The 243793-nt window shown below is 32.5% G+C and overlaps 2 protein-coding genes across 2 annotated transcripts; both read left to right on the top strand.

Annotated features, from left to right (window-relative positions):
- Positions 1-14215: 14215 nt before the first annotated feature.
- On the top strand, positions 14216-17040 carry LOC126774408 (uncharacterized). The gene is made up of 2 exons (XM_050495922.1): positions 14216-14702; positions 16068-17040. Exons 1-2 carry the CDS (start codon positions 14404-14406, stop codon positions 16951-16953), a joined length of 1185 nt encoding a protein of 394 aa, XP_050351879.1. The 5' UTR covers positions 14216-14403; the 3' UTR covers positions 16954-17040.
- A 64431-nt stretch (positions 17041-81471) lies between these two features.
- Positions 81472-243098, top strand: LOC126774437 (collagen alpha-1(XV) chain-like). The gene is made up of 30 exons (XM_050495965.1): positions 81472-81767; positions 148903-148938; positions 187179-187258; positions 189872-190419; positions 220589-220660; positions 220894-220944; positions 225606-225690; positions 227006-227052; positions 228483-228593; positions 231573-231587; positions 231968-232123; positions 232270-232467; positions 233056-233085; positions 233764-233931; positions 234077-234194; positions 234310-234396; positions 234604-234641; positions 234719-234931; positions 235064-235207; positions 235377-235475; positions 235722-235977; positions 236061-236138; positions 236280-236380; positions 236919-237011; positions 237943-238089; positions 238761-238891; positions 239143-239322; positions 239850-239993; positions 241784-241867; positions 242838-243098. Exons 1-30 carry the CDS (start codon positions 81754-81756, stop codon positions 242941-242943), a joined length of 3630 nt encoding a protein of 1209 aa, XP_050351922.1. The 5' UTR covers positions 81472-81753; the 3' UTR covers positions 242944-243098.
- The last annotated feature ends 695 nt before the right edge of the window (positions 243099-243793 follow it).

Here is a 243793-nt window from a genome sequence, read left to right on the forward strand (position 1 = left end):
GTAACTTTTTTAAAAAATATCGAGAGAAAAAGCGGCCTTAAAAGCTTTGTCATAGCGCCAACTCTTTTTATGCATATCCGGATGCATAAAAAGAGTTAGTAAAATTGTGAAAACTGTATTTATGTATCAATATTCTATCAAAATAAAAACACAAACCATTTAACTATATACACCATGAGTATAAAGCGGGGTCCTGATACTTGGATGAATCACAGTTGGTTTTCATTAGCAATATCAGCGTGACGATCATGTCATTCCATACTTCATTCATTTTAGTTTATTTGATTATGTTTTCTTTAACGCTAGGCCTGTGGCTACGTACTGTGGGCTACGTAAGTTTATTTTCTAATTTGTATATAAAAAACTTTCATATATTTAATAATGCTGTGCGAGAGAATCTTAAACTTGTTGTTGTTGTTGCAATAGAGATATGTTATAAACATATATTGAAGCTTTATAAATAGGATTAGATGCACAGCGAAGCTGTTGCGTTCTTGTTTACAAATTCGCCTTATATATTATATGAATTCATTCTGTTTATTGTATAATGTTGCGTCTCATCTGCTGAATAAGTACAGATACTTAAAACGAAACAAATAATTGCACCGAAAAATAATTTCAGGGCAAATAACCTAAGTAGGGTTTATGGGTTGCCGGTATTGAACGGTACTGAGAATTTACTAAATATCCTACCAATTGCTTATATTGCATTACAATTTAGAAAACTGATATAAAATACAAGACTTAAATTACAGGATGATTAAATTACAAGACAAGGAATATAATTCTCTCATGAAAAGCGGTGCGGTCTTATTAATGATCAAATGAGGTTACTTAAAACAAGGAGAGATGAGGAGACAAGGAGATACTTCTTGTGTCAGTGTCGGGTGTGCTATGAAGACGTCACTTACAACCAGAATACACATTTGCTCGTATCACCTATTTAAATGAAATAAGTAATAATTTTTTTTCCTTTATTTTACCTGGGAGTTTAGTCATCAGATTGACTATGTCACCCCCGTACAAGCAAAACACATAATAATTATACTAAATCAAAACAACTTAACACCTAATTAACTTAACATTACTTCAATGATATAATACATCCATAATCTTTTCTTTTCTATATTAAGGTATTATTGAAAATGAGCAAATATTCTATATATACATTTTCAATAATAGCTTAGCTTCGTTTGATGATGGTACTCCAAGCCAACTATTACATATACCCACATTATATGATTTTAATAAACGGGGCCGGAACGACGCATTCCGCGCACATACCATCAATATGATAAACACCATCCATGCAGTTACATTGTACGCATTTATAGGTGTTGGTTTTGCCCATCATAAAATTAAATTTGTTTGACGGAATATGACCGGAATGAAGTCTCATAAATATCATAATATTTTTTTCTGCTACTTTTAATTTTTTGAAACCATGGGCAATAAGTAAGTTCACATACAATTGTCTTGTACCATAAATACGTAATAATATGATATAACTAAAATATATATATGTATTTTTTATCAATATAAATTAAAGCACAAACATTGTATTATGGAACAATATTACAAGTATTTATCAATTTTTTGTGGTGGATTTATACTTATTAATTTAATTTACAACTTATAATTACGAACAACAAAAGGGCTCAAATACTCCAGTCTCACAATCCAAGGATAAATAATTCGAAGGTATTATTGTTCATTGTTGTATCATATGTTAATCGTCTTACACAGATCTTATCTTGCAGAGAAAAATGGAAAAAATTTCGCCTCTATTAGTAATTGTGCAATATATTGGGTATTTTATAAGATTTACTAAGTATTGCAAAATAAATGATAAAAAACTCTGGCATGACCTCCATGCTTAACAAACCGGGTTTACATTACAATTACGAGCTTTATTTCATTTGCAATGTTTGATAGTTCGTATTGTCAAATATTGTTAGGTGATAGTTCACCAAAAAATACCTTTCTTTAATATTATACATTACTCTTATCGTAAGAGAGTTAAGTTCGGATGAAAATGAATTATCATGGTAAGCATGGGCTGTAAAATGTTATTTTACTATTAACATATTACTTATGCGATAAATATAAAGTATCTATTTATGTATACAAATAAAAAGATACTTCTTAAAAAAATTATGTGATAACGTTATTACGTCATAATATTTGATTTAAATATATAATTGCCTTCGATTGCATCTAGCACGTTTGATGACGTAGTTCTATGTTATTTAATAATACAAAATTCAGCGTAACATATTATATTGATACGAGTTTAACCGTCGGTTCCGACGTATTCGATTGTAACACTATCCACAAACCAATTACAAAGATGGATTACGCTAACTGCCTACAGATTCGAACTCCAATTTGTGGCCTGATATATTTTAATCCCTATTCACGTATGCTCCATGAATGATTTGCTCGAAATTTTAATTCAATATCAATTAATTAACTTCGATTCAATTGCACGTTTTTGATCTATGTTTATTTTTATTTTTATGGCGCTTTAAACATAGTTGATATGAAAAAAAATTATCGCAGTATTTTGTATTTATTATCCGTTTCTAATGGAATCCGAAATCTGTCAGGAGAAAATTTTTAATAAATTGTGTAATTTGTATGAATATTATATAAATACCTATTTACAATTAAAATAAATTGAATTTACATATATAACAATACTGTATGAATTTTATAGAAGACGGTGTGTTTAAATCTAGGAAGAAGATAGAGAAATTATAATTATTATATAATAAATAGAAAAATCAATTATCAAGATATTATTTTGAATTTTTTTTTTTTTAATTATACAAGCATGTAACTTGAATACAAAAGGGTCATTACATCGGTTCACGATCAGCGAAAATACACTTGGAACATAAGCATATTACAAATTTCGAAATCTCACAGTTGTTTAATTTAATACCGTAAATGAAAAAAAAAGTCGATAAAATAAATCTTACAAAATATTTTAAGTCACAATCCGGATTGACAATACAGCTTGATGCTATAACAGTCTTTTATTCAGGTCTATCGTTTCATTCGTACAATCCCCATTCGATACCCACTATACCAAAAAGTGGATTATCTTAAAAAATAAAACGATTTTGTTGCTAAAATTGAAATCACCTTATTTTATGTCGATCATGTAGTGTTGATATAATTTTACCTATAATATTTTTGGACACTTTAATTCGTAACTGCTAATTTGCTTCCTTTACTTATATACTTTATAAATGTTTCATGTTGTTTTTGTTGTTTAAGGTTAATATTTCGAAAACTACCATCGTCCAGAAGTACTGATGAGTAACGCTCGATTGTGAGTAATTTTTAATTAAAAAACAAGAAAATTATAGGCTTCGGAATTTACCACTAATTCTATCAATAATTAATTTCACAGTGTGATCGTTTATCTATTTAAATTATTATAAAGTATTTTACTAAATTATTTAATAACGTGGCTGAAATCAATATACTTACTCGTATTATAAAAATAGAGTTTTACGTCACTTCCTCCATAAGCTTTAGCTTACTGTATCAGAAATAAAATGTTACTTGATTTACGACGCCATTAAGGCCCTTGAAATTTAATCAGCTCGCATAACTCAGTAGAAGGAATAAAATTTGATATCATTCAAAAATATATATAAAAGCTACTTTTAATAATTCCGTCTCATTGTCTGGCTCCCATACTGACTCATATACTCGTATTTGTTAGGACTTGAAGAAGTTTAAGTCATTAAATATAATGAAACGAATATTATGCTGTATAAGTATAGTTATTCTGCATTATATCTAAATATACCTAACTTGCTTCTTGCTTTTATGTCGAGATTTTTTAACCGACGGATCTATTCACGAGCACTGTGATAATGCAACGCTTAACATGCCCCGAGTATTTTTACATGAAATTTTTCAATTATATCGTAATATTTTAAAAACTATCGATACATAAAGCCTTTAATGTTAAATGAAATCAGTTCTTGTTTTTTTTTTAAATAAATAACTTTATTGTCAGTTAACTTATACTGTTGCTGAAGTTCTAATCTCTCATTTTTTTACATTAGTTATAGTTTTGGCAACGTTACGCAGCGTTAAAAGAGCTTAAACAATTGCCTCTGACTATTACAGAATGTTAAGCTATATTAAAAACTATGCACCTTTTTACGTGAAACCGGACCAAACAAAACTTATCTCTTTGTTATATTCGTATTTGACGACACATGTGAAGAAACAGTTTGTCTTGGCAACAGTAATGGATAGATAAAATGCCAACTACTGAATCCAAGCTACTACAAGTATTGTTGCTTGGATATATGAGATAAGACATGAAAGCTGTAAAGTTGTGGATTCAACTTCTAGTATAAGCTGCGCTATTCCTTTTCGGATACATCGCACCACGTGCTTATAATAAATTCGATTTTTTTAGTGATATTTTATTGTTTTTTATTTTTGATATGAAATACGTATTAACCTTGGAGGTGACGTCATACGAGTCGGTACGAGTATTTACGTAAAAAGCTTGACTCTGTTTCTCCATGTGACTGCGACTACTGCACACACACAGCTCAAAATATATTTATTTTTTAACAAATGATTGTTAAATAGTTGTAGGTGATTAATTAAATAATGCTGTTTTCTTCTTTCATTTCATGTCAGAGGGAGAGCGAAATCAGTGTTTAACTAAACAGCGGCTAAGCAACGTTAATAAGTAAGGTCGTTTTATTTTTTTACTCCTATTTATTTATTGGTATAATGATGAATTATTTTAATAATCATCAATATGATGTGATAAAGTAACAGAGAAAATTTATGAATTGATTTATAAAGATATGTACAGTCATTTTTATAATATATAAAATTAAAATAAAGAAAAAAAAAACAAAATACGCATTACAAATTTATAGAAAAAACACGCCTTCTAAAAGATTATCCTGTGGCTTTGTAACCAAGACGCTGGCACTATTGCCTCTCTGCACCGCTAGACTTAGCCTTTGGGCTAAATAAACGCCAGCTCTTTATCTAAATGAAAATTAAATTATAAAAATCACCAACCGCATTCGCTTAATGAAACAAAATAAAGGCAAATTTACCAACACCATTATTTAAATGGAAGCGATATAACTAATTAAAAACGCTTTGAAATAGTGTTAACATATTGTAATAACAAAGCGAAACTGACCATTTAAAAGCAGTTTTCGATAGCATTTAGTTTTATAATCGAAAGCATTGCAAATGACCAAAATGATAATGTGTTTAGTTTAATCAAAAGTATTCGTTTTCATAATTATTGAGACAATAATTGCGGGATATTATCGCAAATAATCGCGATAAATTGTTATTAAATTGTTAATGAATGTAAAATTGGTCTGAATGGGACTAGCGGACTATGCAACTTTTGCAATGAATTTAATTAATCTCTAGTCGAAATTATGGACACTGGTGAATTTTATGTGAAACTTTATTAAAATTTTGTAACTTATGGTAAAGATTCATTTTGATTGGTAACCGTAGGGCCACAAATTTCCGAAAATTCTAATTTTGCCTGTCATTTGCGTTAATGACGTCATAACTTTGAGCCGATGAAGTTGTCTATGATGTTATTACTAAAGTTTCTTTGTAAAAAATGTTATTACTTTAAGCATTTTTCATTATTATATAAAAAATACTACCTATTATAATATTGGCAACTGTTTTCACAAATTAAAAGTAAAGTAACAGACTGAAATTACTGTCCTAGTGCCAGACTGATACCAGATGGTGGTGGTTGGTGGTGGCAGGTGGTTGAGCTTTATGCAAGCTCGTCTGGGTAGGTACCACCCACTCATCAGATATTCTGCCGCAAAAAAGCAGTACTTGGTATTGTTGTGTTCCGGTTTGAAGGGTGAGTGAGCCAATGTAATTACACTACACTACAAGGGACATAACATCTTAGTTTCCAAGGTTGATGGCGCATTGGTGATTTAAGCGATGGTTAACATTTATTATAATGCGAATGTCTATGGGCATTAGTGACCACTTAACATCAAGTGGCCGATATGCTCGTCCGCCTGCCTATTCTATAAAAAAAGACAAAAAGCTCGTTTCACTTGAGGAGTAGGTATATAGGTATAGATTTTATATTTCATTCATTATATGGATATGATTTTCTTACTATTTAAGCTGATATTAATTTATGAGTCAAATAAAATTCTGCTACAGTTTTTTCACACAAAAATCGAACTATAGTAGCGTTGTTTTTAAATTGTAAGCAGGCGGACGGGCAATTGGGCCACCTGATGATAATGATAGATATTGGCAAGGTAAGAATTAATATCAACCTTTCCTTGCATCACCAATGCGTCACCAACCTTGAGAACTAAAATGTTATGTACCTGCGTCAGATGCAATGCTGTCACATATTTCTACCAACCCGGACTGAATCAATGTTGTGGAATAAGCTCTAAACCTTCTCATAAAAAAAAGTGAAGGTGTTTTTCCAACAGTGGCACATTTATATTGGCTTTCGTTAGACGTACTCAATCTTAGGATTAAAACTCTACCAAACTTCGTAAAACTAATGAATTTGATATACAGTTATTATTCGAAAATTTGAAGGTCTTACTTTTGTATATTTCGGATGCGATGCGATTCGCTACATAACCCCCAAAAAAGTCATTTGGCTGGAGGGCGTAAAATGTCACGTGCAATGATAGTCGCGACATTTCGGAGATGGCAGATATTTAAAGGTTATATATTAGTTTACTTTGATTTATTCGAAAATAAGGACAATATTAATATATTTATCATGACAATTTGTCTTCAAAATGGGTATAATGTTGTATGACTATAACTAGCAATCCAATAGAACGGCTTGTTTTGCTTTTAGTTAAGTTCTTAATTTAAAACCAATCATTCTTAAATCAATATATAAAAGAATATTTTTGTTTCATTACTACTTATTCGGTATTATTAATTTTATTGAAGATGGTTCAACGATAGTAATAAAGTCACTAAAAATATTGAATTATTTAACAAGTTGAGATCTAGGACACAACTTTTATATACGTGTAGTATTTATAAAATAAAACAAAGAACTCGATGCATAACGTTTACTGCATAAATACGAACAACTGTCAACGCGCGAAAAAATATATAATTTTGGAACCGATCGCCAATTACATAGGTTTCGTGGATTTAATACTTAAAAATACAATCAGAAGACTCAACTTTCTAACTCTTTTTCTTCCATCCCCTTCGTCCACTGCTAAAGGTTCTATGGTGATATCCCTTTTCACCGTTAAGCACGAAATTATGGTATACACTAGCGTACAAAAAACTCAACAATACTTGGTAGAATAAAACCCTCACTGAATGTTTAAGCTATTCATGTCGCTAAAATGTCACTCGGCTGCTTTTTGTAGTCAAATGGCTCGTTGATCTAGTTACTAGATTATAAGGCCGCAGTTTTCAAGGTCCTGGGAACGAACTTGTGCTTGCGAACACATTTGTGTATTGTGCACAACTATATATATCCTGAAATCAACTTATCATCATCAATCATCATCATTTAGTGTATAACTCGTATCCAAGGTATGCTTACATAAGATTTTTAACACGGTAACTGCGTAAGGATCCTAAGAAAAATAGATGCTACAATACAATATCCATCCAAATGTACCCACCCCCAGGTGCTTCTTTTGTCCACGAACGATTTCATTTGTTAAATTTCGGGCGATAATCACCCAAGTTGACTAGCTTAAGTACGGTCAAAATTAATTACTTCAGACACTTTAGACAACTATTGATTGAGTCATGATTTAACACCATTCAGAAGTTAGTTTATTTTATAAGAATATTACATAAATATTATTTTTCCTTGTTGTATAAATTTAAAAATATACTTAAGGTGATCGGACCTTTTAAATTTTTCCATATAAGAAATATGTTTGAGAAACATGTTTTCACCGAATTGCAACGGAATGATGATGATCAGATCCTCGATCGGGGCTTAAAAGTTAGCACGTAACCCTGGGGCCGTGGATGCGTGAGGTGGGGGCTTCGCGTGTCCTATTTCAGACGGCCCTGAGGAGGACGGCAGATATATATATCAGGGGCGGATATATATATCAGGCTGATATATATATCAGCCGGGGGGTGATATTATCTTCGCTCCCTGAGGAGAGCTGCGCTGAGTAACAAGCGGAGCAAAGCACGGGAGAGGCCGCGGATGCGTTATATCAACACGATCCCGCAGCCTCTCCGATCCGTGCTGAGGACGGCCATCGCAGTGGTTTTACTGGGTAAGAATCCCACATAACCCGGTTCCACCCCCATGTGACCTGGGTACATTTCTGAAGGTTTACACTGCGTGAAAAAAAATAGCTGGTAGATACTTGCCTTTCACGCTGAAGGTTGAGGTCCATTTGTGTGCATGAACATGTATGTGACCTGCACTGGGGGTTGAATCTAGGATCTCGGTATGTGCGGCCCACTAGCGGTGACACTACTAGACCAACGAGGTAGTCAAATGGAATACATACGAATTCAAACATGATATGTTGTCAGAATCAATTTTTGTAAGAGACAGCGAATTTGCCCAGCTGTGGGACACTTATATACAGTAAGTTTTACTATTACAGAATGCATCTATACAATTATACTCAGACGCAACTTTATGGGTTTTAATTAAAGTGGAAATGGTAAAAGTCATATCAAACTTCAAAGAGAATGCTGTACAAAACGGTTCTCAAACAAAACACAAACAATAGTATAATATATATAACATCATTGTTTGAAATATAAAACTTTCTCTTGCGAAAAATATCCTCAAATAACATTATAACCTTAGCTCAAAACTGGATATGTAATAGTCCCGAAGAATATCAGGAGTTTTGTGACACGTGACTCTTAATTACAAATTTAACGCTCGTTGTCTCCCCAGACGTCGATTCAAATGGCACTCAGAGTAAGAAGTCGTGACGTCACGGCCTATAAATCATATATAATCGTTGGGGATAATACTCGCTTGCAATGTAATTTCGTAGCATTGTTCGTTATTACACGCTTGAGCTCAGTTTAAAGCAAATTTACAAAATCCTAGGCTAATGTATGGAGATATTTTGGAGCCACTGATTACATTATTCGAGCAAGTTTTGTTAAAGGAAGCATATTTTTACGCTGTTGATATGAAAGAAATGTTGAATACACTTGATATATAATATAAAACATTGTAAAAAAATTAGTTTCTGGTGTCCGGTTTTTGAAACGCTTATAAAAGCATAATTAAGTAGGTAATTTGAGTTTAATCTGAATAGTCATTGGTTAATAGCAGCCGATGACGTAATAGGCCACTAAGCAGCATCGAGTCACCATTATATAAATCACTTTATTATATTCTTATTATATGTTATCACAAGTTATCAATGTGAATTATATGCTGCTATGAGCTACCAGTTGTGAAGTGGCTTATAGTCATTTGCGCTGCAGGAAATATTAACGATTCCGTGCATTGCCAATGAACTTCCAATTTAGGTACTAAAATTTTATGTCCCTTGTCCTAGTTACACTGGATCACTCACAGTTCAAGCCGGAACACAATAATACTAAATATCTTATTTGAAAAGTAAAAAAAACAGTGTTTGAAATAAATAAATGATTCTGTTTAGGTTTCTTTTAGCAGTAATCACTTCCCTTAAATTATTTTTAATAATATATTGTTGGCCATTATTTTTTTAATTTCATAAAACCCAACAAGTAAATGACTAGCAACGCCATCTATCTTTAAAACGTGATACTAGTAGCACAAACAACCGCATAAATTCAAATAGCAACATCGAGCTGTCCGTACAAAGTTAAACATCTGTAAGCAGACGAGGTAAGCTTTATTTAAACATTTAAATTAAAATTGACTAAGCAGATAATAATTTATTACGTTATTAACATTGCCTAGCTTAACACTGAAGGCTTGTTTATTAACCTGGTTAAGCGGAAATTTGTTAAATACCGTGTCTTCTTCTTTCGAATGTCAAATCAATAATGATAGAAAGGGAGATATCAGTGTTTAACTAATGAATTACTAAAGAACCCTTATGAATAAAGTCATTTGAATTTAAATATACCTATTATACATTATAATACATTCGTACAATTTGATATAAAACGGATTATCACATGAGCATATTTATTTATATAATAAGAAAACTAAATAAAATTAATTTAGCGAGTTTCTTGTAAAAAGGGTAACATAGTACAATAATAAATAATATATATAATATAATATAATATTAATACAGTTATCTTTACGTTATTGTAAATATTTAGTTCTCAATAAATAAATAAATAAATATTGGGAATATTTATTAAGAACTAAATATGACTTTTTCAAAAAAATATTTTTGTGTCGTCTTATAATATAGACATCTTCTATATATATATATGAATATATACATATAATAATAATTTCCGAGAGTGCAAAATCGTAAAAATTATACAATTTGTATTCCTCAAGGTCGAAGAATTATAGTGTAGAGTATTTTTATCCTTTAAAGTCCTGTCCTGTAAATTGTCTCCCATTATTTAAGTTATCCATTTTGAAAACGGTTTATATTTATTTCTAATACTATAATCGCTTATTATTAATTTCACGTTCCAAAATCTTGATTTAGTCGACACACACACACACATAGGCATATCAACGAATAAGGTAGTTTGATGTAATTTCTTTCGGCTTAATGGCTTTAGTAAGGAGAAAATTACAAAATAATTTGATATATAGAATCTATTCCAAAGAATAATCTATAATTTAAGTGAAAAGTACTCTTTTTTTTAATTTACTAATTAAAGACTAGGCTATCCCAATGAACGGTACATTTTTGCACAAAAAAACATATGATGCAATTCCAAAATCTAATACAAGAAGAAAGAAGTAACACATATGAAATTTTATTAAAATTCCTTTGGTTATTTGAAGAATCAAAGGGAATCAAAGGGAACCACAGAATGATGCTAAAGCGTTACTCCACAGCGGAATAAAATGTGTTTTTAAAAACTGAAATATTTCTTTGCAGTATTTTATCGATATTGTTTCAGTCGTTTTATCATCAATTAGTAATTACAGAATAAAGTTAAAAACGTTTTCCATAGGAAACATGCATTTTTGGGGATAATGTTTTTCATACCGAAAAATACATGAATGAAAAATACAAATACAAAAATGGACAGTTACAGTATGTTGGACAGTATATTGCTCTCCAGTATATAATCTATCTCTTTATAAAAATCATATTGATTTGTTATTATATACCTGTGTGATATAATGACAAACCAACGCACAAATATTTATTTATAATATAGTTAGTTCACGAAAACAAATTAATAACATTGACAAAGCAGGTTTCTTTATTCGAAGCATATAATATGAATAGAATTTGTTCCTAACAATTTCTTTGATATTACAATAGATACTTTTAAAGTCTCAGTCTTCGAGTTCTTAAGCTAAGAACTCGAAGACATTCAAAAATAATATTCTTATACTTACTTACGTTATCTGACTACTATATGCGTCTTCAAATGTTTTTTTTTTTTTAATTTGTTTTATATTAACACATTTTTTAAAGTTAATTTGTCAATATTTTACCTAAAGTGAAAATACTGTCGTTAATTTTAATTGATAGTTAATGTGTCGTTAATTTTAGTTGAAAGCATAACCGATAACGAAAAAAGTGTCACCAGACAAAAGAGAAATAGCTTATGAGATTGCAGTACTTTCATATCTGGGTTGATCAATGCAAAAGATTTGTTTTTTAGGTTAAATTCAGTCACAGCTTAAAGTTTGAATGTTGGCACTGTTTGAGTGTGTTCACTTCCATATCTCGGTAAACATGTAAATCTGTTGACCCAGATCCTGAACACATCCGTTTTCAGAATCCATTGTATTATGAGAGTGACGGTGCAATAGTGTTATACTTTCAAAAGTGGATGATTGGTTAGATATGGGATAATTTGATAATCATACAAAATCACAAACAGATATTTGCTTTCCTCCTACAATAACGCGGGCTGAGGTCATAGAATCAAGACGTTTCTTGAAGAAAGTATAATCATTAAAAATTATACACTAATAATAAACTGGATGAACACACATATTAATACAACATCAAATTCACATTATAGGCTGCTTTTAATATATAAAATGAAATCAGCGCGATTTAAAAGCGACGTGAAAATAATGAGCGCCATCTATTAATATTTTTGCAATACGTACACTTAGTAGTCCCTTAATGTAGTTACTGAGTAGATATGCAACATTGTTATTATATAATTGTGCTCAACTTGATAGATGGTTAAACCACTCTATCCGGGTACAAGGAACGTGACTTGTCATATAATACACATCATGGCGGACAATGCATTGCGATGTCGGAAGATTATATTAACACTTTCTAGAAATTTATCCCTTTATAATAAAATTTAGCTTCCCTACATATGTATCTTAGGTAATAATAAACTTAATAATAAACTTTTTTTCGGTAGGCATTTTTTTAAATATTTATATCAAAGGTCTTTTTCAATTGACTTAAAAAGGAAATTTTGTAGTAGATACATATTAAACTTTAACTTTTTAACCTATTATTAAAAAACTCAATGGAGTTATTATGACACTAATGTTGTTCTTAAGTGTACTAAATATTAAAAAGCTAATTGTGATTACAAATAAAAATTGTTTGAACTTTGGTTGTAAAAATTTGAAAACATACCTGATAGCGTATAAAATCTCAATTTATCTATTCTATGAAATTATTATGCCTCAGCAACCCACGTTTCCCAAAAAAAACTTCCTGGTGTCAGATCCTCAAGGAAAATTGTCGTCATTAAGGTATAAGTCGCACCCCTTTGAATTTTTTCCTTTTTTTACACCCACAAACGCGCAAATCATTTTTGGTCATATTTTTCTACATATTTTTATTTAAGTGTCATTAAAAAAAATAACGTCGCCATTTCGAATTCTGCACGTGTGTGTTTATATTGTTAAATAAAAAAAAAATTATAAAGATCCCGGCGATTTAAACTTAAGGCAAAATATTTGCAAACAAATTTGTTTTGAAGATTGGTTGACAGCGCTCAAAATATTCTAAAAGAATCATTCACTGTCACCTTCACAGAAATAAAATTCATGGAAGAGATTGGAACGTAATTTGCCAGGGCATCTATAAATAACTACGCACTATTATTACAAGGGCCTTAATCAAAAGATAACATCTTAACACTGGCGAGGCTTTTTCGGATCAGTTCCAGAATACTGGTTTTTAATTTCTTTGTTTTGTGGTAAATGTGTTAATATAATTGTCGAATTCGATTGTTATTACTTCGTTTTAGATTTTATTATGTAGAAAATAGTAGTAGCGTTTGACTATTACGTATAATTGTGATACAAAGTCTGTCATTATTATGTTTTGTTAACAAAAAATTATTGAATCTGTATTCCTTCATTTAGACGTCATAACCTAAAAATAAAAAATACACACATCATTCATAAAAAAGCTACAAGAGGCACTGATGAGAAGTAGATACTAATTCTTATACACCATACTAAGCATTGCTTTAAGCCCGCGACCATCGGCTAAGATTCACGCATTCTAACTTCTGGGTCTTCTCAAGATACATTTAATTATCATCATCATATATCTAAACAAAATATCTAATATAAATTGCAATACTAAAGAAGTTTTTTTTTTAAAAAAAAACACTAAAGTTTTCACTGTCGTCTCAATTACCAGAACACGAAAATAATTCAATGATTTAAAATTTCGAAACAAAAATATATCGAAATGACTTAAAAATGCCCATAAATCAACAGCCAATCATTGTCCACTGCTGAACATAGGCCCAAGGTGCGCCAAAGCTCCCTGTCCTCCGCCTTTCGCATCCAGTTGGTGCCCGCCACCTTCTTAAGGTCATCGGTCAACCTGGCTGCAGGGCGCCCTACGCTGCGCTTGCCGATTCGCAGTCTCCACTCCAGGACTCGTCTGCTCCAACGGCCATCGGTCCTACGACATACGTGACCAGCCCACTGCCACTTCAGCCTGCTAATTTTGCAAGTTTTGTCGGTGACTCCGGTTCTTTTCCGGATAATCTCATTTCTGATCTTATCCTTCAAAGATACTCCGAGCATAGCTCGCTCCATCGCACGCTGAGTGAGCGTTCTTACAGACGAACGGCAAGTTGTGAACGGCAGCCGTCGCCACCTATCGACGACAGTCGTCAACGCGTCGGCGGCAGCAGTCAATACGTCGACGGCTGCCGCCGGCAGGCGACCACGGCTGCCGTCGACAGGCGACAACGCTTGCCGCGAGTGCCGCATACTAGCAGTCTTGGTCGGCTTGTACAGGAGCCAGTTGCAAAATGGCGTCCGATGAAGAAACATTGTTATTGCTTTTACTCCGCCATCGCCGACGACAACGAAAAAGAAAGACACGTTCAGTGTGGGTTGAAGAAATATTAATGTATAGAGAACAAGAGGGAGATTTTTATACACTGTATCCACGTTTGCGAAGGTCCGAAAAAAAATTTTTCAATTACTTTCGAATGTCAATCGCTTCTTTTGATGAGTTGACATCTATTTTGAAACTTTCAATATCTCGCCAAGACACTGTGATGCGAAAAAGTATACCAGCTGAGCAAAGACTCGCTATGACATTAAGGTAAGAGGGTTTTTTTTTTTTTTTTTTTTTTTTTTTTTTTTTTTTTTTTTTTTTTTTTTTTTTTTTTATATTACCCGGGAGGGCAAATGACTCTACTCCACCTGATGTTAAGTGGTAGTAGAGTCCAAACGCGAGGACGGCCAGTACAGTCGGGAAGAAGGTTCTGCACTAGCCGCCCTCGCCTTGCCGGCCCGCAAGATGCCTCTTCACGCCTCGTTTGAAGGAAGGGTTTAATTTTATCAAAAAATGGTATATACTGGACATAACTTTAATGAGATCAAATCAATATAACTTTGGCAACATTTTTAATTTAAGTTAAAATAGGAACTTTACTTAACATTAATTAACATTTATATTATACTATAAAACTTTTAACAACAAATTCTCCATAATACTGATTATAAAATCACAAGTGGCGCCGCTACAAGATTTTTTAATTTTCCTGATCAATCTTTGCAATTTTTTTTCTCATAATCAACTTGTAGTAAAACCATACAAAACATAAAAACAAACAATATAACAATAATTTAGACAAAAAGTAAATTATTCTGAGAAGAGTTCAGTTATTATGGTATTTGAAACAGAATCCTCAGAGGATAAGCTTTCAATATTTGTGAGTTGACTTTTCGGTCTTTCAGGATGTGTTGTAGTGGAGTACGCCGAATAGTTATGAGAAGAATGACTCGTTGAAGGAATTGTGTTTTGCATGGAATTCTGAGACGACAAGCTTTCATTAGTTGTGACTTGACTTTCCGGTCTTGCAGAATGTGTTGTGGTGGAATAACCCGCGTAGTTATATGAAGAATGACTCGTTGAAGGCATTGAAAGAGACTTGTAATGTTTTATTACTTGCATAACTTCTAATTTGGCGTCTAATTTCCAATCTGCTGTTATGTTTTTGAAATCACTTACTAGGGACAACAGAAATAACTTATCCTCATCTGGAGGAGGAGAAAAGTCTCTCTCAGCTTTATCCAGTTTATAATTTAATTTCTTAGTTAATTTTTCAATCAAAGCATCATCACCATCACTTTGGCGTATCCGTTGTCGTTTTGGCATTGGCGTTGGCGTTGTTGTTGGTGGTAGAATTGTCTGAGAGGGAGCATCAAAGTTTGAAGTACTTTGACCCTTATCTTCGGTAACATCTTTCAAAAATAGTAGTTGATCATAGAATGTATACTGTTTTGCTTTAGACACTGCGGAACCACTTTTTCTCTTCAAAGTTCTGCAATATCTTGTGAAGCCGTCTCTTAAAGTTTTCCATTTAGACTGTACCTATATACCTAAAAAAATAAAAAATAATTTTAAAATAGTATGTAATAAATAAGTAAAATATATGTAAGAAGACTGCCTTTATTTTTTCAGGTTCTTAGCAACTGGCTGTTCATTTGAAGATCTACAGTATGCATATAGATGTGGAATTTCCACAATAAGCAACATAATAAAAGATGTCTGCCAACAAGTATGGTTAAATATGAGAGACGACATTTTACCACAAAATATAACCGAAGAAACTTGGAAAAGGATTGCTGATAGATTTGAAAGACACGCTCAATTTCCTAACTGCATAGGCGCAGTTGATGGCAAGCATATAAGAATATTTAAGCCCGGAAATAGTGGATCTTCTCATTACAATTACAAGAATTACTTTTCAATTATACTTTTAGCTATCTGTGACAGTGATTATAAATTTATATTTTGTGACATAGGTTGTTACGGACGACACTCTGATTCAACTATTTTTGAAGATACAATTTTTTTCACAAAGCTACAAGAAAAGTCACTCAACATTCCAAAGCCCAGACCGATTTCAACTGATGGATGTACCTTGCCTTATGTTTTAATTGGAGATGAAGCATTCAGTTTATCAGAAAATTTGTTACGGCCATATCCAGGCAAGAGATTGACAGAAAAGATGAGAATTTTTAATTATCGCTTAACACGTGCAAGGAGATATGTAGAATGTTCATTTGGCATTTTGACCAATAAGTGGCGAATCTTTCACACCCCCATGAAGTTATCTTTAGAATTCTGTAAAGATGTTGTTAAAGCATGTTGCATATTGCATAATTTTGTACGTGACAGAGATGGTTTTACATTTGAAGATACACTAACTATAAACGGTTTGGAAAATATAGCCACAATCCCTAATGAAGGGGACTCGTTATCGGGTCCGATAATAAGAGAAAAATTTTCAGATTATTTTAGCAGTAGTGAAGGCAGTGTTTCGTGGCAGTTGGATTGCATATAAAACAAATAGATAGTATCTCCATTATTATATGTAAGAAATAATCTGCTTAAAATTCAATAAAATATTTAATAAAAAGTCACTTACCGATTGCGTTTTTTTCAATTATGGATTTATCCTTAAAATCATTTACAATTTCCTCACACACTGCTACCCATGCTCTGTTTTTTATTGTCTTGTTACTGTAGTCTTGTAGCTTATAATTCCAAAGACAAAGCCTTTTTTTTACTGCCATAATTAACAATTCGACATCAATTTCGTCTCCGGAGCTCATTTTGTAGACGCACGACGCTTGCGCACTCTTTGTTTATTTGTCGTCGACTGACAAAATGGCGGACGTAACACGCTACAACTGCAAGCGTCGCCACCTGTCGGCGGCAGCCGTCGAAGTATTGACTGCTGCCGTCGACGCGTTGACGACTGTCGTCGACAGGTGGCGACGGCAGCCGTCGACAGGTGGCGACGGCTGCCGTTCACAACTTGCCGTTCGTCTGTAAGAACCCTGACTTTGACTTTGTGGACTAGTCCCGCAGTTAGTGTCCACGCTTCGGCACTGTATGTCATGGCAGGTAAGACGCATTGGTTGAAGACTTTCATCTTCAAACATTGCGGTATAGACGACTTGAGGAGTTGACGAAGGTTTCCAAATGCTGCCCATCCCAAGCGAATTCTTCGATCGGCTTTCTTCTCGAAGTTGTTCCTACCGACTTGTATTATGTTCTATGTAGGTATATTCACTAACAACTTCGACAGGTTTCCCCTCGACGTATATCGGTCCCGGCAAGACATGCCTATTGAACATGATCTTGGTCTTGTCCAAGTTCATACCAAGACCGACACACCGGCAAGACTCGCCTAGGCTACGCAGCATTTCGCAGAGTTGTTCCAGCGACTCTGCTATGATGACGATATCATCGGCAAATCGAAGATGTGAGATGTACTCGCCGTTTACATTAACTCCATACCCAGTCCAATCCAGCGTCTTGAAAACGTCTTCCAACGCGTTGGTGAACAGTTTCGGGGATATTACATCCCCCTGTCTCACCCCTCTGCGCAGTTGGATTGCCTTCATCATACAGTCCTGGATGTGGACAGTCATTGTAGCGGCGTTGTACAGATATCTCAGTACCTCGATATATCTTCAGTCGATATGACATCTCTACAATGAGTCGAGCACTGCCCAGGTTCCGATGGAGTCGAAGGCTTTCTCGTAGTCCACAAATGCCATACACAGCGGCTGATTGTACTCTTCGGTCTTCTGCACAATCTGCCGAACAGTATGGATATGGTCACCGGTGCTGTAGCCAGATCGAAAGCCGGCTTGCTCGGGGGGCTGGATCTCGTCAAGTCGTCTGGCGAGACGGTTCGTGATGACTCTTGAGAACAGCTTATACACGTGACTCAGGAGAGAGATTGGTCTGTAGTTTTTCAAGAGGGTTTTATCACCTTTCTTGAAAAACAGTACCACCTCACTCCACCAGTACCGCTCCACTTTTCCGGGGTCTTGCCATGTTGGATGACGGAATTAAAGAGGCTTGCTAGCTCTTTCAGGACCGGAGTCCCGCCTGCCTTAAGCAACTCTGTTGTGATTCTGTCATCTTCCGGAGCTTTGTTGTTTTTAAGCTGTTCTAGAGCTGCCCTAATCTCGCCTTGGTCAACGACCGGGAGCTCCTCGGAATGGCGCGTAAGAGGGGCGCGCTGGTCATCAATACTGATTTCCACGGGTTTATCTGATCTTGAAGAGAACAACTGCCCATAAAACCTCTCTACTTCTCCGACAATCTCAGGCCTAGAGGTAACGACCCCACAATTTTCAGTTTTAAGTTTTGTCAGACGCGGCCTCCCAAAATTGCGAGCGAACACTTTCGATCCCCGATTTTGCTCAATCGCAGCCTTGATGGCACGGGTATTGGAGCGACGGAGATCGCGTCGCGTCTACGTTTTTATTGTTCGGTTTAAGGCCTTATCGGACAAAAACGATGGTAGTTCTCGTCGTATTCTCATGAGCTCGAGTGTCTCAGCAGAGAGTTTTGGTGCGTTGTCTCTTCTCTGTGGCAGAAAACACTTGCGGGATGTGTTTTGCAGTATTTTGACCAGCGTGTCGGTTTTCTCATCAATGCTGCTTACGGTTTCCAACGCGGTGAATTGATTTTGAAAGTCCATTTGGAACTTTTCGGAGCCTTGAGCAGCTTGGAGGATGGTAGGTCGGAGAGTAGACCTCATCATTCTCGATCTTTCGGCTTTTAAGTTGATATTTAGAGTGCCTCGAACTAAGTGGTGATCACTTCCGGTATTAAACCTGTTGATCACTGAAACATCTCTAAATATGTGCCTTTTATTCGAAATGATAAAGTCTATCTCGTTCCTTGTCACTTTATCGGGGCTTCGCCAGGTCCACCTCCTCTGAGGCTTCTTTTGAAAGAAATAATTCATCAAAAAGAGCCCCTGTGCTTCGAGAAAGTTTACTAGCATTTGCCCCCTATGATTTCTGCAGCCCAAGCCGTAAGGTCCGACTTTCGATTCACCGCTATCTTGTACTCCCACTTCAGCGTTAAAGTCTCCCATAACAACATTGTAGTGGGCCCTCGAGGTGTCGTTGAGGGCCTTTGCGATGTCCTCGTACATCGCTTCGACCACATCATCAGAGTATGTCGAAGTTGGCGCATATACCTGTACAACCTTCAGGGAGTACCTGTCGGAAAGTTTTAGGACAAGGTACGCTACCCGGTTCGACACACTACTGATTTCCACAATGCTGCTAATGAGATCCTTTTTGACTAGAAAACCGACACCACCCTGGGAGAGGTTATCACCTTCGCGGAAGTAGAGTAAGTTACCGGACTCTAGAGTTATCGTGTCCTCCCCCTGTCTTCGGACTTCAGATAACCCCAGTATATGCCAGTTTATATGACTTAACTCTACTTCTAATTCGGCGAGGTGATGGTCCAGCCTCATCGAGCGTCCATTATACGTTGCCATGTTCAGTCGTTTTATACGGTAGCCTGCCGTGAACCGGTGATTCTTAGAACCCCCTGCCCTGCCGATACCGCGACCGCTACCTAATATAAAAATGCCAATACATAAAATATTAAATATCAACCTCGAATAAAAGTCTGGACATTAATTTTAAAATAGGGTGTTTTTTAAATATTTATCCCGTACTTACAAAGTTTATATATAAATCCTTCGAAAAGTTTTAAAAGTCGTTTCGAACTCCGTGGATTGCATAAACAAATATCTAAATATTTATTTATAAATATCTTTGTTTTTTCAAGAAAAATATTAATGTATAATATGACCATTCAACAAGGTGGTCCCATCTTTTGGCGAATTTTGATAATATCATATCAAATATATCATGAAATTAAATTATGTATTTTAAATTTCAGCTTTAGTTAAAACAGAAACATTGCGTATAAAATTTCGCCACAAATTCTATTAATATCATTGAAACCGATAAGTGAAGTAAGGTTCCGTTAAGTCCCTTTTATTTCCAATACATTTAAATTATTAGTATAAAAAATTAAGTATATAACTCAAAAATATATTTGTTGAGTTTATAAGCTTGGTAGATTTTTAAACCCATTTGGATAGAACAGTGTAATTACAAACACAATTAAATTACAAAGCGTAAACGTCTCACAGCTGGGCAAAGGCCTCCACACCTTTTACGGGGAAGACTTGAGATTTTCTCCACGCTGCTTTAGTGCTGTTTTGTGGAAACATGAACCAGAATTTTATCAGGAAGTATTCCTTTTTTACAAAGCATGAGATTAATATTATTGTAGAAGTGTTGCTAGCCTAAATCTGTGACTATTCAAGGTACGATTTCCTTGGCGCACTTTACCATTTTTTTTTTAATTAAATAATTTTGATCTTCTTCCATTCAAAAAGTAACGATTTAATTTACTAATTACTCAGAAATATAGACTTTTGTCACAACTCATAGTTATAACGCATAGCGCATAATTTTAAATGTAATATTTTATTTAAAAGAAAGTAATTTCCTGGTAGCATTGTCATTTGTTACCATAAGAATTTTGAAGTGGAGACGCCCGATATATTGAGATGGGTGATAAGTCCTGACTTAGGCACTAATTCACGCAATATCCCCTGGTAGAATACAGATGCTTTCCTGTGTAATACGTGATAATGTATTTTGATTAAAAGATTGTATCGATATGAACACGTACGTGCATAGTATACAATCATTTATAAATAACAGTGCAATCGAAATTCAATATAAATAAATAAACAATTCGTTATAGAAATGTAATGGTATTCGTTGTTGAGCTTTCAAGATATATATTTTAAAAAAATATTTCAGGTTGACCGTAATTTACATATACTTCATTACATAAAAAGTGCCTCGAAGAAAGCTTGCGTGGTCCGATTGTATTAGTGTGAAATGATCGTAGTATTGTAATGCCTAGCTCGCATTCTAAGTATTGAAGCAAATATTGAACCAAATCTACGGGAATATTTTGAAGTACCGAGGTAATGATTCCATTTCCTCATCAGTCCTAGAGGTGTCCTCACGTTGTGGATAAAAAAAAATTCACATGAATATCATAGCGAATATGTGATGTGACCCAGTATAATATAAATGAATACAGTAAAAGTCTAATGGAGGTAGATAAAGAAAACTCATGCGATAGACGTCGAGTAGCGCGCGGTGCCCCCATTTAAGTAGTGACTACAACAGGTGAAACGCTGTTGAATCCAAAATAGTAATAAACAAAAAATGATCGATGTGATACACAATGCACGTAGGTTTAGAAAAGATATCGGAATTATACTAAAATTTGAAAAATCAAATTTGTTTAAGCCGAGCGTTCATAAAGTTGTGACATTACCGTGATACGTTCTAAATCCAAGGTTCACATCATTTGTAAAGTTGGGATAATCACTTGGTTAAACGAACGATTTACATGAAGTCTATGAATTTGTTTAAATGTTTCCTATATCGCCTTAAAAATATATCGATAATTTTAAAATTACTTACGTTATTGTCATAAATTGCTTGACTTATGGTAATTATTAAATATTAAAATTCACACATTAATTTACTATCAAATTAACAAAGTAATTATTGCTTAATTGAAGGTGGTTACTGGTGGTAGGGCTTTGTGCAAGCTCGTCTGGGTAGGTACCACACACTCATCAGATATTCTACCGCAAAACAGCAATACTTGATATTGTTGTGTTCCGGTTTGAAGGGTGAGTGAGCCAGTGTAATTACAGGCACAAGGGACATAAAATCTTAGTTCCCAAGGTTGGTGGCGCATTGGCTATAAGCGATGGTTGACATTTCTTAGAATGCCAATGTCTAAGGGCGTTTGGTGACCACTTACCATCAGGTGGCCCATATGCGCGTCCACCTTCCTATTCTATATAAAAAAAAAGGTATGATTCAATGATACATTAATTAAAAGTATGGCAAAAACCGTAAGTGACACATGGGCTTATGGAGAAATTTGTTATCAATTAATACTTCCGGTCCTACATATACGGCTAGTTCGGGTACATTTTGATGATTATTTATAAGTATAGATTAAAACTTCTGTTTAACAATTTAATTAGTAATTTCATAATCAAATAAATAGTTGATTCATATTTGTTTATACTTGGACCATTTTATTATATATTATTCTATTTATTAATGGCGCCTTCTGCTTGTCAGCTTCCGGCGCAATTAATAAATAGTGCTTATTGTTTATTTATATTTTCTCAAATTATGTCGATTAATCAATGCTATAATAATTTTGTTTTATTATGTATAATGTAAGGATTAAGCTACTAGAATCTTATTTTACTGATCTGGCTAGGTTATCTGCTGCTTATCAACTTCCAGTGTTATATATTAATCTTTAATATTTCAATCAATCAATCAACAGCCAATCGTTGTCCACTGCTGAACATAGGCCTCTCCCAAGGTGCGCCAAAGCTCCCTGTCCTCCGCCTTCCGCATCCAGTTGGTGCCCGCCACCTTCTTAAGGTCGTCGGTCCACCTGCCTGGAGGGCGCCCTACGCTGCGCTTGCCAATTCGCGATCTCCACTCTAGGACTCGTCTGCTCCAAAGGCCATCGGTCCTACGACATACGTGACCAGCCCACTGCCACTTCAGCCTGCTAATTTTGCAAGCTATGTCGGTGACTCCGGTTCTTTTCTGGATAATCTCATTTCTGATCTTATCCTTCAAAGATACTCCGAGCATAGCTCGCTCCATAGCACGCTGAGCGACTTTGAATTTGTGGACTAGTCCCGCAGTTAGTGTCCACGTTTCGGCACCGTATGTCATGGCAGGTAAGACGCATTGGTTGAAGACTTTCGTCTTCAAACATTGCGGTATAGATGACTTGAGGACTTGACGAAGGTTGCCAAATGCTGCCCATCCCAAGCGAATTCTTCGATCGGCTTCCTTCTCGAAGTTGTTCCTACCGACTTGTATTATCTGTCCTAGGTAGGTATACTCACTAACAACTTCGAGAGGTTTCCCCTCGACGTATATCGGTCCCGGCACGACATGCCTATTGAACATGACCTTGGTCTTGTCCAAGTTTATACCGAGACCGACACACCGGGAAGACTCCCCTAGGCTACGCAGCATTTCGGTGAGTTGTTCCAGCGACTCTGCTATGATGACGATATCGTCGGCAAATCGAAGGTGTGAGATGTACTCGCCGTTTACATTGACTCCATACCTAGTCCAATCCAGCGTTTTGAAAACGTCTTCCAACGCGTTGGTGAACAGTTTCGGGGATATTACATCCCCCTGTCTCACCCCTCTGCGCAGTTCGATCGCCTTCGTCTTACAGTCCTGGATGTGGACAGTCATTGTAGCGGCGTTGTACAGACATCTCAGTACCTCGATATATCTCCAATCGATATGACATCTCTGCAATGAGTCGAGCACTGCCCAGGTTTCGATGGAGTCGAAGGCTTTCTCGTAGTCCACAAATGCCATACACAGCGGCTGATTGTACTCTTCGGTCTTCTGCACAATCTGCCGAATAGTATGGATGTGGTCGACGGTGCTGTAGCCTGATCGAAAGCCGGCTTGCTCTGGGGGCTGGAACTCGTCAAGTCGTCTGGCGAGACGGTTCGTGACGACTCTTGAACAGAACAGCTTATACACGTGACTCAGGAGGGAGATTGGTCTGTAGTTTTTCAAGAGGGTTTTATCACCTTTCTTGAAAAACAGTACCACCTCACTCCCGCTCCACGTTTCCGGGGTCTTGCCATGTTGGATGACGGAATTAAAGAGGCTTGCTAGCTCTTTCAGGACCGGAGTCCCGCCTGCCTTAAGCAACTCTGTTGTGATTCCGTCATCTCCCGGAGCTTTGTTGTTTTTAAGCTGTTCTAGAGCCGCCCTAATCTCTCCTTGGTCAACGACCGGGAGTTCCTCGGAGTAATGGCGCATAAGAGGGGCGCGCTAATCATCAATACTGATTCCCACGGGTTTATCCGATCTTGAAGAGAACAACTGCCCATAAAACCTCTCTACTTCTCCGACAATCTCAGGCCTAGAGGTAATGACCCCACCATTTTCAGTTTTAAGTTTTGTCAGACGCGGCCTCCCAAACTTGCGAGCGAACACTTTCGATCCCCGATTTTGCTCAATCGCAGCCTTGATGGCACGGGTATTGGAGCGTCGGAGATCGCGTCGCGTCAGCGTTTTTATTGTTCGGTTTAAGGCCTTATCTGACAAAAACGATGGTAGTTCTCGTCGTTTTCTCATGAGCTCGAGTGTCTCAGCAGAGAGTTTTGGTGCGTTGTCTCTTCTCTGTGGCGGAAAACACTTGCGGGATGTGTTTTGCAGTATTTTGACCAGCGTGTCGGTTCTCTCATAAATGCTGCTTATGGTTTCCAACGCGGTGAATTGATTTTGAAGTTCCATTTGGAACTTTTCTTGCCTTGAGCAGCTTGGAGCATGGTAGGTCGGAGAGTAGACCTCATCATTCTCGATCTTTCGGCTTTTAAGTTGATATTTAGAGTGCCTCGAACCAAGCCGTGATCACTTCCGGTATTAAACCTGTTGATCACTGAAACATCTCTAAATATGTGCCATCTTTAATATTTAATGTTACATAATCCTGTATTATTAAATAATATTTATCCGTAAATAATCATTAGAATAATTAAGATAAACAATGTTTAATATTATCTTTTAAGTTTGTAAATTTAGTATTAAATTAGGTCAAGATGTTTTTGTATAAATACCGTCAGTTTAAATATATCGGGCATTGGTATTGTAACCGTTGTAACGAGCATTACAAGTGTTTTCTTATATAACGTATGAAAATGACGAATTTTCGCTGCCACCCTGGTAATCCACCTTCTATAAATTTCATATAACATAATCTAGTTCCCAGATGTGTGTAATTACTTAATTTTTTTCAGAAATGTGTATTTCAATATTTTCTATCACCGCCACGAGATTTATTGTATTTATTTGTTACTTAATGTTAATTAAATACGAAACTAAAATATATTTGTTGTTTGAGGTTGAGGAGGATGTGGATACAATTCAAGTCAAAGGAACAATATTCATAAGCCGCTTTAAAGCCAAACTTTACTAAGACTATCCTTACCTAAAGTCGAAACATCTGACTGAGGTAGCAATCCCACTAACAAACAAAAGCCGATTTAAAGTGAAGGAACGAAACCATTCAATCGATAACTTTACCGATCGTAATAACGTTGAATGTATGAACCCAAAATAAACGGCAACATGCATCAATCAACGCGAGTGAGTTTAATGAACCACAGCTTTAATATCGGTTGCTTTTGTAATAAACGTGAGATACGAGCAAAAACAAATAGCCATGTATCATTGATGAGCATAAATAATATGAGTTGGACGAAGGATATAAAATACGGAGTATAAGTGAAAAAATATTTGAAGTTTTTTCCGCTTTAAATGTAAATTCCATCTTTAGAACTCGATATTAATTAGAATTTTTACAATAATATTCATTTATAGCTAAAGAAAAATTACATAAATATAATTAATGAAAAACAGTAACTATTGAGTGTCTTGACAATTTTTCTTGGTAGAATTTTATTAAGAATATTCCGAGTCGGTAGCGACTTTTAAGCTTGTATAATGAAAATTCCAAATTATTTGTAAGAGCCTGTTTGAATATAATATATTTTTTATTTCAATAAGTATCCGACTTTTAGTCAATTGAAAAACATTCTTATCCTATGAAAAATATGTCTAAAGATTATAATTAGGATTAATAATTTCGAAAAAACTATAATAATAATATAGGCCTCTGCATCTTTGACAGATGATTTAAGCGGCATCGCGAAGGCACTTGCGTTCATGACTGAATAGACCAATGCGAGAGAGGATCCTCCGGCCGCACTTCCGACAAGTGTATGCGCCCCCAGATGGGCGGGGGTTTGAAGCCCGCTCATGACGCCTAGTGCGTTTTTCTTTTAGTAGTTTAAACCAGTCATTGTCATGCTTTGATTGACCTTCGTGAATAAGGCGTCGCCACTTGGCACGGTCCTCTGCCAGTTCCTCCCATCGATTGCTAGGGATGTTAAACGCAACCATATCACGCTTAGCGCAATCTTTGTAACGGAGCATAGGCCTCCCAACAGACCTCTTTGCATCCACAACCTCTCCCAGTAGTATTTGCCTTGGAAGACGGGTCTGCTCCATTCGATGCACGTGTCCCAGCCACCGTAACCGTTTTTTTTTGAGAATGGCCATGATGCTAGGCAGCTGTGCCTCGCCTAGAACAGACTCGTTTGTCACGCGATCCTGCCATGTGATGCCCAGAATGCTCCGAAGACAGCGCAAGTGAAATGTGTTTAGTCGGCGTTCTTGTTTTGCGTACGTTGTCCACGTTTCTGCTCCATACAAGAGTGTGCTTAGGACACATGATTGGTAAACAAGCATTTTCGTTTTTACCGTAAGGTGTCTGTTATCCCAAGCCCTTGAACAGAGCCTTCCGAACGTAGAGGCTGCTTTGCCGATGCGGAAGTCGATCTCTGCATCAAGCGAGAGATTGCTCGACAAATGCGACCCAAGGTAGCAAAATTTGTTAACCACCTGTAAAGGTGCGCCGTTAAGCAAGATGACTGGTTGCTCTAAACATCCTTGCGCTAAAATAACGGTCTTCTTGCAGTTTATGGACATTGAAAAGAGGTCGCACGCTCTGGCAAATTTGTCCATTAGACTCTGGAGTTGAGCTTGGTCATGAGCAACGAAGGCAGCGTCGTCAGCGAAGAGGAGACTATCTACAAATAAGTCCTCCCTGTAGCGTTTGGACTTGAGCATTGAGATGTTGTACAGCCTACCATCGGTTCGCGTGTGTAAGTGGACGCCTTGCTGTTCATCTCCAAAAGCAACCTTCAGGAGCACTGAGAAGAATATTCCGAACAAGGTGGGGGCCAGTGCACAACCTTGACGAACACCACGGCGTACGTCGAATGGCGTGGATGCGTTGCCATTGTGCAGGACGGTAACTTCCATACCTTCGTGGAACGATTGCACTATCCTTAGGAGTTTTGGGGGGCATCCAATTCTGACAAGAACCGAGTACAACCCCTCTCTGCTCACGGAGTCAAAAGCCTTATTTAGGTCTACAAATGCAATGACTAGGGGGGTATGTTGCTCCCTACACTTTTCTTGTAGCTGTCTGAGCGAAAATATCATGTCGACAGTTGACCGTTGGGACCTAAAACCACATTGTGCCTCAGGGTATACGCGGTCGGCGAGCCTTTGTAGTTTGCCTAAAATGGCCCTGGCAAAGGCTTTACCGACGATGCTAAGAAGAGATATTCCGCGGTAACAGTTGCAGTCGCCACGATCGCCTTTGCCTTTATAAAGAGTGACGATGTTAGCATCTCGCATATCCTGAGGGACGTAGTTTTCTTCCCAGCACTTAGCCAGGTGGTTATGAAGGATGGGCAAGAGGCACTCAAGCTTGACGACTTCGGTGACAACATCGTCTTTTCCGGGGCTCTTTCCACATTTGAGCTTCTTGACGGCCAGATAAAGTTCCTCTACTGTGGGTGCAACGTCTAGCTCGTGCCAAGTTGCCAGATTCGGGACAAGCTCCATTGCTTCTGGCTGAATATCCACTGGGCACGAGTAGAGCCCCTTGTAGTATTCTACCCATCTTGCCATCTGACGGGTGCTGTCTGTTATAACAGAACCGTCGGTTTCCTTGAGAGGTGCCGTCTTTTTTGGAGTAGGTCCAAGAGCTCTTTTGATGCCCGCGTACACCCCGCCAATATCCCCCGCGATTGCGCACGCTTGGATGCTTTGGCAAAGCTCTGTCCAATACGCATTTACAAAGAAGCGCGTGCTACGCTGGAGTGAGGCTTTTGCCTTCGTGAGATCTTTACGCGTCGCATCGCAAGGGTTAAGGCGAAAATTTAAAGCGGCTTGGCGTTTCGAGTCAATCAAGGGAAGTAAGTGCTTCTCGTTTTCTTGAAACCAGTCGTAAGATTTTGCCTTTTGATAGCCAAAAATCTTGCCTGCAGTGTCAGTGAGAAGAGACTTGACTTTTTCCCATTCGACTCGCGCTGATGCCGTACTATCCCAAGTTGCAACTTCTTCGCGGACGAGTTCCCCAAATGACTCCACTACTTCCATGTCACGAGTCTTGAAAAGATTTATCTTTTTTCGACCGAGTGGCTTGGAAGAATGGACTCTTCTAGGGACAAGTCGGACTTTAGTAGCGACGAGGCTGTGATCGGTGTCGCAATCGGCACTGTGAAACGCCCGCGTGTGGAGCGTTTCCCGTAGATCCCTCCTTCTTGTTAGAGCAAGGTCTAATTGGTGCCAGTGTTTAGATCGAGGGTGCATCCACGAGACTTTCCGCATCATTTTGCCTTTAAAAAAGGTGTTGGTAACACACAGCTGGTGCCTTGAGCAAAACTCCAACAGTCGTTGTCCGTTGTCGTTAAGCTTGCCTATGCCGTGTGCACCGAGGCATTCAGGCCAGGCTGATGTACCTTGACCGACGCGGGCATTAAAGTCACCCAAAATATGCAATCTGTCAGTTGGATTCACCCTGCGCACTGTCTCATTGAGCTGGCCGTAGAACTGATCCTTGGTCTCAGGTTTTGAACTAAGCGTCGGTGCGTAAGCGGAAATTAGCGTGACAAAGCCGCTTTTTGTGTTTAGACGCAAGACCATAATCCGCTCGGAAACGCCTACAGGTGTCTCTATGGCGTTGATGAGATGGTTTCGAACCGCGAAACCTACACCATGCTCTCGTGTTTCCAAGGAACTCTTGCCCTTCCAGTAAAAAGTGTAGTTAGCTTCACGCAAAGACCCTTCGTCTTCAGTTCTGGTCTCTTGTAAGGCTACGATATCGATTTTGAGCCTTTTAAGCTCCACGTCGATACTGTAAGTTTTGCGCAGTTTTTGGGCGCAATCGGAGCTTCCGTAGGTGTTCGGGAAGCCTGTCCTCATCGTTCGGACATTCCATGTCGCAAAGCGCATGTAAGCAGCGTTGTTGTGGGTTTTGAGATTTTTGTTTCTTTGAGCAGGTGATTAATGTCACAGCGTCAACGTCTAGCTGTAAGGCTTGTGTTCCGTTCACCCAGGCGGAACAAGTTAACGCTGAGGCGGATCAGTACCTTATTGATCGGGGGCTGCCCGACTTAAAGCAGGCGGTAACTGATCAATGGATCTACGATGGATCCTCCTACTGTCAAGAGTGGCCCCTGGCGTCCGCACTTACGCCTATTCGTGCTGACTTATAACCGGTGACTGCCACTCTCCGTGTTGTTTTCCACCTGCAAGACAGGTGAGCGAAGTGTCCTCTCCGTGGATGCTGCTACGCCTGGGCCAGGCGACTTTATGGCAACACGGGCTTGCCCAGTACCCATGCCACCCTCTCCTCCTCCCCAGCAGGATCCGCAGGAATGACGAGTCAATACGTGTGGTGCTGGTTTGGCCGCAGGTGACTGGCTTACGCCTAAACGGAGGCACCGCTCCGGGTTTAATATTAGTTTTCCTTCTTCTTTGGCGTGACGCTGGGATAATTTTGGGAAACAGCGTATCAAGGAGAGGGGTGAGGATACTGTGATCACGGAAGATACAGGAATGTGACACTAGTAGCTAGAGCAGTCCGGGGTCGCGTACCCGTAGTGATTCCAACCAGCTATCGGACAGATAACTGGTAGATCCACCCTCTGGACTAAAAAAAAAAAAAAAAAACTATATTTTATAAAGTAATTATACATATTCCTGAAGATTGTGTAATAAACTTATAAATTCAAGGTCACCCTTTCGAAGCGATTTGCTTCCTCATTACTCACGCGCTTTGCCAAGACGTGATACGTCCTCCTGGCATCTCTGTATCCTGAGTATTACAATCTGTGTTTCTTCAAGGCAAAAGTAAAAAAGCACATTTTAGGCAAGCGAGTTCCATCTTAGATAGCATCAGTACTTACCAATTGGTATGATTTTGGTCAAATGTACTCGACGGTCAGTCAAAAACTCCAAAGCTTTTTCCAAAAACTATTATTTAATTATTTAAATAAAATTGCTTGACACATTAATTCATTTTCATTATATATTTTACACCTCTCAATACGCTTAACGAAAAATATTCAAGGATTCCACCTTATTCTCTACCACTGATCATAAATTTAAATGTAGGCATGATTTATTAATTAGAATTTCCTATAGCATTGGAATAAATCGTTTATTTTTACTGTGTATATAGACTAAAATTAATATATATTTATAATAACATTCATTTTATGTTATAGGGTGGCAAGCGGGCAGGAGTCTCACCTGATGGAATGTGACTACCATCGCCCATGGACACCTGCACATCGGAGCGCTAGCAGATGCGTGGCGGCCTTTGAGGAATGAGTAAGTACTTTTCTTTAAGGTTTCTATGTCATATCGGTTCGGAAAAGTCGCCAATAAAAGTAATTAAACATAATCAAAGCTATTATTATGATTTCACTTAAATATAAACATGTCCTTACAATTGAATAGTGTAGTGTAAGTGAGTTCAAAACCCAAAAATAATAGTCCATAAGGCACAAAATAATACTCGGAATTCAATCTCTAGAATTATATTTTTTACAAAACAGATACATATAAAGGTCCATGATTGATAATCTAGTAGTTAACAAATGCGATTGATCTCACTCATGTCGAATCCGATCATAGTCCCTCGGTTTATTGAGAGAATAAAGCGTGCACCAATGTTTACGCACACCCTGGTGCACTTTAATTTTATTACAGTTTGTGCCTTGTGTTTCCTTCGCCACCATGACCGAAATCATCATACTAGATTATACTTCAGCTGGATAGTAATGGTGAACTTTTAGTTATAATCGAACGCTTATTGTATATTGTATACTTGCAATAAATTAAATAGGTCCTAAGAATAATTACTATCGTTAATACCACGTTCGAAAATCGTCATAAATTTCTTTGTTTTTCAAATCATTCTGTATACGGCTTAGTAAATTATATCTTCTTAATAATTTATAAAACTGACCAACTCTCACATTACGCGTATAAACCGTTATGTAACCTTCAACTAATAAAATTGCAGTATTGAAACAGCAATTTCGATATACGTTGAGAGGAAATAGCGTAACATAAGTCATACTTAAACCAATTGCTACTACTTATACTTATACTAAAGCTAATTGGGACAAAATAATCTTAAGAAATTAATGCCAGTAGAAATCAATTATATTACATTTCAAATAAGTGTTACTTATTACCGTTATCATCTACAGCTTCGAATGAAACTAGTTCCCAGAATCAATATTATAAGGTACCTTTATTAACCTGTGATTGCCTCGTTGGTCTAGTGGCTTGATGTAAGGCCGCAGACCCGGAGGTTCTGAGTTAAATTCCCAGGTCGGGCCAATAAAAAGTTATTGGGTTTTTCTGTCAGAAAATTCTCAGTAGGAACCCGGAGTCTGAAAGTTGGAAGTGTGTTCACTCCCGTGCTTCGGAAAGCACGTAAAGTCGTTGGTCTTGCGCCTGAACTCTTTCTGGACGTGTCGGATTTCCGTCCCATCGGATTATGAGAGTTAGGGAATAGAGAGTACACCTGTGTTTGCGCTCACACTAGTGCACTATAATATCTCCTGCGTACTTGGCTAATCTCTCTTGAGATTGGCCGCCGTGACTGAAATCGGTCTGGAGGACATTATTATTATTAGCCTGTACATGTATTCGTTATAATAAAACAAATTAAACGAACAAAATCAATGTAAAGACTATACCAACAATAAGAGTAGTAAAAACAAATAACTTTGACATTGAATTGACATTATGTCATTGGTCGAAATCTTAAATAATGTATGGTATTCATGATAGATTTGTAAAAAGATGCGTTTTGATTCTCGGCTAAGTTATTGTTGGTACTTTGGAAGTAAAATTAAAGCATAATATGATATAATTACGTAAGTAGTATAGTGGAATGGTGTTGTATTATAAATAAAAATATATTCATTGAACCGTTTATAGTGCATAATATAGCTATTATCTAGAATTTATTTATCTGTACTCCTTCTTCAATTGGAATAAGTTATAAGATTAAATGAGGTCAATGAAATAATGTTCACATGACATTATAACATTGTTTTAAATTAATGCCTTATTCATATCGAATTCTAGAATTCTCACGCATTGGCAAAGTTCCAATATTGTCTATATAGATTGACACGTCATATCCATTGCATAGAAATGTATTGAGAATTGATAATTTTAGAATTTATTGTTCATATTTAGTCGACTCGACAATCAAAATGAGATACAATTACATTACATTAATAAGGGGTTTCTACTTGTATAATATGAGTGGGTTTCAGAAGACAGATCATTAATAGCTATTGGCAATGTTATTTCAGAAACAAGACACATCACAGTTAGCAACAAATTATAGCCAATATTTACCTTACAGACAATAGCCAAGCATTTTATTGTGAGTTAGCAAAAGTATGAAAGCGTTATCACAGAAGCCAGAAATATCACAGCTACTAGCAAGTTATAGTCAATTGACATATAGAAGTCAACGTAAGACAAATGATTTTCAAGCAACATTTTGTAATAAAGTGGTCAGTACAAAGAGCTCACATTAAAAGTGTGTTTTTCAATATGAGCTTCCATAATTACGAGAACAAGAGATATCAATTACTCTTTGAACATTATTGTCGCTTACGACTTTCTTGTTGTGTATATTTCCAGAAGTTGCTCCTTACTGATTACTAAATCAAATATAAATCATCGATAAAATCTACTAAAAATCTTATACCATATATTTATAGTATATATATATAGTATATATATATATAGTAGTACACAAGTAACAAAATTAAAAATAAACTTTTTTTTAATTACTTTATTTAATAACATAATGCTTTACATTTGATTGAATTTTGTGATATGACTAAAACTAAACAAAAGTGCTCGTAAGGTTCTTTTGAAGTAATGTATATTTAATTTGGATTTGGAAAATCTTAGATTAATCCTGATCTGTTAGACTATTTTCATACTCGTTCCTAGTATAAGATATAATCGTAGAGACAGGCAAAAATAGAAGCATGCGGAAATAGAATTTCCCGACGAAATAATTACACAGAAATTGTATAAGTAAAGCAGAGTGCAAAGTTTGTAACATAAATGCAGTTGCAACGGGCTATTCCCTGATCGATATTGTGTAATTCTTAAATTAGTGACCATGTAATTTATTACGCCGACCCAGATTTAATGACAGCTGATAAATATAGCGCGCTCGGCTCTGGAATCTTAAGATTGATAATTTTAAACTTTTCGAAGCTTCACACACGTTCATCTTTAATGCGTTTTTAAGATAATTTAACATTGATGTATTACTTATATGTAACACGCGTTGGAAACTGTTATGGGATTCTTATTGAGGTGTTATAAGTAATTTTGCGCAGAAAATAAAGGGTATTTGAAAGTGATGAAGTGAGCTGCACTATAATTTAGTCTGTACTGAAGAGTACTCTACTCGCACAATTATAACCACGGGGTAATTCCCACAACCAGTCTATATTTTACCCAAAATACGATCCCAATCATCGTATTACAATAAATTATTATTAGTCATGTAATGATTATCTTGACCTATTTTTTTACAAATGTTTTGGATTAAAACTATATACTTATCGAATGTGTTCTCATCTATTTCATATAATGCACTCCTAATTATAATAAATTGGCATTATCTACGTCATAACCAACGAATAATATTTAGTACTGCTGGTAAATGTTTCGTGTTTTGTTGTAAAATCTTTGGTATTATTTATATATATAAGTATTTAAAAAGAAAAGTAGTATATGTAATATATCTGTTGTCTGGTTTCAATAGTGCAAGTTATGCTTAGCTTAGACCGTGTAAAAAGATATATACAATAGTATACTGACAGTAAGACTTCAAGATTTGATATTGTGTATTTATTATTGATTGTATTCTTATTAACAAAACATTTTATATATCAATTAGAGATACAGGATAAATGGTGTGACAGGCGGTTTTATCGCTCAAACGGCGATGTCTATAGTAGAAGACATATTTTTTTTATAGAATATGTATGGTAATGGTCACCACCGCCAGACATTGGTATTGAAAGAACTATTAACCATCGCTTACATCGCCAATGCATCACCAACTTGTGCCTGTAATTACACTGCCTCACACACCCCTCAAACCAAAACACAACAATACCAAGTACTGCTTGTTTTTGCGGTAGAATATATGATGAGTGGGTGGTACCTACCCAGATGAGCCCAACCAATAATCTATACTCATACATGAGGAGACGGATCGGAGATTTTAGTATATAATAAAACTATATAAATAGCTGGGCTTAGTAGTTTCATACTCTTTTAATGTAGACTATTTACGTGACAAGCGTGAATATTCGTGTTCTCATTTTAAATATGTGGGAAGACGCCGAGCCGAGATGGCGCAGTGGTAAAAACGCGGGGATCGTGAAACCCCGGCAAGCACCACTGAAGTTTCATGTGATTAATTTGTGATTATATTTCATCTCGTGCTTTACGGTGAAGGAAAACATCGTGAAGAAGGTCTGCATGTGTCTAATTTCACTGAATTTCTGCCACATGTCTATTCCACCATTGGAGCAGCGTGGTGGAATAAGCTCCAAATCTTCTCCTCAAGAAGAGGAGAGGAGGCCTTTAGCCCAGGAGTGGGACATTTACAAGCTGTTACGGTTACGGGAAGACGCACGATCATAAGGTACATGTACGTATGAATAAAAATAAAACATTAAAAATAAAAATTAAAAATCAAAACTCATCATTTATACTACCGTCAAATATTAGTCCTTTTATTTCTGATATTCGGTTTGAGGACTGAGTGAGTGTGAACTTACAATCAGAGCCCACACGACATACAAAAAAAAAAAATTAAACCTTAGTATAACGAATTATGAAATTCAATAATTTATTATTATTTATTTATTTATTTATTGGAAATAGTTACACCATCGACTTATCACTAACACATTCACTTAGCATTAGATACAGGGTATTAAATCTAGGTGAATAAATCATTACAGGTGTAAACAACATTGACCTTAAGATAAGACTATACTAACCTAATTATGTCTTAACTAAAAATTAAAAAAGATAAATAAATTATAGATAATTAAACAAAACATAAAATAAAATTTAAATACAACAACAAAAATCTACAAGGGTTGAAATAATTAATTTATGAATAAAATGGTTTTAAAGTTATACTATGAGATCTTTACAGAGCTTCACAAAAGTTGGCTTGCTTTGGGCAAAGATGTCGATATTGCCGTTAGAAGAATATTCATTATAAGAATTAATTATTCTGTTGTAATTCTATCATAAAGGCTTGCATCATAATAATAGGTATTATTAAGTATAATTAAGTAATATTCAAAAATAGAATAAAAGAATACATCTATTAAAAATAATTGTTATAATTGTTTGTATATATAAATGACAATATTACTCTATTACACGATAAACATTATATAATTTATTGAGTATTCTCGTGACTGTAACCGCCTCTCGCATTGATGGCTGGTTAGTGTATTATAAAGTATCGACAACTTAATTTCGAATGATTTATGTTCGAACTGCCTGTATATAAAATGCGCTGCATCGTAAACTTAAATAGTTAATTCTCACATACAAACAAGAAAGGATGCTGCCAGTGAATGTTTGTATTCCAGTGCCAGCTACATTAAATCGTATCATTAGGAAGGTATTAACATCTAGAATAAAAGCCAATGACGCAATTGACTCATTATCCGATCGGAGTATGTTGTCTTTTACGTTTTTGCGCCACGTCCAAAAATGTTTTTGACAATCGTTAGTGATTATAATACAGTAACAGCCTGTTAATGTCCCACTGCTGGGCTAAGGCCACCTATCCCTTTTGAGGAGAAGGTATTGGATCTTAATGCACATCGCTGCTCCAATGCGGGTTGGTGAATACACGTGGCAGAATTTTAATGAAATTAGACACATGCAGATTTCCTCACGATGTTTTTCTTCGCCGTTAAGCACGAGATGAATTATAAACACAAATAAAGCACATGAAAATTCAGTGGTGCTTGTCCGGGTTTGAACCCACGACCATTGGTTAAGATTCACGCGATCTAACCACTAGGCCATCTTGGCTTATAATCCGAGATATCCTGTGTGGCCGTGATTATAATCCTTACTAATATTATAAATGCAAAAGTGATTTTGTTTGGTTACGTTTTCACGTTGTTTTGTTTCGGGAGCACAGAAAAGGACTTGGTCCACAATTATTAGGTACATTAGGTTGTCATATTATCTTCATTAAAAATATTTCTCTCAAGTCTACTATGAAATCTGTAAATACTCATATTACTGGTGTAATTATGTTTCATTTTTAATGATCAGTAGCACTTTTTTAATACCCTTAAATGTTAAGTTACATGTCAGGACCGGATGCCTTGATTCAGTAATACGTTAATAAAGAAAATCCTCCGGTGCATATTCTCGATATATGTACCTCTTCTATAAATATTTGAAGATCTTACCAGCTTCATTTATTATATTACCAAAGCTAAGAAAACTAATTTGTTCTTCAGTGTAGTTCGGAAAATACATTCGGAGTATTCAGTTCAAATATTTATAAATAACTATTGAAAGGACTTATCAAAATTAGCATCATTATTTAGGCAATGTACACGATATAAGTTATAAAGAGATCAGACATTATTATAAAATAAAACAAGAGTGTGCAAGAACGGCAAGCATCAGTGGGGATTCAAGCCGCTGCCAAAATAATTACTTTGACAGTTCTGCTAAGACTTAAGCGCCTAAAATGATGGATATACATAATTCCTTTTTCAATCTTAAAATAATATATTTCAATTTAGTCTTTGATGTCTCACCATTTTTCACTTGTCCCGGAAACTATTAAATTAAGTTAATATCAATTTCGTCGACGGACTTTTAAAGTTCCCTCTAGGCCCTACAGTTAGAATTAATTTATTAGGGCCGATGTTTAATAACAAGATGCAATATATCATCGTTATGGCAATAAAAAACTTGCTTTAATAACGCATTCAACGTAATAAACATTGCTTGATACAAAATGATACAATGCGTTTGAATTAACGATTTAATTATTTTTGATTAATTAAACTAATATGAGCCGATGGCCCCGTGGCTATAACACGTATGTCTGAATTGAATTGATTGTAGGTACAAGCCCGAACCAGGATCACCAAGTTCTCATATGCTGAGCTTATGTTAAATGTCATATGACAATGATGCTTAATATGAAATAATAATACCAAAAATACATAAAAATTATCATATAATACAAAACTATCATTGGACTAATAAACCTTATAGACATATTATATTATATAAACAGCCATTTTGAAAATTTGTTTCCTTAGCAAATCATTATTATAATACAATACCAAAATTTTACTAAAGCTTAAAATAATAATTTTAAAACAATAATTTGCAATAACTATATCTGTTACGATTTTTCATGATAAATCATAATTTATTTTTAATAAATAAATCATAAGCCAATATTTGAATTGATTGTATCAAGCGAATTCTATCGTTTATTATCAGCCCATTCGCTTGTTCTATATAATATTGCCCATTTATTTTATCATTTATTGTGCTTATTCAAATACTTTATTTTTCCAAACCAGTCTCCAAATTGTAAACACGAATTTATTTGAACAAAAATCGATTCATGTCATTAATGTCATCTTAATAAGGCTTAATTCTCCATGACAAATAAATTGTACTTTATTCACAAATTTTATTTAATAACTGTTATGTATCATTTAAAATAGAAAAATCTTAAATCTTGTTCTTATTATAGTTTTCGCAGCGTTACCTTGGAAAATGTCCGGAGCGACAAATTTCTTTGCTACAACGTTGGTATAATAAGCAATATTTCAACAAATATACAACTTTAAAGTATTCTACATATATTAAGTAAGTCTTAAAACTATATATGAAAGATGAGATAAATTAATCCAATCGGTTCAGTTTCCAGTTTTTACGTAAATCCAGAAAAAAAACGAAGAGATAATCCTAACAAACTTTACTAGTATGATAATAACAAATTTTTTGCGTTCTAAAAGGATAAGTAAGATGAACCAAAAAATCTACGCCATTATTTTTACCTACCCCCGAAGTGAAAATAGGAGTGTTATAAGTTTCATGTGTGTATCGGTCTGTGGCATCGTAGGTTTCAAACGAGTGGACCGATTTTGATGCGGCATTCTCTGTTTGAACCCTGATGTTATCGAGACGTTTCTTAGCTATAAATTATGGAAATCAGTCCAGACGTTTAATGATCATCAGTTCATTTCCTAATTGAAAAAAGGGTCTTACTAACTTTGACAAGTCTGTTTAAATTGAAATATGTGTTGAATTGGTCCCCGGACATTAATGTTTTTTACTTTTTAGAGATATTTTTGGTCAGGAGCTATTTAAATTTTTAATTTAATTTTTCTTATTACGTACCAACAAGTAAGATTAATAATCACCATATGACGTTCTTATGCTTATATTTTAACATGTTTTTCTAACCCTAAAAAAAGGTGTGACAAAATATATCATATTTTTCATAAACATTGCACAATGTATATAATAGGCCATTCGTTAGCTTGGCGCTTCCTTGGGAATGCTTTTGATGTTAAATTAGTACTCCATTACCATATCGCGACCGTATCAACATTTAAAAAAAAAACTAATTGCCCTAGAAAGTTACTTACCCGCAAACTCAGATAAGACCCTCAAATTAAAGTACTGGATCATCTCAGCTGTATCACCATTAAACTTTCGATTAATTATTGGATAAGAAGCCGTTGGAACACTCTTATAAAACCCATTACAAAGCGATAATAGAACACATTTTAATATGTCAACTAAATATAATTACCCCTAACAGTAAAATGTAATCAATGTGTGCTTTGATTGCTTAGGCCGGGTGGTCTTTATAATTTAATTGGATTATACTATACTAGTAACCCATCCCACCTTCGCTTTGATATAATAATGGTATATATAAAACATTACATATAACATATAAAAGTTTACGCGGCGCACGGCAGTAACGCTTCCAGTCAGCATGATTTTTTCCGACACCTTCAATCATTGTCATATATTAGCCAATTTTATCAAAATCTAATTAGATTATACACATAAACCTCCCTAACCACTCATTGGTGAAAACAGTATTGTTTACGCTCAAGAAATGGAATTTCTTTAGTGAAACTCTTTCATTTGCAATTTAGTATAACTTTTTATTTCGTACAACATACAGGTAACAATTTAAACAATAACGGATGAGACTCGAGAGAAATGTGACAGAAAAAATGTAAAATGTCGCCATACGCAATTAATGATAATAATTAAAATTTTTGTACTGGCAATAACTATAAGTTATAATGTTAATTTTATTGATAAATAATTTTTTCGTTGTCTGGGCATGATGCGTGAACAAGTATGAAAATTTGTTTGGTAGTTTTTGAGTTGCGTATTGCGTATATATATAAAAATAATGCTGTCACTTTAATTCGTTCTTATTTGTTAATAAAATAATGATGCCCACTCAGGTAACCCATGATTTTCTAATCCATTCCTATTCGAAATAAAAAAAAATACGTCTTTGAATTACTTTTACGCAAAAATCATCCCACTTAAACTGTATATATAAAACAAGAGCTGCACTCAATTTCGATCTAAAAATTTTAGGTTCACTTAAAAAAAAACTAGATTTTTATTTAAACAAATTTGTATATTATATTTAAATATAATAGAAATAAATATATAATATAATTAATATAGTTAATAAATTAATAGTAAATAAAAAATCTATTAAAAACAAACTCTTATATCGAACAAAATATAACAACTGAGGTTGAATAAAAGTTACTTATAAATAGCTATAAATATTAGTACTGGATCGCAGATTACGTGATACCGACGTATATATTTTGCTATACGTTTATATTATCAAAATAAAAATAAAATGTATCCACATTTGTACTCGTGCGCGGTTATCTCATGAAAAACAATATTAGCTATCGAGGATTTTGTTTCTTTTTAACTCGCATTCTTCGGAACCACTAGAATATCCTGTGTGATATATGAGATGGTTCGGAAGCCAACACTTACACATCCACATCACAGCCAATACCTGTATTTTAGTCAACAAATCTTTACAACGAAATAAGTCTCGAATTACATAGGGTTAAACTTTGTTATATTCTTTAATAAGAATAAAACCGACACGAAACTTTAATGTTTTTTTTTCAATAATGTACATAATTTGACATATGTTATGTTTTTTGGTTAATAAACTGTTAATTATATCTTATATCAACTTGAAACTCGCTGCAAAACGTCTTCGATTTTTATAATTAAAACATTACTTATTCACACAACTAAACAGCAAATCTTGGTAATACCGTGTTCCAGTTTGAAGATACAGACAGAAGATACAAGAGAAATAATATCTTATTTCCAAAGTTAGCGGCGCATTTGCAACGTTTATGAGCAGTGGTGACTATTAACCATTTGCCGGTGGCCGCTCACCTACCTAATTCATAATAAAAAACGTTGATTAGCGGCTACTTAGTTAAACATTAATTTCTCGCTCATTGCAATTATTTTTTGACATTAAAATGGAAAGGCTATATAGCTAAGCAATTAGCTTATCATATATAAGCAACGTTTATATGTAAAGCCTTTAAAAGATTGCCCATCAAAATAGCATAACGTCGTAAGTCCGTTTTTGATATTTCACTAGTTAGATACGGCATGAATTATTTCAGAATAGCACTATTAAATCCATACTAAGAGTGATGCTTTATAATGCTATAAGCAGAGATCACGTCTATTTTGCATATATATTAAAAGTCCGCGGCGCAAGTGATAGATCGAACATTGCTTTCATTTAGGACTTCAAAGCTCATTAATATTTAATGATGACGTATTTGAACGGTTACTCAAAAGCATTTATCTCTGGGATTAATTGGAAATATTTTACGTGTATTTATTGAAGATTTTTTGAGTATATATCAATCAATAACTATATATTAATAGTTTCTGCCTACAGCTTGTTCTGTTATGTATCCCTGACAACACTTATGCTCAATTTGATGATGATCAGTTAAATAGTTAAGACGTGAAAGCGAAAAAACAAATACTCTTTCACATTTATTACATATAAGCACTTAAGCTTAAAGGGAAGAAGCCATTGGTCTAGTGACAGAAGTGTCCCACAGTGCTACTCTGTAATTTTTGACTTCAGTTACAGTTCTTATTGATATACTATTTTGATGCGTGTATTCTTAAAATGTCATAATTATCAAGGTCAATGTCACATATAACTTTCTGACATTTCACGATCGATTTCTGAGATGAGTCTCGAGTTTGTTCTTACAGAATAGCCCTGTTATGTCAGATTGCCATCCCATCGGTTTATTATAGGTATAGAGAGTGCATACACACACACTCGAGTATAATATATCTCTTGCTTAGTTGGCAATTCTCCGTTGATAAATCGGTGAGAAGAACGTTAAATCTCGCGTCGATATTTCGCTTAAGCATCAATTCTAAGAACGTATGTATATAAAATAATAATATAGACTGAAAATGCAGCAATATCAGATATTAGGATTGTAAAGTGAGGTTTAATTCTCAGCTTGATATTGAGTTGATGTTCGAATTAGAGAACTGAACAGCTTGACCGGTTGAGAGGAGATCACGTTTCTTGATCTGTTTAATTGTAGTTAAGCAACTAAAGTAACACAGCTTATTATTTCAATCATCTGACTTGTCTAGGAAGATGAAAATAACTGCAGGAAATTCTATTGAGAAAACTATCTTCTTCTAAAAGTAATCACATCACCAAATACTACCGGACTCCACAAAACCATGTCCTTAGGGACATTAGGTGACAGGCTGGCTCGACTCGACAAGTCCTTAGACGAGTGACCATCTTGTATCTATTGTCAGAGGTGCAGTGCGGTAGACGAAACTTATAATTAACTCCATTAAAGTCTTGCTAAGCTAATAGCTAGTTTTGTGCACCCAATCTATTCTATCTTATAACTGTGGACCAGTGCCGCAAGTAACGTCAGCAATGTTTTTTTTTAATTATTAGTAAGTATTTTCACAATACATTTAAAAGAGAAAAAATAATTAAATTTATTTAGAATCTTAGAAATACATCATTAATTTATATAAGAAAATGGAATAGCGGTGACAATAATAATAATTATTTCTCAGAGTGCCAATGGTTATGAGCAGTGTGGTCAACACTGCTCATAACAGGGGGCCTATATGCCAGTCCACCTACCTATTATAATTTATAAAAAATAAATAATTAAAAGTTTTGCGATTAAGTAGCATAGTCAAAACTTTCGACTTAAAACATTCTCGTTTCGAACTATGTATATATGTATGATTTGTATATAAACGTAGCATTGATTTTTCATATAAACAACAAACAAGATATTTGAAAATTAGATTTCTGAAATTTTATCGCTAAAGGAAGAAATGGAAGACATGGTGTTAGATGATGACAACACTGTCAAAAAATATTATTTGTCATACACATGACATAAAATATTATTTTCAATATTTTATTTCATATAGAAATCTCGTCAGTATAATGATAAAAAATAACGTTGCCTACACCATTATTCGACTATTACGCACCGTCTTATAATTATGAAGTATAAATAATAATAATATTTGTAATATAAACTCTGTTAGTAATCAAATATAAGAACGTCTGAGGAAATTTATTACTTTATTTAATTGCCTACTACAAATCTAATTAAAAGCAAAGCTAAAATCATTTTATTCGATAATATTCTAAAATCTAATCAAATCTCAACTGAATAAGTACTTTCGAACTACTAGACGACCAATTACGTCTCAAAAGTTTTAGAGGTCTTTTAGTCGTAACGAGAAATTAAGCTAAGAAAGTTTTATCGTTAAACATATTAAACTCGGTACAATAAAAAATTAACTAACTTCAATAATTGCTTCATAAATTAGACATTCTTCACGAGATGTATCTGTGGGCAGAATATGTGGATCTTAAGTCTAGGATTTCGGGTTTAAAACTAAATAAGTACCACTGAGTTTTATTCATTTGCGATTACGATACATGTCGTACTCGGTTATTAGTACACATTGTAATGACACCCGTATGTGTCGAATGAAATTTTTACACTTGAGTATGCACACACTCGCTATGAAATAGTGTAGAATACGCTCCAAACCCTCTCTTTAAGAGGGGAGGATTACATATTCACAGGCTGATATTTTTACTATGAGATAATATATGTATAAAGTAAGCCAATAAATAATTTGTGTCAGCAATTCTTTTAGAAACATTTTATTTAACGACTAGTTTCAATATAAGTTATATTTTATTTAATGTTGTACTTGAGTGTGAAAATACGCTAATGTTAAATCATGGTTAAGTGTAAAGCGCAAGCGAGTCCAAATACGAAATATATTTAAAAAAAAATAACTACTTATTACAAAAAAGTCCCCACGCCGCGTATGTCTGTCTGCTTAAGCGCGATAAATTCAAAATCTACCGAACGAGTTTTCATAAAATTTTCACCAATAAATGAAGTAATTCATAATGAAGGTTTAGGTGTATATCTACGTTAATGTTTTGTGTAAATTGGCTGAAATATGACGAGGATTGTTGAAGATGATAGAAAAAATCACAACGAGTGGTAGCTTTACCAGGTTTCGCCGCGTAAAAAAATAAAGATGTATGTGTTACGATATAAACGTTACATGTAGACCCTTATTCTGCCCGTTTGAAGCCGGAACGAATAGCTAGTTATTAATTGAATTTATAATATCATAATCAGAATGGCTGACTTTAATAATAATTGTTAAGAGAATTTATAACTAAAAAAAATAAACATAGGATAAAATAAATAAAATATAAAGTTTAGTTGTTAATTATTAGTTGTTTTTTATTTTGCTTTTATTATAATAAAATATAGCAACACTTTCATATATAGTATATACGCCACGCAAACACAAGCGGGTTGAGAGCGGCGGTAGAGAGGAGCATGACGGCAAAAGGGAGCGACATGCAATTTCCTGTCAGTACACAGTAGTTGTCCTTACCCCCAAGACGTGCAATTATCATCATTTTATCTCAAAAAAATTCTAAATAGAAAAAAAAAATGTTCGTGTAATATGGCTTTTAAATAATTTAATTGATAAATTAAATGCAATCCAAACACCATAATTTTTTTATTATTTTACAGTGTAATAAAAAATATATATTTATTTTATTTTTATAATGCACCTTATACACACACGCGCAAGTATCATACTAACAAATATAAAAGTAAATTCAGAATTTGCATATTATTTTCATGTAAACAATCTAATAATGATTCAATATATGCTAACAACGCAAATGTCTGGTCTAATATCTGCGTCTGTCGTCAAAGGAGCCCTTAAGAGCGGCTTGAATTTGAAATGGCACTCAGCCAGCACTGTATCATTATCAGTATTGCTTATAGTGTTTAATTGAATATTAATTTCAGAGCGCTTGCCAGCAAACAAATTGAATTGAGTTGTATTATGTTGTTGAATATAATGGGTTGTTGATCATTCTTTTTCTTAAACGATTTTACGTAGAAAAAAGAAAGACAGTTCTAGTCTGGGAATTATATTTTCTAGAAATGAGATATTTATATTAATATATTTACATGAATTTCGTTGAACAATTATTTATAATCAAGAACTTGAAGTATTTTGATATTCTTAAGGATTTGAATTCGTATATATTTTAGCATTATTAACATTTTAACGTTGAGCAAACATGAAGGAAGTTTTACATTAGGTTTTTATTTTATTAGGTAGGCAGACTGACATGTGGGTCTGATATTACGTTGCCACTACCATTATATACATTGGGCCATAGACATGGTATTGTAAGAAATATGAACTTTTATATAAAGAACTAATATATTATGGTCCTTATGTTACACTTACTCACTAACCCTTCAAACTGGAACATGTCTACTAAGCATTGCTGCTTGGTAGTGGAAAATATCATGGGTGGGTGGTACCTACCCAGAATGGCTTGCACAAAGCTCTACCGCCAAGTACAAAATAAAATGTTACATTAAATAAATATTGTTCAATGAAGTAAACCAAAGTTTCCTTAGTTCAATATAATTCTAGGCTTTCTCAAACAAAGTTGTCATTTGATACAATATAAATAATAAATTAAGCACCAAAAGAAATTAATGAAAGAAAATTTTAAAGGTATTTTCAATGTGCTTATGGGATAAAAACCACGGAACTGATTGCTGTTAGATTTATGATTGAATATCTCCAAGATGGGAGCTTTCTCAGCGTAATCCTTGATCGCGATGCGCAGAAGCCGTAATATATTAGCGGGAAACGAGGATAAGACTATTTGAAGATTATGGTTCAACAAATTAGTTCTTTAGAATCGAAGTGTAATAGAAATATTGCTAAGCGAAATTGACCGCAATCATTTAGATATTAAAGAGCATAGTTGTCATTTTTATTTTACCTAGTTAATTTATAATTAGTTCGTATAATCTAATATAATACAAATGATCACTGTAGGATTAAATATTATTTGGGGCTTATTTGTTAAGTTTTGAACTCTGTGATACATAAAATATTTTTTATCTTTAAATAATTTTTAAAAAAAGTATTCGCTTCTTCTTAACTACATGTGAATTTAGATTTAGCTTTTTCAGACGTTTCAATATTTTTTCGAAACATTTTTGTCTATAAGACATTCTATTTTATTAAACAATAGTAAAGACACAACATGACTCGTACATAAGATATATTATACTTTATTTTTAAATATATCTTTTATAAATAAATCGCAGCAACTATTTTTCCGTAATCCGTAACAGCCTGTGAATGTCCCACTGCTGGGCTAAAGGCCTCCTCTCCTCTTTTTGAGGAGAAGGTTTGGAGCTTATTCCACCACGCTGCTCCAATGCGGGTTGGTAGAATTCACATGTGGCAGAATTTCAGTGAAATTAGACATATGCAGGTTTCCTCACGATGTTTTCATTCACCGTAAAGCACGAGATGAATTATAATCACAAATTAAGCACATAAAAATTCAGTGGTGCTTGCCCGGGTTTGAACCCACGATCATCGGTTAAGATTCACGCGTTCTTACCACAGGGCCATCTCGGCTTATTTTAACTATTTTTATTAACTATTTTTAGATTTAATAAATTCAATTTATTTGTTACACAATATTTACCCCTATCAATTGAAATAACTCTGGACTTTTACTGAGATCATTTTAACGGAAAATTTCAATCATTTTCATTAACTTCGAATTCGAACCTGGAAACTCTTCATATGTAGCCATACAACTTGCCGAACAAGGCGCAGTTAGAAGTTCCAGGTTTGATCCTGATCCGTTGTGCTATTTTCATCACTTCTATACAGGTAGTTTTTAAAATATTAGTCATTCCGGTATTATTATAATGATAAAAATTAATTTTAGATAAAATTATATACCTAGCAGTATTCATACCCGTGTGCAGCATATTATATTCATATGGATTAGAAAAATACAGATTCCTGAATAACACATAGATAAACTTTCCGTGCATAAAATGAACATAAAACTTTTCAACTCAAACCAAAACTAAGCAACATTTTAACCGAAATAAACATACATAGAGTAATCGTCGGAGTGGATTCAATAAATGCTAAAAATAAAATAATACAATAACCGATTGGTATTTAAGAAATGATACCAATTGGTTATTGTATTAATAATTAAGAAAAGATTAAATAAAATTAACAACTGGAAAAGAGCTTGCTTGTATCCTCCTTTAAGACTTCATTGGAATCTTAAAGGAGGATAGAAGAAGGCGTTTGAGATAATACATTAATTTGATTCAACTAGAGTCTCCAAAATATAATTATTATTATAAAAACTACACAATGTCTATGTATATAAATAAAACTATGATTACGGTCGGTTGCATTTATTATTTTGCACCTTCAGTTTGACCCATCAAATACCGCTGTGTCACGGCAGCGAACCAAAATAAATATTGAAATGGCGTGAAATATTGACGAGGCCAGCATCCGTCGATCAAACACAGCCTTCAAACATTCATATATACAGTATTTATATAACCCACAGATAAACTTAAACTGCAACAGGGCTAATTTTGCACAAAATATTATAATGCTTATTACTTTTACGTACACTAATATTAAAATCGAATTAATGTTTTTTAATTAAAATAGATACTGGCAAATGGGCCATCTGATGGTAAGTAGTCATTACCATCCATAAACGTGGCACTGTAAGAAATATTACCCATTCCTTAACTGGTCAATGCGCCATTAACCTTGTTAATTAAGATGTTATGTCTCTTGTGAATGTAGTTACATTTGCTTACTTACCATTCAAACTGAAACACAACAATTTAGGTAGTACCTACCCAGATGGGTTCGCACAAAACTCTTCCACCAAGTAATTAATTATCTTCACAGTAATAAGCTATACGTTTTAAAAATAAGTGATTATATATCAAGTTAGGTCGCAAAGAAAAATACATAAAGTTTGACAAACTACTCACGCCCGTCGCCGTCCCGCCCGCATTCTGAACATACTAAAAACACTCAATTTTAGCCTTAAAATTCTACTTTAATCGCGCCCAAAGAAGTCTTACTTCAAAATGATACAAATATTCAAAAAGTAAGTTCATATTTTGTATTATATTAATCATCATTTATTTATTAACTTAATAAAATACAATGCAATAGACATGATAATAATATGACGAAGCCGTAAGGACATAACTGATGTTAGAAAACAAGTCGCTTCATAGGAAGCATTAATTTCAAAGAAAGTGTTCCTTTGGAATTAAAGCGTTTGTTCGTTGTCGTTGTACGAGTAAATTATGTGCGTAATAATATCATAGCTTTATGTGTGTGTATATTTAGTGACGTGACTTTTAGGTTCAAAGTTGTAAGCATCGCAATCTGTTCGTATTACTCAGTCTGAACCAAATATTTGCATCCTATTTGATAGAATACTTTAAATTTTGCAGCATTGTAATGTCAATATTATTAGAGAACAGTGTTCAAATAATTTGTATATGGGTATTTCAAATATTTGTTGACCACAAAATCAATATTTGCATTAAAGTTTTAAGGAAAACACTTGATATGTTGTTTGCCTCAACGTCTTTAAGTTAATTCACCTTTGTCTATAATAAATTTTTTTAAGTTCTTGCAAACGAACATTTCGCAATTATGTAATCAGTCTTATATGAAAGTCAAATATTTGAAATTTTTCAAATAGTATAAAACAAAATTACTTTTCGTATGTGCGTTTGTTCGCTTCTTTTAAGCTACACGCAGATTTATGAATATCCAAGCCTTTGAGACAAATTAGCTCAAAGACCACCGTTAATACAGATTGTATTCAAAAACAAATTACTCAAAGTAACACAAAGCTTGATGTAACTGATCTTGCGAACAGGCAATTATATATTATTTATGTTATTTTTAAACTTCATAAATCCCTAACCTCATAACACGTGATCTGAATAACGGATGGACAATAAGGTGAATTTTTTAATCTCTATAAATACCGCAAATGTAAAATTAACAACCACTTAATCTACCCAGAGTCACATCTAATTAAAAAGGTAATCTAGCTAAAAAAAAGCAATGGGTGATTGGGCCCTTAAGCCGGTTGAATCTAGCTTATTTTTATTTTTATAGAATAGGTAGGCGGACGAGTATAGGGGCCACTTGATGGTAAGTGGTCACCAACGCCCATAGATATATAAGAAATGTTAGCCATCGCTTACATCGTCTATGCGCCACCAACTTTGGGATCTAAGATGTTATGTACCAGTGCCTGTAATTACACTGGCTCACTCACCCTTCAAACCGGAACACAACAATACCAAGTACTGCTGTTTTGTGGTAGAATATCTGATGAGTGGGTGGTACCTACCCAGACGAGCTTGCACAAAACTCTACCACCAGAAAAACATTATAATTTTAATCTAACCGTTTCGGAATGGGGAACCTCAAATGTTAAAGTATCTAAGAGCTCTGGATCTGTAAGTCCGGGACTGGACACTGTCTACCAAATTATATTTATCTCAAAGCTGTCTTCAATTCAACTTAGTAATCACAACATCACATGCACATACACACACAAGTCTCACTCACATTCAGGCATATATTTAATTTTTATCTTAAATTTCACTCATAATGTACCAAGCCATTGATACTTATTATGTCTGCTTTCAGACAAATAGAATGTATGAAACATTGTGTTTGCAGTCTACAACAAAATTTCTTTTGTAGTTCAAAATTACAGATGTATTAGCAGGCATTTTAAGCTTAAAAAGAGAATTCGATATCTGTAGACTTTGTGATCATTTGTAAGCAAGACTGAACCTAAAACTTAAACAACCTCTGCGTTCGTATACATATTTTTTAGATTACACACTAAGAATTTTCGTGTTCAGAATGTTAGTGGAAAATAAACAATAACTTTAGTTCATTCACATGTACATATATAATCACTAACAAAATAAATAATATAAAAAAAACATTTGTCAATAATCTTGATAACGTAATAATAATAACATTTGTCAATAATCTTGATAACGAAAATAGATAAAAGTAGTATTAGTAACAGAAACTTACACGATAAAAACATTTTTATTGGAATATCGGTAGTGGCCAATCAAATCTTAGATTATACAATCTGTTAAATTAGTTATCAATAATATCACAATCATGTTATAAATCATAACTTATTATTTATTGTCACTTTCTTCACATAATATTACTATGGTAACACAATACGCTAATAAATTCATGATGTAATGCGAGGAAGAAAAGTCAATATACTATAAATACTTCAGTAACCGAACAATGAATGGTACAATAGTGCAATACGAAGACAGAGAAAATAATTAGAACATCCGTCTGAATAATAGAAGGTGTGGCAAAGGAAATGTATGCATCCTTTAATAGCTACCGTTATGTACTGTTTATGACGCAATTTGGAAAGTGATGTTGTTTTATGTGTCATATCGGGTACTAGGTTACATCATAGAATTATTATAGAGATTGTTTATTGTTACTTTTTGAATTTACAATATGAATAACTAAAGAAATGCTTTGTTGGTTTAGTGGCTTATAATAAAGATCGTAAGGTACTGAGTTCAAACTCGAGTCGGGTCAATCGGACTGTTAATTTGGCAGCCGGCTAATTAACGGTCGAATATTATGCTGCCAATTAACACACGCTACCAACAGCCTTACGTCAATTATTTATAATAACATTTACAAAATGATAATTTAAAATTCTTATACAAGACCATTTGAATATAGTATGTTTTGATTGATTCGATTATATTAATATCTATATATCGGTCTGTCTATATAATATGTATATTTTTTTTTTCATAGAATATGTATCAAAATTTACGTTGAAATTTTTCATTTAATTGTATAATATTAACATTTAAAATATCGTCATAAATTCATTTTGTATATACATATTTTAAGAGCAAGGTCAATAATAACTAGCCACGATGATTCATTGGATAGAACAAGAGAATTCTAACCAAAGGCCGCAAGTAAAAATTCGAGTAAGCAACACTCAGTGTGGTAAATAAATCACGGACAACAGAACATTCTCAATACCTTCTCTTTAAAAGAGAAAGGTGCATATGCCTAGCAATCGAACATTTACAGGCGTTTATGGTATACATATATAATATATATTAAATATTAAAAAATTGTATACTAATTAATATAAATAAAGCTAAAATAAAATGGTAGCAAATATCAATTTATAAAATTTATTTGTTTTTTTTTTTTTACCACTGACAAAGGTAGGTAGTAACTATCATTTATTTTTATAAATTTAAAAGTAATCGAAGAAGTAATATTGAACTCCCAATGTTAAGCTGTACATACAAAAGCTTGGTAGATGTACAAGAAAAAACATATAAATAACTTTTAGCAAACATTAAAAAGTATATATGTAATTATTAAATTCAATAATTTCAGGTCAAGTATGACGTCTGAACCTCTTATTTATATTCATGTAACCCTTAAATTTTAACCAGCGGTCTAAAAGACGCCACGGTGTTTTTTTTATATTCAATCATTTTATATTTTTTAATTTATTGTGTAATAGACAAGTTGAAAGTGTTCGATGTAATGAAAATAATGGAATGGGATGGGGTTTGTAAGGATTAAAATTATAGCTCATATTTAATTTGTAATTGGTTTAATCTTAGGAGCCGAGATGTGAGTGAATGAACACTTAAACTGAAACTGTGAATCTTAAACGAAATTTGTGGATTCAAGCCCGGCAAGCACCACTGGGTTGTCATATACTTAAACTGTGTTTATAATTTATTAATGCTTGGCGGTGAATTAAAACGTCATTCACCGACATTGAAGAAACTTAAATTTGACGAAAATGTTGCCGTGTATGTGTGTATGTGTATCTATCAAACCGCATTGGTGCATTGTAGTGAAATAAGCTCCAAGACTTCACCTTCGTTCGCCTTTATTTATTGACGGTCCGTTGGACCATAATTAATTATTTATTATTTAAAAAAACACGTCAGTACTTTAAGATTAATATGTTTATTTGGAATGCAATTTTTTAGCGTCTGGGCGCAGCAATGTGGTTTTCATTTAAGTGATTCATTATGTATCTGCCATACCTTTGCGTAAACAAATAATTTATTTTAAAGTTAACTTGAGCTCAAGGAAAGAAGTTTATTTACGCAAACATTATGTTGATATTGTTACTTATTACATAAATAAAGGAGTTTTATAAATATGGGCCATATATAAAATTTTATATAAAACAGATAGTACTTTTAGAGTTGTATTTTTTTCCTTGATATATACAAAACTGTTCATCATAAGTTCATATGTAATATTTTATTTAAACTTAAAAAAAAACAATACTTATTGTGAACAATATGATTATTACACTTTATTCTTATTCTCTTAGGTATTTTTACTATGATTGTTGAAATAATATAGTTTTATTTTTATAGTCAGAAAAAGCCGAGATGGCCCAGTGGTAAGAACGTGTGAATTTTAACCGATGATCGTGGGTTCAAACCCGGGCAACCACCACTTGATTTTCATGTGCTTAATTTGTGATTATAATTCATCTCGTGCAGGAAACTTGCATGTGTCTAATATCACTAAAATTCTGCCACATGTGTATTCCACCAGCCCGCATTGGGGCAGCGTGGTAGAATAAGCTCCAAAACCTTCCCCTCAAAAAGGGAGAGGGGGCCTTATCCCAGCAGTGGGACATTCACAGGCTATTAACTGTATAGTTAGAATACGTCAATATATTCTTGAGCTTAATCTGTGTTTAGAATTCATCTCGTAATTTGAGGTGAAGGAAAATGTTATGAGGAAGCTTGTATATGTCGCATGATAATCTGTCAGATGCATATTGAATAACCCATATTGCAGTAGCATGATGAAATAAGCTCGAAGCCTTCTCCTCAAGTGCAGGAGATATCATATTATTTATTTGAGATATTAAATATTACTTGTGTAGATTTGGGCCAGTAAACAGATTGATTTTGTTTGGACCAGGAAGCCTTAGCCCAGCAGTGGTAGATTAGCAATTTCTTACTTTATATACATTTTTCGCTTTCATTTCACTAAGAAATTACTTGCAAATTCAATATGTAATGTAACGGTAGTGACGTCACGTCATACGACAATTAATTAGGAAGAATTAAATACCCAATCGGCTCATTTCTAATCGTCATTTGCTAGCTTATTCAAGAGAGACGGTTACCTATGGCAACCCGAATAAAAGACCAATGAGAGTTTCGTGCTTAGCAATGAAAATAACAAAAGGCACAGTGAAAAATGATGACAAAAAATTACATTGGATATAACGTACCAGTTGTTGCCTCCTGTTTCAGTGAACAAATTAAGAATGTCGATTTCAGCAGAGCTATTCTGTAAGAACTCACTTCATTGCTCAGTCGTGAAATGTTGACAACGCCTTATGGTGATTTAATATTTTGATAAGTGTATTCCTAAAATGTTATGATTATAATAATCAATGACAAATATTACTTTCTGACATTCCACGACCGTTTTCTACGGTGAGCTTCGAATTTGTTCTAGCAAAATAGCCCTACAGCACATTTTCTATTTATTTATTACATCCGACTAGATTTTATAATTAATCCAGATTGGATGTATTTCTGTATTATAATATAATAAATATGTATACAACGCTAATTGGCTAAGTAATATAATTTTATTATGGTCGATATTCAAATATTCATTAAATTACAGCAATAGAATTGGTAGCTCTTAATGTAAGGTTAAATTGACAATTAATTGGAATAATACTCTTATAATTAACACGTAAAACAAATTTGGTTTTAGTAATTAATTGATGTACATGAATAAACTCAAATGAACTTTATGTATGCATCCAATTTATTTAATTCATTTATACTAAACTATTTACATGTACAACGATATCACTGTATAAAAGCCGTATATACGGCTTTTATATAACGTAATACTATTTCATTACGACTTATAATCTATCGCTGAGTTTAAAAGTTGACGTGCCTCGGAAAGCCCTTAAAGTTCCTGGTCTTGCTCCTGAACTCTTTGCACTTGCGTCGGATTTGTCATCGGATTATAGGAGTAAAGGAATATAGAGTACAGTCATTGCGTATACTAATCTATCATGAGTATAGCCGCCATTACCGAAAACGATAATCATCATCATATTATAGTAAATAAGAATAGTATGTCTGTTTGGGTGTCACCTAATCACCTTTAGAAAAGCTACTATTTCTATGAAACTTACTAAATAGATATAGAATTCTATGAAGTCGTTGAATGAGGCAGCTTAGTTTTTAAAATAGCAATTAAATTTCGAATTCATTCTACGCATCGCATTATTACTCTTAGCATTATGTTCACAATGCATCTTACTAATATTTATTACCTTATTAAAGTTAAATTCACACTCGTCAAATATCGTGTAAGCTTAACGCGAATAATGTAGAATAATTTTTACTTCACAATTCGTTCCGCGTACTTGACGTTTGTTAGTACGTGGTTGCAGTAGTTTTTGTTGCACGTTTGCCTCAAATAATAAGAACTTAAATTACATTTAAAAATTCAAAAACAATTTTGCCTTTTATGTTTTAATTATTATTCATTTGGGTTTTTTTTTTAACAAACTGTAATGATTATGTACAATTTGTTATTATATAATTTGTTAGTTTCTAGATAACATTATAACACGATGGTTTAAGGACATACATAGAGGACACATGCATATAATTATATATCTCATTTGAGAAAAAACTGAGTTTCTAGTCGGTCCTTCCCGGTAAAATCTACATTGTGCACCGGTGGTAGGCACATTCAATTTTATTTAATAACATTAAAAGTGCTTCTATCTTAACACAACTACTAATATTTACGTATATTCGAATTTTGATTACGAATGAAACAATCGCCCTCAACTATGTCATATATTAATACAGATAGCTACATAATACAGATTAATAGCCTGTAAATGTCTCACTGCCGGTGTAAGTCCCCCTCTCCTTTTTGAGGAGAAGGTTAAGAGCTTAGGCTGTTTCAAAGTAGGTACGTAGCAGATTCCGCTACATGCAGTATTCCTAAAGATGTCTTCTTTCACATCCGAGCACGAGATAAAGATAACGATAAGATAAAAAGATAACGAGATAAATTATAAGTAAATTAATCGTATAAAAATTGAGTGGTGCTTGCCCAGGCTTGAACTCACTGGTTAGAAGCTGAGGATCTTAACTCACGAGTTAAGATCCTCGTCTTCTAACCACTGGACACTCACGGCTCATTATTAAATTTGCTGTCGATTTTTGTTCGCCATTTTTTTTCCTATCAATAACTCGGTGCTAATATTTGAAAATTTAATTAAAAAAAACCACTTTATTTAAAATAAATAGAAATTTTTATTTAAAATACTTGCAGTTTTCTATTTTAAAATCAATTTTATGTTAAAAAATTCAATGTAAATTACAATGTGAGTGAATACGCCTCGTAAGGACATACACGCGTCATACACGAATGTTAAATGTTTCCGGCAGTTAAAGACAATATGACTAGCTTGTTAATGATTATTGTATACATTCGTCGTTAAGTCGTTCGTTTCAACTATCGAAATAATTAATTAAAAAATCGAAATATTCTTTATTCAAGTTGATTGTTTAAAGCACATTTAATATTACAGGATTACATTGAACGTAAAGTTTCAACCGGCTTGGGATGTACATTCTACTGAGAAGACCGGGCAAGAATTTATTCGAATAATTGTAACCAATAGTAAATTTAAAATAAACAAATATTTAAAAAAAATCAGTTATATTTAAGATTTTTGTAAAAATACCTTATTTGATTGAAATGTTACTTCCAAGTTCAAATTATAGTGCAATGTTTTTGACAAACTATAGAGTAACAAAACTAATGAGTGATTAACAAAACTAATTTAGATATAAAGTGACTTGTTTGCTCGTGCTTTTATAAAATATAAGAAAAATTAAACGTTGCTTGAACGCCACTATCCGAGGAATAAAAATTTAATATAAAACTTAATATTAATTCTCATTAAATGTCCTAACTCCCATTAAAAAACCATCAAAGAATTTAAACCCACGGACTTTAGATTTGCTTTATATGCTAACCACTAAACCAAAGGGGTAGTTGACTAGATCAACGATCTGCTATTATGAATTCTTTATATTGTGCCATCGTCAAGCACGTATTGTTATAAATGTTGTTTTATAAAGCAATACTAGGAAAAAAAGTACACATTCTACGTGTATTAAAATTGCATGATATCTCTATAAACTATTCATGAGAATATTTTAAGATTATCTTCATTTTATGTGCGTGTGTGTCACCTTTAATATGTAAGCTAGTTTTTGCGATAGTCTTTTGCGTTGATTTCCAAATATTGTTTAATTTAAAACAGCCTGTCCGCCTATATAACTTATATATCTATGTCTTCATGGTTCATGAAGAATAAACAAAAATTAACTTTTAAATAACATTAAAAACTAGTTTTATTCAACTAATATTCAATCGATCATAAAAAATATATCGGAACTTAATTTTATTCTAAATATTTGAATGGAACTCACTTCTTTCTTCTCAAATCAAACAAATAATGAGATTTATAGGTTAAAAAAAAAAACAAAGATATTTTAATTATTTTGCTAAACTATGATATAATAGCAAATTGACTGTTATGTAATTAAAAGATTTTAAATTCAAGCCCATATTCAAATACAGCGGTCACGTTTACTATTCTTAAAATATTCCAAAATATTTATTCAACAGAACCGGACTAATTTGACCAACTGTACAAAAGCGATTATTGCATAAAACCGTATTATCACAACCGCCATTTCAGCGGTCGTTCATTCAAATGATGTGAATTCTGTTATGCCAGTCACATACCAACAATTAAATTCATTACGATGCGTTTACACAACGTACATACTATGAAATACTGATAGAATCCGTGTCTATGCATCAAATAGTTTATGAAATATTTTATTACATAATATGCAATATATTGCGGAGTTACTTTTATTTGTATATAAAATATGCCCTGACATTTGACATTATGCAGATATTTACAAGTTTCATATGTTAAATTTAAGAGTGGCTGTTGTCGCACTTGTGTTGAAAAAAATGTACAATTTTGAAAATTCTTCTTAAGCTCATATGCTTTATAAAATGTTCTCATATGTCGCACTTGGTATTAGTTTGACAAGTAGAGAGAGCCGTACGAGTGACTTTATATTACAGACCCTTCGACGAATAGGCGACTAGAGCGTAGAAGTCTTCTTTCACAAGTAAAACTAGAGCTTGTAAAGCAGAGCCGAAATGGTAGACCGGACTCTCTCGGTTAGAATATATCTCTTCTCGGCCCGGCAAACAAATGACTTTGGACCGTTGATGTGTGAGGTAGAAGGCGTAAGTCTTCTTAAAAAGGTAAAACTATAGTTAGTATTGGTAGACAGTGGAAGTAGTAGTCTTTATATTACTATGTTATTTAACATCTAGTACCAATAGCTGCAAGAATATATAAGTCGCGAATTTAATTCCTACTATTGCAGATTTCAAAGCATATGAAAAGTGCTTGCTTGCTCAAATTATTTACCACGGTTATGATCATTTTCAAACGTAAGAAATATCGAATTTAAATTGAAAATGAACTTATTTATAAAAACATATTATTAAATAAAATAATGGCAGCCATGTTTTATTGATAATGTTAAACAGCTGTGAACAGTCAATGGTGAATATCTCAACGTAATATCCGAATTTTATTGAATCACATTACAATGATTCCACGCAGAGCTTTAAACGAGTAAAGCTGCTGCTTTTAAATGTAATATTCACTATTTTAAAAGGGATGTTTATTTTTATTTAAAATTATAATTTTATATAATATGCATTAAAATTATTATTTTACAAACAGTAACAGCCTGTTAATGTCCCAATGCTGGGCTAAGGCCTCTTTTTCGATGAGAAGGTTTACTTACTTTAGCTTACCCCACCACGCTGTTCTAATGCGGGTCTTATTTTTTCTTTAATTAAAAACTTTTTTGACCACCACAATGTGTAATAGGAACAAATGGCGGCCATAATGCCTGAAGGCATTCTTTGCTAGTCAATCTTTAGGCGATAATTAGTAATCAAAAATATACATACATTGAATTGGTTGATACAGATGAAAATCTGCCACATGCAGGTTTTCTGGTGATGTTTTCTTTCGTCACCGAGTACAATATTATTTACACAAATTAAGCACATGAAAATTCAGTGGTGCTGGTGGGTTTGAACTAGAAATTAAGAAATTAAGATTCACGTCTTCTAACTACTGAGCCACCACGATTTTACGATTTGTTTTGTACTAAGCGCCAACATACTAAAGCCAAAGTTTAAGTCAAAATATTAAAGCATTACGCTTACTTATTGCTAATAAAAATCTATTAGATGTACTCCAGATTTACAAATATAGCGAAATATATAGATAGATATAAATATCAAAATAATGTTATCCCAGCCTGCTATTAGAATGTCGAACTGTCAATAAATATGTATTAAATGTGTATAAATAAAAAATAAAATAGAATCAAAACCATCATTGTCATGTTCCTACAATGATATTAACGAATGACTCGACGAGAATATTTTTTATGGAAATTTAACCGTTTGCTTAAATTCATCACATACATAAATGATAGACGTGGCTGCAAAGACAATTGAATGTAACAAAGAAATTATTATATAAATAATATTTTGTCACGAATCATTAAGTAGTCTCGAAAATTATATTTGAACAAATAATCAACAACATAAAAGCACTTTCGTTTGATGGGTAATTATGTAAATAGAATCTAATTTTTATGAAAAACTAGCAAAACCCGCTTCGCCAGCGTGGAATAAAGTTTAACGGAAAATCCTTCAAAATTGCCATTTTAACGTACAAATTGTCTATTTTAATTATACATACAAAATACTTAAATTATTAGTAGTAACCAATGTTTATAATAAAAAAAAGTAGTTTTGATTGTGTTAACTCGAAAATAGCTATATTAACTTAAAAAGCAGCTGTTACTTTGAAATCATAGACGGAAATTTAAATTTTATTTATTTGCATAACTACGAGTAAGCCTAAAAAATAGTGGAACAACAAAGATACGTACGTCAACTTTATATAACTTTAATAGGCTCAACCGATTTTGTTAAAACAAAGACTAAACTATACCTTGAAATACTCTTTATAATTATTTGGATTCGTAATTTTTAGCCGTTTTGATAGATTACCATGAACAGACAGACAAGAATAAAAAAAAATGTTAAGGTTTCGGTAACTCGCAAATAGCTTAACAATAGGCAGTTTTGAAATCACAGACAGATATTTCAATTTTATTCATTTCTATGGATAAAAATTAGAATAATAGCAGGATGAATATAGCAATTCAGTATACACGCTCACAGCAGTTCTGTACATACGTGTGAAGACAGCTTTATAGTATATTCTTCTAGTTTAATTTACAGGACGATCAATCAAATTTTAAGCGACATCAGTACCGTGACCGTTCTCTCGAATGATAAATTAACGTTAATAGATCGGCCATAGACCAGTACCCTTCAATCTAGTGTATATAAAACGATGCATTAGCCTGAATTAAATTAGTTCACTTTTATGTTCATTTGTAATAAGAACTAGTAAAGTAATCGTTGTTTTTTATGACTTTTAATAATTGTTTTATTTAGATCGTTATGTCACTAAATCTGTAAATTGTTTCATAATTGATGTTAACGACTGTCTTTGTTGTTTATTCATGTTAGAATCTTTAATTTCGACGAGTGACTTGTTTTATTTATATGTATGATACAGATTAAGTTAATGCATTCTATGATAATGACGTCCCGTTGACCGATTTCGGCCACGCCAGTCAATCTCAAGAGAGATTAGCCAACTTTGCAGGACATATTATAGTGCACAAGTGTGTGCACAAATATATATGTACTCTCTATTCCCTCACATTCAAATCCAATTTGATGGCAATCCCACACGATAAAGGCATACATACATATTATTGAAAATAAATGAAAGCATTGCCATTCCCGTTGCCACTTTATTCATTATTGCAATTGAAGTCCTCCTAACCGAATTTCGGCTACAGTGGCTTATCTGAAGTACAAGCGAACTGTGCAGCAGATATCTTTAGTTCTCTAGTGTGCAACGCGTATAATGAGTGCAATAATTTTTCCCTCACCCTGATAATCTGACGGAAAGCAAACCGAAACAACCTGAGAGGTATCAAGCGATGCTTTCGGAGGCATATGCATAATTATGTACGTTAATGTTATTTTTTTATAGTATATGTAGGCGGACGCGGCGGAGCAAATGGGCCACCTGATGGTTCGTGGTCGCCAAAGTCTATAAACATTGGCATTGTAAGAACCTTGGGAACTTAAGATGTTATGTCCTTTGTGCCTGTAATTACGCTAGCTCACTCACCCGTCTGCACTGTACTGCTGTTTTGCAGTAGAATATCGCAGTGACTATGAGATCGTATAAAGCCCTACCACTAGTAAATACAATATTTAGTGTTAAGTAGCTATTTAGCATAAACAAGTGGTTCAATACAAGCAGTGAGGTTACAATATAATGCAGAATAATGTTGAGACAGAATACTTTAAACTACCGCTTTCAGTTTAAAAGGTAAGCCAGTGTATTTACAGATACAAATGACATAGTTTTTTTAGTTCCCGACATCTTACACTAAAAATATTAATAAGCAAAGGTATTAGCTTATAAACAGGTAGACTGATAAATTTACATTTTACATACATTTTAAGATTTACACTTATGTAGGATATAAAAAAAATTTCACCCAATTATCAAATATCATATTGTTAACTCTTTTTTTATGGTTTTGTACCTTAATTTTTTTTTGTCTTTGTTTCTTTTTGGTGAATAAAGCTATTTATCATTATTATTATTATTAAAATTTTAATTTTTAGTGTAAAATTATTATTATTATTAAATTTAGTGGTGGTAGGGCTTTGTGCAAGCTCGTCTGGGTAGGTACCACCCACTCATCAGATATTCTACCGCAAAACAGCAATACTTGATATTGTTGTGTTCCGGTTTGAAGGGTGAGTGAGCCAGTGTAATTACAGGCACAAGGGACATAAAATCTTAGTTCCCAAGGTTGGTGGCGCATTGGATATGTAAGGGATGGTTGACATTTCTTACAATGCCAATGTCTAAGAGCGTTGGTGACTACTTACCATCAGGTGGCCCATATGCTCGTCCGCCTTCCTATTCTATAAAAAAAAAAAAAAAAATAGGTTTCGCTAATATCAGATAACATAACCACCGGTTACTTACGTTTTTACTTTATATTTCATGGCTTTGTGCAAGCCTATTTATTGTGTATTAGTCACTCTTTACATGTGTGAAACATCAGAACTGGATTCCAGACTGAAGATACGCAGAGTTAGTTTACATTTCCAGAGGATATAACATCTTAGATCCCATGGTTAGCGCATTCACTATATGTAATGGTACATACTTCTCGATCTCACAGTGTTAAATGCACAGTGTTAAATAATTTTTTGTTATAATAACGATTTTTGTTTAGACCTTTAAACACGTATCACTTCGAAAGAGTATCTGTTTAATTTGTTAATTTTAAGTGTTTAATGATAAATTTATGGTGTAATTATCTCAATAAATAAATACTTATTACAATATCAATATTGACAGAGTAATAATACCATCGGATGGTCAACTTGGCCATCTGTCTATTTGCTATAAAATATACAATGAAGCGTTAATAGCTCAAGGGGTACGGACCTAGCGATGGTTCAATTCAGACCTCTTGGGCTACTGTTGTACCCTCTACACTGTACACAAGCCTTACGCTTAATTGGAAAGGTAAATAGAAATTTAATTAATTACTTCTAAAAACTATATTGACATTATCCAAGACATGTACCATGATTCGGAATCTATAGTAAGGAACGCCGTTGGCGACACACACCCTTTACCGATCACGGATGGTGTCCACCAAGGCTCGGCTCTGAGTCCTTTTCTGTTCAGTGTAGTGCTTGACGTTGTCACAGCGAAAGCCAATGAGCCGTCTCCCTGGCTCATGATGTATGCTGATGATATTGCACTGGTAGATGAGGACTAGCAGGTATTGGAGCAAAAGGTGAACCAGTGGAAGGGTGTGCTAGAGAGGGGCGGTCTGATGCTAAATGTTGGGAAGACCGAGTATATGGCCTGTGGTACGGACCCCGAACCCATAAAGATAGGCGGAGAATCCGTTATCAAGACGTAAAAGTTTAAATACCTCGGGTCCGTACTGCACGAGTCTGGTACAATCGACCATGACGTCAGAGCTCGAATAAACGCAGCCTAGGCCAAATGGCGGGAAGTCACCGGGGTAATCTGTGATCGCAGGATACCGGTGAAATTATAGGGCCTTGTGTACAAGTGCATCATCCGACCAGTTTTATTGTACGGCGGCAAAACGTGGCCAGCGCTTGCGAGACACATTCAGCAACTTCAAGTCGCGGAAATGAAGATGCTGCGGTGGATGTGTGGCGTTACGCGACTAGATCGCATTCGTAACGAGCACATCCGTGGTAGCCTTGGCGTTTGCGATGTAGCGGTTAAGTTGCAGGAAAGCCGTCTGCGTTGGTTTGGCCATTAGCCGCAGACCACCAGACTATGTCGGGAACCGATGCCTGGACTTTGTTGTCGAAGGCCCTAGATCCCGCGGCAGGCCCAAGAAGCGCTGGCTCGATGTTGTGAGGGACGATATGAGAGAGCACGATATCACTAAAGAGGACGCTTTAGATCGGGCAAAGTGGAGGCGTAGATGCAGGAAAGCGGACCCTGGCGTTAGTAGGCTGAGAAAACGCTAGGCAGAAGAAGACTTCTAAAAACTGAAATTGCTTTATATGATATATATATGAGCACTATAAATTATATACATAACGTAATTTATTGCAACATTTTATCTGAATACGCTTTGAAACTATTTGCTTAATTGCTTTGAATTGAAATATTGTGTCAGATCTAAATAAAACAATACGAGTTAATTGTGATTATAACAATATTTGTTTTATTTGTATCCTTGTACAGATTTAAACGATATGTATGTTTCAGATGTTCTATTTGATAGCATACCTCGTAATTCATCGTAATACATATTAATTAGGTAGACGAATGATCAGACGAGCCACCAGATGGTAATTTGTCACCAACTTCCATAAACATTGGCACCGTAAGAAATATTAACCATTCCTTACATCGTCAATTCGCTACCAACCTTGGGAAATAAGACGTTATATTCCTTTTGCAGTTACACTCGCTCACTAATCATTCAAACCGGAACACAAAAATACTAAGCATCCCTATTTGGCGGTAGAATCTGATGAGTGGTATGTGGGTGGTACCTAACCAGATGGGCTTGTAAAAAGCCCTTTTTTATATTATGGGTAGGCGGACGAGTATATGGGCCATCTGATAGTAAGTAGCCACCAAAGCTCATAGACATTGGCATTGTAAGAAATGTTAACAATCGCTTACATCTCCAATGCGCCACTAACCTTGGAAACTAAGATGTTATGTCCCTTGTGCCTGTAATTACACTGGCTCACTCACCCTTCGAACCGGAACACAACAATACTAAGTACTGCTGTTTTGCGGTAGAATATCTGATTAGTGTGTGGTACATACCCAGACGAGCTTGCACAAAGCTCTACCACCAGTACCAGTAATTGTTGCTTATGTTTATAAATAAGGCAGTTTTTATAAGATCGTAATATTATCGCTACAACTAAGTTTGCATCAATGAGAGCTTGTATTGTTTACTTGAACTTTTAACTAACTTCTATAAAAGTTCGGTTTACTGCGGTTTCTATTCTCGGTTCCTTCTTTAATGGAACACGCAGATCCGGTGTATTAATAATAGAACACAATATTAACTGTAAATACGAAATAATGTATTCTCTTCTAATTTAAACTAAGTAGCTTCTTTCAAAATTCATTTTATTTTTGCTATACTAGTTGTTAGATTCAAGCCCCTCCTATGGAATATGTGGAACTTATTCCACATTCAAGCCTTGCTGATATTAAAAATGTTTCACAAAAACCTTCTATTTGACGCATAATTTACAATTTACTGTTAAATGTACTGTTAATTTACAATTACTGTAACAATATTAACTCATAATAATTCCCATTATTTATGTTAGAGGCAGAACTATTTTTTGGTCAAAATTACTTTTGACTGGCGTTACAGTCACAAGTGACAGTACCCAGAAAAAATGACTACAGCACTAAACTATATGAACAATATTAACATATTTTTCTAAAGCTTTCGTTATATTAAAATTCATCCGGAAACGTAAATTCGCTCTAACATTGACAATTAAATGACAAGCAAAATTTGTATTCAGTCAGAATTTCTTAGTATTAATATGTATGACGATATAGTAATTTATTTTTTATAGGCCGTCGTTTGAATATCGAACGACACTCTTGCAAAGTATTATTCACAGGTCGATGTCACCTATAAAAATAATGTCTTGCATTGCCGGAAATCATAAAACGGTAGCATGGAGTTACAATCGAACCTATAATGGGATTAACGGTTAAAACGCTTCGGAAAATTCTTAAACCGATTTGTATGTAGAGGTCATATCTTATCTTATTACTTTTATCGGCATATTAATTATCGTATTAGCCGATTTGACGTATCTTGCATATAAATATGATTGTAACATACGCCCACTTTAAAATATGTTTTCGATCAAGATCAGTTGCAACATTGTTTCAATAATAATTATAACAGTAACGCTGTTTTTGATTGTAATTGAGTTTTTTGTAAATTAAATTCTTATTGGCAGAAATTAGCAGTGTTCTCATTCCTCGGTAAGTAGTTGGACCTGTACTTGGTTTTCTCTAGTCGTATCCGATTGCCGTTCTTCGAACTATAAAAGCTAGGTCGGAATAAAGAGTGGGCCTGGCGTAAACAATTGGACAGCGCAATTTCTTTGCTTTAAAAATTTAAAGTTTGGGTGTAAGTGGCATTTTAAGTAGAAAAAAATGTATACATTAATGGATAATTAATACTTAACTTTAATAATACATACTTGACATATATTTATACCTGTAGGGCTGTTCTATAACTAACTTGAAACTCAGTGCAGAAAACGCCCATGAAATGTCAGAAAGTTAAATACAGTAACAGTACAGTAACAGCCTGTTAATGTCCCACTGCTAGGCTAAGGTCTCCTCTCCCTTTTGAGGAGAAGGTTCTTTCACCACGCTGCCCCAATGCAATCCCTTTTGAGGAGAAGCTTCTTCCACCACGCTGCTCCAATGCGGGTTGGCAGAATACACATGTGGCAGTATTTCAATGAAATTAGAAACATGCAAGTTTCCTCACGATGTTTTCCTTCACCGTCAAGCACGAGATGAATTATAAACACAAAGCCCACTAAAATTCAGTGGTGCTTGCCTGGGTTTGAACCCATGATTACCGGTTGAGATTCACGCGTTCTAACTACTGGGACACGTTCTAAGACAGTGATATGCGACATTAATAATAATTAGAACATTTAAAGAATAACGCATCACATTAGTATGTCACCATACAACATACACACATCACAACAAACATTTCACGGGTAATGACGTTCTTGCAGACTAGCATTGCTAAATACGTTTTTATAACTTAATTATAGTAGGTAATTTGCCCAGATATTCGCAAACAATTTTCTTTGTAAATAAATTAAGTTCAATTACTTGCGTGTTATTTATTCTAAACACACTTTTAGTTTTTATAGTTATAATAAAACTTGCCTCCAATTGAATCGAAACGTAGGCAAGTGAGTTATACAAAACTATGCGTACAATAAAGTCGCCAAGTTTATCATAATTTGTTAAAAATATGCAAAAGTTTTACAAACTTTATTTTTCCATGGATTGATTCATTTATTTGAAGGAGATATAATTTTAAATACTCAGCTTTGAAAGAATATTCCAGAAATACAACTTGTGCTATTAGTACCTTCTGACGCTAACTGATATCTAGTCTAAATTACATTGAAACGAAAAAATTATAATGAACAAAATTAGAAGCAACGATGCAAAGAAATTAATAAAATCCAAAGTTTGACAGCGCCAGGTTTTGTTTGTAGTTCAACAAACGAAAAACCAATCCGACTATCAACCATTAGCACACATGTATTAAATATTCTGGCTTGTTTATTTAAAGCTGTAGATCTACGCTTGTTCTAATTCCCGTACACATAAAACGAACGATTAGAAATAATCCGACGCGACGGCTACATGTAATTGTGTCAACGCTACGCGTTTCATAATAATAATAGGTTCTCTGGAACTAAAGGTCGTTTAGAATTAACACCTCGTATAGATATTAACTAGAATCGTGATCATAAATATTAGTCTCGTGTCAACTATCTCGATTGACTGGTATTACATTTTAATGGACTAAAAAACATATCGAATCGACGCGTGATCGTAATAAATTGCGTGCATTGATGTATGCTAGCGATACGTTTGCCGTCGCAGGGGTACTATGAGATATTTCTTCCAATACATTATATTGCAGATATTGTATTACCTTTATATAGAAGTTCATGTGCTGATGGTTGAACAGAATTTAAGTTGAGTGCCTCGTTGGTCTAAAGACTAGATATAAATCCGCAGATTCCTAGGTTCTGATTTCAAAACCCAAGTCAGGCCTAAAAAGTTATTGGGTTTTTCTTGCGAACAGTAACAACCAGGAGTCTGAAAGTGGGAAGTGTGTACACTCCCGTGCTTCGGAAAATATGTAAAGCCGTTGGTTCTGCGCCTGAACTCTTTCCGTCCTGTGGGATTGCCATTCCATCTGATTATAAGAGTGAGGGAATAGAAAGTGTATCTGTGTTCGAGCAAACACTTGTGCGCAGTTGACTAATCACTCTTAAGATTTGGCGGCCGTGGCCGAAATCGCTAAGGAGGACATCATCATGCTACAGTGCTTACTATCAGCGAATTTGTGTTGTAACAAGTTAGTGAGCTAAATGGATAAACCGATTTCATATTAGATGTCGGAAATAGGAATTTTTCTAATTCATATACAAATATGAATTAAAATAATAAAATAACTGTCGAGAGATGTGAAATTCATTTCATAATATAAAGGTGCAATAAAAAAGGATATTGGAGTTTCTTTCATCAACATATGTTAAAATGAATATTAAAATTGGTATAAATATATTAAAATATGTACGCTCGTTTAAAATTGGTTGTAAAATTATAAAATATACATAGCTATTTTGTAAGAATACGAAACACCCAAAGTACGATCGTGAAATCTTAAAAAGTGATATGCGATTTTGACTATAATATTTTAATGTTAAAAGGATACATGGATTAAAATATCGTTCGTTTTCAACATTTCGTACATATAATAATACTTTTCGCCTGCGGATTCACTAAGGGGTGCTGGTTGTATGTATAAAAATGGGTTCAACCTTGGGGTTCAAGCTTGCTTTATACCAAATTTCATGAAAATAAAGTTTAGCCGTGAAAGCGTAACAGAACGACAGAGTTACTTTCGTATTTATAATATTATTTAAGCCAAACAGCAATAGTGGCGCATTGGCACTGTAAGGGATGGTTAATATTTCTTAGTATGCCATTGTCTATATACATATATATGGGTGTACAAATAAGTTTCCACCCTTTTTTATCAAAATCGGTTAAATCTCATCATTTGTGCTTGGCAGAGAGCCTCTGTAATGATTTCGTTCGATTTGAACAACTCATAGTACATGCCACCAACCTGGACCCACCAAATACATAACAAGACTTTTTTTCTATAAATATTTGGCTTCGCTGTCGAGTTTGAAGCATTTCCACGTGGTCCCTAGGATTTCCTCTTCTTTAGGCTATCATAGTGGATCAATTTTTCATCATCGGTGTCTATACCATGCAAAAAACCCTTGTGTTTATGCCTAGCAAACAGGATTTCTCACGTGGAGAATCGGCGTTTAATGCTTAACAGCTTCAGTTTATATGGAACCCAATGCCCTGGCTTCCGGACAATTCCAAGCGATTTTAAGCGATTTGAAATTGCTTATTGAGTCACTCCTAATATGAGTGCAAGTTTTTTTGCGTTCAGCTTTGATCTTCTTACAATAATACCTCCAATTCCATATATTCGTACACTTGCGGCCTTCCGCTGACTTCTTTGTCTTCGACCTCAAACTCACCGATCTTAAACTTTAGAAAGCACTCCCAAAAACTTTTTTTTTACTTATAGCAGCCTTTTCATGTACTTCATGTACAAGCGAAAAATGTAATTAAATAATAAAAATAAGTAAATGAAAAATTCCCGCAAATGACGCTTATATGGCTCAAAATTGGACACTTTCGCACGTAGAAAACTATGTAATGCTGATACAAATTCGCTAATACGACGAAATCGCAGTATTGCTGGATATCAAATCTTACGATAAGAAGATTTACATTTGAATAATTTCACCTACAATTTACGGGTGGAACCATCTTTTGTCAAACGGCGGAAACTTATTTGTACACCAATATGATGTAATGATAATAAAGACGCGTGTAACCATCATTGGCATCATGAACACCGATCGTTTTATCTATTATATACTTTATGCCGATGTAAATGATAGTGATACTCATCTACACGCTGCCATCGAGTAATAAAGCAATATGCAATGTTTGTGTAGAGCGATTGAGGGAGCGTAATTACAAGTCCCGATTCACTCTAGCTTTAATATTGACATTGCAAATATACATCGTATTTTTGTTAAATTAAAAAAAAATTAATAGTTTTAATACTCTATTTATAATAAATTTATAAATGTTTATGAGCATTCACCAAAAGCGATAATATATATTATATCTGTTTGTTTTATATAAGTAAAGTATAAATAAATACGTTTTAAAATTATTTAGTTAACTTTATGATATGGTATATTTAGTAAAGTTTTTTTTTATTATTTATATTCCTTCCATTTAAGTGCATTAAAAATTATTTTTCAGATATTATATTAAAATTATTATAATTATGCGGATCCTATTTACACCATTTTTAAAGTAGAGCTTAAAATACTTTCTTCTTTTTAATTCCTCGCATAAGAAAGAGAAAAAATAAAAGAAAGAATAAAAATATTCCTAATATTAGACGTACGAGTATTTTTTAATCATGTTATATATTCAACAACATATCTCCAATAAACGTTTTCTGTGTACTCTGAAGCGGTTACAAGGGAAATATTTAAAGCCAACGGCCACATACCTTCGTGTTATCGTAGTTTATTTCACACGGTTTCCAAACTGTGCATGCTTTTCGACCAGTTCAAGTAGACACCTCGTGTCTTCCTCGGTTCTTTGAATACGTAGGGAGCTAGGGTTTAATGGGGTGTGTTGGGTGTCAAGTTGAAGTGGCTACTACTCGGCTTGTAGGGTAAGGGAGTACATCTTTACGATCCTCGATGTGACCGCAGCGTCCGTAAACACGCTCGATGCTCGATTTTACGCGCGCAACATAGTTTAATATTAATTTAGTTGGAAGGTCTTTCTTAATACAATAATGTAAGATCAAGTTTCAAAACTTCATTTAGTTCAATGAAATTGTTGCTAATATAGTTAAGATAGAATTAGGATAGATGAGTATTTAGTTTAATATTGGACCTTGGTTATTGTAGATTAAGAAAAAAAAAAAACAAAAAAAAAATTCTATAATACAAGGACCTTTCTTTTTTATTTTGTTTTAAACAAATATATAAGACCGGATTATTCGTGATAAATCAATAACAATCCCCGTAATACTCTTTAACGCTCATTGTAGATACATGTTTGGATATCATATTTATTTTTTTATATTCACATTTTAAAAAATCAATGTTTATTCGATAATAAATCTTCAATATAAAAAAATAAAAATAATAATAAATTGTTTAAATGTCTCATAGATATTTAGGTCATATTCTCTTATTTTTTTTAATTTAACAGTTTTTAATTTTACTTCAAAAGAGCTGAGATGGCACAATTTTAGAAGATAGGAATGTTAAGCGATTATTATGTGTTCAAAATCAAAATCAAAATATTTTTTATTCAAATATATTTTTACAAGTACTTTTGAATCTTCAAGCTCTACCACCGGTTCGGAATGTGGATGAATGAATTCTACTGAGAAGAACCGGCAAGAAACTCAGTAGTTACATACTAAGTGTATGTAATTAATACAAAATTGTATTTTTCGAGCATAAGATCCAGCAATCATTTAATCCACGAATTTTTGTCCGACATATATTCAGTAACAAGCTTTACTAATAAGATTATTTTAACTACTAATTGAAGCCAACTAATTGTGGCAACTCAAGTATAGACTGCGCATATTATATATTATAAAAATTCGTATACTTAGCCCTAACAACGATTGATTAGCTTTATTAAGACGGAAGCTTGGAATGGGATATTAAAAGCCTGTTACTTTACTTTTTTTTTACAGCTCATCTTATTCAGAACAAACACAAGGATATAGTTATGGATATCTCATGGATCTGGGTGGTTGCGGTCACCACTGCCACTGTGAGAATTGTAAATGATTACTATTGTAAATGTTGTAACATTAACGTACTTTCAACCATGACCTAAAATATCTGACCGGCCCTCGTTATATCCTTTCCGCCCGTAATTACGCTACCTCAGACACTCAAATCTGTAAAAATATTATGAAAATCAGTTTAATGTAGTAAGCATGAATTAAATAGTATAAAATATAAACTACACTTTATTGTTGCCACCAGCAATATTGTTTGCAAATGTTACAGCCAATCAAGTGGCTGGATCTAATTTAAACTATTGTATAAGATTTGACCCACCCATAATGTGAAGCTAAAAACACAGTTCGTAAAAAATATTTCACAACAATACACAACTGTGTTTAAAGTTTTTTTTTTGCACTATTTTTTTATATTTCTGGGATGGCAAATGACTCTACTCCACCTTTCACAAAATGGTGACACATTCACTAAAACGTTGCATTGAAATTTGATTTTGAAAAACTCTTATCGCACGCCAAGAAAGAAAGTTTTTAAAAAGTATCCTATATTCTATTTATTTGTACAAATAAATGATATTAATGTGTTTGTGTGCGATTTTAAAATATTGGTCTCATGTTAATTTGCGAGTAATCAAAACCAACTACCTAATTTTATTTTCGTTTAAGCAAAAACAACGCTAAAATAACCAATTATCCAATTAAATCAAATAATCATTTTTTTATGTCAATAAACTGAAATATGATCTTACAGAATGTGGTATTTCGGTGAATAAAGGTATGTATTATATATTATCAATAAATAATTGTTATATATCGCGTTGTTAATGGTTGTTCTTTGTCAGTGAAATTACAAAATATATACATTTATATACCTTTTTATAGCATAGTATATTGTTTTAAAAATTCTATTAAAACATCGTTTTTATTAAATACATGTTATAATGTTGACTAGGTTTTATGATCGACTAAAAAATTAACAACTAAAGCTATAACAGAATTGCGCTGTAATTGCTCAGATATTTAAAAAAAAACTTTTACTACAACCAAGGTCATTATCCTGATCAAAATATTTTTAAATATTTGATTATTTCTATATATTCATATAAGTGTAAGTTTTTTATATGAGGTTTTTGCACGCAGAAATATCCTATTCATGTTGCAGAATTTTAAACGATAAAATGGACATGTGAATTTCGCTTGGGTATTTTTAAATGGACGTGGCGACTTTATTAAATATTTTTGAAACGTTTTATCACAAATTCCTCATTTCAAAAACCTGAACTTAAAAGTAATATTTTCGTATAAAAACTATTTGAAAAATAGTAATTAAATATCTGATAATTTTAAAAATTATATACAATTTTATTAGATGCTTAGAAGGTTTAAAAAATATTGACACTATAAAGTCGATTAATATGCTGTATAAAGGATGCTTTATACATATCAATGACAATTGGCATTGGTTATTGACAGGGAGACGATCACATAAAAGAATGTCAACCAGGTTAGGAAAGTTATATGTACACCTAGAGGAATATATGCCGTAGATTAGTAATGCAAGAAGGAAAATAACTAGATGAATGTTGGGATAATAAAAAAATTATAGTCGGAATTCCGTGAATTTGTGGTATTCGATTTGTATCGCCCACATTGTATTTTCATATTCAGACAAACATACCACCTGGTGTAATTTTTTTAAACGTATCTACGTCAAAGGTGAAAATTTATCTAAAAAGAATTTATATCTGCCAACTTGCAATTTTAAACAAATGAAATTATGAATTATCATAGCAAACGTCCTAAGTTTACAGAATTCTACTATTCACAGTAAAATTTTCAAAAATATATTGTATCATATTTACTAGTGGTAGGGCTTTGTGCACTGGTGGGAGGGCTTTGTGCAAGCTCGTCTGGGTAGGTACCACCCACTCATCAGATATTCTACCGCAAAACATAATTACTTGTTATTTTTGTGTTCCGGTTTGAAGTGTGAGTGAGCCAGTGTAATTACAGGCACAAGGGACATAAAATCTTAGTTCCCAAGGTTGGGGGCGCATCGGTCATGTAAGCGATGGTTAACATTTCTTACAATGCCAATGTCTATTTTCGTTGGTGACCACTTACCATCAGGTGGCCCATAAGCTCGTCGGCCTACCGATACTATAAAAAAAATGTATACAGGGAAAATTATCCCCATGTCAAAACTCTATGAATAGGTAGCTGATATATAAATTTCAAATAAATAACTAAGTTTAATTTAAGCAGTGCCGATGGAGTAGCATATATTTATAGCCTTGGAGAATTATTTTCTGTCGACATTCATGTATACCAGAAAACTTTACGAACACTCCCATAACGTTGATTGCCGAGAGCGATCTCTAGGGGACAGTTAACTTCACGAAAATTATCGTTATGAAGCAACATACATACGTGTTAAATTAAGTTTCTGTTAACATTGAGTTTAAACATGCTTGCAATATGTAGTAAAATGTATAAAAGAATTAAATTTAGTCTAATAACTTAATTTCGCTTAAAAATTTTGTAAAATAAGTAATAAAACATTGTCATTTTTGAGTAAGTAGGTTTTTAATTAAATATTTTTAGTTTGTTGTTATCTTCAATATATATAAGAGATCACAGGATGTTAGTTAGATTGGTAGATATTATAATAGTGGCATTTATTAGTAGGTGAGACGGGTAGTAGACGGGTATGTGGGTGGACCGGTGGATGGGTGAATGGTAAACGGGTGGATGAGTAAATTTGTGAACAGATAATATACATAACATTAGCAATGATAATATAATCTAAAAATTGTATAGAAGAAGTCAGCGAACAAATGAACAGACGCGAAAACAAACATTGTTTTATAAACCTGTGAATAAAAAATATATAATATAGGAAATGACGGTTGCGTGATATGCAAAAATATAAGCGGACAACCCCCGGCAGAAAAATATTAAAATTTAATTGTATTTTTATAGTTAGGTTTTTGGTTAAAATACTTTTTTTGCTTGAAAATTACAAAAGTACATGAATAATATTGACTTAGTAAAGCATCTTGCTTATCAAAAGAGCTATAAATAAATAATATTTACGACGTATATAAGCGCAGACTTTTATAACCATGCCATATATCTAAAATAATTGACTGCATTAAAACTAGCATATACATAAACATATGTTTTAATATACTTGTAAATGAATTAACCGTTTATATATAGGTATTCTTACATATAATCGTGTTCATTGACTTATTCTTAAAATATGGTATAAGATAAACTATAACCATTTTCATCTGTTTTTTTTAATGCGTGTGTCTGCGCTGTTTATTTACAAAATATTCTGCCAATGTTACGAAATATTGTTTTTTTTTTATATAAGAATTATTTAAATTAGGGTTTTGTGTAAGTAAATAAAAGCGTAACTAATAAAAAGTTGTAGTTGCTTTGACTACTGATATTACAAATTTTGTTAAAATATTTTAATAGTTTGCTTGTTACGCTTTCACGTGTTAACTACACAACCGATCATCATGAAATTTTGCATACATGTTGGGGTTTAGAAAAAGATAAATCATTTACCCCACATCATTATCACGCGGACGAAACCGCAATTATAAAATAAATAAATATTTAATCAAAGCAAATGTTGCCATAGCAAAAAAAAACACTGAAATATTCTAAAATATTTATATACTTAGTTAGTTTTCCAGAGTTATAATTCCTCACCATAATGGTTTTTTTAAATTTATCTATATATTATATAGTTTAGGTTTTGGTTTTTAACTTTGTCTATATAAATTGCCTTACCTGAAATAAACGCAATTATTAACAAAAAAATATATTACGCTCGAGCGAAACTCGATTGCCCAGGTTCTACTTAAAACAAAATGAAAAATATATGTAGGCACCGTACTGTAATTGCATGTCGCTTTTCGAGAAAATCTCATATCAACTGTATTTTGTGTCACCGGACTCTATACGGAATTACCAAACGCAATTCCATACAGACTCCATTTTAAGAATCTAATTAAAATGTTATTTCTTGGTTTCTTACAATTATTTTTATCAGTCTGGATGTAGTTGTAAAAATCAATATATCAATATTTTGTTACAGAAAAGAACAATAAGGTGGACTGGGAGGTTTGCTGACGTGTGCCGCGTAAAATTTATATGAGTTTTTTTTTTTCATGTAACAGGTGGCAAACGAGCAGGAGGCTCACCTGATGGAAAAAGAATACCACCGCCCATGGACCCCTGCATCCCCCGAGGGCTTGCAGGTTCGTTGCCCGCCGTTTTTATATTATTATATGTATTACAATATAATCGATTTATGTAGACCATTATTCTACCTGCGCGAAGCCGGGACTGGTACTTAGTATCTAATATAATATATTATTGTTGTAACTTTGCCAAAAAATAACGTACAACACACAAATGTGTTACTTTTTTAATTTTTTTGAAATTATTCTTTAAAATAAAGTAATACTTATATTATTGATAAAAGAACGTAAAAGCCAAACTGAACTGAATCTAAAAACGAGATGCCTTTTAAACTGTCTTGATGCCCAAGACGGTAGAAGAAGAATCTATTATAAATTTTTCTTTAATATTTAATATGAAAAGTTCTTTTTGAATTTAATTTCAAATCATTTAAACGCTAGACGAGTGCAGACAGGGAGTACAGCTTTACAAGAATATATATCTCATAGTGAAATTATTAATTTTTAATAATTGCACGCGTTTGGTTCAGGTTACTTATTAAAAAAAAAAATAACATGCAACAGGCTCTTGCGAAGAACGTTTGAGATTATTTAAAATAATCCAGCTCCAGTGCAGATTGATTGATATACATGTGGTAGAATTTCATCCGATACATGCATACAGTGCAAATCATATATATTCCTAGGTTTATAGTTTTATAAGATACTAATGTATAAAGGTATTGCGGTACCCTTAAATATATTGAGTATGGGTAATGATGATAACGTAAGCTTAGATATTTTTATATTATAGTTACGCACAAATGGCCCACCTGATGGTAAGTAGTCACCATCGCCCATAGACATTGAAGATGTAAGAACTATTAATAATTCCTTACATCGCCAATGCGTCACCAATCTTGGGAACTGAGATATTATGATTTATAGTGTGCCTGTAGTTAAACTGGCTATTTCACCCATCAAGCCGGAACGCAATAATACTAAGTATTATTGCTCAGCTGTAGAATATCTGATGAGCGGTTGTTACCTACCCAGACGCTTACACAAAGCCCTACCACCCAGTTAGAAAAATAAAAATCATATTTATTTAACAGATTTAAATGGACTTGGATCACCCTCGAAAACGTTCTAAATTTAATCAATGTAAATTGAACATCACATAAAAATAAATCGAAAGGACATAAATAAATCAAAGTCACAACTAATTCTCGTATTAATGACGGTACTAACTTTAAGAATTAAGTCTTTTAATATAACGCGGTAATCCCGTATTCGGTGATTACTATCGTAATGTATGCATATGTAATGTTGTCCTTGTAGGTGATTACTGATTAGAGAGTACATTAAGCGGTCCCAAGTATCATTAGCTGTAAGCGACTGTGAAAGTCAGTAGAATAATTATTGTATCTTATTCATAAATGTGGGTGATTATTGTGTAGAATATTAATACGCTTAAAATGAGTGCGAGAAAGCTTATCTGTGTATAAGTAATTTAATTTATCAACTGCCTCGTTGGTCTATATATAAGGCCACTGACCCGAAGGTTCTGGGTTCAATTCCCAGGTCGGGCCAATACAAAGTTATTGGGTTTTTCCGTTAGAAAATTCTCAGTAGCAGCCCGGGGTCTGGAAGTTGAAAGCGTGTACATACCCGTGCCTCGGAAAGCATGGAAAGCCGATGGTCCTGCGCCTGAACTCTTTCTGGTCATGTCGGATTGCCGTCCCATCGGATTATGAGAGCTAGGGAATACAGAGTGCACCTGTGTTTGCGCACACACTTGTGCTTTTGCACAAGTCATTATACTACTGCGCAAGACATATTATTATAATATGTCCTGCGCAGTTGGCTAATCTCTCTTGATATTAGCCGCCGTGGCCGATATTGGTCTGGTGGACCATATTTTAATTTATATTTTTTGAATGTATACACGTTTGCTATTATATATGTATAATTTCAAGTCTCCCACCCGTATACAAACTAAATACATGCAACAATAGGACTTAATAAAATTACATACAAAAAGATAAATCCACTGGACAAAATTTGACTCCAATATGGGTAGTTAAGCAACAATCACGAACACGGCAGTAAAAGACGTTTAATAAAAGCGAACATTTACGCATCTCAGTATTGGACACGTTTCAACGTCAGAGCAACCAAAGTTGTAATTAGCAGCTCCTGAAACAGCAAATTAAACGTCCTTCCGTGTGACAAATTTACGTGAGACTGACGCTTTGCGTGGGGAGCGATTTGGTAACTAAGCGATAAATTCAAAAATAGAATAAAAATAGCACATAACCATAATTACGAATCAGATACTTATCGTTATATCTGAAATGAATGCAACTGATGTAACGATAGATAACAAAATACGGGACACGAATATGCAAGCTAAGCCCGCCCGGCGCTACTGACACGAATCCTGTTGGTCACAGCAATCAAAGTTGTAATTAGCACTGAAACACCAAATTAAATGCCCTTTCACGTGACAAATTTACATGAGATGGCCAGCTTTGCTCTGGGGTATATTCGGTAACTAATCGAAAAACGCATCTGCGACCAAAATTAATCGAGATATTACAGTAACAGCCTGTGAATGTCCCACTGCTGGGCTAAGGCCTCCTCTCCCTTTTTTTGAGGAGAAGGTGTGGAGCTTATTCCATCACGGTGCTCCAATGCGGGTTGTTGGAAAATCGAGATACTGACTTTAATTAATACTTATATTTCTTAACTCTAATATCATAGAAGCTGTCTGAGAAGAGTGTTGCTCAAATATTTTTGCCTTTATTATCACACACTTTTATGGTTTACGTACACCGTTTGAAATACATATTAATGTACATTTTAAATATATATTAAACAACAATTGTTGAAAAAATAAGAAAAATCCCCCTGCCTTTCTTTCACCTCTCTTCCCAGGTCTGAGGTACTGCTTTCCGAACCAGTGGTAGATGTTTGACAATCAATAAATTAGTGAATTGATTCTATATTAAATAAATATTTTCATTTTGAGTTATAATACAAAAAATTGAATTTTTAAAAATAAAAGGAATCATTTCATTTCAATAGTCGCTTGGAAATATTTTAGATCCATTAACATGAATGCAGTATTTAAAGTGTCCGCAACACGTTTCGACGTGGTTGCTATTAGCAAAGTCGTAATTAGCAGCTAGTGACACAGAATATTAACCGTTCTTTCATGTGATAAATTTACGTTAAACTGTTTCCACTCCCGTATTTTATTTCATATTTACTACCAACTACTAACATAATTACTACTACTACCTCTAGATCGAATTTATCTATGACCTTGAGTTTTGATGTATTGTATATCCAATTCGCACTTAAGAAGTAAACTATTAACAACAAGTATCTACTAGATTATAGTGCATATATTATTCTCAATCTAAATGTAAAATATAAATTCGCATATTTATTGTAAAATATAAATTATTACATAACCAAGATTGTATTTTCGACCCTGCTTGCGCAAAGCATCTGAATTTGTTGTGATTCGTCGATCGTTGATCATGTGGTTAATTTGTGTTTATAATTCATCTCGTGCTGAACAAAACGTTGTCAAGAAACCTGCGCATTGTATTGGATGACAGTCTCTCATATGTGTATCTACCGGTATTCCCAATGCAGCAGCGTGGTAGAATAATCGCCAAAACCTCTCTTCAAAATGGTACAACACAGCTGCGGGGCATTTAGAACTGTTACTTTTTAATTTTATGCGCATAATATGTCCTTGACAATGTAAGGTCGTTAAAATGATAAGTAATACTATATTTAAAAAATTATTTACAACAATGGAGTGTCATCAATATCGGTATCAAAATTTGACCGAAGCAATAAATGAACGATAAATTTATAGTTCATTGATTCCATTATCGATTCATTTCAATGCATTTGTTACATTCGTAACGGTCGCTTGCATAACTTATATATTGATGACTTAAATGTAGCTATAATCATCTTTGAATAGAAAATCAAACTGTAAATGCATTTAATTCGTATTATTGTAGTTGAAACATACTTGGTGGTAAGGCTTTGCCAGTTCATCTGGGTTAGTACCACTCATCAAATATCCTACCGGCAAACAGCAATACTTAGTATTTTTGTGTTCCGGTTTGAAGTGTGAGTGAACTAGTGTATGTGTGTGTGTAAATGGAAAGAATAGATATTTTTTTGTACAGCGTCAATGTGTATAAATGGTAATGATTACTTATAATCTGGTGGCCCACGAGCCCGTCCGCCTACCTATATTATAATCATTTGCGTACATATAACATAAAATTCCTAATAAAGCTGAACTCGTTTCGGAATATATTAAAAATTCTATAGGTTATATTGGTATTCCACCAAGAGATCCTAATAAGAAGAACTGGCTAGAAACTCAGTTATAACGCTTTTTTCATCATTTATATACAATAAAATTGTTTTTTTTTTTTCTTTATACATATGTAGTAGAAATTCGTAAAGAGTATATAAATGATACACTGAATATGGAAACATTCATTCTTTATAATTTTTATGTATTGGGAAATATCATAAGTCAACGAAAATGTCATACTTAATGTTTTTAATATTTCATATCAAAATAATTAACGAGTGTTTTAAGAATATTACCCATTTATATTTAAGTGCGGTGATGTGGCATTTTCAAATGTAGATGCGTGATATTTTGGAAATTAGACGTCTAATTATCATTATATTTCATTTTGCATCACAAGTATCGGTTTTATGTTTCGTGGACGGGTAATTAAGTAGATAATTAAGCAATCATTTGTGAAATATTGACCTGTTATTCTGTGGTTCAACGTGACAAACAGTTAATACGTTTCAGTGGTTATTTTACGTTACTTTTATCGTAAATTTGTGTTTAAGTGAAAATTATGATAATATATATGATATAATTCGTATGTAGGTAGGTCACAATTAACTTTCAATTAAAATTACTTATAAAAATGTACTTTTATTATTGTTGTGAAGTTGTTTGTTTCTTTCCCACGTTTTACTCAGATCTGAGGTGTTTATTTCCGAAGCGTTAATACATTTTTAACAATTAGAACACAAGCAAATGTAACGCTTCCATATTGAACAAGGATTTATACTTCGACATTGAAGTAAGCCACAGTTTGAACTGAATATAATTATGAGTAACACATCTGCGTGCATTACGATTGTGGTTATATTTTCAGTAAGTACCCTCTGAATATAAAATGTATCGGTTTAAAAGTTACATTTTCAATGAGTTAGTGAATACGTGAACAGACCATTAGAAACAACGTTAAACATGTTGTCTTTTCGACCTCTGCATCCAAACTAATAATAATATAAATGCAAAACTAAGATTATTTTTTCTTTGTTTGTTCCGTTTTCAAATTTTAAGTACTCAATCGATAATCATGAAATCATCTAGGTTAAAGTCCCTCCTCTTGCGTGGGGATGTCACTGGCAGAAACTGATAATATATAAGTGAAAGTGAAACTGTACGCTATTTTTGGAGAAAAATAGCTTACGTTAAGAAAGCTTAGACATCTGCTCACAAGAGTTTATTCAAAGAATACAAATTATGAATAATAATATATTTAAATCATATATATAAAAATTAGTAACCTTATTTTCGATACTAGTAATTTATGACAAGTTAAAACAATCATTTTACTATCTTAACGCGATGTTCCCGAACTCCTACACCGTTATTTATATACAATAATATGTATACGATAAGCAAATCCAAATAAACGTATCTGTTTTGAATATTTCATTGTATTTATAGAAAAATTAAACATAATTAATCACCATTGGCCTCTATAGCGCTCGGCTTACTGACCCTTGGGTTACAAATACGTACTCAGTGTTGCATACATTCTATGCTATTCAAATATAACAAGTTATATCAATATTTACACTTCTCTTTCAATAAACTCGCTCTTAAACGAAAGAGAAATTGATTGTAACATATCTTAAATAACAAACTTAAACGCAAGTCATCGAACAACAAAGGGCTTGAATAAAAACGCGGCAAGTTTAAATTCATACAAAACAAGACAAAAGGAAACGATCCTAATAAGAAATGAAACTTTTTCAATATCCCTCGAACAATGGTCCCTCCTTTTTATTCCCTCGTTCGAAATCACCGGAGACACTAAAACCGATATCTTCCCGAACGTTATATAGCATTCAAAAGCATTGGGTGCGAGATATAATCTAGGTCCACAATGCACTTTTCATTTCCGTGGATCATACACACACGCATTTACGCACACTAAACGACAGTACGAAAATACTCAGTGTGTATCGTCCCATATTCTAGCTCATCTCGCTGGGTTTACCGTATCGGTTCCAGACGAAATTATGTCTAATCGGGATGAGAGAAAGTCGCTTTTCCCGTTTAAGTCGTATCGCATTGGAAGGGCGGTCGTCGCGTAAGCTACGGGCCACGTGCACCTCGACAACTTGCGCTTAGTTCTTCACGAACTGTGTGGGAGGTTAGAACGCTACATGAATTATACGAGCATGTGTCGTCAATGTCATGCGCCTTAGCGTGCGTTCGCGAAAAAGCGCTTTCCGCTATCAACCCGCGGGTGTCGACCACGTGATTTTGACAGTCAATGTAAAAAGCCGGTCTTAATAATGCAGTACGCTTGAAGCGGTGAAAGTGTTTTTATTACTGATAATATAATTAATTAGCCGGCGATGTTTTGAACGATGACCGTTTAGATCAAAGGATTAAGATCAAAGGTGACACTTAAATATTATCACTACGTGCAATATGGAGTGTTTCCGGTAAGTGTTTCGAATTGTTTTTAATTATTTTTTAATTTTTCTTTTGTTACTTTGATTCAAATATGATACTGATTATATTGAAGATAATGTTGTACTTAATTTTCTGTATAACTTCAATTCATAGTAGTAATTTATATTCTTCCAATAAAAATCTTCAGATGCGAAAAATATACGTTTTATAATTAAGTTTTTTAGATGTATTTGTTGTGAGTTATTTGAAAGTTTCATACAAATAATTACCTATTATATTATAGTAAAAGGATTATTTTTAGATGTCTTAAAACAATCGATAAGCTATCTATAACCGACTAAGAATTTTAATGAGCTATTTCGTCCTGAACTCATTGTTTATGGATAGATAGAACACTGCGCATGCGTGGTAATATGTCAACAAACTCGGGGTTAGGTTGCTATGTGTTGCAATTAATTATTTATTACCAATACACACGATTATGTAGGTCTTCTATATTTAGTCGTATTAATTCTTCTATTGTTACATACTGTAATATATTGTGCTAATAATTTACAATGTTGTATATATAATACGAACGAAATTCAAATACACAAATTATAAAAGATCAAAAGCCTAACATCATTAATTTTATTCTCACGCACACATACGCATTAGTTACAACTACTTGAAATTATTTTAGAAACATTGCTTGAATTGGCAAATACGTAAACCAACACAAATAAATTTAACAGGTTCATTAGTCTTGGAGATACGAGCGAACAAATGCTCGTTTAAATAAATTGTTTTTAATTAATTAAACACTGTCCTTTCTTTGTAGTACATTGATAAAGGATAAATAAATCTACATACAATATATACTTTACTGGCTTTGTATGAATCATTCAATTAATAATTCTTAGACACACGATTCACAAAGGTCATAAAACCAGTAGGCGAATTCAGTTATTAGAATACAGTTAGAATTATATAATAGCGAACTCGCAAGCATTGCATTGTGTGTAATGAAAAGTGTGAACCGAATATAAACAATAGTATTAAATATATATTCATCTTTTTTTAATAACTCAGAAAGAAGATACGTGAGTACAATATGGTGGTCATATTTTTTTTTATATAAATAGTTTTTCATTGACAAAACAAAGGACTTAAAAATTAAAGTTTACTATATTAATATAAGCTTATTTATTTGTGATTAAAGAACACATATGATAGGGTTTAAATCATGAGTAATTATAATAGCTTCAGTGAGATTTTATTACGGGAAAATAAAAAGTTTTTATTTATTAACTGTGCGCGCATGCGGAATACGAATGAATCATTGATTGAATCCCCCTATAGGTAAAGATATTTTCGAACTATTTACTAAAAATATTATCAATATAACTAACTCTCTCTATGTAAATATATAATAATTTTATAACATTATTATATAGTATTTTATTTTAATACTGCGTGAAGCTACTAAACATTTATTTGTAAGAAGAGTATGAAATATGAATAGCCCACTATTCAAAGGCCTCGTTTCCTTTTGAAAAGAAGGCTTAGAACGTATTCTATACCGCCGCTCTAGTTCGGGTTGGTGGGTACACATGTGGCAGTATATGTAGACACATGCAGGTCATTGCGATGTTTTCCTCGAACGAGATGAATGATAAACACAAATTAAAACGTAAACGCAGTAGTGCTTGTTTTATTTCTATGTGCCAGATAATCTCGACTCGATGTTTATTTGTTATAGAATTGCATGAATCTTAACCGATGATCGCGGGTTCAAACCCAATTTTCATGTGCTTAATTTGTTTCCAACTCGCATTGGAGCACCATGGTGGAACGAGCTCTTAACTTTCTCTTCAATGGAAGAGGAGGCTATAGCCAGTATTACTATTAATGTCCAACTACTATGATACCAATGATACCCCTAAGCTATATTCTTAACACTTTTTGGAACAGTAAACGCATATAGACGTCTTAACAAATTACTCTACTTTTGTGTCCCGTGTAAGATCGCTTGACAATTCATAAGTCTATTTAAATAAAAATATTTTGATTCGATTAATTGATAACTATTTAATTATTTATACAATAGCTTTTTAATATATATTTGCATATACTTAAGGCATCAACTTATTATTACAAATATTTATAAAAGTATAAAAAAAAAATCTAACTTCAGTGTCTGTGCTTTGTTTTACTACTTTTTGTTTATCAGTTTTAAACGATGTAGACATGCATAGTTATCAAATATTTACTGACATCTTATCCTAAGAAGCTTTGCTTGATATGAAGAAAGCAATAAGCAATATCATTTGCTAATTACAAGTATACAGCGGCATCTTGCAGCGTTACGCAGATAATTTATCTAAGATGAAGATAAAAAATCGTTTATCTTAAGACCACCCGGAAGGTTTTGAGTTCAACCAATCTTTTTTCAAATATCTGTATTTATTTATTTTGGTTGACTATAAATTGTTACATAAGTTTCACTAATGGAAAATATAATATAAAATAAAAACAAGTTCAGAGTAAATACAAAATCATTCAAAAGCAACACAATTGACTGGAAATAGGTTATTGAAAATTTTGTTAGAAAAAGAAAACAGCTTTTAAAATCGGAAACAATGTACCTAAAAATTGAATATTAAAGTGGAACCGGTTAGATTAAAAATATATTAATTATTATTACGAGTGTAATAATAAATCATTATGTATAAGTCGTGTCTACACTCTTGTTGAGACCTTGAGCCAAAATCGTGTACTTAAATATTATCTCTAGATAATCCGCCTTTCTTCAATCTATTAGTGCCGTCTCCGCTTTCATTGTAAGAGCTCAGCGGGACCTCGTACGAACTCTTCATCAAAACTTCAAACAAGTAAAAAAAGTATTTGTAATCACTATATTTTATATAGTGGCTGTGTATATTGCTCCGTTTCCTTATTGTTTTTTTTTTTTGATTATTTGAGTAAAAAGTAAAAATTCTTTGTATTATTATATAATGTGCAAAGTATATTATATTAGGGTACTGATAAGACCAATATTAAAATTACATTTGAAAACAATTAAAAATTTAAACGGATTCCATATTTTAAAAAAATCGATCTTCAATAAGACGCAAGGAAAGCCACTGGAAGTAGGTTATATGACATAATATATCTTATACCTAAAATAACACTGACTAACCCTCTCTGCATGTCGGGACGTTTCAAACTGCAATAGAATGTTGATAAGAAAGCCCGGTGTACTCAATTGATTTTTAAAGAAGGATACGACTAGCGCTCATTTCAAACAAAATAAGTTAAATATTGAACAACGTTGATACAAAATAAGCTGGAAAACATATTGTGCTCATATTTTATATCGTGTATACCTACGAAACTTATTTATTCATACCGTTCGTAGGCAATTTGTCATATGTCTTATTTCTCACAGGCAATTTATTCGCGCTATGCTACAATTTCTTAAATTAGACACGTCGGAAATTCACCTACATAAAACAGAAGGTTCTAATGAAAATGAATCATTCCTCTGGTTTATTTCGTTTTAGTGTTAACAATACAGTCAAGGTGGGTACGACGAACTTCGTAGGCATTTTGACGGCCGTCAATAATCACCGCACCCTGTTTCTCTTTCATTGGATAAACATTTATAGTTTATCATTTGATTTTAAGACGTAAATGACGTATGAGATATCCGTATGCCGTCGATAACGCCGTCTGAACTATTATTTGAGCTCGCGCTATCAGAAATAGAACTAAACGTCTATTATTAGAGTTCTGTAACGTGAAATTGTAAGCTGCATCAATTTAACTGTCTGCGTTTTCCATTTTAATGAGGATAATGAACGATCTTATTCATTGATCATTTATAAATTGCTGACGTCATTTTTTAATATCTATCTGAATAATAAGGATTTTGCAAATTTCTTTTGTTTTTTTTATGTATGGAAAAGGAAAGTTAACTTTTTTTTATTAATAATAAAACTGTATCTATTTTGTTTTTCTGGTTGGTTTGCTCTAAACAATTTTTAAATAATACTTCTAACAATGTTATAAAACATCAAGCATATCTCCAAAGATGCAAGTCTAACCATTATCATACCAATTCATCGACATTCAGTTTTTTTGCTGACGCTACCGTTTTCAAGGTCGTCGTTTGCTCACATCGCTGATGTTATCTGTTTGCTTAGATTTGAATCTTTGGCAAAGAATACTCTAAAGCCGATCTCTTTTTTTTTGATAGCTCTGATTATTATGAAAGTGTTTTATTAATAAATAAACGACTATTTTGGAAAATGATTGATTGCCGATTTTGTAATAACTAAATTACGCCATTATATTAATGCGATTTGTTATAAATATATATTCAAAGGAAAATATTGGATTAATATAAGTTTGCAACTTATAGTTAATTTTTATTGTTACTGGTCAACACATTATTGCTGACGCTACGACATACGAGTTGCCTATCTTCGCTTTTTATCTGTTTGCTTTCGTTAAAAACTTACTAAACCTGATATAAGTGATTGTTGCATTGTTTGAAAATCACACTACTTAAGTCGATATTCAAGTTTTCTGTTTCTGGTGGCTTCACGGGTTATAGTAATCTTCCAAAGATTGATGCTCATGTGTAACGCCTTATAATGATTTTTTAAATACCTCGATTAAGCCTTATTTAGTTTATGCGGTTCAGAAGATATTAGTTGTTAAAAAGTATAAGCTGCTGCTAAGCCAAGTTTTATTAAAGATCGTCTCGTGGTTACCATAAAATGTGTTCAAACAACGGCATTTTTTTAAATACATAGGTACAGAATGAATAAAATATATAGGTGTAAATTGGCTTCAGGAAATGAGTAACTTAATTCTCGTAAAATTCAGTCCTCGTCTATGATAATAGCTTAACGGATTACTCGTGGCACGCATATAAATTATTCCAAGGATGCGCGTGACATTCAACGGGAATCAAACCCGGATCGTGTATAATTTGTGCACCTGGCGCTTTACATACACGATTACATCATTTCATATAACGTTACGGTAGTTTAATTTTTGTCGGGTGTTTCTTATTATTGACGTAATACTAATATAGAAGTACTGAAAGTACAATTACAAGGTCATGTCATGTCACGCTTTTAAGTTTTCGTCGTACAACAAAGATAAATGGTATGTGTTTACGTAAGCAAGAAAGATAGAGCAATATATCACTTCCTTCTATAAGCATTCCTTCTATAAACAATGATTTTTTTTTTGTGTAAAATAAAAAATAAAATATGTTTTTCTTTTTCAAAATATTAAAGCCGATAATTTAATTATATTCTTAATAATACAACTCATAAAGTACTTATTCTTTCTTCTAAGGCCGTGATTACAAAGCAAGATCATTATCAATTTAATTAGAAAAAAAAAACGTCGTCTGACAATCAAATCTGCTTTTTGTAGTTGTAATTTCCTCTCCAGAAAATAATTCCGAGCGAGGAATTATCAAAGACTGTCTTTCTTTTATGTCCCTGTTAAATGTCGGAACTCGGCCGTGACGAAGATTTATTATACGAGATCTCGATATTCACACAAAAACATTCTTCATCCCATCGCTTAAATGCTCCCACAAAAACAGTAGCTGCACACAAGAATTTGTTATGGCAATTGAATTCTTATTATGTCTCAGTCGTTGCTCCGCCTTTATATTTATATAATCTTCTTCAATTGATCTGTTTTTTAGTAAAATATATACCGTAACAGCCTGTGAATGTCCCACTGCTGAGCTAAAGGCCTCCTCTCCTCTTTTTGAGGAGAAAAAAGCGGTGTGCGCTGCGGGTGATGAAATATTAATATAATTAATACGGGTTGATGAAATACACATGTGGCACAATTTCAGTGAAATTAGACACATGCAGGTTTCCTCACGATGTTTTCTTTCACCGTAAAGCACGAGATGAATTATAATCACAAATTAAGCACATGAAAATTCAGCGGGGCTTGCCCGGGTTTGAACCCACGATCATCGGTTAAGATTCACGCGTTCTTACCACTGGGTTATTTCAGCTGTTAATATATATGTATATTCTAAAGAAATATATATTTTGTAATATATTATGATTACCGATTATATACATGTTTTTATATACTTAACTTTTAACTACATGTTTTATTTTTAATAAGAAAACTACCAACCTGCTGTATGTGAGCTGTCGGCTTTGTATCACCCACATAATTTAATCAATGATAATAAAATCTTATAATAATGATTCATACATAAATCACTATCTTGCTCATCCAGGTAAAGTCGAGAGTAATATAATTTGAGTTGATACTATAAAATAATGATTAAGTAATAAAAGTCCGAATCGGTTTTATACGTTCATATGTCGACAATTAGTTAAGCTTCAACCAGCTGCTCTATCACCTTCAAATATGTCGGCGTCAGATATTGAAATATTAAAATATTAACTTTATTTAAGGATTTTACAAACTACAAACTCTATCAATATTATAATATATCGTTTTGCGATGTGGTTATGATATTTTATTATATAAAAGTTGTCCTGCTATATTAAGAAATAATCAAGAAAAATAGCATTTGAAAATTACAATCTTAAGATAATTTAAAACTCAATAAACTAGTATGACTAACTGAGTCAGATGCAAAATATAGTAAGTAGTGGATTTATCTCATATAATCCATTGCTCTTCCTCGTATGACGCAATGTTATATTTAATTCGTTACTACGATCAACTAATGAAGATTTAAAGTGCATGTTTTGTACTAACCCACTTTAAGCCTATTTGTGTCACACAAATCGCGATTAACAGCCGCTTGCTTTTAAAATATCTAACGCTGCATTACTGTTTACTACTATTTGAATCAGGATTTTAAAATTTGAAAATAAATTACTAAGAAAGTTATTAATGTATGCCAAATCATACCACGATCGATACTATCAATTTCTGTATTGTCATTAAATAAATACCTACATATTGATCTTTAATTCAAGATAAAGTGATTGATAACAAGGCATATTGTAAACATTGGTCCTTGGAGCCGGATCGAATCAGACCAGGGAGAAGTGACATCTTCTTTCAATTGTTTCAATATAACAATTATTTACCTTAAACCTTTATATACAAATAAAAATTAAAAATAAGTACTCTACAAATCATGTCCGCGTGGAATTCCAACCCTCTGGGCGAGAAATGAACCATCTAGGGCGATAAGACGAGGTTTTTTTTCTTATAAAAGTTTTTACAATATTACTCTAAGGTCCAAGTGTCTAAGGTTCAACTGCAAACGGAGCAAAGTCATATAATATTATTATTATATAAATATATTATTATTATTATTGTATACATATACAAAAAGAATATATCATTATTAAATAGGCAATAAATCGAAATATCACACTTACTTTGACGTATAGCTCAATATGAGTAGTACCTTGGATATGTTTTATACAAATTAAAAGGAGGTAGTTATCTAAATACTACGTTAAAAAATAAAAACATTATATTTTTTTATATTTCTTATTTTTGCCGTATTAAATATGAATGAAATTATTATTGTTGTCGTAATTATTTTAAGTCAAGTCATAAATGAGCCTCATTATTACATATGAAATGCTATGTTAAGAATTTAAATTTCAAAAGGCGTGTCCTTACAAGATGAGTCAGGTCTGCCGTCTACGTGATCAGAATGCTATGGCGCGTGGATTTAAGGAACATCTATAAAAACATGTTTTTAGTGAAGGACCATAATGAGTTTTACTTTTATATGACCTAATTTGAATATAATCGAAGTCGATGAACGAAATATTCGAAGACGCTTACAAACCAATTGGTTTTTAATTTACGGTTTATTCTTCTAATTTAATTTATTAACACATACCATTGTTTTTTGATTATTCAAATAGTTCCTATATTATTTTAACTTTAGCACTTATTAAAAATTATGACTATAAAACGATAGCATCTAAATTACTTTCACGAATTTAAACTCCTACTCTACTCTAATAGCTTCTTCTGACATTTAGATAAACATCATTATTTATATTTATATTTTTAATGGATTTTTGATATATTACTTGGTCATGGTATGAGCGCAGAAGAATGAATCTATATCGTAGCTCATCGTGACAAGTTCCGGTAATTTTTCATTCTCAACGTTCATTGGTCCGTTACGTTGTTAATTTCATATCTTAATATTCACGCCTAATGTGTGTTCATCGAGGTGTTCAACGAAGTCGACTTATATTTTGGGAACCCTTGGTTTACAAAAATTTATAACAAGCAAAACTTAGCGATATGAAACTCTTAGTGACAAATGACGGCACATATTATCTTTTAAGCTTTTCTATACGTACTTCTCTTCATATAATAAGACGTTCTCTAATTAAGTCTATTCGCTTTGAGAATTGTGTGATGATTTATTTTCATTAGTATCGAGGGATTCCTTTTAACCAACCTTCATTATTATTTAATTATTATGCATATTAATTAAATGATTATTCTTGGCATCTTCAGATCTTCAGAATTATGAAAATTTGTTGTTTATTTTAGAAATTTGTTTCTATGAATCAATTAAGAATTTGTTAAATTAAAAATTAATTAATTAGTGTTTATACTTTTTTACCAAAATATTTCTATTTCTTTGTTGTATAATATTGAAATTAAAATCGGTATTTTTGTCACCATAATTTTCACTTAACTTTGTAAGATCCTAAAGTATATGGAATTGATGTCTAAATCCCTCTCCTTTATCTATTAATGTAAGTTAAAATCCCACCAGAAGTCAAGTAACAATGCTGTTCCACAAACTATTGTCCTGGGATCAAAAGAACTTGGCGCAATGTTGTATAACAACATCCACATACAAAATGGTACATTGCAGGCAATTCGTTCCTACGTGAGCTGTATATTTAGTTGGGAAGGAACGCAACCTCATTAGTTCCCACGGAAAATGCTCGGTCAAGCGAAATATCTAGGTAAAAATAAATTTTTCTAAAGTTTCATTGTTCTCAGCTATTATTGCGTCATTTTAAGTGTAAAATTTGTTTTTCATGGAGGTGTTTGAATCTCTAAACCCAATAATTAATTAACTTTAAGATACCTAATTGATGCGAGTACAAACAGATAAAATGAGATCATTTGCAAAACTTGAATGTTCTCGTCTCTTAAAGTTTATATAAATTAATTTTATATATATTACATTTTTTTTATAGAAAAGGAAGGCGGACGAGCATATGGGCCACCTGATGGTAAGTGGTCATCAACGCCCATAGACATTGGCATTGTAAGAAATGTTAACCATCGCTTATATCACCAATGCACCACCAACCTTGGGCACTTGGCACCAACAACTAAGATGTTATGTCCCTTGTGCCTGTAATTACACTGGCTCACTCACCTTTCAAACCGGAACACAATAATACCAAACTGCTGTTTTGCGGTAGAATATCTGATGAGTGGGTGGTACCTACCCAGACGAGCTTGCACAAAGCTCTACCACCAGTAATGATCATATCACATGATCTACCATATTAAAAATATATAAGCAGCAATTATTATATTAGTATAATTTTCATTAAAAGTATTTAAGTACACAAATTAGTACGTAAAATCATATCAAGATGATTAATTATTGAACGTTACAAATTAAACGCTTTGATATAGTCAAAAAGCCCACACGCAAAGCCAATATTTTCATTAAAAATATTTTTCACAATCGTTATATATGTCCGAAAACTGTATATACCTTACAGTGGACTATCATAAAAGATTCATTTGCATTTGGAAATTAGCACTTTGTTAACATGAAGGTGCACGCTTACTTAATGTTTGTCATGGCTTGTTATATTAGGCGCTAAATGTACATTAAATTATGGTCTAAGACACTACGGTGTATTTAGGTCGACTATTAAGCGAATATTAAATAACTTTACAGCTTAGCGTATAATTTACAATTTCGCAACCAACGTATAGATAATTAAATCCAATATATTTTGGATAATAGGAATAACAGTGTTATGTAATTGTGATATTCATAATTTTCAAACTTATTTATGATATCACGTTAAACTCTTTTAAAGGGAAACCAGAAAAAACCTGGAAAAATAATGCCACATGTGTATTCTACCAACCCGCATTGGAGCAGCGTGGTGGAGTAAGCTCCAAATCTTCTCCTCAAAAGGGAGAGGAGGCCTTAGCCCAGCAGTGGAACATTAACAGGCTGTTACTGTACTGTTACTATATTTTATGATACATTTGTCTATAAAAGATTTATTTTTTTAAGTTCACCCTTTCTTTTATACGATAGTCATTTGCAAGCAGTTGTCATTTAATTAATAATGTCAAAAAATCTAGTTGGTAAAGAATCGCTAAATGGAACGTGTGTCTGGTCTTTTAATCTTTTTCTGCGATCTAAATCTTTTGAAAAACTTGCACACCTACTTTCATAACCTAAAAAATAACTTTGAATTGTTTTTATCTCGAATGTCAGTGTGATTATATACCAACGTTTTTAAACATAGTACATTAGTTATATAAGTTCAGATCAGTATCATCCTTTAAATATCAGACTGTTGGTCAAAGAAAATTTGAAGGTTAATCAACCATATTGCAGACACGAATGTGATATTTTTATCATTAAATAATATCAATATTAGATATACTCGTAAAAAAAATAAAGCTTACTTTGAATATAAGAGAGTAAAAGCCATTGTAAGAATAACAAGTTATGCCGTTTCTTACACCGGCAATGAGCCGATGTTTAGAATTTGAATAATCAATAACTGGATGCACAAAGCCCTATCATTGTTTTAAAGTCTGACGTATATATAAATATATATTCGTGTAACCTAATACATTTTAGACGTATAAAAGCGTCTATCACATTAATAAAAGTAAACATTAAAAATGTTTTCTATTAAACATGTGTAGGTTTGAACAGGTTCAAAAAATACTTAACGCTTCGTGATAACTGATTTATCCGCCATTACTTTTGATGTTCGTAAACTAAATTGTTTATAATCGTCCATAATTGAATGTATCATATCATAAAAAAGGTATAGGTATGTCGAATTTAATGAATTTTGTAAATAGAACTAACACAAACATTTTCTTATAACAAAACACATAAAAATTCAAAAGTCGTTGATCTTTTGTAATTAGAATATTATGGAGCAATTTACGTCACTATCTTATTTTGTGGCATAACATTTCAGTTGAGCCATAAAACTATTTGCTCAGTTTAGCATCACGGTATTTTTGTTTATGTTTCATCCAGACTCGTATTCTAAGAATTATTGGCAAATATTTGACATTTCAAATAGACAATAATGTATATGTATATATTATAAATTTGACAAAGTCATTTCGTTTGAGTCATGCATAGGTTCCTTTGATATTTATGGTAATTTTATTATTGCGTTTGAAATTAATAGGTCTCATTTTCAGAAGTGCTCATTTTAGGGTTTGAAAAGGTTTGTTCTTGAAAACTCCTCCAAAGAGTAACTATAGCGATGTGATGTGAAGAGAAGTTAAAAGATTTTTTGTAGGAATCGAAAAATTTATAGTGTGAATCGGCCAACAGGACATTATCAAGTCTATGATATTGACTACAAGCTTATTACATCTGACGCGTTATTAATTATATAATGAATGGATTAAAATTTCATTAATTCCGATTTAAGTATTATGATTTATAAAATATTAATAATTTGTGTCTTTGCTCAAAATCTTCCTCAAATAAATTATCAAAATGTCAATCCATTGAGAGCACGACTATCGTCGAGTTTAAATTCATTTTAAATATTGTAATAAGAGTTAAAAAATAACAATTTATATACATTATTATTACGCGGCGTACGTGAGTAAAGCTGACTCAACATAATTTATTTGACATCTTCAACAATGATCGTCATACTTCATCCCATTTTGACAAAACCTATATAATTATACACCTAAACCTTCCGTATGAATCACTCCGTCGATTGGTGGAACCCGTATGGAAATACGTTCGGCAGTTTTTGAGTTTGAAACAGAAATACAGACGTGGCGGGGGACATTATTTAATAATATTTAGTGTTTATATCGTACCACTTTTGAATCATCATTCAAAAAGATTATAGTGTCAATTGAAAACGTGAAACCTTTCAGCCTATTTTAAAGATAAAAGTAACGGTTGTTATTAATGCTTACTGATATTTTTTTATTAATAAAAAAACATAATATATGAATGATTTACAATTAATGATCTAGATCATCAACGGATATAACCTCAACACTTTTTTATCAAATAACTTGAGCTGATAATAATCCATTAAAATCGGATTCAAAGTTTTTGTGTAATTTTGTCGTCCATTTTTGTTTGCTGGACAATCTTATCTGAATGTGTAATTTGTAACAGAACACACACGATGGTCGAGTGTAAAAACGCCTAAATTGAAGGTCACGGTGTTGTTTAATGGTATTTACTTTATAGCGTTTTCATTATCCGTAGTTCAACGACTTCTGCTTTTTCATGGGAATCTAATTTGGGTCTTCTTTATTTTGGCACGGATTATGTTTATACAACAATAGGGTTCTAAAGAAACGCTACTAAATTGATGTTTTTTTTAATATCTTTCACCAGATATATTTTATCTATCGGCTATATATAACAAAAACGATGAGATTTTTGTTTCATAACACAAACTTTGTATATATGTATAAGTTATTTTTATATTATATATGTAGCTCACATATATAATATAATAGTTGGAAAACAATAATTTTCACACTAATGAATGTGATTGCATGAGTATTATAAATCTTTAAATGTTTATGAAACAATATCTATGTGTGTGTATAATATGTATACAGAAGAAACATAATTCACAATAATCAATACAAATGAAAATTATAATTAGAAATTTAAGTATTCACACGCCCACATACAACGAGAAACGACATTCTCTATGATAATTACTTACAAATGGAAATCCAGCCCACGCGCTTTGTTTCATTACCAAATTCGATTATTGAATTATTAGTCTATCAATCTTCATAAAACAATTAGTTAGGTTTGAAATTCGATTAAACATTTTAACTTTAAACTTTACATCTCTGAAGGATCAATTAAAATATGAGTATAATATAAATAAAATCGATTATTAGTAAAATTCGTTGCTAACATACAAAATTGTTTTGCTAATTGATTCTAATGATTCGAACATAATATATGGAATGTATTATTCTAATTATTGTTGCCAGAAATTGTTTGGTATCTCTCTTAATATACAATTGTAATTCAAATGATTATATACTCGTAATTATTATTGAAAGCTTTGATATTTTGATATATTTACTTCGATTTTAAAAAACTACATGGCTAACGTGTAGCTGTATAATCCGCGAAGATCCGCAGTTTCTTAATCAGGTAAGCAATAATGAATTTCTGTTTGAAATTTTATATAATTCTTGGCGGTGTCATCTATATGTTTGTCTATCATTAGTATCATAGAGTAGATTATGGTAGAGCTTTGTACAAGCTCGTCTGGGTTACCTACCCACACACTCATCAGATATTCTACCGCAAAACAGCAATACTTATTATTGTTGTATTGTTGTGTTCCGGCTTGGTTCCGGAAGGGTAAGTGAGCCAGTGTAATTACAGGCACGCGGGACATAACATCTTAGTTCCCAAGGTTGATGGCACATTAGCGATGTAAGCGATGGTTAACATTTCTTCCAATGCCAATGTCTATGGGCGCTAGGAGACCAAATACCATCAGGTGCTACTACTGCTACTATATGCTCGTCCGCCAATCTATTCTATAAAAACAACATCCTTAAAAAAAACAACTTCTGACATGTATATCAATTACAAGTGTACAATTGTGTGTAACATTATATTTCTTTAACGAAATAATAAAGAAAAAAAAAAACAATAAAGCATCAACTTTATGATAAAAAGAAATTCAAGTACTCACAAGCCCTGTCGTTCACAAAAGATCTTACCCGTCTTATAAAAATATCATTTAAGACTACAAAGAATATTTCACGACATACTCGTCTAACTATTAAGACTGTCATACGGGCATGTCAAAGCGTAATAAAGAATGACAGATGTGAATAGCATAAGCGATATTATGGTCTTTTGATCACACTAACTTTCTTTGTGATAAATAGCACCAGGATCATATTCTATTGTTTATATTTGGAAGTTATTGAATCAAGCAAATTGCTAATATTTATTTGATTTTGCATGGGTAAGTCATTGTTACATAAAATATTGTATACAGTAACAGTAACAGCCCGTTAATGTCCCACTGCTGGGCTCAGGCCTCCTATTCCTTTTGAGGAGAAGGTTTAGAGCTTATTCCACCACGCTGCTCCAATGCGGGTTGGTAGAATACACATGTGGCATAATTTCAATGAAATTAGATACATGCAGGTTTCTTCATGATGTTTTCCTTCACCGTAAAGCACGAGATGAATTATAAACTCAAATTAAGCACATGAAAATACAATGGTGCTTACCCGGGTTTGAACCCACGATCATCGGTTAAGATTCACGCGTTCTAACCACTAGGCCACCTCATCATAAAATATTGTATGTATGTATATATATATATATATACATATTTTTAAGAGTTTTGTTTGATCAATATCATAAAAGAATTAAATTTTCTAGATAGTATTAATGAAAAAAATCACGAAATGTGTGTATAATCTTAATATATTTATATATATTATATTTAATATTTATATTTATATATTAATATATTTATATTTTATATTTTATATAAAATATTTTTTAAATTTATACTCGTAATACTTTAGGTTATTGAAATTTTTATAGCGATAAAAAGGTTTTGGCACTTACTACATTTTCTTTCTGCGAAACACATCTCGTCACACGTCACCCATACTTCAAACATATAATATTTGTTTCGTAAATCAGTACTTGTGGCGCTAAAGAAAAAAATCATATTACAGTTAAAAAAAGTACACCATATTCTTCGGTCATTTTTAAAATACGTGTAAATATTCGAAAATCTGTTAATGATTATTATTGAGGTTGAATAAATAGGACTTTGATCAAAAAAGAAAATATTAACCGCACAAACCAAGATCGCGTGCAATGCAGAAATTCCCAGTTGAATCGGATACCTTATTTCTGGACGAAAAATGTTAACATTTCACGTGATTCGGTAAAAAAATTCTAATAAAATGTCAAACTGACTTATCTATTCAACAGCGGAAAGACCTGACAGCGACCGCAGTCAACGTATCAGATTGGCCGTTCGTTTGTATTACACAGCCAATATTTTAAGCATATTTCGTCACCATGACGTTATGTATGAAGTTTTATAATCTTATTTAAAACATTTCTACATTGTATATTAATTTCTCTGTTAAACTAAATATATTTACATATTAAATTTCAATGGTGTTAGGGCTTTATACAAGCCCGTCTGTGTGGGTACTACGCACTCATCGGTTATTCTACCGCCAAATAGCCAGTAGCCAGTAGATTCAGTGTAAATTACAGGCACAAGGGACATAATAACTCAGTTCCCAAGGTTCTGACGCATTGGCGATGTAAGAAATGGCTAATATTAAAATTGTTCCAGCTTATGCTTTTGTGTTTATATTATTTTAATTTAGATTATATTTTTAAGGATACAGCGTCATTTGATGGTAAATGGCACTAACATCGGTGCATATTCACCGGCACTGTAAGAAATATAAGCGGCTTTTTACAATCTTAATGAGGTGCCCACTCCTAGATGTTATATCTCTTGTGTTTGTAATAATCCGGTGTAACTCACATTATTAAAAACACAGCAAAATAAATTATTTATGTTTGGTGGTAGGGACCCCTGCATTTATGCCTAGGTCTACAAGACCTGGTTGCCCCACCCAGCCAAAAATAATATAATTTTACCTTAACCGCTTCGAAACGGGGACCCTCAAATATCATTGTGCCTAGGAGTCTTTGATCCTTTAATTCAGGCCCGGCGATAAGAAAACTTATGGTAAGTCAATCTTTGTTTTTAATTACTTTTTCATTTAATATCTTACTATCTTCAATTATCCGATAAACTCTCAAAATGGGACGACACCCACTCAACGTTCACTATTTCCATAAATAAATCTGCCATTCACTTATCCTACAAAATTACGTCACAAATAAAACATAATACATAGATAAAATGAATATTCTGGTTAAACCTAATGTTGGGACAATCATGTTATAATTAAAGGTACACGCTGTTTGACCGTGTTTTTGACTGCTTTGCAACCTACATTAATAATATATTATTTAAATCATTTTGTCATATCCTGATATTTTTAGTTCAAACAACTTTTTAGCTTTATATTATTTTATTGTAAATAATAGTGACGCAATTATTATTATTTATTTTTTTAATTTTTTTTTTGACTTAAAATGTTTTTATTTATTACATAATAAAGCTATTATACTTATAACACGTCAGCACTTACCCCGGACAATTGTCATCATTCTGCCATACAAAACCAGCTGTAAAAATAAAAAGGTACTTAAATTTTATGGTAAAAATCAATTATTGAATTGTAATACTGCCGTTATACCGAAACGAATTAAATATAAATTTTCTAATGCAATAAATAAAATTTTCTCAGATCGTTTTGAATTGAAAATTATTATTTAGTTACAAATAAATTAATTTATATTAATTATAATAAAATTTGAAATCAATATTTTTCATTAATATTATAATTTAGTAACGCAATTATTTAGTAATATGACATGATTTTTAAGCTGGCAACTTTGGGTAAGTACCAAAGAAGTTGGCAACTCGCAACTGAAGCTGTTATGCTTCTGTTGCGGTTTTAGGTGGCTTTATCTTGCTTACGTTAATTCAACAAGATAATTCCAAGTTTTGAACTACGTCACAGGTTTGGTTTAATTTAATGAACTAGACGACAAAGTATACTTTAAAGCAATTAATACTGTAAATATTCGTTAATTTTAACTTATAACTGGTTACATAATACATATTATAATAATAATTGTCTAATATATTTTCGACTGTAGTAATGATATATCTTCATTTGAGAGCTGAAGATCGAGCTCAGTGGCGTACCAATGGAGAATTCCTATATTTAATCAATTCTAATTGTACATCAATAACCGATAATTTTTAGTCACGATAAACAATCGTTATAGTTCCTATACAACCATGTTCCTATTATTAAATTTCGCCTCGTACACAAAACTTTTAGTATCCAGACAGTTTGGCTCATCATCTCAATATCCCAAAATCTTGATATGAATGTAAGGAATAATATATCTTAGATCAACAAACGGGTCATTTTTATCAAGCCCAATCTCTGAGTAGTAGTGAGTCCAAAGCATATTCATATCAATCAAAATAATAAGGTCGATAGATTCGAGAAATATTTATTTTTGAAAAAACTAAAACTAATAAGTAAGAAATCTTCAACGCGTAGTATATAGTGTGAATGATTATGGTATAAAATTGCGTAATATGCTTTAAATAATACCTGTTTCTTATCTGTAAATTTTCGAGCGAAATTGAAATTTTAGGCGATCCGTCCCCACTTGAGTCGCTGGGTAACGAGAAAAGGCGGCACACTGACCTTCAGACTGACTCAGGTGCTTACTGGACATGGGTGCTTCGGTAAGTACCTGCACGGAATAGTCAGGCGGGAGGTAACGCCCTCCTGCCACGAGTGTGGTGCGCCTACGGACACGGCATGCCACACTCTGATGGAGTGTGCCGCTTGGGGGCCTCAGCGCCTTTCCCTGGCGACTTTAATCGGCGGAGACCTTTCGCTGCCGAGCGTGATAAATGCCATGCTTGGTAGCGAAAGGTGCTGGATGGAGATGGTCTCCTTCTGCGAAAATGTCATGTCGCAGAAGGAGGCCGCGGAGCGGGAGCGCGAGGAGAGTGCCTCCGCTGACCCGCTTCGTCGAAGAAGACCGGGGAGAAGACGCCAGCGCTATGCGCAGCTTCTCCTCCCGCCGTGAGTGTCGCCGGGGCCAGAGGGTCTCTGTACCCCGAGTACCCCCTAGGATTTGGAGGCCCGCAGAAGCGGGCCAACCGTCGGGACGGCACGGTAGTATGCGCAAGCGATTCCGTGACGTCCCCCGACAAGATGGAGTGGGTACCGCTGGTTTTTAGTGGGTATTCCGGCGCCTTCAGCGCCGGCGAGTCCCACATACCCCCCCACCTTATGTGGGGGAAACACATAAATGTGTTTTTCCAGCGAGAAAAAAAAAAAAAAAAAAAAAAAAAAAAAAAAAAAAAAAAAAAAAAAAAAAAAAAATCATGTTATAATTAAAGGTACACGCTGTTTGACCGTGTTTTTGACTGCTTTGCAACCTACATTAATAATATATTATTTAAATCATTTTGTCATATCCTGATATTTTTAGTTCAAACAACTTTTTAGCTTTATATTATTTTATTGTAAATAATAGTGACGCAATTATTATTATTTATTTTTTTAATTTTTTTTTTGACTTAAAATGTTTTTATTTATTACATAATAAAGCTATTATACTTATAACACGTCAGCACTTACCCCGGACAATTGTCATCATTCTGCCATACAAAACCAGCTGTAAAAATAAAAAGGTACTTAAATTTTATGGTAAAAATCAATTATTGAATTGTAATACTGCCGTTATACCGAAACGAATTAAATATAAATTTTCTAATGCAATAAATAAAATTTTCTCAGATCGTTTTGAATTGAAAATTATTATTTAGTTACAAATAAATTAATTTATATTAATTATAATAAAATTTGAAATCAATATTTTTCATTAATATTATAATTTAGTAACGCAATTATTTAGTAATATGACATGATTTTTAAGCTGGCAACTTTGGGTAAGTACCAAAGAAGTTGGCAACTCGCAACTGAAGCTGTTATGCTTCTGTTGCGGTTTTAGGTGGCTTTATCTTGCTTACGTTAATTCAACAAGATAATTCCAAGTTTTGAACTACGTCACAGGTTTGGTTTAATTTAATGAACTAGACGACAAAGTATACTTTAAAGCAATTAATACTGTAAATATTCGTTAATTTTAACTTATAACTGGTTACATAATACATATTATAATAATAATTGTCTAATATATTTTCGACTGTAGTAATGATATATCTTCATTTGAGAGCTGAAGATCGAGCTCAGTGGCGTACCAATGGAGAATTCCTATATTTAATCAATTCTAATTGTACATCAATAACCGATAATTTTTAGTCACGATAAACAATCGTTATAGTTCCTATACAACCATGTTCCTATTATTAAATTTCGCCTCGTACACAAAACTTTTAGTATCCAGACAGTTTGGCTCATCATCTCAATATCCCAAAATCTTGATATGAATGTAAGGAATAATATATCTTAGATCAACAAACGGGTCATTTTTATCAAGCCCAATCTCTGAGTAGTAGTGAGTCCAAAGCATATTCATATCAATCAAAATAATAAGGTCGATAGATTCGAGAAATATTTATTTTTGAAAAAACTAAAACTAATAAGTAAGAAATCTTCAACGCGTAGTATATAGTGTGAATGATTATGGTATAAAATTGCGTAATATGCTTTAAATAATACCTGTTTCTTATCTGTAAATTTTATCGTAAGGCCTTATCTTTGAAAATACTCCTCTTTAATTAACGATAAATTACAGCTTGTAAGCAAAATTTTATGTAGTTTAAGTGTTACCAATCTTTTTAATCTCGTTGAGCGGTTGCTCTTAATTAATCGATGATGCCTTTTAAAAGCGATTCATTATTTGAATTTTCAATTAATTCGTAAAATGAATACTAAATATATTTTAATCAAATAATAAATACTTATACAGCGCGTACGCATTTTACGCACACAAATGTAAACATGTAAATACGATAACTTGCACTTCCGATCACACACTCGATTACGCAATCTTAGTCCATATGATTACATAAATGTTACTTTTTAACATTTTATAAATAATGATGATACAGAGAAATACGCTAGTTGTCATCCCATAAATCCTGCGATAAGCAATAATGGCTGCTCCCAGCTAAATATCCACGTTACTGTTTAACTGTAAGCGTTCATGTGGTGCGACAAGCGATCATTTAAGATGGTCCGAGATTAGCTCTAATTCATTAAACTTGCTCCTTTTATTAAGTGATAATAAAATATAAATTGTAATACAATAATAATTTGTGCAAAATGTTAACTGATAAACTTAAGAATAATTTTACAAAGAAATATGTAAATCGTGAATTAAATTAAGAAAATAAAAATATTTTGGCGGGATTTCGTTTTAGGATATATCTTGCACAAGAACAAATGCATTAACATTCCGCATTTTTATTTTTATTTATAAGAAACTTATTAAGTTCTGTATAAAAAAAATTTAAACCCTATTCAAAGTAACCTAGGAAAGCTTCACCTTAATTACATTGAATTTTCGCCCACTAATATCTAGGAACAATATTAATTTTCTAATAATATTAATTGGACAACAAAACAACGCTATTGATTGATTTATCTTACTAAATCAAATAAAACTATATAAGTACATAATAATAAAGTCTGAAGTAACATAAATATAAATAATTTTAAAACGATCCAAATATGTACTCTCACAAAAATAATGATACAAAAATTTCAACATATCAAGCTTAACTATTTTAATTTGTTAATCCAACTGCAAGCATAAACTTCATACATCAATTTAAATTAATTTATGAGTCCAGCAAACATTTTTAATTTGCTACACGTAAACGAGTAATTGCAGCGATATATGAACGAGAAATTCAATTAGTGACCATGTTTATGAATAAACGCTGACCACTTATTTGGTCCTCGTGTGTTCTAAGAAGTGTTGTGTGCTTAACAATTAATATATCAAGCCAGTTTAATCTTTACTAAAATTAGATTAAACCTTCACGTTGGTCACATGCAGTATATTACAAATTAAAATTAATTACAGGTACAATGGACATAACCTCTTAGCTCCCAAGGTTGGTGGTGCATTGCCAATTTTAGAAATGGTTAAAAAATCTTAACGCGCTTGTCTATGAGCGATGTTGAGCGCTTTTTGTTTTTAAAAATCATGACTATACGAATGGTGATGAAATTCGTATAGAGATAGATTTCAATATGGTTATTACATATGCATATAATGTATTACTGGAAAAAAAAAAGATATGGATGAAAGGGAATATGAATACGCGGGAATATGTAGTATTAAAATATACAGTTTTGCTTTCATGCAATGGTTATATATTTTTAAATTGTATTCAAATTACTTATTCAAACATTCTTTGGTCATACAACTCTTATTGGTAAATAAAATACTCATTTATTATACAATATGGAATTCAATATCTGGATAACAATGCAATAAATTGCACGCATAGAAATCGTTTCCATGAAAACCTTAGATGTGAAAGAGAATGAACAAATATATAAAAAACTGTAATTTTATTTGGTTCAGATGAATTTGTAAAAGAAAATTGTTGAAAAATAAAACTAAATAGCATATTAGTACGTTTTTATATAAATAATATTTTTATATTCCAAAATTTCGGGTTGAAAGGTTTGTAAGGATAAAACATATTAAATTCCAATATTATAATATCCAATTTGTTGGCTCATCGACACTATAAGAAATGGTAACAAAATCTATACGTAAACATCACTTACTGGTGGTAGGGCTTTGTGCAAGCTCGTCTGGGTAGGTACCACCCACTCATCAGATATTCTACCGCAAAACAGCAATACTTGATATTGTTGTGTTCCGGTTTGAAGGGTGAGTGAGCCAGTGTAATTACAGGCACAAGGGACATAAAATCTTAGTTCCCAAGGTGGTGGCGCATTGGCTATAAGCGATGGTTGACATTTCTTACAATGCCAATGTCTAAGGGCGTTTGGTGACCACTTAACATCAGGTGGCCCATATGCTCGTCCACCTTCCTATTCTATAAAAAAAAAAAAACAACTAAGAGCCGGCGGCCATCTTTCCATATTTTAACACCAAATTTCCGTCTCCGCAAAATAAATTAATATTCCTGTCACTTTGGCACGGTGTTTGATTTTATAATTTATCTAATTAGTAAATTTTATTCGCACGTTCAAAAAAACATTACATACATACAATAAGATAGATAATAAAAAGACGTAGGTTTAACATTCATTGATTTTCATGCAGGAAATTAATAAACTTATGTAATTATCTATGTAAATTATTGGCTATAGAGAAGGAGAATAATTGTCGGTTAGGTGTTTTTTAAAATTTTAATTTATATTATATATTATATTTACTCTGTAAATAATGATTAACATGAAATTTGCAATTTCGTTTAGCACCCTCAGTTGATAGTACTTTGAAAGACAAGACAAATTACTCGTTCGTCACTATTGGTTAAATTAAATTCGGTAACGACTTTAATTCAGATCACGTCTCCCATTGCTGAACACTTGCATTAGCATAAACATTATTAATTTTGAGAAAAACGATTTGTTCTTGTTTTTAGTTGATTTTAAATTTTTAAAGATTGTTTTTGTTTTACAAAACGATGCTTGTTATTTGGGTACAGCGTATATGCGTTCTATATGTTAATTCCGTTTTAAGGCTGCTTATATGATATACTAGCCGAGATGGCCCAGTGGTAAGAACGCGGGAATCCTAACCGATGATCGTGGGTTCAAACCCGGACAAGCACCACTGAATTTTCATGTGCTTAATTTGCGATTATAATTCATCTCGTGCTTTACGGTGAAGGAAAACATCGTGAGGAAACCTGCATGTGTCTAATTTCACTGAAATTCTGTCACATGTGTATTCCACCAACCCGCATTGGAGCAGCGTGGTGGAATAAGCTCCAAACCTTCTCCTCAAAAAGAGGAGAGGAGGCCTTTAGCCCAGCAGTGGGACATTCACAGGCTGTTACAGTTACAGTGTTACAGTATATGATATTTATATTGAGCTTGAACGTTAAGTCGGTCTTGAACCGCCAGGAAGATCCCCGCGTCAGGGGGAAGTGTCAACTGCCCTATGTCCCCCTGTAATCCTGACAACGTGTATGCAAAAAAATGAAGATCAATAACTACTCAACAAATATAATTCATTTTATAATTTATAAAATTAGTAAGGATTATTAACAAATGACAGTTACAGATACAACTTTCATACATTTCTAAACGCGGCGTTCAAAAAAATATGTCATCAATCATCAACAGCCAATCATTGTCCACTGCTGAACATAGGCCTCTCCCAAAAGATATGTAAATACATTTATATGTTATCAGCACTAAGGTATGTATTTTTTTTTAAATTAAATAACTCTTAATAATTAAATAACTAAAAAACTCCTTAGTCAAAAATAAACTTCGAAATCGGCCTCCAATCCTCTACATCGCGTAACTAACAAAAAATGTCGAATTGATAACCTCCTTTATTAACTAGGTTAAAAACATTAAGCATAATGTTTCTTTAATATCAATTTGCTACTATATTTTCTATTTTAAATGCGTCTCAAGGATTGATTAGAAGCCATATTTCTTAAAACTTAAAAGGTAGGTTAGGTTACCTTTATTTTTATTAAGATAAAAATATATCCACCTAATGATTCCTTTCAGGATAGAAAAGCATAATACAATGGAGGATCTGCATAAACATTAACTAAAGATTCACGGGGTCTTTTAATGAAATGGCAACAAGTTCTCTAGAAAAATAAGCCGGTCTAGGACTAATTTACATGAATAGCGGAGGCGGCCGTTCTTTGTCTTTAAAGTTGCAATTAATTATTCTACTTTATGTAAATAAAGCTTCAGACGCATCAGCCAGTTTTTTGTGGACAGTACTGTTAAGTGTATGCTATTTAAAACTTAATACGAAACCGTAGAATAATAAATAAAACATTACTCTTAAGACTAAAAAAGGACTTTTCACTTACATATAAACCCGTGCAAAAATGATGTAAAGTTTTTCTTTGAGTTGTATTGTGACATGGCACGATCGTTGGAATAGATGAATCTTAATGTATTGTTTTTCAATTAGGTTTTTTAATTTATTTGTGTATGATTTCGCGAATATTGATCTCATCGATGAAAGAAAATATGAATATGAATTTTTCATAGCCATTCATCATTATATAAAATATAATATGGAAGTTTATTCGAACGGTTTTAAGCAAAACAAATCCTAGTCATATATTCTATGATTAATGTGCCAATTTTAAGAGTTGTTATAAATTGTAATAGTAATATAAAACAAAGGGAACATTGAATCATTACTTTTGTAACGCTTATCAAAAATAATATATATATAACATTAACTAAAATAATAAGGCTTAATAAGGTTATTAATAATATGCAAATCGTCCAATTCATTGCGTTAAATGATATAATATAAAAAAAAAAACAGATGATCGTATATAAAATGACTCGTGAGTCAGTTATCTAGTCAACAGTGACATAATACCGGGGCCAGTGACTCGTGATAACAGATGACATCGTGTGATTTACGACTGTTCCTAATTATTAGCGATAATCATGAACGTTGGAACTTTTGGTCGGATCGCCAAATTGCGTGTCCCACTTAACGTTCATTGAATTCATGTTTATATGTTAAGTATTTATTTTAATATGTATTGAAAAATTATGATGTCTGCTTCATAAATTTTGGATACAGCGGCCATTCTTAATAATCAAAATATTCTGTAATTAATTAAGCTTTTATAAGCGCTTTTGTATGGTCATGTTAAGGTATTCTATTAAAAAGTAAAGCTACCGCAGATTTGGAATATAAACATTACCGATTAGAACCGGTATGGTTTTTAAAACAATTTACATAGATACTCGTATGTAATTTGTATAACTACGTACGTAATAGATTTTATAGAGCCAGCTGTACGCAAAACAAGGGCACTAACTTTAATATCAGTCTTAAGCTTTCTAATGAGATTTTCTTTTCTTTTAATTTGTGTTAGATAATTATTATATTTTATCTTATTATACTAAATTATTTTACTTAGATAATATACGGTGAAATTTATTACTGATATGAGATACGTATTAGGCCCTAGGGTCAACGTAACAGCGCAAATGTTACGCATAAATTACAAATAAGATTCATTACTGATATACCACGATGCTCTACTATGGGATGTCTTGACTGCCATTAGCAAGTGAATTATCAGGAGCAGCCCGAAGTTGTCAGTGTTAGACTCTTGGTAGGCACTTAAAGTTTGATTCTATCTGTGATATATATCTCTTTGTTTTGGATTAGTGTCCCACAATTGTTGTCACTCACTTTAAAAGCTAACATATGATTATATCTCCTATGTATTTGCGTAGTCTGTGAGATTGGCTGCCCAATCTAAATTCTTTAAATAGATTTCATACAACATTTCGTCTCAAAATGTAGATTTTAGTAACTGACAAAATTATATATTAGAATGATTAAGCGGCGCCTGCTCCGATTTATACCCTCGATTAAGACTCTTCTATTCATTGGACAATCTTTGTTCTCGATCTCTACATTCGCAACAATGGATGTGTAAAGCGTCAAAAGGACCATTTACATTTACCATCGTATTATCTATCAATCCCTTACCACTAGAATACTATTTCGCTTATCTATCTCGATAATAAAATAAACGTTAACACTTGTACTAAATCTATACAAATAAACAAAATTGAATTTGTGATTATTAAATAAATGTTTTTTACACGACTGTCTAAAATAGAAGTGTTATTGTTTTTAAATTAGATGTATTTATGTGAGTTTTTTTATCCCATCGTAAATTTGGAAATACCTGAACATAATTGAATGTATAGGATATAGTTAGGAACCTTACAAGATGTCGAGTGACACTGGCTATTAAAAAAAAACAAAGTTACAAACAACTTTTTAAATTTTCGAAATTCTAGTTAAGTTATAATAATATTACGGCTTCTTAATCATGACAAGTTAATAAATAAGAAGATACTAAGTCCAATGGTTGTTTTGGTGTATTATTTTTAATTTTGTTTAGCCTTTTTTTACTTAGCGCCTAAATTTAAAATATGTTCTATATTATAATTACAAGTGTGAATTCGATTATTAAAAAAAGTACCGTTTATTCCTTAATTCATCAAAATCTGTTGATTAATATTCAGGCTTTCTCGAAAATCCTCCGGGATAGGATAAAAAATGTTTTCATTTCCGTTGTAATCGTGAATCTTTAATATTGTTTACTATTTCATGTATACAAATTTAACGCGGGTAAAACCACGGAATACAGATAGTGTATAAATAAACATTATATACAACCCTAAGCCATTATGGCTTCAATTCCGCTAACTAGTAGCTTACAGTCATTAAGTATTTCGCCACAAACATAAATTTAATGTGTCTCAGAAATTTGACACTTATAACAAAATGCCAATAAACCTATTTTATATAGCTGGTAGAGTCAATATCATTAAGGCGACCACCCATTATGCAATTTCGAAGAACACCACTTCACACCCAAAGTAAACAAAATAACATGGCGAGAAACGACCCGCTTATTGTTAAGGTACTTCCACATACTATTCAACATTATTCTTATTAACCTTTAAATTTATAAAAATATATTTTCACATGACTTAAATCTATCGATCTTGTGAAGAGCAATATATTTTAATGTACAATCAAAATATAACATGATAAGTTGATATATTACTAAAAATAATTGTAATTTAACAATTGATTTGTTAAAAAATTAAATAAAACTAATTTTTATCATAGATAAAATGATAACGGTAGTGATCACTTGATAAGTGAGAGTTGTAATAACTTGATCTGACTTCATTAAAAACTTATTTCGATAACGACGTTTGGGTATCGGTTACATAGACTTAGGAGTTTTATAGAGAATATGTGGCTACGTCTTTACACTGTTAGCGATCTATTTTGGGGAAATAGCCTGAAGCTATTTCAGGATGATCGAGAGCTACCAGACAGCTTATATTCGATAACACTTCATTGTTGTTTATGCACCGTTCGATGGCAAAATTTATATTGCAATTTATAATACTCGAATCTTATAAATATCGTTCAACGAAATATTTTTACTTAAGAATTTATATAGTCACCTTATGCTCTTTTCTAAATATACAGTACAGCTCGATAGCAAAACAGCTATAGACTAAGTTTAAAAAACAAAACAATGATATTGAGAAATAAATAAAATTTATATAGCAAAAAAGTAACAGCCTGAAAATCCCACTGCTAATATATGTCTTTGGATTTGGAGCTCTATAGGAGGGTAGATTATTAAAAAAAAATACACATATAATTTATTAAATTAAAATTGTATTTTTTTATGTTTTTATTATAATGTTATATTTTATCAAAAGTACAGTTTATATTTTTTAATTTTTTACTTTGGAATAGACTAAAATATTACGCCATACAGATGCATATTCAGTGCTGACAGCTTGATTTATAAACCATTTAATACTTTTAGCGAACAACTCAATAGACTATGCAATGTTTCAACGACGTAAAAATGAATAAAATTGATGTGATAATATTTAACCTTAAGATTTTATATGAATTTATCGATAAAATTATTGCCATTTAAAGAAAAGTAATAGGATTAAAGCAAATTTGTACTTAATTTCCACCTGATCGGATCTAAAATTAATATTGAATTTTGATCAATGGAAAAGGAATTAATTGATTGGCAATTCGAGATTCTCAGACATTTGAATATTTTATTAATTGGAAATCACATAAACTGAATCGGTCTATATCGATGTGAACGCAATTTAATCACAGAGGCAACTTGGTTTTATATATTTATTATATCCATAAATGAGACGACATAGCCAAGTAGCAAGAGCACATGAATCTTAAGAAGGAGTATAAAGTTAAATTTTTTATCATTTGTTTGGTTGTAATAGTAAATCGAGAGTTAAAGTTGAAAATATTTTTTTATGTAAATTACATTATATTTTCTAAGGCTGTGTTTGATTTTACGTTTATGAATATAAAAGATCAATGATCGATCGGGAGATTTATGAATATAAGAGTATCTCGACGTCCCCTTATCTTTACATTTTTCTAATTTTTGCTGACTTTAGGCGCCCTCTTAACCTTAAAATACATAGCATTAACAAAGAAGATATAAAACCAAGTAGACTATATTCATATTAAGCTAAACATGAATCGTCAAATTTATTCCTATGGTTATGTCCTATATAACTTATTCAAGATCCTTGTTGCGTTTATGAACATAAATTTATTATTCCATAGCATACGAATAATTGCCTTTCATTTGCTTACTGATAAAATGCGAGATTGCATCTGTATAATTTCGAACATTACGAATGCAAAATTCTATTCTTGTTTGTAAGGTGAAGTTACGCGCCTCATATCATATGGTTTTGTAACTATTGTTTCAAATAATAATTGCTAAATAGCTGACTATGAATTAATTACTGTTATTAGATAGATAAATAAGGTCGTAAAGCAAAAGGGTCGACTTCCCTGTCATGTAACCAGTGTTGGTAAAAATTTTCTATGTCGGGAAGCTTTTGCCCAACAGTCACCAAAGGCCCACCGTTCTTGGGAATTTAGTTGTTAATACGTCCCTTTTATCTATACTTACACTGGCTCACTCACATATTAAACCGGAACATAACAATAATAAGTATTGCTGCTTGGCGGTAAAACATATGATGAGTAGGTTTTTGTAGGTTACTTACCAAACCGGCTTGCACAAATCTCTACCACTAAGTGATTTTGACTGCTAGTACAAAATAAAGTCCATCCAAGATCTGGTATGTTTCCGCTCAGCAATGTACTTTAATTGTAACTAATCCGTTCTTTGCAAATAAATAATAATAGTTATATTGCAGAAAACTATTATTCAAAAACCAACAGAATTATTTTTACAATTACGTAAACCTAAAAAGAATCGTATTTCAAAAGAGAAAAATATGTTCTGCGAATTTCACACGCTTTATTGGGAAGCAATTACTGAACGTTACCTTTGCAAGAGCTGCTAATAAACTACGTTTCGTATTTGTAGGTGTGGAAGTAATACGAGTAAGAAATATAATATTTTATAATGAATTTTTATATTAGATATTGCTAATTTACTTAACAAGCTAACTCTATCAGAAATAATTTCTGTGACCCAGAAATAAATAATATATTATGTAAGCGTGTTACATAATAATAGACACAAATGAATAAATATGGAAACAATATAATTTTACTGGTGGTGGTATTGTGCAAGCTCGTCTGGGTAGGTACCACCCACTCATCAGATATTCTACCTCAAAACAGCAATACTTGATATTGTTGTGTTCCGGTTTGAAGGGTGAGTGAGCCATTGTAATTACAGGCACAAGGGACATAAAATCTTAGTTCTCAAGGTTTGTGGCGCATTGGCTATAAGCAATGGTTGGCATTTCTTACAATGCCAATGTCTAAGGGCGTTTGGTGACCACTTACCATCAGGTGGCCCATATGCTCGTCCACCTTCCTATTCTATAAAAAAAAAAAATTAATGGTAAAAAAGATAATTAATTAAATTAAATTAATTAAAGTATTCTATTTGATGCCTCTGTGTCCCTTTCCGTTCCGTGCTTCGTGCCAGTGACTGTGTTAATTGTGCGCAAAATATTCTGATGATGACTCAAAAAGTTACAGAACTACATTTAATATATTATACGCACGCGTACGTGTGTGCGTGCGTGTAATATATGTGAGATTGCACTTATATCTAAGTGTTTTCACGTTAAAAAAAGTATTGTATAGCAGTTGAGTGTTGATTATTATAAAGAGCTCATCTATAAAATCAGTTACCATTATGTAACCAGTAACAGCCTGTTAATGTCCCACTGCTGGGCTAAGGCCTCCTCTCCCTTTTTGGGGATAAGGTTTGGAGCTTATTCCACCACGCTGCTCCAATGCGGGTGCATTATATCTTTCGTCAATAAGAAATGAGAAAAAAATAATGAAAAGTTATTAAACTTTTTTTATTTACCGAACAGTGGCAATCGTCATCTACATGTAATACATTAATTTCCATTAAATTCGGTAAATAAGAATACTCCTAGTAGTTTGAAAAATACTACGAGATAGAGAAAAGCATAAAAAAAAGACGCGGAGAGTGCGGTAAGATGCAAAGTAAGGACGGATTGATAGCTTGGCGCGATACTGATTGTGCTAAAACATATTTTTATTTATATGACATAATTTAAAAATAGAATGGGTTACAAATTATTTTATAACCGATTTTGATCGGCCTAAGCAGTAGAAAATTTACACACCGATTGAATAATTTATAGAAATGACATAAGTATCTATTTATATAATTTTTTAAATTTCAATCGTGATCAAACGTTAAAGAAAGCCGAAATAATTCAATTCAATTCGAATAAAAATCCTGGCATTTTTTTCCATTTGCTCTTCAAAAAACAACAAAGAAACAAAAAATATGTCAAACTTTTCTTGGATAAATATTTAGCATCGTCAATTAATTCCACTTAAAAACGTAATTAAACGATCACATTAAAAACTCCTTTGAGTCGCATAATATAATTCTTAAACTCGTTCCTGTCATGCTGTATCTTAAAGGAATCTTGAAACTTAAAATTGTCAACAATTAAATGCAGCACGGACCATAATTATAGAGGAAAAAGTAGTCGAAGCCATGTCAATATAAATTGTAAAACAATCGTGCAAAGGTGAGACGGTAGATTAAAATTCTTTTCCGAACGATTGTGCTGTGAAGAGAACCGCAAAAACTTGGCGCAGAGCCAACAGGTTTCGTCTGAAACAAGACGAATGAATGGCTCGAATTTATTTATCGGGAGTGACTTACTGACGATTTTCTAGCTTTAAACATTTTATTAAAGTTTGGCCTCCGTATATCGCACCGGTAGTACGCGTACCGTCTGAAGAATTGATCTTTCTCAGAATATATATGTGCATTACTCATCTCTTAAACGTTCGATGGTAGATATTTGCACTAGATGTTGATAGCATATACTCGTAAAGCATGGAGTCAATAATATTTTATGTCGAAACAAAAATTTTATAATTGTAATCACTTACTATTGTAAAGTTTGCGATTTTTTTAAGACACAAAACATTTTTAAAATTTACGTATTAATGAAATACTCAAACCGGATATGACACGCTAAATTGATGCGTATATCTTTTGATTATTATTTTAATTTTGATCAATTTAACGATCGTTTCTGCAGTGGGTTTTATGTTTTTACTTAAATTACTTCTGAAATAAATCGACTTCAAACGATAAGGCGTTTGTAACATATATCTTGTTTTATTTTAACTGTAATGTTAAGAATAGCAGGACATAATAGTCCTGTCAACTGGTAAATTAGCTAACGAGATAGTGTGTAACAAAATCGGAACTATAATCAACCTCATTTATGGACACATGAACCGGCTTGACTGTAACATATTATACCTAATACGTCTTTATCAATCACGTCCAATTGAACGCATGTGGTAAATACTGACATGTCATCTATAATTTACTATCTGTGTCATTGTTGTATTGGATTTGATGTCAAATATTATTAATTACTAGCAAAACCCGCGGGTTTAGCGTGAAATGCAGTTTGTGATGGAAATCCATACATTTTACCATATTAACTTAAAAATAGGCAGCTAGCTTGAAATTACAGACAGACTCTTCAATATTATTTATTTGTATAGATCAAAATGATATACTTTTATTGCATTGCCATAATAAAGATTGATTGATTGATACGAAGATTGCAGGTTCAAGCCCATTGGCGTTGTTGGGTTACTGAACCCTGCCTTCCGCTCCTTGGTTGTGGGTTCGATTCCCTGAGTATTGGTGTATTATGTACAAAAGTATCTATTATTTATTTAAACATCGTTTTAAATTTATATTAAATATTTGTACCAGTCGGTTATTGCTTATAACACAAGCAATAAGTTGCCTACATTAGGAACAGAGGACAATGTGTATAATGTAAATATTTATATAAAAAACAAGAAAAAATGAAAGAAAAACATGAAAATTGACGCCACTTGTGTATCCACTAACCAACATCATACTAGTGTGATATAGCAACTCCAAGCCTTCTTCTCCCATAGGCAGACCTTAGCCCAGTAGTGGATTATTTACGCTTACTTTTTTGTCATACTTATTTGTTTTACAGAAAAATAAGTTTATTTGTCGGATATGTTTTTAGTTCATGGTTTTAATCGGAGCATACGCATATTTATTCTATTTAAATAACATGCGGAAGAAGCGAAGATAATGGGTGTAAATCAGGACAAGCACTTCGGTGTTTCTCATGGTCTTAATTTGTCTATCATTTGTCTCATGCTCAACATATATGGAAAGCATCCTGAGAAATCTCTAAATGCCAGGAATAATTTTATTTTTATTATTATTATTAGACCTCAAAATCATTTTGATTAGTGTGAAAACTATTCAAAAATCTATTTTTTTTGAAATAGTTAAGTATATATTTATTTTTATATTTTTATACATTATACATTTTAGATTTGGGTCCCATGGTGACGAATGGGTTACCAAGGCTGATGTAATTCAATTATCGGTTACAATAATAATCGCGGTTAAAATAATAATAAAATATATAAAAAGAAAACATCGCTAAAATTTGAAGTGTATAAATTTTAAGCACCAATTCGTATATTAAGTTTAATTTAATAGTGAACCTGTACATGATACGCTTAAACAGTGTAATTTCACATTGATTTCCATCATCCAACGCTTAGGATCTCAAATGACACTTTCATATCATAAAATCTCGTTATAATGAAACCACTCGTTCCATACTTAATTTACATGAAGTGTTACCGAACTGTTTTCTTCAACGATGTTTTAATATTTCGCTTTGTTCAAACAAGATCGGGAGCTTGGAACTAACTTTCCTTTTAAATTCGTTACAAATGTTGTATGAACCATACTTATATTATCATTTGTTGGCTTATGTTAAATAAATAATCTACGCTTATTAAGACTAAGTGGCGAATAAACAATTAGTACATATGATTAAAAGCCGAGATGGTCCAGTGGTAAGAACGCGTGAATCTTAACCGATGATTGTGGGTTTCGCCCGATGAACCAGGGGCAAGCATCACTGAATTTTCATGTGCTTAATTTATGATTATAATTCACCTCTTGCTTGATGGTGAAGGAAAACATTGTGAGGAAATGCATGTGTCAAATTTCATTGAAATTATGTCACATGTGTATTCCACCAACCCACATTTCAGCAGCGTGATGGAATAAGCTCTAAAACCTGCTCCTCAAAAAGGGAGAGGAGACCTTAGCCCAGTAGTGGGACATTAACAGGCTGTTATTGTACATATGATTTAATTGTAAGTATTTTATAGTTTCGTTACGAATACGAATATCTTATGTAAATCTATTGGTATTATATATTTCGACTTAGATTACAGATTTTATGAAGATTTGCTACGATTTAAAATTATAATACTATATTGTTCATTTTAAAATCATTAGACATAAATCAATGATCTAAAAGTACATTAGTTTTTATAATGTTTCTAATTATTAAATTAGAACCATTATATGTGAAATACAAAAGGTAGAGAAATACAACCTAGCGATGAAAATTCCTTTGTGATAAATTATTCAAGCAACGACTAAGGTCGATAAACTACCGCCGTGACTGGAAAAATACTTATGTATGAAGCTATATATAGGGAGAAATTAAATTCGTCGTAAAATCGAACAATTTAGATTTTAATGACTCCATTACAAATACGCAATAACAACTATCGGCTTTGCCTAGAATGTTATTAATTAAACGATGCTGTCTTCTTTCGTATGTCAAATCAATGATGACGGAAATTGAGAAATCAATCGAAATCAATGTTTATCTAAACACCGCTTAGCAATTTTTCTAAGTAAATAAATAATATATTTCATTACAACCAAATAAATTACTAAAAAATAACGCATCCTACGAAATGTTATACTCTTCTTCTTCTTCTTCTGCCTAGCGTTTTCCCGGCCTAGTAACGCCAGGGTCCGCTTTCCTGCATCTATGCCTCCACTTTGCCCGATCTAAAACGTCCTCCTTAGTGATATCGTGCTCTCTCATATCGTCCCTCACAACATCGAGCCAGCGCTTCTTGGGCCTGCCGCGGGATCTAGGGCCTTCGACAACAAAGTCCAGCCATCGGTCCCCGACATAGTCTGGTGGTCTGCGGCTAATGTGGCCAAAACAACGCAGACGGCTTTCCTGCAACTTATCCGCTACATCGCAAACTCCAAGGCTACCACGGATGTGCTCATTACAAATGCGATCTAGTCGCGTAACGCCACACATCCACCGCAGCATCTTCATTTCCGCGACATGAAGTTGCTGAACGTGTCTCGCGAGAGTTGGCCACGTCTCTAGCTTACGAAATGTTATACACCTAAAATAATTTATTTAATTGTGCCTTGTGGCCGAATAATTAACAACTTTAACTCGTCTGTATATCAGTCACTACTTATAACAAAATAAAAGTCCCACCGCCAAAACTATATAAATTTTTACCAAACGGATTTTCATATAATTTAAACGAATAGCCAGAGCGATTCATGGGAAAGATTTACGTGTATAATTCATTAAGGTATGACGATGATGATTGAAGGTGTAGGAAAAATCTTGCCGATTGGAAGCTTCACTGGCGTGCACCGTGTAAATCAATTGAATTGTATGTATTTCGACATAAACTTTTATGCGCTCTTATTCTATATCCGTGAAGATGGGTAGTTGGGTAGCTAGTATTAAATACGTTTTGAATGAAACCTTTAGAGATTTTTTTAATGTAATAAAAATATTATTAAATAACTATTTTATATCGCAATTAGCATGAATTAAAGAATTAAAACTCTTCTAATGAGCAATATTTTTTTTCGATGATTTCCTTAGTCTAGACTTATAGGTTTTTTATTTCAAAATTTAATTCGAATTTAAAAAAGATTTAAGGTGAAGCTCTTTTTCTTTAAAAAATACGTAAGCGTATGTTTATTACCATTAGCGCTTCTCCTTAATATAAGTTACAAAATGCGTTATACCATTCACATACATTTTTAACGATAATCGATTTTAAAATAAAAGTACTGTTAAATTAAAAGCCCTTAGTTATTTCTAATAGTGGTAAGTGAACTATTTTATTACTTTAATTTACATTATATTAATTCAACTATTAAAACTTTATGTTACCTTTACTAACAGGTAAGAGGCTTTTTGTTTCTTTTTCTATAGATAACCATATTCTGTAATAACATAACTATACGAGTCATAAACATATTTTAAAATAAATCTCGATCGTTTGATTCGTTATGATATTAGAATAAGGAATAGTTTTATGACTTTGGTAACTAACAAAGGAAATATTTCTTTAAAAATATATATATGTTAAGCTAGACCTTTCTACAAAACTAGTGCACACTTACGGTGACCTAAGAGCTAGACGCTTTCGTTGCTCAAAGACTGCAATAGAGCCTAACAATTCAGAGATAATCATGTGCCAGCGTTTGAGGCCAAATTCGGCACAGGCCATTATAGACATGTATTTTTTTATAATTAGTATTTTTTTTTTCTGGTATCATGATATTTATTTTCATTTGTTATTAATTGAGAGTCAAATGGCCCAGGGAGAGCGCAGTGGTTAGAATACGTGGTTCACAAACAAAGATTGTTGTTCAAGCCCGTCCACTCTTTTCATGTACTTAAATTTTATTTCTGTAATTGGTAATATAAAATTCAGCCAATCTGCAATGTAGCAGCGCATTGGAATAAGTTTCAAACCTACACCTCAAAAGGAGGCGGCGCTTTTTTATTGGCAATACGTTTGGCCACAAACATATCGCATGGTTTGTACTGATGTAATCCAAAAATGAACGCCAACCTTGAAAATTCCCGTTAAGACATTTAAATTATGATATTAAATATATAACAACAAAATAACAATCAACTTAAAACGTAAGCTTAAGACAGAATTATGGAAATATCTGCTTTACTCATAAAGCTGAAATACTATTTAATAATGATTTTAATAATTAATACATATTTGCGTCTTTGTTTACGTTAAATAATAATTGGTGGAAAAGAGTAACTACTGAGTTTCTTGCCGGTTTCTCTCGGTAGAATCCACATTGTAAAACGGTGGTATATTAGCATTTAATTTAATAGTGGAAAATGACATAAATACATACATAATATCATATATTTTTATTACATTTTCTTTTTTATAAAAAAAAATTCAGTGGACACCTTGTGGAATGTGGCGAACACTTACCATTAAGTGTTCGCCACATTCCATAAACATTGACGCTGTTTGAAATATTAACCATTCCCTACATCGCAAATTCACCACCAACCTTAGGAACGAAGATGTTATGTTCCTTGTGCATGTACTTACACTGGCTCAATAAAGCATCACACGGGAACACAACAATTTTAAGTATTGTTTTTTTTGCGGTACGTACCACAGAGTATAATCACATCACAATTTCGAAGTCTTGTGGCATATAATATTGTTTATTTAATATGATAAAATATAACCGCGGTACCTGAACACACTAATCCCGCACCGGGGCACATATACGTTTTAATAAATAATGCAGCCGGATAGTAAACGATGAAGACTTAAATAAATATTAGCTAGAGCGGAAATGTATGAAATTCTAATTGGTTCGCTGATTCACGGAGTCCGGTCTAATTTTAAATTTAAATGGGATAGACACGTCCGTTAAAATAGAGCTATGAAACATTTTGTTGACACTAAAATTTTTGTTGTTGTTCACTTTGATAACTTTTCTTCTATGAGTAAAATAGCGCGCTTTATTCAACCTATAAGAACAATTGTTTATGGGGCATGTTCGTTTCGAATGCGGAAACAGCTAGTGTTGACAAAAGGAGGTCTGAAATATCTGTTTTTTATTTTATTTTATTTTTTAAAAACACAATACCTATATTAAAAATTCGTATTACTGTTGCGTCAAAATTTCAACAATTTAAATTGTAGCTATCGTTCTTGTTGTCTTATTATCGTTGGAAATAATCCAATTGAGTTATTGTCGATTAAAAGCTACAAAATTACTTTGTTTAGATGATGGTAGATACAATATACATAATACTGTCTTCTTCTTTCGTATGTTTTTTTTTTATATGCCCCGGGTGGCAAATGACTCTATTCCACCTGATGGTAAGTGGTAGTAGAGTCCAAACGCGACGACGGCCAGTACAGTCGGGAAGAATGTTCTGTACTAGCCGTCCCCGCCTTGCCGGCCCGCAAGATGCCTCTTCACGCCTCGTTTGAAGGAACCCGGGTTGTAAGAGGAGGGGAACACGTGAGCTGGTAAGGAATTCAATTTTTTGGTAGTGCGACAAAGAAAGAAGTTGCCAAATTTCTTTGTGCGCGATGGAATTGATGTCACAGTTAGGCGGTGACATCGAGAACCAGCTCGCGTGGACTTAAGAAGGAAGGGGGAAGCAGGAATTAGAGAGAATAATTCCTCAGAGCACTCGCCGTGATACAGACGATAGAAAGCGCTCAGTGCTGCTCTCGCGACGCAATTGTAAAGGTTCAAGGGTGTTTGTGACCTTTACGTCGCCAATAATGCGTATTGCACGTCGCTGCAACCGGTCCAAGACCTCCATTAGGTACTTAGTGGAGCCATCCCAAAGGTGCGAGCAATATTCAACGCAAGACCGTACCTGTGTTTTGTATAACAGGCACAGTTGTTGTGGCGTGAAAAAACGCCGCACCTTGTTCAGAACTCCGAGTTTTCGTGAAGCTGTTTTTGTAATAGCCTCGATGTAATCCCTTGGACTAAGGTCGCAGCGAACGTCCATCCCCAGCATGGCGATTTTGCTTTGTATCATCAGCGGTGTGCCACAGAGGGAGGGATGAGGGTAAAATGGTGACTTTTTCGCTGTGAGAGCGCACACCTGTGTTTTCTTGGCATTAAACTCAACAAGATTATCAGAACCCCATTTGGCGATGAGCTCTAATGTCCTATCGAGTTCAATGACAAGATTCTCCCGCCTCTCCTCAGTTTCCGCCCGCCCAGCCACTGCGCGTCCGTGGTATCCACCATGCACTGTACTATCATCTGCATATCAATGTATGTTCCCAAGAGAGAGCATATCATTGATATGCAAAAGAAAGAGTGTGGAAGATAGCACAGATCCCTGGGGGACCCCAGAATTCACTACATAGAATTGTGAAGCGCAACCATCTACTAAAACACGAAGGCTACGCTTGTGTAGGAAGCTGGCAATCCAGGTGCATAGCTGAGCAGGCAGACCATATGCCGGTAGCTTGGAGAGATATCGAGGCTGACAGCCAACGATTCTCCATTCTTGTCGATAGCTTCACCCCAGAGGTGCGTTACGTACGCTAGAAGATCACCTGTGGACCGTTTTGGTCGAAACCCGTACCGACGATCATTAATTTGACAGTGATCATCTAGGTAATGAATCAGTTGGTTGTTTAAAATCCGTTCCATCACCTTACAAAGTACTGAGGTGATAGCTATTGGCCAATAATTTGCCGGGTCAGACCGATCCCCTTTTTTGGGAACCGCTTGCACATTAGCTCTTGTCCAAGCCTCCGGCACACATCCCGAAGAGAGAAAAAGTTGGAACAGGCGCGTTAACACAGGAGACAGCTCCGCCGCACACTTCTTCAGCACAATGGCTGGTATTCCATCGGGACCACTAGCTTTCCGTATATCGAGTGATTGCAGCTCCGCACGCACATCACGTTGCCTGATTTGGATGTCAGGCATCGTGTGTCCACATGAAGGTATTGTTGGTGGTTGCGCACTACAATCATCGATCACAGAGTTGTCGGTAAAGAGTTTAGCCAGGAGGTCGGCTTTCTCCTGCGGACTGTGAGCTAGCGATCCGTCCGGATTTCTGAGCGGTGGCAGCGAAGGTTGGCAGAAATTGTTTTGCACAGACTTGGTCAGACGCCAGAAGCTACGGGAGCCCCTAGGATGCGAAATAAGGTCATGACCAATCTGTACAATGCGCTGTGCATCCGCTCTCGTGTATGCCTTCCTACAGGACTTTATTGTAGTTTGCTTTCAGTGAGTCATGTGTTTGTGTGTCACAATTGATGTCAAATCAATGTTGACAAAAAGAGACAAATCATTGTTTAATTGAACATCTGCTAGACAGAGTTAATTATATACTAACGATATAATAAAAAATATACATTGAAATTCCGTGACAATGTAATGGAGTAAATAACTCTAATTGTGTAGATAAAGTTTTATTGTTCATATTACTCGTTTTATGACCTGTTACTAACCAGACATTGGAAGATAAACGAAATCTCACATTCCAAGATACCAAACGAACAATTGAAATAGTAGTCTTCTAACCGCTAAAATAGCTCTATAATTTTATTTATGTGTCGGTTCTGTTTAAATACTTTACAGACAACATTGAATGTTCTGTCACGAGACTTTTGTGTTACTGACGAAAATTAGCCTGAGTTTCTTTCGTAACTCATTTTTTTTTAAATATAATTAAATGTAATACATAAATAATGATGATGAAAATTGCATAGTTCGTTTTAAGTGGTATAAGAGTTGCTTTTCCTTAACATATTTTTTTTTTATAGAATAGGAAGGTGGACGAACATATGGGCCACCTGATGGTAAGTGGTCACCAACGCCAATGGACATTGGCATTGTAAGAAATGTTAACCATCACTTACATCACCAATGCGCCACCAACCTTGGGAACTAAGATGTATCTCCCTTGTGTCTGCAATTACACTGGCTCACTCACCCTTCAAACCGGAACATAATACCAAGTACTGCTGTTTTGCTATAGAATATCTGATTAGTGGGTGGTACCTACTCAGACGAGCTTGCACGAAGCTCTACTGGTGGTAGAGCATGAATATATACTGTAATTTCATTACTAGGACCTGCATGAAGTAGCAATGGTCTATTCGGACAAGAAAGTAAAAAAACCGCTAAGATTTTTTTCTCGGTTCTTTTTAGATTAGAGTATTTTCTTTACCGAACCAGTGGTAGTTTTTAATTTGACAATCAATAAGTAAGTGTAATGCTTCTATGATGAATATATAATTTTGGCGTGTAAACATCTTAGTGCTCGGTACACGGAGAGGGCTTACTGAGACTTCGAGCGTCTGACGAGTAAGTGTAAGTTTTCAAGCGTCAGATGACGTCTTCGTATGATTTGTTATTTCCACATCAATTCTCGTGAACTTGGCACTCTTATCATTAAAATAAAACACAAGTTATTGAAACCTGCGTATCAAGCTGTTCTCCTTAAAGCTAAACAAGGGAGGAATTTAAAAACATGAATTAACTACGCACGGATTCGAACCAACGTCCTTCGCATAAGGTCGATCTTAACAAAGGTTTTCTATCTACTGAGTCACATCAGCTCTTAATCACATTTAACTTATTATTATATCATATTATGTTGATCATAATAAAATCGCAATGGAAAAATGTTAATCGAATCGACAAATACCAAGTACCTTGGTTATATTAGTAGGTTGATAAAATAAACGTTTGTGTTAAGCCTTCGTAAATACGAGTACATCTCCGAATTACATAATAAGCTCAAATGGCTCCCGATTCGTTTTCGTAGGGAAAGTCATCTACTATTCTCTTTTACGCTGAATCCTTTTGAACGCTTCGGTTTTGTGTACATAACAAACAGACGTTGACTTGTATTGCTCTTCTGAAAACTTCACCTTTATACTTTTTCTTATATTATGGGCATATCTAGTCTCACATCAATTATAATATCCTTTGCTTGTTGAATTGTTGAAATCAATGCCACTTCCTGTTATTTTTTTTTTACAGAATTGGTAGACTAATGAGCTAATGGGCCACTTGTTGGTATCTGGTTACCACCCCCCATAGACATTCGCATTGAAAGGAATATTAACCATCGTTTATATTGCCAATGCGCCACCAATCTTGGAAACTAAGATGTAATGTCCCTTGCGCCTGTAATTACACTGGCTCACTGACCCTTCAAACCGAAAGACCACAATACCAATTACTGCTGTTTTACGGTAGAATATCTGATGAGTGGGTGGTACAACTACTCTGGGTAGATACAAAGCCCTACCACCAGTAATATAATAATAAATATCTTAATCCCACGGTCTAAAGATAATTACTATTCACTCTAAGAAAAAAAATTACAAATGTGTCCATAAGATATGTACTATGGATACATTTAGTTAGTGACTGATAAGTATATAAACAAGTTATATACAAATATTACACCTATTTCTATCTCTTGTGCTTACCTTAAGTACAATTGCTTAACCGCCGAGCTGAGATGACCTAGTGTTAAGAACGCGTGAATCTTAACCGATGATCGTGGGTTCAAACCCGGGCAAACAGCACTGAATTTTAATGTGCTTAATTTGCGATTATAATTCATCTAGTGCTTTACGGTGAAGTAAAACATCGTGAGAAAACCTGCATGTGTCTAATTTCACTAAAATTTTTGCCATATGTGTATTCCACAAACCCGCATTGGAGCAGCGTGGTGGAATAAGCTCCATACCTTCTCCTCAAAAAGGGAGAGGAGGCCTTAGCCCAGCAGTGGGACATTCATAGGCTGATACTATACTATACAATTGCTTTGTTGTTGTTGTAATTAGATGAGATTATCACTTGTCAGTGTTAATGCTGCTATTATTTTATTTTAGCTCTTGGTAATTTTTCTATTAGAAAAAAAGTATAAAAATACAAAAAAAAAGTAAAAACCCAGAACTGGAGAGACAGTTCAGATTTTTCTTTTTGTATTCAATTGCTATATCAATAATATTAGATCATGAAGATTATAAGTTTGCAAAATAACTTTAAGAACTTATTCCCTATTCCTTCAATGATCATTAATTAGTACCTGAAAAAGGTATTCTAATTTTAAAATTTAAAAATAAACACCTAAGTAAATGTACATATTTAATTAACTAAGCAATATGAAAATAGAGAATGAAATTCAAAATTTAAATACATGCAATGAACATTTAAAATGCGCTCGTTTGAAATTAAATATTGAAACTTAATCAAAGACTTGATATAAAACAAAAAAGTACAGTCGTTAAACTTGTTATAAATAAACCTTCATTTAATACTCTTTAAGGACGAATAGAGGCGCACTGTGAATTTTTAACGACCAGTTAAAACGTCAGTAAACTGTTTAATGAGATTATTAAACCAGTAGGGAATGTTTATCAATTCAACCCGCCTTTTCTGGAACCATGAAAACGTAGCGCTATTTAAATTTTAACAGCACATCTTTAGCTGGACGAAATGGAAGTTTGAATAAATAAACTAACCAGATTGTGACGTCACGCAGACCGCTGACCTACTAACGTCAGTGGGCGACTTCAAATAAATCGCGAGATAACAGTGAGAAGTCGGAAGTATCTTTAGTTAAGTATCCGTTTTGATTGGATGTTTCGTAGTTATCTAAACTTTAATAAAAATGAAATGTAACTTAATACATACGTAAAACCATTTTTTAAGATAAAATTAATGTGGAGTGAACATTGATAGTATTGAAATGATTTTTTGTCATCATCCTAATTTATACTATAAACTATACATATAATATTGTGTAACATACTATGATATTGAAGTATTTAATAATATTAGATATATGTTGCAAAAGATAATTACGGGATCAAACCTGGGCCAGGACCACTGAATTTTCATATGCTTAATTTGCATTTATAATTCATCTCGAGCTCGGCGGTAACAGGAAACATCGTGAGGAAACTTGCAAGTGGCAGATAAAAATATGCCACGTGTATCCACCAAGCAGTGTGTTGGAGTGCGTTCAAACCTTTTGTTCAAAAAAGAGAGAAGCCGATACATGTCTCCTGTTATTATTCTCTATTAATATTATCTTCTGGGTTTACTCATTGCTGTAAGAAATCTCTGTTAGGGATAAATGAGCATGCTCTTTTTATTATTTAAATTATATTATATTTTTAGTTCTCTATTTAAATTATTGTAATTGTTTTATTCCAGGTACATACATTAATATTAGAAAAAAAAAAAAATATTAATTACTTTTCAAAGAATTGTTCTATCTATTTAAACATATGACTCACTGTTTATTATATATATTTGCTAAAATGTGTTGTACAAAATGGCTGTTAACGCTAAACTCCTCTCTATAGCTGAAAACTTGGTTATCTGTGCCCATCTCCAAATGACTTACAATAAAAAATCAATTATTAGGATATTTATTTATTTTAAGCCACTCAAGAAAAGATAACGATATATTTTGACGCGTAATTTAATTTTTTACTATATCTGAAACTGCATCACCAAATATAATATTATAAACACGTGTCGCAATAAAAATTAATTCTATACGAAAATTTGTGCAACTATGAGTAATGTAAGTTTATTTTAAAGGTAAAGCTGTATAACAAGAAACTTGTATTCTTGTTAAAATTAATTATTATCTTAAAATTAAGGACATTATTAGCGCTTAAGTCAATACCTAACAATTAGGATTAACTAGTGCTAACGATGTCAAGCCTAGATTTAAACAAGACGTGTTACATGCTAGATTAAACACTAGATATTTAGATAGATATTTTGAAGTTCTACCGCAAAACAGTACTGCTTTTTATTATTGTGTTTCGGTTTAAAGGGTGAGCCAGTGTAATTACAGGCACAAGGGACATAGCATCATAGTTCCCAAGGTTAGTGGCGCATTGGCGACGTGATGGTTAATAATTCTTACAATATATATCGTTGATGACCACTTGCCATCAATAAAAAACCTAGATACAATATACTATCTTGTTATTGTATCTAATAATATAATAAAGTTGAATTAATTATAAAATGACAAACACATTAACAAACACGCAAATACACACACAAACGTAAAAGTTACAATAAAGAACAAAATATAAATAATATAAATTATCCAGTTCACCTCGGTTCTTAAATATAATTATATAAGAACTGAAATTCATTATGTAGAATATATCTTATGCAAGGATAGCATCATGTTTCTTGTTGTTTTTCATATTTGTTGTTTTCTCCATTGAGACCTTATATATGTATGATATTTTGTGGAATCAGTAATTAATTTAGACGCAGTAGAATAAGAATAAGTAATATTCTTAATTTCTTCTCGTTGAAAATTCGCACGGCATTAATTCTGCAAAGACCTTGCTACGATTTTATTTGATTTCTGGTCAAATTTCATCGTACTATTTGACGCCCAAACGATATTTTTACTATTTGACGTCAAAACGATATTTTTAAAATATTTCTCTAAGGAGAGATGCTAATGAATAGCAAAAAGCAAGCAAAGACCTCCCTCCTCTTGAACATTCTCCATGTTCAGAGTCCCAAGTCCCATGCTTGAACCTAAAATCTTTGATTAAAAACTACGTCACGTAGTCACTGGGCCATTGCAGTCCACGTTTGACTTGCGATAATTACATTCTGACCGTAACTTGCGTGTCCATATTAATTAGAGATCCATTAATAATATATCTTTGAAAAAGTATCTCTAGGCTATGATTTATCATTATGGTATGTGTTATAGATACAGGTCTATGTAATATTGTCTATATACGTACGTTACGTACACAGACAATATTACTTATTTAATCTAATTCATCGTACTATGAGATATGGGAATAGTGCACATTGATTATTAAATTTAATGTGAATGAAAAATAAAATGACAAAAAAGATTTTTTTAGCTTATCTTTGGATAACATACAATTTATTGTTTTAATTACAATGCATTATTGAATTGCACTATAATAGTTAAATTTCCATTTATAAAAAATACATAAACATTTTGATCTTTTAAGTTATTTAAGTTTAGTTATGTAAGTGACATTTGCTTTTTTATATGAAATCGTGTTGTTATTAAATACAGTTTGCGTCTTTATAACTTTATTAAGAGCAAGAATGTTATCATATCGATCTGTGTGAAATGTAACATGTGCCTCAATATTGGATTAATATAATTTTCCTGCATCATACTTCACGGTGTACCATGTATTAGAGACACGTCGCTTGCGATATTTTCCTTCGCATTTGAGTGAAATTTGAATTCTAAATACAAATATAACTAATAAAACGAGAATACGTAGGCATCTGGTGTTCCATCCACAGTCTTTTTAATTTTTGACAACGTATAAATATTCGGAGAAAGATTTTGTTGGAGGCTATATTTACGTAAATAATAAAAATGAAATATTTAAAATATATCTGTATCCGCGCCTGATATGGTAATCCGTAATATACATTGTACACACTAACCATGTTCGTGCGTTGAAAATTTTAAAACCTACATCATGACTGACTAAAGCAAATTTCCTGGAATTATTTAATTTATCAAAATGTATATGAATATAAGCTAAGTCATCATAAAATAATACTAAGACAGTAATACAGTAATGTAATAATATATGCGAATATATCAATATAGCTTATTTTCATTTGTCGATAATTTTGGCAGAACAAAAAACTCTTCAGGGGAATCCCCGACCGCTATACTTAAAAGACCAACCGTAGTTCGTATGCATTTACTATTGACTAATGATAGTAGTTCCCTAGCAGTTGAATGTACAATATAAATATGTCATATATACTCGTATGTGCATTTATACGTCCTTATGTATAATATTATCTTGTATGTATTATGACGTCGATGGTGTAATATTCAATAACATTTTTATAATATTATTATAATTCGTTCAATTTATCGTTATTAATCTAAAAGGTATCATTACTTATTGAAAAATTAAATAACGCAATCGACGACGTTAATTATTCATTCTTCTGACAATTATTCATTATCTAAAGACCCGCCCCGCCGTCTTACGGGTACTATAGGTTTGTTTGTGTATATATTAACAAACTATTAATTAATGAATATATATTTTGTTCGAGCGAAACTTATTAAGGTACGGTGTACATAAAGTATAATGTCATATGTATGTGCTACGTGGTTTGTTAAGGTTTGAAAATTAAACTTTGTCGTGGAATTAAAATGGTCTGAGAGAAAACTGGGACATGTATTAATAAATATTAAATATAAATCGGTCTACACATTTATTTACATAGACGATGAATATAGATAACCTTTTCCTCTTTTTAAATTCTACTAAAATTAATTAAGACGTCGCGAACGAAAATTAGTATTACCTACACACAAGGCCATAACGATTTTTCAAATAAATAGAAAATAATTAAAAAAGAAGCCTTTTTAATACTCATAAAATAATTATACATGTCAAATATTGTAATCATTCTAATTTGAGCCGCGCTGCTCCTACGCTGTATCTAACATCATATTTAACATCTAACCTACGCAATTAACGTGTTCTTTGAAGCGTTTTAAATGCTTTTTACATGAATTTAAAATTATTATTTTCATTATTTTTTTTTCCATTACATAAACTACGATTAAGGTAAAAGAAATATTAAGTTATACCAACAGTGTGCTATTTATTTTGTTGATTGAAATAAGACTGTTATTAATATTTAGCTTTTTTATTTAAAATAATGAGGCAGACTGGCAAATGGACCAGCTGATGGTAAGTGGTTATCATCGCCCATAGACATTGGCACTAAAAGAAATAACCTTACGTTGTCAATGTGACACCAATATTGGGAACTAAGATTTTATGACCGTGCTGCCTGTTGAGACGCTGTCTCACTCGTCCTTCAAACTGGATCACAACAATACTAAGTGTTGTTGTTTTCTGCTTAGAATATGTGATGTGTCCAACTCAGACGGAACTGCAAAAAGTACTTAGCCTTACCACCAAGTAAAAGCCGACATACAAAATATACCGTTTTTTTAGCAATAATAATACTTACACTTTCTGTAAATTATGTTGCAACTTTTACAATTATATAATTTATCTAAATATTATTTAGAATAAAGTATATAACACGCATTATCACTAAGTAACTAATAGCAATATGAATTAAAACATATGTAGAATGCTTTATTGTATGTAAAATTTATTATGACCGAATAAAGGCGTGTCGGGTTGTTGATCTTAAGTTGATGGTTGTCTGAGAAATTTCATAATATCTTACCACAATATGCTTCAATAAACAGTAAGCAAACGAGATTTCTTCGTCTAAAGAATCCTTGTTACCTTAATATCTCGCAGTTGAAAGCGGTGAGGTAAGGCATACCGACTCCAGCCAGTATTCCTCGCATTTCGCAATAGATAAATTTTTATAGTATCGTTTTCTCATTCCCGATTGGCCTGTTTTAAAATTCACGTTCCTGTTCACGTTTTCCCAATTTCCTCTCTTTTTAAACTGAACCTGTATTTTCCGATACGTTTTTTCATTACAGGATGCAACAATTTGTAACTCACAATGACATCGTTAAGTTTGTATTAAGTGTAAATTTATACGTTCACCTGCACCGTCCATGGAAGGTAGGATCATATTTCGTCTCATTTGCTCATCAGATATATTTTATATAACTTAAAAGAATCATTCGAGATATTTATTTGTATTTACATAATATCAATTTATAATATTCCTGGAATAACTAATGGAAGATATTAACTTAAAAAATATAGCCATCAAGCAATGCCCTGACGATTTGTAACATGATGATAGTGTTTGACATAATTTATAAATAAAAATAAAATCAATAAATAAATATGGACTAAAATAGATGGAGAGTGGCCGCTGATCGGGGGCATGACGGTATAAGGCAGCGTCAATGCGTTTGCCGTCACGATATACGACTCGATCTAACCCCGTAGACTCAACAATATTAGTTTCACATATATTTTATCATTTACTACGTCGTAAATACTTCATCTAGTTAAATAATATAATAGTAATTTGTGTAAAATAAAATAGTAATTTGTGTTATGTCAACAAAGTCATTAATTCTCTCTTTTTTGAAACTAAGTCAATTCACTTACTATAAGGTGGCCTATTTGCACGTAAGACAATTCTGACGTGCAAATAGGTCACCTTATAGTAAGTGATCACCACCGCCCATAGACATCGGTGCTGTTACAAATATTAAATAATGATTACATTGCCAATGCGCTATCAACCTTGGGAATTACACTCACACACTGTTCAAACCGTAATACATCAATACTAAGTATTGCTATTTGGTGGCAGAATTTCTGATGAGTGGCTAATTGTAAATCCTACCCAGGGCTTGCACAAAGCAAAAATTTGAACTCTGCTTTCTTATAACAAAAAACCTATAATTTGAGATTTATATTATTGTAATATATTATGACACTATCTTTATTATGTTTTGAGATCATCTTAGAAATTTCCGGATAACCACCGTTTATTAGGTGTGTTACGACATACGATAATGTGTCATAGCAAGATAACCCAAATTCCAGGTTATGTTTTAATTTATGGAATTGTATCCGAACGGAACTAGGGTAGCTAGGAAAACCACGTCTGTTATCGAGATATCAATTTTAATCGAGCTATTTTATTCTAATTTTAAAATCTTTATTGATCATAATCCAGCCCATCACTGTCCACTGCTGGAAAAAGGCTTTTCCTAATGTACGTCAATCCCCAGGTTTTTTGTTTTCGGGATCTAGTCGGGTACTGAGGCTCAAAACCTTCATCCAGACTTCGACCTGGCTACTTCTACTCAAATGGTCACCATTGCTTTCACGTATGTGACTAGCCCACTACTACTTTAGTCTGCAAAATTTTGCAAGCCATATCGATTACTACGATTTATCGCCGGATAATCATATTACTGGTTTTTTCATAGATAGACAGGAGAGTAAAACAGGAATATTAGAAATTTCCAAATAAGCATTACTTAAATTATATGAAGAATTGAAGTAAATCTTAATTAGTTTAAGAAATTAAATATTATCTACACCCATTTGATATTTCAAATGTTTGTAAATAATTTTTAAATTCTCTTTAATTTAATTATCACGTTGTCCCTCACTTTTTATTTGTTTTCCTTAACAACTCGTTATATTATTTAACAGAGCTCATAATACCATTAAAGTTGACTTTTAAGCCGCTATAATTGAAATTACAGGCTTACTTATATTTATAGCTCTATTTAATTAAATAAAGTTCGGATTTTAATTCCTTTTTACTCGATATTGTACAGTTAAAATTGCATTTACAAGTGCAGTCTCCATTTATATCACTTTCATATAATGATGAGAGTACAATTTGATACGACTAGAAAGAGTTTAGGCGCAGGACCAATATTACACTCTACGTGCTTTCCGAGGCACACTGCCAACTACTAAGCTTTGGGGTCTTCTTCGGGGATTTCTTGACAGAAAAAGTCTATATTTTAATATTATTATAAGTTTACTGTAAAACTCAAGAGACTAGTTGTATCGTACTGTATACAGTGCGACAATGATATTTTGGCGCATTGCCAAAATCTGGATTAATCGACATCTTGTCAAGGGGCATTTTTGATAGCAACAGGTAAGTGATACCATATCTAATTGGAAATCCTAAATTCCCATCCAATAGTAACTGATTGACAAAATTTTATGAAATATAACAGTATATTTTTCTTACGTACACAAAATATACCTACTGTTTATTTATTTACGAAAAAAGTATTATTAGCTACAATCACGCCGCTAATTCCTAATAAGGTCTAACATTTAAGCGTTTACCATATTTGAAATATATTATTCTCACGACGTACTTGATAACTTAGATGCTTGCTCGGTTTTGAACTTGCGATATGCGGTTACGATTCACATATTGTAGTCATTTCGCTATCTTTACTCATTCAACTATTTAGCATATTTATACTTTTGTTTTGAAAACATTCTAATAATAAATGTCTACACCATTATCATAACAGCACTTTCGAAGCGATCACAGTAAAAGTAAAATTGTCACTTTACTCCAATATCCCGTATGTGGCTACAAAAACTAATAACAGTAAAATGTTCGAAAGCCACCGAATTCCACCGGAAGTATCAACAATTTACGCGACGATGTGAATAATTTTTTTTGTTATCTGCAAACAAAGGAATGGCGTTAAATGTAACGCTATTCGAACTCAATGTTCCTCGAGTAGTTTTAACAAGCACCCGGTAAACGACACAAATGTTTGTATAGACGCCACTGATTGAACAGGGGACGGCAGGGCGAGAATATCACCGCAGGCCACAATAAACTTTAATGTATTCACATAGGTACTATAATGTCTTGCAAAGTTAATGTTATTTATGCACAAGATTAAGTCGGGAAGAAAGTGCCGGTGAGGTGTAACTTTGTCGCTTTGAGACTTCGAGAGGTTTAATGTGTGCCATACTTTTGCGCAGTTTTTATTTTCATAAACAAACTTTTGTATCGGCACTTATAGCTAAAAGTATCACGGAGGTCCCTGATGACTATTTCTTTTAAAATCATTATCATGGTTAAGTTATATAGTTATATAGCCGAGAACAGACCTGGTAATTAGATTACGTGACTCTTAGCGGAAGATAGCGGGTTCGAACCCGGCAACAACATGGAGTTTTCGTGTGTTTATTTAAGCTCAATCGTGTTTATAATAAAATTTAGCTTGTGCTTTGTGATCAAGAAAAATATCATGAAGAAATTTATATGTATCGTAAAAACTGACAAATCTGTATCCACTAAACCACATTAATTATCATAATAAGATTAAACACTAAACCTAAAGAGCTGCTATTATAAGTCTACATTTTACCTGTGTTTATTACTTATTATATGATTGAATTGGCAACACACACTGGTCGAAGATTTTCGACTTGTTTTGCCAGTGTTGCCAGTGATGACTTATGGATCAGAGACGTTGTCGCTCACAATAGACCTAATAAGAAGGCTCAAGGTCACTCAAAGGGCAATGGAGAGGGCTATGCTCGGAGTTTCTCTGCGAGATCGAATCAGAAATGATGAAATCCGCAGGCGAACCAAAGTAACCAACATAGCCCGAAGAATTGCTAAATTGAAGTGGCAGTGAGGGGGCACATTGCTCGCAGAACCGACGGCCGCTGGGGCAGAAAGGTTCTCGAGTGGCAACCACGAACCGGAAGACGCAGCGTGGGCAGGCTCCCTACAAGGTGGACCGACAACTTAGAACGAGTCGCGGGAAGCCGTTGGATGAAGGCACCGCAAGACCGGCCAACGTGGAAATCGTGGGGGAGGCCTTTGTCCAACAGTGGACGTCTTTCGGCTGATATGATGAGATTGAGTTATATTATTATATATTCATTTATTCTGGCCTTCCTTCATACCTTAAATTATAATTTCAATTGTGAGCGGCGAATGAGTCAGTTTAACTGCATTGCTCAAGATATTTGACTTTATTTTACGGTGTCAAGGATGCAAGTGTACAATCTTAAATCTATAATAAATCTAGACTTAGCAAGTCTATTGAAATTTAATACATTTCTAATTTAGTATGTGTTGTTTAAATACTATAATAATATTAAGTTTATTTATTCGTCTGTTGGGGTTTTATCTTTTTTGGATATATATAAAAAACCAACTCTATTCCGACTGTCATGAAATTTTTACGTCATAAATAAAATAAAAATTGTTTATTTCTTTAACGTAAACCTAGGATACAATATATTCAGCTGGGGAGCCCCTCTTAAAACATAGAATTAACCTGTACTAGAAGCTTGTTTATTTAGTGTCTAGCTTATAATATAGCATATGTCTAGATTTTGTGTTCAAGCCCTCGCTATTGGGTATTTATCAGAAATTCTCAGTAGCACCATGGAACTTGGAAGTCAACAGTATTTAAACTTTCGTGCCTCAGATAGCCCGTAAAGCCGATGGTCATACGTATTTTCGTAATAACTTAATTATGTTTCACACTGGAAGTCTTTAAACAGTTTTAAAATAAATTTGAAAAGCTATAAAGTAGCTAACTTTTTGTATATAATATTATATGGTTATTATTTGGATGTACAGAAAAGGAAGCCGAGATAGCCTAGTGGTTAGAACGCGTGAATCTTAACCGATGATCGTGGGTTCAAACCCGGGCAAGCACCACTGAATTTTCATGTGCGTAATTTATGTTTATAATTCATCTCGTGCTTGACGGTGAAGGAAAACATCGCGAGGAAACCTGCATGTGTCTAATTTCACTGAAATTCTGTCACATGTGTATTCTACCAACCCGCATTGGAGCAGCTTGGTAGAATAAGCTCCAAAACCTTCTCCTCAAAAGGGAGAGGAGGCCTTAGCCCAGCAGTGGGACATTAACAGGCTGTTACTGTTACAGATAATATTTGTAAGTTATTTATGTCTTTTTTACTTCGATTGTACTTTGCTCTCTTTTGCTCGAAAGTTATTTTAAAAAAGAGAGAGATCGCAATTGTCGATACCGCTTTGGAACCATTTTAATCCTCATACATTTTTTTTCTATCAATCTGTTCTTTACATTATGTGCCATGAATTATATCAAAATAATTAATATCAATCATCGTATTCACGTCGTATCGTGTTTATACGTATCAAGCAAATACACTCGTAGAATGTTTTTTTGTTTTAAAACATGTTTTCAAATTGTTATCCATGAAACGCGAAAATATCTGGAAACATGTTCCATCGGATGCATCCGACGTCAGATACTAGCATTGACATTGGTTTTTGTGCAATCAAAATTACACGTTTTGTATATTTTGTACGAAGTCTATATAGACTTCGTTTATTTATTTAAATAAACAAGCAAACTAATTAAAAAAAGTAAACGTAACGTGTAGGACTATTAATATCTGATTGCAGAACAAATATCTGCTGGATAAATAAGTAATATTGTTGTGATCCGGTTTGAAGGGTGAGTAAGTCAGTGTAACAACGTTACTTTATAATTTCCTAGGTTGACGGCGTATTAGTGATGAAAATGATGGTTAATATTTCTAACAGCGCCAATGTATATAAATGAAACCATTTAACATCAGTTCTCTTTGCCAACATACCCATTCTATATTGAACAAATATAACAAATTAAAAAAATATTAAACGTTACAATCAGATTATTTAAGTATGTAAGTACAGCGTTTTGTTGTTTAAATTAACGCCTATTAAAGCGATTACGCTAACGATAGCGAATAAACATTCAAAATAATGCAAACATTTGTCGCTGGTACTACGCTCATTGAGATTGAAATGAGCTATTTATTGCTACACGCCACGGCCTTTACGAGATTTCACTGTGTTAGCAGAGTTTTCGCATTTGAATGCGCGAAACATTCGCATAAACGCGAAATATTTTTATTGTTATTACGCGAACGTTATTTCAAAGAGACGCTTGACATTAGAAAACCGAATGAATCGTCTGGCTTACCTTAAAACTACTTTGAAATAAGACTAGCGACTTCATTATTTTAGTCTGATGTTTTTAGATCTCGACTTACATATAAGGTGTGCTTATTGTGAGAACGGTTATAACACGTGAATCTTAGCCTTAGATTGCGGGTTTAAATCCGGTTAAATACCAATGAATTTTCATGTGTTTTTTAATTTAATTGAAAATATCGTGAGACCTGTGTGTTTAAGATGTGCTGGATCATGTAGATCTACCAACCCGCACTAGAGCAGCATGGTAGAAAAAGCTCAAAACGTTGGAAATTTATAGGCTGTTATTTTACTTTTACATATTATATAACAAATGAAATGGAGTGACTATATCGAAATACTTAAGCATGAATATACATATAAATATATAGTTAATAGAATATATAGTTACGTACTTACAAAAATCATTAATAAATTTGTCACAATCTACCAATATTTTTATAAATTTGAAGCTTCAACGCTCAATATTAAAAATATAAAAAATTATTCGCTCCGAAAGGCGCACCTATTATGTACCGTCGTGACGGGATAAATCAATTTCCTGTTATCCCATATCGGTTGTAACTACTACACACGAAGGTTGTATAAAATTTTCATTTTATTAAAAAGTTCATCTTTTAAAAACTGACACCTTTTAAAGCCTGCGTTCTCACAACTAATATACGTACGTACATACGTACATTGCTTTATTCATTATTTTTATCATAACGGTTTCTTCTATTAAAAATCTTTATTACCTAAGATATTCATTATTTTAAAGTTAAGTACTGTTTAAGATTAACCCTTTAAAGATGTAAAGACTTTTACTTCTTGCAGTATCAATTATATATTTTGAAGGTGCCCGTCGGCAGGACGTTTGTTTTTCTACCTTTCTTAAACAAAATACAAAACAAAATAAAAAATATTTCAAAGTAATAAAGTCGACATCGCATTTAATATTAAATCAATTCACTTAATATCTTTGACAGTTCCTTTTTTTTTCTTCCACGAGATTTAATGTTAACATTGAAAAACCTTTTAATATAATAAAATGTGATAGTCAAAACTCGAAAGTAAAAAAAATAAGTAAGAATCATATAAAAACTTTTTGAATAATTGGGTAACAACGAATTTAAACAAAGAATATGTACTATAATTGTATTAAAACTGCATTAATAAAATGTCGTAAGAACCTAAATTTTTAAGTATAACATTTGAACTGCGCAAAGGAATTAAATAGCGTTTTCAGCATCGTTTACTCTAACGTTAAAACTAAAGTTCCAAACATTAATATTCAAGAAAGGCTTACAACACGGTGCCAAGTTTAAGTGGTTTCTGCGGTTACATTTAATACCTATTTAATTTCCTGGACAGATAGTTGGGGTTAATAGCGACAACAACCTCATATGGCTTCAGAAACTACCCTCCATTCGTTTCAAGTACTAAGTAAATGTATATAACATTAATCATTAATACGAATATTACGAACTTACAATAGTGAAAAGTAGTATATGATATTATGTTTAGGATAGATTATTATTATTATTAAATTAATTTACAGTCACGCTAACACACAGAAACACTCATAAATATATTATGAGTGTTTCTTTTAAGTATGTTAAACGTTTCCTCATGACCTTCTTTCATTTAAGTCTGTATTTCAAATGAACAAGAGAAGCGAAAGGTTAGAACTAACATTCCGAAAATGTATCACGTACCTATCATATCAAATACATCTATAATACATTTATAATATTAAATAAGGATAATCTTATAAATTTTCTATTAGAAAGAGCCTATAAAATAGAGTATATTAATTTTAATTGATTTCTGAATTTCCGGACGTATCGAATTGCTGTCTCGTCGGATTATGAGTGAGGGAATAGAGAGTACACCAGTTGGCTAGTCGGTAAGGAGGATATCGTATTGATTTAAATTATTTACCGCTGTTTATTATTACAATATATACCAAGGGTTATATTTAATTACAGAACATTTGTTTCTTATCAGTTAGTTATACAATAAAGATTACACAAACGCTTCCGCCACGCGCATCCGCTTGAAAGTTAAGAAGTTTATCTAAATATAGCTCACTATATCTCCATTTCATACCGCTACTTGTAGCTCTTCTGTTTAAATATTTATCGAGGATGATGTCCTCCGGCTTCTATAGATTCTAATTACAGTGATCATTCTCAAGACCAGCCATCTCTCTACGGGACAAATATAGGATAGCACATGCAACACGAGTATTTCTTAACAGACAAAACAAAATATATTTTTTATTGGTTAAACTCGGTGTTGATCCCCAAGGCTTCAGGATAAATTATACTATACATGTATAATTGATTATGTAATTTATACTAAAAGTGATATTATATATTTAAATATGTATATTTAATTGTTATTGTTTTATTGTCCTCATTAGAGAAAATAAACATATTTCAGTAATATAAATTATATAACAAAATACATTGACTAAAATAATAATAATTAACGCCTAAATCATATTTCACAAAATATATGAATTTAAATTTAAAAAAAAAAACGCTACAGGACGCAACTAGCTACGTGAACGTGAACTAGCGTTCACGCGTGAGGGCATTAAATTGAATTGATATGAATGTAAAACAACGAATTGGAATATTAAATATTAATGGATTTCGGTTGAAATTCAAATTGCTAAGACGGATACGTTTATTCGACAAGATAATAAATCATTTATCATAAAGAGAGATATTTTACAATAAAATATATTATAGATATGACAATTTGTTAAGGAGCCCATTAAATTATTTTAAAAATAATTATTATTATATTTTGATAGTTTTTTGGAAAATGATAATAGATGGCGTTAGTAGTAAATTAAATCGCGCTAGTTTGTTTGGTTTTGTGTTATTGAAACAAAATTATTTGTTTCAATAATACACGTTTGTTTGGAAGCATTGGTTTTATTCTGACATAGTGTTAGAAGTTACCTGCTTGGGAAGTGAGTTTAGTACATACATTTCGTGTAAATTACCTTCAAAATCCACAACTTCGACAGCGTATTTTGTGACTAAAACCCTATAAAATCTGCCATTGCCTAATGTTGAAAAAAATTGCCTAATGCCTATTTTGATTATACATAAAAATAAATTAAATTAGGTAGCCTCTGTAGTATTAGCAGTAAATGAATTATAATCACAAATTAAGCACATGAAAAACTTCAGTAGTGCTTGTCCGGGTTTGAACCCACGATCATCGGTTAAGATTCACGCGTTCTTACCACTGGGCCATCTCGGCTTGACAGGTTAGTAAATAGCTATATAAAAAAGATTAAATTATTTTGAAAACACAGACACACACTTTAATTGAATTTATTTATATAGATGTACAGATGAATAGCGGTTCAATTAGCTATATAATAAGTAGTACGTGGTGTCATTGATTGGTGTTGTTGTAAAGTTTCAAGTTCACATTATTTCCTTCCTTCACGATTTCGAATAAAATTTGCCTGAAAGAGATCGTTGGAAGCGATAAGGCGGCCTTTGCGTGTTAATTTGCTATTCTTTTAGCTTATGTACCTACTGTGTGCAATAAAAATGTCTTTAAAATAAGCCTTTAAGAAACGATACAAATAAATTTCGTTAAATGTTATCAAGTCAAACGGGGGTGACTTTAATCACAGATGGCATCGTCGTTTTTATTTTTTTATTTAAAACAGGTAAGTAAATGAGTCACCTGATGATAAGAAGTCACTACCATCCAAAGCTTTAAGCAATATTAACCATTCCTTACATCACCAATGCGCCACCAACCTTGGGAACTAAGACGTTAAATGTCCCTTGTGCCTGTAATTACACTGACTCACTCACCCTTCAAACCGGAACACAACATTACTATGTATAATTGCTGTTTGGCGTTAGATTATAAAATGAATGAGTGGTACCTACCGTATCACTACCAATTTATGCATTTATTTACTTAGTATTTTAAACAACAACAAGAATCGCAGGACCTATAGGAGTTTGAGAGGTGAAATGGTCCAATTGTTAGAAATTGTTAGTCGTAGCTGAAGATTGCGAATTCATATTGGTAAGAACCACTGAATTTTCAACTGCTTAATATGTGTTTATCCATCTCTTGATATGCGGTGAAGAAAACATCCTAAAGAAACCTTCATCGGAAAAAAAATCTTGCCACATGTGTATATAAAATAACCTGCATTGGAACAGCGTACTTAAATACGGTTTACCAGCTCACGTGTTCCCCTCTTACAAACCAGGTTCCTTCAAACGAGGCGTGAAGTGGACCGGCAAGGGGGGGCGGCTAGTCCAGAACATTCTTCCCGACTGTACTGGCCGTTTGGACTCTACTACCACTTACCATCAGGTGGAGTAGAGTTATTTGCCTTCCCGGAAAATATAAAAAAAATCATTTAAATAATAGAGAAAATTAAAAAACAAGTAACAGAAAAATTAAATCGAGTAAGCGTACGTAATACGATGAATGTTACAATAACCTAATATATTAGTACAGTGCAAAAAAGTATGGATATTTTGTGATATGAAATAGGGTAGTCTAGTAAAAAATAGTGCGTATACAAAGTAATGATTACTAAGAGAGGAGACACATTAGATTTATCTGATGTTTTTAAATTGGTGTGCGATTATTTCTTATTTTGGTAGGTAATGTATAGTATAATGTGTGTATTTATTTATGTTTATGCTTATAAATATATATAAATTAACGAATTTAATATAAACTCCGAACCTTCTCGAGGAGATAATACCCTAGCCCAGGTGGAGATTTTTATAGGGTTTTTCATAGTACTAGAGCCGAGCTTAGGCGTACATTGCAAATGGCCTTGTTCAACAATGGATTGCGATGGCGGAATGATGACAATGATCTAATTTAATATCAAAATTTAATCTCAGACCTCAAATTTCTAGTTGGTTCTCTTTATTAGAATCTATATTTTAAATTAAATAGGTTTAAGAATATTTGAATTTGAAAATGTTAAGTTGGAGTGAGCGAAGCTGAATTTGTGAAATTGCATGACGAGTAAGCCTATAATTGCGATGTATAGTGTTTTTTGTGTATAGTGTTTAGTTTCAGCATTTGGAGTTATTATTTTTTGGGACAGACATATATAAACATTGTATATTGTGTTGGCTTCCTATAAAATGAAATAAAAAAAATCTTACCATCATAACAAAGCACTTACACACTAAATATTAAATTACAAACTGCCGGTATTATTCATAGTTTATTCCTAATAAACACCTGATAAACTGAGTTCAGTTTGTTCCGATATGAATCCCTGATTTTGCTCTATAATCCAAGCTCATAGCGATATTCGCTACCCTACTTATTAATTCAGTTGACAGCAAATCACTTGAGGTTTGAACTACAAGTATTTTATCGTTGAAGTTTAACTGCGTATGGAAGCAATGTATCAAAACACGCTGAGGAAGCAACTTGCTTACGAATTGTATGTAAGTATTTCTTATTAATTTGTAGCTGAAAATTATAACGTAGAAATTAATAATCCGACTGTGTTCCATTTTCAAAAATCCGCTTATAAAAAGGAAACATTTTCGCGGGGTTCGATATCTTAAAATCAACATTTAACAAATAAACATTTTTCAAATGTATTTCATTAATTATTATTACATAATTATGTATATTGATTCAGAAGTTAATACCAACAACAGTAACAATATGTAAATATCCCACTACTGGGCTAAGGCTAAGGCTAAAAGCCGAGACGGCCCAGTAGTAAGAACGCGTGAATCTTAACCGATGATCGTGGGTTCAAACCCGGGCAAGCACCACTGAATTCTCATGCGCTAATTTGTGATTATAATTCATCTCGTGCTTTACGGTGAAGGAAAACATCGTGAGAACACCTGCATGAGTCTAATTTCACAGAAATTCTGCCACATGCGTATTCCACCAACCCGCACTGGAGCAGCGTGGTGGAATAAACTCCAAGCTTTCTCCTCAAAAAGGGAGAGGAGGCCTTCAGCCCGGCAGTGGGATCTTCATATGCTGTTACGGTTACGGGCTCAGGCCTGCTCGCCTCTTGAGGAAGATTGGAGCTTTTTCCACCATGCTGCTTCATGTAGGTTTCCTCATGTAGTTTTTTTTTGCATTGGCATTACAATAATAATAGCAATAGATATAGCGAATGACCAAACTAAATTAAAAAAATATTATATATTATTTAAAAAATATGAAATCGATCGGTATTATTGTTTATTATAAGTTGTATAATATAATATAAATAATCGCTTTTTTTGCTAACGCAACGAGGAAATAAATCATAATGTAACATGTTAGTTATTTTTCTGTTTATGAATTTATTTTATATCATTTAAATTAATCAAAAACATCGATACAACAGTCTTGAAGTGCTTTGCGAGGCGGCCACGTTAGGCGTGTAATGTTCAAACTCTGAGCTAACAAATAAATTACTTATTGGATTAGAATAATTTACACACTAAGAATTAATATTATCATGAAATTATGATATTGAAGTGAAGATATACCATAATCTCGTTGGAACATTAGAAAATCCGAGCAATACAATACCCATATTGAAGCAAATATATGTATAACCAATAGACATATCTGTTGCGTTTGCGAACCGCAACCGGCGGTAATAAACACGATGCTATTACGCCACCCAAACGGATATGGTCAAGATTATACACATAGAACTCTATATTAAAATCAAATGATCCTCACAGTTTTCAATCAAAACATACATTTTCAATATTTGATTAAAGAAACAGAACTAACATACATTAAGCTAATAAAAAAACATTTAACTGGCATAAGCGCTCTATTCGACAGGGTTTAACCAGAACAATAACTTAGGCTTGCTATTCACTGGATTTAACATACTATATTATAATATTTAATGCTATTTAAAAGTCGAAGATGAATAATATTTATATATTAATAATATTTATGTATTTGAAAATTTATACAAAAATAAAACTCTCTCTTTGTAATTATGTGATGTGTGAACAGTGATTTTTATATAGTCTGACACATGTCAACACTACAGAACACTATGAAATTGATTGTTGAATGCATATTAAAATCAATACGAGGAGAATATTCTGACGTGATTAAGAAGCCTTGTTATACATACAAGCAACCTTCTAACTGAAACATAAGAAAATGTGCGTAACGCTAGCTAAAATAAAAAATCTAAATTAAAATTAATACTTTCCTGAAGCGAAATTATTTATCCGTCAGAAAAATTACATGTTCACATTTTTAGGTCGAATTTTAGTTAAATTTTTCTTAAAATAAATTAAAGTTCTAATAATATACTTTACTTTAAAAAGGTAGAAGGTTAGCCTTAAAAAGGCCCTCATGTTAGGGTTAATACAAACGAATCGGAGAGAGTGTAATTGATGCATGTCAATCGAATAGATTACTCTAATCGACCCACGCCCCGCCCACATTGTTTAGTAATAGGAGAAAATATCATAACAAAATATACGTGATTCGATTTAACGATTATTTATCGATTTTATGACATTTCGCTATTGAACTGTCATTTTGGTTATATAATAATATTTATCTATGATGTTAACGTAGGTATGTATATATATTTTAGATATGTATGAGGTATTATGGTTAACGCATCAAAAACAAGCTAAGCCTCTCTAACCAATTAAGCACAAGTGTTCTTGCTTGTTACTTGGTACGAATACGTATAGGATTCATTTTATATTCGGGCGCCGCTTCGCCCTCGTGTTAGGGGTTACGAGTAGGTATAAAAAGTAGCTTATGTCCTTTCACGAGCTCAAAGCTTCATACCAAATTTAATGAAAATCGGTTCAATGGTTTAGCCATAAAAGCGTAACATACAAACAGAGTTACTTTCGCATTTATAATATTAGTATATTTTAATATGTTTTAATTTTAGCACTGTATGTATTTATTAAATCATCTGTAAGAATATAAATAAGCTATCTCATTTTTTAAGTTAAGTTATAAAAGTGTATTTTCAAAGTTCATAATTTTAATTAATTTAATTATAAATTTAACATCTGTTTTATAGATAAATTGATAATAAAATACTTAATGCATCCATAGATTACCGATAATTACATTGTAATACTTAAACCGCTATCACATACTTTATTTAAAACTCTCCGAGATGTATCATGGACGCTGTAATAGACACACATTAATGAAGATTGAAAGTTCATAAGAAGTGAATGGTAAAGATAAATGGTAAATAATGACTTCTTCATTACTATCGGAAATAACGCTATTAAACTACGGTCACTTGTGCGGACTCATTTAGGGCTCGGACGGAATACAGACAAGACTGTCTTGCGATTAATTGCGTCTTTACATTTTTCGTTTCTGACGTGACACCCATCATTTAATTTCTGTTCAAATATTTTGATTTTAGTGTAAGTAATGAACAATGAAATAAACACCTTAAATACCTGGCCGCCAAAAAAATCGACCCACCCGTATTTTTTTACTTACAAAGTTGTTATCTTAACTATGCGAAGACCTAGGTGGATTGTTTTACTTATGGGACATACATTTAACATTTTATTACCCACTTGATATTGATTTGGAGGAGTTGTAAGTGTTATTGAGGATATTTGGAATATTTTTAAAGTATTGATAAGAAAACGTTACTTTGTGCACAAAGTGCATGGTTAGTTTATTTCCAGTTCTTAACGCGGAGTCATCTCGGTTCGATGTTTATTGTTGATTAAGTGTATGAAACTTTGTTGAAACAATAATTTTAATAAGTTTAAACATAGAAAATGGATACTACTGAAGCAGAAGCTGCTCAAGTCGTCGGCTCTTATTCATGAGGGGTTAAGTCAACGAAATGTGGCTAGAACACTAAAATTAAGTCGTTCAGCGGTGCGAAGAGTGTACAAACGCTACTTGGAGACTGGGGAGTATCGCCGGAGACCAGGATCTGGCAGGGGGCGTGTCACGAACCCGACCGATGACCGTTTTATTGGTTTGACGTCTTTAAGAAACCGACATCTTTCGGCTGTTGACGTTCAAGGTAGACTCCGAGAAAGTCGTGGAGTGTCTGTGAGTGAAAATACTGTAAGAAGAAGACTTCGAGAGCAAAACTTAACCCCTCACAAGCCAGCAACAGGACCAAAACTCACAGCATCCCATCGACAAGCAAGACTACAATTTGCTAGGCAGCACGTCGATTGGACACTGGACCAATGGGTCAGTATTGTTCAGTGATGAAAGCCGAATGTCTCTAGTAGGCTCTGATGGATGACGTAACGTCATGCGAAGGCCAGGAGAACGCTACTCTCAGTGTTGCATTCGAGAAACAGTCCGATTTGGTGGAGGCTCTACAATGTTTTGGGGAGGTATTTCTTTGACGGGACGCACAGAGCTGGTTTTTTTTCGTAATCGTGCTGTTAATGCTGAAACTTACATAATGGACATTCTGGAGCCTCATGTGATGCCTTACGCTGGATATATTGGGGATAATTTCCAACTTATGCACGACAACGCACGACCTCACGTCGCTAGAATTGTTAAAGACTATCTCAGGGAAGTCGAAATTCCAATTATGCAGTGGCCAGCCAATAGTCCGGACTTAAACCCGATAGAGCACCTCTGGGACCAGCTAAAACGTACGGTTCGAGCACGAAATCCAATTCCAGAAACCCTAAATCAACTGGAAGCTGCCCTAACTGAAGAATGGCAACGGACCCCACAGGAAGACATTAAAAAGCTAATCAGGTCACTTAATAGGCGTATGCAGGCAGTGATTAGGTCAAGAGGTTGAAACACTCCCTATTAAAGTAAGATTTAGGCACCCAAATTTAAAAACAAACGGTATAATCGTTTTGTACACAAAAAAATAAAATTGCGTAAAATTTTGTGTTTTCGTGTTTTGTCACATATTTACCTAAAAACCTATTTTTGCGCACTATTTCTGTTTTTGTACAATCCTACAATTGCATTTTTTCATTATCAATCTTAAAAATATAAATATGTGGTAGTTTAAAACCATACGATAGCTTTTTTACAAAAAATGTAGGTGGGTCGATTTTTTTGGAGGCCAGATATTAATTATATGATATGGGCTTCTTATATTCTATAGTACATGGAATTCAAATGAGAAAAAACCTTTTATAAAAACATCATGGAACAGTTGCCCTAGACCTAAGTTTGAAATTTGTTTCTACTTGAACACAGCTTTTATACGACAACCTTTCAAGCAATAGGTACCTTTTTTATTATAAGGAATATAAGGTTTGATTTAATAATACAATTAATTAAATTGTATTTTGCTGCATAATAGAGAGAGCAATATGTCACAGTTTCAATAAACAAAACTTTATGAAGAAGACGGTTAATAAAAAAAGGATATAAGACAGTCACCGCGTCTGTGTTCGTCCTTATCCACAATTATACCGGTAGCCGGAGGTTAAGAGCAAAGTCATCCATCAAACATTATCAACGGGTGGGTCCGTTCAAAAGGGTCAAGCCAGAAGTACGGTTATACATTGATTTAAAATTTTCTCTGGAGAACGTTAGAATAAAATGATCAAACATATACATTTGATCGAGTATTTCTGAACGCTTGTATAATTTTAAACGATCTATGAAATAATTTAGATAGCGGATTTTTTAATAACTTATTTAAGCACATCTATTAAAATAAAAGAATTGAATTATGTAACTCTGTCATAATATTTTTTTTAACCGTAATTCGAACATCACTCTTTAAGCTCTTTGAAAGGATAAAAACGACATGGTCCGCACTCCTCAGGCGTCTGGTTTACATTGATTATTTTTTTATCTTAAGTTCGATCTTACAACATCTTACAACTATTTATAGGACATAAAGTAAGTTTTATAGAAACGTGGGTGGTCCTTACAATAGATATATTGTTCCTTTTTTAAAAAAGTTTTCTTTAAGGGTTTTAAATATTAAAGTATAGTGACCAGGGTCTGAATTCTACTAAGCTATAACGATACTATAACCGATTCAATTCCGATCCAACTTTGACTATTCTATATTTATTCGGATTGGAACCGGACCGATATGATGATCTATATACCGTTATGTCAAAACCAAACTTACATGTCAAAGTTTATGCCAATAGTCGATAATTAAATTAAATAATAAGTAACCGGATAAACGGCAACGAGAACGCTTCGATTCGATTGCGATAATTTGACAATCCGTTACTAGAATTTTCCCCCAGTTCATATTATTTGATTTGAACGTCTTTTCAATGAAGTTTAAGTAGTGAACGAATTATTTAGCAACATTTTGAAGTAGCTCGCGGATCTTCTGGCATGGAATTCAAAGTAGGATCTCGTACTTGTTCCAAATTTCAAGGCAAAAGTTTGAGGTTCTATAAACATATCAGTACGAATACTTTTATACAAAAATATTATTCATAAAATTTGCTCAATAAAAACTTTCTTATATATATGTAACTTTGCCTCAATGCAAAATAAAACCTGTTTCACTGAAATGTATAACTTGCGGCTTTACCTGTAAATGTTGTTTAGGGACTGATTAGAAAAATAATACTGTGTTTTCTTTTTTCAAATGTCAAATCAATGATGTTAAAACGAAACTAAACAATGTTTAATAAATTTTGTTTAGCGACTGATTAGTAAAGCAATGATATGTCTCCTTCCTTTAGATGTCAAATCTTTGATGACAAAAAGAGACAAATCAATTTTTAATAAATATTGTTCAGGGGCTGATTAGTAGAGCAATGCTGTGTCTTTTTCTTTCAAATGTCAAATCTATGATGACAAAAATACACAACTGCCAGTCAACTCCTAGTAAACAATGTTTAACAAAGTTACTGTTTAGCCTTAAACTAGTATTTGCTTAATGGTCGAAATTAGATCATAATTATTATTGTATAGTTGAGGAAAACATTTTTCAAACTCTTATTTTTTTTTATATAATAGGAAGGCGGACGAGCATATGGGCCACCTGATGGTAAGTGGTCACCAAACGCCCTTAGACATTGGCATTCTAAGAAATGTCAACCATTGCTTACATAGCCAATGCGCCCACAACCTTGGGAACTAATATTTTATGTCCCTTGTGCCTGTAATTACACTGGCTTACTCATCCTTCAAACCGGAAAACAACAAAAACAAGTACTGCTGTTTTGCGGTAGAATATCTGATGAGTGGGTGGTACCTACCCAGACGAGCTTGCACAAAGCTCTACCACCAGTACATTACAGTATTTATTAAAATACAGTAGTAGTATTTACATTATTTTATTGATAACATATAACTTCATCAATAGCTACTAAACAAAAAGGAAAAACTAAAATCGGTTTATAGACAAAGGAGAAAATTACTATAAAATGAAAACTGAATTATATATAAATAACTGGCATAAAACATGATTAAACCTTAATATTTGAAGACAACATATATAATAATAAGTATTGATTTCTAAACACGGATAAACTTGTAACTAAATTGTATCCGTTCACCATTTATCATTTGGTGACAACGACCAATGTCACCAGCTGAGAGAGCGTTACATTACTACCAACATAACAGTCAATCGTTAATATACATTTAAGCGACTGTAGACCCTATTACATAGATATAAAGGTAACAAATTCAAAGAGAAGTGTAAATGGTTTTGTATAACATAAATCTTGGGATATCTCGAGTGTTGTACAGTAACCATGTTCGTAAATAGTTGAATACTAGATATATCTTTAAGTCATAAAGTATGAATATCACATACGTGTCAGTAATATTTAAGAATAAAATTGTAATCTTCATTTAAATACTTATAAACTTTAATACTTTGACATTGCATTGTAAGTTATAAATAACACATCAAAACATTTAGAGTTTCCTAATCTGTTTATTCAATGTGATTAAGATAAAATATAAACAAATCATAGTGAATTCATCATTTTTTGACTTGTCTGTTATATCTGTCATATTTTATAAAACTGTTATCAATATAAAATTTAACATGCATTCGTGTATAATTTATTTGTATATCTGAATATTTTAAGTGTTATACTTTCAATAAAAATACCGCACTCATTTCTTTTTGATATTTTTTTTATTTATACGAAACCCTAGGTATAAGCTTGATAAGCCATATTTCATATTTATAATCAATCTTCATAAATATACGTACATTAAAACTGTAATAATTATTACTCATTTGTCAATGATAAGCTATTATGTATTTCTTTAATAACAACGACCTCATCATACCTCATAACAATTTGGAATTGTGAAGAAATAATCAAAAACATATTTTCAACATTGATATGCACGTTCCAGACTATACACACGTACTAGACAATTTTTATTATAATATGTACAAATTGTATATTAAAAAATATATTAGATTTCTCTAATATACATTATATCAATAATAATAAACTAAACTAAAACTAAAAAAAATAGGTAATTAAAAAAATCTAGTATGTATATATAAGAGAATTAATATTTTATTTAAGAGCTGGCCCAGTGTGAACCATGTCTTGTCGTGAACCCGGACTACCAACGTTTAATTTCGCTGTGTTTTATTCATTACGTGCTTGGTGGTGATGGAAAACATCCTTTGGAATCCTGCATATGTCCTGTATTCTAACCCGCATTAGAGAAGCGTGGTGGAATAAGCTCTAAGCCTTCTCAAGAAGAGGCTCTTACATTTGCATAAGATACAAAGATTTATTTATTAGACCTTTACATTTTTTACTTCTTTTAAATATATAATTAATTGCTTAAATAATCATTTTGTTTTCAGACTAAATCTCTGTTCAAGACGTGAATTGAATTTTGGGTAAGTATTAAACTTTAATTAGACACCGCAAAGAGTTAAATTGCAGACTTTTTTTATAGTCCGAAATATAGAAAATTCTCTCAACATTTAAACGCCTCTAGCTATAAGATTCCGAAGCTAAACTAACAAAATTCCTTAAAGTTTATAGACTTAAAAACACATGGCTATTTTTCTTTGTAAGTTACAAACAATTACAATAAGAGTGGTCATACAAATGTAATTTAATATTATACATTTTATTAGTTACCTAATTTTATGTTTTACCATTGAAGAAAAAGTAATATGTATCTCAATAATCAACGCCAATTTATTTTTTATTTATATAGCAATAGGAAATAAATTTAAATTTCTACCGTCAGTATATACGAGTAACTTAATAAATTATTCATACAATCAATATATTTTTTATTCACCTCTCAATAATATGATTAATCATGACATTGGCGATAGAATTTGTTCCAAGATTGTTCATCAAAGTGAATTTGCGGTGAAATTAACTGGAAACTCTATTCAGTAAGTTGGCGAGTTCGGGGATGTTGGACGTAATGGACTTAACGCCCCTGCGACGTTCTATCTTCAAAACAAAAGACCTATTGTTTCGAGGTATTCCTGTTAAGATTCGATAGTCTTTGCACACTGGATATATATTTCTTACGTTTAACATTACGCCTATAAATAAAATTTGTGTACGACGATTATATTACGATTTTATTGAGAGAAATAAATATCATTTCATTTTCATGTTAATCCACCCCTGAGGAAATTGTATGCTTATTCTCAATTAAATTGTATTAATGCTTGTTTTCAAAAAGTTACTTTACTGGTGGTAGGGCTTTGTGGAAGCTCGTCTGGGTAGGTACCACCCACTCATCAGATATTCTACCGCAAAACAGCAATACTTGATATTGTTGTGTTTCGGTTTGAAGGGTGAGTGAGCCAGTGTAATTACAGGCACAAGGGACATAAAATCTTAGTTCCCAAGGTTGGTGGCGCATTGGCTATAAGCGATGGTTGACATTTCTTACAATGCCAATGTCTAAGGGCGTTTGGTGACCACTTACCATCAGGTGGTCCATATGCTCGTCCACCTTCCTATACTATAAAAAAAAAAAACAAAAAAAAAGTATCGAAAATTATAACTCCATACTTCAAAATGAGACTGCATTACCTTAAACAACAAAACCAACACACGCAAATTAGAATTTAGTATCAAAAGTCATTAGATAGTATAGAGATAATGTTCATTGATCATTATTGAAAAATGTAAACGTGGGAAGAGTACGATTCACCTAAAAATAGTAATTATTTGTTTGAAAATATATAAACGTTATAACTAAAAACATCTATCCGCGATTTTCTGAATAACCAATTAACTGTCCGTGTTATATTTCAGTGGGTCAGCGGAAACGTACTTCGTTTAACAGCACTACAGTGCGAAAGAGGCACAAATGTTGCTAGAATCACGAATATTTAATTGGACAAGTTAATTCTTATTTGTATTGTTAGTTTAATTAATACAACAAATTTTATAAAACAAGTATAGTACAGAATTAGTATTTTGGACTTAACTTACGTATAAAGAAACTGTTTATAGCGTTATGAGAAATAAAAATATAATGGAATTATTTAAAAATAAAGATATATAATAATAATATCCTAGGACATTTTTCACACACGGCCATCTGATCCCAAATTAAGCTTGTACAGAGCTTGTGCTATGGAAACCAGACAACTGATATACTACATATACTACTTTTCTTTTGTAAATACATACTTATATAGATAATTACACCCAGACTCAGGACAAACAGACATGTTCATGCACACAAATGTCTGTCCTGGGTGGGAATCGAACCCACAACCTTCGGCGTGAAAGGCAAGTGTTCTACAAACCACGCCAACCGGCTCAGTGATAAGTATACTAAATATATAATACTTAACTATAAGAGTTACCTATAAGTAAAACCGGATTAAATACAATTATCTTATCATTTATTTTTCTAATGTCAAAACATCGATACTTTGAACCGCTGTGCTCAAACCGCTTTACTGGTGGTAGGGCTTTGTGCAAGCTCGTCTGGGTAGGTACCACCCACTCATCAGATATTCTACCGCAAAACAGCAGTACTTGGTATTGTTGCGTTCCGGTTTGAAGGGTGAGTGAACCAGTGTAATTACAGGCACAAGGTACACAAAATCTTAGTTCCCAAGGTTGGTGGCGCATTGGCTATAAGCGATGGTTGACATTTCTTACAATGCCAATGTCTAAGGGCGTTTGGTGACCACTTACCATCAGGTGGCCCATATGCTCGTCCACCTTCCTACTCTATAAAAAAAAAAATTGAAAGGAGAGTAAGCCAGTGTAATAGCAGACACAAATTACATGACATCTTAGATCTCGTAATTCACTGAATGGTGTTTTTAAATATAATTTTTAATAAAAATAGACAAACAAACGAGCAATCACGCCACCTTATAGTAAATAATCACCATAGACGTTGATATTGAAATATTAACCATTCCTTGCATCGTCATTGCATCACCAACCGCTAACACATTAGTGTTACTAAAATTAATTATATGAATAATTCATTGGAACAATATGTTTACGCATAATAGAGCGTTATGTAATGTGCCGTTACAGCATACAGTCGGTCTTTTGCGGCCTTGGAAGGCACGATGTAAATAACAAACCTTACGCTGACGTCATCTGAAGCTCGAAATCTCGAAATCTTGCTTACGTTTGAAATCTTATTTAGCCCCTACCGTGTATGGAGTGCTAAGATATTTACACATAATAAATAAACTCAAGTTATGTATACTTATTAAAATGATATCTCCTAAAAATCAGATCAATTACAATAACCTGTATAATCCGGTTTGTCAATCCTTACTAATATTATAAAAGCTGAAGTGAATTTATTTGTTTGTTGGCTTGTTACGCTTTCTCGTCATAAATACTCAAACGATCGTTATAAAATTATGCATGCACATTGTCATAGGTACAACAAAAGAACCCTCAAACGCGTAAAATATCATGGTCGGAAACGAGTAGTTAGTAATCAAAATACGTTCCTTAAAAATAATTGATGTAATCCATTAACGTTCAGAATCTTATCTTTAAAGGGAAGTTGCTCTCTCTCACTAACTATTAGTTCGTTGATAGCTAGAAATCCGGTCACAAGACGTACTTAAAGCCAGTAGTGTAAGATTACTGGTATTTATACACATATCTTATTGCGATACAATCTCTATTTATATACACATTTATGTGACTAAAAATCTTATGCAAAATATGTTTATAGTGTCTATTCTAAAAGTATAAAATGTATATTTATATATATATATATATATATATATATATATATATATATATACATATATTTAAAGAATAGTTATTGTACTTTTTTGATTGTCTCGTTGTTGGTCAAGTGGGTAGGTAAGGCCGCAGACTCGGAGGTCCAGGGTTCAATTCCCAGGTCGGGCCGGTAAGAAGTTATTGAGTTTTTCTGTTGAAAATTTGGAAGTTGGATGGTGGTGTGTCACGTAAGCAAAGTAGTCTAGTCGATTGGTCTAATTGGTCTGTCTAGTGGACTTTGTAGCATAATTTTCAATGGCAAGCAGCAATTACGCAGTAATATAAAAAAAAATATCTGCATTCGGAACAGTTCGCGATATCACGAATTATGACAACAACAATAAGACATATAATATAGGTTTTATTATATTAACAACAATATGACCTCAAATTCTTATGTCTGCTTCAGAACCTTTGCCAAGTTATTTCTAAAGACTGTGGTTGAAGGAATGATGGTATAATTCGCTCTTTAAGGCCTTCTTTTGCTAAATAATATTGCGATACTTTGGTAAGTTATTTATTTGATGTATCTTTTAATAAGTAAAATTACGTGCTATTTTAAAAGTTAAATGTATACATTTAGTATTAACGGCGGTAGCGTGGATATTTTTAAAAAACGAAGCTTTGTTTTAGTACAGAACATGTTCTTTATTCCGTTTCATTAGATCACAGTGTAAATAAAAAGTAATCAAGTGAGTAATAGTATTGTTATAGTGTTAACCCAGAGGACGTCGTATATCAAAACGTCGCCTTGGACAGGGATGATTTAACGTGAGATATAGCGACTTTGAATGGAGTTATTTTCATTGCAATATCAAGTATAAATCTCTAAGAGCGACGGATGTATGCAAGTGCAAACTTATTTTGTTGTACAACTTCCATTATTACATATTGCAGTTTCAATATGAAAATATAATTGTTTCGATATTTTATTTATATAAATACATATTATTTATTATATGGACATAACTTTGTATTAGTTATACAAAGCTTTAATATTATCTTATTTCACATTTTCATTTTGATTTATACAATAGCAAACGTATTATAAGAAATCATATTAAGTAGGTACCATAAAAAGTTCACCGCTTACCAGATTTGAGTCTTTTTAAATGACCCGTGTAATATATTATTCCCGCCAGGATAGTACAAGAAATGAATGGCCTATAAATATGATCAATTTCACCACATTTAGTTCCTCATGAAACGGTTCGTTTGAAATTATTGCAGATATGACGTAAGTAGCAATTTTTTACTCTACTAAATATATTACTTGAGTTATCATAATACATTTTAAATGAAATAAATGTGTAGTATATTTTTTTTATTTTAACTCTGCTATTCAAGACTGGTTATGGTTATGGATTAAAATTAAAATAAATTTAATATAGCCAGATAGGTTATAGAACATTTGTTGAATTAAACGGATACCTCTTCATTTTAGCTATGTCCCACTACTGGAAGAAATGGATTTTTTTGTATAACTAGGAGGCGTCTGCATTAATTGACCCTTTAGGTCTCGGAATATCTTTTAAAATATGTAGATCATGTTTTTTTTACTATGAGTGATTAAATTAATTGGCAATATAAATTAAATATTACGAAAATTCTCGACCTTAAGGTCAAACCACTACAGACCGAACAAAAACGTTTTCTACAGAGGAATAAAAATCCTATTGATCACATTGATTGGCCGATTTATATCTTTTAACATTTTTCAAAGTAATACCTTACCTTACCTTGAAATAATACCAAGCCACCCAGCCCAATATTATTTATGTATTAGGTAGGCGGATGGGCAAATGTACCACCTGATGGCAAGTCATACCACCGCCCATAAATATTGTCACTAAGATATTATGACCCTTGTGACTTACATTAAGTAATTACTCTGGCTCACTCACCCTCCAAAACCGGAACACAACAGTACTGTGTATTGCTGTTTGGCGCTAGAATATTTGATGAAATCTGAAATGGGTGGTATCTACCCAGACGGGCTTGCTCAAAGCCCTACCACCAACTAAAATCTATTCACTTGAAGACTTTACGTGCTTTCCGAGGAGTATAATGATAAGCATCCGATCGTTCTTTTCAATTTATATTAAATAAGTGAACAATGACCCGAGAACAATATTATTATTATTGTCATATTAGAAAAAATATAATAATTACTACTCATACTGACATAATAAGCTTTCGTAAGCAGGATTATATATACCAAAAAAAATATATGAACACTGCTAGGTATCTGACGGAAATTATATAAAAGGGAATAAGATTAAGGAGTATTATTATTATTAATGTTTCATCAACCGATGTGTCCGAATAAAAACTTATACCTGACCATACAACCCGTAAATATTAGTCATTTACAACATAAAAGTAACAAATTAACTTATATAAAAATAGACATAATATACCCATTTATGACGAGCCGGTTGGCGTGGTTGGTAGATACTTGACTTTCACGCTGAAGGTTGTGGGTTCGATTCCCACCCAGGACAGACATTTGTGTGCACGAACATGTATGTTTGTCCTGAGTCTGGGTATAATTATCATATATAAGTATGTATTTACAAAAAAAAATAGTATATGTAGTATATCAGTTGTCTGGTTTCCACAGCACAAGCTCTGCTTAATTTGGGATCAGATGGCCATGTGTGAATAATGTCCCAGGATATTATATTATTATTATTTATATTTTGTTTAAGAAATCATTATTCATAACTATTTTGACTGGTAAAAGTAAATAAATGAAGACAGATAGCCCGTGGTAGATAAATGTTTGAAATCATCTAATTAGCATACCCCAGTCATAGAACCGTCTCTTTGACTTAATCCTACACCCGCTAACTTGACATATGATTCATGCTACTGTTGAATAAATGTCCCTTTGAGATAACAATATATTCACGGTATAATAATCCTTATAATTTATCATTAAGGTTGAAATTCTCTCGAATGAATATTTATAAATAAGTATCACGATTATAATAAAATTTATTTAATCAAATAAAAATAAATATTGGGTTAATGACAATAGGTAATATATGACGTATTGAGTTACGATTAAGTCGTTCGTATAAGCTTTTTCCTCACACACAGACGACTTGAAAACCTACGAAAAGTTTTATAAAAAGACTATTTTAAATAACGCTTCGTAGACAATTCTACCGTTCGTTCGTTTCAAAACGAATCGTTTTTTGAATAAAGGTAACTGTATATTACTCTTTTTTGCTATTTTTAAGCATAAATTTTTAAATTAATTAAAGTTAGTAAAGAAATGCCTTCTCTTATACTACGCAGATATAAGTTTTTCCTGATATTTTAAGCCTAGTTAAAAAGTTTGCATGTTATAAAACCGGATATGGCTGTAGCATCGTGAGACACAGATTCGTTACATTTTATATAGTAGTGGGGATAAGTGATGCAATGTTTGAGAGGAACCTCAGTATCTATGCCTGTTAGATAAGTAGTCTTCTTACACACAGACACATCATCCCGTGCATGTACATGTTGTGGAACGATCTTTATCCGTATGTTTTCCACGTGTATCTTACTTACGAATTCGGTAACGCATCTGATATACTCTTATCTTGCAGACAGCAAACTTACTTATGTGTAAAGGTATCTGCTTGCTTGCCAACCAAATAAATATAAAAAATCCATAAAAAAATAAAAATTATAATGAACGAAAAGAGAATTTACATGTAATTATATTATTATTTGTATGTGTATATGTATGTAATTATATTACATTAATACATAGAAACGATTTTTCATTCCAACGCCTAAAAACACCATGATATTAATTATATAAAACATCTGCCTTGATATCTAAAAGCGTATTTATATTAAATATGTACATAGTCGTTACGCCGAAACAAACAAAAATACATCAAGCACTGACGTTTGTTTTATTAATTCTAGTATTTGCTTTGGGCCAGGTAATTATTAACATATTCTCATGCGCTCACATTATTCAGAAAACAATAGAGGCGTGTTTCTGACAGTCCATTAAGCAACGGCAATCAAATGCGGGGCGATACCGGCTTAGCAATGATTTATGAACAAAATATATCAATACAAGTGTTTACACTCGGATTTAAATAATCTTACTTAACGAATTTCAGACATATTTGTATTGAATGTTTTCTATCTTATCAACTAACTAGATGTTGATCGAAATCGAATCTAAATTGGCGCGCCTTGGGGGTAAAACCGATTCGAATTCCGTGATAACAAACTGCATGATGATCACTTAGGCCGTAGTACCCTTTTTCCATATTATAAGAAAGAATACAATTTTTCGTATATTTTACTTCATATTTATTTATTGATTTTGGATTCAATAGCCTTAAGTTTCGACGTTTCACGAGCCCCCTTGAGGACACATTTTTTCACATTATAACACCTCAAATGCTCTTAATACGATAAAAACTTGTTTTTTCGTATATAAATAATATTAATAATGTAAATTTTAATTAAAGAAGTAAATTAAGGTGAACTTATCACAATAAACGATCTCTTCCAGTCAACCTTTGTGGTACAGAAAAGGAAATTAATCGAGAAGGGTAATTAGAAAATTCTATATCAACTAAAATAATTAAAATAGTATATAACTTAGCTATATCACAATGAATAAATAACCTTAGAATAATATGAAAAGATTGTCAAAAAGAAAAAATAAATTATCTTCGGCAACAGCGACCACTCTCAAAACCAGCTGGTCGGGTCATATTATTATAGTACACGTACTTTTTTTATAGAATAGGAAGGCAGACGAGCATATGGGCCACCTGATGGTAAGTGATCACCAACGCCCAAAGACATTGGCATTGTAAGGAATGTTAAACATCGCTTACACCACCAATGCGCCACCAACATTGGGCACTAAGATGTTATGTTCTTTGTGCCTGTAATTACACTAGCTCACTCACCCTTCAAACCGGATCACAACGATACCAAGTACTGCTGTTTTGCGGTAGAATATCTGATGAGTGGGTGGTACCTACCCAGACGAGCTTGCACAAAGCTCTACCACCAGTAAACTAGGGCTTGGTTGAAAGTATTTGTGAAATCTGGGTAGGTATTACAGCATCATATATTCTACCGCCAAACAATACGTAGTGAATTGTTGTGTTTCGGTTTAAAGTGTAAGTGAGTCAGTGAAACTAAAATCATAGGGACATAGCATCTCCGTTTCCTTGGTTAGTTGCGCAGTGGCGATGTAAGGAATAGTTAATATTTTTCACAGCACTAACGTCTATGGGCTGTGGTGACCTACCAGGTGGCTTGTATATTTTATAAAAAAAATAATAATTTAGTGTTTGCACAAACACTATGTTCGCTCACTCATAATTTTGTATATTTTTAAAAAATCGAATTAATTATATAACTGATCTGTTATTATTAAATGCTTTTGGTATACCTATTGTTATTAATACTTGTAATTATATAATTATGAATAAATCATACCAATAATCTCATTAAGTGGAATTTAAACAAATTTATGTATTTATGTCAAATTACACATGAAATGACCCGTTTAAATCTTACTATAATTATAAATACCAATGTCTGCTGTATGTCTGAACTTTTGTTCCTAAATAAGGCTAGGAACAGATTTGGTACAGTAATCGATTATATCATGGAATATAACATATGTTTGTACATATAGTTGGCAATTTTATGTAGTTTTAATTTTAAAAAAAAAACTATATTTGAAAAGACGTTATTGTGTGTGATAAATGTGAATTTTATATTAAGCGATACTGTAGCGATAAAAAAACCATACTTGTTTTATAAAAGCAAAGAATATAAAAGAGCCGAGATGGCACAGTGGTTAGAACGCGTGAATCTTAACCGATGACCGCGGCTTCAAACCCAGGCAAGCATCGCTGAATTTTTATGTGTTTAATTTGAGATTATAATTCATCTCATGCTCGGTGAAGGAAAACATCAGGAGGAAACCTGTATGTGTCAAATTTTACAGAATTTTTGCTACATGTGTTTCCACTAGCACGCATTGGGGCAGCTTGGTGGAATAAGCTCCAAACTTTCTCCCATTCAGAAGAAGTATTGGGAAATTCACGGGCTGTTACTTTACTTTAGAAATAGAAATTAATACATTTTACATATGTCTAACATTGTCTACTATGTTAATTGTTGTTATAATTAAAAGTAAACACGTTTTGTTTCCTATACATATATGTAAATAGTAGCTAATAAAAATATTAAAAGATCCTCTCTCTTACAGTACATTAAAATGAACGAATGAATTGATTGAAAATATTCCATGCACGAAAGAAACTTCGTGTATCGATAAAACAGTCAATTTCTTGGCTCATCGATGGAACAATTTTTATTATATTTGTAATATATCCAGAACACATTTCACTTTACAATACATTCTCAATACAATTTCAATTGAGGATTTTCCTTCGATAAAATCGACAGCACACCTCGAAACACAAAGAAATTTATACATTCAAGTCGGGATATCAGTAGATTGAAATAGTAATACCGCTGTAGACAGTGCGGGTTACGCGAGATTTACATTTAAAAAATCTTATATTGAAACGAGATAAAAATCTTTTCCTGTCATTTATTTTGGGTATTTGCCTATGTTTTCATTTTCCACGCACTTTCGTATATGAACTAATCATTATTACTACATACTGAATAAAGTTTTTTTTTTAAAGCCAAAATGTATAAACTACTAAATCAGTCTAATATAATATAAACATTTAACACAAGATTATAGTGTATGATACTATTTTATAAGTAGCGCCGCTTTCCTTTAACTATCTCACTGTTGATGAATTTATTACACTGAAAATTTGTAATTTATTACGCCACGCGACTCTAATTCGGATTGGTGGAATTTTAGTAGAAAAATACAGGATGTTTTCCTTAACTGCAGAGCGCAATAACATTACAATGACTACTATTACAAAGAATAACTTAAATAAAAAATGAATTATTTTTTTAAGTTCTAAAAAATAACGAAATATATTGTAGATAACGGTAATCCCGACCTAAGAAGGGATGTTATAAGATTAACATGTGCGGTTTTTTTTCTGCTTGAAACTTGGTGTGATCAAGATGGTTATTAGCTACAATTTATGGAGATCTGTACTGGCCGTTTGAAGATCATCAGCTCATTTCATACCAACTTTCACATGATCGATTGATTTGAAATTGCGGTACCCCGACGCTTTTATTAATATATTACTTAGTACTTATATTTTTTTGTTTTTTTTTTTTTTTTAACTTTTAGAGGTGCTTTTTTGTGTTAAAATTTTAATTTAATTTTAGTACTAATTCCGTAACAGCCTGTGAATGTCCCACTGCTGGGCTAAAGGCCTCCTCTCCTCTTTTTGAGGAGAAGGTTTGGAGCTTATTCCACCACGCTGCTCCAATGCGGGTTGGTAGAATTCACATGTGGCAGAACTTCAGTGAAATTAGACACATGCAGGTTTCCTCACGATGTTTTCCTTCACCGTAAAGCACGAGATGAATTATAATCACAAATTAAGCACATGAAAATTCAGTGGTGCTTGCCCGGGTTTGAACCCACGATCATCGGTTAAGATTCACGCGTTCTTACCACAGGGCCATCTCGGCTCTAATTACATCTGTTGAAATGTTATTCCGTATGTGAGCTCAGAATTAACATATATGTCCTATTTCTATGCTGAGTCTAGCACTTATATAGAGGCCTAATAGCTAGCTAGTATGGTACAACCGCAATTACATGTAACAAAAAGAAATTACATTGCATCTAAGTATATTGTCCACATATTATAGAGAGATATATTATCATTTAAATAACACGTATAGCTTATATCTAATTAAACAAATTAAAATAAATTATATCCCTCCATATTTCAAAGAATAAACAACTAGTCTTTATCTCCAATAAGAGTCCAAAACAAAGTTATTTGTTTCTAAGCAAATAACTTTGTTAGTTACTTACTAATTAAAAAAGTTAGTGGTCATACTTACACTCCTCGCTTATTATTCATATTAAAATTGATAATATATTACAAAACAAACATACATTGTTATTGATCTGAATTCAAAATCATAAAAACAAAAAACGTCTGTAACTTGTAATTTGTATTTCAGTTAACTTTCGTCGTTATCAAAGAATTTATTCACTGATCGCATCAAAGTAATTTTAGAACTGTCTATTGGGCCTTTGATCTTTGAAAAATAAATAAAAATTGATAGCTGCTCAGTGGAAACATTAATTCTTAATCATAAATCTAAATGTGCTTGCGCTAATCAACTCCTTACTTCGCAGCTGGACTTAATTTGTCTGAACATTTCACACTGCACAGTGCAGTCTTATAAAGGACCGTGTTGAATGGTTTTTCTTTTTAATATAATAAGTTTCTAAAATTTGTAGATAATTTTTAAAAGTTAAAAAAAAAACAGCTGACTAATATAAGCTCTTTTAGTCAACTTTTTACAATTATAAGCATTCGATGGATAAAACACGTCAACCTTTTACATTCGTTATGTTCACAAAACCTCAGATCATATCCGGGCATGTAACACGTAGTTATCATGCATTTACTCGTTACATGCCGGATGTTTGGTCATAGAATAATTATTAAATAGTCCTACCTCGAGGTAAATTTTCTCAGTTATTATTATATAACAATATAACTCTATACTTAAAACCAATAAATCAACTTAAAGAATATAAGTGACAGCACATAAATCGCTGTTCCTGCTATGAAAAATACAATTAAAATAGCTGCTATTTTTACGTTCACACAAAAATAAAACTGGCGACCCATAGACAGGTGTGCGATAAGCATAATTACAGTTATCGAGCCAGTTCACGGTTCGTCAACTCCTGGATAAAGTTCACAATGAGGCGATAATAGAGTTCAGTTAACTCGCATCGGGAATTTTTTCGCTTCAGTTTTATTTATATTTATTTTACGTGTTATTGAAAGAGCGACATAATCCTCGGTGGCCTTAGTTGGAAATTGTAAACATGTTTATTAAATATAAATTATTGTTTTCATATATTTTAAAGCTATTGTATTTTAATTTTAGTTTAGTTTATACTAGTATAGATAGATGGTAGATAGTAATTTAGTTGACCTTGCGGTAGGGCTTTGTGCAGGCCCGCCTGGGTGGGTAACATCCTCTCACCCTCGTGTGTGAACAGACAAAAGGGGCATAACATCTCAGTTTCCAAGGTTGGTAGCTCATTGGCGATGTAAGGAATGGTTATTATTTCTTACAACGCCTATGTCTATGGGCGGTGGTCACCACTTACCATCAACTATCCCATTTGTTCACCCGCCTGTCTATAACATAAAAAAGTAATATTATGATAGCCAAAATACTATGATGATTAATTGAAAACAGTAGTCAAATTTACTTAAATAAAAACGATAGCTGGCTCAGAACACCCGGTTGGGACGAAGTCTTTTCTATATATATTGTATACTAAATAACAGACATAATGACAAAAAGACAAATTTTGCGAGTAACTACTTGAATACATTTAATAAAATTAATATAATATTTTTTTAAAAATTACGATAATTTATTATTAAAAAATAAACAGTTACACACGCTGCATGTATATACACTGCAATAATATACTTATACATATGTAATACGCATGTAAACATACAAACACAAGTACTAAAGCAAAAGTGTCGTCTCGGTCGAAGTCTTACACTTATTTCGGTCTAGCTCTCATTCGCCAAGTGTCTCGAGTGTCGTCACACGGAATGCCTTACATTTCTAATATAGTAGCGACTGGGATGATGGCGACCACTTATACTGGATTGGTCATGTTGTGACAAATTTTCGTGCGCTCGTGTTGTGAAACTTCGATAACTTGCATGTATGATACGGAAGTACTCGTTCTAAATATACGTTTTTAAGGTTACAGTTAAATGCAATTTTACCTCATTCAGGCAATTTCCTAATTTAAACGCTAAAACTATTAACCAATAGTGGTTTTTATCAACAGAACTTGTACAGTAAATAAAATGGTTTTGCTATTTTAAGCGCTATTTAAAAATGCATATTAAATTGTTAGATTAACGCTAATAAGCACGGAATTAAGGAATATTCACTTTTTGGTTTATTTAATACTTTTTATTAAAAACGACTAGTAGTATTTGCACATAAAAATAATAATAATATCCTGGGACATTTTTCACGCACGGCCAATTTAATCCCAAATTAAGCTTGTACAAAGCTTGTGCTATGGAAACCAGACAACTGATATACTACATATACTACTTTTCTTTTTGTAAATACATACTCATATAGATAATTATACCCAGACTCAGGCCAAACAGACATGTTCATGCACACAAATGTCTGTCTTGGGTGAGAATCGAACCCACAACCTTCGCCGTGAAAGGCAAGTATCTACCAACCACGCCAACCGGCTCGTCAAAAAAGTTTTCACTTCATCTTAAAACAACATATACATTTGGCTTCCATATTATCCTTTTTGGTTTGGTAGTTGGACAATAAAATCTTTGAAATCTACGACGATTGATGCTTTGAAAATGATGTAGGTTGGTACGACATTTGGCATTGTATCATCAGGTTGGTAAGCCAGCTTAGCATCAGGCTCAAGAGACGTGATGTCATCTCCTTCGGTTGTTAGCGCAGTGATGGTGTAAGAGTGGCTTATATTTACTTCATTTATTACCAGAAAATGTCAACTGCGTTCCTGATACAAATATAAATATTGTTTTTTTTTTTTACAATAGAAAGGCAAGGCATATTCTATACTCTATGGAGGATATATATCCAATGTTATACCTATTATAATAATTTATATAGTCACATTTGATCTAGAGTGATACACGTAGTGATTACGCCTTAATCTATTATGTACATCGGAGATCGAGTTCACTTGTTCAATTGTAGGTCACTTTGAGTGATTGCTGATAAGTTGCTAATTATTAAGACTTAGCATAACACCTTTGGGAGACAAATTATTGACAGTTCCTTTGTCAATCTGATGATAATGTATTTGGAAGTGATAGTCTTGCTTACATTTATATTATAATAATAATAATAAAAATAATAATAACATCCTGGGATTTTTTTCTCGAACGGCCATCTGATCCCAAATTAAACTTGTACAAAGCTTTGTGTTATGGAAAACAGACAACTGATATACTACATATACTATTTTTCTTTTGTAAATACATACTTTTATAGATAATTACACCCAGAATCGGGACAAACAGATATGTTCAGGTACACAGTATCTGTACTGGTTGGGAATCGAACCCACAACCTTTGACGTGAAAGGCAAGCACTCACCAACCACGCCAACCGGCTCCTCAAATGTATTATTATAGTTAAAATGGAATAAATATAAGACTACAAGACTGTTTTTATTATTGCGTTCGCGCCCCATCCTTGTTCACGAGAGCAATTAGAGGTTAAACATTATGAATCATATTTAGCATAGCAACCTTTACAACCATGAGTCATATTTGTATCCGTACACTTCCTAGCCTATTCCTAGGAAAATATCTTTTTAGCACCCGACTTGTTTTTTTTTTTGTTGTTTTATTTTTTTGTTATGTATAATGTATTGGTATTGTAAATTCAATATAATCGCTTGAGTTGTTAAATTTTAAATATAATTAAAAAAAAAAAGTGAATAGTCCACTTTACTTTCCTAATAAACTATCTTAGCTTCGTTCCTTTTGTCGATTATTAATAACAGAAGATTGCTCTCGTCTGGCAATTTTTCAATGAGTCGTTCAAGACTTTAAGTAAACCTAATCGTCGGAAAGACAATGGATCGTTTCTTTTTATTACATTGAAGATTTATATAGCAATTTTCTATTTCAAAAACCCATATGTAGCAATGTATATAGCGTAAAATAATATTTTAAATAGTTTATCTGTCTACTACAAGTATCTATCAAAAAATTTGTAAAACATTAGATGTTAAATATATGATAAAGTGGAGAATGTCTGCTGCGAGTGATTTTGGACATGCCGTCCCATGATAGATAGACTAATATCAGAAAATATATAGATGTTCTTGTTTGCGGGCGAACACTAAATTAATTTCAAACGAAAACCAAGCACTACATTCTCCTTCGCCTGATATGCCAACTTCAGTTCGCAACTAGTTGAGAAAGTGGATTTTTTATTGTTTTGGTTGAGATTGAAATGTTTTTCTAGCTTACAAGGATGTTCTTGTCATACAAGTCTATATTTTCCTAACAATAAATAAGCAAATTGTTATCAAATACAACGTTGGTGTTTTCAAATCCAGAGTATACAGGTTACTTCTAGGCAAGCGTTCTATCCTAGACTAACAACGGTCAAACGCTGGTCTATTAAAGGTAAAATAAATTAAAACATAAATTTTACTGGTGGTAGAGCTTTGTGCAAGCTCGTCTGGGTAGGTACCACTCATCAGATATTCTACCGCAAAACAGCAGTACTTGTTATTGTTGTGTTCCGGTTTGAAGGGTGAGTAAGCCAGTGTAATTACAGGCACAAGGGACATAAAATCTTAGTTCCCAATGTTGGTGGCGCATTGGCTGTATAAGCGATGGTTGACATTTCTTACAATGCCAATGTCTAAGGGCGTTTTGTGACAACTTCCCATCAGGTGGCCCATATGCTCGTCCGCCTTCCTATTCTATAAAAAAAAAAGTAAAAGAAAAACTGGTTTTTGTTTTTAATTCGTCACATGTGAAACCATTATCAAAGTTTAGTAAATTTTATAAAAAAATAACAAAATCTGTCTATCTGTTCCGTTTTCACGGCTAAGCTAACTGATTCGATTTTGATGAAGTTTTCTACAAAGCAATTTTGAATCCCAAGGAAAGAGATAGGATATATATTTATGTAGGGAGCATAGTTATCTGTACATAGTTTCAACAAATAAAAATATATTGTAGAGAGCAGGTTTAAGCCCCTTCCCAACATGCAGGCAAATATTATATGTATAATAGTAATAAGTAATCACATCAAAACAATAAAAACTTAGCAATTTGTCTTAACAGAGAAACTGATGTTTAGTCTACGATATCATTTTTTTTAATTTATATTTCCACATAAAATTAAATTAGATACACAAACAACTTTCAATTTAATGAAATAATGAATATTTTCATATAACTATTTTATAAGGAATAATAGTAAATTAATAAGAATAAATAATTAAAATAGAATAAACAAACCACTGACTAATTTGCAAGAAATGTCAGAATAATTATTGCCTTGCATTATTCATGTTATTCATTCATAGTTGTTTGAGAAATTAATAATAAAAATAAATCTAGCAAACGACATTTTTTTTTTATTATATACTCGTAATATTAAATTTCCACAGACTAAACAACCCTTGTTCATCTTAATTGCTAAATATTTATCTTTTATCGTCCTCACAGCTAACCATTATAAAACTAACTATAACCAATGATAATAATATCAATTCCTTTCATATATACATATGTACCAACATTGCAAGTATAAGCAGACAACATTATATTATACAATTATCTTTTACATTAATGTTTTTTATGTTTAATTATGATCAATGATTCAATCATCCTTAACGGTAGAATATGTGATGAGAGTGTGATACTGTAAGATACGTAGGTATCTTCCAGACGAGCTGTCACAAAGCCCTACCACCAAGTAAAGCTCTCAGCCCCAGTAAGCACTTCACGGTCCATTCTCTACCTGTTCTGTCCAGATGGACTAGAAAAAAATGTTAAAAAAAATTTATACAAATATCATATTCAAAACAAAATATAATAATAAATAGTAGTGATAAATCAAATAACGATTTCAAAATGAATAAAATCGTATTAATTGCCACAGCTTTCGCACAGAAAGCACAGGTTAATATATACAGCTCAGTCTGACCCGCCGTGTTCTTAAGTCACGCGTACTCCGCTGTCATTGTAGATGTTTAGCAGTGTCTTGTAATATAATATCAAGTCTTTAAACGGTCGATGACGAACACGACTTCGGATTTGTTGAGTTAGCTACTTGATACTTATTTTGTTTGCCTTAAAAAAACATATTTGAATTTTAGAAATCTGTAACACATTTTAGATTAAAATAACATAAGTCAACCAGTTTCTTACATGTTTGCTAGTTAGATTTGCTATTGAGATATTTTACCGCCCCTTGCATGCTATTATTTTCGTTTTTATTCTTTTCTCTTTTATACATTTTTGCTTTGTTTGAGTGTTCTATAAATATATTTATTATCATTATTAAGAACAATGTTAACTTTTATATTGTATCAATGAATAAAGCCGAAATGATTCGTTCTAGAAAACGCGAATTTTGACCGAAGGTTGCGGGTTCGAATCCAGAAAAATACCATTCAGTTTTCATGTGTTTTTGTGTTCATAATTGTGTATCCACCAACTCGTATTAGATGAGGGAGGTGTAATAAGCTCCAAATCTTAATTTAATCAAAATATACCCTTTGATTTGATGTTTTAAGATCTAATTTTACATGAAGTCTGAATGGACATTGCACAATCCTTATTACACATATACATAATTGCATAAAAATTGTTCAACCAAATCATTTCACTGTTGCAAATAATGGATCATCAAACATGTTTTTTATACAAGTATAAAAAATATCAGAAGTCCTTGTCCGGATTTGAATCAGCACCCGTCGATTTATAATAACACATTACCGCTAAGTTATATCAGATAATATTTTAACGTTATTTTGAAGTTAAAGTGGCAGTTAAAACTAATTCGTTAGTTTAGTAGCACAAATATAATCAATTATAAGCATTTGACATTTCGCTACACTCTCATATATCTTCGGAAAGCAATTACAAAGTGATAACAAACTATAATTTAATCATCGGTACGTATCCACACTTATCGCAAGAAACTATTGGACGTGACGCGAATTGAATATTGATTACAGAACAAGGTATCTAGTCCAACGAGAGGAATGTGATTACAATTTGATTTGTCGCTAATAATTTCTTCTCGAGCTTGATATGATATATGAAGCCGAGATGGCCTAGTGGCAAGAACGCGTGAATCTTAACCGATGATCGTGGGTTCAAACCCGGGCAAGCACCACTGAATTTTCATGTGCTTAATTTGTGTTTATAATTCATCTCGTGCTTAACGGTGAAGGAAAACATCGTGAGGAAACCTGCATGTGTCTAATTTCATTGAAATTCTGCCACATGTGTATTCTACCAACCCGCATTGGAGCAGCGTGGTGGAATAAGCTCCAAAACTTCTCCTCAAAAGGGAGAGGAGGCCTTAACCCAGCAGTGGGACATTAACAGGCTGTTACTGTTACTACTTGATATGATTATGTTTTGTAAATAAACTGATAAGAACTCATTTTGATTATTAATTATACAAAAACAATGACTTCAGAAATCCGATGCTCTATATTTAATTATAACTCACTATAAGTATGCATATAAAGTAAACATATACTATTAGTGTTTATATCTTATAAACAACTTGAATGATTCGTACCTTTCACATTTATAGAAATATTCTTTATATTATTAAATGTTTAAGTGTTATTCATGTTCTTTTATGAAAAAATAAATTGAAGACGAATTTATATATTTTAAACTTTCTTAACCACCACAATATGTAGTTGGAACAAAAGCCGGACTTAATACCTGAAGGCATTCTCTGCCAGTTAACCTTTAGGCTGAGCAGAAATCCATTAAGGTGGTAATTAGTAATCAAAAATATATATATATACATACACATATAATATCAACAAAATAAATACAGAGCTATAATATATATAGTATAAACATACGAAGTATCGATGCAAAGCTTAAAAACCAATTAGACATAGCATTATAACATAAGTTGTTATTAAAATCACGAATCGACGAGCCGTGTTGGCGTGGTTGGTGGATGCTTGCCTTTCACGCCGAAGGTTGTGGGTTCAATTCCCACCCAGGACAGATATTTGTGTGCATGAACATGTCTGTTTGTCTTGAACCTGGGTGTAATTATATATAAGTACGTATTTACAAAAGAAAAATATTATATGTAGTATATCAGTTGTCTGGTTTCCATAGTACAAGTTCTGTACAAGTTTAATTTGGGATCAGATGGCCGTGTGTGAAAAATGTCCCAGGATAATATTATTATATAAATTCTTATTAAAATCACGTATTCTAGACTTTATATGATCTGATATCAAAATTATTATGTCAACGAAGACAAAACAATTATTTAGAATGAAATATTGAACAAAATAAACACAATTATAACACTTCTGCCTTAATCCTATCTCCTGAGTGCAACTAGCAATTTCAACTATTAATATATTTTATAAAACCGAAGCGTTGAAGGAGCAGGATATCTCTTTTCAATACACTTAAACGGACTTTACATAAACTAATTACAACAATAATGTTAGATAAAATCATTATTATTATTGATTTGATTATATTTCTATATATTAGGATTTAGGTCCTAAATGGACCTAAATAGGTATTAATTGGACATGGATATTGTAAATCCTAATACCTAATCTACCACCTACCTACCTACCTACCTAATCCTTAATCCTAATACCTACAATGCACGAAAATATTATAATTCTTGTATTATTCGAATTTGCTAACATGTTTGAGGAATTTTGATTGCCTTCATCTGAATAACGTCACCAAATGATTGTAGCAACCGTAGTCTTTTTTATTTTTTATGTTTTAGGTAGGAGGACAGGCAAATGGATCACATGATGTTAAGTGGTCACCACCGACCAAGAAGTAACCAAAAGTGTCGCACATTTGTTAAATAATAGGTAACTGCATGTTGTGTGTCCAGTGGCTAGCTTACATGGCCGAAGATCTTGAGCACCTGAGTTCAAACCTTGAGTCAGGTCCATTAAAAGTTAAACCAGTCCGAAGTCTGAGAGCTGGTAGTATAAAGCTGTCCTGGAAACTCTTTTTGATCGTGTCAGATTTATCGTGCCATCGGATTATGAGAATGAGGAAATAGAGAGTGCACTTGTGCAGACGTGCACTATAGCCCTTATACAAGCAACTATTAAAATTAACATACAAAATATAAACATTATTCTCTTACAAATACTCTTCATTTTAAATATGAAACGACGTAATATACATTATAAAAAGCGCAACTGCGTCTGCTTATATTATTCATATTAAACTTCAGCGAGCGCTTTTGTCTGAAGAACGAGACGTGCACGTTATTTATAACAAAATAAGCCATTACTTCACATCTAACCCTTTACAAGCTTCGACTTTAGCCAATTAGTGTTACTTTCTACGTTAAAACGTGCTCACAGTTCGTGGCAAACGGCAATCTATCTTGGCATGGCTACACAAATCCTGTTGCTACATAGTATTGAGTCATTGGCTCGAGTTTACACTGAATTATTATGCTAATACGTGAATTAAGGTAAACAGTTTATTATAATGCTAATCATGAATGCGTTGTTAGATCTATCGCTTGGAAGCGATTGGATAGAGTCGATAGAGACTGATGTAAGTCGAATTTCAAATATTTTAATCGTGTAATTCTCACTCTATAGTGTTTTATTAGCGTGCAATATTGATACTAATAACATTCTTGGTTTTGTAATTTGATAGATTATATTGTCATAACCTTTATAGTTGTAATATTTAATGTAAATTAAATAAATTACCTGATTTATCACATTTAGTTATAATGTTTATGTATTATTGCGTGGAATTAGTATGTACTTGTTAAACGTATTTAATTATTATGACTTGAATTTATATAAAATAAACATAGCATATCGTATTGTTCTTTTAAGAAGATTTTAGGGTTTATAAAAATACATACACTATTATTCCGTTGGCTCGACTAACGCAAAGAAATAAAATATTTTTTTTTGTCATAATCTCAAACTGATTTCATTAATAATAACAAAAAAAAGAAGTTATTTAATATGCTCACAGCTTTTAATTTTCAAAACTAATAAGTAATGTTTGCCCTAACGGAACATTTATGATCATAGTTAAAGTTCATGTGGACGAAGCTCTAACTAGCAATTATACTTACTACATCAATTATCTGTACATCCCAATATTACACAGTTATATACTTCATTAAAATAATTAAAGCAATTTTTTTAGAGACGTGAAGTCGCTAGAGCCTACTAGTTTATAATGAGGTGTGGTGTGACCTAGTTTCTCAAGTGTATACCAAACGACTACACCAGCCTAGCATTGTAAACATTGTACTGTCGATGTAGGAAGGTTGCTTAAGCATTATTTCAGCAACATCACCTATACAATAATTCACCTGTCATACTATAAAATAGCATTATATTCTATTCATGCTGAAACATATGGGAACTAAAGTTTGAACGGTGTTGGAATATTTACGTATAGTTCGTTTTAACTGAATTTTTCGACGAAGTAACTTTTAGCGATCTCATTTTTCGGGGATTTTAATCTGTAATCAGTTTAACTGTGGCCTTTTGAAAATTATTTGAACATTAACACGTTTATGTCTACATTTTATTTTTATTATTCATTACATTGTTTCTTAAATTATTTAAAAAATTAACGGTCTTACTTAAAAAAGTTGTTAACCAGTGATTACTTAACCAATATTGTGTTTTTTTTTTTCGAATGTCAAATCAATAATGACAGAAAGAGAGAAATCAGTTTTTAACTAAACAGCCGCTAAGCAACGTTTATAAGTCAACGTTATACATTATAACGCCAAACAGCAATACTTAGTATTCTAGTGTTCTAGTTTGAGGGGTGAGTCAGTCAGTGTAATACAAGCATAGTTGATTTACTTTTAAGGTCGGCCTCCAGACCGATTTCGGCCATGACGGCCAAACTAAGAAGAGATTAACTAACTGCGCAGGACATATTATAGTGAATAAGTATGTGCGCAAGCGCAGGTGCATTCTCTATTCCCTAGCTCTCATAATCCGATGGGATGGCAATCCGACTCGACCGGAAAGAGTTTAGGCGCAAGACCAACGGCTTTACGTGCTTAACGAGGCCCGGGAGTGTACACACTTCCAACTTCCCAGGCTGCTACTGAGAATTTTTTTACAGAAAAACCTAATAATTTTTTATTGGCCCGACCTGGGAATTGAACCTAGGACCTCCGGGTCAGCGGCCTTATTTCTAGCCACTAAACCAAGGAGGCAGTCATACTTTTACTCAAACATTAAACCAATAAACAATAAGACAAATTTAGATTTTACGCTAGCTTTATCAACAAGAACCTGGTAAGTAAACTTAGTCAGCTAATCAATTACGTTGAATTGTGGTGAGACCGAGTGCAGAGTGATAAAATATATTATATTATAATATCACTTAATTACGAGTATAGCTTTGACTAAACGTCATATACTCGATTCAATTTAACTATGACGAACCATTCATAATAGTTGAAGAAACTTGAGTAATATTTGTTCAATTTTATTGACCTACAAAAACAGGTGGCCCAAAGACTTAGTTTTATTAAAAAAGTTTAAAACTGGCGATCGCAGCGAGTTCATGTGACTCGTGGGCCGAATTTTACGTAATTTGGTATCTCTTACATTGCTCTATATAATAACTAATTTACTACTAAACGGTAAATTGTAGATAGACTTTTTCAATACTTTGTCTGTGTGGATTGCATGAAGATTGCTGTTTTATTGTGTGAGTCTTCTCAAGGGCCCATAATAAAGTGGCTCACGACGACAACAAGAGTAATTGGGTTCACGTTCTTTCGACGACAACCGTCGTCGGAATATTAAATATTTTTGATACTAGATATATAAATATTACAAGTTTTTTTTTTATATATTTACATCATATTAGCGATTATATTAGCTGTTTCATTGTAATGTATTTATTCTAGGCAAGGAAGCCATTTTTAAAATAAGCTAATCAACTGTGTAGGAGATAGAAGCGCTCGTAAACAGAGGTTATCTATTCCATCGTTCTTATAATATAATGGTATAGCAACCTGATACGATCAGAAAGAGTTTAGGCATGTTTTTCGGGACACTGAGTTTTTAAAACATTTTCATGCTCGATTTAAATTTTCTTCTCGAACCTTTGAATCTGCAAACTTATAAACTAGCTACTAAACCTAGAACAACAAAATCTCAAAGGGTAACTTGTGCGTTTTACAAACAAAATTAATATTTATAACACGTTATTTCAATAGAATTATAATCGCTTTGAACAAACCAACATGTATGTGAATCTATTAAAGCAAATAAATAAATAAAATTGAATTTTATTAATTGTAAATTACATTTTAATAATGTATTTATAAGCGTTTCATGGGTTTCCATTTTTGGATATATTGTCCGATATAATATAAGCTGTGCGACCATACTTGGTGATAGAGCGTGATGTCGTTTTCATAACAGACCCTACATTATCTCACATTTATAAATTTATAAGTTTATAACTTTACTGTCAATTGACAATTGCATATTCACTTATGAATCACATCGATAAATAACAAATGACTCGTCAATAAATCTAACGTAATGACAATAAATATTTACTGTCGTATAAATATTTAACGATAAAAAGGAACGTTTTGAGCTGCATATCCACAGAATAAGTTTAATTTGGGAATAAAAACTGCTACAATGTAACGTTATGTTTTCAGTGTCCTTCTTAAGAATAACAAATCGTTGCAATCACATAAACGCTTCTTTAGTGTGAAGTGTAAGCACTTCATATAGTTTATTAAAAATGTATAATTTAGAAGACGAGTATAGATAAATATGAATTTAATTTATATGTTTGCATATCACAAAACATAATATTTAATATGCCTAATGCTAAAGGAAAGCCCGAATATTTTTTTCACTGTAATTTCCTTATTAAAAGGTTAATATATTTTTGACTTTATGAAAACTCTTGACTCAAAACAAATTCGATTGTTTTTGCATAATATATCTTGTAATTATGCGTTCGCAAGTTTTAAAAAAATACTTTGATAAGCCACGACGATAAAAATCGCAAAGGTATGATTTCGCAATGTAGCCGAACCTATGAACGAAGAAAAAAAATTCGCATTGTAATTTCGTGGTGCAGTCTTAACCTAAATTAATTTCCATAAGTCAAACGAATCTCCAAAGCATCATTAATATATGTAGTCGCAAGCGTTAAAACTCAATTAGTATTCAAAAGGATGTTTTAAAACAGCTTTGTTTTGTAAGCGATACACTCACCGATAGTGTATCGAGACAAGGTAAAGCGTATTGTACATGAACAATGGCCCTTCGGCTACGTTCATCGTTTTTTTACGTTCGAACCGGTCGGCGTAGGTGTGACGGAAGTTTCGCGGCGTAAATAAAAGTATAATTTTATACGTTTAAGCTGTAACATTTTTGCAAATAAAAATATATATATAAAAAGCCGAGATGGCCCTGTGGTAAGAACGCGTGAATCTTAACCGATGATCGTGGGTTCAAACCCGGGCAAGCACCACTGAATTTTCATGTGCTTAATTTGTGATTATAATTCATCTCGTGCTTTACGGTGAAGGAAAACATCGTGAGGAAACCTGCATGTGTTTAATTTCACTGAAGTTCTGCCACATGTGAATTCTACCAACCCGCATTGGAGCAGCGTGGTGGAATAAGCTCCAAACCTTCTCCTCAAAAAGAGGAGAGGAGGCCTTTAGCCCAGCAGTGGGACATTCACAGGCTGTTACGGTTACGGTTATTTTTGCAAATAGTTTGAGTAAATTTTTCTTTTTCATTTAAAATTTTGTATACGATAGTTTTCTAATTATGGCCGATATCACAATTTATATAATGCACATACTAATAAACTGTAGTGTCAAACTTTTGGGCAAAAGCTTCATCTTTAAGGAGTTATCTTCCGTCACGCCACCTTATTGCATGTTTGTGGAACACATGTAGAAGAACATCAACCAACGTTGTTTTTATTGCAGAACATGAGATGGATTATAAATATATATTAAACATAAAAATCTTGATTAGTGCTTGATTTGAACCGGAGACCATCGACACGAGTTCCATCCAGTTGAACATCTTTTTTTTAATACCCGAGATGGCCCAGTGTTAAGAACGCGTGAATCTTAACCGATGATCGTGGGTTCAAACCCAGGCAAGCACCACTGAATTTTCATGTGCTTAATTTGTGATTATAATTCATCTCGTGCTTTACGGTGAAGGAAAACATCGTGAGAATACCTGCATGTGTCTAATTTCACTGTAATTCTGCCACATGTGTATTCCACCAACCCGCATTGGAGCAGCGTGGTGGAATAAGCTCCAAACCTTCTCCTTAAAAAGAGGAGAGGAGGCCTTTAGCCCAGCAGTAGGACATTCACAGGCTGTTACGGAAAATCTTTACTCATCCACATAGATAAAAAAAAAAATAAATGAAATATTTTATCTCATCTCTTAATACTTTTTATTTACTTACTGTCTTCTTAGTTAGTAATTCAATATATGTTTAGTTCTAGTAGTTTTAGTTACATGTCAAATAATACTTAATATAAAAATTATTCATTTTTGGTTATTATTTAAAAGGACAATATAAAGGTTTATAATATAAATAAGAAAGTAAGCGAGGTGCACTCGCAAGTATTAGGCTCATTTGTATGCAACAGCCGCGTACATAAAATTAATTTGAGACACTATTTATAAAACAACATTTCATTTCGAATAATTGTTCATTTTATAAGAAAAATCTTTAAGAAACGAGACAAAGTGTACTCGCTTAAAATAAATAATACTACATAAATAACGAACTATGGCAAAAAATGCATTAAAGAAAATAAGTTTTTTTGGTTGTTGAAAACTTTATATTTTACCAGTAAAATTTAATATTAAAAAGCTAAGATGATCCATTGGCAAAACACGTGATACTTAACCGAAGATTATGGCCTTAAACCAAGCTCTACTGAATTCGCACCTTCTTAATTTGGTTTTTAGGCCAGGGTAGCTATTCTCAATTGTCAACTTCGAAGATAGTATATTATAACTTTACACAATATATATTTTTTTTATTTTAGGCCCTGCAGCGTTTAAGTCCAAAGCCTTATAAGCTACCAACGAAGTCTTCAACCTCACAAACTGTCCACATATATTATATAAATATAGATTGGTTTCAAGATATGCGACAGGAGTCAGGCAAGCTCAACTAAAATGTACTTTTAAAATTCCAATCTGACAGCGCGTAATGACAATACTTTGCGCTACGTTGGGTCGGTATTCCGCTTAATTTGCATGAAAATAGCTTAAATTATAAAGCTCATCGCGGAACCAGTCATCCGATGCAAGATTGTAGCACTGACACTATACTCGAATTAAAATTCAATCTGTTCGGCGATCGTAATTCGTTAAAAAATATTGTGATCTTTGATAAAGAATGTAGGCCGATATTAAAACATATCTTGAAGTTGTTGAATTTGCTAAATATTTTATCAATGATACATCTTATTGATCGTTAATTCTTATTTAAAATGTCGAATCCATTACTTCTTTCTTATTGATATTAAAATAGGTTTTTTATAACACAAGTTTCTTTAAAACTCAAAGTTACGCTAATTGCGATTACGAACGAAATTATTGATCCACAAAAATAATAATACTAGATAATATCCCTTGATAAGTCTCCTAGGTTTTAGAAGAAGTAATAAATGTAGACAGACAAATATTACCTCTAATAAAAATGTTAGTAAAGTAATACCGGAATGGAACGAAATTAATGAATGAGAAATATAAAGAAAGAAGAAGAAAAATTAATTAGAAATAATAATTTGCTGCTTCCATTTGTTTTATGACTTTGATGAAAGGTTTTTTCTCTTTATATAAAACCTCGTGAGGAAATCTGCATATACATATATGTTCCGTAGCAAATCAAGCACAAGATGATTAATAAACACAAATTAGGCAGATGATCCTTTAGAATGTTTTATGTAGTATATTGATAGTATACATTTATTAGAACCGTAAATTTGTAGAAATTTAAATATAAGCTACACATAGTTACACTGAAGCTACTGGTAGGGCTTTGTGCCAGCTCGTCTGGATAGGTACCACCCATTCATCAGATATTATGCCACAAAACAGCAGTACTTGGTATTGTTGTGTTCCGGTTCGAAGGGTGAGTGAGCCAGTGTAATTTACAGACACAAGGGACATCACATCTTAGTTCAAAAGTTTAGTGGTGCATTGGCGATGTAAGCGATTGTTTACATTTCTTATAATGTTTATGAGCGTTGGTGACCATTTACCATCAGGTGGCCCATATGCTCGTCCGCCTACCTATTCTATGAAAAAAAAACTTATCTTACAAGCAAAAATGAGTCTTTTAAAGTCGATGAACACTCTTTTTGTTTTAATGTTCATTCATCGCCCAGTTTTTGATAAAGAATGATATATCGTCTTAAAAATATCGAATAAGTCACCGTTTCCTTTTGGATACCATCCCTCGGGGACGAGCGATAACTGTGACATTTTCTTTTTGTTGGTCTTAAGGGAAATTTATCACCTTCAATAATTCATGAAGGTGTCGACGGGTGTATGTGAATTCCTAGAATATTTGACAACAGCTCAAGTCTCATACTTTATGTAAAAACTATGTTTATTTTTTTTTAAGTGAAAACTGTCTTAGTTCCTTTACGCTGATTTATCGTTGGAGATAGACTCGTCCGTGGCTTCGCGTCACCGACTTGCTAATGTCAATATAATGAAATCGTTGAAAATACAAATAATTTATGTATTATGGAAATTAATGAGAGTAATAATGATTGAAATTTATGTAAACACTAAAAGTATATACAAATAATACAAGTGTATTTTAACTATTATTTATTTAAATTAAGCTGTATTAAAATTTTGTACAGAGTTTGTAACATATTATGTATTTTGATATATACAAGGCTATATAATAAAAAGGGATAGAACTATTACTTGGAGTGCCAATAGATGTGGAAATTGGACAAATATATTTGAGTTTCTAGTTTTCACTTTTAACTGCAGTCCCTATCCTATGACTGCCTGTTTTTTTTAAATGGTCTTTTTTTCATTTTCTTATTGTGTTGTGTATAAGAGGAAAAAATATAATCTAATGTCACTTCATTGTTTTTTTTTTAAATAAGATTCAACTTGATAGAGCGTTCTGCAAGCCCGTCTGGGTAGGTACCAACCACTCATCAAATATTCTAACTCCAAATAGCAATACTTGAGGACTTAATGTTCATGGTCTGATGTCACGCCTTTTCATAGACTCCCGTTGAACACAACGCTAGCGCGATTCAGAATATTTGACAAATGGTTTTCATGAATTTATTTAACCCATCAAATGTATAACATAGTATCATCTTTATTAATATTATAAATGCGAAGGTGAGTTTGTTTGTTACACTTTCACGCCTTAATTGCTGAACCAATCTTCATGAAATTGTGTTTTCGTGTAGTCAAATACATAAACATAATACCTCCCCGTATTAGGTCCATTTCTGTACCCTTACTACGCGAGCGAAGTCGCAGATGGAAACTAGTAAATAATTATTAAGGAGTAATGTCATTGAAGCGCAGTATACAAATATTATAAATTTTATGGCTCACAATTTGTTTAAGCACATCATTGGAAATGTCAGCAGAATTAAGGTCATCACAAGGCACATAACGATGTGAAACCTAATATGATAATGCTCATACAAACGATGGAAAAATAAACTTTCACCTACAAACATTAATATATTTTATGAATGCATGATGTACTATCAAGTGGAAGTGTATTTATAAACACCGTATTTTATTTATTACGGGTCCGAAATAGATTTCCAATGTAATCGAGACACAATTTAAATTTTTTTATAATATAATCTCTATGAATCTTATATATGCTGTGTATATTATAATTTATGAAATTTATGATATAACAACATCATCAAATCTGTGGGCTGATCTTTGTCTACAGATCTTATCTAACTATTGTACTATAATTAACTATTCTAAAGTTATTTAGTAATAAGTTATACTTTAATGGACAAGGATTATATATATATATATATATCCATACAATCGTTTCATAATAGTTCTTCGAATAAAATATTCCTTTTAATCATATATTATTATTCACCTTTAACCATTAATTCAATTGCTAAGTACATTATATTTTATTGTTATATGGTTTTCTATTGTTGTGTTTAAGCATAAAGGAAGATTAAAATAGACTAATTACAGGATCTAGGACCATATTGACATAGCACCAAGAATAAGCACACTCTGTTGATAAATTATACCTATCTCGATCATAATAATACCGATTTTTTTTTCTTGTTAAGACTTCGTACCATCGCGCAACAGTAAAATGTAATTACACGTAAATAAAATTCGATAATTTTTTTTAATCAAAATCATCCAATTGTTGAGGCAATATTAAATTCATATCAAGATAACAATAGCTACAAAAGATCTCATTTTCATGCATACCATAACTGGGAGCAATAACCAGTAGGTCTATAAATTAATTAGTATCTTGTTTAATCTGTGTAATTGATACTAGTCTGGCTTATTGTCTGGATTCTGTAAATTGCTGAGGAATTCGAATGAACGTTAAGAAAGGTTATCGACCTTGCAATGAAATTCCATTAATGGACAAAATTAAAAAAATTACTTTAAGGATATTTATCTTATTTGTTACAATACCACGAAACACCAATGCTTCAATTTATACGCGTTTCAGTAATAGTAATTTGTCTAACATTAATCCAAGAGTTACACATATGATATCGAATTTCGACTTTAATTGAAATAAGCCTAAAATAAGGCAATATTTTTTTGTAAGACGCCTCTATATAATATAACGGTTAATGCAACGTTAGCGCGACTTAGTAATCAGATATTAACTATTATTCATTTATTTTTAAGCTATGTACAGTCATTCTTATAATATATATATATATATATATATATATATATATATATATATATATATATATATATATAAAATATGCAATACAAATTTATAGAAAAAAACACGCCGTCTAAAAGATTGTCCTATGGCATTTTACTTAAGAATTGACGAATTTAATAAGTGAAATAATATTGCGACATATACAACTTAAATAACATGGTTGGCAGCGCATTAACAATGTAAGGATTGGCTAACGAACACAATACGAAGATGTCCCTCTTCATTCGTTCAGTGAACTGAATGTTTACCAAATAATGTAATAACGTATTGTATTATGTATAAAATAAGAATTATTTACATTAAAAATATATAGTGTTAGAATACCCCAGTAAAACAATCCTTCACATTTACTTTTAAAATTTTATTCCTTTCCACACCTAACTTGTTATATAATTTAATACTAATTAATATTTTATAATTCTATTACAATTTTTATTGGAATTCCTGCATTCAACCTGACAACCATCAAACGAGTCAATCTCTCCGTGTTTTTTTTTTCTTTTTTATATATCGCGTAGTTTTTTTTCGCTCAATAATTTCCAACCAGTGTTAATTTAGTTAAAAATATTACCATTATTTTCTAAAAATCTCAAAATAATTATTAAAAATGAGTAAAACCTTTACGATAGAAATAAAAATTAAAAATAGCTACTGTACAAATCATGACCGCGTGGAATGGTGACAAGAATGCTAGCAGCATAACCACTTTGAATCGCAATTCCGAAACTATTGGCGAAAAATGAACCAGCTGTCACGAGTAGCGGCAATAAGAAGAGATGCTATATTTTTAATGAAAGTTATTGCATTTTCAAGGTCCAAGCGTTTATGTATTTATTTACTTTACTTTACCTTAATACTTTATTGTACATCACACCACAAAGAGAAAAATACAAAACATGTATATTGCCTAAATAAATGTACAATTATGGCGACCTTATCGCTACACAGCGATCTCTTCCAGGTAACCGAGTGTAAGTAATTACAGATAGGATATGGGGTAGGTTATGTTAGGTATGAATAAAATAATATTAATATTTAATTAAAACAAAACCAATTATTAAATATAAATATAAAATACACATATTATACATACATATATAATATAAAACAATTTATATATATAATATAAAATACACATACTATACATATTATTTATTTATTTTATTTATAGAAAATATGGCAGATATTTTATAATGAAACACGCATAACAAACCACATATATATATCTCCCGTATCAAAAATTACTTGAAGGTCGAAATATATTAATTAAATACTAACAAAGCCTGAAATATATATGCTGTAAAGGCACTGATTTAACAATGATGTGTCTCCTTCTTTCGAATGTTGAATGAAATATGATAGAAAGAGATAAATCAGTGTTTATAAATAAAGTCATTAGTTTTTAAATAAAGTTGGTAATATTAATGTATTTCCATTATATTAAGTCCCCACAATTGGTCTTATTAAACCGGATCAAGCTTCGGATGAAATGTCTCTTAACCCTGTGTTTGAACTTTCGACTGCTTCCTTATTGGTAAAGGTTACATATAAGGACTTAATAACCTTTTAATTAAGTTGTATACAATCTGTTCATTTTAATATAGGAATTGTAAATGGAAAATTAATAATTTTAAAAACTTTATTGGTTATAATTATTAATACTTCATTTAAAAGAGGGTATTTCTTTAAAAAAAATAGAGATAACGAATGCATTTATAAATAATATGGTATAATATATGAATACGAAGCCGAGATGGCCTAGTGAAGCCGAGATGGCCTAGTGGTTAGAACGCGTGAATCTTAACCGATGATCGTGGGTTCAAACCCGGGCAAGCACCACTGAATTTTCATGTGCTTAATTTGTGTTTATAATTAATCTCGTGCTTGACGGTGAAGGAAAACATCGTGAGGAAACCTGGATGTGTCTAATTTTATTGAAATTATGCCACATGTGTATTCTACCAACCCGCATTGGAGCAGCGTGGTGGAATAAGCTCCAAACTTTCTCCTCAAAAGGGAAAGGAGGCCTTAGCCCAGCAGTGGGACATTAACAGGCTGTTACTGTTACTGGTATAATATAACAAGTGCTAATTAGTTATCGAATATTAATAAATAAATCGTAGTAATACAAAACATGACACATGATAAAAAAATATAATAGTTTTATTTCCACATACAACATATATACTATAAAAGTGACTTTAAGTTATACATTCTGAGTTGGTAAAGTTTTATGCAAAAAAAAAAAATATTACTAGCGGTCTCCACACTAGTAAAACTGCTCCTTGCATGCATCACTTTACAGTCCGTAATTATGTATATATAGCATGACTATTCTTAGGATTTTGTCTTTTTTACTTCTATTTGTCTTTTTTTCCTTGTGAGTGAGCAATAAAGTTATTTAATAATAATAATAAAACTGTATCGTGGAGACCATAAATAATCCACAACCTGTTACCTCATACCTCTTCTGAAATATTTTAGAACTATATGTAACACAAGTATATATTATGGAATCTCAAAAGTTAGATTAATTACATTACTGTTTGCAAAAATTAATATAGTCTAGGAATACGCAGAGCCGGACTTAAAGATCTAAGACCCTTTGATATTTGAGGCTCCCCCCCATTCCGAATCAATTAAGAGTAAAATTATATTCTTTTTAGCTTGGGACTTAGAGCCCTCTTGGCTGGCGGGGTCAGTGTCTTGTAAGCCTACGTAGTGTAGTGGGCTGCAAATACGATACAGGTTTCTCCCCATTGCTTTTAGATAAAACTGAAATTTAATTTCGTACTCAAAATATTAAGTAAAACTCGTATTGTAATTGCGCCTGGAATTAACATTAACTTTATTCAAGCAGTCTATTTGTATCACAAATAAGCACTTTTGAATAGTCAATTAACAAGATTGAATTAAATGTAAATCTATCATCGGCTAGAGATATAAATTCTACGCAGTCGAACTTCCAAGAAACTCAATTATATATACCAACTTAATCAAAATCTGTATTATATAATATCCATATATATAAATCTATATAATTTATATATCAAAATTTATGCAGGATGTATGTAAATCAAGGAATACTAACGTTTAAACACGATCTTTATATAATATATAATCCTATGTGACTTGTCTCCTGGTGTTTTTTTTTAATTAATTATAATTATAGTACTTGTCAAATTAAACTTTCAGCTAATTTCCAAACGAGTTATTGATTTATTCAGGCACCAAATAATTTCACATAAAATGTAATCAAGCCATACTATAAGGCCATCTAGTAGATTTTGTATTAGAATTATTTGGAAAAGTCGATACAAACATTTTTCTAAGCTGCAGAACTGCCTGATGAATAAAAAACAACGTGCTTACTAAAAAACTTTTTAAAATAACATGTTTTGGAATGAATTAAAGTAAGGTTTCGAAGAAACTCGGTAACGTACTATGCTTAAACTACCAAATTATCGTAAAGCAAAAATAATCTAGAGAGAAAACTATATACATACGACTTATAAACATATATACAGTTATAGTTATCATAGGTGTAACTTATGCTTGGAACCAACAGCCATACAATCAACCAACCAACAGCTAAACAATGATGTGTCTTCTACTTTTGAATATCAATGTCAATAAATAAAGGCGGAAATTATTCGTTAGTCAAACCAGACCACGACATATCAAGATCTACAATTAAAAAACTAAATTATAATCTGTGGATCACTAGACCTTATACGTAACATTATTATTTACTACAAAATGAACATTAGTTCGTTACGAAACTTCGAAACCAAAACCATAACATACTACAAGAGACGTTGAAATGGAATAGACCGCTGTCAAACCTTCTTCAACGGTTGCTTTGATGGATTGGTACTTATGACTTTTGTTCTCTACCCGCAATTAATTCCGACTGTTTCTAGATGAGGGATATTCGGTTTAATTAATAGTGAGAATGAATGAATGAATCGAGACCACCATATTGTTTTCGATATTTGAATTTTATTCCATATTCGATAGTGGATCGCAGTATACAATACCGCACATATCTTTATACTATTATGTACGTAATTAGTATGCGTAGCGTTTATCAACGGAAATACATTTATTGATAAATATTATTAGCAGTTATTATCGGTTGTTTATAATTGTATAAGCAAAAAAGTATTAGTAATATTCCAGATATTATACAAACAATAAAAACAATAATAGCCTATCTATTAGATTTTTCGCATAACAGCATAAATGATTTAGCCTTGCTAATAATATACCTGAACTAGTATCAAAAGAATTCATAACGAGTGATTGTGTATTAATGATTGTATATTAATAACTGTTAACGTTTTTTGTATATTGTAATATTTATTTACTTTTGACGGCCTCGTTTATCTAGTTGCTAAATGTAAGGCCACAGCCCCGGAGATCCTGGTTTCAAATCCCAGGTCGGGCCAATAATTTTAATAATAAGTTATTGAGTTTTTCTATCAAAAAATTTTTTAACAGCAGGCTGGAGTCTGGAAGTTGGAATTGTGTACACTCCCGTGCGTCGGAAAACGCGGGAAATATATATTGTTATAACTTACAAGTGTAACGCAATTGACCAAAATATCAATAGACCAAATATGATTTAAACAGAATATATAAATTGTTAATAAATAGTAAAAATAAGTCTTTATAGCTTATACCACAACGCTGCTCCCATCACAGCGTGCCACACTCTGATGGAGTGTGGCACGCTTGGAGACCTCAGCGCCTGTCCCTGGCGGCCTTAGTCGGTGAAGACCTCTCGCTGCCGAGTGTGATAAATGCCATGCTTGGTAGCGAAAGGTGCTGGTTGGAGACGGTCTCCTTCTGCGAAAATGTCATGTCGCAGAAGGAGGCAGCGGAGCGGGAGCGTGAGGAGAGGGCCTCCGCTGACTCGCTTCGCCGAAGAAGACCGGGGAGAAGGCGTCGGCACTATGCGCATCTTCTCCTCCCGCCCTAATTGTTGCCGGGCTTAGGGGGTCTTTGTACCCTGAGAACCCCCTAGGATTTGGAGGCCTGCAGAGGCGAGCCAACCGTCGGGATCGCTTGCGCATACTATCGTGACGCCCCTCGAAAAGGCGGTGTGGGTACCGCTGGTTTTTTAGTGGGTATTCCGGCGCATACTCGGCGCCGACGAGTCCCACATACCCCCCACTTCAAGTGGGGGAACGCGTAAACGCGTTTTTCCAGCGAACAGAAAAAAAAAACGCTGCTCCCATGTTAAGTGGTTGGTTAAATACACATGTGTCAGATTATCATCCGACATATATAGGTTCCGACACATATCCTCACGATTCTTGTTTTAATCGCCGATCAGAAGATTTAATTACCGTAGATTCACGCGTCCAAAACACTGGGCCCGTCTCAACATTATAATAAACTAATTGGTGATATAAGCGATGGTTAACATTTCTTACAATGCTATGGGCGTTGGTGACCACTTACCATCAGGTGGCCCATGCTCGTCCGCTTTCCTATTCTATAAATATATATATATATATATATATATATATTTATAGAATAGTATATAGTTATATATATATATTAGTTACTGCGTCTGTTAGCCTATAATAAAATAAGTGCACAAGTGTCATCCCCACTTCTAGCGCTAACCTTACATGTATTTGAAATATCAGTAATTCTATTGCGCGATAGTAATAATTAAAAAATCTCAAACAAAATTCAATTTACAATATACACAATATATAAAAACCTTTCAATATCTTACTTTGACTTGAAAGATATACAATTATCAATTATTTCATTTAATGTCTATTTTCTTTGTAATTAAAGCTTCATTCATGGCTGTTACGTCGCTATTGCTTAATTTCCTTTCATAGAAGTTCAGTTCAGCGCCTCCGACCTTTGCTTTCGTGACTTGGCTGATTCAAATTGACTTGTTTGAAAATCATTTTAAGCTTCGCTCTTGTGAATATTATGAACATTAATATAATTTAAAAAGCGTTTTGATTTATTATAAAGGATTGTTTCTTATATTTTTCCTTTTAAAATTTTTATTTTAAGTAAACAATTTTATTAATATTACCTAAAAAATGTGTTACGATAACTTTGATATTTTATTCGACTTCAAATAAGGACGATTCTTAGTTAGTTGGTGGGACCGAGGGCCTGCCTTCACCGGCCGGGCCAAGAGGAGACAACCTCAATAAAAAACAACAGGTGGGTCGCTCACCCAAAGCGACAGCCGCAGGCGGGGTCGCGGTGGTGAGCTAACGCGTTCCCGTAACCCCGCCACCATGCGGTGAGACGGAAACGAGGAGGTTTTAGTGGGTAGGATTGGACTTCTGCCCCGTGAGTCCCACATACCCGTCCCGGCCGTGTCCGGGCGGGAGGCGTAAATGCCTTTCCTCCTCGAAAAAAAAAAAGGACGATTCTTAGTTACACATACAAAACGATAAATTATTGCTTGCATGTTTCTGAACCTTATTACTTTAAGTAATTAGTTAGTGCTTTACTTATTAACGCTGTTAAGTTAAATACTCATTTCTTCGCACCTGTCATAAGTGATTTGACATTCAAAAGAAGAAGACACGGCTTTGTTTAACTAATCACCCTCTAAGAACAATTCATACGATTGTTATACAAGTTCATACAGATTAATCCATTGTACAAAACCATTTAAACTGCCGACCAATGCAAGGCTGAGCAAACATATTCGGATATTTACTGTTTACGTTAAAAGCATTTTTAAAACACAATAAAGCGTTTGCCAACGCTACCATAGTCCGAACAGTAAAACAAGAGAATGAGCGACTTATGTTCAATGAATCAAAACTGCAGAGTCCAATTGAACTCACGAATTCGAATCAATTAAATCTCACTTCATATCCCCGTTTCCGAGTATGATCTGAATTGCAGATCGTCACTTCTTTCAACTCAGTACACGGAATAAATGGACCTGATTGGAGATTCATCGATTCAATTGCCCGTATAACTTGTATCTGATGAATCTTTAGTGGATTATTGATGTGAAAGATCTATTGACGCGCCTTGTATGCCGTGAGGGCATGACACTCTTATGCCGTCTTGCCGCTGCCGCTCTCTATTTCTTGTGCGTGCTTGGCCTTTATATTACAATCTTCGTTCTATTTATCATTAAAATAATAATAAAATAAAGTACTTATTTTTATAATGACACTAACTTATTTACTTTACTCCCACTATCCTACTATCAAACTGTGGTTATACGTATAAATAATTATTTTATATTTGACTATATCTTTCTAAGAAATACACTTGTTATTTCTTTGTCAAATTACATTATATTATATTTTTTTATAGGTTAAAGCGATAGAATAAGTATCACAAAATAATATAAAAGAACAATACAATACGTATTTAAAGTAATTCGATATTTCTACTACCAGAAGCTATTACAATTACGAAAAAAAATTATTTTATTTTTATTTAGTTCATCTTAAATATCAGTTTTCCGCGGGTAAAACGAGAACCTTTTTTTAAATTTTAATATCTACTCGTATGTATAGACTTTTATCAAAAACTTACATTTTATGCAATGTGATATTTCGTTAATTAAATTTCGAAATACAGTTTGCAATAATGCATGAACTGTACATGTCAAAAATTTACTACAATATAAAAAAAATCCTCAGACTTGATAGAGCTGAAAAATAAATTGACTAGTGTATACTAATATTTTAAATGCGAAAGGAACTCTACCTGTTACGCTTTCACGGCTAAATCAATGAACCGATTTTGATGAAATTTGGTATGAAGCAAGCTTGAACCCCAAGAAAGGTCAGTCTCCTTTTTTAAAGCTAACATTTAACCCCCTCCCCGATACGCGGGTGAAGCCTCTGGTTTATATTACTAAATATTGATCAACTGCACTAAAGCAACATTTTTAAATTATTCTTTATTATTGTTTTCAGGTACATCTGGCTAGTTCTTATATTGTCTGCTACAATATGTTCAGCCAACGACGGCATATTTGGATCAAAATATCCGAACGGTAAGTTGAATTTGTGTTGAACTAATGCGATAGACTTAACATAAATAGGATTCCAAAAGTACTCGTAAAAGCATACTTGAATAAAGTATGTTTTGATTTTCATTACTTGATTGACGTGTTAATACATAAGCTCTTTATATTATAAATCTTAATGTTATATTTATGTTAGTTATTTATGTAGTATGTGTTGTGTCTTTATGGACTTTCACGTTCTTGCCGTTTTGGAGTTGTTGGCTTTAGTTACGTAAAATATTTTTACCTTTTATTATCACTTCAGAATTTAATACCAAAAACAATAACAGCTACTAGTAGTAACAGTCAGTAAATATCCGAATGCCAATTCTTGAGTGAATGACGTAACATGTGCGTTAAATTGTGTTTGTAATTCAATTTGAGCTCAGCGTTTAAGGAAAACATCGTGACGATAGACATGAAAATGACATCAAGAAAATAGCATGTGGCAGATGAAATGTACCACCACTACTGCATGTGTAACCACCAGTCCACATTAATAATAATAATAAAATCATTTATTTCGACCAAACAGGAATCATAAATACAAAACCATAAATAATAAAAAGACAAAAATTACAATAACAATATTTAACAGATTTTACATATTATGAATTAGATTAAATTAATTCGAATTAAATTATAAGATCAAGTTATACAAGATGAATTTGAATTAAATCAAATCAATTCAAATTCAAACAAATCAATCACATTAAATTATATTAAATCAAATGAAATAAAAAAAAAATTAGATTAATTTAAATCACATTGAAACAGCATGGTGGAATAAACTTGAGTAGAACTCAAGAGCAGAGGATATTTACGGACTATCACTCACTTGACTCTTAACGTATTAATAATTACGTATTTATCTTAGTATAAAACAAAATGTAATATATTATTTGAAAGCTATTTTAAAACTGTTCCACTGTTCAGTTTAAGTATAAACATTTACCCGCCTCAAGTTTACAATAGTGGATTTTAAATATTTATAATAAAATTATATTATAGTAAACTAACAAACCGCGGGTGGTAATGTCTCGAATTTGTCGACTGGCCGCATAACGGGTGTGCCGCGCTCAAATTGTCAGTAAAAATGTACGCCGTTAAAATAAAGGAGACGTGAATTTTTTAATCTACAAAAATACACGGGATATTTTTCCTTTTACCGTTAGTTATGACATTTGTATGTTTGCCCGTGTACTAAAGTACGAGCGCATTGTTTATTTTTATAATTAGCTATGCTTATTTTTTGTTTTTGTAAATAATGAAAATTACTATTAACTTTCTTTTTGTAATTAATGTGCTACTCAATTACATCAGTTCAATCACTAATTGCTTATTAATTTGTTCTTTGAAACGATAACGACAAATGCTCAGAAAGCAATGCATATATTATAACTAATTACGTACAAAATAAATGATAAATGTGTTGTTATTGTTTATAAAAGAAAACATTTAACACTGTTAATTTAGTTTCATTTTCGGCTATCAATCATATTTTCGATAAAATGACATCTATATCTACTCTACAAATATTAAAATTAAATAATAATATAATATTAAATAATAATTGTGAAAGATTGATACATTCATCACAAGATTGATCATCAGGGTCAAGAGATAGAGAACGAACAGGTTGTAACTCACTAGCACTAAAAGTATAGGTCCTTCACAATGCTTACATGTTAACTACAATTTTAATAAAACTCAAAGTTTATGGTTTTATTAGCAAAATTATCATGTTCTATCAAATATATTTATCATTGTTTTACATAATAATATAGTGTTATAAAATTAACGCCTGATAATAATTAATAGCATAAAGCCATATTAAGATAAATGTTGCTACATCAAAATAAAAGGCTATAAAATATTAAATCCCATAGTCCATGCTTTGTTTCATAATAACATACATACACAAAACCTAATGATTACACGCCCGCATGGTTTCAAACACGTCCGCACACTGGACCGAAATTTCTAACAGCGCTTTTAAAGCGAGTGTTTGGCTAATTGTCAACGCTTGAAAACATGGCACATCTAATATTTTTTTGGCTCAAACTCTAAAACTCTCTAAATATTAGAAAATTTTTAAACTATCGGCATTTTAACATTATATCAAATTTAATTTTTTCAGCAACTTAAGTGTACCTCCCATACACGAAAATTGTTTTGTTTGTTATGTTTTTATTAAAAAAAAACTATGAATTACAAATTAAAAATAATACATGAGTGCAAATATTATATATCGACCTCAAGTAATTTTCTGTTTAGAAATCTTTCCTAAATTTAAACGTCATTATGACGTTTTGGGTATAACAACTTTAACTTATTTAATAATATATTTTTAAATTTGAATTGGGAAAAAGGTAAGGGAATTGGGGAAGAATTGATTGTTTTTTTAAATTTAATTTAACAACGTCCAATAAATTCGGTGAGACATAACAAACCGCAATAAAACAAAGTTGTAAAGTAACCTAGTTGTAACCATAAATTTTCCTTGAACTAGTTAAGAAATTAACACACCACAAACAAAACTAAACTATAAGAAGCACTGTTAAGTGCCCATAAAATAAAGATACGTTTATCGCTTTTCAGATATTCCGGAATACGACTTGCTGCACGCTATTGGGGTTCCATTCAGCAACCCGAAGACTCAATATTTCGACGAAGGCCTTGATGGTTTCCCTGCGTATGGCCTCAAACCGGGCTCCGATATTAAATCACCGTATAGGCTTTTCATGCCCGAGAAACTGTATGCGGAATTTTCAATAACCGCTACCGTCCGACCTGCAAACAAAGACGGTGGATTTCTCTTCTCCGTAGTAAACCCTTTGGAAACTGTCGTCCAATTGGGCGTCCAATTAATACCATCTGGCCCGGGACTGACAAATATCTCTCTTCTATATACCGATGCTAATATTTACGCTTTGAGTCAAACTATTGCTTCCTTTGTCGTGCCATCGTTTTCTAAAAAGTGGAGCCGGTTTGCCCTAAAAGTGACAACGCATAATGTTACATTGTTTCTGAATTGTCAAGAATTTGATACATTAATGGTAAAGAGAAATCCAATTGAACTTGTTTTTGATTCTGCCTCGACACTATACGTGGGGCAAGCGGGGCCGCTTATAAGAGGAGCATTTCACGTAAGTATAATATGCATTAGTGTGTGATAAGAAATGTATTTTAATTATCAATAGCTTCGCCAGTATATTGGAAAATAATATTGTTACATACATATATATACTCACGTATCTTGCAACTCGACCGCAACCAGATTGCGCAGAGAGAATTAAAGCCGCATACGGGCAAAGATTAATGTCAGAAATATCTAAAATGTCAATATAATGATCGAATCGTAAATAATTGAATCTTTGAATTGAACGTGGCAACAACATTTTCCAATATAATGTCAGAGAATATTGTGACGACGTAAATTAAAGTCGATTTCTAAATCATTGTCCACAAATCATCTGTCAATTTATCGATCGTAAATCGAATTAGACAAAATTATAGATTTATCGTTTCCTACTTTCATATCATTACAAATCTTTAATTTTATTACAAACGTAAATTTGTCGCAAGAGGTATAAGACCGTCGTTAAGTAACATTCAATTATCGATCGGATATCCATTACTAGTTCGAAACTTTTCTATTAAGTGCGAGTTAGAACTAGGAACTGGGGAAAGTATCTTTTTACTCACCTCGAACTACTTTATGTGATTAGGTGATAACTAAGAAGTTGCGAATAGAATTTCTTGTTTGTTTGTAATATCGATCACCTAACCGTTGATAACAAGTCTTATTATAAACATTATACATCGAAGTGTTAGGAAATAAACGAAGCCTTTGAAATATTATAGTATTGAGAGGTCATTTAATCAACCCGGGAAAACCAGTAACAATATCTTATAAATCCGACTTATGATAATTAATTCGTGGGCTAAAATAGATATATTTAATAAGTTATTTAATAGCCACCAGCCCCTAAAGTGTCAAATTTTAAATCTACCGTTTGGGTATAACCAGTTTAAAATTTAATAGTAAATTATTCGGCCACACATATTAACAAAAAAACGACGCTAAATCTTCTTGTTGTAGCTCTATATAAAAAATGACAATATCAATAAGTTTCTGTCACCATTACTTATGAACCAAATAACAAACCGTTAAGAATATATTATTATTACTGAAAATATTATTATCGTATTTGATAAACAAATAAAATACACTAAACTTTTTCTCATAGATAAAGACATCATCCATTACAATGGTCGTCATACAAATATTATTTTATTTCAAACACATGTTCAATGCTTGTTATAAAGAGTTCAACATTTTATCACACGCTTTGAAGACAAAGGCTTAGTGATAAATAAACACAATTTTATCGCAAAGACGCGTTATAATCCACATAAAAATGGATGTTCACCGACACTGCATTAGACGAAGCGAGTTAATTTAACCGACATTCAAGTCTTAAAAAACCTGCGAAAAGAAAATGTTTTGCATTTAATATTAGTTCAGAATGACATGTCAAATATATGTAAGAACATAACTGAATTTTATGCTTAATAAATGCCCGTGATGAGTCGCAATGCCTATTGTAAATTATTATCCTATACGACCTGCGCAAAGTTTTCTCAGTGCTTAAGTATACTCGTATAATAATAATTATTATGGCGATTTTTTGAATGATGTAGTAGTTAATGTGCTGCCATCTAGCGGTGACTTATATCGATGAAAACACTATAAAAACCGCTAGTATTCTCTTTCGATAAATTGAAATATTTTGAACACATAAAATTCAAAGAAGGTTCGATTTTAGATTTAAATATGCAATTTAAAAAACTACTTTATTAAATTTAAATAATTACAATATAAACTTTAACATATAAAAACTCGATTCATGATTTCGATTGAATCATATCAATAATTGATGCTTCGACAATATTTAATTACTTAACATTTGTAATCGCACTAAATTTAAAGAGTATGTTCTGACTCGGATGTTTTTCTCGGCCATCTACGGCCATTTGAAGTTACCTAAACTTCCCGGAACTTCCGACCAACGAGGTCGAGTTTGCATATATCATCCTGATGTAAGTTTCACTTCCAAATTGCATCGGATAAGTTTGTCGACTCAATTTTCTGTAACATGTAAGGTTTAGTGCTAGCTGCTCTTTCATAAACAATTTTCTTTATAATTAAGTGTAGCAGCGAATGCGTTTTATTCAGGGAAAACTTTGATTAATAAATAAAAAATAAATAAAAAAACAGTAATATCTTATTGCTGGGTAAAAGGCTTGACTGCTTTTGAGGAGATGTTTGGAGATTATTCCACCATGCCGCTACGAAACCTTAGTGAATATACATGTGGCAGATTTTCATCCAACAAAAAGGTTTCCTTCAATGAATTTTAATTAAATACATGAAAAACCTTGTTCGGGTTTGAATCTGTAATATTTAATTAAGATTGGCAGCTGACGTATCCTAACCACCGGCGATCTCAACTCGAAAGAAATTATTTTATGTGTTTTAAGTACACCTGGCTAGTGGCCGTTATGCCGGCCCGTGTTCTCGCAGTTATAAAATATGCACAGACTGGAAACTCAATCCGTAGTGTAATTTTAAAGAGCCTAGGGCCATTCAGACCATGTTATAGAGCTATAGTGAATAGTGTCAGTTGATTATCGTTCTTGCACAGGTACGTTAATATCACAACATCAGTAAAATAGACTTTACACCAATAGATATAAGACTCAATATTTATTATATGCTCATAAGTACTTAATATATTAAATTACAATATCTGTTGTTAATATCTGTATTTATTCAGTAGTAAGTTGACTTTTGCATTGCAATTTGCGCTAGAGGGTTAAGTTTAATACTAACTCCTTTTAACCTATAATTTCTATCTTATCCATAGTATTATTTGATACTTTAACTATTATTTTATAACCAGTCAATTATCGACTGCCTAGTTGGTCTAATAGCTGCAATTCTCGAAGTCTAGGGTTCAAACCCTGGCGCGTTCCAATAAAAAGTTATTAAATTTTAACTCGAAGTTCGACAGTGCTAACATTTCTGTACTTCGTAAATCTTGGTTATGTCGAGTCTAGTCGAGTCAGAATTCGGCCGGTTTTAGGCCGGTGATTGATACCCTATATCCTGATCGGTTCAGAAATTAAATCGTGAAAGCGTAACGAACAAACAAACACACTATCTTATTTATAATATTAGTAAGGATTTTTAAACATACATTTAAGCTTACTACGGAATAAATATAAAAGGCATAAATTAAAATATGATGAAGGCAACTCTACTTCATTCCAATCTAGAGCAAGTTCGGAAATTTCTCACCCCTACAGTAGCTCTAGTAATGAGCAGATGTGTAGAATTTCCACTATATATAAAAAACTTTTTATAAAAACTTTAAGCATTTCAAAACGAATATCAACGTACAATTTATTGAGAAATTAATATATATTTTTAACGTCAACGTGTTTAACGTAAATAAAGTAACAGTCTTTTGATGTCCAACTCCTGGGTTAAGGCCTTCTCTCCTTTTAAGGAAACAGCTCTGGAGCTTACTCCACTAATCTGCTCCAATGCGGGTTGGTGGATACAAATGTGGAACATTTTTAACCGATACTTGTATGTTTCCTTCACCGTCGAACACGAAATGAATTATAAACACAAATGAAGCATATGAAAATTCAAAGGTGCTCGCACTTATCGATTAAAATACACGTGATCCAACTACTGAAATATTTCGACTCTTCAGTCTAAATTAAAAAAAATAAAACGTATACATACTGTCCGTTAGTTGCACTCATTACTTATATGGAAAAATAAAATCCTTGAATAAATTATATTTAGAACATCTTAATTTTTAAAAATTGTATTTCTTCCTTAGAATTGCTGTTGCAGTATCTAAAGTTTATATTCACAAGTAAGTTACTAACTCCAATTAAATCTACAGAAATTTATGTATAATAAAAGTGACTCCAATAACAAAACAGAAAAGGATACAGAACTACGACAATATAAAATAATTTATTTAAAAATATTATGTGAAAAAACAATACATTTGCGTTCAGACAGACAGACAAGTATCTCTAAACGTGCACTTAGATTTGCTATAACACTTGCAAATATCTGCCACTCAGACGCACTCTTATGTCTTTATAAATTATTTACAGTCGTATAACCGGGAATTCATACATTATGTATCTTATTACAATATCATAAAGTTCAAATTTCATATCGAATGAAGTAAAAATAATTTTGTCAGTTGAAGTGTGATGAGTGCCGTGTTGAAAACTCATCTCAATGAATGTGGGGCGGATGTTTGTGTTAATATTTTTTAACCCTAACACGCTCATGTAACAAGCTAAGCTTGTGGGGTCTGCGTAATACTGTATGTACTCGTACGTTTAAATTTGCTATACACAAAAATTCATATCAACACTAATTTAATTGATTTTAAAAATCGTAATGTATACACTTGTGTGATAGAAATAACTTCATTGCTCACTCAGAAATCACCTGGACCGACAATTTTCTCAGCGACTACATCAACATCTCGTTGGTACATCCTGCTAATCAACGAACGAGGCTCTGGCGACCGAAATCGTGGCGGTATAACCACATAAATGCTGGAATCCGAAAATGCAAATGCTGATAACGGGCAGCAGCGCTATTAGTGAAAAATTTCCAGCCACTGCGGTCACCAACCCGCCTGCCAAGCGTGGTGACTAAGGCAAATACCCCCCTATGAGCGACGACAACATACTAAGCTTTACCTTAAATAATATGCAACATATGTATTAATATTCTATACAGTCTAAGAAACAAAAACCATGAAAATCAATCGAATTAATAGAGTATTTTGCTTGAGAACGGAAAAACTAAAAAAACAAAACTTTTCTCTTTATAATATTGGTATGATTAACTATATTAACTATTTTACTAAGCCTTCTGGAAGAGGAGGCCTTAGCCCAGCAGTGGGACATTAACAGGCTATTACTGTACTGTACAGTAACTATATATATTTGTTAGATATAGCAGTTATATAAAAAACTTAAAACAAAAGAAAATCTCAAAACTCTAATTTAAAATTTGAACATGTGACAATAAATTTCACGCTTGGGTAATATTACCATTTAGCTTCTTATAAGCGTCCGAATAATTGCAGCATTGAAATTCTAGGTATTATGCGTTTATTTTGCATGGAACACAGATGTTCCACTACAAATGGCGCTACGGTCGCTTCAGTATCCAGAATTTAACCCACGTTCACACTTAAATGACCATCTTCATTTATGCAAATATATATTTGAAAAACTTTTTTTTTTCCTATGTTCTTTAAACAGAGGTACAACATGACGTCACGCATGTTTTTAAACATAAAATTGTTTACTTGTACCTAAAAGATTCATATATAACATCAAATAAATTTTCATAGATATGTTTGCTCTTATACAAAATAAAAAACAATATTTATTATTATTATATAAATGAAAAAAATATTGATTTGACTGAGCCGTAGTACAAAAAATTATACAAAATATACAATTATACTTTACATTTCCTCACATGTTTATCGGAAGCCAAGATGGCCATTAATGGTTAGAACGCGTGAATATTAACCGATGATCGTGGGTTCAAGTCCGGGAACGCACCACTGAATATTCATGTGCGTGATTTGTGTCTATAATTCATCTCTGTTTCTGTCTGTGTTGTGTTTGACGGTGAATGAAAACATTCTGAGGAAACCTGCATGTGTCTAATTTCATTGAAATTCTGCCACATGTGTATTCAACCAACCCGTATTGGAGCAGCGTGTTGAAATAAGCTCCAAACTTTCTCCTCAAAATATAGCGGAGGCCTTATCCCAGTAGTGGGACATTAACAGGCTGTTACTGTACTGTACATATTTATCGATGACACGTCCGTTTAATGCATTAGTAATACTTATACTGAATCTGAAAAACTAACAATCGAAACATAGATATAGGTACCTATTAATACTACCTGTTAATACTACCTGTTAATACTATCTTTTTTAAACTGGTAGCAAGCGTTTGCGTCAGCCCGTCTAGGCTCCACACTTCAACTGTCAAACATCAATACATTACATTGCTAAGTGTACTTAAGGAAATAATTAAACTTATATCAGTAGACTGTCTATTTGAGCGGCTACTAAATAAAAATATCACCAGTATTCCATTAATAAATTATTTCAAGCAAGTATTATTTCTATTACATAAAATTCTGGTACTTCTTTAAATTAATTAATCTATGGTCATTTAATATTTTGAATGCACCTACTATTTTAATTGTATTAAATTAAAACTTTATAACGGTACTGGCATACACGGTTTGCCTATACTCAGCTCCAATCACTCGTGTCCAAACTGTCGATTTTGATCGGTTGAACTTCGTCTAACAGCGAGTTATAACAATGTGGATAGTATAGAACTCCATTAAAATAGATACATATACTAATTATCAAGACATTTCCTAAACTATACGCCCGATTGACTTGATATTTGTTGCACAACGTAGAACTCACTAACAACGGATTTTACGCAAACCCTGTCCAAAATACATTTTTCTTCTTATCCACCCGTCCGAAGCCGGGCGATTAGCTAATATATGATATATATATATATATATATATATATATATATATATATATATATATATATATATATATACACACTTAGTAGGAGATCTGAATAAGTTCGGATCTTAGACCATTACCCACTCATCATATATTCTAGTATTGTTGTGTTCTGATTTTAAGGGTGTATGAGCCAGTGTATGAGCACAAGGGACATAACATCTTAGTTTCCAAGTTACTTAGGTGGCGCATTGGCGATGAAAATGGATGGTTAATGTTTCTTACAATGCCAAAGTCTATGGGCGGTGGTGACCACTTAACATCAGGTGTTCCACTTGTTTGTTCGCCTACATAATATCTTAAAAAAACCTTCTCTTTCAATAATTATATACTTTAATATAAATGACGTTCGTGTTTCCAAGATGTATTCTTATTTATAATCATTTTAGATAGGTGTAGAAAAAAAATGGATATGTTATAAAAAATAAACATTATATACATATATGCTTACATCTATACCCAAAAAATATGGACGAGCGCGATCAGATCTGTAATTGTATAAGTATGTATTATATACTATTGATATATAAGTTGAAACGTGTAGAGTGTTCGCGTGTTAAATTCTAGTATATATTTTTCAAATGGTTCTCTTATTTACCAATAATATACGCTACGTTTTCTCAGCACGCTTTACAGCCTAGCGTAATTATATAAAACCATTGAGAAGTAATTTTAAATTCAATTTATATCTATAGATTAAATAATATTAACGGGGCCGTATTATATTTATATTATATTGAGGAGAAGGTTTGGAGCTTATTCCACCACGCTGCTCCAATGCGAGTTAGTAGAATATATGGTAGAATTTTAATGAAATTAGACACAGCAGGTTTCCTTACGATGTTTTCCTTCACCGTCAAGCACGCGATGAATTATAAACACAAATTAAGCACATGAAAATTCAGTGGCGCTTGCCCGGGTTTGAACCCATGATCATCGGTTAAAATTCACGCGTTCTAACGACTAGGCCCTCTCGACTATACTATGGGCATATTTAACTAAGCCCAAAAATATACCACAACTGGGCTAAGATTTCCCTTTGTTTTCCGAAAATATTTGTTCATTCTTAATGAGACAAGTAAGGGGGTGCGGTTGATATACATGTTTCAAATACAATGTGTTGATTACACATGGTATTTCACAATTTTTTATTTCAATAAAACAATTATAATAAATAGTCCATGATTCAATAAAGCAATGGAATGTGTTATTAGGGAGTTGATGCCTGCTATATTCGCATCTGATCTCCGCTCGTGTCGGAAAAAAACTAAATTTTGGACGCGCGAACTCACTCTATATCTATAACACTTAAAATCAACTAATATTATATAATTATTACTTACATAATAAGTATATTGGTTATCATTATGTATGTATACTAGGTAATAGGGCTTTGTGCAAGCCCATTGAAGTGCCAATATTTGGAAGTGAGTGAGCCAGTGATTACAGGCACAAGGGGTTTACATTTATGATGTTTTATTTGATGTTTTTAATAAATAATTACAATGAAATTAAAATGCGTTTCGCTATTTAAGTTTTGAGTGGAGACGACCAATGGCCCAGTAGTTAGAACGCGTGAATTTTAATCGATGACAGCAGATTCAAATCCAAGCAATCACCGCTGAGTTTTCATGTGCTTATTTAGTATTTATAATTCATCTCGTCATTACCGTATTCACCGCGTATTTTTTTTTTTGTTTTTTTTTTTATATTCGCCGGGAGGGCAAATGACTCTACTCCACCTGATGGTAAGTGGTAGTAGAGTCCAAACGTGTCGTCGGCCAGTACAGACGGGAAAAACGTTCTGCACTAGCCGCCTTCGCCTTGCCGGCCCGCAAGATGCCTCTTCACGCCTCGTTTGAAGGAACCCGGGTTGTAAGAGGAGGGGAACACGCGAGCTGGTAAGGAATTCCATTTTTTGGAAGTGCGACAAAGAAAGGAGTTGCCAAATTTCTTTGTTCGCGATGGAATTGATGTCACAGTTAGGCGGTGACATCGAGAACCAGCTCGCGTGGACTTAAGAAGGAAGGGGGAAGCAGGAATGGTATGGGAGCCGCGTGGTGGAATAATCTATTCCTAAAAGGGAGACAAGCCTTTGCCCAGCAGCAATTACAGGTTTTACTTTTTGTTTTAAAGTGTTTCCTATTATTACTCAATAAACATTATGTTTTTATTAAAATGAAAAGCAGTCATAACAGATACTTTCGTGAACAAAAGATTTAATAAAAACTTTCATCGTTTTATTTTCATAAAGTACAAATTATTTGCCGCTCTTAATAATAAAAATGGTATCATTTTGTTTTGAATTAGAGGCTGACCGAGACTTGAACTGTTGAACATAAATCTGAAATATGTATTGCTATGAATATTACGACCATTTTCGACATTGGATTCTGATCTCTATTTCAAAAGCTTAAGAGCCGCTCACTATCACATCATATAGGCCAATGGAGCCTACAAGGGTTGTCATTTTCTAGATGTATAGCCACAAAAAGACTGCTCCAATTTCCTTTTGCATAGCCTTTTTCATAACGTGTCAGTTGAACCACTATGCCTTATCCGAATAGCCATGAAAAGAATATATTTTCTATTCATATATATTTTAATGAGCCCAATACATTGATTTACACAACCGGAATTAGCTTTTAGTTATGATTAATCCAATGATATTGGGAGATTGGCAAAAACTTTTCTCTCTATAATTCGAATATTTTATGCTCTTATTTATTGAGTTTTATCCTTGTATTTTTGCCAAATGTGGGAAGTCTCATCTCAGTCTAGATCGGTCGGCTGTACCGCGCGCACGCGGTACAGTAAACATATTTGTTTACATCACGTCACGTGACAAATGTCACCGCGAAGTATCGTGACGTAACCGCCGCCATATTGGTAACGTCCGATGTCAACAAAGACACATGGTTTATGACGTTTCTTCACTTTTTTTTTTCTTAATGCTCGTGTTATTATGACATTTAAGTGCTGATGATTATTAACTTATGATTGCTTTTAATTAACATTTAAGTATTTGGAAAACAAATAATAATTTAAAATATTTTTTATTGTCATATACTTGTATAATATAGGTAACTGTGTTATTTTGTTAATTACATATATCATGTATTTCTTGTTTTAGACAAAACTAAATCAGTGCAACTTAGCCACGTATGTATATGCATTTCAATAGTCATTCCATAAAATATTTAGTTCATGAAAAATTAGGTCAATCAATCTATGGAATAAATTGATACGTGCTTCTAACAATTCCAAATAATATGAAAATGTAATTCATATGAGAATGTTTAAAGCGATTAAGCGATTTTGGCACAAAATAGTACAGACTCCCTCGTTTGATTTATGATACAGTCGCATTATCTTTGTAAGAGTAATTTTTCATTCTATTGAACTGTCAGATTGTTTTTTTTATTATATAAGTTGATGCTTACGGCGTTGGCAGCTTGCAAATAAAAGGATAAAAATGTGCTGCCACAGAAAATAAAGCTTATTAATAACCGATATTCAGACTTTTTGGCAAATTAATTAATTCTAAATCTTATTATATACAAGTTTTAATTTTAATAATAATACCACGTAAATAAAAAAAATAGAAATATATCCAAAACAGTAATAGCCTAGTTTTTTTTTTGGAATTTTTGTTCCAGGTTCATTCTTTTTAATTCACGTTAGGTTAAAAAGACAGACATATTAACAAACAATGAGAAACTTAAAAAAAAAAAAAAAAAACATTATGCAAAATACATACTTTCTGCATGACACACAAATGAATGTCGTATAATTTATGAGATACATTACTGATGTATATTTATTTGATAAATTTGCATTGTTTTAATAATATTGTAATGTGCATTTCCCTAGTATCTGCCATAAATATTTATAGTAACATTACACTCCGACTGTAACACATCTTCTCTCGATGAAATATTCAGTTGAGTGTTATCTGCGCTGTTGCATTACTATCAAGTTATTTTAGATGTATTATAATATAAAATCTTTAATATATTTTTTATAAAAAATAAAATAAACCATTTAAATATCCTATATACATTGGAATTACAAAATTCCATAAGTACGAGTAAATATTATAGATAATACAACAAAGAATAGAGAATCTTACTTTTATGATGTATTTTAATGACTATAAGTAACAAACTCCGGAATTTTTCTCAATTTCATTTTTTTTTCATTTTGACAAGTCCACTTAGTAAAAGTAGTATTTTGAATAAGAACTGAGCTGGTACAGGTCTCATAGAGCGTAATTGCACAGAACTGCAAGTTAATTGGCAGAAAAAAATCACTAGGCTGCCTTACAATAAAAAAGTGCTTGTCCTGTTTTTTTAAGTTAGTTAAGTTTTAATTTTATACAATTTTATCAAACATGATATAAGTAGGATGAGCATAATATCAAATGACGTGAAATGGGAAATCGATAGAATCTCACCTTGACCAATTTTTAGTTATAGCCAGTCTAGGTGTCGTATAGGCGACAGCCAGACTTCTTTCGTTTCAATGGGTCTTTTTTATATGGTCTTTACCCCCACAGGCAAAGTTATTTATGAACCAAAATGATCTTCGTATCGTTAGTGCTTAATATTTATTTTTAGTTTATTTGTTTTTATCGGTCTTGCACTTACATGAGGGTAGGGTTTTGTGCAAGCCCGTCTGAGTTGGTACCCGCTCATCAGATATTCTACCCGAAAACAGTCAGTAGTGTCAGTGCCTGTGAATTTCCCACTGCTGGGCTAAGGCCTCCTGTCCTTTTTTGAGGAGAAAGTTTGGAGCTTATTCCACCACGCTGTGGCAGGTTAATGGAATACATATGTGGCAGAATTTCAATTAAATTTCACCTTCATCGTGAAGCACGAGATTACAAACAAAAAGCACATAAAAGTTCAGTGGTGCTTGCCGGGGTTTGAACCCTCAATCTTCGCTTAAGATTCAAGAGTTGTAACCATTGAGCCATCTCGACCCAAAACAATATTACTTAGTAATGTTGTGTTCCGTATTGAAAAGTGAGTGAGCGAGTATAACTACAGGGACAAGGGTATAACGTCTTAGTTTCCGAGGTTGTTGCTGCATTAGCGATGTAAGGGATTGTTAATGTTTCTTACATGCTTCTATGCTAATGTGGCTGTGGTGACCAATTACCATCAGTTGGCCCATTTGCCCGTCTGTCTGCCTATTCTTTATAAAAAAAAAAACATATTAGTAAAGCAATCTAATTTACCGTACATACATTCTCGGCTGAAGAGACTATTTTTTTTATTTTGTAAAAGTGTCAGGTTCAAAATTAAAAAGAGTGTACATTGCTACATATAAATAACTTATAAAAACGACCATTTCAGCTAGTCTTTATAATTTTATTTTGCTGTAATAATATCCACTTCGAGCGTTGTGTCGCACTGGCGTAATTGTGTTGGCAGAGACCTGATTCCAAAATTATATAATTTAAAGCATACTCATTCATATTATGAAGTAATTTTAAAAATAAGAACAGATTAAAAACAATTTGAAAAGCTGAGGTAAATACATATTATATTCATAATGTCGCAAAATAAATCATTTTTGTCAAATAGAAATATAATTTAAATTAAAGTTACTTATATGGCAAATCTTATTATAAGTGACGAGACTTTTTTTTTGTAGTACATAACTGGTAAAACTGCTTAACCAATATACATAAAAGATGAAGCGCGTTTCAGAGATTTTAGTATATATTATTATACAAGTAGCCGTGTTTTGCAATTCGCAAATTTAGACTATTTACGTAACAAGCGTTAATATATAATTCATGTCAATGTGAATAATAATATTGTCTTGTAAATATATCATTAAATTAATTATACTTTTGAAAACTTTACTTAAAATAAATAAATATTTTTTTCTCACATTAGCTTGAAATATTTTGCATCCATTTTGATGATAAGGTTCCCTCTCATTCCTCTACTTAATTTTTGGTTATTCAACCACTGACTGAAAATCCACTACCACTAACAGTGCGTAGAATGATTACACGAACGAAGCCATGCACCTGTAATGCAACTCCGTTTACTTAATTAATTAACTATTCCGCCAATTGGTTTTCGATGCTTCATGAAGCAAACCATTTGTTAAAATCAATAAATTCATAAAATGGGATAGTAGATACTCATAGAAAAACATTCATTTGCTATTTTTGCACAATAAATGAACCTCATAATTCAAGAAAGAACCAATGATTTATGAACAGTATCTAAAAGAAACATTCGGAATTTTATTCCAATCACATTCAAAAAAAAACTTGCATCGTCACCTTTACTATAATCAATTTAATTAATTGCAATAAATTTAAAAAGGTTTATTCTTAACTGGCTCACTGCGGCACTTGAGATAACGCGGTCGTGTTCGCAGACCGGACGACGCCATTATATTGACTGTGGAACAGCTACTACGAGTAATCGATACGAACTCGATGAAAGTTTGGAACTCGTAAATTTAGACGTTGAACATTCCTTTCCTCTACTTATTACTTCTGTAACTATTGGCGAATTTTTACTTCTCATTCGAAAATTCTTCAAACGAAGGAATTCGCCCCTCTAAAGTTTTAAAGTTAAAAATGTTTTAAGTTGAGCCGTTTTTTTCGAAACTTTAGTTAAGTTGAGACGATCTTTAAGTTCTACAAAAGAATTTCGATAAGGGTTATACTTCAGGGACGATTAATACATAACTACACATATTCTGAATTTAATAGCAGTTACTTGAAATTACTACTACCTTAATTTTAAACGATGTTAAGTGGGTGATTACTTGAACAATACCTGTCTTCTTCTTTCGATTGACAAATTAACAATGCCAGAAAGGGAGAAATCAGTGTTTAACTAATGAGATGTACCTTTGAAATTCAAAAAGTTCAAACAAGTTAACTGATGCTTAACCATCTTATAGATCTGACAAATTGTGACAAACTTAGGCTCACAATCCTTTAGTTAACGTTGAGGTGAAAAGGCTATATTGTCGAATAGCTCCTCTCAAAGAAAAAAAAATCCAACGCAGTTCCTCGGGATTCTATAGGCTTCGAGATAACGAGGTCAACATCTCAGACTAGACGTCGCCAGAGATATCGACTTCGTAACAGCTGATGTTACCAAATTTTAGTAGCAACTAAGCGAGCGAACTGTTGTGGCGATATTTGTGTGGTCTCCCGTTCTTTGTGTAATTGCTTTGGTTTCATGTGGTTAACGGGAGTGTTTTGTGACGTTAGTGCTCAGTTCTAATCTAGTGCAAAAAAATTCTCTCGTCCTTTTAGGCGACGCGGTAAACAGCCCATGCGTCTGTTTACACACGTAACGAGCTAGTGACGAATTTCAAAATATTGCATTAGTTTGTAGTTAAGAATGGGCTCAAAGCTTGCTCATAACATTATTGGTAGCTTTACTTTTAATTTAATCCTGTAAATAATATTTTAATGGTGATTGTAATATCAAAAGCAACGTTTTGTATTTGAATTGGAACGACCACAGAATTTGTGCTTTCGTTTTATTTATGGATTGCAAAAACTTGATCATGCCCGGAATTCTCAACGTCACTCAAAATGGCTCCCTATCCAACTGCACGTGAAACTTCATATCCTAACCGTATTTATCCTATATTTAGTATTTTTAAGGATGTTATATGAACGCTTTTAGATATATCCTTACAAAGATATATAGATTCAAGTGCATCATTTAAATCACGTTTTACAAAATTTACTCTATGAAAATTATTTCCTATTTCGCCGCAGGTATCTGAAACTTTATTTTTGTATATTCTTAAATAATATCAGCACCATATATTTTTAAATTCTATTCTATGTTTTGAAGTTTGTAATGTTGTTCATTACATGTTTTACTTTTTACTTTCATGCAATATATTATTGTTATTTTCATATTAAATGTATTTACGTTACATTTTATTGAAAAAAATATTAATACTAAAACAGCTCCCAATCTTTTAAATCTCTCAGACTTCTTAGAATCAATCCTAAAATAAATCTCTTTAAGAGACAAATCAATCGTTCTACAGTTTTTATTGTATATCTTTATATACTTATGTATATATTTTATTGAATAAGAATAAATAAATTTAATGAAAAAAATAAGCAGTGACATTGACGGTGCTTTATGGGGTCACTTAGATAAAGGTCATCGCGTAGACTTTAGCTGAAACGTGTTATTATTTATTCTTAACAAGATTCTCTGTAGACTTTTAAATATTTATTCACTAGCAAAACCCGCAGCTTCGTGGAAATTAAAGCATTTTTTTAGAATACAAATGAATAATTCTACCTATTCTATCTATTAAGAAATAATTAGCTATGTAATGAACTTATATGCTGTATTTGGTTTTCATATGGATTAATTTTCGAATACAATTTCATTAAATACCTAAGCAATTAAAAAAATCAATAAAATTGGGTAAAAACATAAAAATCAAACTATACCTACTTAATTATTTTTTATACACTTTTAATTATTTTTTATTCTTACGACAATATCCTAAAAAAATCAGGCCTTAGCTAGGACATGTATGAAGGTAAGGCTTAAAAGGTAAGGCTATTTATATAGTTATCTAGAAAGCTTGCATATATAAATTTTGAGATTATATAAATAAATTGCATTAGCCGTACTATTGCTAAATCTGTTTCAAAGTACCTAAGATTACTGGAATGTTTGAAGATAGTCTTAACGCTTAGTTTTACGTTACGTCACAATGGACCAATGCCAAAACCAACACCTGAATCTTGAACATTTCAAGATAGTTGACATGTTTTTAAAGGTTACCCAAGTATTTACTTACCCCAAATAAACTACCTACAACAGTATATAATGTTGCAATTTTTACGAGATCCTAATTTTATACGGGATAAAAGTAACAGACAAAACCCGTCACACTATGGTTATGAAAAAAAATTAAAAACGTATTTTATGAGTCGGTAGTTTTCCCACTAGGGATCCCACTAGGGAATCCATTTCTTTGGAGATAATTTGTAAGGATATATTTACAATACTGCTTTAATGCGGGTTGTACATTGTATCCATAACAGAATTTTATCCAACATAATATGCAGGTTTCCTTACATTGTTTTCCTCTACTGAACATGAGATGTATTGTAAACATCAATTAAGAATATGAAAGCTCTGTGGTTTTTGCTTGGGTTCAAACCAGCAACCATCGGTTAAGATCAAATGTTCTAACCATTGGGCCATTTTGGCTGTTCTCGGAGTATTCATGAAAACAATATTAAAATTATTTCAACTAGTAGGTACTTTTATATATAAAGACTATTTATTTTAATAGGAAAAAAATAAAATAACCGGTTCAAGATCAAACATCAACCGGTTCAAAGCAATGATTTAAATTAATTTAGAGGGATTTCATTTACCCCTTTGAAATGAATTAACCCATTTAGCTCACCTACAAAGTCAGTTAGGGGAAACCACAACGAAATTAAGACCACGACAACCAATTTCAGGGATTCGAGACTTGTGACCTCTTTAATTGCCTTTTACATGTCAAGAACTTTATAATTTCGAAACATTGTTTTCATGTTTGGAGTAATCGACCTTAGTCAAACTTTATTAATAATCAAGCGCCTACTGTCTGAGACATGACCCATCTTCCTTTGTTATTTCTTTTCTTGTTTTCTGTTTATATTCACACATTAAATATGTACGAGAAAAAATGCAAATTACGAGCACAAAATCAAACATACCGTTGCATTTACATATGCAAATTAACATAAAAGTTTCTACAATCAACTAATTTACTTTCAGTTAAACTAGCTTTAAACACCTAGTACATTTTAAAAGTTATATGTACAGAAGTATAATTGCTATTAAAATAGAACAGGCGTAAATGTGTTATTTTTTTTAATTTTAATTACCATTCCATGAAAATTAGTTAAAAAGAATTGTGTCAATAAAACCTTTCATGTAAATAAAATAAAAATTATCTCAAGTGCTAAAAAGTAGACAGTAAAATATGTTTAAACTACCATCTTTTTTTCAAAGTAACGTTGTTCTTAATTCAACAAAGTAACTATCATTGTACAGCGTTAAAGCAAATATCTCTACCTTAATCAGTAGACAACTACTATTTTTTTATTATTATTATTTGCAATAGAAATTTCCTGTCAGTGACTTTGTCGAGTCCCGCATTTTGCAAAGCTTTGGACAGAAAACGTTCTATGGCTCATTTCTTCAATAGAATCGAAGCAAAATATGCACTGTCGTTTTGTCTGATAACTGTTACAAATATTTAATTATTTTAAACCTCTTTAAGCATATAGCTTAGTGACCAAAAATTAAAATCACTTTCAATTTAAATATTGGTACAAATTTTATTATTAAAAAAAATATTAAGTCAATTCAACGGGAAATATTTACCTTAACATTGAAACGCAGTGTTGGAAATAACAAAGTTTTTATACAAATACAATACCGATTAGATACAACAAATATATTCTAGATCAAAAAATCTATAACTTTAACTATTATAAAATAACTAGATTATATCATAGTAACAACATTAATAAACTTTATAAGAATAAAGGGTTAATAAAAGTGTGTTGTGATCGTGCAAATACAAAATGGCGATGGTAGTGTCGCACAAATCGAAACTGTGTATGTGTTCGCTGGTGTTGTTAGTACTAGTGGGTATCGGACTGGCCGTCACATCTACACTTGGACTGTTTGATAAAAAGGAGCATCCTCAATTAGGAACAGCAGAAAAGCTCAGCCAGAGCCAGAAACCTACACCGCGAATAGTTGACAGAGTAAGTATTTAATTACATTCACTTATCTAAATATGCATCTTTCATGCTGTTAATATGTGTGGATCCTGCTAAATAATTTTAAACCACTTCCAAACAACCGATTGAACTGTTTGTTTCAGCACTTTTAATTCTATTGATTACAACCTACATTAAGTTTTATTAGTAATGAACAAGGCTAAATAAAAGCTTGTTTTTATATACCTTGACTAATTATTATATATGAGGATGTGTTAAGACAATTAATGTTATTGGAAAAGCAAAAAGGTCTTATAAACAAATATATTGTAATTAATAAGTAATTGAAAATAAATATTTGTTTATTAAACTTTTATTTGTGCCCAAGTAAATCGTAAAAATAAGTTTTCCGGTGTAAATATTTTGCATCGTTCTTTTAATCAATTTAATCAACAGCCTAATTGCAATAGTGTAATATATACTATAGTATATATACTGTAGATAATTTTATTTATCATTATTATTATTATTATATTTATTATAAACTGTAATTCATTTTATGTACTGTAATCAATTTCTGACGTCACCTGTTTTTACGTAGATTGCCGGCGATTTTTAATTCAAGTGATTTTTCGTTTGGTAAATCCACGAAATGTAATAAGTTTTAGAACGGTTAACTCAAAATACTAGTAGAATAGCAAAATTATCATTATATGTATATGTTGTAAATTTCATTTGAGAAGAAATTTCTTATTCTTTCTTCACAAGAGACATAACGACTTCGTTCCCAAGTTTGTTGGCGCATTGGCGATATGATTAATGGTTAATATTTCTCATATCACCAATATCTATGGGTCGGGGTGACCACTTAACATTAGCTGGTCTATTAGCCCGTCCACCTACCTATAACATAAAAAAATAAAATCTTTTACTAGTTATATGACTGTTACAATACGATTGTTGCCTCATAAAAATGTATCGATCACATCGAAATCAAATACATATTGTAATATTTATTGTTTGTATCGTATGGTATCTTATTCATTCATTTGTCAAAGTTATTTCAGTCACAATATTTACTATATTCCCGATTTCTTATTTTTTATCTGTAAGTAATATAATAGCTACAGGAGTTATTATTTATTTATTATTGTTGTAATTACGTACTTCTTTGTATGTAGCATGTGTTGCGTATCAAGAAATTTTCCGAAATAAATTCGCAACAATCCGATATCTCACTGTGACTAAATTTTTCATTGTACAAGAGTAGGGTGATCGATCCATAAAATACAATAATATAACCTTTACACACATCTGATCTGTCCCAAATCACTATTATACGAAATAAACGACCGACGATCGTAATATATTGGTTTAATGAAAACCAAATATAAAGTCTTTGAACCGAAACGATAACTCCGTTAACGAAATGTCCGTCCCTTATTATTAAACCGTTATTAAGGGAAACCAATTTATTTAGAGCCCTAACGCAATAAGAAGTCGACTTTTTGACTCGACTTAATTTTTATAATACTTTCTTACTACTTTATATAATATAATAATTTTTTTTATTTACTGTTTAGAAATCTTGTAATTATCATAGTTTTTCATTAAAAGTAACTGATAATTTATATACATAAAATTTGTACAGACATTTTTATAAAATACAAAATTAAATAAAAATTAATTTAAAAATTATAAATAATATATCGCGGATTTTACAAAAAGAAAAAGAAAACTATAATATTATATCACTCGCAACTCGCATGTTTAATTTAAAAACAAATAAATATGGACAGCTTATATATAAAATTACAGCATTTCGTTTACCTTTGATCACCGTACCAAAGTAAATTATTGACAAGCAAGAACAAACACGTTCGAATAAATACTATTATTTACTTAAGAAGTATAATTTGAAGGTCATATTTATCATACTTTTGAAATGAAATGCTTCCGATTCTGTTATTAAAAGTAGTCTGTCACGTATACCGAGTTACAAGCGGTCCGATATTATTTGAAATATCCACAAATATAACATACTTTTGTTGAGACTATAGGAACAAAGTCTAGCTAGATAGTTATTGGATTATTTCTTGGAAACCTTTTCCAATCATATAACGACGAAAAATATAACTTATCGCAATGAACGTCATTGCGATAATAAAATCCATCTAGTTTTTATGTGATGCATACACACATTAACCAAGACACAGACTAAATTATCTAGAATTCAAGAAAGGTATTTTCACTTCTTCGTTAATAACGAACATCTGATTTATTATTATAAGCTATAAACATTGCGAGCTTAGTGGTGGTAGGGCTTTGTGCAAGCTCATCTGGGTAGGTACCACCCACTCCTCAGATATTCTACTGCAAAACAGCAGTACTTGGTATTATTATGTTCCGTTTTAAAAGATGAGTAAGCCAGTGAATTTACAGGCACATAAAATCTTAGTTCCCAAGGTTGGTGGCGCATTGGCGATGTTTAACATAACATGGCGATGGTTAACATTTCTTACAATGCCAATGTCTGTGGGCGTTGGTGACCATTTACCATCAGGTGGGCCATATGCTCTTCTGACGACTTATTCTATAAAAAAAAAACTACTTATGGCTATATAACAGAAGTCAACAAAAAATCAGCAATGCTATTCTTTAAGAGCTTACATAACATACAGAAAATATTATTTTAAAACCGAAAAACTGTTGTTTATATGAAGTATTTGATTACTGGGCGTGAAATACAATATGTCGTCATCTAGTCATAATCACAGTATAATGACGTATCTGCAATACAATAATATTACAGCAAATTGTCTTAAGTTTTAAATAGGCGTTTAATAATTACTGATTGAATTATGTAGAAGAGCCAAGATGGTATAGGTAAGAACGCGTGAATCTTAACCGATGATCGTGGGTTCAAACCCGGGCAAGCACCACTGAATTTTCATGTGCTTAGTTTGTGATTATAATTCATCTCGTGCTTTATGGTGAAGGAAAACATCGTGAGGAAACCTGTATGTGTCTAATATTATATTGTGTATAATATTATCTATATTCACTGAAATTCTGCCACACGTGTAATCCACCAACCCGTATTGGAGCAGCGTGGTGGAATAAGCTCCAAACCTTCTCCTCAAAAAGAGGAGAAATGGCCTTTAGCCCAGCAGTGGGACATTCACAGGCTGTTACGGTACGTTTACGGTAATGTTATGAATTTTCAATTACTGAAGAATTCTATCATTTTGCTTACATAAGAAATTATTTACATTAAAGCCTTTAATGTATACAAATAAAATTTAAAAAGTACAAATCATGACCCCGTGGCAAGGTGGCAAATTGCTGGCAGCATTTCCCCTTTTAATCGAAATTCCGATCCTTTGGGCGAAAAATGAACCCGCCATCTTGTCACCAGTAAAGGCAATAAGACGAGATGTTGTATTTTCAATAAAAGTATGTATGCCATATCATGGTAATAGTGTAAACTATTACCATGATATGGCATTTACTAATAGAAGTTTAAGAAGTTGCAAAGAACAGCGCAATACCTGCATTCATACGATTTATTTTCAGTATGTTAATTATATAATTAAGGAACATTTGACATGTTCCGGAATGAATATGGTTTCCATCAGAGAGCGATACAATCTGCGACGTTAATTTGGCACGTCTCCAGAATTAAACAAATAATAATAAACTTTATTTTGTTTCTAAAAGCTTCATTATTGAAAGATGCATATACAAAATTATAACCACCATAACATAGTAATTAATTTCATAAAACGTCCGAGGTTTTTGAAGGGACCTTATGCAGACTTATTTTTGAAACAAAGAAAATTTACAAGTATTTTTTGTCAAGCCACTTTACTTTTCTAGGCTTTTATGTACATACTACATAAAAAGAAAGAACAGGTCAATGTAAAATGGTTTCGAGTTAAAGGCTATTAAATAAGAATCCTGCGACCTATAAAATTAATGGGATTCGTATGTTTTCTGAAATGGCTCGGAAAGATGGTGCCTTTAATCTTTGTGTGGTGACTTTCATTACATACTATTTTCTATTTCAACGATGATTGTCTCTATTTAAAACAGATTTCATACAATTGTAAAATAAAATCGGAAAAATGGTTACATTATGAATGTAGTTTTTATGTATGGACGCTTTATACGAAATTAGTATAATTTTAAGTTTATAAAGTAAAACATATTTTTGTGGGTAAAAAAATCCTTTACAATATATTATGTATATAATTATTTACATGAAGAGCAGCTTAAATTACATAGCACAATATTAATTGAAAAGTTAATGACTAGATTTTACATTTACGTTAATATTAGGTCCGTAAAATTAGCGTTTTGTCGTACTGACCACTTTGATCTGAAATATCTCCTCTTTGGTTAAGAATTCCAAATTCAATTTTTTTAAATTCATTTATTTGGTACATTTGAGTTTTGAAAACAGTCATTCATTTGTTTTTTCCTCATTATTTTTTCTTTGGCGTCGCTTATAACCGTACAATGGAAAACATGAAATATAGGTACATTTTCGAGTACGAGCTCTACCGTGGCACCAGTGCTGCAGAAACAGCTCGAAGGATTAATGATGTGTACGGCGCTGGTATCGCAAAAGAAAGCACAGTACGTTTTTTGTTTCAAAGTTTTCGTTCTGGAAATTTCGGCCTTCAGATCCCGTGGACAGCCGGAGACCAAAGTGAAAAATGAAGAATTAAAGGCTATTTTGGAAGCGAAAAAGACCTAATAATTAAAAGAGGAATTCATTTTATATCTTTTGATAGAATTTATTTATAAATGTATAATACTCTCCTTATACTCTTTGTACTACGAAAAGACGATGGTTTCACCTTTTAGCTAAAAGAATAAGTTTGTGAGTTAGTTACCAGTAGAGAAAACTTAGCTCCTGAATTGCTGAACCTATCATTTATATTTTTTAATAAAGTTATTAAGATTACTTACCTCTGTCTTGTAAACCTAATAAATCTTGAAAATAACTGAAATAAAATATTCAGGATTATGGACTTCCGTTATCTTATGAGATGTTTGACAATAAAAAAAATTATTATGCTGATCGTAGTATTTCTCGCAATTTATAGTATGTACATAGTAGTATTATTTTAGCAATAAATAGTTTTTTCATATATTCACATTTGCGTCATCGCCATACGTTTTTTAAATCACAAATAATATTTTCTTTGTGTTATTGTAATAATAAAAGTGTTCAGATTTTTCCTTGTGTAATAAATTTTATAACGAAATCGAATGTCAATAATTTTTCAGTTTTAGAATAATCCACAAAAAGCCGAGCTATCAATTTTATTTACATGTCAAAACCATTGTGCAGGCCGTTGAATATCTCGTTCGTATGAACCCTTATAAATCATGTTCGGGATAAAATTAGTATTATTTCTGGCTCACGTCATTACGGATTTTCTATTTTATCGCGGGTCGAAAGGACCGTTGCAGATATTTTTCATTGCGGAACAAACGTGTCGATAAAAGGGGTAGCCCGGCCACCTGTTCTGATATTATTATTGCCATAATAAAATATTAAAAAATTACGTACAAGTCACAAAAAACCCTATCGCATTTTAACAGCTTTTATTATGTTAATATTGAAGAATTACTTGTAATGATAAAATATAATAACAAATATATTTAATCATATCAGCTCCAGATTTTGTTATCTTCATTAGTTGTACTAAATTCAATTGCGTATATATGAATCACATGTACGTTAAGTTAGTACAAAAATATATATAGAATTTGTTAATAGCTTGTTTATAGCGTCATCTAACATTGTATCGACAATAAATCCAAGTCTGAATATAATTTATGTAAGAAGACTTTAAAAAGCACTTCTGAAACATATCAAAGGATTTATTGAACGGTAACTTATAACCGGTTCGCAATGTAGATTCTACCCAAAAGAAACGACTAAGAGTTATTATTTTGCTCAAATACATCTTGTACATATTATATAATATGTTATATACAATAAATGATTTGCCTACCTATTAAATTTTGTGAATGGTGAATAGTATCACACCGATATAATTATATAAGCTCTGTGTTAAAATTGAAAATATCTGACAAAATAACTTTTTATTGGCCCGACATTGAGTTTGGACGTGGGACTATGAGGTCTGCAGCCTAGCAAGCCACTAGACATACGAGTCATTATATTCTAAGATGCCCTTTCTTAGTAATACTACTCTGAAAACCCATTCGACATTTATCCTTGTGTGAGGCTCTCTGATAAAAGATCCAATACTAATCTGTCACGTCCCCTTGTCTCAGGACTCATTTGTATTACTCATGACACGCTTCGCCACTTCAACATGCGATATATGTTATGAAGAATTAATTAATGTTAAAACCCGGTATTACGGATATACCATTTTCATATTCAACATAAAAAATAACAAATGCATAAAACGTATACCAGAAAATGCAGCACGTTTCGAAGAAAGATTTATTATACATATAGTATTAATATATAGGTAACTGCGCTTCGCAGTTTCACCCGACAGTTTAAACTACTGACGTGACAGGCGTGAATATCACGTTCTTGAATGTAATGAAAAAAATAGTATTCCTTTCTTACAAATAATTATATTTTATTACTTTTGATCATTTTAATTATTATTTTAAAAGCGAACTCGTTACAGCGAAACAAAACGCCGAGACTGACGCCCCTGTCCAGCAATAAAACGTTCGCAATGTGGAATTACTTTTTAAGCCTTTGGAGCTCAGTACTATGAAAATCGAGACAAGAGAGAACACATGAACAGAGACTCCTAGTTCTTATTGCGTCAAGAATAAGGTCTAAATTTAAAGAACAGGTGTGCTTATCAGATGCTCACGTATACGTTCGTTGTACGTATTTTTAATTAAAAATCCCGCAAATGTGAAAATTGTTTCCGTACAGTTTGACAAAATGTTCGCGATACGATCAGTACAATGTAGGTAATGTTTTGTTATGAGTGGTCAATTTATTTTAAAATGAAGAGATATGTATCCTCTTGGTAGTATTTTTTATATATTATCAATTTTTTAGTACTCTAAATATATAAAAATATTTATTATTAATCAGTAAGTAGGTAATTTTATAGATCAAAAAGAGTTAACGTTTCTGAATAACAATATTTTAGATACTTACTTGAGAAAATATTTACATTTGTAAGCATTCTTTATATTACAAACCGATTGGCTGGTTAACTACAGTAGTCTTTGAGTAATTTAAAATTATCTGTTTAATAAGAGTATGTGGAAGTGATGGATTACGTAAGAGTTTTATTTTCTGTTTTTTAAATATATTTTTTAAAGAATAGGAAGGTGGACGAGCATATGGGTCACCTGATGGTAAGTGGTGACCAACGCTCATAGACATTGGCAATGCGCCACCAACCTTGGGAATCAAGATGTTATGTCCCTTGTGCCTGTAATTACACTAGCTCACTCACCCTTTAGACCGGAACACAACAATACCAAGTCCTGCTGTTTAGCGGTAGAATATCTGAAGAGTGGTTGGTACCTACCCAGACGAGCTTGCATTAAAAGCTCTTCCACCAGTATTCAATTATAAAATTGAAGTGGAATTAAGGTTGATTCATTAGTGCTATCATTATTTAACTAAACTAGAGGTGAAGAGCGAACTACTACTGCTACTACTAGGAGGTACCAAATAAAAAAAATACTTATTAAAAATGCGAAAGTAACTCTGCCTGTCTGTATGTCTTTTACGGTTTGACGGTTACACCTTTAGTATGAAGCAATCTTGAATCTCAAGGAAGGACAAAGGTTACTTTTTATACCTAGCATCTGTCACCCCGTCCCTAACACGTTGATGAATACCTAATCCTAGATCCAAGAGATCCTTGTTTCAATTTGAACCTGCGGTTGACGCTTAAATTAGGATATTCCCTCTGAATTTCTTGGTTCTGCAATACCCAGTATTTCAAAGTACATTACATATAGAACACGTATTTCACGTATTGAAATTGATAATGTAATATTCTCACAATTTTAATAGCTTTTAATTATTTTTTATATTTTATTTCTAATGATTTTGCATGTATAAATGATGGTTGTTTGACTCAGGACGGTTTAGTGCAAAGGCGGTAGGTAGTGTAGTTACTAATTGCACTACCTCCTTATTTAACATGTATACATTTGTGTTTTCTATCGTAACTTCAGTTTATAGACATTTATTCCTCAAAAAGACAAAAACAGTCACTTACATAAGAAATGTTTACAATTTAAAAGAAAATATTATGCAGGTAGTTCGTCGTTCTTGTTATATTAATAATCTTGTGAATGTAATATGATATTAATCTAATTATAAAAAAGTAATCTCGTTACGAGTATAAACAAAAGAAAATAATAATTGAACTGGTAAACAATACGTTGATAGTAGGTGTGTACATAAATTAAAGTAAGTCTTTATAACATATTGTGCTATTTTAGATTTAAACATTTGCATTGAGTTACAATTTTTAATTATTGGAGGTAATCTGTTATAAATCTGCGCACAACTTTATACTTAATAAGCAACAAATATTTAAAATCCATGTGATCTACGCAGTTTCTTAAGCTACATAATATTATTATTTAACTATTGAGTAAAAGAAATGTTTTATAACTACTTTGAAGGCGTCAATCGAATCTTAAGTTACTATCTAGTTTTCTCTTTTGCAAGTATAATTAACGTCGACACAGTAGTGGCAACTTTCCAGCTCAACATTTCAACTTTGTTTAACTCTAACGCTAGTCTGAATGCACTTGATAATTAAATCCTACTTTTTGCTACCTCTGAAGCAGCTATCAACAATATTACTGACCTGCTTTAGTAGTTTATCCTTGCTTGGTCTTGTTACGGCTTTGACATTTTATCTTTCGACAGGCTTTGTTTGAAACATCCTTCCATCCTTCTAATCGATTTGCTGCATAAGTATATAAATACTAGATGCCTTGAAGTATCACCTGCGTTAAACTTTGTATATATATACAAAGTTATATATATAAAAGCTGTATATAGTGTTTGTTAGAAAGATTGTCATTTATAGATACTGCCTTGCTCCTTAAAAATGTGTACCTGATGTATGTAAAAAGCCGAGATGGCCCAATGGTTATAACGCGTGAATCTTAACCGATGATCGTGGGTTCAAACCCGGGCAAGCACCACCAAATTTTCATGTGCTTAATTTGTGTTTATAATTCATCTCGTGCTTGACGGTGAAGGAAAACATCGTGAGAAAACCTGCATGTGTCTAATTTCATTGAAATTCTGCCACATGTGTATTCTACCAAACCGCATTGGAGCAGCGTGATGGAATAAGCTCCAAACCTTCTTCTCAAAAGGGACAGGAGGCCTTAGCCCAGCAGTCCACAGACATTACAAGCTGTTACTGTACTGAACTAATGTATGTAAATACATTAGTATATCGTTATTAATATGTATTAAAAATTAGACGACATTGAAAACTATATTTCTTAAAAAGTTTTTTTTTTTAATATTACTACGCAATGATTTATTTTCGGAATCATCCACATATAGTTACACAAAAAAGACAAACTTTTTATGATTTAAAAAGCGCATGTCCCATCAATTAAAAGTTTTTTTTTTAACTTTTTATCATTTTTAAGAAATATCCAACGATACTTTACTTGAAATTAATATACATGAAACTAAGCGTTGGACTAATTTCTCCATTCCTTAATTGCATGTATATCCTTCATTGCGTTCTTAATTTTACTATAGATAATAATAATAGGAAGAGATCTCCGTTAATTGACTTTTGAATTCATCGGTTTAACATGTATGAGAAAGCTTTTGAACGTATAACTTGTACAAACTACTTAACTTGACAAAAACATTTCTATGAATATATTTTTGAATCATTTTTACGATTAAAATAATTTTGAAATTCGTTTATTAAACAACATAAAAATTGAAAACGAAGTCAAATTCGATTAATTTTTTAATATGAGTTTGATATTTCGATGTGTAACAACTACATTTAAGGCACTTCCTACTTGGAGAATTCCAAGCCAAATATTGCAGAATACAACACTTGAATTCCTAGTACAATGCTCGGAAGTCGGTCTAGTTTTAGTCGTAATTAGTCCGTGCTTCTCTCAGATTCAACTAAGCCGTATCAAAGAGACCCAGAGGGGAGAGTTCGTCTGTAATGAGTTTTAACACCTCCAACATCTGCGAGTATTTATATTGCATTCCTGTTTTAGCTAAATCTTAATCACTTCAAAGGAATGTCACTTTTGTCCCAAGGTATTTGGAATGTAGTTAATAAATATCTTTGATCGATGTTTATTTATTTATAGCATTTAAATCTTTACTAATATAACAAAATGTATGTTTGTTTTTTTTTTTTTTTTGTTTGAACGCGCCAATCTCTGGAGCGGTTATATCAGATTTAAAAAACCTTTTTGTTTTTTCTTTGCTATTCTTGAGAAAGGATATAGGCTATTTAACATAATAGAATAGTTTTACCTGCCTTTACCAGCTGAAACCGCGCTTAGCCACTACTAATATAATAAAAAGTCCAGTCAATAAATATCCTTTATACGGATTCGGGGTTAACAATGCGTCTGTATTGAATCACCTTAAATACGGATTTTAAATCTTATCTAGTAGTTATCTTATAAGGCGAATGTAACGGTCCTAAAATCAAATCTAGATTATGTCAAGTATCCAGGAGTTAAGAAGTTGGTAGTTTTACCCTCGAAAAGCACGTATGCAGCTTTGTAAATCCTGCATCTGATACATCTCTGGTCATATTGAATTACTACTACCTCATCCCTCACACACATGCACTACAGCTGTATCTATTGCGCATTTGGTTAGTCTTGTTTGATAATGGACGTTGGGGTCGAAACCGGAGAATAATAATACAGAAATACGACAATTATATACATTGGTGTATATAGTTTGAATAAACAATTAGAACCGTGTATATAATGTTCCGTTTTTAATATGCCAGATGCAAGGCAACGAAATACTTACTTTACTTACATATACGGTTAGATATTGAGAGTAACTAGGATTGTTTTTAAGAATTCCTAATTCCATTTTCCTCTCAAACTTGAGTAAAACTCGCTTGCAGAGGACGACAATAGCGCAAGGGCATCGAACCATTGACTTTAACATCGGTAGACAATCCGTATTACGTTGAACAATTGAATCTAACTTACGTATTAATTGTAATTTGTAATCACCTAATAGAAATGTATTTAAGAAATTGCGTATTTTTTTTTTTTTTTTTTAAAGCTTCTTAAGAATTTATAGCATTTAATTTATATTTTATTCTGAAAAAAAAAAAAACTCAAAAAGTATTTTTGAAATTAAATGTATATAATAAAATGAAGAATGTAAGTACATTATGTATGCAGAAATTAAAGCACTTTATAGCAAAAGTAAAGTATTAATACACACCTACTTAATTTTTTTTTCGTTTTGTGGTTGTCTGATAGAGAATGAAGTAAGTCCACCTTATTTGTGATTTCATTTAGTTGTATTAAAAAGTATTAATACATAAAGTAATAATAGACATGTAACAATAATTTGGACTTGTGGGATTTTGAATAGGAATCGTATCGAGATATTTATGAATAGCTTATACTTTTTTTTTTTTTATATAGAATACGAAGGCGGACGAGCATATGGGCCACCTGATGGTAAGTGGTCACCAACGCTCTTAGACATTGGCATTGTAAGAAATGTCAACCATCGCTTACATATCCAATGCGCCACCAACCTTGGGAACTAAGATTTTATGTCCCTTGTGCCTGTAATTACACTGGCTCACTCACCCTTCAAACCGGAACACAACAATATCAAGTATTGCTCTTATTATATAAATACTTTTTATTATTTATTTTTGAAAAAAATAATGACTTAATGAGTTTTCAAACAATATCAAAATATCCAGGATGTATCTATTGTTATACAGGATTTTGTACTTAAACTTGAGAATTAAACAATTTTTCATTTTCTTCTTAAGTAATCTTAAAAGTTTAGCGTCCTGACCTTTTTGAAGGTGAACCATTATTATGCTTTTATGAAAGAGCCTCACAAAAGACACAAAGGCGGCTAACCGCGAACTAAGTAATTTGTCCAAATATTTTGTTAACAAAATTCGAATCCATTTCAGTCTATAAAGCCGCTCGTTATTGTACGATTTCATTTTATAGAAACAGAATAAAACAAAGGGCGAATATTAAAAAAAAATATAAATGAAAAAGGTTTTATTGCAATGGAAAGGAATGTTATCCATCTTCTCTTATGACAGCGACACTAAGAGCATCGATGCCAGAAATAAATGAACTACGGTCTCGGTGTTGTATTTAACTGCTTGTATGTGATCCAGGTGCCAATTTGCACTGGTCACGACCACGATCCTGCGATTCAGTTCAGTTTAAATTTAGTGCGTCGCTGCGCACGCGTTGATTGACACGCGCTCTCGCACGCATGCGTGGAATACGTACCTATGTTTAAATGTAACAAAAAATAAATATAAAAACATTAGTGATAAGTGATCAAACTTTTATAAAAACATTTAATTATATTCTTATATGATCAATTTAAAGGTTTATAAATTAATTAAACGCACTAATAATAATTAACCCTTATCAAAAATATTCGCAACTTCACGGACTGTTCAATTAAATTCAAATTTGGAACACTTATTGAAAAAAAAAATGTATTCAAAAGATTTGTAATAATTTTTCACAATATTCGTATTTCGAATAAAATTTACGATCGATAAAATGGCAATTAATATGAGGCATTGGAGCCGCGTGTTAACAGTGCTAATTATACAGGGTGCGTTTCAAGAACTGAAGCTCTATGGATCTCCTTCTCAAGCTGAGGTGCAATGCGTTAATACTTTTGAGGTAAGTTACATTTTTATACTATCCATTCCAATGTATCTCAATCTTTAGAACGATCCAAATTTAAACTTTAAATAACACAAATTACAACACTATTTTAAACTAAATGTTTTGACTGGATTAGAGTTTTGCTTCTTTTATTTTTAATAGTTTTTATTATTTTTTAATTTATATTTTATGTAAAATGATTATAAAGTCCAATTTACTTCAACGACATTTTAATAAAATTTCTACAGGAAATAGACAGAAGCAGTGAGGGCGACGAGATAGATATTGACAATTTCTTGGTGACTACTTGATTTTTTTTAGTATCTATGTTCGCTTCAATTCACCAAACGCTGAGCTATTCGTTAACACATCGATATAATTTTATCAATGAATTGTATTTTTTTATATTCTATTATAAAAGTGTTAATTGTCTGTTTGTTCGAACATCACGCAAATACAACTGTACCGATTTTGAGAAAACTTCTTGTTTAATTACGAGACAAGATCTCAAAATAGGTCCAGTAGCCACTATGATTTGACTTAAAAACTAGTATACAGTATTTTATCTTGCTATAATACGAGCTCGAGATATAACAATAAAATCACCAACGAAAAATGCAAGATGAAGAGAATAAACTATTAATTAAATTTGGTATAAAACCATTATTACCAATTATCGGTTGTTTGTTTCAACATTTTATTACAACATTAGGTATAGGAAACCATGGAGTGTATTATTCTATAAAAATATTAAAAAATATTATTAAATAGCTGATCCTCACGGCTCCATTCGAGTCAAAAATATTTTCTTTACCGTTTTTACTTATTGGCATGGCGCGATGATCCAAAATGGATCTTGGCCGCAGTCAGAGAACGACCACTCTGTCCTGCTGCCATCCACTGGGCTGCTGTGCCAGCCTTGCAAGCCCTTGCAGATCATTCTCCTACGACACTTTAGACGCATTACGTTCAATGTAGGCTTTACTCGTGATGAGCTAACGAACAGACACACATCCACATTTATAAAATTAGTCTGATATTTTAAAAAATGTATACGCATTTTGAATTGAGTACTTTTAAATTATTAATAGAATGTATGTATAACATGTGTTACAGTATAGCTACTAACTACAATCGTGACGTCTACTAACACAATGCATTGTGGGTGTCTAATATTGACCACGCTTTGTTTAACAATTGTGCGAAGTTATGTTTCCATTTCCGTTTCAATATTAACATAAATTCTAAAACTAAGCTAACAGGTATATATTAATACTATACAAATAAATATTATAAATAATTTCGTTTCTTTATACGTAATGATTATAAATTAAATATTTGGTAACATAATGGCATAAAAAAGAGGTTATATAATATTTATGTAAGATAATAATAAAAAATACATCTGAACAATTATGTTAAATTATATAATATCTGCAGCGTTAACAACAAACGGCTGCTACACTAATTGTTAATGGTGGTCTATTATGACCATAGAATGCGGTGAGTTCTGAACAATCAAACAAGTCATAAGGACAAATATTTATCATTTAAAGAAGGTCCTATCTTCAAAGATAACACGAGTCAACGCACGCTTTACAATACTGCATTGTTCCCGTTTAAAGTATTATTTCTATTATATGACAGATGAGAATCTTTATATTATAAAAAATAATCTAAATGTCAAACTTTAATTAAATAATTACGAAAATAATGTTTTGTAATACAGATTATATAATTAATTAAAACGGAAAATACTGAGTATATATATATATATATATATATATATATATATATCGCTTAAAATTATTAATCCGGAATTTTCGATAGTACTTTACCTACTTCAACGTTTACGAGTCAATTTTAGCTAATCAAATGTAAAATGGAAACGCTATCAATTAAACTGTAACAACAAAAAATCGATTCGAAACAAAATTGCCATTTTTCTCTATTCAATTACGAATTTCATTTTTTTAACATTCATTCGTTCTGTACATATCTCACAATAATCGTTGAAAAGAAAATAAATCCTAAATAAAATTAAGCACTTACTCACTCACTACACAATGTATACTCAGTCTGTTGCATGCCCGGATTTGAACTCAAAATCAATTTCAATGTACATAATATTTCATATTATACATATAATGTATGTTATAACGTTAACGTTCATGAATTTCCTTGAAACCTAGTCAATTGTTTTGCATCATCAGAAATTAACGTTTCATTCGAGCTGTGAAATTTTATGTAAAAAAATTAATTTTAATATAATGAATAAATTACTTTTATACTATATGACCTATAGGGACCTAAGTTCAGTGTACAAAATACCGCAAAATAATTTCGATAGCCAACGTATTTACTCTGCTACGAGAAATGTAAACGGACTAGGTCCCCGTGCAAACAAATATGTCAGGGAGGTGGGGCGGCAATCATAGGTCTAGTGCACACTAACGATTACAGATCATATATCATCATCGTCATCATTGTATATGAATGTTATTATTCTTGATTCAATAATAAATCAAATGATTTTGATGTTTTTTTGATGTTTTTGAGGTTTTTTCTTATTTAGCTAATGTTTCAAAATCATTATCAAAATGTACATGTTTACATTTTTAATCATCATTTATTTAATCATCGAGCATTATAAATGTTTCGAAATGTATCTTGGTAGGGTGAGCTCACCCTGGAGCTCATATTGGAGATTGTTAGGAATAAGTCAAAGTAAAGTAACCAAATCATAGTAAATCAAATTCTGTACTGTGTTCTATTCTGAACTAAATTTCTCAAAGCTAGAATCGTTTCTGAATTTGACAAAGTTGTTTATTCAAACCGAACAAAATTAAACACAGCTTGTTTATTATTAAAATATAATACGTGAAATTTAAGTTTGCCGGCATGAGGTTAGCTTTCCGAGCGGTCCAAGTAAAACGTAAAAAAATAATGACTACCGCTTATTTTCCTAATTGCAACGAAATAGTTTTTCTTGACATTTGCCTATTGTTTTTTTTTCTGTTACTTTTCTGGAATCCTATTATAGAAACGAATACTGTGCCCCAGAAAGGATTTCTTGGCTTAGCTAAGTCGGAAGCGAATCTTGTCTAATCTATTGTTTTATTCCTATCGCTTTAAACATTTAAACAACTATGGCTTCGACACTTAACTAAAATGGAATTCTCGAAAGGAATTTCATTAAAGGTTATGTTTTTATAAGTACTTACAGATGATAACTTACAAATGTAACATACAGATAAATTTAATAAATAAATAAAAATAATTATGCAAAAGTGTATTCTGAACCTTATATTTTTTTAACGTCGTAATGTTACTATATAAATATCCTGTATAAAATATATGTGTTTACTACTAGAAGTATAGAATTTTCTTATCAATTTAAAACCTTTTTATATTCTCGAGGTATTGACCTTAAGAATCGGCGTACGCGTAACAAACATCGAGTTGTTATTCTAACAAAAAAAAAAAAACAACAATTACAAGTAAATTAATATTGGTTATTGCCGTTAAATCCAGTAAAACTCAAAACAGTAGATATGACGTCATAATTTCGATTCGATTCGAAGACAACATACATTTCGAATACAACATTTGCTAAATAAATTAGTTCCATTAAAAATTCCTACGTGAATTTAAATAAAGCATTTAAATATTTGAAATTATTAAAAATTTTTTGGTTTCAAAATTAAGTCGTACATTAGTGAATATTTATTTTACATACAGCGCATTAGATAGGCGTACAAGCCAGAATTGAAGGTTTACGTAATTCGTATTCATACATCCTCCCATAATATTCAAGAGAACAAAATATCGTACTCCGTACGTATCTCATTTCCGCTTACGTAATCAACATCTCCGAATATTACATATTGACATACTCATGAAAATATAATATATGTTCGTTGTTCAGACTCCATTCCACACTCGTACATAATATATGCATGTATAATGTATGAAGTAATAGATACACCAGTATACGTAATAAATTTTATTATTTATTAATTCTGCTTAAGATTTAAATATATTCTTTTAAGTACATAAATACTAGCTTGTTATAATAATATTTTGTTGTTATTTTTGTGTATATGCCGATGGTGTTTTTATATCAATAAATGAAATAATAAAAAGTATTTCTAACAATATGTTATAATCTATACAAAAATAGCATAATTAAAATTGGAAACAAATAAAATTAATTTAATAGAGAGTAGTCGGCTCAAAACAATTGCAGTTACTAATAATATTGAAATTAACCTAAATTAATTTTGTTTTAATGTAATAACACGATTATAAAAAGCTGGTAAAATATGATTAACTGATATCACTAAAAATAGTTCAATAATAATATTTAGTTGAAATATATATAAGAATTGAAAGAAGATATTACTTTTATAAAATGGAAAAAAACCACTTTTTTTCCAGTTTGTACAAAAAAAGGTCCTTGTGTATCTCGATCACTCCTTTTTGGAGAAAAAAAAAGCAAACAATATGTCAAACCAAATATTTTCTACTAACATTATATAAGGCTCCATCTACATGTTACAAATACTCAACTCTTTGTATGAAGTAAAAACTTAGACTATTGCTAACGACTCACTAACGACTCTTTTCGAGTTTCGTTAACCATTGTAACTACATAGATCCTTTCTGGGATACTAAATGATTTTACAATGACAAAATAAATCTTATAATATTTAATATAATAAATAACTAAAAATGTAATGACATCTTAAGTAAAATCAATTCATTTACATTACATAGAGGAATGGCAAATAAAGCATACTTTTTTATTTTATAAAAAAACACAAACATTTTATATAAACATAAATAACACGAAACACATAAGCTCAAAGAATGCATTATTACTTGTTAAACTAATAACCTTACTAACGAATATCTATGTAAAAGAATATCGCTAATTATAAAACATAAACGGACGCAGGTGGACCAAGAAGAAGGCGACGCGGAGGGCTCTGGTCGTTACGGCACCATACCACCGTTTCCGCCACCTCCACCCGGCTTAGATGGTAACCAATAACTCTTTGTTTACATTACGTTAAGCCTCCTACTTAAAACAAGGAAATACTTCTCATATATTTTTTAAGTTTATGTAAAGTACGCTTATGTATTCAATTGTTTTATTTGTGTGAGTTTAAATTTTATTACATGCAATTCTGAAAGAACTCACTTCATTACTCACCCGTGAAATGTTGACAACCGACTTACGGTTCGATACTCTACTATTTTGATATGTGTATTCTTCAAATGTTATAATTGTCATGGTCAATGTCGCATATCACTTTCTGACAATTCACGAACTTTTTTGCGTTCTAGTTTCAAGTTTTTTCTCACTGAATAGCTCCACAGCCCATTTGTTTTGAAATCGCTGGACTTATTGCTGCTATTTTTGAACTTTTTACAGTTAAAACAAGTTTAAGCCTCCATTAAACCACACAAATGAAAATACATTTTATAATTACATCAATCAAAATTAATCCATTTAAATATTGTTAATAATATATAATAGACGTTTTTCAGTTGACATAAGTATATATACCAAAATTATGTAGCGCATTATTTTATATGAAAAACATATTAGCAGGGACTACCCTACAACTAGACGAGTTCGTGCGGTTACAGTGTTTGCGCGGATTAACGACTGTTTGTTTTAAGCGATACGTAATTATAGAGGGTGACTTATGAACCCACTACGCTACTAACTACAACTTTGTGTATATGTCTTAGGATTTCAGAGCTTTGTATGCTATAAGTATAACAAGTTCTTGTAATGCAAAGTATTTTGAATACTTTAAATATATACATCGTTTTATTTTTATGCTTGAACTTTGCAAAGCCCTCGTTGTAAAGTTATTTCTAGACTATTGTAACAAAAGAGATGGAACTATACAACTATTTCTTTTGTTTCACGAAAATATTTATTCGCTAGTTTGAATCGTTACTTTCGATACTATACTTTTATAAAGTAATACCTAATAAAATGATCACGTTCGAATTCATTTCACGTATAACTAATACTATAAGTTAGTAAGTCGAAATAAGTTATTGAGTTAACAGTTTCAGTTTTTAGTTATTGAGTTAGGATTATTAGTTAGGTTAGTCCTGGCCAACTGATTAACGAAATCCGATGTCTGAAAGCGGTCATGGAGGACAATATTATAATACTTATAAGAGACTAGTATCGGGCCTGAATGAAGCCTATATGCTCCTAAAAATCATAAGCATAATATATATAGATATAAATTTAATGAAATATAGAGGAAGTTGCATTGTAGAAGTTATAAAATAATTTCGTTTTATTAATTTTACACTATTTATTTTCAGGATATCCCTTACGTCTTCGTGGAGAAAAGGGAGATCGAGGACCGAGGGCAAGATTCAACTTTTATAACTTATTTCATTTTCAATCTTCATAATAAAAATTTGTGCACTTATCTTTATAAAAAATAAAGCAAAAAAATGCTTACAAATGGATCACAAATGTGTATGTTCACCAGATACCAAACATGTGGGATCGGAACGCAAAATTCGCAGTTTTCACACAAAGGCCACCCTCCATTGTTTTGCCACGGGATTTATTGTCTGAGCACCACCTACTGTACGTCTCTTTACAGGCTACGAGACGGATAAGACAAGTTTAAAAAAAAATGGAAACTCTTTTGACTCGATGAAAGTATATCAAGGTCAAATTTATGTGAAACGTTCTTATATAAAGTCACGTGTCGCAATAAAACATTTTCAGTAATAAAATTTAAGATATTAGTATTTATTGCTAAAGACCTCAAAAGTCTGAATAGGTAACATCCGCTTATAATACAAACTATAACTTTGGTCTGGTGTGAAGTACAAGTAAATTGCCTCGCAGCTTAATTAAAAGCACAAGTGCCGGAACAACTGAGTTTCATACTTAGCACTTAAGCGAGCAAAGACATTTCTTACGAAGACTAACATATCTTACAAAGTCTTCAACATTTTAATTGTTATAAGTCAAGACATGAAATATGTGTACATATTAATGCCATACTTAGGTAGGCCTCACTTTTTAATATTTACGTATTAAGTGCAAATGTAATACTACAATTTAAACTTTTAGTATGATGAAATGTAAAGTAAAAGGCTGTTGCAGGCTGTAATAAGGTTATATCCTCGTCTCCTATTAAAAAGAAAGTTTGGAGCTTATTCCACCACGCTGCTCCAATGCGAGTCGATGGGATTCATATGTAATAATAATAATAAGAATAATCTTATTAAGATATGGTCCAACCTTCATCGAGCACGAAATGAATCGCTAAATGTTTGGTTAAGATTCAAATGTTCTAATTTCGGTCCGATTCATAATATTCGTTAAATTTATAAAAGAAATATATTGTTATTATTAATTTGAATGTTCATTATTTTGATAGTAGCTATGGTTATTTTTATATATTTTCTTTTGGGTGTCTAATTTTTCGCAATATAACTTTCATAAAGATTTCTAATCAAATAATACTATGATGTCGTAGGGTTGTAAAGAAGCGTTTCACACCCGTATCATGATATAGAGTCATTATGGAACACTTACTACTGTCTGATCATTAATGTTTAATAGCAGTTGCGCCTGAAGCCGATTATTTTACGTGATTGAATAAAACGTTGCTAATAAAAAATTACATCCGTATCTATTTTTTTTTCTTCCACTTTGAGATTTTTCTAGACAAATATGATTTAAAATAAAAAAATCACTAAATGAAATTGTTTGAAGTTTTAAACTTTAATAATTATCTTTATTATAACGCTAATTATTTACTATATTTATCTCCAGGGACCCCCAGGGGAGTCAATACGTGGACCACCTGGGCCACCAGGGCCGCCTGGTCCCCCAGGACAACCAGGAACTGCAACGACTACTGAAATGTCAGGCTCTGGTGATGATGTAAGTTGTTTTGCTATTGTTAAAATATATTTGCAACTACGAAGTACCTTATAATTACAGCTAGTAGCAAGTAACAATAAGCAATATATATATATATATATATATATATATATATATATATATATATATATATATAAAAAGGCATTTGTAAAATATTAAGATAATGTTATTATTTATTTCAAAACATTTCTTTGTTTCATTGTTACTTATATTAAACGTTATATATAAATAAAAACAACACATCTAGATTTGAATAACAAACCACTTTACAAATAAACTTAGCTTAGCTACTGTTTTATTAAACACTGATTTGAAATTCGAAAGAAAAGACACAGCATTTCAATCTAATCATCCGTTAAGCAAAGTTTATAAGTAAGGCTGAATGTCATCAATTTAGACAACTACGAGTTTTACATGGGTCATATTCGAGGTGCGTAAATGTACGGTATATACATAGGTATATTTATATAAATAATGACAAATCTACGCACATATATATAAGGTATACGTCATTTTCACAGTTTAGGTTACCTTTATTGCACTTTGTCCATAAATTGAATAACATTATCTTAATGAGTCTGTATGATTTTTTTTACAACAGTACCACAATCTAAACTTTAAGATTACAGATATATTATAATTTAATACTTATTTATATATTAATAATGTTAATGTTTGCATTGGACACTACTAGATTACTTAGACCATTCGTTGAAATATTTATTAGCCAGTTTATATTGCTATTTACGTTATAATAATTATATTATGTATATAAAATTATACAAGATTTATATTTATATTATAGACAAAGACTAAATCGGCTTAGTGTCTTTTTTCTGCTCTGTGAATTGATTCTTTTTGTTTGGTTGGTTTTGAGCTAAAGTGTTTTAAATAAAGAAAACGAACTAAGAGTAGAAAAAAAATTAATATAACATATTTTTTCACCAAAATCAATACATTTTTTATTCAAAATCGTACACCAATTACTCTTTATCTCAAAGGAAATGCATAGTCAGCTTAAAACTAGCTTCAGATTCTATTAAAAAGAGTTAAATATGTAACTATTTAACAGATGTATGATGTTAAAGATAATACTGTGAAAACGTTTCAAGTCCCCCCGTGCAGTCTAGACCACAGTGTTCCATTAACCTGCGAGCATCGCTTACTCGTCTATGTAAATATTAGTTTGGTTCAAAGAATAAAAGAAAGGAAGGTATTGATATGGTTACAAGATTAGGACCACATGAGGCGACTAAACGTGTTACGAATAAAAAAAGTTACTGCTGTTTTATATTAAATCTTTTCTATTCTTATACTATTCATTCATTCATCGAGTTTTAAGTTCCCACGTCGGCGCAGAGGACAGATTAAGATATTTATAATATATATTGTGTAATATTTAATCGCTTTTTGCTCATTTCTATGTAACTTGGAGCTATTATCAACTGAAGAGGCCGCGTTGCACGTAGGCGTATCAACCGGACCTGAATAGCCCATTGAAATAACTTCCATACAAACCGTTGCTTGAAGTGAATGTTTCAATAAATTTGCTTCGAGATAAACATTCGTCGTTATATAAGTCATATAATATTTTTACATTTTTATATTTTGGACATATGAAAAATTGATTTTTAATGGGTATACAGAAATGAACAAATTAGAATATATAGTATTGTAATAAGCACGAAGCTATCGAAAAATGTACAAATAAAAAGATTGCATTGATTGATGAACTTCTTCATTTAGTGTCTGACTAAAACTAAGTGAGCACTAAACGTAATCGGTCTTACTTATAAATATTGTTTAGCGGATGTTAAATTCAGCACTAGGTTTTCTCTTTCTTCTTTCTTAACATTTGAAAGAAGAAGATAAGTAATTATTTAACTAATCATCCTCTAAAGTACATTTATAGGTGATGACGGTTTTGTTAATACGATTGTGTAACCTCTCATTTTTTCCGTTTACTAAAACTGCGCTTAATTATATATTTTTTTAAGTATACTAGCAATGCCCCCCATAAGCAGCTTGTATTGCCATCATTACCAAATTTAAGAGCAAAATTTAACTTAATTGGTTGTGTCTAACTGGTTTAAGTTACAGTTGCAAGATTCGGCCCACACCCACTAAAAATTAATTTAAATAAAAGCTTTTTTTACATTATAAGAGATTGACTAGGCATAGTCTGTGAATTCATTTGTCATGTATCAATTAATACTTACATTTGTATCACAATTAAATATATATAAGAGTAAGAGTAGGTAACGCAACTATACTCGTCTTATGTACTGGAAGATAAATAACGTGACGCAAAAACATGTCAATTAATTTTTTTTACTCAAAAGATGTCTGTAATAACATTCTTTCTCTCGAATAACAAAGTATTTCTCTGAATAAAAAACCTTCATGATTTCTTCCCAATTTGCCATCTCTAAAAACACTTATTGAGTAACATAAATCAGCCCTTATTGAAATTCACATCGGCGACATTCTCCTTCATTGTCTTCAATTTCATGACCAAAAATAAAGTTAAATATTCTATATTATAATTTATTTAGTATTACTATTTCGCTACTGTGGTTAATAAGCTTACACGAGCAAATACAATGTGCTATAAGAAATGCAGGTATTATACTATTGAACAAATATCAATAGAAACATATTTTTTCTTTACATATAAAATTTCTCTCGATTTTTAAGCAATTACTATAATTTACGTATGGAAATTTTCAGTCTTCGTACGTTTTTAAATAAAAAATTGATTTTATACAATATGTCTAATATCTCTCTGCATTAATAAACAGAACTCAAATAGCTCATGATCACGACACGCTGCAACTCCCTTTGGTTTAAAGTGTATGATTAAAAAAATGTATATTTTAAATCGTTATAATATGTTTTATTGTCCTTAGAATTTACATAATTTCTAAGTATTATATTTATCTGTTTGTATTTTCCCCCGCTTTTCATGGATTTTAATAGAAGAACAGGGTCGTGGTATGTATAATCATTTGATTGTTTTCACGAACTTTAAAAACGTATGGTATAATTTCAGGTAATAAAATTTAAATTTTTGTATTTTTTTTATGTTTAAGAATACTAAACAAACAGACGGGCTTAAGGCCCGGCAAGCACTATTGTGTTTTCATATACTCGTATTAAATTTGTGCTTACAATTCATCAAGAAATAAATTTGAAGGAATATATCGTAAGGAAACCAGCATGTGTCTAATTTCACTGAAATTCTGCCACATACCAGCCCGCAATGGGGCAGCTTAGTGGAATAAGGCCATTACCTAAAATAACAGCAATCGTTACATACATGATATACATTTTAAACTCACCATTATCAGTAATACAATATTTTATGGTTTTAGCAAATATTTGGCGAAAACTACGCATCGTTGGGTCAATGTGGTTGCAATTCGAGCGTTTTATTAGCACTTCTTGAGAGTGCTCCAGAGCTGCAGGGTCCACCCGGTCCACCTGGCATGGTTGGAGCTGATGGGCGAACTGGTGCACCAGGAATCGCTGTGAGTATTATTTCAAAATATGGTGCATTATTATTATTATGCATTACGTATGAAAAATCTCGAAAAATATTTCATATACAAGTTAATAATATTTATTTTAATAATGAATTTTATTTAAGTCACTTTTTATTTCAATCAAAACACAGGGCCAACCAGGTATGCCTGGTGAGAGAGGACCTATGGGATTGCGTGGAGAAAAAGGTGATCGAGGTGACGATGGACCAAGAGGTCTTGAAGGGCAACCAGGATCAAAGGGTGAGCCTGGTGTAGACGGCAGACCAGGTATCCCTGGTCCAGCCGGTCCACCAGGTCCACCAAGGTCATCTGATTACAGCAATTTCGATGTAAGTATAAATGACAATATCTATACAAATACTTTGAATATATAATTTTAAATTGTATTGTTGTATCTACAAATGTAGTAATAACGTGCTTACTTGTTTTATTGTTAAAGCTTTTAATCTATTTTCCATTACATTCATTTAAGTACAGACTTCTGCGCTTTATAAAGAATTAGATTTTTTTTTATTTCTTAATATATTAATAATATATATGTGTGTATATATATTTATAAATATATTTAGCATTTTCATCATAAAAGCTAATATAGCCTAGTGGGTAGAACAAGTTAATCTTAACTGATAATTAATTGGTGGTTCAAGCCCACTGAATTTCCATGTGCTTAATATGTGTTTATAAGTCATTTCGTGCTCGGCGCGAGGGAAAGTATCGTGAGGAAATGTGCGCGTGTCGGATATAAATCTGCCATATGTACGCCAACTCGCAGTGGAGCAGCGTAGTGGCATAAGCTCCAAAAGTTCTATTCAAATGGAGAGGCTAGCCCAGCTTTGGGACATTTACAGGCTACATTACTTACTCATATTTATCATTGTGTATTAATATTTTCATGCTACCTATATCTGCTTATGTAGTCAAATTGGAAGCCTAGACAAATATATAAGGTAAGTTATTACATAAATGTGTAAAAACATTACTAAGTAATAAAGACTTCGCGAGAATAAATAAAAGAGATCCTTTCTCTTAAAAGAGTAAATATAGATTGTTTAACAGTCAATTTCGTTTACATTAAACGTCATTTCAACGTTAACTGAAACGAATGTCTTTTGGAAACGAGGATTGTCTACTTCAGTAAACAAACCACTTGAACAAACTTTGAAAACGACTTTTCATTCTTGATAGATACACATCGAGGACGCGAAGATAAGAAAATTTATTTCAGCCTTCGTCGCTAAAAGTTTGAGTAAATTTGAAAATAATTTCTGTTTCGTCGAATAAATCGTTTCAATTTTAGATTGAAGATTCTTTGTGTAATGTTATCTTTGATATGATATTACGTCATTCTAATTTTAATTAATTATAAAGCTTTTTACAGTTACATTAAATATACTAAAAATAATATTGTAAATTTTTATATTTTGAAATTGATGTCTATCTTGGGAAATGTTTAAGTATATACGTCAAATACATTAGACTATTTTATTACTTCAGCGAATTTCGCGTCTTTTCTTAGTATTGGTTACGAGTATAAAACTATTATTACTTTCGAACAATCTTTAGATGATTGAGTGATTGATATTGAGCTTAAAATAGTAATAACTAACTGAACGTATATTTTTCAGGAGTCGCTGTTTGGATCTCACGATAGTGCTATTGGCAGACCTGGTGCCCCAGGGCCAAAAGGAGATTCAGGTCAGCCAGGACCAATGGGTCTGCAGGGTGAACGAGGATTCCCTGGTCAGAAAGGAGAAAGAGGACAAATAGGACAAACGGGATCCAAAGGAGATCGTGTAAGTTGTCTTTAAAGAAAATAAGAAGTATAAATTTTATTTTACACTAAAAATAGAGGTTAAGTTATAGTAAATGTTAACGTAAAATAATAATTATATAATTTTTATGTAATTACAAAATAAATGCCGTAATATATTTTTTTAGGGACATCCTGGATCCAAAGGTGACCGTGGATTGAAAGGTGATAGAGGTGGTCCCGGATTTGATGGACGCCCTGGTCTTCCAGGTGCCAATGGTAGAGGAGGAGAAAAGGGCGAGAAAGGTAAAAAAGCTCTAAAATTGGGAAATCTTATGAACTTCTTAAATTTTGCAATTTAAAACAGATGTTAATTTTATGTAATACTAATAATTCAAAACAATTGTTATTTAATCTTCAGGGGAGCGTGGAACACCGGGACCACCTGGCCCACCAACATTGCCAACTGGACTAATTGCCTCAGAAGAATCAGGATTCCTTGCGTCTAGTACGTATATACATGGTATATTATATGAATCATAGTTATTTACCATTCTATTTCAGAAAAACAATAATCAATAAAATAAAACGATATTCTATGCATGTTTAAAGCAGTGATATTAAGAATGGAATATTTAATGTCGTTAATAATTAATGGGTTGTCATGTGTAATTATATTTTTGAATATTTGCATTGAACTTAAATATCATTTTAGGTCAACGACAAATAGCTAGGGGTGACAAAGGTGAAAAGGTAAGTATTCTATATAAATTATAAAATGATTATATTTATTTGTTTTAATTGATTTTTATCTCTCTATTTACAATTAGGGCGAGAAGGGAAGCCGAGGTAATGATGGCACTCCAGGATTTCCGGGCAAAGATGGCAAACCCGGTGAACGAGGTGATATTGGGCCATCAGGAATGCCCGGTATTTCAGGTCCACCTGGATCACCAGGACTTAAAGGCGAAAGAGGTGAAAGAGGGCCACCGGGTCCAGTTAGCATAACTTCAGCTACAGGTGCTGAGATCTTTACTCTCAAGGTAAATTGGAATTATATGCTGAATCAATTGGAAATTTTAAATAGCTTATTGTTGTAAGCATAAACATTCGTCTAATTTCGCTCTTAGCCTTGCTTTATATCCAAATAGCATCTTCGGTTTATGTTATTTTAGGGTGACAAAGGTGATGCTGGCTTACGCGGTAGAAGAGGAAGACCTGGCCCACCCGGTCCAAAAGGTCCTCAAGGATTCCAAGGCGTACCCGGGCCACCAGGCAAAACTGGTGATAAAGGAGAAATTGGATTACCTGGATGGATGGTTAGTTTTTATTTGATTCTAATTATTGCATACAGTTTATTTTTTATTAATTCATATTTTTATATTTATGTTGCATGCTATTCAGAATACGAAGGTAAGTGAAAGTCGTAGAAATATAATAATAAATAAAGTAAAGTTTTCTATTTTATTAATATAAATATTATTGTAGGGACGTCCAGGTACGTTGGGACCTCCTGGAGTGGCTGGACCTGTGGGACCTAAGGGAGAGAAAGGTGATCCAGGTGTTAACATTTTAGATGTTTCAATGGTTAGTAATTTTATAGCACACTTATTCTCTTTTTATTTTATTTTTATACTTTATTAGAAGGTTTCGAATACAAAGGCACAATTTAATTTAGAAATATCATATCTCATTTCTGAAGAGAAAAGGTTTTTTTAAGTATAACTTGAAAACTAAGATTAAATAAAATCGTTAAATTTTGTTTGTAAAAATTTATTTTTGCATTTAAATATTTTTGAAAGACCGCATAAGAAAAAATATTATGTTACACAGTTCAAAGGAGAAAAAGGCGATCGTGGAGCTGATGGTATACCAGGATTAAAAGGAGCTCAGGGACCAGCTGGTCCGCCAGGTCTTCCAGCAACTAGATCTGAACCCATTCAGTACGTTCCTGGGCCCCCTGGACCACCGGGTCTTCCTGGATCACCCGGGATCCCTGGTATATCAATAGTAGGTCCGAAAGGTGAACCCGGTGTTAATTACATTGAAGAACCAGTTCATGGCAGTACGAAGTTTTATGGTAGACCAGGTAAGCATAATGTCTTAAGTTGAAACTTCACATTTTCATTGTAAGTCTAATTATTGTTTCTCACCCACGCTGCTGCATTACAGTCCCGAAAAGTCCACTTGATGAATTAAAGGCTTTAAAAGAATTGAAAGATCTTAAAGATAGAAACAGAGATCGTACAAGTAAGTATTGATAAAGTTCAACACATTTGATACAATTTCATTATTTAGCTCTTAAATTTTATGTAGTAAAGTTATTCAAGAAACATATAATAGTATATGATGAAGTAAAAAATAATTTTAACCATTGATTTTAATTTCTAGCATACCCTGGAACCGAGTCGAGATCACATTATGAGGAACCTAACACAAACAAAAATGTTCCTGGTGCAGCTGTATTTTCAACGACAGAAGAAATGATGAGGGTATGTTTATTTTACCTATATAAAAAATATAAGTATTTATTTTTTTGGTTAGTATACAGAAATATTTAATGAATGTGTAATAATGAAACAACTGTTAACTTTGTTCATTTACTAACTTAAAAACAAAACAGGTATATATATTAAGTGAAAAAGAATTTTATTTGAAATAAATTCCATTTTAAATTTTGATGATAGCAATTAAATCTTTAAATGCTTGAAAATGTAACTAAATAATCTCACCTTTGAGTCAACAACTCCATCTGTTTAGGAGAAGATCACACCAGTTTGCTTTATTCCGGGTTGATGTAAGAACGTAGGACAATAATTTTCTTTCTTCTCTGTCCACCGATTCGTGGACCTTCACTACCAAACTCAAGGTGAAGTATAAAAACTGATTGGACTTGTGAGTGAAGGTTAATTATGGGTTCGAACCTGGGCAATCCACTATAACCACTGATTTTTCATGTGCTTAATTTATGTTTAGAATAATTTATTCATATGAACTTATATGAATTAAATATTTATTTAATTGCACTAGCTGGCGTCATCAAGTCCACTGGGTGCATTGGCTTATGTTATTGAAGAACAAGCTCTTTTCGTAAAAGTGAATTCTGGCTGGCAGTATGTTTTGGTAAGTATGTCAGGAAGAAATATATGTATGTCATTATTTCTTATTAACCCGCGCATAAGATGATAAGATTTAACTTATGTTCGAAGATTTAATTCAAATTTCCTTAAATTGTTAAATAGAATTTCACATTAAACTAAATTTTAAAAAATATCCAAAACCCAAAACATAATAAGCCTTATAAAATATACTTAAAGTTGAAAGAATGTTTGAAAGCATCCTATATGATTCAGATTATATTGATTCATTGTATGAAAACTCCCATATTTTACAGTAACTGACACCTTTTTGAAGAATCGTAAGTGTGATGTAGTGAACACGATTTTTGCAATTGTTTAGTCCTACTGTATCGTTCTTTTATGTACAATTTAGAAATGAATTTGAATTGCAATTAGAAATTCCTTGTATAATTTTTGAATGATGATTTCGATTCCGTGTTTTTCTATATTTCTCTGTTTATATAGCTTAACATATACGTAACATTTTTAGCTTGCATATCTTCAAAACAAAGTATAATAGCTTTAACATCTATTTTAATGAAAAAAATTATACCTGTGTTTTGGTGGAAGGTTGACCAAACCCAGGTCATTACTATAGGTACAAGGAATAAAGCGTCTTAGATCCTGTGGATAGCGATGCATTGAATGTGTAAGAAATGGTTAATACCTAGACAGTGCTAGTGTCTAAGGGCGAAGGTTAATCGTAAGAACTTCTTAAAATAAATATTGACTTGAATTTAACTTAATTCGACACGTAATATTATAATGAGGAAATTTTCATTAAATTTATTACAATATTTTTATTAATAATAAAACAAATCGCGCGAAAAAAGGCATCTAGTTTAAGCTTTCGGAAGTTAATTAGTATAATGGGGAAATAAGTATCTATTGAACCTAAGATACTCTTATTATATAATTAATTATTTGTATTAAAGTTGGGGTCGCTCGTAACACGATCTGCGCCTGTGACCACTACCGTGGCCCCTCAAACGCCACCGATGCTTGCAGCGAGCTTAGTCCACATACCGCAGATATCAAACTTGGTCGACAACTCGCCACCATTAACACCCGTGGGACCTACTGTAAGTTGTCTCGAACTAAATAAATATAAATAAATTAAATATATAAATATTAATAATATTATAAATGCGACCCGAATTATCAGATATTCTACCGCAAAACAGCAGTACCTAATATTTATGTGTTCCAATTTGAAGGGTGAGTGAGCCAATGTAATTACAGGCACAAGGGACATAACATCTTAGTTCCCAAGGTTGGTGGCGCATTGGTGATGTAAGCGATGGTTAACATTTCTTATAATGCCAATGACAATGGGCGTTGGTGAACACTTACCATCAGGTGACTCATATGCTCGTCCGCCAAACTATTCAAAAAAAAAATTCAAAAGAAAAATAGGTTTGTATTTGGATATTGCAACTGAATCATACCAATTGTGCTAAACAGATAAAAATTAATCTAGGGACATCTATTAAAATACATTAGGTAAGTCCTAGGAGAGTCCACTCTCTAAGTGGTTCTCTTCCACTTTTTTATTATAATAAAATTCACTACGTTCAAATGCACACCAAAGCGGAGTAACAAAACTAGTATTTAATTAATTTATAGTTAAACATAATTTAGTATTTGTTCTGAGTATTATCAATTCTATTTTCAAAATTTCTTTTTAACATTGAGATTATTTAAGTGCCATATTAAGAAACACATATAAAAACTCCCACACATTTATTCTCAGCTCCGCTTAGCCGCTTTAAATGAACCATTATCCGGCAATATGCATGGAGTGCGACGAGCTGATTATGCTTGCTACAGACAAGCGAGGCGAGCTGGTTTAAAAGGCACCTTTAGAGCTTTCCTTACTAGCAGGTAAAGATTGTTTATTTCAAACGTTCAATAGCAACTACAACTTTTCAATTTCTTTTACGGAGACCTTAAGATCATATCAGTATTTTCCAATCCAACTTTTCAATGATTAGAAAAGTAATTTTAGAGTTAACATGTTTATGTTATAATATGTCTTCTAATATCAAGTTTCGTTTCCATAATTTTGTTTATTCACTTCTTAGTTCAATTGATTGTAAAAAAGAAATGTTGGCTAATTGGCATTTCTCTTATAGAATTCAAAATCTGGACTCCACAGTTCGATATTCGGACAGACATTTACCCGTTTTGAATATCCAAGGAGACATACTGTTTAAGTCTTTCTCGGACATTTTTGATGGTAACGGCGGTGTTATGGTTGGACCACCCAAGATATATAGCTTCAGTGGCAAAGATATTATGACGGATACAAATTGGTAAGAAATACCACTATTAAACACTAGTATTATTAATTTCATCATCGCTGTAATATACATACATATAAGTTTGAATTTTTTGATTTAATGAATTAGCGCTAATTTTATATAATATAGAAATAAATCCGAAATGGCCCAGTGGTATGAACACGTGAATCTTAACCGATGATCTTGGGTTCAAACCCGGGCAAGCACCACTGAATGTTCATGTGCCTAATTTGTGATAATAATTTATCTCGTGCTTGACGGTGAAAGAAAACATCGTGAGGAGCCTGCATGTGTCAAATTTCACTGAAATTTTGCCACATGTGTATTCCACCAACCCGCATTGGAGCAGCGTGGTGGAATAAACTCCAAACCTTCTCCTCAAAAAGGGAGAGAAGGCCTTAACCCAGCAGTGGGACATTCATAGGCTGTTACTGTACTGTGCTGTATTGTATAGAAATATAATATAGTCTGGAAGCAATGCTCACAATTTTTTTTTATTTCTATTTGAATTAAAAAATTTAAAGCAATAAATGTAACAGGTCTCAGAAGCTGATATGGCATGGGTCACACGCGAGCGGTGAACGCGCTCTAGATAACTTTTGCGAGGAATGGCAGAACGGTGATCCTACAAGCAGAGGAATGGCCGCCTCTCTATATTCCCACAAGCTGCTATCACAGGAGAGGTAAAACATTCTTAAAAATATTAAACTAACTTTTGGGCATAAAGAAAATGTGATTTACATAATAAGCCGTAAGAAAATTATTTTTATTTAAAATTATCGGGCATGACATTCGTTTCAATTCCTGTTTCTATTTTTTTGTAAACAATTATCAGAAACCTTCAAAAAATGCCAAGATACATAAATAAATAGATTTTTCCTTATCTGTATATATCTGTCAATATTTTTGGTGACGGTTTGAACGGTATATGAGTGATGCAGCGGCATATAGAGACGTGTTACAATGTGGAGTAATATATAAACCTTCAGTGTTGTACATATGATTGTCATTTTTATGGTGATCAGCAATACGCTTGATCTATTAATCATATACCAATCTACTTTATTTATAATGTTTGAAGTACTTGACCATTATATGAAATTTTCTTTTTATGTCTACATTTTAATTCACAAATAAGATGAATAATCAATCGCTTCTATAAGAACAATGCAAGACCGTACTAAAAATATAACTTGCATTATCATCCAATCATCAAGAAGTAAATAAAAATATATAAAACAATTCCACCTTTCCGGACATTGTAGACACAGACGAAGTTAACAAAAACGTAGAAAAATAGCGCAACTAAAAATTTATGATTTAAAAATATCATCTACAATAGTTAACTAAACTGGGATTAAAAAAAAAACTTCGAACGAAGAAGTATGATATATTCTTTCCTATTTAGTCAAATTTATAATTGAAGTTTTGGCTTTGCAGAAATTGTTAGATACCGTAGTTAGAAGTGCCTAAGCAAGCGGCACTAATATTTCCAATAAAAATAAAAATATTATTCTGTAAGTGCCCCTAATGGGCTGAGGCCTATTGTTCTCTTGAGAAAAGAGTTTGGGTCTTATTCCACCTCGCGGCTCCGATACGGCTCAGTGTATACTCATGAGGCAGAATTTCATTCCACACATGTACGTTTTCTCTCAATGTTTTTCTTCAACGCCGAGCACAATATAAATTATTAAATACACTAATTAAGCTCATGAGAACTCGGTGCTTAAACATCATTAAACATTTTTATTTTATTTAAATATATTATAATTCGGTATATTTAAATTTTAGTTCCAAATTTAAAATTGATAAAACAAACAACTACGTAATCATACATGTGCCACTTGTGCGATTAAATACTACATTTCTTATTTTTAGTTTCCGACATATATATCCATTTTTTTTTCTCGTTAATATTAATAGCTTGCGGCCGTCATCAGTGAGTAACAAGACTCAAATTTCCTCATATAACAGAACACTTTTGACAAAATTTGAGCTTAAAAACAAGAAATTTTCAGTGCCGGTGTTACGGCCTGATGGGCCAAAATTGTGGGGGCTAAAAAAATAAAAGAAAAGAGGAGCTACAAAACTTCCACGTCGTTATTTCTGGGTTACGCTAAAGGAATTCTTAGGATCAGCATAAAATTAAGACTCAAATATGATTTCTTTAAATCGCCAAAAAATGTTTGCAGTATCAGTGACCCCAAGGTCAGCACTGTAAAGTTCCATAACATGTTAACTTTAAAAAAACCCGACTAATTGACTTGATATTTTTTTTAATAAATTTACATTTTTTCAAAAACAAACTATATTTTAAATCACAGTATAATTCCGTACATATAATGTGTATAAATTAAATGTGTCTCTTTCCAATAAGTCACCTTCTCTATATACATCTTTTACTTTTATTACATAAGGTGTGAAATATTGTAGTTTCCAATTTTTTTAAAAATATTATTTATTATTTTCATAGATACTCCTGTAACAATCACTTTGCGGTGCTCTGTATAGAAGCCACTTCACACATCAGCGTACGAAGAAGGAGAGACGCTTCTAGGTAAGTGTTCAATACATATCCTGGGACGTTATTCACACACGACCATCAGATCCCAAACTAAGCAGAGCTTGTACTTTGGAAACCAGATAACTGTAAATGTAAATACATACTTATATAGATAATTACACCCAGACTCAGGACAAACAGACATGCTCATGCACACAAACGTCTGATCTGGATGGGAATCGAACCCACAACCTTCGACGTAAAAGGCAAGTACCTACCAACCACGCCAACCGGCCCGTCAAATGTCGTCGAATAATATGAGTTGCATAACTTACTATACGGAGTCTACATAACTTCGTATGAAAGGTAGTAACTTGTTTAACAAATAGACAAACAATATTAAGAAATATATTTTTTAACTAGAGCGAATTTCTAATTGTTCATTTTAATTGTAACATAAACTTATTCTATTTAAAAATACGATAAAAACATATATTTTAAGTTTAATGACGCACTGATCATTATTATATTAGTTAGCACTTGCTGCCTCGTTGATCTAGTTGCTAGATATAAAGCCGCAGATCCCGAGGTCCAGGGTTCAAATCCCAGATAGGGCCAGTAAAAAGTTATTGGGTTTTTCTGTCGAAAAATTCCTTGAGTCTTGAAGTTGAAAATGTGTACGAGCTCTTTTCGTGCATTGAAACCACGTAAATCCGTTAGTCCTGCACTTAATCTCCTCCCGGTTGGATTGCCGTCTCATCGGAATCTAGGAGTAGAGAGTGCACATATGTTTGCGCACACGTGCACTATAATATGTCCTGCGCAGTTGGCTAGTTTTCCTTGAGATTGACCGTCGTGATCAAAAACAGTCAGGAGGGATGTCCTCCTGACTATTTTTCATCGCATATCATCAGCGCATTTTAATTAATTATACGCTTAATTCTCATCATTTTTTATTGCTTATAAAAAAAACATAATATTATTTTCAAATTTCTTAGGTGGGATTATTTTTTATTTTATGCAGGTATAATAAAACGTCGCTGTTAGATGATGAAGATTACCTTTATAATGCTGAAGAATATCAACAACTGCTTAATGAGATATTTGCTCAACCTTTTAGAGAAAATTAGTATGATTTATAATAATTTGTATTTAATAGAAAACCAACCAGTATCGCCCCCACACGAGACACAAATGTTATAAGTATAAATACGAACATTCCTTTTAATAAGGTTCGTTATGGTTTTACTTATAAAAAAATACATTTTTTTCTGTATTAATTAAACACTGATTTGCAATAGATACATATGTATATATCTATTTTAACGTATCAAATATTTCTTACTATGACAGACAGTAGACAGTAACAGCCTATTATTGTCCCACTGCTGGGCTAAGGCCTCCTCTCCCTTTTGAGGAGAAGGTTTGGAGCTTATTCCACCACGCTGCTCCAATGCGGGTTGGTAGAATACACATGTGGCAGGATTTCAATGAAATTAGACACATGCAGGTTTCCTCACGATGTTTTCTCTCAACGTCAAGCACGAGATGAATTATAAACACAAATTAAGCACATGAATATTCAGTGGTGCATGTCCGGGTTTGAACCCACGATCATCGGTTAAGATTCACGCGTTCTAACCACTAGGCCATCTCGGCTTTTGATTACTATGAAATCATCTAAAAGATAAATAAATAACAAATCTTATTCATTAAATACTGGAAATTAATTATCATGCTAAATGAAGCATACATACTTTAATTAAAAAAAAAAACAAATGTAAGCGAATGCTTAGTGTGGGGTTGCAATTAATATTACGGTGTGTAATACTCAATTTTATATGAGATTTATAATATCAAATTAAGCTTGTGTTCATTAGAGATTCCTGTTTAATATAGCTGCTGACATTTTACTAGAAATCGCTTCATATTTATAAAGAATATTTGCGAGTGACCTTGCAGAGACAAAACTGTGCTAAA

The sequence above is a fragment of the Nymphalis io genome, chromosome 16 (genome assembly GCF_905147045.1).
Source record: "Nymphalis io chromosome 16, ilAglIoxx1.1, whole genome shotgun sequence".
Lineage (NCBI taxonomy): Eukaryota > Metazoa > Arthropoda > Insecta > Lepidoptera > Nymphalidae > Nymphalis > Nymphalis io.

Excerpts from the sequence above, each read along its gene's own strand:
- LOC126774408 (XM_050495922.1), top strand. The coding sequence starts at position 14,404 with ATGGCGTCCGATGAAGAAACATTGTTATTGCTTTTACTCCGCCATCGC. Across the intron at positions 14,703-16,067 it reads AGACTCGCTATGACATTAAG|GTTCTTAGCAACTGGCTGTT; the intron begins GTAAGAGGGTTT and ends TTATTTTTTCAG.
- LOC126774437 (XM_050495965.1), top strand. Across the intron at positions 232,468-233,055 it reads CTGATTACAGCAATTTCGAT|TCAAATTGGAAGCCTAGACA; the intron begins GTAAGTATAAAT and ends CTGCTTATGTAG. Across the intron at positions 239,323-239,849 it reads ATTATGACGGATACAAATTG|GTCTCAGAAGCTGATATGGC; the intron begins GTAAGAAATACC and ends TAAATGTAACAG.